We start from the raw sequence: 206,691 nt of genomic DNA, 5'->3' as shown, positions 1-206,691 counted from the left end.
GCAGGGGAGCTGGAGCGCAGGACCGCTGAGGCCAGCGTGCCCCACGGCGCTGACTGGGAGCTAAGAGCGCGGCCAGAGCCGCGGCAGGCCAAGCCAGCGCTGCCTCAGGAGCTGGCCGGAGCGAAGGCCCTGGCCCCCCAGCCCCTCCCCGGGAGCCGCGGTGCCGGCACGGCCGAGCCGCCAGACCTCGCCCTGAAGGGCCCGCTGCCCCCGGCCCGGCCCGGCCCGGCCCGGCCCTCCCTCAGCGGCCGCGGGCCCGCACGTGCCCTCCCCAGCATGCAGCGCGGGCAGCCCGAACGGCCTCGTCCTACGACCGAGGGAAGGGGCGGGGCATCGCCGTTCCCCCGCCCACCGCGGGGGCGCGAGGCGGGAGGGAGAGCGCGAGAGTAGCCGGCGGAGAAGGGGCGGGGCGGGGCGCGAGGCTCCGCCCGCCTCCCTCCGCCGGAGGAAGCGGGGCGGCAAGCCGGCGGGGAAGGCGGCGCGGGGGGCGGGGCTTCGGGCGGCGGCGGGGCGGGGCCGCGCCGAGTTGCCGCAGCGCCACCGCCGCTTGTAAACAGATCCTGCCCCACGTGACGCGCGTGAAGTACCTGAGCGGGGGCACCGGGCATTGTCCGCCGCGGCGGCGGGTCGGCGACCACAGGCGGCGGCGGGTTCCTCGGCGGCGGGCTCCGAGCAGAGAGGAGGTGATTCCTCTCCGTCCTCCCTCCCCACCCCCGGCCTGCCTCGCCGCTCCGGCGGGGATCCCGCGCATCCTGCCCCCTCCGCGCCTTCCCCGTCCCCCCGCCGCTAAGATGGCTGGTGGTGGGCAGTGAGGCTGCGGGCGGGGCTGCGGGGAGCCGTCGCCGGCCGGCGGCGCGGCGGGGCAGGCGGGGGTGGCTGACGGGACGGGCGCGGGGAGGGTGGGGGGGGTGTGTGGGAAGCCGCGCGGCGCCATGTCCGCCTTCGCCCTGGAGGAAACGCTGGAGGCCGACTGGGTGGCCGTCAGGCCTCACGCCTTCCAGGAGCGGGAGAAGCACAAGTTCGTCTTCATCGTGGCCTGGAACGAGATCGAGGGCAAGTTCGCCATCACCTGCCACAACCGCACGGCGCAGCGCCAGCGCAGCGGCTCCCGCGAGCTGCGCCGCGGCGGCCCCGCCGGCCCCGAGGCCAGAGCCGCCCCCAAGGCCGGCAGCCCCGCGGCGCGCCGCGACGCCGGCCTGCCGCGGGGCCCCTCGCGTCCCCGCGCCGAGGCGCGGCTGCGGGGCTGCGAGCGGGGCGCGGCGGCCGAGGCGCTGCCGAAGAGCCCGCTGCGCGCCAGGAGCGGCCCAGCCCGGAGGCCGCAGCGGGGCCCGGAGGCGGCAGGTGCCGCCGAAGAGATAGAAGTGCTGGAGCTGGGGCAGGAGGAGGCGGCCGCCGCGCTGTCGCCGCCGCCCTCGCCGCTGCAGGCAGCCGAGCCGGCCGCTCCCGACGCGGAGACCGCGGGGGAAGAGTGCAGCTGGGCCGGCCTCTTCTCCTTCCAAGACTTGCGGGCTGTGCACCAGCAGCTGTGCTCGGTGAACTCGGAGCTGGAGCCCTACCTGCCTGCCTTCCCCGAGGAGCCCTCGGGCATGTGGACGGTGCTGTTCGGCGCCCCGGAGCTATCCGAGCAGGAGATGGACGCTCTCTGCTACAAACTGCAAGTTTACCTGGTCCACAGCTTGGATACCTGCGGCTGGAAGATCCTTTCGCAGGTGCTCTTCACCGAGACTGACGACCCCGAAGAGTATTACGAGAGCCTGAGTGAGCTGCGACAGAAGGGGTACGAGGAGGTGCTGCAGCGGGCCCGTAGGCGAATCCAGGAGGTGAGGCTACCTCAGGGTCCAGATATCTCCGCCTTGGTGTTACCTTTTCCTTGCTTTGTGACAAAGCTTTCAGAATCTTCGTAAGAAAATGAGGCTTAACCTCTCCAAGGTCTCTAGGACCAGGATTAAAGAGGGTGCAGATTTCCCTAGTCATCTAACTGTGGCTCAGTACTCTATTCTGTGCATTCAAATGTACATGTTTGCGGACCCGTAGCTGATGGATTTGGCAAGGTTTCGCTCCCAGATTTTTGTTCTTGCATTGCTTTGCACCAGGATGTGTTGGGGTCTGAATTGTTCTGTTTAGTGGGAGCAGCAACATGTGGTGTTTATTTTGACAGTACAATTTAGGCGCTCGAGGCCAAAAATTTCTAGGTTCCTACAGGCTCTGGGTGCTGAATCTGGTGTTTCAAGTGAGATGATGTTTTCCAGTGGAATTGGAGTAACTGCAACTTTTGTTCAGCTTGTAAGTTCTTAGAGTTGGGACTTGAAAAAGCAAGCTGTCTGGTCCTCCTGAGTATTTACTGCGTTGCCATTGCTGGTGTCTGGCAAGACTTGGATGTTTCAGGACACGCCATCTCTCTTTCTCATACCATACACTGTTTAGACAAAAGTAGTTGAGGTTATTCTGCTAACTGACTTGTAGCATCAGTGTGTGAGAATTTTTTTCACATCTTTGTGGACTGAGGTATAGGAGAACGCAGATTTCCCCAGTGTAAAAGGAGAATTTTATGCTTGTTTTTATGTTTCAGTATGTTGGTCCAGAATGTACCACCAGGATCTATCTAGGTGTGACTATGTGTATGATTCAGGTTATGGAATTTTTTATTTTTGGAAACACCACCTAAATTCTGTTGTATGGGTATAGGTCAAGTTTGGCTGCTTCAGCTGCCTGCTTATATCCTACCGATGTTGTGTGCGCAAAAATGTGTGGTGGCGAACATTTTTTCCTTGGTGGAGTATGAGCATATCTGCTTGCTGTCTGTTTGGAGAGTCTTTGTAGGATTCAGGCTGAGCTTTTTCTTAGTGACTGGAGTTACAGAGTATGAGAAAATTGTTTTACCAATGATGAAATCACAAGAGCATCCAAGTGTAGTATTGTCAGGTAAAAGTTTATTTCCAGACTGTTGTGTTAGGTTATATCGTTGTGATTTTTCTTTTTTCTTCATGGCTATTTAAAGGGCTGAATTCATCCTCGCTATTTTTGGTATACAACTGGTAATTAGTCTAATAGTCTTCACGCAGTAGTTTTAGTCCAGAGCATATGAAAAGTATGTTGTCTTCTGCTTTTTTGTTTGACTGCGTGAATGCTTGGGAGCATGTTCTTGGATTGACTTAGTCTTCAGCTCAGCAGTTTTTATAAGGAGTTGAGCATGACAAGAGAAGGTCCCGTTAAACATGTGGAGTTTGGGAACTGGGTACCTAACTCAAAGCACGTGGTGTTTGTGAGGAAACTAATTTGGAATTACTGAGCAAGAACTATTTGTTTCTTGGAGAATCTCAACTACTATTTTGTTAGCACCAGTACTACTGGCAAAAAAGAAACCAGTTATCAATAGGCAATGCAAACTTTATCCATCAAGATCTCTAAACTACATCGTCTCGTTCTCTGTTAATGTTCAGAACTTGGTGCAGACAAAATGGCAGAGCCCATGTCTGTATTTGACTACATACAAACTTCCTTTCCCATGGTAACGAATCCACTAGTGTACCTAAAGTCAGTACAGCTGTACTTCTGTCACTGTCAGTTGTGTAAGTTGATCCTCCTTTAATTAAAGGTAGTTCATGTTTAAGAAAAGAAACCAATAGAATGACCCGCTCTTTCCCTCTTGGCTCTCAGATTTCTCTTTTCCTTACCTGTTAGTCGTTTACTTGGTCCACAGGAAATGTCTTTCTTTTAAGCAAATACTGAAATTGTTTGTCATTGCAATTCTAAGGAAATGAAGCAATAGATGATGGGTGCTGCTTGGTATTTCTGAAATAAGGTTTTTCATACTTTAAAGAAAACCTACTGAATCCATGTTTCATCTCGCACTTCAATTTACTTTTCCACTGTGCTTAAAGTCTTCCGGTTAGCTGATTCTGCCTGTTAGCTGATTGCAGGAATGTTGAATGGCTGCAAGTTTAAACAATTTTACCTCTTACAAGAAATTTTGGGGAAGACGGGAAGTGATTGAGCAGCACTGGTAACCGAAATGGTATCTAAGAGCATAATGAATATGGAGGGTCTTCATTAATGTAAAATTGTGCAAAAACCAAGTTTAGAACAGTAAGACCTTGGCTTAACATCTTAAAATACGCCTCTACAGTTTATAATTATTTCATGTCTCTCTTTTTTCCAGGAGAGATTCCTCTATGCAGTTAGACTATTACTTGAGAAATGCTTGCAGTTTCTGTTGATTAGATTCTTTGGGGTGGAGAAGCAAAGTGAGCAACAAAACCTCTTGTGTTTGTTGTTTCAGCATCCCCTACTTGGCCATCTGTTGCTTTCCATAAGTTACACACAAGCCAGTTTATTTTCACAGCAGTTAATAATTGTTGCTTTTTGTAATAGTCATTTTTATCTCTGTCTCAATTATAAACCTTTAATAAGCCAGAAGAATGTTGCAAGTAGAAACATATCCAAGGTGAGGAAGAAAAATAGTTGTAGAGGAACTGTGTGACCTGGAATTAATTTCTTCTGCATAACTTGCAGTTTTGAAATAGCACATCTTCTATTTTTTCAGATTAAACTATTAATTCTGGAATAGTTTAGGAATTTAATTTATGTTAACTTATGTTAAAGTAAAAACTGGTATCTACAGGAACAAATTCTGTTCTACCTCATTTTTGAAAACCTTTTAACACTTGTTTGGAGCCCTTGTTCATTACGTTTATGCCTGTTTAAAAAATTCCTTGGGTGCTCACTTATAGATCTAAGCTCCCAAATGGAGATGTGATATAGAATCAGTTAATGCCAGCTAAAAAGATGTTGTTACTTCAACAGAGAAGATATCACTGAATCCTTATTTGGGATTCCAGCTTCTTGGCTAGTATTTCCAAAATTTCAAACTTTGCTTATAGAAGGCAGAAGTTCACCTCTGTACGCTTGCTCCTGCCAGTTTCCTGTCTATGTTCCTCCTATAACATGGAAGGAGTTTTTCTAGGCTAAGTGTACATGCTTACAAATTTTTGTGAGTATAGTAATATCAAAGATGGTGTCTATCTCTTTGTCAGTGCCGTGTTGGCAAAAGGTTGAATGTAGTCACAGTTTTCCTATGATTAAGAGGGTTTGGTGGTTTCGTCATGCCAACAAACATACTCCATTGTACGCTTATCCTTTTACTTGCTCTTGCATAGTGATTTGTGAGGTGGGGAAGCCTGTCTTTACATTTCATGCCTACTTCAGCATCTTTGAATTAATGGCACCTGTGAATCTCCCTGTCCCTTCTAGCTCTTAATTGCTATGGCAGTCTGAAATTTGGTGGATGATAGTCTATAGGACCTTGAATGCCAGTCATAAAACTAGTCAGAGGCTTGCTTTTGTTTTCTCGTTACTCTATAAAATCTATGAATTCTAGTGTCTGCACGCAGACTGTTAAAGACCATTTTGCATCTCTGTTCTGTGTGTGTTCTTTTGAATTGCTTTGATACAAAGGTTCAGAAACACTTTTTAGCGCACAATTAAATCCTGAAGAATTCTGTGGCTATCTTAAGACTGAGTTGAGAGTGAGGACCTACTGCTATTTTTAATCTCCTTCCCTTGTATAGTGGAATATTTTACTAAGCACAAGAATAGCCCTGAAAACTTTTATCTTGTGTTGGTTGGCTTAATTTTCTTCTGATTCAAAAGGCTAGAAAGGCTAAGGAAAAACAAGAATCTTTTATCTATTTTGTTACAGTAGCAAATTATATGAGAAGAAAATCAGGGTTTTGGCAGAAAGCTGTGTCGTCACTTTATTTTCTTCTTATATCAGTATGGATACAATTTGTTTTAAATTACTTTTGCACAGCTTTAGTAGGCAAGTTTTTTTGTTTTGAATGAATGAAATATGATTGTCACATCACACAAATTGATAAGGAATTGGTTCAGTTATAAATCATGGAATTTCACATTTGTTGCTTTCCAAGGGTGTTATCACGTATTTCTGTTTACATCAAAAAAGCTAAATAATATCTGCAGGTTGTTCTTTGGTTTTGTTGAATCTGCTCTAATATTTTAGTGAAGAATAATATTCCGGATCATCCTAGTAACTAGGAGAATTTTATTTCCTTGCTTTTGGCCATGTGTGTTCACTTCCAAAATAAATGTGTGTATAGTAGGTAGTGGGGCATTGTACCAAAAATATGAGTTTTCCAATGATAAGGTGACCTTTTGCTGTTCAGTGATCTACTGCTAGGCACAACGTGATTTAAAGAGAGATTCAACATCCAACTTGAAAATAATGCAAAAGTAAATAATACAAAACACTACAAAAAAGTATTAAGTGTTCCAGTAACACAAAAAAAATGTTAGCAGTAGTGCTTCTATCAAAACCAATGTAACGTCTTTCTATACAAGAAGCAAAGAAAACTGAATCCTGTATATTAACTGCAATATATAGATTTAGAAGATACATAAGGTGTCTGAGGAAGGAAGGGAACACTGGTTCAGATTTAACTTTGGGAGCACAGAGGATTAAAATAAAATATATTGTGGATTTTTTTTTCCTGTTGACATGAACAGAGCAGAGCTAAGACTAATGCTGAGCGTTCTGGAAATCCAAGCTATTTTTGTCTGAATGCTGCTTTTTTTTTTATGTACTCGTTATTTGTAGTGTTAATGCTTGTTTCCGGTAACACTGTTGTGATTCACTTCTGAATACTTTGTAAATAGGCTATTTAAGTACTGAACCAATACTGTAAGTTAGTACTAACCAAAATATAGTGTGCCAGCAGCTGTAGGGCATGGTCTATAGAACAGGCAAGTAGCCTCCAAGTTCTTAGGAGACAACTACAAGATTATTAGTACTCTGGCTAGTACTTCTGTTGCTGTCCAGCCAAAGGTATTTTCTCAGTGTTTATCCTTGTCAGCCATCATCTTTTTATTTATCTAATTTGTAGCAGGCATTATTAGTAGTTATTTCTGGTTGTTACAAACTAGTCTTAAACTAATAAATATTTTAAAGGCTTGTCATTTTAGGCATTGTAACTGCACACCTGACTCATTCTGCAAGCATCAAACCCAATAGTAAGGATACTGTGATACATTTTCATATAAACAGAATTAAATATGGAGTAGTTCCCCCATCCCCTTTTCTGAAAAAAAGAAAAAAAAAATCTAAGTCACACATATTTTGTTTTCAGTGTTTCATTGAGTTTCTGAATTGTGTTGTTGTGGTGGGTTGACCCTGGCTGAATGCCAGGTGCCCACCAAAGCCCTTCTAACACTCCCCCCTCCTCAGCTGGACAGGGGAGAGAGAATATAACAAAGAGCTTGTGGGTCGAGATAAGGACAGGAGAGATCACTCACCAATTACCATCACAGGCAAAACAGACTCAGCTTGGGGAAAATTAACTCAATTTATTGCCAATCAACCAGAGTAGGGTAGTGAGAAATAAAACCAAATCTCAGAACACCTTCCCTCTATCCCTCCCTTCTTCCCAGGCACAACTTCACTCCCGGATTCTCTACCTACCCCCACCCCAGCGGCACAGGGGGACGGGGAATGGGGTTTATGGTCAGTTCATCACATGTTATTTCTGCCACTTCATCGTCCTCAGGGGCAGGACTCATCACACTCTTCCCCTGCTCCAGCGTGGGGTCCCTCCCACAGGAGACAGTCCTCCACGAACTTCTCCAGCGTGGGTCTTTCCCACGGGCCGCAGTTCTTCACAAACTACTCCAGCATGGGTCCCTTCTGTGGCCTGCAGTCCTTCAGGCACAGACTGCTCCAGCGTGGGTCCCCCCCAGGGTCACAAGTCCTGCCAGAAAACCTGCTCCAGCGTGGGCTCCTCTCTCCAGGGGGCCACAGATCCTGCCAGGGGCCTGTTCTACTGCAGGCTTCCTACAGGGTCATGACCATCTTCAGGGGCATCCACCTGCTCTGTCGTGGGGTCCTCCCCGGGCTGCAGGTGGATATCTGCTCCACCGTGGACCTCCACGGGCTGCAGGGGGACAGCCTGCCTCACCATGGTCTTCCCTACGGGCTGCAGGGGAATCTCTGCTCTGGTGCCTGGAGCATCTCCTCCCCCTCATTCTTCACTGACATGGGTGTCTGCAGGGCTGTTTCTCTTTCTCTTACATATTCTCACTCCTCTCTCCAGCTGCCATTTCTGTCTGTCCCAGCAACTTTTTTTTCCTTCTTAAATATGTTATCACAGAGGCGTTACCACTATCGCTGATGGGCTCGGCCTTGGCCAGCAGCAGGTCCGTCTTAGAGCCGGCTGGTATTGGCTCTGTTGGACACAGGGGAAGGTTCCAGCAGCTTCCCACAGAAGCCACCCCTGTAACCACCCCCCCCCCCCAAAACCTTGCCACACAAAGCCAATACAGTTCTGTATAAGTAAGTCCATGTTAACAAGTTAAACACTTGATGATGACATGATACTACTGGAAGATATGGAAGTAAGGTAGAGAGGGCTATATCACTTGAAATTCTTGGACCCTTATAGCAGCAAGGATAATTAAATACGCAACAGCTTAATCATATGGTGGACTCACAGTTGCTGAAAGTATTAAGATGTGATTACATACCATTTTAAAATACATGCTTTAAAATGGCTTCTAGGAGTCCAGTATTTAAAGGACATTAGACCACATTACCATAGTATTTGTGTCTCTCTTTGGTGTGTGTATTAAAACCTTCTAAGACCTAAGCAAAATAAGTATTCACCTTTTAACTGGAAATACTTTATCTTTTATCCTTTTTCCATTTGGTATCTTCTTGAGTAAGTGTTTAATTTTTTCTGCTGCCTTTCCCTTTTACTTCTGTTTCATAGGTAGCAGCAAATTGTTTCAGAGATTTATAGACTTCTGACTGTAGGTTAATTAGATTTTTGGGTTTTTTTTGTCAACCTTTTTGTGTTGTCTCTTTTCCAGTCCTAGTATGACGCTTGTTTCAAATTTGAAGTAATTTTTTTTTCTTTTTTCCCCTTTCTATAGTGCAGTTACGGCATATACATGTAGATAGACCTCATGCATTGCTTTATTAATGCCTTGTTAGTTTGACAAGAGCTAGCTGTAGAAGATAAATACTACGGTTGTATCTGAAAACCATAGAATGCTTAAAATAACATGTTTCTTCAAAATATGGACAAATTATATATGTACAAAGAAAAGGACATCTGCTTGAAAAACTAGGTCGTCTTTGACGGAACTTAAGTCTTACATGAAAAGTAAGAGTACATTCTGTAGAACTTAGCAATACTGTTCAGAATGACCCTTAGTAAGTTTAAACTTAATTTTTAGAAACTGAAGACAGCAGTTTGCCAGTCTCATAGTTCATTTCCTTATCCAAATACTTGGGAGAAGAAAAAAGGAAATAAAATGCAATACAAGCTCTGTTTAGCTGCCTAAACTTGAATTGGGGAGCCATTTCTGTCTTGTAGTTGGGGGAGTATTGTGCTGATGAGATTATTTTATTTGATATTCCCCTTCAAAATTCAAATTGTTTTGTTTCCCTAGATGTACAGGTAGACTTTCCTCTTTTTTTTGTTTAAAGTTGTTCTAGTTGGTACACAGCTGCAGCATTTTCATATGCCAGCATATTTTGAAGAGGTGTGAACAACCCGTGTAATAAACACTCGTAATCCATTGTGCTCCTTGGGATTCACAGCACGCTTAATTTCTTGGCTTTTAGAGACGGTGTTGGGTTGCCTTTTCTTCGTGTTTACCTTTGTTGTCTTGCATATTTTTTCTCATTTTTTTCCAGCATTATTTTCTTTCTCTTCAACTGAATGTCTTACCTTCAAATCAATGCCTTTTAAAATTGCTTTCTTAATCCAGTAACATTTTTTTCCTCTCTGTTTCTGGCTGAGATAGTGTTACCCAGGCAGGTTTAGAATTTGAAAGCAGATTCATTCTAGTAATTTCATCTTTTTACATTTCTTTCTATGATACAACAAGACACTGCTTACAGATGATCACTGAGGTTTATGTTCTTTATATGTTTATTGCATATACATTATGTATACTGCTACCACAGAGCTGAAGAAGGCACTGAAAAGCAGAGGTTTTCAGAAGTGGCTGCAGCTATGTTTTTTCCTCTTTGAGGAGGTGCTTTTAATATTCCTTTTTTAATATTAGTAGAAACATACCATTGCAGCCCACCAGGATATTGCTGTTACTGGAGAGAACTTCAGTCAAAGTGAGGACTCAGTCCAACTAAAAGATATATCTGCAAAATTTTTTTCTCTATTCAAGAGATGAAAACTTAGCCATAAGGAATATGGTAGAGAGAGAAGGAAGATAGGGTAGGAGGACAGGGAGGAAGAATGATGATATTCCTAACATACATATTGACTAAGTGATGTTATGTATCTATATCTGAGCTGTTGCACAAGACTGCTGTCTGCTAAATAGGCAGTAGAGTAAGGTGAGATGTGGGATCTTGAGCCTATTGCTTTAGTGGTTGAGAGTGTCTTCTAAATAGGTTCAATCCTCTTCCTCCTTTATTTTCTCCAGAGAAGAATCAACTAGTAACATCTGGTGATACTATAATTTTACTCTGAGTTATTCTATAATGCCACATTGTATTTTTTTAGTATTATACAAAAGCAAGAGAAGCAAATGAACATGTATCGGACTCCGTAGAGGAGCCTGCACCTAGAAACTATTTTGCGATTTTGGGCAACTGGAGTACTTGGGAGTTGCCAGTAGTATAACAGTTATATTGTTTCTCTCTTTTCCAGAAAACAAACAAGCAAAAAAAACCCTAGTTAAAATAAATTAACTTTATTTTTAAAATGCGTCACAAGTGACTGTTAATTTGCTATGTAGTAAAAGCTTGTAAATAAGATACTCTGCTGTTTTAAATGTTTTACTGTGTTAAAAATTGAGTGTCCAGAAGTTTTGTCCTGCTACTAGTATTCACCATGATATAGCGCTTTAGGGAAGGGGCGTATGAGGCTGACGACAACTGTAGGTTTAATCATGTAATGTATACTTATCTAGATTAGAAGATGGAGAGTTTTTGAGGAAGGGAGCCCAAGTTAATATGTATTGGAACAATTTATTTGAATTACTCATACATCTTGCATAGTACTACCATCACTGTAACCATTCAGAACAAAGATCTTGGATAGTTCACTGAAAATCCCTTCTTTAAGTGCAGTGCTGTTTAATAGCAAACATACAGGAATGTTTTAAGAATGATGAACAAAGAATTGTTGTGCCTTTACAGGAAGTAATAGTATGATCTCATCAGAAGTCTCATGGTGATATTTGCTAGAATATGGGTTAGTCTTTAAGAATAATTGTTGAAGCCCTTGCATAACTTGAAACAGGATTATAAAAATAAAGAAAATAGTCCAAATTTGTTGGGCAGGAGATTGGATGATCTCATAGTATCTTCCAGTCATAAGCTGTATAAATTAATAAGGGAAATGTGTTTTTGTTTTAATTAGTTTGTTGTTGAAACTTGCCCTGTTTCCATTTTCTGAAGAATTTGGGCCTGAAATGTAAATCAAACCATTATTAGTTTGTCTGAAAACTTCACAGAGATTTTTAACACACAGTAGTAGATGTTAACTTGAAACATCTCCACAAATGTCTCCTTGTTCACGATCTCTTATTTGTCAACTGTGTCCATTATTATGAGTAACCTCTTATTAGAGGATCATTTGTGCAGTTTGGATTTTACTTTTGGATTAACTCTTTCAGTTGTAGGCAGAAAGGTGTTTTGGTGTGAAGACAGCTTCTCTGGCAAGCTAGTTTTTAAAATCATCAACTGGAGCTGTTCAGAGTAAATGTAAATAGAACACTGGTGGTGTATCTGCCTGTGGCTCCACTCACCAGTTGCAAACATTCTGGCAGAGGTTGTTTTCAGTTAAAAACCTCTTACTGGTAAGACCCTATCTCTGGGTTTGCTTACTATCCTTTTCTGTTTGTGGTATTTGTATAGTAAAAGTTATCAAATGTATGGATTTTGTTGTTGTTGTTGTTACATATGGGGCAGACAAACATTACCCACTCAGAAAAATTTGAATGTTTAGTGGACTTTTTTTGTCAATGAGTTGCTCCTGGAAAGGTGTTATAAAACATTTCCAGTCATTCCGCAAGGTTTTTTATTTTTTTTGGAGTAAATTGAGTATCTCTGCTTTCTTAAATGATAATGGAAAATTTTGTTTGTTTTATGCTACTGTTACAGTAATTTACAAAATGTGTTAGTAGACAAATGTTTATATGACCTTTTGGAAAAAATGCTATGATACTGGTGGGAGGGAACTGGATGGCTGGGTTTTTTCCGTTGAAAAATGTTGTTTAAATAATCAATTAGCATTTGTTTGTGATGACTTACAGACAATTTATGTGGGTCATCTAAAATTAGTAGTAGCACAACTTTTCACATAACAGCATTGCGTCATGACTTGTTTTGAGCTACTTTAGGGAGAGAGTATTGTAAGTGATTTTTCAATAACTTAGAATCATAGATTATTATGTTAGAAGGAACCTCTGTGGGTTTTCTTGTTGAACCCCATGCTTAAAATAGAACTAATTTTGATTAGGGCTTTTTTTTTAAAAAAAAACCAACAAACCAAACATTAAATAACATTGCTTTATATCTGTTTTAAAGAAATTTAAAAAAATAAAAAGAAATATATTAATTCAGTTGTGAAACTTTTGACAGAGAAAATCTGTAGATCAGTTTTCAAAGTTTCTCAAAGTTTCTAATTTTTCTACAGATAGCGCTGTGGCTTCAGAGCCCAAGTTCTTCAGCCTTCAGTAATGTGATATTTGTTTATAATCGTCAGTTGTCAGATTTTTAAATTGTACCATTTTGTCACTTCAGAGTAGTATAATTCAGCAAAAAATCCCTATGTGGGAGGAGTTTAAAAAATCCCAAACTACTTGCAATATTGTATTAATAGGTAAATGGTATGTATTCTTTCAACTCTGTTTTATCATGCTGCTTTATCATGCATGGATTTTATTTCTCCATAACATTTAAACTGTGTATCCTTTCCCCTTCATTTCTCCATGAAAACAGGAACAGAACCAACCCAAACGGGTAACACCACAGAATACAAGTCTGTGTTCACCTGATACTAATATAAATTGCTTTTGTCTGAAATGTTGTGCTGTTATGAAAGTGATTTAATAGCTTGTTGTTTACATGATATTTGCTGTTAGAGGAAAAATAGTGTGCATGATATGGGATTTCAGGAGTTTCTTGATATCTTGTTTAGCCTTTTGTTAGTAATAGTGGGCTTGTAAATGCGTTCTTTCTTTTGGGCTTTTTTTGGATGTTGTATTGAACTTTTAAATTAAAAACCGCATTATTTTAGCTTAGAAACTTTAAAAATTGCATTTAGTCATGTAAAATGCTGTTTCCCTCTTAGACCTGCCTTTCCGTGATTTCAGCATTGTGTAAGGTGCTGTAAGAGGTTGAAAGACTGTTGAACTATACCAGACTCGAGAAATCACACAGGGGGCTGTTTGAGTTATGTCAGCTGTCATCCAAGTTTTAAAGGTGGTTCATCAGCCATGTCGTTGAAGGGAGCTGAAGAACTGGATCATCAGCTTGCTAGTGCTGAAAGAGGGGGATCCTATTGCTTTCTATGCTCCCCCCTTCAGCTCTGTGTTCCTTCCTGTTGTGCTTCTCTGCCCTTGCAGTGTGCTGATTCCACTCAGTAAACCTCAGTAAATTAATCCAAGAGAAACTACAGAAACAGCTTTCTGCCAGATGCTCAGTTAGTTTGTTGAAGGGTCTGAGAAATACCAAAGCCAGTGCAGTGGAGGAAGAGGGCTCCTGAGAGCAGAAGGAAAAAGGAACGGGGTGGAGTTGGGAGAAGGAAAAGGGGGTGGGAAGTAGGATCTCCTTTGATAGGAGCAAGCCATTAGCTCAGCTTAGCTTTAAAAAGTAAATTCACCCATACCAGTGGTTTGAATCTGGTATTGTCACAATGCTTCACCTGCTTTGAATTAGATTTAAAAAGCCTAACATAAGATTTATCAGACATTGGTGAATATCTGCTACCATGCCAAATGCATTGTAAAGCTGGTAAGAGTAATTCTGTGCTGCTGTTATGATTCCCATGAGCTGACTTCAGAGTCACAATGATTATACCTCTTAAATTTTGTTTCTTCCCATCAAAATGTTCACCTTTGTTTTCATGGGAGAACATTTGCTCCCTAGCGGAGTAGGTATTTGGCTAGGCCTGTATCCTGACATTGCAAACCTTACACAGAGAAGGGTTTTAAGAGTAGCATTGTAATACCTGCTAAGTAAATGTATTTATCGTATGCAAATATTAGTTTGTTTAGACAGTTGTCAGTTTTGAGGCTCTTGAATATGTTTTCCTGACTAATAAAGCATAGTTCAGAAGCACAGAAGAGGGTCTGTGGACAAAAAGTTAATATATTTTATGGCACAGCATGAACACTTATGTAATGTATGTTCTGAGTCTTCTGGCTTTGGGGTTTTTTTGAATTGGTCTCCTGCAGAAAAAAAAAGACTTAGAACTCATTAGGACATGCGTAGAATAAGATCTTTGCCAAGCCTTCAGGGTGAGGTGTTGCCTAGAAGTCTTTTTATTCAGAGTTACCGTGTGCCAACTGATCAGTGATTCATTAGTGACTTTATCTTTTAGTTATTTTGCCCCTTTCAAAGGGAAGGAGTCCCAGAGTGCCATAACAACTTTGAAATACAGTAAAGAGATCTAGTTTATTTGTCAAATTACATTACAATGTAAATACTTATTTCTTTGTTACTAACAGCAGAAGAAAGCCTAGCACTCCTGTACAATGAGCGCTCCTATGCAATTAGCCCATGTTTGCTGTGATTTCTGTAGCTGATTTGTGGCTGTGCTATTCTAAGTAATATACTAAATTCAAACAAGTACATGTTTTTTATAGGCAGTCATTTGGCATGATAGTGTAACTCAGGAGTGGCACAGCCACATCACACAGTAAGGTAAGGTGATCAGACAAGTACCATCTTAAAATAAAAGCAACTTTACCATGATGTTACACGTATGTTAGTCTTGTTTACAGAAAAGGAGATACATAATTTTTAATTGTTGACGTCTCCCCCTCTTTAGCTTTCAGAAGAGATCTGGTGTGCCATACATTGTTGTCAGAGTTGGCAGCGTTAAGCCTGAGCCTTATATATGAGCCTGTATTCCAGCAAGTTTATATATATATATCTACATACAGTTCTACTGAGATTTCTATTTAGAATTTTGGGTGGGAGGAGAGAATTTGCATTGTTCAGTAATGATGCATACATGGAAATAATGTTTTGACTCACTTGGCTGCATTAAAATACTACTTCAATTTTTCTTACTCAGTTCAGTTCAAAAAGAACTTTTCTACAGACTTTTATTACAGGTGGTGTATTGAAATGAGGTGCATGTTGGTAGGCAGTGTAAATTAACTTGACAAAAATAATTGTTACTGTCCTAAGAGCTGTTAACCTATGTACAAAGATAACCATTGTTTTGGGTTTGTGTGGTGGGGTTTTGGTAGCAGGGGAGGGGCTGCAGTGGTGGCTCCTGTGAGAAGCTGCTAGAAGCTTCTCCAGCTCCAAATCAGACCTGCCTCTGGCCAAGGCCAACTCAAACATGTTTAAGAAGGGGAAACCTGCAGCAGGGGAAGAGATTGGGATGTGAGAGAAACCCCTCTGCAGACAGTGAGGTCAGTGAGGAAGGAGGGGAGGAGGAGCGGGGGAGGAGGGGATGCCCCTGCAGCCCGTGGTGAGACGTCAGGCTGTCCCCCCCAGCCCATGGAGGGGAGCAGGGGAGCAGATGCCCACCTGCAGCCCGGGGAGGACCCCATGACGGAGCAGGGGGATGCCCCCCAAGATGGCCATGACTGTGGGAAAGCCCGCGCTGGAACAGTCTATGACTGAAGGACTGCAGCCCACACAAAGGACCCACGCTGGAGCAGTTCATGAAGACCTGCAGCCTGTGGGAAGGACCCATGCCAGAGAAGTTTGTGAAAGTCGGACTGTCTCCTGTGGGAGGGACCCCACGCTGGAGCAGGGGAAGAGTGAGGAGTCCTCCCCCAGAGGAGGAAGGAGCAGCAGAGACACTGTGTGATGAACTGACCCCAACCCCATTCCTCGTCCCCCTGTGCTGCTGGGGCGAAGAGGTAGAGAAAATTGGGAGTGAAGTTGAGCTAGGAAGGCGGGAGAGCAGGGGGAAGGCATTTTAAGATTTGTTTTTACTTCTCATTATCCTTGTTTTGCTTTCATTGGTAGTAAATGAAATTGATTTTGTTTTTTCCCCAAGTTGAGGCTGTCTTTTGCCCATGACCATAATTGGTGAGGATCCCTTCCTGTTCTTGGCTTGACCTATGAGTGTTTCTTTATATTTCTTCTCCTCATCCCACTGGGACTGGAGGGGGTACGAGTGAGCGAGCAGCTTCATGGTGCTTTCTTGCCTGCTGGGCTTAAACCATGACACTGATTTGAGTGAAAAGAGGCCAGGCAATCTGCAGTGTGCTGGTCTTAGCCTTCTGGTGTGCTCCTTCATAGTGGATTGTCCTTGGCCACCAGGTGCCCACCAAGCCACTCCGTGACTCGCCCTCCTCAGCTGGACAGGGTGAGAAAATATGATGAAAGGCTCATGGGTTGAGATGAGGAAAGGGTGATCACTCAGCAGTTACTGTCACAGGCAACACGAGCTGCAGGGGAATCTCTGTTACAGCACCTGGAGTACCTCCTCCTCCTCCTTCACTGGCCTTGGTGTCTGCACGGTTGTTTCACTCACATATTCTCACTCCTCTCACCCAGCTACTGTTGTGCAGCAGTTTTTTTTCCCCTTCTTAAATGTGTTCTCCCAGAAGCACTACCACCGTCGCTGATGGGCTTGGCCTTGGCCAGCAGCGGGTCCATCTTGGAGCCAGCTGGCATTGGCTTTGTCGGACATGGGGGAAGGTTCTGGCAGCTTCTCAAAGATGCCACCCCTGTAGATCCCTGCTAGCAAAACCTTGCCACCTTCACCAAATACATCTTTGCACACATGTAGTGAGGTACATGGGGTCTCTGCAAGGAGGTAAAAGACTGTTTTAAGTGGGGTTTAAATGGAATAATGTGGCTCACTTGAGATGAGCAGCTCTTTAGAGGCCTAGAAGATACATCTTATGGAATTGTTCCTTTTTATTTCTTCTGTTTTAAACAACCTGTGTTTACTTTCCAGTATCTTTTGGGGGGGGTGTTTTGTGTGAATGTGTGTTTGCTGTTGTTTCTTAGAATAACTGCAAACTTTGAACTTGTTTGTTATGTGTGTTTTATGTGTGCATTTGGTTTGATTATTTTAATTAGCTCAGTCCTTCTGTAAACAGCCATTTAGAAAATCCCCCCCAAATCCAGACAATAACCTTTGCAGTACATCAGCATGCACTTCCAATTACCTATCTTCAGAAGCCTGGCTGAAAAAATTGGTCATTTTTGTGCATTCAGTAGGTGGTTGATTGCTTTATGTACCAGTTATAAACTGTGTGGTTTCCAAATAACTTTAATATGGAATTCACTCAATTGTATCTTCTTTTAATCTTAAGGTGTTAGACAGATCTAGTGCTGGTTCCAGCACTTTTCATGCTGGGCAGTATTACCTTAATTTGTTTATGCTATCCCAACTGTGTATCTATCTTTTGTATTCTTTTAGATGATTTCTGCCCCAACAGTAAAATAAATATTAGGTCTTTATTGGAGAGTCAGGCATTGGCCACTTACTGGAGCATTCACCTGCTACAATAATGCAAATGGTCTTTTTATACTACAAATGTAAGGATTGTTGATGGCAATGCAATCATGCAAGCAGAAAGCTAAATGTCCTGGCAAGGTTTGATCTTTTAACCACAACAGGTGACATGTAAATACAGGACCACGCATGTATGAGAGAGAAAAGCAGTTTGCCTATGGTACAGATTTCCTGGAGTTTAGACTCCTGCTCATTACCAGGATGTGTGGGAGTGTGGTTGCTATCAACAAGATTTTTTGCTTGTTTGTTTGTTTAAAGATAGCTTAAAAAGAGAGAGAAAATAGAAACAATTTTAAGCACATTCTGATATAAGAAATTGCAGTCCAAGTTCAGTTGCTAAAATTTTGCATACAAATTTTATGTACTCTGGAGCTTTACTTCGTTGGAACTCATTGTCTTGAGCTCATTGCAGACTGTTGCAAGTGTATCAGCAGGGGGTTTGGTATTTTACTCTTAGGACTGCTGTTCGGTGGAAAGGATGGAGTATCTAAAAACTATCTGCAGTACTGTACTTCTCTCTAAAAACAACTATCCTTAATTTTACCTGTGCTATTAAATATGCCGCTTCACTTAAAAATCTTTAGAATTCTTCCTGGAAATGGCAAGTAATACTGTCAGGCTTCTGAGAATATAAATCTATAGGAAAATAGGGTATTCTGTAATTACTATTATTCAAAAAATATGAAGAAGCTTAGGAAGAAACTGAAAAATATCTTTATGTCCTGTTTTAGCTAAAAATGGGAATGTGTCATGTTGCAATGTTTTCATAAAATACACAAAATGAAATAGGAATCACAGGGAAAGTTTTGGGAGGAATAGCAAAGGAAATGTAAGACTTGACTCTTTAATGATTAAATCAAGCTTTGGATTATGCTCCCAACTGAGGTCAACCTGCACATATTTACACTGTCTGCTGTAATGCTTTTCAAGCTTTATGAGCAACATATTTTTTGAAAAAATACTGAAGACAGAAATAATCTTTGTTATATGGCTCAAATATATGTGCTGTTAAATTGAAAAAAAATGTATTTCCTGCTGGTGAGAGTCTGTGTGCATAATAGTTGCCTAAAATATATGGATTCATTTGGTTTTGAACAATGTAACATCTGTGAAACATGATTCTTAAAATAAATGCACTATTCAATGGGTATAGCGCTAGTCAGGCCTATACAGGATGTTACTCTACTCTCCTCCACCCAGTTCTTTAAATAATATAATTAAAAAATTGTGAAAGTCAAAAAGTCATACTGAGACTGTTGAAGTAAATGGAACAGTAACACTGAATGTCTGTGTTGAGAATTAATCATGAGTGGGGCATAAAACATGGCACAAAACCTGTTAATGTATATTATGCTAAGACCTTGAAAATGCTGTAGTTTTAAGATACCAAGTTGGTTTAGGCATTCGGCCAGCTTAACCAGTGTCTCCATCTTAGGAAAGGTTACTAGCTGAATTCTTTTGTTTCTAATATAGTGTATTGTCTAGGTACTGCCTGTGTGAAAATTGGAACATACACAGTTAAACTACCTGTGAGTCTATGGAGGGCCTGGTTTGCCTTTTGACATTATTAATTCAGTGGATTCTGTGCTAGACCCAGTGTTATTGTTATCCGATAGTCTGAATACTGTCTGGATGGCAGCCAGCTAAAAAAATGCTTCAGCTGACTTTGATGCAAAACAGGAAAGCTTCCATTGGACTGCTTTATAGAGCAAAGTGGGATAAGTCCTCTATGCAGCCAGCTTAGTATCATCTGTCTCCTATGTCAGTGCCCCTTTAAGGTTGGTGGCAATAAAGCAGCATGGACTTTTCATCAGGCTTACAAGGCTCTGTCTGGAAGCAGAATCAAAGTTCACAGTCTTCTGTTCATACCACATTGTATTGGTGAAGACTTGGTGATTGGTAATCACATCAGTTGCAAAAAGTGAGAGAGAATAGTCTGACCCTTCTGTATTCCTTTAACCATGTACATAGAATCATTTAGGTTGAAAGATACCCTTGAGATCATCAAGTCCAACCGTTTACCTAACACTGCCAAGTCAGTCACTAAACCATGTCCCTAAGCACCACATCTACCTCCAGGGATGGTGACTCCACCACTTCCCTGGGCAGCCTTTCTAGCGCTTGATAACCCTTTCAGTGAAGAAATTTTTCCTAATGTCCAATCTAAACCTCCCCTGGTGCAACTTGAGGCCGTTTCCTCTTGTCCTGTCACTTGTTACTTGAGAGAAGAGACAGACCCTCACCTTTCTACAACCTCCTTTCAGGCAGTTGTAGAGAGCGATAAGGTCTCCTCCCTTCAGCCTCCTTTTCTCCAGACTAAACAGCCCCAGTTCCCTCAGCCGCTCCTCATAAGACTTGTGCTCCAGGCCCCTCACCAACTTGGTTGCCCTTCTCTGGACACGCTCCAGCAACTCAGTGTCTTTCCTGTAGTGAGGGGCCCAAAACTGAACACAGCACTCGAGGTGCGGCCTTACCAGTGCCCAGTACAGGGGAACGATCACCTCCCTGCTCCTGCTGGCCACACCATTTCTGATACAGGCCAGGATGCCGTTGGCCTTCTTGGCCACCTGGGCACATAACTATAATTTCAAATACATGTCATAATTTCTCTGTATTGTTTTTCTTTTTCAAAGCTGGATTTTTTTCACACTTCTTCAGTTTCTTCTTCCTCTCATGTAACTTTTAACCCAAGTGAAATTTGAGGCAGCACTTTTATGGTGTTGATCTGACAGGACAAAATAATTTCAGTGTGCTTTGAGCTGGTTTGCAGCCTTTGTAGAAAAGGTTAATGTTCATGTGTTTTTCACCAAAACACTGTCTGAATAAACTGTAGAAGAACATGTTAATAGATGGATGGGTGTAATGAAGCTGTGTGTAACCAGTGCTGGCAGCCTGGTAGCCTTCTTGCCTGTTTTGAAGAATATCCCTATTCAGTAGCTCTTTGGTCTTTGGTGCAAACCAGGTGAGGTGATGCTTTTTGGTTTCCAAATCAGTTTTTGTGTTTTGTTATGTCTTTTCTGGCAACTGCAGTTTAAATGAAATTTTGTCACCATTTTCATTTAGAAAGTTCTTCACTGGGCACAGGAAGTGGATTCTGTGTGCATCATTGCCTTAGGAAGGAAGAATAATTGCCTACCTTGTGTTAATAATTTAAGAATATATATATTCTATATGAATAACCTGCCCTCACTTGTGTTTTTTTATTGAGGGTTTGGTATTTCTGAAGGAGTTGAGGATTAAGCTGAAGATTGGGGTAACCCCAGCAGCAGACCAAATAGAACTGGACATGAACAAGACCTTGAAATGATGCCCGTTTACTTATCTTCTGTATGTGCAGGAATGTGGTGATAATTCATTACTTTATCCATACTGTTTCCAGTGATGGACATGATTTTCACTGAACAACCAGTTATATGCAGATACCTGCTTTTAGTGTCCTTAAGATGTCTTTGTACTATACTGATGGTCATAAAATTGAAATGGTCCTTCATTTCCCGGCACTTTCACTCCAACTTCTGCAAAGTTGTGGCTTTCTTCCAGAGTATCAGAACTATTAAGTAGGCCTTAAGAATGGTCTGTAAATGAAAAAAAAGCCCTGCATGGTATTGTTCTGTTCCTGGAATAAGATCACTTAAGATTCTCCTTTAAATGGTGATAAGTTTTCTCTAATTTTTGTCATTGTTTGTTGCCCTCTAGGATTTATATCTCAGTAGAATAGTAGGGTTTCATGATGAAACAAAGGTGTAAATTTATTTAATGAGAAGATACTAACAGCCTAATCAACTACAAGGAAATTAACATTACGGTGTGCTGTAGAACTGCTGCTAATAATAGAGACCCTACTTGTAATGGATGGCTTGAGAAGAAAGGTTTGGTTTTTCAGTACCTTGACAGAGGGATTATTAGAGCTTTGGGACTGCAAGAGGGTTTTCTGATAGTGCCAGGGGAAGTTGTAGGAGAAGGCCTGAGTATGGCAACTCTGTTTTTAGGCACTAGCAACAAGAAAGAGGAGCTGAGGAAGAAGGTGGCTTTATAGGCTACATGGTTAAAACAGCTAGTGGGCTGGAATAATGCTTGAAATCCATAGGGACTTAGGACTCAAACCCAAGAGCATCGGGGATGACTTCTGTCCCTATAATTGCGGGTTACATTATGTGTGTTTAACCCTGAAAGTTCATAAAATGTCAGTTTTACAGACTGCAAGCCACAAACCACTACCCAGTACTCTGTGAGAACTGAAATGCCACCAAATATTACGTGCTGCTGGAAAAGAGCAGACGGACGGAGCAAATGACCTTGCAATAGGAACAATTTCTTAGGTGAAATTGTTTAGGTAACGTAACAAATGGCTTCATGCTGCTGAGGAACATCACATGTGTTCTACACCATCTCTCCCAGACCTTTCATCTGTGCTAAGCCTTGCTGAAGGAAAGCTCTTCCGAGCTTGTCATCTGACCATTACCTTTATGCTGAACATGTAAATAAAGCTACTATGAGGCTCTCTGCCTTCTGCGCTGCATCCTTTCTCTAATCTTGGCCAATCTTTAGTGCTTTAAAGGAAGCCCGGGTGGGGTTATGGGGATCTTCAGAATCAAATTTTGTTATGAAGAAAGAGAAAATTTTTCCTACCCAGCCAGGTAACTGAAACACAGCATAGTAATATAAATGTAATGGAGCAAACCAAGTAGACAGTATGGTAATCAAGAATTCTTTTGACTGTCCTGGGATATAAATGAAGCAGACACCAAAGGACTGTTGACCAAAGCTTCAATTTCTAATCTGCACTTCCCTCTATTTTATCTTCCAGTTACAATACTTGATGGAGTTGAATATCCTGAGAATATTTCATGTAGGCTTGGCATCCAACTTGCATGAACAGCTAGAAGATATGATGTGCTTGTTCCATAGTGTTCTTAATTTATGTTAAGTTTAAATAAACTTGAACTGTGAATATATGTTTTTGAGATGATAATAACAGGACAAGAGACTTTGACTTTGAAAACTACCTAAGAGGGGAATTAATTTCAGATAATCTTGTCTTTGTAAATTCATCAAGCTCTCCGTATGTCTGTATGAGATTAGTTTTTGTTAAACAGTTGAATATTTTTTTAGAAATGGTAAAAGATTTCCAGCAGTTTCTGAGGTCTGCCCAGGCAAATGCCCAAAATAGGTGCAAAAGAGACATATAAATTAAAAATGTACATTGTAGCAAATTTGTACAAACAGATGGATTTCATGAGAAATAAAGGAAGGAATGGATGGACTTTGATGTTGTGTTCTCTTATATGAATTAAAACATAAATTATTTTGAGTATTCTTTTAAAGCTTATAATACTTAAATAATATCCTTTTAAAAAAATATCTAATGGGAACTTCATGTGTTTGAAATTTCATGCCTAACCTGTCTCAGCTAAAATCATAAACGAGAAGGCAAAATCACCAGAAACGCAGATCACTGTTTTGATTCATATAGATTGTTCTCTGTATCTGGAGCTGCACTGATATAATGGGACTGTGTGAGTTCAAAATACAGACAGGCAAAAACAAAAACCCCAAACACCAAAAAAAACCCCAAAGCCTAGAAAAATCAAAATGTGACTTCTTTTGTCTCCTTTCCTATCATTCCTTCCTGACACCTGAAAGTGAGAAATGTGTGAAGTAGCATATCTGATTACTACGTTATGGATTTCTTGTACTAAGTTGCTTTTTGTGCTGTCTTTGTGGTCATATTCGTTACCTTCCAGGATTTTTTGAAAGAAAAAAATCAATGGGAGTGCTGTACACTTTGAATTAAGGTTATCAGAGACATGCTCATACTTGACTGGCTAAATTCAAGATGTGGGTGGGGATTAAGATTTTTTGTTTATTTGTTTATTTGAGGGATTATTTTGTGGGAGAGGGAAGATAATACAAGAGGATAGGCTAAAAAATGCTTTTTGAATGACTGTTGCTTTTAGCAGGAATGTTTGAATCTGTTCACTAAAATTGGCACTTTTTCTACAGCTTCTGGAAAAACATAAGAACACGGAAAGCATGGTAGAGCTGCTTGAACTGTATCAAATGGAAGATGAAGCCTACAGTAGCCTTGCAGAAGCTACCATGGAGCTCTACCAGTACTTACTACAGCCATTCCGAGATATGAGGGAACTTGCGATGCTTAGAAGACAGCAGATAAAGGTATGGTAAAGGTAACTAAACTTCTTATTAATGGGGAAATCATGCTTTTTAGCTGGTGTTCACTCTTTAGTACTTTTATTATGCAGTATATGCAGTGATGGTTTCTCCACTAGAAGTTGACCCTATTTTTCTGGTTTCTCCACTCAGAGGAGTGCTTTTGAAGAGTGAGAACATCTCTGACCTATATAGCTAACCATTACCTGCTTAACTTACTCTGTTAAACTGTTCAAATTCTTGTTGAATTTAATAGGTGAAGCTTAGAATTTTGTGATTTCTGGGAATACCAACTAATATGTAAAATATGAAGAGACATATGTACAGTATCTATACGAGCATTAATTCGTTTAAAAGATTACACATGAAGTTACTTTTCCTTTTAGTTTTCTGAGATAATCTGATAAACCATGAGAATTCAGTAGCTTTTCATCTAATGTTGTGAAATACTTAAGCATGAAAGTGTATTAGAAGTATAAAATTTGTTGTATAAGTATGTAATTTGTAACACTTTAACAGTATATTTTCCTAAGAGCTAAAAAAGTACAGCCTGCTGAAGAATACTACATTTTGGTAAAACTGTTTTATAATGAGTAAGTTTGTTTTATTTAAAAGTAATTCTAATTTTAAATACTTAACCAAAAATAACAAATTCCTCTTTATTGCATATCAGAAGTACTTTTGATAAAATGATTAGTTCTTATGCAGATTATAAAGTCTGTAGCCTTCTGATTCTTCCAAGATTTGTGTTGTAACATAGAAGCTAAAATGGGTTTGTTTCATTTAATCTGTATTCCAAATGTCAGTTTATCTCAGCTTGGTTGTTCAATTAGCCAACATTGGTTTTACTGGTTTCAATTTAAAAATATAGTGCTTTTCTTTGGTTTTGAGTATAGAAAGAGGGAGGGAGGCAAGAGAATTTACGATTCCAAAACTGGTTTTATTTTGAGCTATTGCTGTGTCCCTAAAGTAATTTTTCAGAAAATTCAGCAATCTGAAACTGACTTGTTGAGATAATGTGATGATATTTGAACTAAAAGTGCTTTTTTTCCCCAGATGATAAATATTGCTGCATAGAGAATTGTGATGAATATTTTTTTCTGATGTATTATACGGTTGAAGATTAGGAACATTACATTTAATAAAAGGCCTTCTTCAAAGCATGATGAAATAGTTCCAATTTTATTTGAATTTATAGCAGAGGAAAAGATTTTTTTTTTGTTCTTTTGTCAAACAGGCAAAGGTACATATCATATAGAGTAGGAAATACAAATTAAGAGTTGTGTTTTGGTTTGGGTTTTGGGTTTTTTTTAACCTCAATAATCTTGTGAATTCCAGTTTTAAAATACCTTATTTTCTATTTTTCCTGAAAAAATAATCTCGGTAAACTTCAGAGGCATGTTCTGTGGTTGGTTATTTTAGTCATACATAGTTGCATCTAATGTACATTAAGTTCTCTTCCTAACTTGGCAATTTTTGCATTATAAAACTTGGTCATCTGTACTGTGTGGTAGAGAAAGATGCCATCTCTTGTTTTTCATGTCATTGTTTGAAAGAAAGCAGTACTTGTATCTATGATGACAAAACATATATTACACTGAGTAGCTAGGGTAGAAGAATTGCTTTATAAATAGAACTTGGGCATGAAATGGTTCGTGTTAACTTGCTGCATATGTTTTTCTGGCAGGCTTAACGGAACAAAGATCCTTAGGTTTCAATAAGGCCTTAAGGCTGGAGTTAGCTCCATTTTTGTGCATAACAGAAGTATTTCTGATGTTTACTACCTCAGTGAAATGGAAGCTGTGAACATGTAATAGTGTTTACATACAACGAGTGACAAGGAGGAAGATAAAGTTTGGATGTAGGACAGGGTAAGGAAGGAATAACCTGCAGAATGTGTTACTAAAATGAAAAAATAAGTTACAAGGATAATTAAGCTTGAATACAAACATCAGTATTTAGACAAGATTGCATATGCCTTCTGTAATTACTTTATTTAATGTTTTTAGACCTTTTCTCTATTAAGTGTCTGTTTTTGATTTGTGGAGAAGTTGTTTTAGTTTGTTCTTTAAGAATTTGGGATTTTTAATAAGTATTTTGATCAGTTTCATTTTGTCAGTTTTCAGAACTAATTTAGGAGGAAATTAATTGCTTTGCCTATGATATTTGGGAAGAGTGTTTAGTGTCTTGTCCTTTTGGAGCAAGGCATAAAAATTGGAAGATATATCACCTGGGTGTTAAATTTCTGTTGTTGCTGTGAAACTTTTATCAAGAGACGAGCCTATAGGAGGGAAGGGAGAAACATGAAATTCTGTCCAATCAGCAGAGGCTTATTAGAGTAGGACAGCTGTATTCTTTGCAGATTCCTTCTTCAGGAAAAAAACAAAAAACAAAAAATGAAAAAATCCAAACCAGCCCAGAACGGAAGTTCATTTAGAAGCTTAAAAATGCAGATTAGTGTTGTCCATGATAGAAGTAGTCTTTTGTTTTCTTTTTTCTTTTTTTTCCTTCTTTTTTTAAAATATATTTTAACTTGATTGTATGCTAGTTTTTCAGATGTATTCTCATGTAGTGTGAAGGATGGATCATTTAGTAGGAGTGAGGAGTCAAAGCTGTATTGTGAAGCACTTAAATACTGCTTTGGAAAACATAATGAAAAAGGTAGAAGATTATGGAAGGAGAAAAGGATGGCTTATTGTGAAATGAAATGTCACTCTGGAAAACTGACTTCTGCCAAAATTTCTACTTAATTGTAGACTAGTCAGCTGACCGTAGAACAATGGTTTCAGTAGTAATATATTTCTGATTTTTTGGGCAACCAGCTTCAGAAACCTGGTTTTGTTTGTATAAATGATTAATATTCTTAAGTGCTGCTCAAATCCATGGGCACCTCCCTCTAAGCATGGCAAAATCCTTACCAGATACCATGCATTCTTGAAAAAAATTGGACCCTGCAAGCACAGGAGTATTTGGGGCTTAAATTTATATATATATATATATGTATATATATGATAGGGGAGTAATCCTGCTTGCCCCAAGGCCTTTATGGGTGGGACACAAATATAAGCCAATTTACATGTTCTATGTGTCTAGTATGACACCTTTTGTAAGGTAAGTGTGAAAAGTTGTATTCATGATCCAGCCAAACAGTCAGAACTGTAATTATGTTCACTGAATACTGGAGAAGGTATAATAAAGGAGTTGAAGACAGTATTGTAATTTATATACACATAAAAGCTGTGCTGAATTTGTATAGGTGTTTTTAAATTCCATTATTTCTGGACTGTTGCTGATTTAGATGTAATAATATGTAAAGACATTCAACCAGTGAGTTTTAGCATCTTAATTTCACTGTTAGGGTTACTGGTCCATTTCTTCTGATTTCAGACTCTCAGATGAAGCTTGATATTCAAATGCTGTATTACGTGTTTTGGGCTATTTGTATATTTTTCCAAAAATCTGGAAGACAAATATGAACTTAAAACCACAGGGCAAACAATATTTCTAGATTATTTTATCTAGCATCAGTTTTGAATTCTAAATGGATTTTAAGATGCTTTTTTTGCTAGAAATCAGACTTCCAATGAACTGAAAAAAGCTGTACTATTTTTGATCCTAAAAATGTTTCACATTTATACCCACAAATTTTTCATTTATCAAAATGGATCATTTCCCTGTGAAAATTTAGCAATTTTTTCTGTATGCTAAGTATACACATTGCCATGGCAGAAAAGTGGGAAGTAGTAGGCATCAGTAGCTGGAAACCTGAAGGTGAAATACTTCTTCCAAAATTTCAAAGCAGCAGAGTAGATACCTGTGCTCTGGTGCCTTTGATTTCAGATAGTTAAATCCTAATTTTGTCAGATCCTCCACATACAGTGCAGTCTTCTTCTGAAAGTATGGAGGAGAGGGACAAGTTAGTGGTTGATATTTGGCTATATAACTTACTGACAGACTAATATGATCAAGCTTTAAGCCCTTTAAGATTGAGATACAAAGTGTTCTTTGATACAGGATACCAAATCTGGTTATTTAAAAAAAGACAAAAGAAAAAAAAAATCTTTCAAAAGAATAACTTCATGGGCAAAGCCCCAAAGCCTTTTATGTAGTTGTGTTCACCAGCCTTCATAGAGGGAAAGAAACTACCTTGCTACTTTGAATTTTTATGGTCTTATAATTGTGGACAGTACTTCAGTCATGTTGAGTAGGCACTGTGTTTGATTAAACCCCAGGTGAAATCAGTGGGAGGGTTTCTTTTTTCATGCCTTTTTTTTTTTTTGCCTTTTTTTTTTTTTTTAATGTGCTTGGTATTAGACTACAGATAAAATGTAAGGTAAATTGTTTCATAACCTACATGTAGATGTCAGCAAAACTTTGACACAAACATTCTTGAAGGTCTGAGTTGAACTGGATTTGCTTAACTGAGAACTGGTAGTATCTTGATACAGGTAAGAGACTACAGTCATCATTACCTCTCAATTCATCTCTAGGAAATGAGAACATTAAAATGTTATTATATATTAAATATATTTAATAGCACTTTTGGCTTCATTGCATACATATTCATTGTTTTCACTGACATGTTAATTCACTTGATTGTGAGGATTTTTTAAGGACTTTAAATACACTAATGTAGAGGTCTAGCACTGGAAATACAAGATTAGAGCAGCATATGTCTTGATAATTCATCAAATTCAGTTTTTTTTCAAATTGTAGGACACTTTATTAGTTTATGTTGTGCTTCCCTCTGAGGCTGCTTTAAGCAGGTGCTGATATAGTTGAAAATACAGCTCTGGTTCAACCATATGTGGATTTATTTGTTGGTTTAATACTTGATGGTGAATTGCAGTAGTGAACCTTATAATTCGACTTTAATTTGTGTAAAATGAAATACTTAGAAATAAATTATGTTGCATTAAACATTTTAACTTTTGATTAAAAAAATACTTTTACAAAGCATGAAACAAGTTCAAAGGAGAAGAAAAATTTAGTGATGAGGATAGCTAGCAAAATAGAATTACTTAAAAAAATACTTAAGGAGACATTACTTTAAAAAAAGTCTCACAATCAACTGAAGATGTTTTGGGGAAGGGAGTGGATGTCAATGTTTCGTACTGTCAATTTATTGTGTTGCTCCCATATATCAAATGGATGAGTTATGTATTCCTAAATCCACGTTTGTATCATTGGCTCTAGAATAACTGATGTCTTAGTGAGCTGGTTTTTGAACTGTGCCTTTTTATTTTTTTTAAGCCTCATGTAATATTTTTGAGTGCATGGTGGTCTTGCAGTGGAAAACAGGAAAACAAAGCTACACAAGGCACATTGGAGGACACTAAAACAGCACTGATTAAAATGTATAGATTACTTGCATGGCAATCAGCTCAATTTCATTCCTCTCACTTTTGCAGGTAATACTGCAGTAGTTACAGGCTAGTGACTTGCTGACAACAAGTTGATGAAAAACATCTAGTAAAAAAAGCTAAGGCTGTACTCACTGGAGAAACTGAAACACTTCAGAGAATTCTGAAGTCTCTTTCAGTGTATCTGTAGGTGAAGATGCGTCATCATATCATCAGAATCATAGTGAAACAAATTTGGCTTTTGAAAAACCTGTAGAGTAGGGAAGAAATGGTAATCTAAGTTTATGCAAAATCATTGGATTTGCAAATTAAGGTCATAAACTGTGTTGAAACTATTGAATTCTTGTTTAAGAAACTGGTGTAATATGCTGAATTATGCTGTGATAGTCCTTATAGTCTCAAAGTCTGTTTCAGAAGGGTTGTATGTCAGTGTTTACATTCTGAACTAGAAATCCTCTAGACTGTTGTATGAACTCATAGCAAAACATTTTGCTGACTTAAAATCAGGGGTTTATGGGCTTTCTGAAAAAATAATGCTCTCAACAGGAGATCTGATGGAAGGCAGGATGGTAGTCTGAATCAGTGAGGGAACTGAACTCTTTGTATGAGGTTGCTGACTACAAAACTGTGGCATGTATCTGATCATTTAAATCTGCCTGTCTGCAAAGTAAATATGAGTGCAAAACTGCTCAACCGTAGAAATGATTAATAAGATTTGCAGAAAAATCTGATTGTGTTTGAATGCCAAAAGGTTTGGGTTTTGTTGGTTTTTTTTTTTGTTTTTTTTTTTTAAGTTCCCTTACAAAAGGCTCAGCTAGATAATAAAATATAGGTGAAATTGTCAATAAATAAAAAGTAATGCATGTGCAGAAGGGCAATGACAACCTCCAAAAGTATACATGCACATTTGTATGCACTTAATTAACTGTTACTCCTGAGGAAAAAGGTATGAGAATTATCTTGAGGAGTTCTCCAAAAATAGCTTGCCATTCAGCATTTTGAAAGAGGAAAGAAGGGGTTTGAATTATGGGGAGGGCACAACACCAAAACAAAATAGAAAACATCACACCTTTGTATATATCAATGGCATACTTGCATCTTGAATGCTGCAGTTTTAGTGTTTCCTCTCCAAAACATACTGTAGGATCAGAGTAGTTACAGGATGGCAGTGAGTATAGTAAGGGTATTTCCCGGCAAACAGCCCCAGTGCAAGGACGGAGTAAATGAATCAGATTGCCTTGGTTTGGAAAGCATGTAATTCATGTAAGATAAGAAAGAGATCTATAAATCATGAATTATGAGGGGAAGAAAATATTGAATGATTTCTTTCAGTCTTTCTCATACTAAAAAAAAAATAAGGGGCCCTCAATGAACTCGTGGTGCTTTAAAACAGCCTGCAAATAAAGGAAAACCAATTGAATTCTTACTGAACACACCTTACATGCTCTATGGCAATAATTTCGACGGTTTACTATGGACACTCAGTATATATGTGTTCCAGAAAAAGACAGACCGATCGGTGGCTGTTTAACAATGATTCAGATTAGCCGTCAACTCAGGAAGCCTCTAAACCATTTAGTAACAGAGGTTGGGAGTTATCAATGTATCCATACCTTGGGTCTTAATGTTTTTTTCCTCCAACTGCTAGTAGTAATTACAGTTGGAAGCGAGGGCCAGGACAGCCTTGGATCTGATCTAAGATTAGGGTATTGGGGGAAGTGGTGCGAAAAGATGCAGAGTCAGAGCGTCCATTCAAAGAGGCATCTTGACAAAACTCTGAAAGGATGTTAAACATGCGGAAAATAATAAATTGTGTGTCCTTGCAAGGGTCAGAGTAAAGGAGGGTGAAAACTGGGGATGCATGATTTTTTTCTTTTGCAGTGTTCGAGGTAGGGAGGGAGAAGGAAAGAAGGAAGAGACTTTGATGTAATGTTGTGCAGGCTGTGGAGGGCGAGGAGGGGGGCTTAAGGTCCTCACAGATGGGAAAACTTAATCATGAGAGTGTAAATTTTGCAAGTCTGTGTTTACCTAAATCTGTAAATAGTTTGAATTCTAGTACTTTTTTCCGTAGTGCTCTGAAAAAAATTTTGTAAGCTTTCATGATATTTGTTGACTTTATACTATATTTGTCTAATACTTGTGTCCTTATTATTTTCCTGTTTTCAGTGTATCTATGTATAAAAATTGTCAGCCATATTTTGATGAATTCTTGATGGACGCACTTAAAATTTTGTCTATTGTATATATTAAGGTTTTTTTAACTGAAGACTTAAAAATCCTTCAAATCCTTTTCATCCATAAGCAGAAACTAGAATGTCCGGAAACACTCAAGCCAATTTGCTTTAACACTCGAGCTCACTTGCTTAAACAAAGTTTTCAAAAAACTAGTAGAATATGTCATATTAAAAATATATATTTTTTTAAAAAATGAAGCTTTCTTTTTGAAGGTGAATTTTTTCTGGCCTGAAGCTCAGTCCGTGAAGCTGAAATGTAATTAAAGCTTTTATGATATACACATGGATAAATAAGGCAGGCATAACTCAGGGTGCACAATTTAGCCTTAATTCTGTCAATTACCAGTATAAAATACCTTAACTTAGTAGTTTTAGTGCTCCTTTATATACATTTCTATGTGTCTGGGGAAAAAGACAGTTGAATAATCCCAGTCATTCCTCTTACTCTTGCCATAACCTTAATCTTCCATGATTTTCCTCTTCTGAATACCTAAGTTTTCAGCATTATCCATAGTTCTGGAAAAAACATTCACCACTGCACTTTGCAGTACAATGCCATTATTGTTCAGTCTTCTTTCTGTATGTCCTAACATCTTGTTTGCTTTTTAGTTTGTTACTTTCTTTGCAGTCTTTATCTTTATTGAATTGTGTATGTTGTTCTCCTGTATTTTGATTACGATAATCAAAACCCCTGTAGTTTGTATTACTAGTCCCAGGCTCCAGATATTTTAAGGAATCTAGACCACCCAATCTCAGTTAGTTTATATGTATTAACATTAAAGCCCATGTCAGTATTCATTAGGATAAAACCAGTAAAACTGTAAAGCCCTTTTTACAGCTGAGTGCTTTCACTTAATATATTTGGGGCTGTACATACGGGTTTATAACTTATTTTGGGAAGTAGTGCTGGGTTTGTGTTACCAGCTGGGAGCATAGGTAAATTAAAACCTGTAAGACTAACTTTGAGAAATCCCTGAATGGATGATGATGCTGGAATGCATGCTTTCTGCCTACTATACCCAGCAGGCTGTGGTTGGAATGGGTTGTTTGGCCTCTTGGAATGTGTCGGAAGTAAGGTAGCTGTGTGTTTGAGCTGAAACACTCCTTTATGTATGAAGCTGCTTCCTTTCTGTATATTGCCTCTGCAATCTGTAGTGCTACCTCAACTTACTTTTTTTTTGTTCTTTTAATTAACTGACCTACTGTTGTTAGATCTCATGGCTTTCTTCTTTGCTGCCTATTACAAGACTGTCTAGGCGAAGGATAACAAAGGGAGCTGGACAGATGTGACAGATCCCTGCCTAAACTATAATGTGACCTGGCCCAAGTCTATTTCCGTCAGTCTTGTCCATTCTTGTCCCAGCAGTCTTCAGAAAGAACCTGGAAAGTATTAAAGACCCTTGAGGTCTGTTTATTTAGATGTATACTACATACAACTTAAGAAAATCCTATAGTTGCAGGCCTGTTTCTCATACCTTCTCACAATAAACTTACTTTACTCCTTCAAAGCTCAACAACAATCTGTGAACTTATCCAGAAGAATGTTTCCAGTAGAAGAGTCTTGCTTCTCTGATTCATTCTTACTTGCGCATAGGCTAGATTGGGCACCTCCTTTCAGTTCTGTTTCCTCTGAAGAACTAATTTGTTTTCCTTCAGAAACATATCCATATGGTGTAAAAATGTGTTCTTTTATGTTCTGTTACTCTGAAGAAGTAGCCGATGGAAATAGATGTTTACATGTTGTGTTGAAGTTAATGGCTTCTGCTGTTTCTTCCTCTTCTTGTTTGCTTTCTGACAACCACTTTTGTGAAAGCTGTCATAATTTTCTTATTTTGAAGCATTATCTGAAATAAAGCTTGCAAAACATGAAGGTCTTCAAAAGCGAGTTTCATTGTCAGGGGAAAAAAAATCTTAGCCGGTTTGGCCATGAGGCTTGGATTCTTCTGAAAGAGAATATAGTTTTTTTAGTAAGACTAGCTGGAATGTTTTTTTTGAGAAAGTGATTACTAGAAGAGAAACTATAGATTTGGCTGTGTGATCTGGCTGTGAGATGAGAGGTTTGTCTGTTAGACCACACTTTCTGCAGAACATTGAGTCCAAATGAGGAACTTCCAGATGAGAAAGTGAGTTTGAGAAAGTGTTAGGGAACTGAAAAGCCTTTTAGGTTAGAAAAACCCTTAATTATATCAGAGTTTCTTAATTTTTAACTAAAATAAATTTTTACTGAATCAAAAAATAGATACATATGTTTAAAAGAAGTGTCAATTAGATGACAACAGTTTTTAGTTTTTCTTTCCTCACTCTGTCCATTTCAATTCTTTGGTGCTTTCTCTTAGTCATATCTGACATGGACATCAGTAATTTAAAAAATATGTTTCTGTTTAGTCTATAAAATGACCTGTGCTCTTTTATGGACTATAAAAACAAAAGATGCTTGCATCATAAAGGTGTGTGGTGAGCAAAATGAAGCATAAACATGTTATGCATGCATTGCAAACAGTAATGGAATGCAGAAGCATGGAAGAGCTTCCTTTAATTCTGTAATGAGAGTTACTGTTTTAGATCAAGCTGAGTAATTAGTGAAAAGAATATAGAAAACAAAGTCTTCAAAACTCATGAGCCTCTTCATGTTGCTAGTTAATGGTCCACATACATTTCCCTTTTCCTTTTTAAATTCTTAGCTAAGGTAAACGGAGAGAGTGGTCACTTCCACCATGAAGGTGGTGTAGGTGAGAAGGAAAGCTGCCGTATATTCTTCATAAGCTGCGACCTCCAGAGGCAGGTTCCCTGTCTTTCTTCCCTAGCTCTTCTCCCTATTACAGCTGTGGTCTTCCCTTAGTTAAACTACCATTTTTTTCATGGGCTTACATTCTAGTTCCTATGGTAACATTGTCATGGTTTAACCCTAGCCAGCAACTAATAGATAAAGACAGCTTAATAGGTAAAGCAAAAGCCATGCACGCAAGCAAAGCAAAACAAGGAATTCACTCAGCACTTCCCATCGGCAGGCAGGTGTTCAGCCATCTCTAGGAAAGCAGGGCTCCATCACACATAATGGTTACTTGGGAAGACAAACACCATCACTCTGAACATTCCCACCTTCCCCCAGCTTTATATAATGAGCATGATGTCATATGGTATGGAATATCCCTGTGGTCAGTTGGGGTTAGCTGTCCCAGCTGTGTTTCCTCCCAACTTCTTGGGCCTCCCCAGCCTGCTTGCTGGTGGGGTGGTGTGAGAAGCAGAAGAGGCCTTGACTCTGTGTAAGCACTGCTCAGCAGTAACTGAAACCTCCTTAAATTATCAACACCGTTTTCAGCACAGATCCAAAAGTTAGTACTATCCCAGCTACTATGTAGAAAATTAACTCTATCCCAGCCAAAACCAGCACAAACTTTAAAGATTTTTTATTTTCTATGTAAATGCACTGAAATTATATTACTTATATGAAATCATAATTTTCAGTTTATGTTTGTATATATTTGCTGTAGTGGCACTTTACTGGACTGGGACGTAGTGCTCAGACAGCCATTTGTCAAAGAGGACCATGTATATTTTACCAGTGTGTCTCAGTTGTTCATCCCTGTTTTTCTCTGGTGGTTGTCTGTCCTGCTCTGAAAGGATGACAAGCTTAAATTTCATTAATAACTGGGAGATTATAATAATTTTCTAGGTAGATTGCACTTGAAAACTGATAATTCTTCTCTCAAGTGACTGGTGATTGTCAGTATTTACAATCACAGTATGGCTATCTTTTCCATGTTTCCGCAGAGTGTGCCAGGTACATGGCCAAAAGTGGCTGTTTGCATGGACTCTGTCTTTTAGTTTGTCACAGTTATTTGGTCTTGATTATAAAGAATGACAGTAATTACTTTTGGAAATGTTGCTAGCAGTATTTTCTTTTACACTGATTTTTTTTTTTTAATAACTCCATTTTTCTTTGTTACATTTCCTGATGGAGAAATTGAATCAGGTGGAGTGCACTGGCTGGATGGGAAAAGATTGCTTTTCCCACAGGGAGCACTGCAAGACATTCAGGTCAATGGAGAGGCTCTCAGAGGCCACAGGGTGTGTATGTCAGGCAAGCCCAGGAAAGTAAGCTTGGGCAGGAACACTGCAAGCCTGCTGGGAGAAGCAGAGAGCAGCAGACAGCTAGACCCCAGAGACTGCAACTTCCAAGGTACTAAAGGGGACTTAAAGTTTGCTGCCACTGAGAAAGTCATTGACCTAATAGAAACAAAGCTGGGAAGCAAGCATCCATCTTCAAGGATGCAGTGCAGACTGGGTTTATTGAATACCTTTCTGGAGTCTCCTTCTGACAAGTCTGCTTTGCCCAAAATTAGATCCTCTCATGAAGTAAAATATTAGAGCAACTCGATTGCTTTCCTTTTCCCTTACGTGAGAATATCTCTGGCTGCTCTAGGTAAAAGACTACCTATGTAATACACAATGCCAAGCATGCTGATAGATAGTTAACTTCCCTGCAGTTTTTTTGATCCATTTGACACCTACTGCCCCATGAATGTTCTGAGATGCCTTCTGCTGGCAGCAAGTGGCAGCAAGTGGTCACACTGTTATCCTGAACTTAACTAGACTATCCAAAGAGTTACAAAGACCTCTGTGGCTAAGGACTGTTACTCCAGGAATCAGCCTGGGATCCTGGATCTTCTGAGCATTTGCAGCTCTTGCTTGTTTTTGTACTTTCTCATTCTGAATTTGTCACCTTGAACCTCAGTTGCCTCTGGCTGGCATAGCTGTTAAATGGTTGTTGGAACAAGCAATGTACTCTGGTCCAACAGCTTTGAATGTGAAGGGAACAAGCTTTTCAGTTTAAGGTTCATCCTCAGCTTGTAGCTAGCCACCTTTCTCAAGGAAGCAGCTGGAGTTTTTCACCTGTCAAAGACTGTTCCCCACTGGCACCAAGATTCTCTCTTCACCTGTTGAATGGACGTTCCCTTTGAAACAATGAGAGCCTCCTCCCTTGTTGTGGTTTAATTCCAGCTGGCAACAGAGCACCACCCAACTGCTCACTTAATCCCCCTCAGTGGAATGGGGAGAGAACCAGAAGGCTAAAGGCGAGAAAACTCATGGGTTGAGTTAAAGACAGTCTAATAGGTAAAGCAAAAACCATGCGCGCAAGCAAAACAAAACAAGGAATTCATTCACCACTTCCCATTGGCAGGCAGGTGTTCAGCCATCTCCAGGAAAGCAGGGCTCCATCACCTGTAACAGTTACTTGGGAAGACAAATGCTATCGCTCTGAACGTCACCCCTTCCTTCTTCTTCCCCCTGCTTTTATTGCTGAGCATGATTTCATATGGTATGGAATATCCCTTTGGTCAGTTGGGGTCAGCTGTCCCAGCCGTGTCCTCTCCAAACTTCTTGTGCCCCCCCAGCCTGCTTGCTGGTGGGGTGGTGTGAGAAGCAGAAAAGGCCTTGAGTCTGTGTAAGCACTGCTTAACAATAACTAAAACATCCCTGAATTATCAACACTGTTTTCAGCACAGATCCAAAACCAGCACGTCCCTCCTTCATCATTTCATGGCTTCAGAGCCAGAAAGTTAACATAGTGTGCATGTCCCTTATCCAAGCTGCAGAATGCAGAGTTCAAACATGAACGTTAGCTGTACTTGGTCTTTTGATTGTACTACAAGACACTTCAAGAAGAATCTTCATCTATTCATGTTTATGGTCAATAATTCCAAGGGTTTGACTGTTTGCTAGATAATGAAGCTGTGTAGGTATAGGCTAGAAGACTGCTAAGCATCAGGGCAGGTCAGCTCAAGCAGCATTAGGCAATTGCTTCAGTCCTGTATATCTTTCTGGGGCTCCTTTCAGACTTTCGTTAAGCCTGTCACTGTTGCTGCATGCCACTGTTTCTGCAGCCTTAAGGCATGGTGTTGGTCTGTTCTTGTTCACGCAACTACTTGAGGACCTTCTTCCAGACAGTAGACATTTGTGGAGTATGCTGCTTGCAGATGAATAAAGGGAAGGGGAAGGTATGCATCAGTAACTGTACCAGGTTGAACTGGTCCATCCTCATAAATGTTCACAATCCCATCTTCTTCCTTGTTCCTCCAGTTTCTAAAGCTTTGCAGGTTCATGACCATCTGCTTATGGTTGCACATACTATGCATACTTGTATGGGTATTGCTAAAGCAAAGTCTTCTTGGGTTTTCTGTGCCTTGCTGTATGAATACCCTCAGTGTCAGTGATGGCACGGATGACATACTTGGGATTGCAGTTAATGAAAAAGTGCTTCCCTTTTTTGTTACTTGTAAATACTTGCTCCAGGGAACAAAGATACAATTGTATTATGCTGTCATAAATCTCTTTAGCTTGCACCGTATGTGAATAATGTTTTGGCAGGCAAAACTTCATGAAGAAGTGTTACTTCGAGGCTTCTTACTCTCTTAGAAATGATGCCTAACAAGAATGTTACTCACATTACTCAGTGATCCTGTGTAAATTCCAGTATCAAATTACCTCATCTTTACCAAGGAATAGAAAAGGAAGACTTTTAACTGTATTGTTTTTTATCCTGCTTCTCAAAGGAACTTGCTGTTTCAGAGTTCTGCGTAAGTGGAAAGCATTAACTTCACCACTCATCATTCACTGGTATATACATACAGTTTGACATTTATTTGGAAACTCTTGTCTGTCCACTCATAAGCGTTCCCTGTGGGAATCGTGGTACATATGTGCTCCATTGAATTACATGTTATAACCTATCTAGTGAAATTATTACTCTTATCATTTGTCCACATTTTTGCCTGTTGCCTTTCTAAGGGTTTCAGAAATACATAAGTATATTAAAATACCTTATTAAACTAGTTTAAACATTTCTCAAGAAATGCACAATTACTTAGAGGGCTTCTGTATATTTTTACTTATAAAAATCATCCTTCTAAGAGATGGGATGAGTGGATATGCAGAGGTAGATCCTGAACAGTCACTTAAAAACCTATTGTTTCCAGTTCAACTGTAGAGTTTGAGACCAAATTGAAGCTTTGTGAAATCAAGATTAATATCTGAGCCATTAGAACTTCAGGTTAAAATATCTGGGGACATATAAGATTATGAGCACTTTTGGTTTGGGGGGTTTTGTCTATACCAGTGAGGTTTCTTCTTGACTGAGGTAAATGAAAAATATTCAGAATTAAGGCTTTGGTGTTACAGGAGCAGGCTTAAATATTTAATTACTTAGACATATAGTCTGTTGTGTATAGTGGGACTTAAACAGTGTGTAAAAATTTCAAGTTTTGGGAGAGCGTACTATATTTTTATTAATTTTTAAAAGAAACTCCAAATCTTTTACTTGCTTCAGATAGTTGTCACTTCAAAATAAAATTACCTTGATCTTGGCAATGAAAAGATATTTGAACTCCCAGGCACTAGGAAAATATGTTTTTAAAAGTCATCTATAACAAAGAAAAAACTACTAAAATGGTGGTGATCACTTACCACTACCCCAAGACATCCCTGTTTCTAGCTTTGTTCTGACTGAAGAGCATTCCTTTACTTCAAAATGAAATATTTCAAGCTGGAAGAAAGCCTGGATGAAACATGCTTGTTTTCTGAAGGTGATAAGATATTTAACAAAAACGTACTGAGAAATCAAATTTACATTTCAGTTTTTTGTGCTTCCAGAAAGAATAGTAATGAAACCATGGATGTACTTTTTCAACAGAAGGGAGCTCTTCAATGAGTTTTTTTCTGTTGAATGGAAGCCATGGTGATTTGCTGGTAGTTTTCTCTCCTTTTTGTTTTTCTTTCTTTCTTAACCACCCCGAAACTCGTTGCTGTTGGCAAAATAGCAACAATTAATTTTGTTGTTAATTATGGACTAATTTATTTTCAGATCTCGATAGAGAATGACTACCTAGGCCCCAGAAGAATTGAGAGTCTGCAAAAAGAAGATGCTGATTGGCAGAGAAAAGCCCACATGGCTGTGCTTTCTATTCAAGATCTTACAGTTAAATACTTTGAAATAACAGCTAAAACACAGAAAGGTAGTTATTTTCTACTATCCTATCCATCAAATAAAAAAATTTTAAAAATTTATTTAATGTTTGCCATGTTCTGTATTGTACTGTTACTTATTTTTCTCATCAATCCTCCGTGCAGAAAATGCAGTTGTCATTCCCATTTTTTTTCTTCTGTGTCTATTCAAATCTTTCACCAATAAGCTTTTTCAGAACATCGACAGAAGTGAGCAGAATAGAAATTTTAGATAAAAGTTTCACAATGACTTTCTCAATGTGATTGTATTAGCTGCACTGTACATTTGCAAAGGATTTAGGAAGCATAGAGTCTGTGATGGATTCTTTCTTCTGTACTGGATATGGCAGACCACCATAGTAAGTGTTTATTACCTTTCAATTCATTTCCTTTTCCTGTCTCCCCTGCCTTTCAGTGATTTTTTGTTTTTTCATAGCTCTAAATATTAAGCAACAGCTCAGTTTGACTACTTAGTGAAAGCTGCTCTGTTAATCAGAAATCTTCATGGATATAACCTTGGCATTTCTATGCTTGAAGAATGCAGCAGTTTTACTAAAGAGTTGGTGCAGTAAAACCAGGTCATATGACTTGCCGTGTACATCTGCACTCTCATCCTTGTACCATTTTAACTTAAATAATCAGTTTATTAGGCCAAACACACCCAAGGATGTGGGTTCATGTCACTTCATTTCGTTTGACTGTGGGCTACTACTGACACGGTTTATGTCCCACTGTCTTCCCTGCTTGGCTGCGGGTTGCTGTTTCTTTCTTTGCCTTGGTGATAGTGACTGTGCAACCAGATAAATGAGCCATACCCCTGGGAGAAAATATTTTTGGATGGCTAGGTTTCTTGTCATCTCCCTGCATGACTGCTAGATGTGCCTCAAGAGAAGCAGTCACTGCAAAATGATTCCTTTCGGTGACAACCCATGTTAAGGATAACATGAAACTCCACCTTTTTGAAAAAGTGACTAAACCAGTCAAGTATGTTGGAATGAATTTAATTAGAGCAAATTCTAAATGTATTTAATCAGTTCGGTTCCTTTTCCAGTATGACAAAGGCAGCTAATAAAATACCCAGTTAGTTGATGAAGAATGTGTATTTACAGTTATTTATTTTTGTTTTGTTCACATGCTTTTTTTATGTACAGCAGTTAAGACTGTGGGGAAAAACACTGGGAAATGAAATGCCTGGAGACTGTTTACAACCATAGAACTTTGGTAGACAGGTTGCTTGCCTGTTTTGTTTTGGGTTTTTTTGGCCTCCTGCTGATCACAGTGTGGTCTTACATACCAAAACACTAACAGATGGCAGAGGAAAAACACATGAGAACATATATTTTTTATTACCTAACAACTGCATGTAATATCTTTTAGCACCTGGGGACTGAATGCCTCCCCTTTGATTGTGTGGCCTCCGTGGTTTTTGCTTTGCAAAGCTAAGTGTACAGTATCATGTGATTGTTCTATATATTAAAAATGGTGAAAATCTCATGTGTGTCAGCTTAGATGTTGCCTGGAGCTCAAGAGCAGAAAATCTGAATCAGGCAAGGGACTTGTGCTACTCTGAAGTCTTCCTGAAAAGATTCTCATTCGCCTCTGCATATTAAGATCAGATTATAATTTGTTTACTTATTTTGAAGTGATTTGTGAAGCAACCAGCATTTTGAGTGAAAAGATAGATGTTATTTAAATTTAATTCAGTATTCTTACAGAATTGTACTTGAGATCAAGCTGAAATTTTTATTTTAAATTATAATTTTTTTCAATCTGAGATTTGTTTAAACTTATGACTGCACTATAGAAGTTATTAAGGGAAACTGGAGACTTTAGTAGCTGATAATTTGTGCTTTCAGAAGCAGGGAAAATTTGGGATGCAGTTTAAGACCACATGGTAGCATTAATGAGATATTTTTAGTAAGTCAGGAATTCTGAACCATTGGTTCAAGTGGTCAGGTACTTTGTATTCAGGATGGTCCTTCTGTGGATAACAAAAATTGGAATTGCAATAATAAAACCATCAACAAATACCTAATTGCATATTTACATGAATCTTAAGAGTACTTACATCCTAGATTTGAACCTTAGTACTCTGTAGAATGACTGCTCCCTGCTAAGAGAATTTTGTATGCTTTTGGGTACAAATGTGTGCATTGTCTCAGCAGTAGAATCACTAGTGACCTGAAGAGTAGATGGTAAGCTATCTGCCTTTTCTTCCCTTCTGTAGCTGTGTACGATCGAATGCGAGCAGACCAGAAAAAATTTGGTAAGGCAGCATGGGCAGCAGCAGTGGAACGTATGGAAAAGCTTCAGTATGCAGTTTCTAAGGAGACTTTGCAGTTGATGCGTGCTAAAGAAATCTGTTTGGAGCAGAAGAAACATGCACTGAAAGAGGAGGTAATTTTTCATACCAATAAGTAGAAAAATAAACCATGCGGAAAAAAAGCAAACCTTAAAGAGTGTTGATGTACTTAAAACAAAAAACCCCCAGACCTGAAAGTCATTATTTTTCAGCTTTTAATAATAAAAGTCTGTATTTAAACTTTTACTACACTCTACCATGTTAGTCAAATGGAGTTGCAATGTAGGTGTGGTGTTTTTTCTGCCACTTATGTTTTCTGTTCACCTTTTCCTGGTTAGTCAATCAGGATGATAGTTTTTACTGTTAATGTTTACAACTATCCACTGAGATGACTAAAATGAAGAGAAGGGATAGGACAGAAATCTGCTGCTATGTAATCTCCACACTTAAGGCCTCAGAGGCATGACCACCTTTTCAGAGTAGCTCTGATATTCCAGATGGAAGGTGTCTGAACATTAGTAAATGTACAGTTGACTAGCCTGTTGTACTGTACTGTCTTTGTCTCTGCTTACCCTAATTATTAAGGCAGTCTTCCAGAGAGGGTTGTGCTAGCTACAGCTTTCCTGAGGAAAGAGTGCATGCATTAAACTGTGTTTAAATCTCTTAGTAGAAAACCCCCACATTTATTGGGTATTATGACACCTTCTCAAAAGCAAAAACACTACAAATACTCTTTTAAAATTTGCTATCATACAGATATTTGGTGCTAAGAACTTTCTGTCATACTAATGTTAATTTACAGTCTATCCAATCAGTTGCTTGTTTTTAGAGTGCTTTTGAAATGTTTCAGCAAAATTTGACTAAACCAGTGGCTCTGTTACAAAAAGATTATTCAGAGAGTTCATGACTTCAGCACTGTATAGATTGGTGGTTCATAATCCTGACAGACTATGTGCCTATTTTAGGAGCTTCTGTAGAAGACAGCTTGATCTGCAAGGAAGACATAGTACATGCAAGACCCAGAGCAAGAAAATAAAAAGTTTGCTCCATTTCAATGCTTTTTAGATTTAGAAAGCCAAGAGTTATCTGGAAACCTGAGTTTATCAGGCTATTGCTATCCTTAGCTAAGAGTTGATGAGAGAATCCAGCAGTACTAATTGGAAATATATATTGAATATGTTCACATATTTAGAGCAGCTACACATCGTCTTTTCTGTAGCACATCTTATTTTTCTCCCAGTGGAGACTTTCCATGAATTTTTGTTGAATGAGCTCTCAGTCTGGTAAATGAGTGATTGTTTTGATGTGCAAAAGCATTAGGGGCTGCATAGGAAAAGGAGAGGTTCGTTGCAGTATATAGGGGGATGAAAGGCTCTGAACGAGTTTGGGGCTTTTGGGAACAGAGAAATAAGAAACATCTGATGGACATGCATGGACATGGTGCTTTGGGATGGTGTATTACAAGGTAGAGCTCTGGGTCAAAACATGGTGATAGGGAGATATGAGGTCCAACTTCTTTCTGAAACATCTTTTTTTTTTGCTTTGAGAATGTAAAAGCTTTAAGTATGCAAAGTTGGATGTGGCAAACATGACTGTGAATCCCATACTGGAGAAGAAGGGTTGCAGTCTTACCATAAAGAAGATACTTGCAGAACTGAAATACCTTCTCTGGCAAACCATTTAGCTACTGTTCTCTAGGCACAGAAGATGAAAACAGGATGTTCCTTTGAAAAAGACTAAAATGCTCAAGAAACTAATTTATCAGGGTTTGAGTTGAGGATTAAGACAGAAAGAATGACAATCCAGAGCAAAGACCAGATCTGACTGTTTATGAGGACACTGTTGGTGTTCAGCAGGTTGTCTATGGATTTTTGAACATTTAGTCCTGGAAAAGAAAAAAGTTCATAAAACCAGTGCTACACCCTTTTCAAGGGGAAAAGGTGTTTCTTTTAGTGTCTGAAATTTTTCTGATTGCCCAGGATACTAATTGTGAGTGATCATCTTAACCTCTTTTTTTTTTTATAATATTGTATCCTGTAGTATCATGGCCTGACTGTAATTGACTCCTGACACTTAATTGGTTGGAGTAGTGCTTTTGTTCCACAAGTTGCTAGTTATGAGTGAAAGCCTGCCTTTTATCAGTGGTGAGAGTGCTCCGTGTTTCCCTTAAAATAATTTATAAATTCTTTAAAATGATTTTCTGTTGGTTTTGGGATGAGCTTCCATATTCACACTTAAAGACCTGAATTTTTTTCTGAATTTTACTCCCTCCTTCTGAGGCTTCTCAGACAGCAACAGTGACGAGTTAAAATAATACTTGAACTAGAGAACAGTCAGGATTCACATGGGGTGGATTGAAACATGACTTTGTATTCCATCTGAACAGTAACAGATTACTTAAAAGGCTGGATAATAGAAAAGTTAATAATAGCTATTCATATATATAGCTACAGAAAAGTAATACAATTTTTTACTGTGAACTGCAGGTTAATTACTTTGTAAATGACAGCAGATGAGGATAACTTTATAACCTGGTAGCAACATGATTGAGCCACCAATGCAACAGGGTGGTACAGCAGCAGATGCTCTCCAGTCTGTCAGATCAGGTATTTCCAGCAAAGGGAGAAGTGTTAGTCTTGCTGTACATCGAGTTGTTAGATTTATTCTACATCTTTCTTACACGCATTTCTGATCACCCAATAAAGATTAGTTCTAACTGGAGTAGTTAGAGGGAGGACTACCACAACGATGCCAGGAATGATGAGTCTGTTCTACAAGAGGAGTTGAAGTTGTTTTGACAAATAAAATGAAGGCTCAGATGATACAAAATTGCTCTCTACAAAAGTACTAAAGGGAATAAATATTAGGCAAGAGCAATGCGTGTTGCAGTTCAGTACTGGCCCAAGAACAAATGGTATTATCTGATTGTGAATACATTGGAAATATGGAAGAAGTTTCCTGGCAGTTAGGAGGGAGTATCTGGAACAGACTTCCAATGGGAGTAACAAATACAGAGTTTTGTGGAAACTTTTTGATTTAGTTTTTACAAAAGCAGAATAAGAACAACAATAACAACATGGAAATTATTTTAAGAACTCAGTTTATGAAAGCAGTTCATTTTAGATTTGTCTGAAAGCATTCCATGGTGGTAGAAAGCTGGATTTGATGGCCCTCACTTCTGTATTCCATGTTTGCCTATTTTTCTATTAATTTTGTCATCTGTCCCTTTGGTATGTATGTTCATAGTTCTTGGCAGAGGCTTTCTGTTTTAACCCATTAATATCTTTATTAACAGTGTGTGGGTTTACAGGTGATACATTTCTCCCTTAAAACTAATTAGAAACCTAAGTTCCTGCTTAAGTTCTGCACTTTGTATCAGTGAGACAACAAAGAACATAAGGGCCAGAGAGATTAAATTATTTGCCTGAGTTAACGCAAGAGGTTGTGGCATAGCAGGAAATCAAACTCAGATCTCCTCAGTTCCAATTCTTTGTCCAGGTGCAAAATGTTTCTTTCCCGTAACATTCTTGTGTTAAAGTTCTTCGTGTTTGTTTCACTGTGTTGATCAGCCTGAGATCTACCAAGGATGCAGCAAATTACTAGTAGGGATTGGATAGCAACTTGTAACATTAAGGATTGAACCACTCCTTAAATTGTTAACAAAAAATACTGACATCTTCCCAAGAGTGATAATATTGTTTTGAGTTATCACACATGTATCATATCTCTCATAAAGTTTTAACATAAATGGTTGAAATTAAAGGTTCCCACTTTTCTTTTTCATGAGGGTCTATTATGTAGCTAGGATAGCTGCCTGAGAACCATATAACAATATTAATTTCCCATTTGTGTTGCACCTGAAAACTGAATATAGTGGTGTTGTACCCCTAAAACAGACCAGATAGCTGGCAGCATCTGTAATATATGCTTGTAGAGCTATGATTCATTTGTAAGACAGGTCGCTTATCAGGCAGACACCAGTGCAGCTGATTGAAGTACTGAGCTGCTATAACTTGATAAGCTGATGCTTTTGAAGATGGCTTGAAGATGTGTCTATGCATTCTTTATACAAAGGCTGTGGGCTTAAATTTGGGAACATCTTTTTTTGTTGTTGTTTTTAAGAAAAAAAAAAAAAGCATAAGTTTCAGTGAATTTCACAGACAAAGCAAAAGTTCTTAATTGTGGTAGAATTTTGAATGACATATCCTTAATGTAAACAAACAAACAAAAACCAAAAGAGACCTCCCCCCCAAAAAAAACCCCACCACGTTTTGTTGCGATGATATATGTTTTTACAATGAGAAAATCCTTTAGAAATGCCAAAACCCCAGATACCCTGCCTGACCAATGAACGTTATCCCTCTTATATAGAAAAACTGGAAGGTTCAAGAGAATCAGTCCTTTTGTCTTGAAAACTAGCCTCTAATTCACTCCAAATATGCCATCATTATGTCATTTACTGTTCTGGTCACAATTTGTAACTTAATATGGATGCAGAGTAACAGAATGGCATAACAAGACTTTCTGGTGTCACACTGGACCAAAACATATAAATTATACAATATTGATTGTATGATTTATGATATTTACTTAAGGACTTACTGAGCCTTTCAAGCTAATAGTTGATAAACAAAAAATGCATTCAGTAAATATACAATATAATAGAAGAAATTTTTAAAATAGATGTTACAAGAATTGATTCACAGGTCTTCTGTCAATCTTAAATGGAAAGAAGCATATTGTACAGGACTGTTTTCTTAGTGTTTAATTGAGCTGTGACATCCCTGTTAGTGGATAATGATGCAGGTGCTAAAAGCGTACATGCTATAAAAAGAGGGATAGGACAAATTTATGAAGTAAAATCCAGTAAGTCTATTTTGTATAAAAGGTAGCACTGTGGCTTAAGCTGTGCTGCAAGCTGCACTAGAGGCTGGTGAAGCATTTTAGGGGAGGTATCACTGTGCTGCCTACTATGTTTCATCTTCCTGAATATTTGCAGTTAACCTTTGTCTGAAACAGGGTATTTATTTAATAAGATGGATCTTTGGTTTAATTCAGTACAGATATCTTTCTGGTTTAGTATAGTTATATTTAAACATGTGTGATAAATAAAACCAAGGAAACCCAAATCTGGCTATTAATTACAGATACAGTTTTACACCTTGAAGAAACCACCGTAATGTAAAAACATACTAGCAAATATTTTTAAAAATGTATAGTTTGCTAGGTCCTGTACTTTTGTTTGGTAGACATCCCTTTTTAATGATAGAACGTCTGTGTCGTGGTTTTAGCCCAGCCGGTAACAAAGGACCATGCAGCCGATCGCTCACTCCTCCCGCCCCCCTCCGGTGGGATGGGGAGGAGAATCAGAAAGGAGAAAAGGGGAGAAAAAAGGGAACCCCGTGGGTTGGGATAAGGACACTTTACTGGGACAACACAAAAAGAGAAGTTACAAAAACAGCAACGGTACTAATAAAAGAGTATACAAAAGGAGAGATGCACAGTGCAACTGCTCACCACCCGGAACCCGATGCTCCGCCACTTCCCCCACCGAAAGTCGAGAGAGCTACCCCCAGCCCGCTCCCCATTTATATACTGTCACACGGTATGGAATATCCCCTTGGCTAGTTCAGGTCAGCTGTCCCGGCTGTGCCCCCTCCAAGGTTCCTGTGAAAATTAACTCTATCCCAGCTGAACCCAGGACAGTGTAACACAGAAACTGAACCGTGTTTCATCAGAATGGCAAGGTAGATAGATCACAAGTCTCTAGTGAAATTTACAATTACTTTTATCCATTGTCTGAGAGAAACTAGCAGAGATACATTATCTTTTTTTGAGCTGGTAGAGAACTTGGATGTGGCCCTAACTCTTCTGCATGCAGGTTGTAGAGCTGCATGGCTTTGAATTCCTTCCAAAGTGGGACAGCACATAAGATCCCCTTATATGTCAGTATTTTTTAAATATGGTCTGAATGGCTAACTGTATTGAGCAGTTAAATCTTGTTTGGCTGAATGAAAGAGGATGGTTTGAGTTCACTTTGGTTGTGTCTTGTGTCAGTTTTCTATGTCAAACGTATGACACAAATAAGCACTAAAATATATATAAATATTTTAATCTAGATCTTTTATTCTCCTGTGAAGGACTCCAGAAACAGTGAAACTCCTCAGTTAAGCTGTCATTACAGAGGATCAGTGCATGTAATTATCCCGGTTTTCACCATCTTTCACTTTTTCCTCAGTTCAGCTTTAATGACATTTTTAACTGTAGTTTTCTAGATGCCCTTAGCAAAACAACTTTTAGACATTTTGGACTGAAGATAAGGAAATAACTAATTTCATTATGTATCTTCAGGGAATCAAGTAGTAGAGTAGAAGACTGGTAGGGATGTTTCACAATATGACTTGTCACTTTGACAGTCACAAAGTGTAATCCAATGCCATGGGTTTTTTTATTGCCATTGGAAAAAATGTCAGATATTAAAGATGTCTGAAAGTGTGTGGCTGATCAAAACCTATCTTACCCTCTTGATGTGTTCAGTTTTAACATGTTACATTTAGTGTACCAGACCATATTGAGCTGCAATCATAAAGTCTGTGGTTTGGTTCTTCTCATTATCTTGCAGTGATGTGTTTGGGTCTTTTTTCCTCTTTTCATTTAGATGCAGAGCCTGAAAGGTGGTACAGAAGCCATAGCCCATTTGGACCAGTTAGAAGCTGATTATTATGATCTACAGCTTCAATTATATGAAGTGCAGTTCGAGATCTTGAAATGTGAAGAGCTGCTGCTGACAGCACAACTTGAAAGCATCAGAAGACTGATGTCAGGTGCTTTATGCATTTTAATTAAGATGTAATCTGTAAAAGATAATTCTTTTTCTAAGAGTCTAGTAAAGCCTGTGGGAATGAAATGAACAGATTCTTTACCATGTGAAGAGCTGGATCTTCTAATATAAGTACTGTTAAATTAAAATGTACACCTGTTCATAAGGCCTATACATACACATACAGAAGTTTTGGTCTGGTTCTCATTGCCTGTGTTTGGAAATAAGCATATAAGATACTATGTAAGTTTTGGAAAGCTAAATTCAGTGAGGAAGAAATGTCTTAATTACTGGACCTGTCTCACTAAAAATTTGCATTGGTATTATTCATTTATTTGAAGTGATTGGTTTTCCAAAGGTATTCCTGCAAATTGGAGTCCTTCAGCTAAACTTTGAAGCATGTTGTGTTGGCCATCTGACTGATTTAAAGCAGTGATGGAAACCTTATGTTTCCAGAACCTCCTATACCTTGCATGTGTACAAACTATGGAAATGGTACAGGTAAATCATAAAGTGTCTTTGAATCCATTTCTGTCCTTTAGATCTTTCTATAGTTAATGGTTTTATTCACACAAGCTCTGTTTCATTGTTTAGTGCATAGAGCTTGTGTAGCAAATTTTGTTATGGATAGAAAAGTGACTTAAGAAGAGAGATTTGAAGCTGGATCGTATTGTGAGTTGCCTCTGGAAAAAGAGAAAACATACGTATCATGAATACTTCTCACTGTTATGTGAATCTCCTCCTTTTCGGCTTGTGATGGCAACACCTGTAACTGCATGTATGGAAGATGAGGGTTGAAAACTCTGTAAATTACTTTAAAAAAAGTGGTGGCTTTGACTGGGTGCCTCTGTGGAGAGCTTTGTGCTTTGGAGATAGATAGTTTTTGTACTTGGGAAATCAGACATTTAATTTTGGTACTGAAGATACAGTATGGTTTGCTTACCTGCGGACCGAATTAAATCCTTTGAACAGGAGACTGAGAAGGAATGTATATCAAAATCCTTTCTCTTTGATGTAGTGACAGGAAAACCTAAGGGCCCTCAGAGGTTAAGACTGCTGTAAAAACATCACAGGTCATTAGGGCTTGTCATTAATGTTTTCTCCAGAAATCTCAAAAAAACCCCCAACCTCACAACCTGATCTAAAATAAAAAAACCCAACCACTTAGCTAACAACCAACCCTCTCCTTCCCCCATGGCAACAAAATAGTTCACTGTTCTGGCTTTTGCTGTTTTAAATTTGTAAAGTTTTCCTTAATAATAAATCCAAAAGTTGGGGTTTTTTCCTATTAAAGACAGCTGCCTATGTTAGAAGGAATTACTCTTTTTCAACAACTCCATAGGAAAGAAAATGAAAAAAACAGTTCTTAAATGTATGGGAATTTGCTCAAAGGATGAAATTACCTCTTCGGACTTTACTTACGTTGAGGGGATAGAGCAGTTAATGTGAAGAATGGGACAGAGAAGTGGCTACATCTCTTCAAAACTGTTCAGCATCAAATCTGAATGAAAGCATCTAAAACATATAATGGTCTTTTAGTATGTGCTGTTTCTTGTGCTGTCAAAGAGAAAAGAATGGTCTGTTGCATCTTCTGTTACACTTCCTTCTTAAAGTGTACTTATAGTTAGTAAAGTAATAGCCTTTTAATTATGCACATCTGTATGGTTTGAAATACGTGTGTATTAGTGACTTGTAGAGGCTGTTGCTATTCTTTACTTGTTGATGGTATTGGCTCTGCAGAGATATTGCAGAGAGTTTGGGATTCTGTTTTGATTTGAGGGACATCAGCAGTACTGCTAATGAAGTCCCAACAGATTTCTTTGAGAGTGTGATTTGATTTGACTGCCAGTTAGTTCTAAGCTAGCAGAAAAACATTTTCTTTTGCAAATTCAGCACATTGGATCTGAAAAGTATCAAATGATAATAGATTGTCATATTATAAAAAACAGTACTAGTTTTTTACTGTCATTAAGCAAAGACGTGCACTGAAATTCACAAAATGTGAATTTATTAGGTTAGAATTGCAAAGGCTCTTATCCTATCCATACAAACTATTTGTACATCCTTGTAAGATGGTTTTGTGATGAAGGCACGTGTAAATTCCTGTCTTTAACTCTACATGAAAGTGTTCTAAAACAAAATTTGCATGTAAATTCTCCCATTTTATAAGTGCATGGCAAAATATAATTGTTGTAAGCCATGAGTCTTATTTTTACTCTCTGATGTCTCAGCGTGGGTTCTAGTAACTTGGCAGTTTTACATACGGATGAAACTTTATGTTGGTTTGTTTTTGTTTTTTTTTTAACTGAACACTGAAGTAATGAATCTAGTAGGTCTGGTTTTGTTACATTTTATTTTAAGGTTATACAGTGCTCTGCTTTCTTTTCTGGTCCTGCTATGACTTCTGCTGAGCTGAAATGAGCATGACAGTCAGAATTTTGGTTGCAGCAGAAAATGTACAAACAAGTAACATGAAGTGACAACAGCTTTTAAAATGGACACTGTACTGAAGAAAACCCTGCCCCTCTCTCCAAACAATTTAGTAGCAGAAGTAGGAGGAAGTCAAGGTCTTGCTCAAAGTAGTTGTTGGAGTTGGAATGAGAAGGTTTAGTGGTGCTACATAGTAGACACTTCACAGTCATGCCAGCTGTATCTGCCTGTTTCAGCCAGCAGTAATGCATATCCCTCTTGGTATATTACAAAAGTATCCTATTTTGTATGCCAGTGAAATAAGGAACAAGAGGCCTTTGCTGCTTCTTCATCCCAACATTCTGCAAGGATTTATAATCATCACTCTTTTCTTCTTGGCAAGAGATGAGAAGGCAGCATTCAGAGATGAGCTCAATGTTATACTGAATGCTTCACTCAAGAGGCTAAAAATCATGAGTGTTGATAAAACTATTAGTAATGACCTCCTTTTCAGGACTGTAATGCTCTGAAGGACTGCCTTGAAGTTACCCTTCCTCTGCTGCCTCTGAGCAGAAGCAGTGACTGGGAGGTCAGAAATGTCCTAAGAGACGATTTTTGGTGTTTTGTTGTCTGATTCCCTTTTCATGAAATTAATAGTCAGTTGTGGCAGAAGAATCTCATGCCAAAGATTTCAGAAAGAGTCTGTGTATCCTGAACTTCGTAGTGAAGACCAGAGAATATTACTGCACATTGCGTCCCTTGTGTTAGTTAAGAGACCCAAAGGCTTGCATGGACACTGTGATCAAGTTAGGCTACAGACACAAGTGTACATTTACAGTTGCATTGGTTTTTTAATGCTCTGAGCTTACTTGAATACCAGGCTGTGCTTCATTGGTATTGATTTCTGTTCTTCATATAAAGTTTAAAGCCCTACAGTGTTTTGCTGTTTAGTGCTTTGACATTTGATTTTCGCTAGCCCTCTGAAGGGACTATAGCATTCTTCTACATTAAATCTTGCAACTCAGTGGGAGGGTTGTTGTTGACAAAACAAAATGTTAATCAAATACAAACTATTGATTTGACTTTTTCATTGCTGATATTTTTAAAACAGAGAAGAGAGATGAAGTGGTATATTATGACACTTACGAAAGTATGGAAGCCATGCTTGAAAAAGAGGATATGGCAACATCTATACAGTTGCAAAAAGAGGAGCTGCAAAAGTTACAACAAAAAATCCGCCAGCTGGAAGCAAGGCGTGGACGTATTTCAGCCAAGAAAGCCTACCTCAGAAATAAGAAGGTATTATGAAATTGCAAATTTCTAGCATAATTAGCAAATTTAATAAAACTTCAAAAGGTTTCATTTCAGATACAACTTCCAAGTCTCACAGAATTTTTGTGGATTGTATTTACTACTTACTAAAAGTTGTTTTACAAAGTACCAAATACAATAGCATGTATTACTAAATTGATATGTTTAAGATTCCATTTACCTTTTAGCTTTAAAGGAACCTTTAATTATTTTGAAGTCAACAAATAAACTTGTTTCTATTAACTAATCAGAATACTTTAATGTGGAGAGGACATGCTAGAATGCATGTTCTTACAGAGAGTAATTTTATATATATTTGCAGAAGAGAATTTTCAAAGGTGTTTTCTCACTAATGAGATTTATTTTCATTCTGTTACTTCATCCCTTTAAACTTATGTCATGTCATTGATACTCTATTCAGCAGATATATATGAAATTCAGTATATATTCTTAATTTGTAAAACTAGGCATGCTATTTAGGGCCACTTTCCTTTTTCATTCATTACATGATGCGAATGCTGTGCAGAAAATTGTTTTAATATAGGTAATGTTTTGAAATTGTGTATCAAGTCTATGTAAGTATGTTCCTTTTTCCCAGAATGACTTGTTTATTGTTCCCTAGCAGTTTGTGGTTACATCAATATGCATTATTAATGAGCAAAATAGCTTAATGAGTATAATAGATCAAAGTTTTGAGAAAGCATTGTAATACTTGTTATAAAATAGGTTTCTACCCCATACTATATACTATAAGGCTGTGCAGAAGTGTCAGCTGAGACCTCATTCTAGAGTGGGATCAGGGGTTGGTGTGGTTGTATGTTCCCAGTCATGTCCCTTGATGTCGGAGATGACCCCTTTACATAAGCAATTCTAGTAGATTGAGGGTAAAGCCTTCAGGTCTTGCCTCCCCTTCATAACTAATGTATCTATTTCTGTACCTGAATCTGAAGCATAACACAGCAAACAAAACAGTAGTGCATACATTTTATATTTTGGATTTTTTGTATTTCTTCAGACATTGTCCTGTCTCTGATTAACCCAATATGGAGAAGACTGCAAATAAATTATTATGAAAGAAATGTCTCTTGTTAGCCAGTTACGAGAAGTCGTTTGCTCAGAGTTATGGAGTTTCTTTTATGTGACTTTGTAAAAAGAAAAAGTATCAAGAAGCTGGGCTTTTTAGTACTTTAAAGAATAGATCCTATCTGTCATGGTGTGCTAATTAACATAGGCTACATTATAATAGTTACAGTACTTTCTCCTGAATATGAAAAGACACTTCTGGCATCTTACAGAATAGACAAACCTGTTCAAAAGTGACAGGCTGCTTGCTGTTTCTTACTCAACTTATGGGAGTTAAGTTGAAAATCAACACTGAAGCAGGAGTAGAGATTTTTTAGCATGCCTTCTCACCTGTATAAAGAGCTAGTCACCTTCAGTTGGCTCATTTGTTTCAAGGTAATGCTATGATAAAATACCTTGTTTAAGCTGGAAGAATTAGTTCTAGGCTGCAGCACTAGTTGCAGCATGCCTACTTGTGCAATGAGACATGATGCAGAGTTGTATGTGGCAGTATTGCTCGTCTGGGTCTGCATGTGGGAGTAAGTAATACAGTCGTGTCTACTCAACATTGTGCTGGATGAACATGGTTATACTGCTTTCAGGACCTGAGGTAATGTCTCCACGTGGAACTTAAGTGCTGGACATAACAGCACTCTCAGAACTAGTTCCAGCTCTTTACTGATTTCATTGCCCAGTGTGGCATTATCTGCAGTTGAGTGCTGCATTGAGATACTTAGCTTTCAGCTTCTAAAGAAATCACAGATTAGAATAATGTGTATTTAAACTTGGAGGGGGAAACAAAAGATCTTTATTTGAGCAAAAAGAATAGGCAGAAACTGTTGTTGTGTGCCATTTTGCAGCACTCGGGCAGAAAAGAACGTAGCTGTTCTGAGGGATATTTATGTCAGAGGTATTTACTGTAGCTGCTCTTATTACTGCTGAGTAATGCAGAGCCTTACTAAGCTTACTGGTAATACCTGAAAATCAAGACTCTTGTGACTTTGATTCAAACATAAACAAGCTTTGTATCTTGAGTGACAATTCTAGAGATACTGCAAAACATTGTTAATGAACACTATTTATAGTGCCTGACGAGGGTTGTGGTACTTTACAAAACAGGGAGGAAAAAAGGGTTCTGGCTCTTCAGAGTTTGCAATTTAAGTTAAGTATGCAGAACAAAGGTACAGATGGGATGCAAAAGCAGACTCTAAATGGTGAAAATGAGCGTAGTGATGGCTGAACGTTAAGTGGAGAAAAGAATTGAGTTTTTGAGGGTGCATTTGGAAAGCACATGTACTATGTGGTAAATATCTTTCTCAAAGTCTGTCTGTCTCTCTCAATTAAGAAACATTTATTGTTGAACTGAGATGAGAGTCTGCTTAATGCTTTTCAGATGAAACGCTTGTTTCAGCAAAGTATCTTAAAACAGACCTGTAAACAAGTGCTCTGTTTTGGAGTGGTTGGTGAGGTTTTGGTGGGGTTTTTTTTTCCTTTCTCTTTTGTATTTTTTTTTTTTTTAACCTTGTCCTGTAGTTGAAAACAAAAAGCAAGCTGTGCATTAAGTGGTGTATATCACAGTCTTGTGATACAGTTAGAAATTACAGTCCTAGCTCATTATTAGGTTTTTGGCAACTGAAGATTCCCTTAGGAGAATGCCTCCTTTCTAGCAGCAGATACTATGATTAAGAAGAGAATAGGAAATTATTCTCTAGCATTAGTTTTTATTTTTCAGAGGAGGTTGTTTCATCATCTGGGTATTTGAAAATCTTCTCTGTTAAGGAGGTAATGCAGTGAAAGGGAATCAATTACTCTGTGTAGAATAAGACTATATGTAATATAAAATTTGATGACTGTAGTCTCCATTTATTTTTCAGAAATTCCTTCCCTGTTTTTGCAGTTGAAGCTTTTATTTTTTAATGATGTTGTCAAATAATTCTACCAAACCTTTATTTAGAAACTTTTGTTAAAGTTTTGTTACAAACCTCATTTTTTGATTCTGAATCACTGAGCCAGCGTTTTTTAAATTTATGGTTTTACAGAGGTTGATGTTCTTTTGCTGTACTTCCATGAGTATAAACGCTTATTCTCCTATTTTTTTTATACAAACCTATTTGCCTTTGTTAAGCAGTCATTTCCTGATGTTCCTTTTTGTTGATGACAGTGAGTTAGTTATTAAAAAATAAGATTTTATTAGCAGTCTCACTATTTTTTTTATTTCTTGAAAGCTAGTTTCAAAGATTTTTCATGCAGGGTATCCCTATTGTTATCCCAGTCTACCCCCTGCTGGCTGCACAGTAGTATTAATTAGGTTATCATGTGGAACAAGCAGCTGTTTTATTAGGGAACTAGATTTACAGCAAAGAGTCAAGGTAAAAAAGATGGTGAAGAAGGTGTCTAGAAAAATATCTTTGGAAAAGTAGAGTTGTGAAGAAACTGAATTATTTTACATCCAGGAAGGGTACTCCTTATCACGAGCAGACTGGGAGAAGCAACTGATTGGTGAAGCTGTTCAGGGTATGTTCCTAATGTGTGCTTTGATCTGGGAAGCTTCCTCATGTGCTGTTGTGTCCATTTAATAGGGCACCTTTGCTACTTTGCAAGCCCAGAGTTTAAAGCGTAGCCCATGCCAAAGCAGGTGTTACATAGATGCAGTGACAGCTGCCATTGGGTTACTTGGTATGCTTTCATATTATTATTGTTGTTGTTATTATTATTGTTATATGCTTTCATATTATTATTATTATTACAACAACAACATAAGAGCATAACTACACAGGACAGTTATAGTAAAATATGGTTTCTGCGCATACTGAGCTTACTAAATGAGAAGCTAACCTTTTAATTGGGATGCTTTTCAATCTAAAAGCAAGGCTGACTGGAACTAGTTAAATATAATGCTAATGCAGATCTCTTTTACGTATATTACATGTTACTAGTCTTAAACATGGTAGCTTATCCAGTTATGAGGGTTGAAAGGGTTCCTCAGCTCTCCCTTTTTGTCACTTTAGTAGTACAGTTTGATACTGTGAAACCAGCCAGATGATTAAAAGACATGAACGTTATTCCTTGATGCTCTCTCAATTCTATACAGTTGGTCAACATCTGTCTTGAAGGGTGACTCTCACTGGACATAATGATCCTGCTTTCGCAGTGCTGAGAAGGAAGGACTACTTCACATGTGTAGCAGGCTGTATTCCTGCTCATACACCCAATTATGATGTTTTCTTTTTTTTGCCAGAGTTTGTTGGTTTATGTTCAACTTGTCATCTGCCATAATCACCCAGATAATTTTCTTTAATGCTGCTACCTGGGTGGTTTTTTTCTTCATCCTTTGCAGTTATTTAATCTTGTCTACAAGTAGAACCCTACATTTGTCCCTATGAAATTGCAACCTTTTTTTTTTTTTTAACCATTTCTGTAATTAGTTAAGATGATTCAGATTTCTAATCCTGTGCTGCAACATGTTTTCAGCCCCTCCTAGTCTTTTATTATTTCAAGTCATAGAGATGTAATTGCATTAAAGTAGGTTGTTTATTAGTGTAAAGTCAGCACCAAATATGTTTTGGTCTGGTTTGTCCCCTTTACATCCTTAAAATATCGTTCATTTCTTAATCAGAAAGATTTAAATACTGATGCTAAAGAGAAAGTGTTTCATGAAAGACATGTCAAAAAACCCAAACCAAACTTAACATACGTTTTCTCATTATTTTATAGTACTTTTTTATATCTTGTAACATACATTCCTTGTTATTTTAGAAGACTTTTAATCAAACTTAACACACAGAGAATAAACTATAAAGGTACATCAGTAGTAGTATTACAAGTCTTTCAGATTCTCTAGTAATGTTCTGAAGCTATTGCTGTGTCTTTGAAACGCAGAAATGAGGTGCATTTTGCATTTACATTTTGCATTTTGCAGTTACAAATTAAATGAATTAACTTTTCTAGCTGTATTAAAAACTCTTTTCATCAGGGAAAAAATCACCACAAACAAACATAAAACCCAGCAGTGTTTAGCTATATATATATAAGCTTCCCATGAAGCTGGGACACTATTTCCACAGAAACTTATGCTCTTGTTGGTTACCTGTATAAGGCACCAACATTGATGGTTTTACTATTTAGAAGCATTCAAGACAGCATGGTTTTCTGTCCTATACAGGAACGCTGGCTACCTTTTTATGTGATCACCGTATGTCCATAGTCAGCTTGTAGAAGAAAGTAACTTTATCTGCATTTCCAAGTGTCCAAAACTGTGGGCTTCTTTTATCCCTCCCCTCTTTTTTTGTGTGTCTTTCTGCCACTACTGTAGTATCTTACTTGGTGGCTGGTAAGTCCTTCAGCTGCCGCAAGCAATGCCTCCAGTGGCAAAGCTCCTGTCTGGCTCTACCCAGTAAGTCAAGCTGACTGATGCCTGAGAAGCCCCCTGCTTCGGTATTATAGCTAGTCACACTCCGAACTACTTCCGAACACCGCTCCCTCTTACACAGCCTAAGATCTGTTTAACTACATACACATCTGACGGTTCTGGTTCTTGTGGTGCTTGTACCAAGCCTAATTTGATTGCCCATACTGCCTGGTTTCCTGGCCCTCAGTATTGTCCTATGAACTTGTCTGTCTTGTTGCTACTCTTAAATTCCTGCACGTGCCTTTTCTTTGTAACTGATACTTAAATCAGTTCTTTTTATATTATCTACCTGAAGTTTGAGTGTCGTCCTGTTTCTTGTCATCTATTTATTGTAACATGGCCTGTTTATTTTGGGGTTTTTTTTAACCTGTTCTTATTTGCAGGCAATGTAATAAATGCTTGTTTTTAAACCAGACGTTACAGACGTGAACTTGGTATAATAAATGAACCTGCTTGTGCATGCATAAAATTGTAACAACTTTATTAATGTTTGTGCTTGCAGATTGTACATGCAAAAGATGAACTGACACTTGTAAATGGGAAGCTGTCTAGTTGCATAAACAGGAATATGTAGTATATTTGAGAATTAGTTATTATCCATGTATACAAATACATGGAGTTACACAAGGGTTTTATGAAGTATTTGACAAATTGGTGTTTGTTGCCACTGCTGTACTGGTATCGTAGAACAGACTTTTCAAGCAGCTGTTACTTGTGTATATACTTTTGGCAGTTAAAAGTAATAGATTTGGGTTTGTCTGGCTTGGTTTTGTTTTCATTTTATGGTTTTACTGTAAGTTAAATTAGCTTGGTTAAATTAGCTTGTCTGAGATAGGCTTTGTAATTCTTATTTTTCTAATTCTTAGTGCTATTTGCTAAATATGACATTATACCCTGTAAATAGATAATACATATTTTAAAGATAACATTTTATGTCTCTACAGGAGATCTGTATTGCAAAGCATAATGAAAAGATCCAGCAGCGTCACCAGAGTGAGGAGGAATATAAAATGCACCATACTGTTCAGCTAGTAAGTTTGAGTTTTCTGCTGTTGGGTTTAGTGTTTAGTTAATAGCTTGCATTCCTCATTATACATTAATTAGGAGAGTATTCAGAGTGATAGCTGTTTTAGAAAAGATGGTGTGTATCCCTGACCTTTGCACCATGGATCTCTGTATCATATTATGCTGGTAAGGGGGAGTATATAGCTGTGTTAGGATGACATTGAACACAAGCAAATAAAACAACTCTTTAATGTTAGGTTCACAGTCTAAGTGATTACTGGTAGGGTTAGGTTGCATGCAGTTTGTTATCAGGTGCATGTAGATGATTCTGGACATCTTCAAGTACAGTGTCAGATATGCTGAGATGAGTGAGGAAACCATACACATTTATTCTTGAATCTTAATAAGCTTGTTTGTTATTTTCTTCTTCCTACAAAAGAAATCACTTGAATTGTGTTGTATAAAGATGTAGTTTCAGTTGTGTGCTCCACAATTCTCTGCACAGTCTCATCGCAGAGAATAGGCTAGCTAGTCTAACTCTTGTGCTGAACATAACAGACTTTATCTTAAAGAATATTCAAATTCTGGGATAGGTCTTGGGAGCACATATATAGTACCAATATTTAATAAAGATCACTGACAAAGATGCATTGAAATCCAAGTCTCTTCAATTCAGGCTTCAATTAGATTAGTGAAGGTGATTCTATTTCATCCTTATACATTTTTAACATCGATACATTTGTCCAGGAAGTCAGCTGCATAATTTATTTTATGAAAAGGCTAGTTGTGAAAGACAGTACTTATTGGCATACTCTTTAAGCAACTTTTTTTCCCCCAGTTTTTACAATAAGGCAAAGCAATTTGCTGTATGGATTGTAGTCCCTTTATCATTCTTAAAAATAAGACTTGACAAAGCTGAAGGACTTTCTTGTCTCTCAAACATTACAGGGCTTTTTAGTTATTTATTTCACAGAGTTGCCCACTTGCCTTTTATGCTATTTTTTTTCTTTTTTATGTTAATAATGTGACTGAAAATTTGTACTGTTATTGAAAAATAGGTTTTCTGCCACTCTTTTTCATAAAGAATTTTGAAAAGATAAACTCAAGGTTGTCCAAACCTGAAATCAAATAACAATTGCATTTTCACTATTCCTTTTTTTTTAAAAAAATAAACCAAACAAAAAAAACAGCAAACAAACAAAAAAATCCCTTGAGTTTGAGACTGTTTCAGGTAAATTTTGACCTGATTGCATATGTAACATGCAAGTGTGGTGGTAGAACCTTCCTTTCTTCCTGCTATAATCTTTTCTTTATGCTTCTGTTTTAACTTCTTTGCTGCATTGCTCTGTTATTTTCTTTTCTTTTCACCATGTGCTTCTATTACTCTTCACCTTTTCCTGTTTCCTGTCCTTAATTTTTCAGACATGTTCTCCTCTTCCTCTCCCTAATGCATCTATACTTACTTACTTCCGAATCACAGGAGTTGGCTCTTTTTGAAGGACACCAGGCCACTAGCTGACTTCTGAAAATGACAGGCAGGCAGACACTACTTTTGTGTTGACCGAATGACAATAAAAGTTCACAGAAGTGATCAGAATTTTTAATTATGATGATGAAGATGAGCTCTTAAAAGTCATACTAAATGCTGTGAGTCATTTAAGAATGAAGGCTGCTGTTTCTGCTCAAGGTTTTTTCCTTACAGTCAGCTGTTCTGTCACTTTTCCTGATAACTTCTGAACTTCTGCCATCTGGTAACTAGCATCCACTTTCAATAAATTTGACTGAAGAGTGGTGTTTTGTTTCAAAGATGTAGTAACTTTGCTGAAGTTTTGTGAAAATGGATGACTAGTTAAAGGAGGTGGATCCAAATGTGTGTTTTCACGGAGGTTAAGATCTCTAAACAAGAAAAAAATACAACTGTCTTAGTTGCAGGGAAGAACTTCAAACCTTTATTGAAGTAAGATTACAGAAAATCAAGCTGGATTAAATAATGACAGCATAAGTTAATTAAACACAAAACTTTCATTTACTGTTGTAAATTATAATGAAAATGTTGACTTAACTTGCTCAATATTAGATTCAATACTGGGTGGCACTGAGTTCCGTGATTTCTTGCACTGTGAAAGTACTATTATGACTTGTTTTAAATGGGCAACCTTGCAATTTGGACTGTCATTTTGTTCTTGGAATGAGAGAAAATGGATACTGGTTTGCTGTCTGGCTAATTTGTACTGTTTATAGTTTAAGGGGGCATTTTCAGTATAATATTCTGTCACGTCTCTAGTTCTTTCTCATCTTCCAAGGTAGCAAGTTAAGTGTTCCAATTCCAGATTGAAATCTTTCTTTACTGAGCTTTGCGTTTCTTTGAGATTATAAAACATGAAATGTATAATATTTTTTAAGGGGAAGACAAAGGTCAAGTTTTGAAGTTCAGAAATGTGTTTATTTGAGAAGTAGATTGTTAGGTAATACTTAAAAATTAGCAGAAGAGTTATTTTAATTCAGTTTTTTTAATAATGCTAAACATAGCATTGGATATAATATTTACATGTTTTCCATATATTTTCTCAGAAGCGAGATCAATTACAAGATGAAGAGGAACGAAAGAGCTCCTGGGTTAGTCAGGAACGACAGAAAACACTGGACAGACTTCGCACATTTAAACAGGTAACAGAGGAAAAGTTGTTCTTTTCCACCAGTTTCTTTTGCAAAAGACATTTTCACCCATTCCAGGGCTAGACTATCTTATTAGCTATTGTTTTTCATTGTGCAGTTAACTGTTCTTTGGAAAATTTACAACAAAATACAGCATTGGCGGTAACGAATTCCTCTGGCCATTGCATTCCCAGTGCCGTAATAAGCTTCTTTTCACTCTTACATCTATACCTTGTGACAAGACACTTAGCAAATGTTCCTAAAAGAAGTACAATCTAAATGGTATTTCCCACAAAGAGCATTACCATCTGACACACCCCCACTACTACTGGTTGCTAGAACACCTGCCAGTACCTGCCCCTTCCTATTACAATGGAAGTATCAGAAAATGGATAGAAGGTGGAATGAAGCGGAGAGAGTAAGTAAAGGGGTGAAAGTGTGAGAAAACAGAGACTGTATTAATTGGCGAGGACTTTTTTTTTGTTTTGCTGAATACATAAAAAAATACAGGTATGAGAAGTTTCTTTACTGGAAAGCTGTCTTGCTCAGCAGTACACTGTTTATCATATCTTTGTTGTGCAAGGCTTTTGAATTGCATAGCTTCTGTAAATTAAAGCAAATTTACTTACTTTAACCAGCAACTGTTAATGAACTGACTTTACGTATAGGCATGTTTATATTGTTATGATGTCTTGCTCTAGGCCTACCACATTTGTGTAAAATGTATTAGACCTGTCTTTCAGAAGCAGTTTAAATTTTTGCATAAAAATGGCTACAGATCAAAGTAATATGAAAAGACAGATATTGAGGCAGCAAATTTAAGAACTAAATAAAAAATACTTCAGGAAGTCTCAAAATACTTGATGTTTTCAAGAGATACGTTTTTAAGCAGTATGATTCACATCTAAGGCCAGTGTATTAGGTCAGAGAGGATGGGAGCCATTGACCACTTTTAGAAAAGGAAAGCAAGAGGGAATTTAGAATTTTAATTTCCAGAAAAAACAGTTTTGAATGTACAATCTGGTTCTTAGTGAAATCCTAATTCTAACCCATGTATATCCCTGACTAGACCAATCACGTGTAAATTGCTGCTTAACCAAGAATAAAAATTAAGAAAACTGATCATTTTTTGCATAAAGGTGAGGATATATTTGTTTTGTTTTTACATCCAGAGCAAAATGAATGAAAATAGCAGATGAATTCTGCTTGTCAGAAAGGCAAACCCTAATGACAGGTACTTAGAATCTAGAATAGTGTGTTGCATGTACTTATCTAATTGTCAATAACTTATTCACTTTAGCGGTACCCTGGGCAAGTAATACTTAAATCAACCAGACTACGGCTGACTCACGCCAGAAGAAAATGTGCAGCCAGCTCAGTGTCCTGTGTCAATCAGCCTCAATCTTTGCCAGCAACCATACAAATTCACGAGAAAAGTGAAGAGGTAGAATCGGAAAATGCAGTTCAGCCTTTGAAAGTGCAGGAATCCACAAGCTTAGAACAAGTTCAAGACATCTCGTTACCTCCCAATGGTGTTACCTCTGAACTGCCTCATGTTAGTACTTCTTCACTCAGCAGTAATGAGCTTCAACCGGAGACTGTTACTGTAGTACCACTTCCACCCCCTTTGCCTCCACCACTTCCACCTCCGCCTCCGCCTTTGCCCTCCAAGGAAGATGCCACCAAATCCTTAGAGAAAAGCGACAGCTTTGTTAAACGTCAGAGTGAGGAGAAGGGAGTCCAGCACTCTTCTGGTATCCCGCCAGCACATCTGTTTGACAGCAGTCAGTTAGTCAGTGCCAAGAAGAAGCTTAAGAAGACCGGTGATCTAGAGGGTTTACAGAGGAGGAAAGGTAATGTTTTCATTTCTGTGCATTCAATTGTAATGCACATCAGTTCCTCTTTTGAATTGCTCTATAGAAAAGTGTATGCTGTGATGATTCATTTATAATTATTAATGGGAAAGTTGTTAAATCCTTTTCAGCTGACAAACGTTGCCAACTCAAATTTTAGGACCTATACAATAGCATGTGGTATACTCGTTCAGTTAGACAGAAAACACTTGTGAAACTGTATCTAAGATATACCACGTTAGACTAGCTAGAAAATGGAGCTAAATGTTGTCTAAAAGAATATTTTCCTATCTAGTTTACAGCCAGCACTGCAAATACTACATGCTTTACCTGAGGGTGTGGTGTTTTTTTAATAACAGAATTTTACATAATTTCTGACCTAGTAGAATTAAAACTTGTCTTGGGACATAGGAAACCTTGAGAATGCTTTCTTCAAGGTTTCTTCAAATTTTAATACAAAAATCCACAAACCTTCAAGTACTTTTCAGAGCTGAGTAAGAATATGTAAGTTTAACTGTAACTGGAAATTAAATCTGTAATAATTCAGCAAAGCGTGTTAATAAATAGTTGAAAGATCAAAAACTTCTTTGGAAACTGAAGAGAATGAGTAGAGCACAGAGCTGAGCTGGGGGATCTGTTACAACTTGTTGATTCTGTGCTACTTGTTCTTGACTGTTTATCCTTTATCCCATATGTAAAATGGGAAGAATGGCAGCAATGATTGAACAAAATAATCCTGGTGTTTCGGTGAAACATGCTATATTGGAGCAAAGGTTTTATTCGAAAATCAGAGATGGGATTTTCAGAAGTGCTCAGCTGAGCTATTTTCCTGGAAGTCACTGAGAAAAAGTACCTTGAGTTGGGCCTTGATTCATACTGCTGTAATATGGCTGTAATATTTTATTAAAAATTCTATGTGGCTCTGTCAATTACAACTACAGAAAACATCCCTCCATTGACATTTTCCCTCATCTAGATAAAATCAAAATTAGAACTGTCTTCATCAATCAGACAGAAACAAGAGTGTTTCCTCTAGAATTGTCTTTAAATGACTGAAAACCTTTGAAGCAACTGAATAGTTAGAGAATTCTTAAGCTCCTATGAATCCTGCAGGTCACAGGTAAAGTGTCTTAAGTTCATTATCAATTTTGATGCTGCTATGCTCCATGTTTGGTTTTCTGTAGTCCTATTGTTTAGTTTTTTGATACCCATTTTATCTTGCAATTTTATATAAAGCAGATATTGTGTGTGCAATTTGATATACATCACAAAATGACAAATATAAAATCAAATTCCATCCTCCCTCTTAAGAGTATTGTTAATGTCTGCAGCAGCACTCTACCTGCTGCTCTGCATTCCCCAAGATGTTCCAAGTCTCTAAGTGGCTTCAGAAATTTGTCTCTGTATGACAGATGAGTGTCTTACAATCCTTCCTTCCTCCTTAAAATGTGCAGTCCTGTATTATTCTTTTATTTCTCTCTTTTCTTTGTGTCTATTCCAACTGTCTGGGCCATTAGTCTGATGGACAAAGCTGACTCCTAAATGCAAACCAGGTTTTTAAAATGTATTCTACAATATACAAAAAAGAAATGGAGATACTCATCTGTTGATTGATACGTGCTAGTGTATGCAAGCTATTTCAAACTGTTGTACTTTTATTATGACGCATTCTCTGGGATAGAGATCTTACCTCCTTGTAGCTCTTCAAAGAGCCAAAGCCTGACTTTGCAGAGAACTAGTTTCAAATTGGTGATAAAGGAAGGATTTTGTGATAAAGTATTAACTCTTACTTCTCTGTTTTCATTAATTATAAAGGAAGGGAATTTATATAGGCATGCTGTGACTAGGTGCTACTACATACATGAATCCAGAGAAGCAGGAAAGTGCATGCTGTTGCAGTTGACTATACTGCTGCTTCCCTCACTGACATGTAGTAATAGTCATATAGTAGGTATAATCAGCCACAAAATGCAAGTGCTGATAATGGATTGCACAGTCCAATACTTAAGATACGTACTCACTACCTGAGTTTCAAAGTCAAGAAAGATAATGTAATAAACACTTTCATTGTGTCAGATTCATTGCAGCTATTTTGATTTTTCTGACTGCAAACAGAAAAGCCATCTTGTTCAAAGAGTTTTACTACCTGCCTGATAGGAGGTTAAGTGGTTTCAGAAATTATAATTGTCTGTATAAACCAGTTTTGACCTGGTAATAGGGAAGATAAACTTGGAGACTGAAACAGTATTGGAGCTACCATTATACTTATGGTAGGCACTGTCACATTAATAGTACGTGGCTACTTTTTGGTCTGTAGGAAATATAAATGAAGACTGATAAAATTTAGTAAAAATAATGTTGAAGGTCTTTTGATTTACTGCAGTGAGTTCCCCGATGGATGAAGTGCTGGCTTCCTTGAAACGTGGCAGCTTTCACTTAAGGAAAGTTGAGCAGAGAAGTCTCCCTCCTTTTCCTGATGAAGATGATAGCAATAACATCTTGGCACAGATCAGGAAAGGGGTGAAACTGAAGAAAGTGCAGAAAGATGTTTTGAGAGAATCATTTACAATTCTGCCTGATACTGACCCTCTGACAAGGAGCATCCATGAAGCATTGCGACGAATTAAGGAAGCATCACCTGAATCGGAGGATGAAGAGGAGAGTTTGCCTTGCACAGACTGGGAAAATTAACCTGTAATTAACCTACATTTAAAAAAAATAATATTTCTTCAACACTTTTCGTATAACAATAGCAGCTAAGCCTCAGGTTGTGCGTTCTAGGAGACTTAGTATGAATGTTACTAAACTGGTAAAACAGGCACGTATGAATTTAGTATTACTGACTTTTCCAAGAATTAAGGTTTATAGTAAGGAAAACTTTTTTTAGGCAACATCTTAGCCTTTTATTGTTTGAATACTTTTGCTGAATATTGACAGGTCTACTCCTATAAAAACCTCTGTTTTATTTAGTAAATTTGAAGGTACCCTTTGCAGCTTACCAAAAAGCTTTAAGAAGCTTCTAAGGAATAAAACAGCACAATCACTCTTGGACACATTTTGTACTTATTTTCTAATTACTTCTGGCCTTGCAAAAATTTAGCACATTTATCATTTCAGACTGAATAGCTTCAAGTGAAGGGCAGTTAGATTTGACTGCTGAACACACTGAAATCTCATTGGTTACCCTGTGTGACTGACTCTTTGATAGCTTGTTTTCAATCTGTAAACTCTCTGACTTAATTGAATTTCCAGGCTGTAAACAGTAAATATACAAATATAATTTATACTTCTGCTACTCCTATGAATCCCATGAACTTCCATTATACTAAGCTACAGTGCCTGAAAGTGCAGATACTAGACTTCAGCGGATGAAATTAATGATTTCAGGACAATGCAGAAATTGGGAAGAGATTAGTTTTCAAAATTATGGCTGCATCAATAGCACAAATGGATTCTTGATTACAACAACAGCATACAGCACTATTCTTCTGTGGTGGTATTTTTCTGCTACTGGCATGTGGATGAACTTAAGTCTCAGTTAAAGTTCCCACTGAACTTAAAATTTGGAGAAAAGAGAGGTATGACAATCTGTAAAGACTTTAAAAATCTGTTTAGAAATCGAAGCCTATTTCAAGAATATGGAAGATAAGTATTTATAATCCTTGCAACACAGCTAGCAGTAGAAAAAAGATAACCTTTTTGGGTGTTTACAATCAGGCATTTCTACCCTGGTTAGTTATTACCGTAGCAGGACAGTGGCTATTGATAAAAGCGCTACAGCCGTTTAAAAAAGTGATGGTGACTTAGCCCATCATCTGCTGAATGTTGTTGTGATTATGAAATACTGTGTCTCAAACTGTTCCATTGTTATGCTATTTTATTATTATAATAACAATAATAATAATATTATTGTTGATTTTTAAAAAGGAAAATAAACGTTGCCTTTATTTCCTCATGAACTAGCCATTGGCCACACTAATGATTTAATAATGTTTAATTATGGCATGTTCCTTCTATTCCATACCAAATGTACTGCTAGTTTTGGAGCTGAAAATCCAGGAGTGGATTTTCTTGCTGAAACTCAAAGTGAAGATAATTTCGTTTGGATGTAACTTTTTTCTATACTTGCATACTGAAAAATTCCGCTACCACAGCCCTTTAGAAATCAGGTGACAGCTATAAGAAAAGACATGTCTTGGAATTGACTTGGCTTTCTCAGTGCAATTATTCTCATTTCCTAGATAACTGAGCAAATTTAAACTTTGTGATTTGATTTGTGTAACTTAGTCTTTGGGATCTTGTTTGCAATTTTTAGCAAGAATACACTTTAATACTATGGGTCATTTTTAAAAAAAAAAAAAGGAAGGAATTTTCCAAGAGTAACTTCAAAATTTTTTTAACCTAGTTGGTGGACCTTCTAAACATTTTCCACTGGAAGGGTATCCTCTTAGAAGTCTTACGTGTACATTGCCATGCAATATAAATACACGTTTTCCTCTGGTATTTTTTGCAGCTCCATAGAAGCAGTTCAGAGTGCAGGTTGAAAATCACTGCCATGCAGTACCTGTAGTGCACTGGCTGTTGTCCCCTTTTTAAAAGTCTACAATTATGGCATCTTCCCCTTTTAGGGATGCAAGCCTGTCAAATGCTGAGGTCCCATGAAATCACTTGGACTTAGAGCAGGATGCAGCGTCAGAGTTCTGAGTGTGTGCTCCTTGGAGTTCTTCACACATCTGAGAACTGCTTTCTCTTACCAATGTCATATTTTGTTATGAAAAAATCCTGGGTTTATGAGATGAGACTATTTAACCGGTAGTACAGATTTGATTGAAAAACAGTTGTACAAAATAGCTAACAGTTCAGAAAGTAAAAACGGGCCCCTGCTATGGAACTGTGTGAAATAATCTTGGAGAACAGAGATTGAGACAAAGCCCTTGTGAAATTCAGTTGAATAAATACTTTTTCATGTAGATGAGTGTGCTTGCTTGAACATATAAGACTGGTTACCCAGAATTTATTACATGAGTCAGATCTGCTTAAAGTCTATTGTAGAAATTGCAGAATAGTATTTTTTATTATAAGGTTATCCATTTAATACCATGCTTTAAGACTGACCTACTGATTTTTAACTGTAAGCTCTGCACATACAAAAACCAGCTGCATAGAGATTTTAGGTTGAAAACAGGTATACAAAAGGATATTGGCACGTATGTTATGAGCTATGCTTAATACATGTACATCCTTATAGGCTAAATGTAATGCAATCATTTGCCCTTAGGACTGAAGGCTAAATCTGATATAATGATGTTTTTCAAGTGCCAAAAAGTGTCTTAATGTATATGCAAGGAGTATTAACAATGTCTACTGAAGTGGTTTTATTAATTATTGAAGTTTGAAGACAAACTAATAGTAAATAATTCCTGCAGGAGATCTAGTAATCTCTTGTATTACCTGCTTTATGAGTTAACTTCTACATACAGTTATGACTAACTTTTTTAAGAGCAGTTCCTTTCTTATGGACAATCTAAACCACGTACAAAAATGTTGAGGCATTTTATGGATTGGAAGTACAGCTGAACAAGCAGTACACAGAGGCAGTAACTTCTGTATGAAAAATCAGAAGATTACTGGTTATCAGAAGTATGCCAAGCGTGTGTGTGTGCACACATAAATCACTTATAGTACATTAAAAGCACTATAAGTAATGCGAAACCTGGGTTCCTGGGAGTGGTGGACAAAGTAACAGATAAGAAGCTAGCCTTTGGTGTCTGTATTTAATCCAGTATTTTGGGACTCTTCCAAGTATATGTTCACTGCCAGCAATACCAGAAGGCAAAAAAAGACCTGGTCATACTCTGTGTGTCCTGGCTCCAGAGTTAGTGTGTCATTACCCTGGGAGCAAAGAGAATACAGGCTTTTGAAGATGCTGCTCAGTATTGCATGTTGGAATTGGCTGATAACGTTGATCATGGAGTATTTGTACAGCTGTTTAGCTTTTCAGATGTTCCTTTTTCTTTTTTCCCAAACAGGTGATTCACAGCCACTGATGTGAGAAAAGAAACCCCAGTTGAAGATTACTTTTCCTCTTCATTTCTGAATATTCAGAGCCAGCAGTTATGACCATCAATTCCACAGGAGGCTTTCTTTGGCAAATGATTCAGTACATGGGAAAAATGGCCTGAAATGTTAATTTTCGGGTCACTTTTTTTCTTTAATTTGTTCAAAAAAATCTGGTTTGGGCAGAAAGCGAATTTGTTTAGATGTGCATTTTATATAATCAAGAATGCCCGATTCTTAAGCACTTTTTATATTTGCGTTAGTAATATGTGGCCAGTTAAGTGAGGCGGGCATTTTGAGTTGGGAGAATACTTGCTGTTAGAGTAACTTTGGGATTCAGCCAAGACATCAAACCAGCTATAAAATGTCCTCTTCACTGCACTGAATATATCATCTGCTTGAAAATCCAACTAAATAGCTCCTTGCAGAGAAGCTTGCTGTGTAGCAGTGTGATATTCCAGAGAGCAGAATTCCTAGTTGCACTACAGTAGCTGAAATTCAGTAACATGCAACTAAGACTTTTTTTCTTCTTAGTTTGAAGAAGTGTATGTCAGTATGAAGAGTAACAGGTGACCACAGCACAATGAGAAATAGGAATTCAGTACATATTCAAGAATGTGTTTGCTTCCAACACGGTACATTTACAAGGCATACTGCACACCTTTTTAGAAGGTCATTTGTAGTCTGACACCTTTTTAAATGAGACATTTTCATGCTTTTTAAAAATCATATTTAGCTATGCTGAACCAAGTTAGTTATACTTTTATCATGTTACAAGAAGCAGTATTTTGAAATTTCATACTTAAATTTATTTTTCTCTTTTGGATTAAAATGGCTTTTGATTACTCTAAGCAGCCACCTTTAAAAAAGATCAAAGCACTTAAACATACTGGTAATTCAGTTGTGAAAATCATGCTTCTTTTGCTGGTTTTCATTATTCCCTTTAGTGGCTGCAAAAATGTTTTTATTTCATACCCAAAAGCCTACTGGCTGGGAAAAAACTTCCCTTTTGATCCTGACTATTTGGTTTTTTTAAAGGAGAGTTACAGCTTCCTCTGCGGTGAATACTTAGAAGTAATCCTGAACTTCATGACTCACGGCTGCAGGCAGCTACTCTTACAATACCATAGTACTAAGAGGTATGTCAGTACAGAGATACAAGTAGCCTTGTACTGTCTGGCAACTCCATGTGATATTAAAGTCAGCCCATTACAATTCTAGGAAAACTGAATTTTCACTAGCCTTTTATTTTTACTGCCATAACATACTACAGAATGACATGTTTGTGAGAAATACACAACACAGTCTGTGTGTGAGAAATACACAGTCTGTGTATGAGAAATACACAGTCGCTGTCATTTGTGCAGTGTGGTCCATTCACTGTTGCTCTTGTGACTGACAAACTACTATGGGGATTTAGTTTTTTTAAGTGGAGTTATGCATTGCTGTCATGTAATGGAACACGTACTGTGTTAACGTTTATAACAGGAGATTTCACGTCTTGCCATTTACTTATATAAAGAGGAATAGGAGAACTTACCTTAGCAATAGGCTATGTAACCTAAAGGAACGTCAGCTCTTGGACCCTTCAGTTGTTTTGCTGTGGCTGTCCTGAAATTAAAGCTCTGTCAAACATCTTGAAAGGATGTCACTTTACCCTTGCTATCAACAGGCATTTCCTTAACTTTGTTGCCTTATTTATAAAGTTAGTGAACATTCATTTTCAAAGCACCTGTGAGCAGTGTTACTGTGGAGTTGTATTGATTTTGCTTTATTAGTCTTCAGGTCTGTATTTTTCTGTCCCAAGATCAGGTCTATGAAACACATGGCACTGGCTTTTCAAGGACCTAAAACTACACAGTATTTTTTTCTTAAACTGCTTCTCTGAACCCCGAATTACATGGTGTGGTTGCAAGCTGTCTAATACTGTATTCATGCAGCAATAACAGCAATTTCAAAGTTCATCATAATCATTTGACATTGCCTATACCATAAGCTGTGTGTATTTTTACTCTACCTTTGTTTATACTACCAGACACACCACATTAAAAGCGAGGTAATAAAATAAATTTTTGGCTGTAGCACAAAACAGAACTATGACGTAGAATGGTAATTCAGATTATACAGTTCATCTGAAACTTAGTGCTAAATTAACAGTGGTGATGGAGCAACTTTTATGTCCATTTTTTCTATTTTCCAGCCTGCGGTTTTATTCCTTAGATTATGCATATGGGACACTAGCAAAATTCCAAGCCAAGGAAAAATAGTGTAATTTAAAGTAGAGGTGCAGTGGTCCCCTTGCACAACATTTGTGTGTGCAATTTACCACTGTGTTGTGATTTATCTAAATAGCTCCATGCTGTACAGTACTACAGTTTTCAGATTTGTTTGCCAGATGATCTGTTATCTTTGCCTTGAAAAACGCGTGCATGATTGAGAAAAATTACTGTCCTTAATCTGTTTTCTATTTAGCCAAAATCTTAGATTCCTGTGATAGTTTAGGTTATAGAAATGGAGTTCTCATACAAAAATGTATTTTATGTGCACGCAAAAAGTAGTTGTTATGCTGAGCATAGCAGTTTATATCAGCTCAAAACTGCCATCTTCAATGTGGAAAGCGCATGGGTTTTTCCCACACACTGCTAAAAAAAAAATTCCTCGATTTTAATTCTCCATGAGTCACTAGATGTCACAATTTCACATAATTCTGCACTTCAATATAAAAATTGTGCATATTAATGTACAGGCTAATGCACAAAACTTCTTGTCCTCTGTAATGTGGAATTTTGCTGTGGGATGGCTACAGCAGCAAATGGGGAAGGTTTAAGTATATTTACAAGAAACTTACAGAAATTATGAGTCCTGCATTGAGATTGGTTCCTCCGTAGCTGGGAAAAGCTGTGATAATTGTGTTGGTCCTTGAGAAATCTTAGCAAGCATCACTACAGAAAAACACGCAAACATATGCAAGGAAAGAGAGCCTCCATAAAAAGACGTTTCTACCTATTGGTATTATTCATTTGTGTCTGGGCTTCATTGTTGTTGCTGCATTTTTCTGTTGCTCATCATTTATCGTAAGCAGTTTGTTAGCTTTCAGGCTTTTTCCACTTTTAGAAACTTCTTTGTTCTGATTAGAACTGTTTTAGTATAGTATAACTGATCCAGGTGAAGAGTTGGAATGTGTAATGTTATTGTACAAATGCTTATGTGAGGACTGAAAAATCTTTCATGAGTGGGAACAAGAAACAAAATACTCAATTTCTACTAAAATAACCAAAATGTAAGGTAAACAGCAATAGTCTTTTGATCAGAAATGGAATTTGCATCAACATGATTTCATGCTCTCATTCACAGATGTTCCAGATCCTTTCCAAATGACCAATAGTCTTATTTTATTCACTTCACTGTGTTTTCATATGTTAGTTAAGTTACCTGTCTAGGGTAGGTGAAAGCTTTTTTATTTTTCTTAAATATCACTTTTAAGGTTTGGGGTGGTTTTTTTTTTGTTTTGTTTTGTTTTTTTAAATCTGACAGTTTGCATCCTACACCAGACACCTGTAAAATAAATTAGTATGATGATATATTGTGTTCTTTTGTGGCTGCGTCAGGGATAGAACTCAACATACTTCACTACATTATTTGTAAAGAATCATTTTGAATATAAGCACTATATTCTGTAATGTTTAATATTAAAGTAATGACAGGTGCATTTTTGAAGGTGCAACTTAGTAAGGAGGCAGAAACTTCTGTTGGTTAATGTTACCCCTACTCCATTTGTTGCACTGAATTTCAGGAGTGTAATTTGTAAACCAAGTTTGCTCACATGTGTGTAATCAGATTTTATTTTCATTGTAATGCTTATGTAATTAAATTATCTGGATATATTTCTGGTAATGATTCCATAAGCATGGACCATATGTTGTTATGTTTAGCACTATGGAATTGATGTTAAGAACAAGCAAAGTTTCTGGCAAAGACAAGGAGTAAACAGGAGCACCTTACTGGGAGAGCACATTGCATGATTTCAGTGCTACTGGAGCTGACAGACAGTAGGTCATCCTAAACTTGACTGCAGATTGCTCTTTGGTGTACTAGCACATTAACATACTGCTATCAGTGCTGTAAAAAGTACAGCCATGGCTATTTTTAACCTATAAATATACTGTAATTTAAATTTTTCCTAAAAAATGAATTTATATTTAATTGCTGCCTAATACATAAATACTTAAAATTAGGATTTTTAGAAGGGTCAAGGGTGGGTGGGCATGCCAGTATATTTTTGGGAGGGGTTGTTGTATATACAGTTCTTTGCACTTCCCATTCACTTTGACTGTTAATCCGAAACTCCCAGCTCTGACTGTGGTGAATCTGCAACCTGACATTTATGTATTTTTATTGTGATTCAGGTCTTCTATATTCTGTGGCCCAGAGCTTCAGAATTTGACAGAAAAGGTCATCTTTCCATTCTCAAATGTGAATGCTCTGATGTACCTCTAATATGGAAAATGACCAAGCAATGAATTTTACTCTGCTGAGTTTCTAATATTGATGTAGAGTATTATCTAAAGCTGATATCTAAGACTATTAACCAGTAGTGTGTCTGTTTGGAACAAGTAAAAAGGATGATGCCTGTTTTGGTGAGTATAGTCCAAATTCTGCAGAGATTTTATTCCAGAGACTGTCACCTATTCAGTAATTAGTTTGCCATAGACAGGTGCAATTTTTAGATTTAGAAAAGTATTTTTGATTTCTGAATTGGGACATAGGTGTTGGGGATTGGGGATACTCACTTAACATCTCCCAGTGTGTTACTGTGGTTGCTATATGTTTTAAATTTCATCTTAAATACATACAAATACATCATCATAAGATGAAAGCTTAAGAAATACAGATTGCTGCAGGTTGTCTTGCATGAGTGAAGCCAGTGAAGTTGAATGAAACTAACTTCTTTGTTAAGCCTGTGTTGAATAAATAAGAATAATCAAAAGAAAACCAATTTGCCATTCACTAGCTTTGTGCAATATTATCGGTAGACTCAAACACTACTAGGACATTGTGCTTGGCTTTAAGATTCTTTAACTCCATTATATGCAAAAGGACATATTAAATACATTTTTTATTGCAAACAACTCTGCAAATTTACTACGCCTAAAAATGCTCCATGTTATAAAGTAACAAGTATGTTCAAAAAAAAAAGGTAAAAAACTAAACCAACATTTCTAGCAATACCTAAAACTAAAAAAGTTTTAACTGTCTGCTTTTTGCTTTTTTCTTTAGTGCACCTTTTCTGCAATGCAAGTTTATTGCTGTGTATTTCGTGTTTTTTATTATCATGAGTCAGAAATGTAAACCTGTACACAAAAGTACTGCACTCACCTTCTTGTCCATGCAATGTAACATCATACTCACAGTTTTGGTGCTTTAAAATGATTCCTTTTTTTCTTTATTAAAGGATATTTATTTGACCACTGTCTGGTTTTAACTTTGAGTATGTACCAACATTAAAAAAATATTTTTAGTACAGGTTGGTTCCCACCAAAAAAAAATTCTTATCTAGTTCATTTAGGTTTCCAGCATTACTCCTCTCAAGCTGCTTGTCATTGCTTAATAACAGATGGCTGTCCCTAAGCTATGTTGCAGCAGGAAATAATTATATCAAGGTAACATCTTTGTAAAGTAAATCACATAAACAGTTTAGGTATTACAGAAGAATCTTGCTCTCAAGTAATGTAGGATAGTTGTGCTTAAATACAAATCATACACATTTCCATCTCTTAATCAAAAGACAAAAACACTCTATGAAGAAGGGTAAAAATTTAAACCCATAAATATCAAGAGCTTAGCTCCCTTACTACACTCTTCTACCCTTTTAGAGCCAGCTAGTAGCAATGCCATTACATGGAGGGAGCAAGCCTCCACCTGCAATCACTTAAAAGACAGGTAATGATAATGGAAAAGCTCAAATCAAAAACATGACTTCTCCATTATCTGCTTTTTCGGTATATGAACAATATAATACTTCAGAAGCAAACTAGATTGTTTATGAAGAACTTGGATACTTTAGAAGTACCTTTATGAGTATTTTGAAGAGTTTAACCTTTTTTTTCTGGGGGAGGAGAAATATCCCAAAATAGATGACTGATCATGTCCCAGACTAGAGTTGCCAGCTGTTTGGTTTTTTTCTCCTTTAGCTATTTTGTGTTATTATCTATCTTGACATAAATCTTACGAAAGAGATGTGTTTGTATTGTGTATCTTTTCCCTTTCACTCCTGTGTTTCTGGTACAAGAACTACAGTGCCTGTTAAGTTAGCACAGGCAGAGAGAAAAAAAAATAGTGTATTTCTGGTACAGGAACTTTTTAGTGCAATTACAATCCCGAGAAAACATGAAAAATGTATGACATTTCCAATAACAAAGTGAAACAAAGGTTGCATTTGCAGTACAGATCTACACTGCAAAATGTCTTAACCAAAATCCGAGGCCTGTCTGGCTCAGGTTTTCTAGTGGTGTTTTTCACTTCTGGTGATAATGGCATACGCTGTTAATTTTGGGTTGTGGCAGAACATGTAGAACAAGTAGGAGGTGTGTTTTGAAATAAGCAAGTTCTTTGATCATCACTGACTCTTCTTAGGAAAGAAGAAGGTTGTATTTGCAGCCAAGGTCTGTGCCCAATGCTCTTGCCATGCCCTCGGCAGTGAGGGTGACCCTGGTGCGAGTGGGTGCCTTTGCACGTTCTGCTCTGCAGGACAAACTTCTGTTTAAGAGTATTTGCTACCATCAACTGGTGTCTACTTTGGCATTGGTTTCAGTAGATTAGTGGCTGCCTTTTTATGACTCTTAAGCGTATTCCTACAGGTTGGAAGTATAGTTGATGTATGAATCAGAATTGCAAACTGGTGAATGTATCCATAGGCACACTTGGAAGGCAGTGGTATGCTACTCAGTATAAGGCCTAAATGTTTGTACCACACATAGAAAATGGGTAGAACCATCTTTTTTTTTTTTTTTGGTTACACGTTACATGTAAAGGAAAGGTACACTGTAAATAAATATTTACTGGGCCACAGTCCATCTCAAACTTCTAGCAATAAACCACCGCCTCTGGTATATGTCAAGTTTGTTGTTACACCACTTAATACTTAGTCGAGGGAATAGGGAGAAGGGAGAGAAGTAAAAATGGAAAGTGAGTTTGTCAGATTTCTTTTTCCAAAACCCATGAACTGTTCCTTTTCTCAGCAGTTCTTACTGCTGCTGCCCATCATAGGGAAAAACCCATTTTACAGGCTTTGTTCTTCCTGCCGTAGGAGGGAGATTACGAATCCTGGACTTTTGCAGTATCTCTCAAACACCAAACCACCAGTGTGTCACTGCCACCACCAAAGCCTGAGCTTTATGCTCATGTCACAGATTACTTACCTAGGTCTAGTGCTAGACCTGTGTTTTGCCACTGTCTTTTTACCTTTTAGGAGGGAGGATGTAATTAACCTAATGATAAAATAGCCTCTGTAAAATTTAGATGTAGCATGTCAGTCGTATAACTGTTAGGAGCATCACTTTGCTGACACAAACTGCACTACAGCAGAAAACAATTCCAGAGGTTTTACCAGGAAGCTATAGCAGCATTGCCACATAACCTGCCTTGCTCACAGAAGTGCCGCAAGTTTCTGTCGAACTCTCCATCCTGCGGAACTGCAGACCTGACTTGTTCCCACAGAGGTGCCTTCCTGCCCTGTGCCCGTTTGCACTGAGGCTTTCTGTCTCCTACTTTCTCTAAACTTTATGCAAATGTTGACCACTGTCATGCTGACTGTCCAGACTTCCATCAACTCAAAGAAGGCAAGTCTCCCTTGAAATGTTGCCTCAACAGGAAGGGGTGATTAATAAAAACAGGCAGGGATTCTTATCTGTGCTGTTACAGCTGCTGCCTGTCTGTGTTAGTGCTGGGGTTCACTCTCACCTCATTAATCAACCAAAACTCTGGGAAAAAAAACCCAAACCAAACCAAAAATTATATTCAAGATCACTCCCTGTATCTTCTGCCTTATCCCTTTGCTCCTACTGTACTTGTGTGCTGTCTGTTTGTTTGTTGGAGATGCTTGTGCCACAGACAAATCACCTGTATTACCTTCTTTTCACTCTTTCTTCTCACGAGGAAGAGAGTAGACTTGGCTTCTCTGAAACATCATCTCATTATACTAACCAAGCACATTCATGGTCTTTCAAACAAAATTCACTGTTTACTTCATTCTTTTATCTTAAACAACTCCTCTATTTTGTGTCACACTCCCTCTGTATATTACTGTTTAAAAGTCACAGGAATAAGAAAAATTGAAGAACCATGCAATTCATACAAAGCATTATATTAACTATACTTTTTCTTCCTCAGTACTTTATTTTAATCCCATTAAATTTCAGTAAGAATGTAACTGAGCTCTTAGCATACAAAATCATCAATGCATGCTCAAACTGCCATGCATGTTAACTGCACAATTCAAACAACACAACAGAAGTTTTAAGAATCAACTTCATTTGAAGCATCATAAAGTGGTGGCCACTTTTTTTCCCCCACGCTTGCTGTGAATAAAATGACTGTTGGAGTGGACAGAGTCCTGCAAAAACAATTTGACAAAGAAGCCGTTGCACACTGCTCTTGGTTTCTCATGACATGTTAAAAAAAAAAAAAAGTCTTGAATTGGCATTAAAAATAAAATTAATAATATAAAAAAAATAAATCACACATCCTGTCCTTCTAGATAGATGTTGCTAGAACACATATACCTGTGTCATGCTCATAATAGTTTCCTGGAGGTTTCTACTGATGGAAGGTCCCAGCCTCTCGAAGTGATCCATTGCAGTGCCTATTGGTTGAAGGCTTCTCTTAATATCAAACTAAGCTGAAACATAAGGTCATTACTTCTCCTGCCCACTACCACTGTATGAACAAATTACTTCCACCCACTCTGCAACAGCATTTTATGTGTCCCATCATCCCCCACCCCACCTTGCTCTGTCACTCCGCTTTAAATTAAACCACACGCGGTGGGTCAGCCTGCCAGCCTTTGTGAGGTCTGGCTGTTCATGGGCCACTCCTCTGGTGCCCAAGGCCAGCAGAAAAGATCAAGAAAACCTGCATGCTAGCAAGTGGCACTTGGAGCATGTCTACTCTCATTTAATCCATTCCAGGAAAAGATGGGAGGAGTGCAGGACTCGTCCTCTGTCAAAGGTAGCTCTCGCTAACCATGCTTGATTGATGGAGCACATCTCTGTTCAGGAGATGAAGTTTGTCACTTCTTTTAAAGGAAAAAAAACCCCAACAAACAGGTGTCTACTCAGGCTATGTTTTCAGGGAGCATATGAGCTGCAGATTGCCTATCAGCACATGCTTTGCTGAGATTTGTATACAAACTAACATATATTACATCTAAAACACATTTTATCAAAAGTGGTTACAGTTCCAAGTCAATGCTATGTCCCATTTCACAGAACAACCCCCACACCTTCAAGTCTTCAGCTTTTAATCTCAATTTGCAATAAACTTCAGACAGAAACTCTGTGGCCCAACCAGCATTTGTCAAGGCTGCACCATCAGCCATCTGGGATAAACCTGGGTCTTGCTCCCAGCCATCAGCTGCCCAAAAGATCTGAAGTCTTCCTACCTTTCGAGGCCCAGATACACAAATCTGCTGCAGTCCTTAGTGGATACTTGAAGTTGCAGGGATGCTTCTGAACAAGAAAGTGTTTGGTACTGTCAGTACCAGCTTGGTAAAGTGACGGAATGCAAAATTTAGGTCCTGCTCTCTTTGGAGCTCACCCAGTGGAAGGTGCCTAACTGCTTCCCAAGAGGACACTGTCTTCTGTTAGCCCATCAGCACATCATTGCAATAGCAAGCCATGGGGTTTCCTTAAAAAAGATTCTGCTATAGTAAAATACTGTAAATAAGAATTTCTTCACTTTTTTCTGTAAAGACCTTCCAGCCAATGAAGGCCTGGTCCCTTGACACACCACTGTCACCAGCTAACTATTTTCCAAGTAGCTACACCCCAGCTTTTATCCTAGACAAGACCCAGAGCTATGCTTATGGGGGTCGTGGAGGCCAGTTTGCAACTTCCTCAAGTAGTGGCTCCATTTTCTTGTGCAGCACATCGGAAGAGTGACTTATAATGTCATGGCCAATTCCGCAGCCACCTAGTAGCTACTCCCAAGCTGTAAAACCAGCCTCAATAGCTGGTTAATCTGTTTGCTTTTATCCCGTAAGTAAGCCCTCCTCTCTGCCAGGGTTACAGGGGCGACTGCATGTTTGGACACACCGAGAGTCCCTGGTGTGGTTGCTCACTCGGCCACGGGGCTGACTTCCACTGCACTCTGTGAGCTCTTCTGCATTTTATTTTTAGATACGTATATCCTTGTTACAGCTTCATCACTGCAATTTGGCCAAAGTGTCACAATTCCCTTAAAAACCCTTGAACCTACAGCACTGTTTGCTACCCACCAGTCCAGACAAAGTCTTGTAGCTGGACTTCCCAGCCTGACTCAGGCACATTGCAGCAGTTGCATGGAGATCTGCTCTCATCTCTGTGCTGGTTCTCTTAGGAAAGTTTCCAAATGTTGCTTTAATTCCTTTGCAAAAGATCTGTCTCCTATCCTCGCTGATAACAGAAATCCTCTGGCTTCATGGGAATTTTTGCTGCTCAGTATATGATCTCTTTGTTTTAGCAGGAAATAAGGTCAGTTTCTTCTGAAAACAGCCTGCCAATCCTGACACATCACTGTATTTTCACTTGAGGAGTTACATACACCCTATAGGAATTTTCTACTTCTGCAATGCAGTCATCATCAACAAAGAGCATACCAACTCCTTTCTTCTGATAATACTTGCATTGGTCCCTGTTTTAGCCAGCTTTGATTCAAAATACTTCCTCATGGCATGCTTCTGTAACGCTTGTTGAGAACATCCCCCATGCTTCCTCACTGCCTCTTCTCTTGGCTTCTTTGGCTGGGCAACTCCTTCACTGAGGCCAAGAGATGTTCATGCACAAAAGACAGGACCCCACATCTAAAGATATCTTTTGTGGTTTTTTTTTTTTTTTTTTTTTTTTTTGTCTGGGTTGCCAATGCATGTGCCTGGTGAGCAGGACACTGGATGTTTATGCATCTCATCCCATAAGCAGTTTAGGGCTTTCTTACATTTATTGTAAACATGTGCGTGGCTGCCCCACATTACAGAGAAAAGAACATAGAACAAAGGAAAACTACAAGAAATACAGGATAAAAAAGTTTTGCCTTGTAGGTTCAAATGATAACAATAACCACCCCAACTAAAGCTTTTATAATTTATTTTTCTTTCAAAGAGGTGGGCAAAAGGTGCTTATATCAAACCAGCACATCGCTTCTTTAAGATCTGCAGAATGAAATTTCCCCTCTGGTTTCTTCCCCTGCAAGCAAATCTCCGAATGTGCAGAATGCTCTGGAGCAAAAGGGCTCGACTCCTAATGATAGGGCTACAGTTCAAACCAGCAACTTCTGAAAAAGGACAACGAACTCTCCGGGGTTGCTTCTGGGACAGACAGCAACTGCAGTAACTGAGTGCAGCGAGTGCAGCCACGTTTGGGCCAGCTGCCGCCCTGCTAGCAGGGGGCAGCTGTGAGGCTGAGCGGTGGGGATACGGTGCAGGATGCTCACACTAGATACTACCTGAGTCGCTCAACGACATGTTACTGTCCTGGCTCCTCCCACTAGGGGAAAGTCAAAGAAAGAGCTGTGCCTTTCACTGATAGACTTCTGGTTCCTGTTGCTGCAGACTCCTGAGAAACAATACTGCTGGAACTATAAAAATAACAGTATATTCAGATGCAGAGAAAGTCGATTTAACTTCTACATTTCCATCCACAGGTAAGGGCTGTGATGTCTCTCTTGCAGTGAAGTGCAAGATCATTTTGCTTCCCATTTCTTTGGTTTTGTTTAGAGAAAATCCCCGTCACATTTAACAAAATACAATCCAGACTCAGAGAATTTCAAAGGTCTTGTTCCCTCCCTGCAAATCTTAAGCTTGCAAATATCTGCATGACTGTATTTAACTCAAAAGGGGGAAATCCACACACACAGATTATACTTAAACATACCTTGTCAGTGTAGCTCTTCCTCTCCCCATAGCACCTGGATGTATTTATTGTATGTGAAGATCCTAGGCTCTGCCTCCTTCTTGATCTACTGGGAAAAAATTCTTGCTCTCCAAGAATTACCATAGTCACAGAAATGCAACTTCTCTTCCAAGAAAACTTATAGATTGCTATTCTCAATCTAGTGTAAGCAAAAGCTGCTGACACACTGCTGGATCCATGCAGTGAGATGAGACTTAGATGAGAGCAGATGAGAATCCCCAGAGCAAGGATGGACAAGTTTCTTTGAAGTTAAAAGAAAGAAAAACCACGAAACTCAGCTCAGAACTTTGTTACACAAACACCACAGGTGATAGGAACTGATAGCAGGAAAAAATAGGGAGTGTCGTCAACCACTACTGACGATGAATACTGATACCAAACCTCTCAAGTTGTTAAGATAAAAGACTGAAAGGACACGGCGTTTGCAGACAGTCAGGACTTCGGCTGTGTTCATGAAACACACACCTAATGCTGACCTTGAAAAGCCTACAGCAATCAGAGCAGAGTTTTGGGGCAAGCCAGCTGTGCTCAATATTAGCATGATGTGAACACCTTAGCAAAACAAGATCCTTTCTAATGAACTTTTTGTCACTGCTGCGGTTCAGATGGTCTGTCCTTTGTTATGGAAACCATTCTCACCTGTTTTGTAAGGAAATCTTTTTGACAGCTCTGCATCCCCACCCCCACCCCCCCCACCCCCCCACCCCGCCCCAGATGTAAAACATCTTTGATGGTTACTCCTCCTTTCCATGCCTGTATCTGAAAATGACACAAACTGCCAGACGTATTGCTGCAGCTGAGCTTTGCTTGTGCAAGACACAGCAATGAGGGAGAAACTGGGTATAAATTACGCTTGTGTTTCTTTGGTCCTAGGATGAGCTGCCAGCAGTGCAGAGGCAGCACTGGCAGCTACAGGTCCCTGAGAGGTTGTGGCGGCCAAGCTACAAGACCCCATATGGTGTGAAAACCCCCTTTTATCTATAGTATCTAGAGGTATTGTGATAAAAACACTTGCACCTGCTTTCTGGCTATGTTGCACAGCCAGAAGAGTGGACTTGAGCTGAACTGACTCCAGGATCTAACACAAAACTCTGTTCATTGTTCCCAAACACTTAACATAATGGGGAAAACTAATCTTACTTGTCTGAAGTAAGTGGACTAAAACAAGGGATTAATGCTACTAAGCAAAAACAGAGATTTTAAAAAATATTTGTTATTCTGTGATATGTTCTCTGCTTAGCACCATTCAGAGGTAGTGCACATATGCAGCATTACTAAGAAAATGTAAACAAGACAATGTGAACATTGCTTTGCAGAGTCAGGTCCATTTCCTGAAAAAAATCAGTGTACAGCTGTGCACTTCACTGCCATGTCCAGTTACCGAGACTGAACTACGTGCGTTTGGATGGAGTTTCTTCATGGTCCTTTTTTTTAATTGTCTTTTGACATCCAGACCTAATCTCTAATCAGATTTATCTTTGGCCTCAAGACCCAAGATTTCTGCAATCAACCAAATTAAATGCTTTTACTGACATCCACAGTTCTGCAGAGAATTAAGGTCTGCAACAGTTTTCCATTCCCCTCTCCATGTGGCATTTCTGAAAAATGTTTTGATTTTGTCTTCTGAATGTGGTGTTCACAGGGTGCTGTTCAGTAGCCGCTTCAGTACAGAATATAAAAGATGATGGAACAAATTGAGGTTTAGCCTCTTATTGAAGGTAAACCTGAAGTTAATCCCTAACTGGTAGAAAAATGAGCAGAAATCAGAAACCTTTCACAACTGACAACTGAGAAGACACATCCCAAAATATTCGTCTTTAATTGACACATTGTTCATTCTTGCAGGGTTTTCTTTAAAGGAATTATCCTGGGAATGCCACCAATAGCATTAAATGATACTTATTTGTGTTATATCTGGTTTAGCCCTTTATTTATTTATATTTTACCTGAAAATGTATTTTCTTAGAGACCTTATAACAGCATTTCTGCATTATCAGTTCATTTTGTTCTCCTCTTTCCTGGATATATTAGCCAGGAAAAGGAATTCCCAGTCTGTAACAGACAGATTAATTCACACATTTTACTTTGTCCACATAGAAAAATGCAATTTCTGGATCATTGAGGCATATGGATTATGAACAAGACACTCCAAAAACTAACTATCCAGACGGGAATATACTTACAAAAATCTTTTATGTCAAAGTCAGGATTTCACAACATAACACTCTAATGCAAAATCCAGTAGCACCTGAAAGATTAAGGTAGCTGCTGCTATCACTTGCACATACTTGAAAAAGATTTAAGAAAAAAAATGAAAAGTACATTCCCCAGAGAACAGCAAGTGTATTTCAAAATAAAAAAATGTGGGTTCGATTGTTCTTTTTTTCTTCCTTTTTTTTTCTTTTTCTTTTTTCTTGTTGTTGTTGTTGTTGTTGTTGTTGTTGTTGTGTATTTCTGTTAGGCTTTTGGTAATTCTTTTTGCCCCCCCCTTTTTTTTACAAGACTGTAGTTGCCATATAACAAGTTATACGCGATGTGACGCTCTCCCCTCCGGTGCAAATTCATGGTCATGTTTTCAGGTTATAGTACTCAACACCGTTTTCTCCTACATATTCCCATAGTTGGTCAAAGATAGATACAATGTGTCATACCTGTCTCTGGGAAAGTAATGTTTCAAACAGGCAAACTTATCTTAAAACAGAAGTGGAGAGGCTACAGTAGGTATAACCACCTACGTATGAACTTTAGGTCACAATTTCTAAACACTCACCTACTGTACATAAACATTATAAATAGTCTTAGCAATAGGATTTTATTTATATGTGCACGTATATCCACCTTATCCCACATTTATGTTTGGCAACTATTTGGGAATTCAAAGGTGCAGCCCTCAATAATTTTATTATTTAAAAAAAAGAAATTAAGTGTATCTACTCTATGAGAAAAGAAATTCTCAAATATCAATTTCCAATTTTAAATTTAATTTCAATAGGAAAATATTAAAAATGTGCACATCTAAATTTTTCCACGTTCTTTATATACATATGTGTGTGTACGTATACATAGAAATACTCATGTACCACACATATTCACAAAATTTAAGTGGAAATATTTCTGTCCACTATTTTCCCACATGTAAATGACATCATATCTTTAAAAATGTCAATAATAATATCATTAAAAAAAATATTACATTTATTCCATCATCAAGTTTCTGTGTTTTTATTCTTTCTTCATCCTTATTATGTCCACTGAGCATTAACAGGCCAGATTCTCCTTGTACTTCCACAGATGTTATGCCAACTGAATGTTGCTGACATAACATCAAGGACACATCTGGTTTACAGCAGCTCAAGTGACAGGAGAATCAGGCCCAAACATCCCCAAGTAAATTAAAAACTGGTCATATCTGCTCATCTGGACCTGATGAAGATAGACACACCACCATCTAAAATCTACTAAATGAAAAACATGTAGCTTACCACAAAGTTTTCAACCAGTAGCACGCTGAACCAAGCTCCCCCCACCCCTTTAATAAATAAAATGAGTGAGAGAATACTCTAAAAATATGAAGAAAACTTAAACATTGTGTACATGTACATAATGTATAATACATGATGGTTTAGCATTTGACCTAAACCATTTTCCTGACTAGTCAGGGGAGACCTGATAAATCACTGGTAAAGAAAAAAACCAGTATTTTAGAAATAAAGCATGTATTTCTAATATAAATGAGAACCTGTGTGTATTATATGATATATACACACAGTACACACAAGAAAACAAACTTATCTTCTCTAGTTTTGAATAGCAGTCTCTAAGTGGAGAAAATCATGTTGTACAAATTTAATAAGCAGCTAAATTTCATGTTTAACATTCAAATTAATTTGGGGAGCAAACAAAGGTCCGTGCATCTTTTGACTCTGAAGTCTGACACTCATTCATACATTTTAAAAAAGCCCTCTTCAACATTACAAGCAATTTATGGCAAGAATGTACTTTGATGCAAGACACATGACACTTGGCTTACCTTTCAAAGAGGTTTTTTTTAAATAAATCTATTATATAAAGAAATGTGTGTTTGCCAAAAGTCTGTTAAAATTACATCAAAACAACTTTAAAACCTGCTCACTGAGGATAATTGAATTAAATTTCCTGTTTTTAAACATTTAGTTAACAGTTCAGAATATTGCCTGGTGTAGTTTCAATAAAGATGTGATATGAAGACCCATAAAAGAGTAAACATGTCTCCATTTCAATTTGCTATGACAACAAAACTTCTAGAAACAGCTTTCTTGGCTGGACAAGTTCCGTGTACGAGTAATCCCTTGCAATAGCTCTATGTCCTTTATGCAATCTGTAATAGAACAGTGCTCCCCATAAGCCATTATTCACAAAACCTGAAATTCATGTGACATTCTGAAAAAGTCTCCTGCAGAACAGGTTAACAGTTAATTGAACATACATATTCGATATATGTATCAAGGCCAGAAAACAAACACCTGGCTATTCCTTGTTATCTGTGCATGTCAAATTTTAAATTTGAAATTCTCAGGGTTTTTTGCCCGCCCCTCCCCCCCCTTTTTTTTCCTTCCCTGGTGGACTCACCTTCCATCATTGGTTGGCCTCAAAATATAGTTAAGTGGAAGATAGCATCTCACTGTAAATACATGGAATTCATATGAAAAAGTAAACCTTACATTGGACAATATTGCAGAACACCCGAGTAAGCTCCATAAAGAAATACGGCATCTTCCAGTGTGTGTGTGTATATATATATATATATGTGTGTGTATATATATATATGTATATGTATATATATATACGTGTATATATATATATGTATATAAAAAGCAAAAAACAACCAACCAACCAACCAACCAAAAAAACCTCAAAAGGAAAAACTTTATACAAGCAGTTTATAGTAACTTTGTTTCAATTAAAGATGCAACTCTCTCTCACTCCTGGCAAGAATAAATTGGTAATGGCACTGCTTCTCCACAGTGCAAAGTATCCTGAGAAATTATTAAGAACAACAAAATACAGGGCTGTCATCACTAAGTTCTTGCACAAACACAGCAATTAAATATCTTAAATAAATAAAACAGCAGATAACCTATATTGTGTCTATCAAAAAAGGGGGTGTGACCTGGGACACTGCTAATTCTTCCATCGCTGATAATTAGAAAAGGATTGCATTCAATTACTCTTAATATCTTTCAAGTTATCTGTGGCCAATAATGTACAAGGAGGTAATTTGTAATTCAAGTTTTTTTGTTTGTTGTTTTCTTCTTCAACTAGCTACAAGCTGAGTTCTAAATTTTACATTGAAATACGACTCAAATTTAAAACAAGCCCTCTCAGAGGAGCATTTTCTAATTTTGTGCAACTTTGATGCAGAGCCCAACACAGTCCTATGAAGAGAGACAGTGCATCTTTAAGCTGATTGGCACTGAAATCCCATTTTCTTTAGCTGCATTCTATTAGCTTGGCCAAGTTATCTCGTAACTCTGTTAGTTCAAATATTTTTCCATCAAGAATTTCTAAAAGTGTCTTCAAGTTATTGCGAAAAGCTTCTTGCTCATTCTGACTTTTCTCCAGACGTTGCTCTAGGTCAGACAGCTGGCCTTCCAGGTCTTTGTTTCGAATTTCTACTTCCTTCAGAGAAAATACATAACATGTTAATGTGTTGTCTGCAAACAGAAAGCAGTCTAACCTCCTGCTGATATTCTTGTGCTATTTTTGTCAGCTGGTTTTTAAAACAATTTGTTTGTTAAAGCCAAAACCAGAACCTAAATTGTTATTACAATTGTGTATTTACTACCACTTCCTCCATTTTTTCAGTAATTCATCTGAAGGACAGAAACTTTTGGAGAGGGATAAAATTCAAGTCAGTGAACAATGGATGCATTATACTTATTCAGGTAAGTTATTGCTTCTATCATTCAGAAATGTACCACCTACTGAAAACAGCTTCACAAAGATTTACTTAAGTTCAAGTATTCCCCAATTTGTACTACATGAATTGCTCAAGGACATAGTCTCCATTAAATGGTCTCATACAGAAACCCATCCAGAATACTGTGTTATGGATGGAGGAGTACTGCCTTACCGCTGTCTCACATTATAGGCCTTTTCACCCTGAAAATTAAGACAGAAACGGAAACTAGCAGGACTGATGTCACGGTGACACTGACTGTAACAAATTTAAACCAGCAAGTGCAAGCAGAACGCCTTGTCTCGCTGCGCCGTGCCCCGGAGCATCCCCTGCAAGCCCCGCTGTAGCGCAGCTGTGGGAGCCGGGGAAGCAGGCGACCCACCAGTGCCACAGGGACAAGCTGTTCCCATCCAGCGGGTGGGAAGACGAAGCACACGGCTGCGGGGATCTGACCCCGAGCAAGCTCCGCGCTCGCTCGTGAGGAGGAGAAGCTGCCTGGAACCAGCCTGCCGAGACCCCTCACGGGGGAGGGAGGTCAGGGCTGCTCCGCTTTGTGCAAGCCGGGTGCCCTCTCCTCTACCAAATTACTAATGTAGCAGTCACATGGGTCTGGAATAGCGTATTGTTATTTCTCCCATTCATTGCACGTCTCGTAAATTCATGCTGAATTTCCTAATTTCAGCTATGAAGAACACTTTCAAAGGCAGCACAGGGAGAGTGTATTTAGTACACCATACACTCTGTGCAGCCATCCTCTGGAAAAGTGCATAGTGAATTCATATTTACATACATTAACATTTTTTCAACACTGCTTCCCTTTACAGCAGCTTTGTGTCACAAAGCTTTAACGGGTCTACTCTGAGTTCTTGCAACGACTAGTTTCACACAGCCATAGGGAGCGAGATCTGGCAGCAGTCACTGCCCCAAGCATCAGTGACTCCTCCTTCTGCCCTCCCGCTCTCCCGCTGTTTTTGTTATGCTTCTTCTGCTTCCTTCAAAGCTAACAAATATATTCATGTTTACATCGGAGAGATGTCAGCTAACCATAAGAAACAACCTGACCCATATAGAATATCTATTTGGGCAGTCAAGAAAGAGTAACAGGTGTAAATCAGCAGCCTTGTGTCAAAGTCCATGGCCCAAGACACGTTTCCACCCATGAGCAGTCCGATGGCGACGTTGATCGGCTGCTGCATCCAGGGCCAGAAGAGGGATGGGGTGATGGGGCCAGTGCTCAGTTTTGGCTCCCAGCCTCTGCAGTGAGGGAGAGCTCTGGGACCCCCAGCAGTGGTGCAGGTGGAGAAGGCAGAGCCTCGAGAACCCGATCTCCTCGTAACTGTGGCTGCTTATGCAGCCAAGGGCTACATCCGAGCTAAACTGGAATACCTCCCTTACTTCTTGTTTGTAAATGGGCAAGTTAAAAATTACAGACGTTGGGGCACTGGTCTTTAACAGCACAGCTGAGAGCAGGAATTATCCCCTGCTGCCAGGACCAAGAGAAGAATTAGTTCAATCTGTTTAACACTGAACAATACAGTAGCCAAAGCACTAAAGAAAGCTAACTGAAAAGAGTATTTGTAGAAACAATATAAATTAAAATAAACACATGCTTATGTAGTGATTAGCTACCCCACCACTGCTACGAATGACAAGCTAAGTGATTATAACCCAGCTGTACCCTCTGAAGGCTCTCCTTCACTGAGCCTGCTCCTGCCCTCCAAAACGAGTACTGACAAGTACTGCCTGGTGTGGTGACTGCAGGGGTTCAAGACCCTCTGAGGCCAAGTGACTGCAGTACAGGACAAGGGAAATTCAAGGTCCTCTCAGCTCTGCAGGAATGAATGACACAGTCCTTTCTTTAGCTCACACAAAACTGATAGCTGTTTCTCCATGTTTGCTCATGCATTCTGCTTCTCCTGTCGCTGCTCCTCTTCTACTCACCAAATCTGTGTGCTCTACGAAGTCTCCTTGCCACTGCTCTTACCCCAGAGATAATTAATTTCTATAAGCAGGCAAGCCAGTGATGAAAGGGACCACTTTGGAACAAATCCAGGGATACACAGTTTTATTTCATGGTGTCCGGGCCTGAAGAGCATCCCATTGGCCTGATTCTAGCACTGAAGATCATCTTTCAGGCCATCCTCAGACTCTCTTAAACTGAGGAATTGTCCTGCTGTGAGCTATTACTGTGGGAGCACCCAGGTAAAACTGAAAGCTTTATGTTAGATGTAGGAACTTCCATCCATATTCAGCAAAAGGTTAACTCTCCGTTGACAGTCCTTGCCCCGTATCTACTAAAATCAGAAGAGCTCCCTTCTTTTGTTTAAATTTCCAGCTTGCATATTTTATTTATATTCCATTTCTGACATCTCTTTCCTAATCCATATACATTTAGCTTCCCAAACATTTCCTCTGATATACTTTCTCCCATACTTCCTCCTGTTTTATTCTTCTAACTTATGCTTAACATATTTAATGACATATGGGAAGTAGACCTAAATGAAAAATGCCAGGAGCTGTTGCTTTTAGTTTCTGGAATATGCTTCTTCCCAAATTTTACATTTGATCATTACACATATTTGCCCCAGATTAGTGTTAATGATTTTTGCAATAGTATTACATTACAAGTTCATGTCCAGCTCATGTGCAGTTTCCTATTACAAATGTCTACCTCAAAACTGTTGCTTCTTGATTGGAAGAAGTGGAGACGTGTCCATGTAATGTAATCTGTTCCCCTAGTTGTGTCATTTCACTTTATTTGCAGTTAATCTCATCTAACAATAAACTGACTCTTCCAATACATTCAGGCCCTTTGCAAGGTGTATTTTACACTGTTTTTTAAAGCTCTTCTTACAGAGGACATAATAATTTCTCATACATTGTTTTCTTTTAGAAAAGAAATATATTACCAACAAGTTATGTTTGTTGTTTGCACTGTAATAATCTTTTGTGGAATTCAGTGCAAGGATCCAAATAAAATATTCAAACCATACAAACCAGCTATATTTAGGAATCAGCCATAGTAATGAAGATATCTTGACTTATTGTGAAAGTCACACTGATCATGACTCATTGATATGTCTTCTCTACATTGCTAATTAAATTATTAAGTGACAAGGGCCCCGACACTTACCCTTCACAGTGATAGCACTCTTCATTGGAAATTGCCAATAATGAACTTCTAATTCATTCCCTGATATGAGTGTGTCAGAAACGCAATACACCTTGAAACAGTAATTTCTTTGTATAGCATTTTTCATACAGGCTATATTCCAAAATATTTTAGAGTTGCATAATCCATTTACAAGCACAAGAGGGAAAAAATAAAGCACAAGAAAAAACAGTGAGACGAACAGCTACGGACCCTGGAGACAATCACCCTGAAAACGGATGATGAGTCAACTAAGTGAACAGATGTGAGACGGTTCATCTGGAGCTACAGAAGAAAACACTATTTCACTGACGTCACAGATGCAGGGTGAAGTGCCTCAGAGAAGGCCAGTATAATCAAAGCAGGACCCTTACAGCAAAGCAAAGACTCAAGATCTTTTAGATGGGCTGCATCAGGTCAGTCATAATCTTTAAGCTTAAGAAAGGCAACTCTTAAGTCAGAGCCTAAATAAGTTTTAAATTTACTTGAATAGAACCATACAGAACTATTTTCAGAAACTCATTGCCTACAACGTCATGTATGGACATATAAACACAATATATACATTTGGTTACTAAAGATCTATATCTATATCAAAAGGAAGTTACTGACTTTATAAGGTCAAATTTTAATAAAAACTTAGCATTTTCTAATCTTTCATCTCTTACTAGTCTCTCATAATTCTGCTTGCTCAGGATAGCTTATTCCTGGCTCACTATTACTTTTCATATGATCTTACACTGAAATTATTGCATATGCTACTGCTAGAACAATTTCAAACTTTCATTATTATCTCCCTTTTGAGTTTCTCAGATAAGCACTTTTTCAGTTGAAACTCCCATTTTTAGCCTAAAGCCAGCAACAATTTTTAAAATAGTGGAACAGGCAAGCTCAGGTGTATTCAAAACAATCTTTAAAGACTGTTTAAAGTAATAACATACTTTTTTCCAAATAATTTGACTTAAGAATGGGGAGGAATGAATAAACTCATTTTATTCTTCTGTGGTTTATTCTGTAGGTTAAAATGAGATTCAAGAAAGTTCCAATGCATGTAATGCATTTCAAAGAATACCTGCTTGATGATTTTTAAGCTGTGGCTAGTCTAATGGGGCTTGCTTTCAGCGTAATTTAGGTCGAGCCACAGCGAAGGTTGCCTTTCAGCACTTCAGATTTGGAGCTATTTAATGCCCAAGTTTCCAGGCCTATCAAAACTCTGAAGTCTGCATTCAGAGTTCAACCCATCTAAGCTTTGGGTCAGTCTCATTCTGAAGGCAGATTTAACAAGGAAGATGCGTATGTGCTGGCCGGTCAGCCCAGCGACAGACAGACAGGAGCTCAGACGTAGCAAGGGAAGGTATACTGAGGGCACAGTGATTCTGGTAGGCTGAGGTATCTGGCTTTACACATAGTAAAGACATGGCCAAGAAAAAAACAACAAAACCCCAATGATTCTAAATAATTCCAAGAAAACATCAAAGTGTGTTTTTAAAGCTCGTACTACACAAGAATGCTTTAACCTTTACTTTCTCAGAGCATGTTTAAAAGCTGAATACAAATACTCATCCCAACCTGATGATACACAGCCTGACAGTTTCAGTGGCACGCAAGACCTATGAGAAGACTCTGCCATGAAAATGAGACCAGAATTGCCCAGGACATGTATTGATGAAGGACAGCTGCTAGCCTGAGAGTACTCCATGGACTTGTAAATGAAATTTGCAGGTGGAAATTTTGATACAAATTCCTAAGGATCATCCTAACCCACCACTTTGCAATGCAGTCTAACTTACATATTTACGTGGCACCTTCAGTGAAAACAGCGCAAGTTGCTGATGTGAACTGCTCACTTGATGGTCATTTTGCCCTTCTCTCTAAAGTAAGATGATGCACTATAGCTCACCTGTAACTTCTGGGTCAGAGAATCCCTCTGTGCCTGGAGCTCTCTGGCATTGTCGATTTCTTGTTTCAATCCTTCGATTTCCTAAGGGAGAAGAAACAACCTTGCTAGCAACATGTTACCTGGCTTGGCTTCAGTGCAGGTAAGCTGGCTACCACTTCTCCTGAGCAACCCATTGTAATGATACCAAAACTGGCAGTTGGCTACTGCCTATCACAGCACATGAAGTTTAAGCCCTGTTCTCAATACTCTGAAATCACAGTCCCAAAACAGCAATTCCATTGTGAACAAACAAGAATACAGATAAGCATTTTCTTTTATAAAAGTCCTAAGTTTTCCTCTCCCACACAAAAGATCAAAAATAATTTTTTCCTGAAAAATTAAGGGCCCTTGTAATTAGAGAAACAATTTTATACTTTAAATTCTATTAGAATCCATCCTTCTCCATTTTTTCAAGAGAAAAATCCAATTTTCATCTGTGGTCTGCTTATTATGTCACTAGCAGTAGGGCTGAGCATCAAAAAATTGCCTACTTCGATGACTGATTTCTGTAAGAAGAGAGTCTAAAAGAAATGGTATCTTTAATTTAGCAAGAAGAAAGTAATGAGGTACAAAAATAACAAATATAGATAAAATAATGAACGGAAGAGAAACCTTTTCTTGGCTTACTTTCAGGAGACAAGAAGAGAAACAGTTAATGAAACTAAAAGATATCAAACTTTAAACTATTAAGTACTTTTCCCCGGAAGGGGATATTCACCTCCCAGAACTCCTTTCAGAAAGACCTCTTCGCAGCCACCAGCTCAGCATAATTCGAAAGTGAATGGGCACCAAAATGAGAAACGTTGCCAACCTGAGGCTAATCTCTTTAGTATGAGGGAGTTTGGAAAAGGCTTTGTTCCTTTTTGGGAGGATATCCTGTAACTACTGTGCCTCTCTTGCATCCTCCTTGGAAACACCTAACAACCGCCCCGCTGGAGGCAAGACGCTGCCAGACACACTGCCACTCTGAACACGCACACCAGTGCTCACTGCATCTGTCACGGAGTGCTCAAGGATCTGGTCTTACACAGGGCAAATAATCCTTCACATCCTTTTTCCCATCCATAAAGGGGTGATTCTTGATCATTCTGTGGCACAAACCTGCTTTCCTCTAGGACCTGTGCCAGTGCAGGTGTTACTCCAGTTCCTTTTGTTTTCTTGCTGCTGGTCCAGACCAAGGCAGACAGTACAATAAATAGCAAGTTTCAAGCCAGGGGCTTGGCATGCATTTAAGGAAAGGGCTGATCTTGGGGATCATAAAAGTCAGCTACGTCAACATAACATGAAAACCAGACTGGCCTGAAAGAGCCATTGATCTACTACTTGTTCCAAACCTTGCTCTCCAGAAAAAGGAAGGCATGCTTATGACAGCTTCCCTTCTTTGTGAATTTGGACTGCATCAGTGTGATAAATGCTCTGTGGTAACTGTTTATGACTTACTTTTGCAAACAGAGATGCTTGGTAAAAGTGAACAGGAAAACACACTTTTTTATTGTTGTTCAGATACCCAGGTCTATATTGGACTGATGTAATTATATACACAGAAAAATATTAATGATTTCAAAGAAGATGAAAAAATTTTTACTTCATAACATCTATAGGAAATAATACAGTATTTACCAGCCATCACTAGCTTAATATTGAAAGCACTTAGAAAGATATAACAGAACAGCCAAGAATAAATGTTAGCAAATACCGCTTCTTTTTTCTTCAGTGTAGACTCTAACTCCTGTATTGTCTGGTTTAATTCTGTTTTATGTGTGTGGACTGCATTGGCTTGACTGCTCACACACTCTAGCTCTGTCACCTGTTGAAATAAATAGAAGCAATACATACAGAATTAATTTCAACAAATTCAAGGTACTATTACTTCTTTGTATCAATAGCTGCATTTGAAATATACCCTTAGTTCTGGGTGACTTATGTTGATTAAAATGGTGAAGGTGTTCTTAGGAAGTTAGCATAAAATTCCTTTATAAATTGTTTAGCTTAAAATGGTTGCCATGACTTCTTGGAAACAAAAAATTTAATATGCTGCAGTCTGAAAAGAACATTAATTAAAACTTATACTTACTAAATATTGAAAATTTTATTAAAGAAGCTGAATTACCATTTCAGAAACAGTCATGTCTAGATGATTAAACACAGATCCATCCTTCTAACTAACCTCTCCATCTGACACTTTTTAATGTTGCACCATCTTAATCAACTAAACCACAATGCTCACTCACTTCCTAGCAAGCCAATTAACCTTTCACAGACTCAGTTTCTGACTCGGAATCAACAGTGTAATAGCAGGCACTCAAGTCACCAATATAGAGCTGCCAATTCTTACTTCTAGTTTCGGATCTCAACTCTCAGTCACAAAGCCAACAGCTAATGGCACAATTTGTATTTGCACAGCTCCTCTTTATTAGCAGAGAGCGAACACTCTCCATCTGCCTTTGGATAAGTTAACATACCTGGCAGTGGTATGCCCTTTTTATTTCAGTTTTTAATCAAAGAGATGTTAATATCCTGCCATTCACTAATAAACAGTTGTCAAAAAATAGCTTCTGCACTGAAGAAATAAAATCCATGCAGCTAGAGCGTACACAGAAAAGCCTGTGTTGATGCACCTCTCAAATTACAGATCAAAATATTAGACAACTCTCATACTTCATGTCTGTGTGGATGTGTACACTAAAACCTTTCTGTTTAATAACAAACTGTTAAAATATTAAAACCACCATTTAAAACCTAATAATTCATTCTTTTCCAGAAGATATGAGCCTGTCAATCTTAGTATACATTCTTCAACAGAGCTGCACCATCTACCTACAGTAGTACACTAGTACTACTGTGTACAGTAGTACACCAACTAACAAATCTGGCACCAGAAACTCCTTTGAATAAAGTGCTACCCAACTCTGCAAAGAAAACCTTTAGGTCTCCATTGAGCTTTCTTGGAGAAGTAGCTCTTAGACAGAGGGCAGGCATTCTCCAGGACAATTTTATTTCTTAGACCAAAGAACATCTCAAGGAATCAAGGTTGGTGCTCTCCAGCACCGATGTAGTCTAGCTAGTGAAGCCACTGTGATGCCAGTAATTTCAGACTCTTGAACTATTTATAGGCTCAAAAGGTATATTACTGAGTGCAGAGAGAAGTCAAAGGAAAGCCAAGATGAAATAGAAGAAAATTAAAACAAAATCCCTATCAAATTCTCCTCTCCGAGTCACAGAGCATGAACTTCCCCTCTGTAACAGCCATGACAAGTCTAGTTTCTTGTGCTGGGAAACTGTGATTAGACTTTTTTGCACATCAGGTTTATAAATGGAGAGAACTGAGATTGCAGCAAATTCGTGGGAGGGCTAAGAGGAATGAGGGATAAGGATATAGCTTGGTAACACAACACCCCACATCCCACCCCAAAGAACTAACTTATTTGCTGGAATTGTCGAAATATCAGTGCTTATAGCAAAAAGTACTAGCAGTTTGCCACTGAGTATTACAACTGAAGTCTTAGATAATATTCTTAATTTGCTTCAACTAGACAAAAATATATCTATATAGATTCCTTGTGACTGCTACCAATTGTGACTGTTACAGTATTCACCACTACAATTGCACAAACACAAACAAGCAGAATTGGAACACACTGACTGGGATAAACCTATGTCTACACAGCATCTGAAATAACATCCAGATCCAGCAAGAATCACAGAGGCACAGAGTAATTTAGGCTGGAAGGGGACCCTGGTGGTCACCTGGTCGAGGACTGTTGCTCAAAATAGGGCCAATTTTAAAGTCACATTCGGTTCTTCAGGGTCTTGCCCAGTCAAGAACCCTTCACTATCTAGCAAGAGCTGCCACAGTTTTACGCAGGTTCCTGTATTTCTGACACTGCGGGTTTATGGAGAGTTCTAGCTCATTCCTAAACTTTGCTGGACCTGTCAAACCCACTCACCTTGCCCACCTTCACCTTTCTGATGCTTAACTACTTAAACATTTCTAAGCTTTTCTCCTGAACTGACTCTCGAATAGGAGGTGGAAGCCTCTGTGAACCCACAGCTAGGGCTGCTAGGGGAGCCCAGGGTCAGGCCCTCTCTCACCCACTGTGAAAGACTGGAATGTTGTATGGCAACCTCCAAGAAGGTCAATCTCTCTTTTAAAGCTGCTGCACTCAGCAATACCCACTGGCTCTTACCAAGCACTGGCACAGTGAAAACTCATTTACACAAAGTGCAAGAGCCTCAACTGGAGAGACAGAAGAAAACACAGTCCCCAAACCACCTCTGTCCTAGCACCTAGTGCCTCAGAGGTGTCTCACCCTGTAACTAAGGAAGCACTTGGACCCCCACTGTTCTCCATGTGGTTTCCTCTGGGCTGCTACACGCAGAGAGGATGCATGTGTTGGTCCAAGCTTGGAATTCAAGGAGCCTGGTGAATTGAACTGCGGTGGACGAAACATTACTGCTCTCAGTTTTGTGTATTGTCACTGGCTGAAAACACCTTCCGCAACAGCCCCACCAGCTGCATGGCTCACATGAACGCTCCCCAGTATGCTCTGGTCCATACTAACTCAAGACACCTACTGAAATTGCTTAAGCAAACACAGCTAATTTTGCTTAGGCAGAGTAGGGAGTTCACTCTCAAACCTTTTTGCCAACAGAGCCAACTGCTGTCAGAAAGGCAATTAATTACCAATGCTAAAAGGGCTGTGATGTCTTACTCTGGTCCAGCTTTTCTCTGGGCAAACGTCCACTGCCTACTGCTTATGCAAGAAAATAATGCGTTGTTCAATTGCTTTGTTTACTGTTTGTTGAAAAATCAGCAAGTTGGAAAAAAAAGAACGAATTAAATTAAAAAAATGGGTTTTCTTTAATCGCAGTCTTATTTAAATGCCCATTCCTACAGACATCTGAAAGGATGTCAAGTATCTTTATGATGTTACCTTCTTGAACATACCTATATAAAAGAAAATCATATTGTGCCCCTTTGAAAAAAATCTGTAGAGTAAGAAGAGCTGCAAAATGACGCAATATAAAGAATATGCAACTGAAAACAGAAGTAACAAAAGATAAAGCTCTAGGCAAAAATCTGGATAGGATCTACTTGTTCTATTTCCTTGTTTCAACTTGAATTTCTTTTTCTCATGACCAGTGATCCAAAAATCATTAAAAATAACTGTTTATGCATTATGCACAGAAGGGGGCATAAAAGGAAGCTAAAATTCTTTAGTCTGACCCTCCCACATGCTATTTTCAGGGACATCTCATTCAGTGTTTCATGTATAGGAGCAAAGCTCAATCAATCATTCAAGCCTTTGCACAGCAACACTGAGCAATATACCTGTGACTAAGCCTTGTTTCCAGTACAGAACTCAGACTGAAAGAACAGTCTTTGAACAATAACTGATTAAACAAGGTTCTTCTATTGCGCTATCATAAGGCTGCACTGACTTGCATATCTGAAAAAAAAGTCAATACTGTGGCTTTGTATTTGAGACTAAAAAAGAAAAAAGTATTGTTCTTAGCCTCTGCTTCTTTATTTTGCATTTATCATCCAGGTAAGGATTGAACATAGGGAAAAACATTGTGAAAGGGCTTTTTAGGGACTATTTAATGAGCTAACTCTTCTAGTATATGGCTGGCATTATACTTAACTGCATACTTCAGTGAGAAATACATCAGCTGAAATAGGACAGCAAGGCAACTTGTTCTGGCAGAGCCCAGACCTTCTCAGCAAAGGCCATTCTACAGTTTCCTGGAAATTTTAATCTAGGGTCGGCAGCCTATAAATAGGGGAGGATGACAGGCAGAAGTTTTCATTGCAGCAGACAGCTAGCACACACTGGACTGCTGGGAAGACTGGAGAAGTGAGGCTTTGGGCCATATAACACAACAAGAAGTAGCAGCCTTGATGTGAGCTTAAGAGAGTGAGTGCCCAAAGCTTCAGAAGACTGAAGAATCTCTCAAAGAAAACAAACCAAATCAAATCACAAAGAAACCAAGAGGGGAGATAGCATCAAATCACAACACAGACAACTACTTCACAAGTAAAGACTTCAGTTAGACAGAGGCAAAGAAGTGGGAATTACAGAAATATTTTGAGTGGTCACCTTCCCCAAGCAATTACTGACTGAATGAATCTGCGCTGCTTGCTGCAGGTTGACTCATTTTTTCAAACCACTTTCTTGAGATAAATTTGTACACTTCTGATCTCAAACAATAGTTTTTATTCAGCTTCTTAAATTCAGTACCAACAGATCATGAAATTCCTTCTAAACTTCATACAGAAATCAATTCAATTGCTACAGAAATGCAAAGAAAGACAGGTTAGAACATAGAATCATAGATAGAATCGTTTAGGTTGGAAAACACCTTTAAGACCATCAAGTCCAACCATTAACCAAGCACTGTCAAGTCCACCACTAAACCATGTCCCTAAGCACCGCAGCTACACTTTTAAACACCTCCAGGGATGGTGACTCAACCACTTCCCTTGGTGTCATCTGCAAACTTACTGAGGGTGCGCTTAATCCCTTTGTCCAGATCACTGATAAAGATATTAAACAGAACTGACCCCAGTACTGAGCTCTGGGGAACACCACTTGTGACCAGCCACCAACTGGATTGAACTCCATTCACCACGACTCTTTGGGCCTGGCCATCCAGCTACTTTTTTACCCATATTACCAACATATTTTCAGCGTAGCTGTAGCCTATTTTATACCCCTGACACCATTAACTTGTTTTTTTCTAAAGGTATTTTTATCCCTTCTATTTAATGTGGAATGCAATATCCAAGGTCTACGAGTCCAGGCTACAATGCAGAACAGGCAGAGTGCCCATATGCAGACTGAATTTAAGTATTAATTATGTATTTTTAGCTGGTTGAGTTACATCCCTAAATGGATCGTATCTGTGACCGTGACAATATTATTCCATCAATAATTCAAGATGAACCTCCCAGAAAGAAAAAAGAGCCCTTTGCTTTCCACAAGGAGAATAGAAATTATGTTGCATGACTCAGCAAAACTAGGAATAATTGTATGAAGTTTCTCATAATTTATGCAGAAGAAACTTCTCAGTTCTTCATGGTGGACAGTAAGATGCAAGACAGCATGCAACAAGCCAATCATAAAAATAATTCCAGTGTAGCTTTCAAGAATAAGAAACTCTGGCAAGATTTTTGGTGCTAAGAAATGTGAAAATGCAGAAAACAAGGAAAATTGCTTTTCAAGGTTGCTGCTGAAAGAACAAAAAGCACACCATAGTATTATTCATATACATCACTTCTGACAGCAAATTAATTATTGCAGTTTTCCAAGATTTACCCACAGACAAAATGATAACCTGGGGGCAGGGGGGGAGTTTTCTGCGTTACCAACAATATATTACTTTTTTCAACAGAAAAAACAATTAAAGATTTTGCTGAAAAGGACACATTTTTCTCTGTGGGCACTGATGCCTCAAGCCATGGAAATATCAAAATGTTTTCCACAGTTATGCATTTCTACAGAGATGAAAGAGGAATAATCCATCATCTGCTTGATTTTTGTGAAGTAATGAAACTGCAGTAGGAATATTTGAAAATACAGTAAGTTTACTAAAATCGATGCTTTGAGCTTCAGCCGTGCATTATTATTTGCAACTGATAATGCTAATACTAACTTCAGGGGACATCCCTTTCTCTGCAATCTAATTAGCAAGTACTTTTTCCAGCTATCTGGCCAGCTCATGAAATACATGCAATAGCAAACAGACTACAGATATGTCATCCTTTAATCCTGAGGATTCAAATCCAGTAATATCCTCAGTCTCCAGTGGAGTTTTGGAATTATAGGATATATTTCATTCTACAAAGTTTTGACTACATAAATTTTTGTGCCATGCCTCCACAAAGTATGCTTTTTATAACTTGCAGATAAATGATCCTAACACTTTTCTCGGGTTTTTTAGAAAGATGAAGATGGTGATGAGAGACCATTCTGTGAAAACTTTTTTTGTTTCCTTTCCCAGAGTGACAGTAGTTTGATTGGTGGTTTGTTATTTTTTTCAAATTATCATCTCATATATGACACGTTCAGTGAAAGTGAATTGCCACAGAAAAACCTAATGAAATAGTCTTGGGTCCTAAATGCAAATCTGCTCTAAAACCAAATAAAAGCAAACAGAAAAAGACAGAAAAGACTTGCCTTCAGTTCACCAAACATTAAAAAAAGCTGAATTCACATTTTGATTTCAGGAACATAACCTGATTCACCTGCTCTGTCTGAAAAGAGACCGTCTTCTTAGTAAACTGTAATTATTAACCACAGGTTGCATCTTGATAAAGGCTAGATGTGGATTATTTGTATTAGGAATCATGCACAGAAAGGGAGCTGAGAGTATGTGCTGGATTTCATAAATCCTGTCTTAGGAAATGATCTGAGAGTCTAACATCAAGACTGACAAAACATACCACTTAAAAAATAATATGGAACTTATGATAGCTGAAATGGACATTGGAGAAGCAAAAACGTATATCTGAGAAAAAAATATGTACCCCCTGATATAAAATGTGTGTGTTTTTTCTTTTGGTCTCCCCTAATGCCAAGCAAAGAAGGTGGTCAGGCGCTGCAATGGTTTCTTAAAGATTTTTAAAATATTACTCTGGATTTCTTTTTATTAGAAACTAGTTCCACTGCAAGAAGGATAACCGACCTTACGTAGATAATTACAGCCTGCTCTGAAACAGAAACTCTTTTTTAAGGTAAGACTGCAATTTCAAAAATAAAAAAGTCACTATATTCCCGTATGTCTTCTAAAAACTTGACTATCACAGTTAGAACAATTAGCCTTTCCAGATCTTACTGTGTCATAGAAAACCCTAATACTCCCCAGAACATCTCTCTTAAACATTTGGTCAGTATTTAACATTATGACCTCACTTAGGCAAGAGCTGCCCTTTTTTTGCCTTTTCAGGAGTTTCTAGTGTATCAAGAGTTTGCAATTCCAGATGAAAGGACAGCATATGTTAACATATGGACTTAGTTGTCCATTTTTTGTGGACAGAATTGGTCCATCTGCACACACATTTCTTTCAAATAAGTGCATAGATGAATACTAACAAAATGATAATGCCACTGTTTTGATTAAATTGCCAAGCTACCCAAATCTACCTTGCAAAATGCTCGTCTATTTTCATTATAAACAAATGGTACCAAGCTGCTACCTAGCCACATACTAATTACAATATCTTAAGAAGAAAGTTATACTTACATAGCTTTTTTCTTTAATCAATCAAATAAAATTTAAATGTAAGTTTGACTTGTTCAGTGGAGGTAGGAGGGGCACAGTGTTAAAGGGAGGATGACAACAGGTAGGCATCACATAAAAAAGGTGCATTGCCAATATATTTTTGGATCAAAACCCCATTCATAAATTTCTTGTTACCACACTTTCTGTCACCTTCTTTCATATTTCCACTTTTAGATAATGTCCTTCCTCAACCACATAAAACCAAACAGTTATTCTCTGTAGTCCCACAGTGGTGCTAGTAAGACTTCTTACCAAGTATGAAGCCCACAACAGGGGCTCTGATTCAGCAAGCAACTTTATCACATCTGCATGTTCAAAATTTAGTTTTGGTTACTCAATTACTAATGCAGCTAGTGGAAATGTGGAGGTGACTGCTAAAGGGTCTGCAAAGATTTTCTACAGATAATCTGAGCGGGTGGCTTATATAGCATTCACATACTTTTTGTGGAGTTTAATAACTGCATTTATAGATTGTTGTTTTCTTTACGTAGTACAGAAATAGCCCAATAAAATTACCATGGTTTTATTTCTGTATGGTCATGGGTTTTTTTAATATCCACTTTAAAATTTCTCTTAAGAGTAGTGAAATCAGGGTCCATTATTCATCAGGTGGTTTTGATGACTACATAAGATGTCCTCATACTTATTTCATTCATTGAATAAAAGAACCAGAACATAATAGGCTAATTGTATCTTATTTCCTAGGAAATCCTGGTAAAATAACAAGGTAGAATTCAAGAGTTTACCTCTTTATTCTTTCAGGAATACCCAAGAGCTTGATCACTTCCCTTCATCTCTTTTTATCTTAGGTTTCTTTTCCTGCAGATGAATGGTCTTCAAGAACTACAGCTCTTATTATTATGCACTGGTGTTACTACTCTGTCCTATTGCCCAGTGTCATAGGATGATTTACTTTAGCAGTTAGCATGCAAGAAAAAAATTCATCATTTTCATTTTTAACATGACAATGACAGAACTTTGGGTTACTTTCTGTAATTCATATCACCATTCAATCCCTTCCTTTTTGCAGTATCAGGATTAGTGTTAGTACCAATGCTATTCTATTTGTCTGAAGTAGCTCACTTCAGGGTTCGTCTTTCTGTTACTGAGCTGTTCTAAACTCATGAGTCCCTTTTGACTTCAAAAAGCTAGGCAAGGTGTGTAGGAGTGCTCCCCAACCCCGTTTAAGGGAAATCCTTGTTGTTAAGTTGCTTCCGAGCAGATTAGAGGAAAGCAAGCTGAGAGCTCCAAGTTAAGCTCTTGTCTGGGCATCACATCTTCCCAGAATTCCCAGTATTTGAGAGGGAAAAATCCATACACTTATGTAGCAAACTTCTGAAAAATATGTCTGACAAAATATCAATGTATAGTATTTCTGACTTAAGCTTACAATATATCAGAAGAGAGCTCAAAACTTTATTGAGAACTTTGCACTCAGTCACAGTCAATCTGTATTCTGTTTCATCTCAACTCTAGGCATTATTAATGCAGAGAACAAATGGAAGAAGGAAGATAAAGGCCTCAGGGGAAGAAAATAAATGTAGGCTAATATGAAAAACTGCACTGGAACTGATAGATGAGTAAATCTTACGCTTAATCAAAAATGGCAAATAATAAATGAAATTAATTTTTAAAAATGCAATCAAAATCAAAGAAAGGGGCACTTTGGCTTTGTTTCTGTGTTTTTAAAAGTGTAAACAATGTGATACACAGAAAAACTTTCAGTCAAATTTGAAAACAATTATAGAATAAAAAATGCTGGGCTTAAGATAATTTAAAACGACTTAAAAAGCAGAGTTTACAACAAATACTGCATAAGACAAACCACCCAGTTTACCACAGTAAATGAAAAGAATAGAAGATAAAAGAATGAGATATAATACAAAATCAACTAATGTTTACAAATAAAACATAACAAAGTTCAAACTGTGGAAAAAGGTACCATAAGAAGTCAACTAGTAAGACAGTATTAGCAGTATTTTTTTTTTTAATGTAAGAGGAAACTATTTATGTAAATAAGATTACTTATAAGGCTATTTATATTAAGAAGAAACTAAAGATGGAAATAACAATGCAAAGTTTACTAATCAATATGCATTACTTCCCCCCACACATCACACTTGACAGAGGATATGCTATAGCTTGCAGACAGATGACTCGGGCACCAAAACTTGTATATAAACCTAAAGCATGTAAGGAGTGAATACCACAATTATATTATATATAAATCACATAATACATTAATAAATTGAACTAAATATAACAGCTAATGTTGGCAGTACCATTCTTCGTTTTGGAGGTTGGTCTATTTTATACAAGACTATGATCTTCTAAGTGAGCCTATCCCTCCAATGCATACATATCTACACACATTCTTCTTCCCCAGTGGGCAACATGCTGTGAGAGCCAACTCTTCCATATAAAACAACAACTACATTACAACTGAACATGCAAACTAATTTCCAGATTTTTCTTTCTCCTTGAAACCATTTTTTCTATGAGTATTTCTAAAAATCCAGTCTATCCAACTTTTCTCACCAAAGTTTCTTTTGGATCAAACCCCATTTTTCTTCTGAACTGGCAACAGATGGGAGTTGCAGCACAGCAAATTTCAATTAGGTAAGATATTAGGAAAAATAATTTGACAAGGGTGGTCAAACATTGGAACAGGCTGCCCAGAGAGGCTGTGGGATCTCCATTTTTTAAGATCTGATTCACAGCCCTGAGTAACCCGATCCAGCCCTGGAGTTGTATCTAACTTCAAAGCTGGCCCTGCTTTCAGCGGAGAGTTGGACCAGATAACCTCTGAAGTTCTCCTCCATGCTAAATTATTCTGTGATTCTGTGAACTAAGGATGGAGTTCATTTCATCTGACTAAAAGTATGTCTATAGGACTATCTAGACAATTATCCTATGGAGAAAGACAAGCACTTAAAAATTCAACTCAACACCTTAGTTTTCTTAAGACTGGGACACTTACTCTTCATGCTTTTGTCTCTCTTAAGAATTAAAAGAAAAAAAGATGACCATCTTAGACTTGATATATAGCTTCTACATAATCTCAGGTGAGACAGATTCCAGTTTGAGCAACATTTTTTGGATAAACTGCAGCAACAAGTTTATACTGAGCTTAACAGATAAACTGAACAGGAAGATAACACAATACAGTGACTTAATAGTGCTTGCTACCACATGTACCATAACCAACAGTCTCCAGTTCTGCCATTTCAACAGCACATTTTCTATCTGCGTTAAGAGAGAAGCATCCAACTTGCAGGTTTTTTTTGAAATGGAGCACTATTTCAATTTTAAAGATCAGCCTCAGCATGCAGGTTAGAAGAGCTCTTCTATCACACCGTATAGATAACAGATTAAGATTGATTTTTTTTTTCATATGATCTGCATACTTTTGCCTAGAGTTTGATTTATTGGGTTAGCCAAGTCTGTATTTTAATTCCACCAGAGGGCAGTACTCTTGATGAACTATCCTCTTGTAATTTACAGGCATGCCCAGAGAGACATAGGCACAGAGGTGTTCCTATATTCTACATGAGATATCAACAAGCCCCAAGGTCACAGATTACAGAAACATTTAATAAAGGCATGTAAATGGTGATCAAAAGAGCATAGTGTAGATGATCCCATGTTATAAGACCTTGTTTTCCCTCAGAAATACAAAATAATTGCAGGAAATTTGCTGAGCAAAGCTTATGAAAAATCATCAGCTATTAATGAATGTAGCTACAAAGACTTGGTTACTACTTCTCTTAACTGAAGCATCACATAAAAGCAAAGTGACATGCTAAAAATTCCCATATTCATTAAATGGATTTTCCAATAACAGATTTTAAACAAGATTTGGCTAAGACCAAGAGTAACATCTTTGCCCATCTTGTCTGGTTGGGTCTCCCCATGGCAAATGCAGCTGCTGTTGTGTGTTACTTTTCTTTTCTTTCTTAGGTAAGGACTGTATTGTCTCAGCTTTGCAACAAAAGCTGTTAATACATTTTATTAGGAAGAATGATACCTCATTACGTCCATGTTTTAGCGACGAGTTCTTCGCTGTAAAGCCTATCTGGTGGTCAAATCCCCTGAACGTCTGCATTATAGTAATTTTAATACAAGGTTGCAATTTAAATAATTTTATCAACAATGACTATTATCATCTATTCACAAAGCTGGAGCACAGGTTAGAACTCCCACCCTCCTAAAGGAGAAGCTTAAATGAGAGGACAGACAAAGCCGAACTCTCTCTCTGTACAAACACACATGACAAGCTTGTGCCTGGCTGGAAAATTTCTGAAGCAAAGCAGTTTTGTCAGCAACTGCCAATTTCTTGACCTGAAAGCACTTCGCAAAAAGCACCAGTTTTAATCACACTTCATGCATTTCATCCAGCCAGCTATGGCACACACAGTTACACTCCATCAGAAATGGTCCTTCTTGCCTATTAAATCATTTGGCTGGGACTTCAGGATCCTTGCCTGCAAGTCAGTGTAGGTATAGGACAGCCCCACCAACCTGCCATTTCCCCAGGTTTCTCAAGCTCAAGGGAAATCCTGCTGCTCTTCCACATCCCCAGGTTAGATGCAGCCTGCTGAATTTCTCCCCGCCTCAGATGAATGTGAGCCTTGTTCTTCAGACTACTAACAGCCTGCAGCTGAACAGGTCCAGCATGGGTCTGAAAGAACCCTTCACAATTTGCAGGATTTAGCTAACTAAAACTGCCATACCTTGTAGATGAGTACAGCATACAAAACCAAATTAAAAGTCTGCCATGCTTGCTACTAGACCTTTCACTTCTTGTCAGCATATTCATGAAAGCTGTTTTCAGCCAAAAAAGCAATGCTTTTGTTTGTTTTTATTTTCTTTATGAAGTACATCTCCTTGATATTTTTCTAAGTTATTCTTCCCACTGTACATGTGCTAATCTTGCCTTCACTCTGTACAAAAATGTGTCCTAAGCTATGATGACAAATTCATATGGATAAACGTGAACAGATTATAGAATATACGGAGTTACAAGTGAAAAGAGAAATGAAAACATTGTATACTTGTTTTTATAATGCAGTCTTCAACCTTGCTTGCTTTATTCCTCTCTCAAACACTGTCGTTCCTTCCCCCACTGTGCACTAATTTCTGGTTTGCCAAATGACCTCTGCAAAATTTACAGTGAAGGGAACAGGACCCTTTCACACCCCTCCTGTGTGAAAGCAGGAGCAGATCTCTAATTGCATATAATGATCTTCAATCTATGTTCGGTTTTCTTTAAGTGCAGGGATGAGAGGAAGCTGTTCGTCTTTGTTATATATGGAAACTACAACAGGGTTTCTTTAAATTACAGATTTGATGTCAAGTTTCTGTGGGCTTAAATGCAAGAGGGACTGAAGTGTAATGCTATGGAGAAGGTCCCGAAACAGATGCGATGGCATCAAATGAAGAGTGAGAGCTGGCAAACATGTCATCAGGTTAGATAACTCTTCCTGCAACAATACCCTTTGCAGAAAAAGAACTGCTACAAAGGAAAGAACCTCCCAATGGAGGAACCCTGTGTGCTTTAAAGTAATCATTAATGTCTATCTCGAAGATTAATCTAAAGCCCCAACAATAAACTTACTTGTTTTACTTGAAAATGAGTGAATATAGTCACCAGTACTTCTGCCTCAAGGATGTTGGCCATTTGCCTCCACTTACCCGCTTGTGAAGACGTTCTGCTTCCTCCTGATACGCAGCAAGTTGTTGTTTCCATTGTTTTACGTTGGCAGTGGACTCCAGCAGGGCTGCTGTGAGCTTAGCGTTATTACCCTTGAGCGTGGCCAGTTCTGCCTCCCAATGCTTGCTGATTGTCGAACTGCACAGACAGAATGAGAATGGTCAGAGCCCCCAGATCTCTTCCTTTTTTTTCCTTAAAATATCTTGTATTTTTTTTTCAAAATATCCAGGAAAAATACAATTATACAAAAATCCTATGATTGAATGTCCAAATGAGAATCCGAATGCTCAAATCAGCAAAACTATAAATTCAGAAAATATAGGTATATCATTATTGGAAAACAACCTCCACCCTCCCAGTTCAACAGGGTATTTTTTTTTAATAAAGCGTTAAGGATGATGAAATACACATCAGCTTCCCAAAAGCAACAGTGTATAATTCTAGAATAAGTATATGATTAGTCACTATTTTAACATACATGTATTGTGTGAAAGAGCTTTTTTTAATCTACTACTTTATGAAATATATATTGTAGAAAAAGATTTGTCACCAACTTGATTAAAGACAGCTAATGTAGTGCTTTGGAACTACGGCTTAGTTGTCTTAATGCAAGCCTTCTATCCTTGAAAGATACTTTCTTTGTTAAATACCATATTTAATTTGTACTTGCAAACTCAAAGATCTTGAATTTCAGCACCATAATACTATTAATATGCCTTTCCTAAGTAATATCAGCAAACAGACTAAAGATCAAGGAGTGCAGAGATATTATTGCTTTATTGCAAAGAGGAAGACGATGCTGGGGTTTACTGAAGTAGCATATGGAAGAACAATCCTTGCCCACAATTTAGTTATTCTCTGAGCAAACACAGGGCTTTAATTTTCACAGGTAATTAGTTTGCCATCATCCACAGACCCTATCTTTGCACTCAGTATGCAAGGGGAAAACTTCTTAGACACATCAGGTGAATGTATTAGTATGCAAATAGCTCATTAATGTTTACTTGTATAATGCTAACAGCACGTGAATTGCACACCTATATGGATAATACATAAAGAAAATAATTCATTTTGTCTAATTAGCTTACTATTAAAGGCATCATTGAAAACCAAAGATCTGTAACTCTGGCCAAAATGATTTTGTATATAGGTTTGTGATGAATTATGAGGAATTATTATAATTAGTTATTTATTATAACAAATATATTTTAATATGCTTGATTTAATTATAAATTATTACTATTTTGTGTGTAAGTTTACAGGTTTATTTGAACTTTGTACATATGAACAATGAAACATTCTGCCACCATTTTGTCCACCAAGTTTCTTTTTTCCATTTTGTGCATATGCACAGCCCATCCCACCAAAGCATATTTCAAAAACATTATTACTCCTATAAATGCTCCTTAGGTGTTCAAAATCAACCAGCCACCAAGGAACATTCATTACCAAGTCAGATCACATCTACTGTTATGCTAAAACATGATGTCTGATTCTTCCATGCTCCAGCATTTTCTTCCAAATATGCTGCTTCATCCCCTTGAACAGGAATACAAGTTCCTTCACTAGAGGAATAGTGGTTCTTTCAAATTGCTCTAGCATTTCATGATCTATTCAACTATTTAGAAGTTCATTGCTGGAAATCTTAAATCTTAAATGACTAAACTAAAATAACTATAATCATACTTTATCAGGGAACATTGACTCACATATTAAAGAAAATTAGAACAAATTTCTGTAACAATGTCTACTCTTCTGTTTCTCTAATCAGATTTACTTTTCACTTATAGTAGCACAGCAGATCAACAAAATCCATAAAAAACATGCTAAAAAAATCTAGTTCATTATCATATTCATAATATATTACTTAAATTAATCTAGTTTCGTATCTGGTAATACACAATGACTTCCCAACTATTTAGACTTATCCTGTTTCTTCTTACAAAACTCCGCATTCTCTGACAAATACAACTATGTGACGGATATCATATCAGGAAACACAGAACCAACTACATGAATTTTTTGTTTAATAAAATTGTAATTTCATTAAAATAGCCCATAACCAAGCCTATCAGTGCTGATTTAGTTTTTTCAAATACTTTGTTGACAAACTAAAAAAGAAAAAAAATAAAGTTACGTGTTGTGGATTATTTTGGTTAAAACTGGATTTATTTGGATTTAGACTGATTATTTTAGGACCAGATAAAAGCACACCTATAGCAGTCTGTTCTAAAGCTAGACTAAGAGTATCTGCATTGATGCCTATATCTGTAGAACTACGTTAGTTCAAATTTATCAACACTTTCAGAGTAAACAATGAGAAACATACAGTTCAGACACAATGAGAATTCTCACTTGGAAGAGAAGATGTTGGGACTAACAGCCGGGAGAGGGAACACACAGATCCAGAAGCTGAAGGACACGTGTGGAAAATTCAGAGGGCTCCCTACAACTGCTAGAGCCCCTGGACAGAATTTTGATGGTGGAACAGCTGCACTACAGACCCTCAGGATAGGTATGGGAAGGCTGCACATACTCATGCTCTCTAAAACCTTTTATTTAATTCCTGCCTGAAAGACTTTTTGCTAAAAGGAGTTGATTTTGCCCTCAGTGCATTAGATTCTATCACAGGATATACACACACAGCTCTGTCAGGTTGTCTTAACAGTTCTAAATACCTAAACCAAAACCAAATAATTCCTCATGTGTTCTGAGATTATTTGCTCTAGGAAGCACATGAAATATGAACTCTTATGCAGGGATCAAAGTAATCCAAACTGCAATGCAACTTCTACCAGAACACCTTCCAGTTTTGCACTGCAGTACAAAGAGCAAAGCTCTATGTATACGTTGGGGGACACAGACATAGACATTTGCAGTCCTGTGGTGCAAGAATTCAACCTGCATACACGTTTTGTTTTATTTTGAAAGCCATCCATCCGTTCGCTGGCAGTGTCACAATTTTAACAGTTACTTCTTCAGACCTGTCAGAATTAACATCACTGGCTGCCTGACACACTCAAAGTTTCAAGACAGTCCTTCAAAAAGTGAGACATCCTTAAATACTCCTGCTTGTTGCCTGTTTCTCAGCATAAAAAGCTCCACCAAACTTTTAAAAATACCCTAGCAGAGAACAAAGCCTGGTCACTTCCCTTGTGAAACTTCTGAACATCTGAAAGTAAGAGAACAAGCTGTTTTGCATAAATCACTACATTAGGGCCGAATACAAGAGGGAGAATGGGCCTCTAATGGATAAGAGCAAAAAATGAGTTTTATTGACTCAGCAGATCGTGCTGTTTAAAAAAAAAAAGCTTTCATAACAGAGGTTTAGGTCTGATTGCACAGAAAATTATCTTTACAATGACAACTGTTCACGGATTGTAAGCACTTGTTAGCAAGCAAAAGGTCAAAACTCTTTCAAATCTCCAATCCTTGGTGATGGCCATGGTATCTGGTACATGTGTAACATCAGACCTCTCCAGAGCCAGAACACTGCATGGTGCTCCACCGTCAAGGCAAAGGATTCACAGTCAGATATTTAACACCTAAAGCCTCCAGAACACTACCAAAAACCACTCCTAGAACAACTGCTGACTGGTATCATACAGCCTAACTGTGACACCCCCTGAAAATTAAAGTAGGAGTCAATGATCTTGCATACTTTTAGGCATTCTGACCAATTAACATCAGGCCAATCTGCTTTCTCACTGGGGATTAGTTACAACCCCAGTAAGTCACCGAGGAATAGCTTTGCTATCTGTCCATCTGTGACCTGAATAGAGTGCCAGAGGCTATAAATGCATGATTATCTTTCTCTGCAAAGTAGGTCACTTAAGGAAAATTAATCCGAAAAGCTCCAGTCACCACATTTAGCCAGTTGGAGAAGCCTTGTGAAGGCAGGGGGCGGGGAGCACACATTAATGAGTTGCATTCAGAATTAAGTTATTTTGAGAGATGCCTTCATGAAACAAAGAAACAAAAGCAGTTCAAATAGAGATGTTTTCTGCTTTTTGAATCAGATTGCTTATTGTTTGCCAAGTTGTATGACTACCAATACTATAAAACACAGCTTAAGCTTTATTTCAGATTTACAGAAATAAAATGTGTGCAGAATTCTGTTTTATTAATATTTTATTGGTTTTAATATTGGATTCATTGCATAAAATGCATTAATTTAAAAATTTGATTTCTTACTATAGCACAGTCACAGTTTCAAAGAACTACCATTACTCAAGAGCACATAAGTTCTTTTCTTCAGGTGTCACTGTGATCTGCACTGCAGGTGTATGGTGAGCAGTGCTGTCTTGGGATAACAGAAATGAAGAGGAATTCAGCTGAGTAGAGAATGGAGCACTTTCAGTCCAAAATCTGACATCTGGTATAGTAACTAAATACATAAGTCTTGACAAATATGAACAGAATAGAATCCCTGTAGCTGCTGCCCAGATTATAAATAGTGGCATGGGTTGGAAGCAGCCCAAGCGTCTGGAGGAGTGAGCATTAACAATCAGCAGGAGAGGTATGTCAACCAGCTGGTAACAACGCATTAGCTGTGCTGGCAGCAAGGGGTGATCCTTTCTGACAGCCTTGCTGGCGAGCCTTACGGAGCAGCTCTTCATGCTCCAGGAAGCAAAGGGGGATTGTCAATGATTTGGTTCTGTTACAGTAGTATCCAAGAGCTCTAGTGAACTCAAGTAGTGCAGCTTCTTCTCTTTGGAAGTGTAAGGCAAGTGTTTGGTTTATGTAAAACTCCCTGGTGCATTTGGGAAGGAATTCTGCACAAGGTCCTTAGGAAATCCTCCATATGAAATAAGCTTCAGATAATGCTGAGGTGCCAGACTGGAAGGGTGACATCTCTGCAACAGGTTACACTTGCTATTACCTATATTGGAATGATGTGACTGTCCTATTAGATGGAGATGTTGACTCTGCTGTCACAGAGGATGAGTGCAGCATCCCTCAAGGTACTCCTAAAAGCTCACAAGAATCACAAGAATCCTACTCTCATTCATGCTGAGAATGAGAGTTAAGCTCCTCACTTCATGTCCTGATTTGGAAGAAATTTTAAACAGGCATTTTGGGAATTTCACCCCTTTTCAGAGATTTCAAAAGGCATCTACTGTGGCCATTAAATGTGTAAAATTACTTCATGATAGAAAGGATTTTGAACATGATGGTTTTAGAGTTTGTCATGCTGCTAGTCCAAAGTACCATATGCTCTCAGTAATGATTCAGAAATTTCTCCCTCTCTCTTGAACATTCAAAGCAAAATGGAAACAGAAAGGGGTTTTGTCATTTATTTAATTAGACATAATTAGGAGTCCTAGAATGAGTGGGAAGCTAAAGAGCGTGCAGTGGAGTGGATCAGGTCCTACCTCACCATCCCAGGAAGGGGCAAGAAAGAAAAGTTTTGAGTTGTTCTGCCATTTTAGATTTCGTACAAAGCTGTCTGCTTGTACAGGCCCAGTAGTTTCAGCCACCCAAAAGACTCTGAACTTATGTGTATGAGGGACACAGTCATCTACACTATAGCTAATAATTAAAGACCAGCAAAAGAGGAAAAGCTACGGTAAGAATGACAGCTTTTGTAAGAAGAAAACTTAAGAAACAAAACAAAATTGCTGCTTTACAGCTACTGCTTATTGTCTTATCTGTAGTTGTCATTAACTGGACACATACAAAAGGAAGTCTTATTTGATAAACTGGAATTTATTAAAAAAGGGTAAATCCTCTCAAAGTTATAATCAAGAGATAATTACCAGGAAATTGCTTTGAGTTAAATATTTTGAGTGAGGCCAATGAAAAACTAATTAATATTCAAAGAGATCCTTATCCTTAATTAGAATATTCAGAAGAATTTTTAGCAAAAGAGGATAGCTCCCCTGGGGAGAGAAGTAGGAACGTTAATGGACCATGAAAGATGTGTTCTTCCCTTTGGGATAAGGAATATCTACATGATCTCAATGGAGTTACATCAGCACAAAATGAGAGAAACATAGTTGTGAATCAGCTCTTCAGACTGGTTAGATGACAAATTCAATCATAGCAAAAAAGATGAAGGAGGCCCTTGACGCACATCATACTTTAAGTGAGGTGACTAATAACAAAGCCACACACAACTACTGGAAAGTGAGAAAGGCAGCGGAGTGGCTGAAATCAGCAGGTGGGCGCATGAGTTCTTTGAGTCTATCATTCTCTACAACTGTTGAAGGTTTATCCCACTCCAGGATATATTGTTTTGTTTTGCACACCCCTTTGCTCAACTCAGAGCTACAATATGCTTGAACTCCTGATTTCTATGTCAGTATAGAAGACAGAAATGCAGAAGCTTTTTCTGCAAATTTGGGCAGAGGGGTGCTTATGGAGCTATTACAGATTTCTCTTTCAAGGTGTTTTATATCATAATCATGATCTTCCACTTTCGTTTAGCCTTTCAGTTTGACCATCCTCCCAGATTATGAATCATCCAAAGTACCCATGCAGACCATGGACAGAGGAAGAGTTGCCTTTCCAGTTCTGTTACGGCAGACCTGTTCTTAGGCATCTCTTGTGCTATGCTTTATCAGCTCACTGGGGAAGGGTCAATACCTTCACAGACTTGACAGATAAAGATGATCAAAGATGTTGAGTAATGGTACACACTCTTTCCACTATGTAGCAGACCACTATGCAATGCAAATTGGTGGCTACACCCTATTTAGTTCCACCACCTAAATCCAGGTTCTATATTTCTAATACAGCCTTCATTCATCACAGAGCCCACAGAAACCACCACAACACAGACTGCCTTTCAATAGGGAAGCTTACCACTGAGGAATAGACTGGGTATTAAATTCTTTTTAAGGAAGAAAAATTTCACAGAAATATTCCCTATGGTAATCCAGCACAGTATTCCTGCAGAAGACAACAAAGTCAGAGAAAAAAATGCCCAAGTATGGTGGTGTTCACTGCTTATTTAAACACTAAGAGACAATGGCAACATAAGAGCTCCTGAAAGGCACTCCATGGGATGGAGACAATTGGATATTGACACAAAATTAATGCTTCAGCTATGGTCCTTATCAATGAGGGACTTAGAACCCAGTCCTGATCCAAGTTAAAGTGGGGGACAAAGAGAAAAGTCACTCTTCCCCACAAGAAACAATGAAGCTTCCAAGCTTCTTGAATTGTCTGCTAGTGTACGCTGGATGTGGTTACACAGGTGACATTTAAACTCTATTTCTCATTAAACTTACACTGCTAAGAACAGTTTTAATGCATGTCTTTTGTACAATGTAACACAACGCAAAAGACTTGTATTTAACCTGAATCATCACAGTAGCACTAAGAAAATCCCTGCATTCTCTGAAGAGGCTCAACTTTTATTTTATTCTTTTAAAAAGATCTCATTTTTGACTTAGTCATTTAATTATATATGGTACAGAGACACTAGATTATCTCATCATGAAGGCCACAGAACATAAACCAACATCAGTAATTCTCTTCTAACTTCCAGCCCTTTGCAGGAGCAAGCATAGCTAATTAATTTCTAGCTTTTTTTTGCACTAAACATTAAAACCTTCTATACCTAACATTTATCGCATACTTTGAAAAATTAAAAAAGATTTGCACTTGCTCCCTTACTGCAATTGCTTAATGGTGTCACCGCAAGTATTTTATTCTCATGCCTGTGAGACCTTGCAGACCTAAAATTTTATCACATACTCTGAAAAAGTAAAAAAAGATTTGCCCTTGCCCCTTTACTGAAATTACTTATTGGTATCACTGGAAGTAGTTTATTCTCATGCATGTAATGTATCTCATATTTTTCACAACTGATACCAAATAAGTATTTTTAGTGCATTAAACACTAGGCATAATGCCTTGCTGTTGCTATGGTGCTGAATACTTCAAATATTCCAACAAATCTGCATTTTCAAAAGCAACCTAAGTTATTCAGGAACTTATATCCCATTTTCTAAAATGACGAGGTATTTGGCTGTGAAGAAAGTCAAATTTACTTGTGCTCCTATGGCACTTAATCACTTTAGGAAAGCAGTTAGATGATGTGGTTATCGGCAAGTCAGATACCAGGACATGGTGACCCTGACATTAAAATAATCTGAAGTATGACCACTTTCATTCTGGAACTCATTCCTACACACAAGAATTTAAAGCAGTTTAACTGTAAATTCACACTTTGAATTAGTACGGATTAATTTTGCTGAGGCCCCTGGCTAGACAAAACCCTGTGTTTCTTTCAAAAGTCCTACCTATGACAACAATTTGAGTATGCACTGAACCAGTCCGCACTCTGTCAGCAATGTAACAGAAGAGAAGAGAAGAGAGTATTTGAGTGCCCTACACTTCTGTCACCTGGGCTCTAATTTATTGAGTGCTATTGATTCTAAGAGTTTCACTGAATTGTGCTCTCAATTACACCTCAGTGAGTTTGAGAAACTTCCCTAGCTTCAGCACAAAACGTTGCAGTGGTAAGGACAAGGAACAACTTTTCCCAGCGACCACACATCCGCCACTAAGTAAAATGGGGCCAAAAAGCCCTGAGCTTCTGAAAGCCATATGGACTGGGGAGTTTGCACTCTCCAAACACTGCCGTGGTGCATGTCAGCTGGCCAGACAGACCAGCACAAACTGGCACAGTTTTTACACAGTCAGGTTTAGCACCCTTCCATCTCTACAGTCCTCCAAGGCTTTATGTGGTCTGCAACCCTCCCGTGCCCATCTGAAACACTTCTGGACATGCAAAGCACATCCAAAACACTTCTGGACACGCAAGGCACATCCATGCTTTTGTGCAAGGAGAATACAACTCTGGTGGGTGGCAACGCAGCCCTCAAATCATTGCAGGTTATGTGGAACTGGAAAAGGACTCCATACAAAACAGTAACTGTGTCTTACAGCTGCAAGGACACTGCACAGTGCAGAAGAGATCCAGCATCATTGCTGTAACACGTGGAAATGGTTCAGCCCAGAGCCCACCGTGCCAAGGCCCGTTTTATTTAGCTGTATAGATGTGGCCCATGAGGCTGTTGCAGCTACAGGTCGATTCTATGGAGCTCAGCAGAGATTCTCAGCTTTGCAACAACAGAGTGAAGACAGTAAGACCTATGCTCTGAGCAGCTGCAGCCACATGTAGAGCAGTGAGGTGGCTAAAGGAACCTCTCACGACCCTGTAAATCTGACATACAACAAATGCAAAGGGGTAGAGATCCTCAGCACAAACCTCTGCCTGCATTTCCAGGTACTGTCACAGCTTTAATTGGAGTGTATTGCACCTCTGCTGAAGACACCAGCTGTTATGAGCGGCTGAATGTGAAAGATTGACAAGTGCCTATATTAGATCTTAGTTGAACTTTCTGTTAGTGATATCACAGGATAGCTCAGCCTCTAAGACCCCTTAATGGTTCCTCTCTTACCTTCATAGAAAACACTGAACTCGTCAGAACAATCATTACAGCTGCAGGGCCTCACAACTACAGTACCAGCAACAGAAAGACATTCTATAGAATGTCCTAGAGGAATACTTATACGTGATTAGGCAGTTTCATAAATATTCTGAATCATGACTGTTTGGCCTTCATCCAGCTACTGCATTAGCTTATCTTACAATATCAAATAATAACTACTGGTGTAATTAATTTTTGCATCGCAATTGCCAGTTTGCTTACTCCAGTAAATAGAACAACATGCATTAATCGCACAGTTAGCACTAGAGGTGAACTGTCAGTTTACATGCTGACAACAAAATAATTTTATACCATTAAGGGAACAGAAGCTATGTGAGAGCATGGCAAATTTTATTAAGTTTCATTTATCTCCTGTGATAGACATACAATTACTTAAGAGTCAATAGCCTATATATAAAGCTCAAACTAAACCATCTATGGAGCTGTCAGAAGTACTCTGAAGAACAAGGAGTAAGTCACACAACTATATGATCACAGCAAAATATTTATTGACTGTACAGGTTTGAACAAAACAACTTGCAAGTGAGTTGCAACACTTTTAAGTGGATACTGTAACTCACATTTTTTCCCATCCCAGCTTTTTAAGAGAATGGAAGTATTAAATTTGCCTTTTCTAAAGCAAATCTGAATCCAAGGAAAGACTAAATTTCTTGCACTACATTGATCCTAGAGTCAAATTTACTAAAAAGAGATTAAATGGATGAAAAAAAAGATTAAATTTAATACATGCGAAGTCTCTGATAGTGGCACTTCTTCTGTGAACTACAGGTAACACTGAGAGGAAGCAGTGCCTATGTAAGTTTCTCCCTCTCCCCTACTGTAAAAAAATCCCAGTTTTTAAGAAAAAAATCTAACATGGCACTTTCCTTAACTCACTAGTAGCTGCTAGTTCTTTTTTACTCAGTCTAGACTAAGCGATCTTAGGTTTCCTTCAGCTTCTCTTCAGAATAATGCATAGGTTAGATAACTTGGCTCAAAAACTCAGCTGGAAGCTAAAAATATAATAATTTATGGACCTGTTCTTCCCAATTCAACAATTAATTGACGCAATAGTTTTAAAGCAGAATATAAAGCTTGGATCCCCACTTCTCTACCTGCCCCATCTTAGTTAACTCATCACAAACCCAACAGGGATGCCAAGAGCATGAAGTTGCACATGAGTTTTGCTAGTTGTGAGTCCACAGACAGCAGAAGAGATGCTGAGCTCCCATCCTTTCACAAGGCTATGCCTATGTGACACGGCACTGTTTCAGCACGTTTGTTTTCTAATATTGTGAGCACTATTTCACTTTCCCTGTGTCACGGTTTAACCCCAGCCAGCAACTAAGCACCACGCAGCCACTCACTCACTCCCCCCCAACCCAGTGGGATGGGGGAGAAAATCAGGAAAAGAAGTAAAACACATGGGTTGAGATAAGAATGGTTTAATAGAACAGAAAAGAAGAAACTAATGATGATGATAACACTAATAAAATGACAAGAGTAGTAATAAAAGGATTGGAATGTACAAATGATGCGCAGTGCAATTGCTCACCACCCGCCAACCGACATCCCGCTAGTCCCCAAGCGGTGATTCCCCACCCCCCCTTCCCAGTTCCTATACTAGATGTGACGTCCCATGGTATGGAATACCCCGTTGGCCAGTTTAGGTCAGGTGCCCTGGCTGTGTCCTGTGCCAACTTCTTGTGCCCCTCCAGCTTTCTCGCTGGCTGGGCATGAGAAGCTGAAAAATCCCTGACTTTAATCTAAACACTACTTAGCAACAACTGAAAACTTCAGTGTTATCAACATTCTTCGCACACTGAACTCAAAACATAGCACTGTACCAGCTGCTAGGAAGACAATTAACTCTATCCCAGCTGAAACCAGGACACCTGATAAGGCACCTAGACTAGGAAAAGGGTAGGGCAGACAGCATGATGTGAAGATGTTTAAAAGCCAGCTTTCCTGAGCCTCCCACTGTGCTGAATGTAAGCCCAGCACAAATGATCCCTAAAGTGCTAACACAGAATTAAACAAGAATACTAAAATCTCTGGAGAGTGTAGAAAGAAGGTGCTACACAATAGGTGTTGTCATATAATTACATTAGTTTTAAATTTCAGAGTATTTCCTAAATAAAGTGAACAGGTAAGTCACAGTCATACACCGTGATCAGTTAGACCACACTTTGGGCATGTAGGAAACTTAGTTATCTCTTAAAATTCAGGCAAACTTAATCTGAATGTACTACCTACATGAAAAAAGCATGTGGCTTCAGACAATGAACCCCTATGTTATTTCTATACCTATTTTCACTATAGTGAGGTGAAAAAAAATCTTATTTTTCTTCCTTTGGCAAACTGCAGAGTTGGTTAACTTCCTATAATTCAGTCAATTCAGTTTCAGAGTTTTGGTTTGGTTTGGATTTTTTTGTCTGAGCCATGTTGTTTAAATAAAACTACTTCTTAATTTCCTGTGTGGTTGCAGTCTCCCAGAAGAATGGTTTCCACTATTCTAACTTTAATTTCAAAACCAAACCCTTTGCATTTCATGACAGGAAGACAGGACATCATTACACCACAGTGCCACAGAGTAAAATCTGCAAAGCCAACAACCCTACAATCAAAGTCCAGCACAACAAATGGACCGACCACATGTGACATTTTATTATTGTGTACTTGAGAAAACAGAGTCCAAGACACCCCAGACATTTTATTTCAGCACCTTCACCCAGCTCCAGCGTCCTTCATTTGCCAAATGGCTTAAGAGCTGATTAAAAAAAACCCTCTTGTATTCTAGATCATTGCTGATTTGTGCCAACCCAATTCATTACAGACAAAACTTGACAGCTGTTTGGTTTCGCTATGAAATACTTTGATGATGCTTATGAATTGCCAGTTGTCCAAATCTCACCAAAGTGCTATTCAGCAACTTAAATTCATCTCAGCCAAGCCCCCTGTTACATGATCAAAACCACTGATCAACACAAGCCACTTTCTGCCTGTACTACAAAATGTCACTGGCATCTACAGTGATATTAAAGGAACTCAAAAGATGTGACTCTTTAGGTACAGAAAGCTTCCCTAAAGCATAAAGCTGATGGAAAACTATAGGAAATGTTGATCTCTATTTAGCTGTATTCCCCATTTTATTCTTCAAGCTAACTCTTACCTCAAGAAGAGAATACACTAAGTACTTCATATTTTTGACAGACAAAATATTCCATTTCTGTGTTTATCTGTGCCTGCCCCCTAACCTCTACCCATGTCTGCAGGACAATGCTATTGAAGTTCCACTGCATGGCGTCTGCTTACTACAATGCAACAGGAAATAATCAACATTAACACAATTATGTTCAATAACACAACTTGTTCAGGTGGAGCCTGAATACTGTTTGCGCATTCAGACATGTTCTTAAACAGCTTACAATAAAGCAGCTTTGGACTTTTAGTTGATCAACAAGCTTTTACTGTAGTCTTCCAGGGCCTTACGCTATCTGGACAAGAATCATGACCTGGAGAGTAGGGAGAGTAGAGGAAAGAGCCCACCAGGGAGCCATGGCAGGATGACAGCAAACGACACTTGTCTTACCTCCATAGAAAACAGGGAGCACAACTCTGGATCATAATGTTGGCAGGAGGTACAATTTAAGGCTGGGCCTGGTAAAGAGGGTTTAGTGGACGAAACCCATTTTCCCCAGGTTCAGACATTTAAAAGCTAAGAGAGGTTGAGTATCCTGAGATGGCACTTCATCTGACTGCACTTAGGCGACTATCTATGAAGAAATGCATCAGGCACTATGGAAGCCCCTCAGGCATAATTTTTTTACCTCAGTGTCATGTGGATATGGCACAATTTGCTGTTTCTCCCCCAGAGGACCCAAGCTACAGCATTCTCCAAAAGAATTACTACCTTCACTAGGTTTACTTGTAAAGCCTACCTCTAAATAAGGGAGAAATCTTTAGCAATCTTAATTCATCTCACAAAAATGACACACTCCAAAGAGTAACATATTAGTCAAACAGCACGGATCTTTTGGATTAGACCTGAAACCAAGCTTTTTACTTCATGCGAAAATTAAGAGCTCCTGGTCCTTGGTCCTATATCTCTTGCAGGGATGCAACATGATCCCTCAAAGAATAAGCAGTGACACAGCTTATGAATTTCAGTTAGCTCTATTCCAGATAAATTCTAGGAAAAAAAAACTTTGATGAAAGCCATTTTTTGTATAAAGGATTAATTTAAATATAAAACAATTCTTTAAAAAAATATACATATCATGCTATGTATTCTTAATATAGTTTTCTAAACTGCTCTTCTCTGCTTTGTCAAACTTTAGTTTTTAAATATGCATTCTTTCAAGAAGTGGGCAGAGGTAATCCATTTGGCTGAAGCCTATCAATAAATCTAAGACCAGCAAGTGGCTTCATCAAGTTGACCATGATTTCTTTGCAACACACAGACAACTGTATGCTGGCTCTTAACTGGAGAAGTCAACAGACACAGCACAGTTAGTTCCTAAGCCACATGTGCCTGGGAGCGAAAAGTATTCCAGGGGACAGAAGCGTTCATGCAGCTCCATCTAATCCTCCTTTCTGTGTGACCACTGGAGGAGCCTGTATCAGCTGCTCAAGGTACAGTTGCTAATCACAGTTGTTAATTCTGAAGCTTTAACTACAGCATCAGAGAGGCACCAAAGGAATAGGAGCTGCAGCCACCTCCTAAACTCATGCTCCATCTCTGCTTTCCTTTTAACCCAAGCAGATTTTGGCACAGCAGCACATCTGTCTCATACCTTGAACAGGAAAAGAATCCGTAACTTAAGTATTTGTTGCCAGCTATCATTGGCTCTGACTTTCATGGTCAATCCCCTTGGAGAAAGTTATCTAATCAATTAAAAATTAGCTAATTTTTAAGTCCATATGGGCTTCATTAACACCACCTAAGCACTTTATAAATGGCAAAACCCACGGATCCAAGGATCCATGTAGCGCATTTTAGGTGAATCCACAATTAATAATTCACCAAGACTTAAACTGGAAACACTCCATGACTTACAGTGCTTGGCATCTTGTAACTCAGGTCTGATGTAATGTAAATTCCCCTACCCCATATCTAATAGTAACCTTATAAATTACAGTAGGATTAAAATGAATGACAGGCTCTTAAGCTTAAACATCTGCAGAAGATGGTGCTCACCAGACTGATTTCTATTTCCAAAGTGTACCTCTTCTCCAACAAGAGGGGGCAGTTAAGAAGGGAGTAATACAGAAAAGACTAAAAGAAATATAAAAACCCATAAAGTAAATTGATCATTTCATCTCCAATGTGAGTTGTTAAAGGATGAAGGCATGTTTATCTATATTCTGCTTGAAGTTTGAGAAAAATGAGTGCTACACTGTTTCAAGAATAGTAATTGTTTAGTCATTAACATTGTCATGATAGTTGTACGTTTATAATCAGGCCTTCCAGATAGCAAAGAAACCATAACCACAATGCATATGTAAGATTTCAGAAGTGAATATCTATCTATATATATACGTCCAGCTTCTCATACGAGAAGTCTGTGTATCTCATGATCTACCACTACACCTAAGATAACACAGAGGGCAGAGTAACTAGTTGGTATCAGTAAGAGGATGTCTAAACTGGTATCAATCAGATGCATTCAATGGAGCTTCAGCTTCACCTTCACTAAAATGCACTGAGTTACAGACTTTTTTCTTCTTTCCCTCCCCCCTTTCTAAAAATACTTCCCTCAAGTATTCCACAGGGTTTGGCCCTGCTGCCTAAAAAATTTGATGTATATCCTTTCTCTTAGAGTAAAGCAGACAGATGAGGTACAGTAACACACCGATCTTTCAGAAGAGCAGGCAAAACAGACATTATATCTGGTGCAGCATAGAGAGGCCAAGTAACTTCGAAACACAAAGAGCCTGCATTTACAAGAGCCACTAACTGAAAGGTTTGGGCTTTTTTTGTTGCTGTTTTGCTGGAGTTGGGTTGGTTTTTTTGTTTCAGGTGACTTAATTTTAGCTCCTGTCTTCTCAGTAAAGCATGAAACTAATTCCTGGTACAGAATCATGGAATGGTTTGGGTTGGAAGGAACCTGTAAAGATCATCTAGTCCAACCTCCCTGCCAAGGGCAGGGACACCTTCCACTAGACCAGGCTGCTGGCCTTGAATGCTTCCAATAGACCAGGTTGCTGGCCTTGAACGCTTCCAATGATGGGGCATCCACAACTTCTCTAAGCTACATGTTCTGATGTCTTATCCTCATCGTATAAAATCTGGATGAAGATATTGAAGTACTCAAGCAATTGAACAACTGGATATGTTTCTTCATTGAAAATGAACACTTCACAAATACTCAAGAAAGTATGGCTTTGGGAGGCAGGTTTATGTGGTGCGGGCTTTAGAACAGTAAGGGTGTATTTTGAGAATACATTGTTGCTATGACTTATAACATATTTTAATATACCAAAACTGACAAAAGGCCAAGTTTTCTCTTGCTTTCTGAGTTTTTTTAAAGTTGTTTTTTAGCTTGGGGACTTTGAATCCAGAACTGTTCAGCAACACTTCAATTTCCTTTACTCCTGAGGAATATGACAGAGGCATCCTACCATGACTACAATGACTGTAAGTTACACAAGTTTCTCCATGTTCAGTATATTGATATTACAAAATAATCCAAAGCTGACAATAAGTGAACCTTGAGATGAGCAAAATACACAAAAATCTAAGATAGTGACGCAGATTGTACTGCAGCATACTTAAAAGTGATCTGAAGGCAACAAATCTTCAATTCCCTTTAATATCCTTTCTCTAAAACTGTGTAACCTTTTCAATAATTTCTACGTGGATAGGAGTATGTACGCTGAAACTCAAGTCTAGACTATTCTCCAGTTTCATAGACTCAGATTATAACTACAGAGTCCATTTAGAGGCAGAAAACAGTAAATGAACAAGTCTGGAAAAGTTTCTCTAGCATTTGTCTACCCATATGGGTGGCTGCATAAGCAATGTATTTTGTGTTGGTAAAGATAAGTGGACTAAGTCTTGCACTTGAAATGAAGCAGCTACACACCAGCTACAAGGAATCTTTATCTTCTCAACATATACTTTTGAGGCTGTTGGGGCATAATTTGAAGAGGTGTCTCTGCAGAGGCGAAGCATGTGTGTGTGCAGATGGGTGCAAACTGTGTGATACTCTTACCTGCAGAACAGACTGCCATAGGGAATTCTTGTTACAAACAAAATTCCAGGCTCTGAAGAAAGCCCCCCACCTCCTCATCAAGAATTAATCCCAGGCTGAAGGTATGGGCATAAATGGTTCACATCACCTTGGTCATAAAATACTTTCATGCATCAACCTTCCTAACCAATGAGGACAAGACAGTGAAGTTTGAGTGATCAGACTTCGTGAAAAATAGGTTTGTCCTGCAAAAAATCCCCTCTGCCTTTGTTTTTCATAAAAGGCTTCTCTTCTCAATGGTCATGCCTGTTAGAAAATTCATTTGAGACTCAGGGGATCAATAGCTCTGTGGGGTTTTTCTTCCCTGGTAACTTCAGGTGTTACGGGCTTTCTATTTTTGTTTCTTTAATGAGTGGCTTAAAAATGGCAAGTATGCACTGAGGCTTCCAATCCAAACAAGGCATGACATTGGTAGCTTCAAAGCATTAAGTCTTTCTACAGATTATTTTAAAATAAAAAGCAATTCTACAAAGTGGCTATTTCCTCTCAAAATTTTTCATTGTGGTTTTTTTTCTAGAGAATAGTGTATTGAGACGTGCAGTATTTCTTTGGTGTCTGTTCTCTTTGCTACTAATGACACTTCTCAGTTTTGAAGAAAATGTTTGGTAAGACACTGGTTATAGTTGGAAATGCTGACCTAACTTCAGCAAAATTTACCCAGAGAGATCTCTGGAGTATTAAAGACAATATCTTGGACTCCTTCATGGTGTCCAGGGAAGGTTCAGTTTGCAGTTTATCCCTATTTACTGGTTGAAAGGTTTCCTCAATGACACTAAACAGTATCAAAAACACTGATGGAAGTAGGCGTAAAGAAAACATGAGGTATCAACTGTCTACGTAAGATCTTCTATAGCTATCATTTTAATTCTTCTTCTTTAAAAGATGATTGCATGTTTGAGCTTACAACTCACAAACTAGCAGATTCTAAACAATATATGTACAAATCATACCATAAAACAAACCTCACAGACACTGCTCACTAAGTTAAACAAGCATACACACTGGTATCAAAATGCACAATAGAAAAAGTACACTATTCAGGTAAATTACTAGGAAAATCTAGAATAAAGAGAACAGCTCCTCCACCAATGTCTAAAAATGACAAAAAAAGTCCCTGTGTGCTAGGAGTAGACTCCTAAAATGAACAACACATTGCAGAAAACTGTATTCTTGAAAACACCTAACAAAATTACTGATTGTGAATTAATGGACACAACCAATTAAAACCTCCAAACCACTCACACTACAGAATCTGATTTAGTGTTAAGTATCATATATCCCAATTCACTGAGCCAATGTTTACAGTTGCTGAAGTATTAACAATAATCTTTTTATGTCATCCATACTTTGGAAAGGTTGAACACAATGGATGCATTTTAGAAAATGAAAGTTCATTCCTCAAGCAGGATAGTTCCTTTTTTTTTTTCTTTTCATTTTTACTGGGCTTTTTTTCCTTATGTATGTGATTAAAGGGGAGAAAAATTACATAGTACAAGTGTATGTTTTTGGTTTTGTTTTGGTTGTTTTTTTCTTTTCTTTTTTTTTTTTTTTTAATAAAAATTGCATAAGGATTGTATTTCTCTTCTAAGAATGTACTTGACAGATATGTTTCAAGAGTGCTCACTTGTCCCTGACGACGGTATTTGTATCATCTAATTTCAAACACCCAGCTCTCATCATCTGAATCACCCCTTGGAGATCTCACTAAATAAATGACAGGAAGTAGGTATTTCACATGCTCCAAACCAGAATGTGCTTAGGTGCACAAGGGAGATGGTGAAATTACTCTCTTAAGTGTTAGGCTATTTTTAGTTTTGGCTCTCATCCATTCCCCCAGCCATTAAAATTAGCTCTATTAGTTGCAGAGTTTCTTCATTTTGAAGAGCTAAGCAACACATACACCATGACCATTCTTCCAATAGCAGATAAAAGTCCTCTCCACCTCTCCTTCCATTACTGCAGATACCTTATCGAAAAGTTACAGGATGAGCTGTATTATGCCGTGTTTGACATGCTACTGGTTTAAAACCATGTAATCGTTCACTATGTACTTCAAAGATACCTTAAGAATTTTCAGAAATTGTTGCAGTCAGGAAAGTCAGAGACATGAAAAAAAATTACACGAACACAAAGTAAGATTTTTCCTTTTAAATTAATAATTTCCTAGCAAGAACTTTTATTTTGAAGGATAGCCTACTTGAGCTGAAACCCAGCAACTTAGGCAGAAGTGCAGGAGTATGGGAAGCAGCAGGAATTGGGTAAGGGAGGGAGAGGAGAGCAATCCCTCCCAGTGTGCTTCTTCCAGAGACCACCAGGCTCTTGCCAGTGAAGCACAAGAGGCCAAAAAACAGTACAGGTATGACCTTCACAACATTAAACAAATGTTGGTTGAGGTGAAGACAAGACCTACATCTAAGTTGCTATATTAATGAGTTCTGTGCTTACACTGACAGCCAAACCTACCACCTTTGACTTTCTTCTCTGAGTGTGCCTCAAGAAATAGTCTTTTCTCAAGAGAGTAATTGAACTTACCAGAGTTCCTCCAGTGTGCCCTAAAATGTCACAGTTCATTATAGCACTGTGCAATGTGAAGGCAGTTACAGCCTTTTATGTTATAGAGAAACCTTTTTAAAAAGCCTGGCTTTATCAGTCTCCTTTCTAGAAGGTTTTCAAAACCCAACTGGATAAAGCTTAGAGCAGCCTGGTCTGATCTCATGGCTGATCTTCTTTGTGCAGGAGCTTGGATTAGAGAGCTCCTGAGCTTCCTCAAAACAACAAATTATCCTATGATAGGTTAAATAACATTCAAAACCGAGAATTTAAAAAAGAAAAAGTAATACATTCCCCCAGAACTACTGGGTAAGGAAGCTACGCATAACCCTATAAAGAACATCCAAATGCTAGGATTTGACTATAAATCCAAATTACAAAACACCACAAAAATTATTAACTCAAAACTTTTCCTTAAAGCCAACTTAACAGTTCAGCATGATCCACAAAGTACCTCTACTGTAACATAACTAAAATATTTAAGCTTGTAGAAATGAGTAGTTTTAATACACAAAGTGAAAAAGCTACTAATAGATTTCTGCATACAACTTTTAATGAAAACTCAGTGAAGGAACATGAGCTAGGAGCAAGATTTTTGTTTTTTCTTTGTTGTACAGCATTGGATTTACATGCAACATCATTAAATGAGAAGCTATCTAGACAATAACATATCTAAGATATAAACGTCATTTGAAATAAGTTCATTTTCACTAAGGCAATGAGTCAAAATTCCCTATTAAAAACTTGTCTGAATACAAAAATAGGAATTTTAACGAACAAGCAACAAACACACACACCTATATATTCTGATCAAAACATTATGTCATAGATATTCCAAGTTTATGTATTACAAGAAAAAATGAGGTAACAGGTTCATGGCAGGGTTGACACAAAATTGCAGACTTTCAAGATTGGTCCCAGAAGAATCCTCTTACATTTTGTTTCTGGAAGTGTGTTTTATCAGCTTCTTAAGGTACCAGAAATGGAATAAGCTTGTTATAAACAAATGTATTCTCTTCAAGGGTGAAAGAGCAAGTTCACCAAAGAGTTACCAAAACGCCCCAAACAGCAGTTGCAGAGTTTGCCAGATACACTATTCACTTTTAATATCTGAATTGTATTCTAAGGCTGAATAAACTTAGTATAGTATTTCTTTGGGCTCATTCAGATGACCAGAATTGTACACTATGCACCATCAGGATTAAAACTTTTATTAAAAAGCCAGCACATCAGAAGTAGTTAAAATTTTTTAGCAACTTTTTTCTCTCCAAACCCCATTTTATGATCAATAGTTTTCAGTTGGGGGAAAAAAAAAAATCACAACTTAAAGAATGTGGAAAATGTTTTTTAAACAAGGAAGTTGTCTAAGGAAACTAAGGTTTACTTAGGAACAAAAATACATACTTTTTTAGTCTTAATTATTTTAAATATTAGATTTGATTAACTAAATTCTGTGAGAAGAAAGCCTTCCTGGAATAGCTATTGTTCAGAAAAGGACCAAGCAGTGTCTCAGCCAAGATTTTTAGAAATTCTAATGCCAGGCTTGGGCTACATTTTACTTTCATTTGTTGTGGCAACATTCACTTGTAAGAGCAGTGCTCTTACATAGGTACATTACAGGATGTGGGAGTTCCCAAGTAATATTACTTCATAATTCAACATTAACCATCATAGATAGTTTAAAAAAAGGCAAGATGTTCAATTACAAGAGTTTATCTTCTGTGCAAGGCTCGTAGCTGTTTAATATCCTTATCTCTCAAGCAGTTGACTAGCATTGCACTGCTTGTGAACAGCATTAGGACTTTCCAGATGAGGATAAATTGAAGCACCTAGACTTCTGCTCTATTATGCTCACACGATATGAATGGGATTTTAGATATATACTGGAGAATGTTCACTTCAATACTTACAATTATTTACTGAAATAATATGAAATTTGAGTTCTAATAACAAAACTCTCGTGACTTAAGTAATGCTGTTTTTCAGCTTTTGGGTATAAGTGGTCAGAAAATACCTATAAATACCAATGTAGTCTACACCTATGCTGCTGAAATAACAGGCCCCAACTACTTACACTAAGACATAAAAAGCACAGAGAACACTTGCAGAAGAGGACATATGTGGCCAGCCAGGACATGTTAAAACAAAATCAAACTGAACATTTTTCAGGTGTGCAGATTAAAAATGACAAGTAGTAAGGTGTCAGCTAAGCATGACCTCCACACCTGTGATTTCTGACCTTGTTAACTCCTGTCAGACCCTTCCAGTTCATACAAAGACATGAAAACCCCTTACCTGTATCACTGTTTTGACAGCAGCCCCCTTCAAATCTTCACGCCTGCCCCCAGCGGCAGAGACACCTGCACTTGGCTGAGCTTGCCAACCCTCTTGTCAGCAATGCAGTTCCCACCTCACCAGCCACCTCTTCTTGCAGCGCTGCGGCACCTCATCCTGCCCACGAAGCTCCAACGCTTGCCCCATGGCTGCCCGGGCTGCCGACATGCAGCCCCACATGTGCCTTCCCTGTGCCCCAGCCTACACTGAGGACCACTCCTTTTGGTTCCTCGCAGGGTAAGTATGTATTTGTCAATGCCAGAGCAGAATATAGCTTTCCTATTTATGGAAGAAATGGACTTGATATGGTAGTGTTATTTCAGTGAAGCTCAGCCAGCCTCAGTGACTCTCATGTCCCCTACAGCAGAACTCATTGGAGGGGAGACCACAACGCCTTTTCTTTTGAAAAGCACCTAGCAATTGATCAACAGCTCCTGGAGGAAAGGCAAATACGTAAAAAGTATTGCCATGCACCAGGCAACACTCAAATGCCCTTCCTGCCCGTCACCCTCCTCACCCAGAAGCACTGGCTGAACTTCACCTTTCCTGAAATGCAGGGTGCCGGAGGACAAGGCTCAGTGATTGGCAGGAGTTACCAAGGTGCACAAGGAAAGGGTTCGGTTCGGCAACTCCTCTCTGTCAGACATGCAGTGCCACCAACACGTTGCACCATCAGAAGGGCAAGGAACAAGGAGGAGCACAATCCCTTTCTGTACCCCTAACACATGAAAATCCCAGGGAGACTCCAATGATTGGGGTGTAAGGTTTTAAATTTAATTATTTTTTTTTCTTCGAAATCAGGTCAAGTAGACCACCTGCAGAGAGCATCCTGTCAGCCAGCACAAGCAGCTAGGTGTGTCTACCTAGTTGCCAATTCAGTATTATGAAATGCCTCTACAAAAACATGCCCATTTAACCAGGACTAACACGATCCTGGAGGCTTCACTTTCCATCTGTTTCATGCATGTGTTTCATGCATCTTTATTTATTTATAATAAATAAATATTCTTTATTTATTTATATTAAAAACCTTACCTAGTCCAAAATTAAATTTATTTCAAAGGGTTTTAAAAATTTCTGTTTTCTTCAGTAATAGCTCACTAACAAATCCGAAGCTAACATTAGCAAGACAAAACACTGGTCTTTTGAGAATCATCATGAAAAGTGACCCTCAAAATGCAGAGTTATTGTTGGAAGACCAATTCCAGCTAGTGATATTTAACGGGACAAAAACCTAAAATCAGGCACTCGCACTGCATGCATGACGTAGATAGAAAAATGCAAAGCACGTAAAAGTTTTGTAACCTCTATTCTACACCATCAAAAATTACAACCACGTAGTTTCAAATGTATCTTCAGTCACGCTCGATGCAGAGCAAAGCGTAGTTACTATTTGACATACCAGAAAAAGTATTTACATACGCAGAATGACAGGGGAGATCTTGCAGCTATCATTTTTTAAAAAAACAAACAACATTACTCATGTGTGGACTTTATCACAACTCCTTTTCACAAAAATATTGATAGAGAATTCCAACACACAAACAGTTCAAATGAACTTGCTACAGAACACTGACAGACGTGCAATATTTGTAATACTCCTTCAACATGCACACAGCACTCTCACAAAGCACCATTTCTTCTAAAGCTTATAATAGATGCACTGGTGACAGTTGGAAGTATAAAAATAAACACAATCACTCTGTTAAAAAATTAGTGCAAAAGTAAAGTTTTTTTCTCATTTGAAAATGCATATTATTTTTTCAGATATGTTTGATAGTATTATTCTCTTACAAAAACTGAGAAGTCCTGCACGATACCAGTTCCAATTCTGCTCATTCTGAATTGCATGACATATCTGATGTCCTAGTATTCCCCAACCTTTGATCAAGAACTCTTAAGCTCTATCTAAACTGAATTAGAATGTTTAAAAAAATGAATCTAGTATTCCTAGCTCTGCTCTAAGTTTATTATATGTGTCACTTACTCTCCATGGTCTCAATACATTATGAGTTTTATTGAGAGTGACCCATTTACAATTATTTCTAATAGGCAAGATACATCCACCTTAACTCCTTATTTGTATCATTAAATAAAAAGTCATAGCTTTCTTAAAGAACAATAGAACACAGCATTCCTAGTGCAACAAATTCAGTCTGAAGCAGAACTACATTTCTCTCATATTTCAAAAAAAGTTGAAAAATGTTTTCAACTGTCAGAGAACTATTCAGTTAAAGGCTGCTTTAAACTTCATAATGCAGAAGTGCTGTAAGAGTCCCTTTTCTTCCAACAACTCATCAATGAAAGGCTGACATCCAGTCCTATCAGTCATTTAAAGAATGTGTGCAAAAATAATTTGAGTATTCTATGAAGCAGTTAATTTCACTAAGATCTCAGACATTGAAATAATGCTTCCTGTTAAAGGGACACCTACACTAACCAGTGTTCAAGGGCTCATGTTAAGCTGATTAAGCTATAAAGTAACGTTCCCCCAAATCTTATTCCAAGACTTTTTCTCATACATATTTTTTTTTAAAAAACAAAGATTATATTGCAAATCTGAGGGCCAGTCCAGGGTTTTTTTGTGGGGGTTGAGTTTCGTTTTTTTTCACACAATATGGGAAAAGGTCCCTTTAACGAGGAAGGAGACAGGTATCACTTAATCAGGATGTGGGAATGGAATCTGTACCTATGGGTAAATGGCAATGCGTTCTGGGTTGGTTCAGCCCTTGGTTCTGAGTTCTGCGTCACTTCCGGCGTCGCTCTCTCGTCATCTGTCCCATTAATACTTTCCGGCGTTAAAGGAGACTGAATATCCCCTCCAGCTGATTCCTTAAGTAAAATAAACAACACATTAAAATTACAAACTGACCTGCTCAGGAAGGCTATGTGCATATAAGCACTAACATTAATTCTTAAATGATACACGGATTTTAGCTACTATTAATGTGAGGCTCAGATTTCCAGCATCCCTGATGGGATTCATCAGTTGAATTTAATTGAGAAGTATACTACCATAAGATTCACATTGGCTTGTAAAAAACACAACTGACCTACAAATTATTTGCAGGTATCCAGTCTCCTGCTTATTACAGACCTCTCTCCTACCTGGTATTACATTCAGCCCTCATCCTGCTACACAATGTGTGATTATTGACATCCAGGATTCTTGTCTCTTACTTTATATTTTAACACATTCTAACAAACAATTCTGATATTTGTTTCAAAATCTAGCTTTCATATTGTTTATTAACTGAAGAGAACAGTGGAAGGCCCATTGAAGGTGCATTCACTGTTCCACCTATGAGCCATCTGTAAAGAACACTTGTTCAGCAGAGTCCTTGCAAAACCTCTGCAGGCACATTAGCCTGGCCTACCGCTTGCTGGTCATGGTATTATCTGGGAAGGAGAATACTCCAGCTACACCCAGGCAGCTTCTGCTACTGCTATGTAACTGGACACTCAAAAAACTTAATGGCTGCCTCCCAGCAAAGGCACTGGTGTGTTTTTTTAATCACCCTCCATCATAGTAACATGTGCATTTGTGTTTTGGCCAAAAAACACCATTTGCTGATTTCTAGTCACTGAAAAGTACTTCTTTTTCATACAAAGTACACCCTTCTAGCCCACATCCTAAGTTAGAACATTATAGACTTTTCAGTCCCTGTATGTGGTTTTAGTATTTCCTTTCCTATTATATTCTTTTTCAAGTAATGATTTTTGCATGAGATAAGCAAGTCATATAAGCTGAGTAGCTCATCTTGATTTTAAAATGTCTTAGCAGGCTTTCAGTAATCAAGTGGTAGCACTTTAAGATAGAGGAGTTTCATGAATAGAGTTCAATGGATGTCATGGAAGGATGTCTATACAGCAGAGGACTGGCTGAATTACAGTATTTCCAAAAGCTAAGCATCTCCTATGGCCACACAGCCTTCTACCATCTGCATGAGGAACAGATAAAACCACTGTTTAAAGTTATTAAACTGAAGCACAAGTGCCATCTCTGGAAGGCCAGCAGCTCCTCTTCCCAGCAGTTTGACACTGCATAGGAAGCTGAAGAACAGCAATCTCAGAAGGAATTACAAAATATCTGAAGATGGTCATGATCTTTAAAGACCAGGGCCTAATTTTGAGCCTCCACTTGTAGCCTTCAACTAGTTTACAAGGATAAGGCTTTCTGAAAGCCAATACTGAAGCTGATCCTCCATCTACAGGAAATGTCATCCTTGACTTTGAGATTTAACTAGATGGAAAAACTGAGTTCTTTTACAGAAAGTAAGATCTGGCTGTCATGATCACTTTCCACACCTCTCTGGTGTCCCTTAACCAAAAATATCTTGTTCAACATTTTCACTGCACTTTAAAGTACGTTAGGTACTTGCAGCACAACAACTGTCAAAATTTTGCTTTTATTCTGCCACATTTCTCACATAGCGAGAGATATGTATCTCACTCTACAACTTGAATTCGTGCATGATACAACATTCTAATAGTGACTTCAAGTTCTATTATATTTAGCATTCATCAAGCTATAAAATACACATGCACCAGTGTCTCCATTCTGCACCTTATTAAATTTCTGCTGATTAAAAAGCAGAAATAGTAAGCTTACACTGAATTAATTCCACAGATATAAACTGTTATTTATAATAGAAATGTAAATTTTTTTATTACATGAATGCAAACTGCTACCTACTTTCAGGAAGAATCTTGTTATTCTCAAAACTATTATCTTAACTGTTAATACTTCAAGTCAAAATGAAATCTTTGTTTTTGCAGAACAATTTTACTGAACTGAAACTGAATTGAAATTAAGTGTGAACGGAGAGCAGAGCTGGCAAGATCATCAAGCAAATGAATTATTCTATACAAATTAAATAGTTTTGTCTTTTATTAGCTTCTGACTTGATAAACAGTTTCCAGTGACATTAAATGAAAGCCTTTATGGACCCAAGAGTTTCTCTTTTATTTCCTCCTCTTCCCAAACTACGCTACTATTCTAAAAATACATACCACACCCTACAACATCTGGATGGCTTGTATCTTTAAGCTAAATTTCTACAACACTATTATTAGGTACATAAAGCCAGAGGCCACTTATTAAGATGTTTTAAGCGTGAATGCATAAAAATTATTTCAGCAGAAGAAAAACAAACATGCAAGTTCCATCTACGCTCATTTTTCAGTAAAGCACTTTCACAGACTTCTAATGTGAATGAAATTCAAGTGACAAAAACTAATGCAGACAATCATCACAGTCTGTGTAATACCTAAAGGTTCACTGCCTGCAAATTCATGAGGGCCTGATTTTTTATGTACAAGGGAAGCATCAGATTCTAGTGTGTATTTCTTCCACCAATAATACAGGTTAATCAGTGCTCTCACACACTCACAACTATCCCTGCGTGATAAATAATTTATTTGCAGGCAACTATAATGAAGTTGGCTATGAATAAAACACCAAAAACAACTGAAAAAGCCACTTACACTGAACTAATTTTTTACAAATGTTTACAAATAATATGTTCCCATTTTATATTAATTAAAGAGAGTAAAAGAATTTTGGAAACATTTTTGTGAGATGTTCATATGTAATGAATTTTTTATTCCATACCATTATAGCTTCACACATCCACTCCAGAGTTGGGGAAGAAACTGCAGTCAGCTTAAAAAGAGATTTGCACCCTTCCCTCCTAGCTGGGAGAGCCAGTTAACTTAGTTCTAACAGTCAACTGTATAGACACTATATGGAAAAAACAGTGCTTAAATTGAAAATTAGAAGTCTTCCTGAAAATCAGTGATATATTTTAAGGCCTGCTATTTCCCACTCATGACAGCTACAAATAGGTATTTCATGCATTTGAGAAGAAAGGATTAACAGCTCTCCTGTGGTATAAAACCACTATTCTTTCATACGTAGGTTTCTGGAGGATACTGAACTTTAAGTCACTCACCAGTCCTGGACTTACACATGGACTGAGGATTAGTGTTTTTCTACATGACAAGTAAATGTGAGTGTCTGACTCATGTATATTGTGCTATTTAAGAGTTTGTCAGAGATCTGCACTGTCTAAAGGAGCTCTGGCCCTACTAATGAGTATGCAGGACTTCAGTGATGTCAAGCAGTATAAAAATGACATTGCCTACATTATATAAACTAAACATAACAGAGAGGAATTCATCAAAAGATGCCTTAAACTTCAAAATCTTATCAACAAAATGCATACACTCACGAAAGAATTTTTAAAGTAAAACAAGCAGACTTCACAACACAGATCAAGCCACCTTTTAATGGTGACTAGAGAACAGAAGAAAAGGAGTAGGTAGATGGTTCTAAAATCATGAACAAAACAAACAAATTTCATCTTGTTTTCTTATTAATTGTTATACTGTTTTCTCATTAAATATTCTATACACTTCCCTGGCATTGCTGTTCTTCATACTGCTTCTATGTTCAGTACTGAATGGCAATGTAAGTCTGCCAGTTACTGACTCAGATACAGTTAACACATGTGAAACATTTGTTCCAGTATAGAAATTCACATAAGATCCCAGAAGGTTATTTTTCCCACAAGCTTTGTAAGTACATTTTGTACTGCTACAAAGAAAAAGCTAACAGGTGATAAACCATGACCGTTTTGTCGAAACCAACCCATTCCTTGCACTAAAAAATGTTGTGTGTCTAGAACTTTTCAGGCAATAGCTATTCCTAACAGTCTGTATAGGAGGGGCTCAGAATCACAGACAAGACTATTTTGAGTGAATTTCTCACCACACATTTTCAGAAATTAACAGATGTCTTAATCCGAAATTATCAGGGTCAAATAAAATATCTGAGGACAGATTCTTGCTTAGAGAAAAAGAACTGAGGTTCAGACTCCAGCTGATTGTAAGACTGATGCGAGACTGCAAACAAACTGCTCTATTTGGTTCTGTACTTGAACCCAATTAAGGTTACTTTAAAAAAGAAAAAAAAGGGGGGGGGAGGAGAATGACACTGTTTTCAGGCTATTGCTTCATGCAGCTCAGTGAACTCCAAGTTGAAGCGTTGATCTTTCAGTGCACTGGCAATCTTGTAACTGAAAATAGGCCATGGGTGTCTTGTCACTGTAAGATCCATGAGTTTATGACATGAGCAAAATAACTCCCTATATTAACAGATGGGTCTGGGAAATAGAGGTGGCCCAGCAGGGGAGCCAGTATTTTAGTTTTATATAAACCAGATAAGAGCATTGCAAAGCTTTATTACCTAACGCTGAGTTGAAGGGACACCAGATGGGGTACCTCTGTGCATAGGTGGTCTTAGAAGTACCAAAATAGACAACTACTTTCTAGACTGAATCCGTCAAACATATCAGGTATAGATAAAGTGTGTATTACTATATTAATCCATCTTAATATAGATGGGTCGAAAGTACAAGTTCTCTGGCACAGAAACAATGTTTTCCTCTTAAAGAAAGCACCGTGCACTCAGTGAGACTTACACATAACAAAAGAGCATCTCTCTTGTAATTTATTGGTCCAGGCCACTGTCTTTCTCTGGACAAGTTAAGTTCTTTTTACAATCAAGGTAAATGGTGATTTTATATATTATCAGGTATTCTGGGAAATTAAAGCAAAACCTGCTGGTAAATAGGAGGAGAACAGGCAGTATTAAAGAAACTGTAAGAACGCATAGTTTAAAATTAGCAGCAGCATAGCTTTAGGGGAAAGGGAACTCCTGCTATTAAGTACTTGCAAATTGGGCTATGTATTGTTTTCTTTCTACTATGTGTTACACACACAGACACACACCCACACACCCTGCCGGAAGAATACATGCTATCAGATGAAACAGCACATCCAAAAAATCCTTAACGTTAACTACTACTTCCTGGCCACTGAGGGACTTTTCTGGTGGAAATATCTAACCAAATAGTACCAACACTTTGTTAAAGCTCATAACACCTTAGAGAAGCAGCCTAACTTCAGTGGACTATAGATAAGATTGTTCTCTAAGTTGTAACGTGGTTAACTCTGGTAAGTACTTGAACTACCAATACATGTTCTATTTCTGAGATATTTCCATTGTTACCTCATTTTCTCTTTCTCCTTAGTTTCACAACAAGTTTTTGCAGGACCTTCAGAACTGAAACTCACACATACCAGCAGTATTTGCAGGGTTACATCAAACAACAGTGAAGAGCAAATACCTCATGCAGGGTTTTGTTACACTAGTTGTAGAGATATTTTAATAAAGATTCAATCTGCAGGGACATACTGAATGCAGAAAAAAGCACATGTACTTTTTCTCTTTCAGAACTGTGTAGCAGAGAAGGTGGGCAATGTACCATACCTGGTACTTTAACTGGTAAATAATAAGGGCATTTTTTAAAGCAGTACCAAAAGAAATATAATGTTTTATTTGACATGTATATTTTCCAGCCTTGATATGCCCTATTTTCCTACCTATTAATAATATAATGCAGAAGGACATCTACAAGTCCAAAACAGAAGAGCAATTAACACTTGTCGCTAACTGGGTTACCATTACAGAGCTCACTACTCACACACTACTTCCCAGTGCCTTTCCTCTCAAAGCTTCCTAAAAAAGCTGGGCTCCTGTGAAGTCTTGACTGGCCACCGAAAGGCAATACTTGAATTATTTGCCTTGCAGTCACTTTTTGGCAGATGATCAAAATGACAGCAAGTGCTTCTTCACATGTCTCTAGGGTCCCACCTTCCCTCCCCATAACCACGCACCCATTCTTGCCCCAGTCATAAATCTCTTTGAATGAGCTCCAGCATCATGGAAGTGCTGCAGTCTGCCATGAAGCCATTGCTTCTCATCTGCTCCAAACTCTAACATTCCTGATTCAACTCCCTTCTCTCTGGGGAACTAATGAGAAGCCTTAAGTATGTGAAGACTATTATGCTGATGTGTCAGCGCTTGCATTAACTGTATCTTTCAGAATAATATGCTAACTTATCAACACAGCAAAAAGTCAAGAGATGAAAAGTAAGGCCTGAACATGAAATTATTCCTAAGTGTGCAGTAATTAAATTGCAGCTCTCAGCATGCATTATAGAACCACTCAAGGTAACATTTCTTTAACTGCCTACAGTATAAAATGTTAGGTTCCAAGTATAAAAGGAAATCTGTACAGGAAAATGAACAATATTAATAGCTCATATAGTTCAAGAGAAAGCTTCAACCCTGGGCAGCTGCTAGATGAGAGTATCTTGTCTCTGAGTGAGTAGTTCAAATTTATGTCCAAACCAGTTATAAGTCAATCCATTCAACAGTGTCAGATTTAACTTCTGAGTCCAGACTATTAATCAACATGTCAAAAGAGAAGCAGAGCAATTGTTTTGCCCATAATATTGAGTAACTAGAAGGCTGGCAGAAGCACTTCACTGTTTCTAAAGCCAAGTGTATATACTAGGTTATAATATGGAAATACCTACTTACATTATCTGTGTTTATTTAAGGAATTTATCAGAAATTTAGAGACAGTCAAGAAAACTAATAAAAGAAGACTGCCTTATTTTTCTCCTGTTACAGTACAGCAAGCAGTTTCCCCTTAATAGCAAAAGCCAACCTAGCACTTAGGTAAAATGCCTACCAGGAAAAAAACATGAGGTTGGTTCATTGTGTATATTCTTGTGGTTACCACTGACTTCTCTTGGAAGGGCACCAGATGTAGCTTTCTGCTCGCAATAAAACTGTTCGTACAGCTTGTTGCAAACTGCCTGCAACCCTTGTTCCATCAAAGATCAGGAACACATTATAGTGCAAAGCACCCAAGAGATGCACTGATTCAATGAACAAAGACTCCCCAGAAAAAAAGACTCAGCTGCGTTATTCCTACTCAGCTCAGGAACCCCTGCTGTAGTTTTAAAGCTGCTTCATCCTCCAAGAGAAGGAATTACCTTTGTCTTCACTATTGCTTTAAACAAAGCAAACAGCTACACACAGAACCAGAAACAGTGGGCAGAGGGGGTGGGAGTGAAGGGGCAAAAAAGCCTCATGCAATTTCTTTTTCTGAAGCAAATTCAAAGTACTCATTTTCAAGTAAATTAATTTTAGGCATGACTAATGTAAATGTGACTATATTAATTTATCCTCCTGTTAGGACTATATTAACCCAGTTCATGTTTTGAGATACCTTTTTTTATAAACTCTTCTTTTACATCATGGCTAACTGCACTAAAACTCCAGAACCAGCATATGAATCTGTCATCTTCCTTCAAGACATTTCACAAGTGAATACTACACAGTAGGAAATAAGTAAAAATACTTTGCTGTTTTAACTTTGATTTTTGTTGTTATGATTCTTCTATAGAAGTACTTTACAGTGCACTGCCTGAAGTTTCACAGATAAAATTAGAAAATACACAAAAGGTGTTTACTATAGATTTACTTACATTTACTTACACTCACCATGTTTACTCATGGGAAAGCTCAAAGAAAGTTACTGGGGAAAGCTCAAAGAAAGGAATGGGAATAAATAAAAGGCAAAAGGCCAATTTTATTTTAAAGCAAGTGTCTTGTACACTTCTGCAGTGCATGTTAAATGTATTCTTAAACCTCCTGACACTTCTGAATGTTGAAAGGATTCACAGTGACTGGGAAATACCCCATTCATTTTTAATACGTGTGTGTAAGATACAATACAGTAAATAGCACAGCTATGAAAGTACTAGCCTTGAATCAGGCAATAAGACTCACTTGAGAAGGTGTACTTGTTAGCTCCATCTTTTCTTGGGATTTTTCCTTTGCTAGTCGTGCAGCTTCTTTGAATTCCTGAAATTTTTCAGCAAACTGAAGGTACATACGTTTAAAAAAAAAAAAAAAGGAAAAAGAGAAAGAGTAGGCGTGAAGTAGTACATTACATGCAGAACAGAAGGCTGTACTTAACATTTTACAAAGACAAATTCTGTCAGTAGAATTTTTTTAATTTTTCTCCTTATTAGATACTCATTTAAGTGAGTTACACAGTGATACACCTTTTAGTACTTTTCAGACATAATGTGTACACTGTTTATATGTCAGGAAAATTATGATGCAATGAAGTTTGATCTGTTGCTGACAGTGTTAAAAAACCTCACCTCAGAGATGGCTAATAATAGCGCCAAGCTGCCTTACACAGCTGCTTTCAGATTCATGTTTTAGTCTCCTCCTGACAACAAATGATCTGGTGCTGAAGCTTATTGTGGTCACTATTAGCCTAGAGCTTTCAGTGGGCTTTGTTCTTCCATGACTGAAACAACACTGATTTCTTTCCAAATTTTAACAGCATTTATAATTTTAACAGCTAATTAGGAAAGCAGCAGTGGGAATATTGAGTCAAGTTCATTTCTTGATTGTTCATTGACATCAATCCGAATTCCTTGAACTAAACACTTGCATATACTGAACACTAAATTCAAGGATTGCCCATTGAACTGCCATATGAAGCTTGATATCAATGCTACATGTCCCTCTTCAAGAAAATGGCTAAAGCAGCAATTTAGAAATACATGCACTCTTAAACTTGAGATTAAGTCAGTTTATTAAGAATAGGGCCTAGTTTCTCTGACTAGAGAAAAACTTGGCTTCATAGATCTCAGTCTGATGCTACTCTAATTGCTGTAGTAGCCAAGCATTTGTTTTTGTTTCCTAGTGCTTTTATACAGAACATTATCTTATTATGATCAGCTTAAGACTGAAATGATTCTACAAAAACATTGGAAGCTTCACCAACTACTTCTACATCTCTCCAGCAGCACCATACAAAGAAATTGTTTTGCAATGCATGTATTTAGAAAGCACAAAGGCTACCCTTTGTGTGACACAATCTCCTCAACTATTTTCAGTCAGAATTTCACTTGCTATGCAAGACATAAAAAACCTTATTGTCTTTAAACTTTTCCTGGTAGGCTATTAGTATTTGAGGAAATATCATTTCTCTCCACTTGTATCCTATATTTCATCTGTCAGGTTATTTAAAAGCATACATTTCCTGAATATATAAGGAGACAAAAGATACCACCATGAAAGTCTAACCCAGCATCAAAAAACATCTCAGAACAGATGCTAAGATTGTCCACAGATCACCAGAACTAGATGATACTTATTTAAGACTTGTACATAGACCTCAAAATCTGACGGGTAACCTATTATTTAAATCAGCTTTTAGACCAGAGAATTTGTAAATGGAAAACATGATGCTGAGGTTTAGAATAAGTGGCTGAAGACATACAAGGCAGTAGATACGACCTTCTGTATCGCAGTGGTAAAACTGTAAAAAAAATACATAATAGACAGATAAACAGGTAACAGCCTAAGAAAGAGCCAACAAGGCTAATGTAGTGGAAATTTTCACAAATCTACTAGAATTTCTTGAAATAAGTCAGGTGATGGATAACAGCAACCTCTTGATGAAATTCCTGAATAACAAAGATGAGATCTCATGGTATGAAAGGAAAGGTTCTCTGTAGGATCAATATTTTAAAGAAAAGATGAAAAACTGTGCAGGGAGACTACAAGAGGCTCTCACAAATATCTGTGGTGGCACTTTTGCCATTTAGCATACTCTTAAGTTATACGGAATAAAGCAGGTCAACTAATTCAAAGGTGTAAGACAGACAGCAAACCCGAAAAGGAGTATTTCTTCTCATTCATCAGGATACTATCAAAAGCACAGACTTAGACTGTGAATGAGAAAGAGGTCTCATTTTTTTCTGAAGATCATGGAACATTCCATTCCTCCTACCGCAGCAGCAAGAGGGACTCTGCTAGCAAATCCTGATCCTGCGAAAGGAGTATTCTTCAATACAGGAATCATTTTTCAGGTGTCACTGACTTCTGATGGAACAACCTTGAGGTATATTTGTGGTCTAACATTAAGAAAAGGTCTAATGAAGATAAATAAATGTTTAATTAATTATCTTCTGTACTGTTTGTGTGTGAAGTTCATTAGAGTGCCAGTATTTTTGTATCAGATATTCTCACTCCACTAATTGTCAGTCACAATAATTGTACAGAAAGAGGTTACTGCTGTTGCACTCTACACTAGTAATTAGTTTAGAAGGACAAAGGCATATGAACGAAAACCAAATAGTCCAGAAGTCAAACATTTACTGTAAGCTAAGCAGACAATGATCTGAGAACAGTTTACTCTATTTGCTCTGATTATTTGCTTCATTAACCTGTTGAAATCAGTCACAGACTAGACTAAGCTTTTTGTGGTTGCAGGCTGTCTTTTGCTCCCTGGAACTTGAAATATTTCACTGGGGCCAATAGACACTACTGCATAACAAATTACATACAACAGGGCCGTTCACTTAAAGACTTTGATAAATCAAATACAGAAAAGAAGTTCCAGAATCAATTTTTAAGACAAACTCTACATGCAACCTGTTTCTGAACAAATCCATTAATACAGTTTATTTGTTAGCCCTATTACTAATATCCCATAGTAACCTGAGCCTTAAATTAGATTTCATGTCCTACAGTGCTAGGTGTACCATAGAGTGCTCTGATAAACCTGACTACAATGCCAATGCACAGACGAGAGAGTTAGTAATCTGAGCAGAGAGACGAGATGAGAAAGATAATATAGATGTGATTTGCCTAAAGCCACACAGCAGATCCAGGGTTTCCAATTCAGCTTTTCTGATTCCAAGACCAACATATCTACCAAATCCAGTGACTGAATAGACTGTAATCTAAAGAAAAGTTTCCTTTCCCCCACCAAATATGTTTGTTAATTTTAAAATAACACAGAAAGTTTTACCTTTATGAATTTTAGTAGCAACTATCAGCAGTTTCTACTCACATGAATGTCAGTTTGATAATTAAAATATAATTTAACAGGAACAGTTTGCTGAAAAGGTCCTGAAGATTCATCACTATAAGCTTCAGAAAAGGTCTGTGACTTTGTATTTTTCTCAATAGGTTTGCATATTCTTCATAAAACACAGCAATTTAAGTAACTGCTAATCAAACACATACTTAATACAAAATATCTACTGTAGCTTTTCCAATTATTTTTGCAACAATATAAAGTTTTAAGCCAAGGTTAACATCCATTTGAGGGCAGTGAAAGAATGGAATTGCAACTGTAAATAAGAAGGCAGTAAGTACCACATGGGGAGAGCAAGAAAAGAGTCAACCCAAAATATTTTCACTGGCAAGGATAACCTAATGTTTAAAGTCAGGCAAACACAGAGTGTGCATGACTACTGCATGACACTTTGCCACCAAAGAAGCATTCTGTCATTAAGTAAAACAAACTAGTCTATGAGAGAGGTAAACTAAATTAGCATTTCTGCAAAATTCATTGAAATATTAAGAAAAGTTATTACCACATTGGTAAGCAAGTGCCTCTAGGATATACACACCAATTTAAGTAAGTGACAAAGTTTCCAAGTTCACTGAAGAAATGATAGGTGCACAAACGCACATGAAATATTAGTTACCATTCAGAATTTCCTGTGCTTGTGTTGCTTCATGGAAACGAAAGCTATCTGACTATGAAAGGAAGAAATATTACAAGTGTAACACTTGTCCAAATAAAGCAGATGTATTGGTTCTTATTTTAATGGTTTTCTAACAGGCCCATGCTTATCCTTGGATAGTGACAATTACTTTCTCAAAAGGGCTGGTATGATTACTTTTTTTTTAAATAACATGCCAGTCATTATTCCTTACTTAAACGTGTACTATATATTCCTTTTATTGCATTTGGGTTTCCAGATCTTTTGTATACTTCAAAGAGGAAAGTTCTCTGCTCAATGTAGAGACCTTCTTAAACTGAACTGAAATTCCTCTTCTGAAGAAAAATGATACTGGCTTGTACAGGTTCCTGGACCCATCTACCAGAGTAGTATCAACAGCAACAGGTATTGTAGAAAGGGTGCTCAGAGGAACTATACCATCAGTTTGAGAAACAGGGGTACTGCTTTCCTTGGAATAAGGTGTACTTCCCCTCCTACAAGTAGACCAGAAAAAAAACTGCACATATGGCACAGAGTTTCTTTAGTAAACACTTCGACTCTTGTATTCCAACAGGAAAATGTAGTTTTCTTTTACACCGAATCTATTTCCCGCTAGCTTTACTTTAAGCCTGCAGATGTTGAAATATCTGTAATTTGATACACTACATAGTAGAAAAGTGAAAGTGAATGTGGCTCAAAAAGACAAAAATGCATCTGAAGACTACCAACTATTTTTTTTTCCTCGGAGATCTAAATATAGAGGAAACACTAAATTGTCTACTCCTTTAAATTCTGTCATTAAAACCTGTAATGGAAGAACAACTTCTAAAAAAGAGAAACCTAACGAATGAGTAATTAGAAAGCACTAACAACATACACTGTGATAGCTTAAATCTCCCTTCTTTCCTCTACCAGTTAAAAGTACGTTTGGAGGTATCACACTTTATCTTCACTTTTTACATCATAAGGATCGATACCAAACATTTTTTTGTAAAGAACATTTTTTTGTAAATTGTTTTTAAATAACAACAGTAGGGAGCACTGAGTCAAGATACAAGGAGCAGGAATCAAATATTCTTAAGCCACGTGACTAGCTGAATAGTGGCCACTGGTCATACTTACTTTTGAAAGGTGATGTTCAGATGAAAATCCCAAGCCATAGACTGTATTCGCCCTGCTGTCTGCCCACTGACCAAACTTCTGGGATGTTTTAGTAAATGTCATGTTGGGGGTGATAGTGCTATTTATTATTGCCTGAAAAAAAATAATAGTTGTAAAAAAGGAGTTTTGTCGGTTTGATTTTTTCTTTTTAAAGACTACTCATAATTGAAAATGCCAATATTGTAGTCAAGTACCTGTGTACACTGTATGAGACACACTGGGAACAAAGGAAGAGTTTTCTAATTCAGTCACAGCTAAACTTACAAAAGCATATTTTCACATACATTCTGTAAAAGGAGCAAAAGCTGGGCGGGGGCACCTGTTTGCAATTCCAAGCAGTCATTTAGTAGTTAGCAAGTCTAAAAAAAGGCATTGCATAGGCTAATGAGATCAGAATAGAAGAAGCAGCAAAGTCCTTTTTTGTCTCACAAGTGTATTTCTTCGTCCCCTAAGGCAATGCCTCTCAAGCTCCACTGTAAACTTCACTGTTGCACTCCCCCTACCCATGCTGCATATGCGATTCTCACTGGAAAAGATGCAATAAAACAAGAAGCACAATTTCTTCTTTAGTTTCTGTGTTACAAGAATCTGTTTTTTCTTTATACATACACAAGCATGCCTAACACTGACAGGGTCATACACCAACTATAGAAGAGCTATTGTTAGAATCATTTTTCTTCTCTAGTTCTTGTTATATACAGGATAGAAGAAGCACATCCTCCAGCATACAAATTCTGCCAAAATAAACAAATCTCAAAATGCAACTATTAGATGATATGCTGGTTCCACTAAAAGCACCTAAAGCTTCACCATGGATTTCAACAGTATTTCCATCACATTAAAGCTTGTCTAGCATACTCTAAACCTGCTATGTGGAACTGTCCAGCTGACTTAAAGTATGTCAGGATTAAGTCTTATAGTGACACCAATGGGTTCCATTTAACTAAAAAACTGATGGTTAGTAAAGTTTACAACCAGCCAACATGAACAAGAAAGACTAGCCATAAACCCAAAGATATGTGTATTTGAAATGAAATGCAGGCACACTTTCTCATCTGTCTGTTTTCAGACACATTTGATAAATAATTCACAACCCTTTTCATGAATCACTGGTGCTTTGCAACACCCACGTGAAAGAGAGAGCCCTTAAAACTTCCCAGAAAATAGCACACACTGTGAGCAGAACAATTTAGCCAGAATCTTTCTTACATGTCAGTTACTGTGCTCCAAAGGTTATTGTCAGTATGCACCCTACTGCAATTGTCTTACAGTACTGAGTTAGGAATCTTTTGAACATCACTGTGTACGTTTCCTGATTCCATGAAATCAAAACCCCTGCCTTACCCCTGGCAAGTTGAAGCCAGTGATTACTGAAGAATCCTAAAGCAGCAACAAAATCCACAGGGTCCAAACCATCTTCTCTGTCATAAATAAAGAATCTTTCTTTTACTCTTTGAATAGCAGGAACTGTACAGATGCGTAGAAAATAACAGTATTTTCTCAGGATGGGGACAGTGAGCAACTTCAACATCAGAGAGACCAAGTACTGCTCTCCCAAGCCCAAGATCTTCTAGAAGTCAAAATCAGTCTATACTGCTTGTGTGAGATGGCCTTCTGGGTGGATATTAAAATGAGTATTTATGGAGTTTACTTAGCACCCTTTGCTTTTGCTGAGATTTGGGTAGCACTGGAGCACAGCTACCATCAACATAAAATTTTCCCTGAATTCTACAGGACAAGCCTGAAAAATTTACAGCTGAGGGGCCAGCTAAGCCCACAAACAGCTCCCATATGCATATAGTGATTCTCAGATGAAGTGGCAGAGAGTATTGTAAGAAAGTTCAGAAGAACACATTGTATCATAACACATAGAAAGACAAGCGAAGATACTGCAGCACTGGCATCTTCTCCAGTGGCTTTGGCAGCTCCACTATCTTGCATTAAATTAGAAGAGCAAAACTGGATGTAGCTGAGGATATCAAAGAGGCAGTTCTTTGATAACCTTTGCCTCAAAATGCAAGTTTTGGCTACTGTTGTGAACAACTGGAAAATTTTGGAATGCCTGAAAGCTTACATTTGAAGCAACAAGCCTTATCAGGTCAAGGACGTCAAGGACAGGATTTGCTGTGTGATCAGAGACTGAAGAACTACCTCCAACATTAATTGTCCACAAAACACCTCCTCAGATTTTCATACAGGAGAAGCTGGTTATTGAAGTTGCTGGCAATTCAAACATCATTCTCCTTTCTGTAGGCATAAGGTTCGGAGCCCATATGAAGCCAGCAGGCTTGCACTTGCACTATGGCCTCCATCCAACTGACCTCATAGAAAACAGCTGTCTATGCCAGACAGGACAGAAGAGAGAGTGTGACACAGGGAGGTGGACTTCTTGGAAAGGAGGTGTTCTGGAACTCTTTTTTTGTTGTATGCTTCTTGTCTTCCTGTGCACTGTTAGTGCTTGGAAGCCCACTTTTGAAATAACCTGGTTGAAGCCCAGAACAGAGCTGTGCAAGTTCACTTAATGCTCAGTCTCTCTTGCTATGGAAGCTGTCAACAGTAACATGTTTGAAATTAAATATCCTGGGGTCAATATAGAAAAAAAGTCTTCCTCCCAACTCAAGCTCTAGCTCTGTTGTCTAGCTTCATTAAGCCCTAGTTCCACCCATTGACTAATTTTGAACTTACATGACAGATTTGAGAGTGTGTATCATGGATGTAACTTCCTCAATGTAGAAGATGACTCTGAAGACACGGACTTAGGACCTCCAAGCAAGAGGCAGGTTTAAAGCCTGCAGAACTGGCATTTGCTGCAGTGACAGTGGCATATCTGATTGCAAATTAAACCAGTGAAAAACCTTGGAGAAACCAACTGGTTCTTAGCTGAGACTGCTCCCTGCTTCAGCTGACCGCATGGCTGGATGCACAAGAGAGAACCCAGAACAGGCTGCCTGGACCAGAATGGGGTTATCTGTTCTGACAGTGGTCTCCATTTAGGCTGAGTTACAGTGACTGCCAAACTGATTCCTTGCCATGGAGAAAGGTAGGAAGAAAACTTAAAAAAAAAAAAAAAAAAAAAAGTTGTATTGATTAAAAGTTCCTGTGATTCTTCCCTTTATTTTCCAGAAGAGAAAAATAAGGAGGCTCCACTCCAGTGGACAGCATTAGTCCAAAGACAGCAAGTTTCTCACTGGGAAGACTACATTCACATCCAAGTGATACAAAAGAGTCCTTTCATTAGATTTACCAATTTTACAAGGCAATCAAGGCTTTCGATCCTCTCTGAATTAAAAGCATTAGGATGCTAGACTTCTCACGTGCTAAATTAATTATGCTTTTAAAAACTGCAATGCTAGAGCAAACTACAGATACAGACAGTGTCAGCTACTTCTGGAAAATGCTTAGAACCTTCATATCTTCAGCTAAAAAAAAGAAAAATTTTTTTAAAGTTGGAATTTGTAATTAAGCCTGTCTTCTCTACTTAAATAGATACTGCTTTAACTGCTCTCCTCTATGCCAGATTTCACTGTAGAGTTACCAGTATAATAAGTGTCAAGGATTTCATCAACTTTTAAGAATGTTGTTAGTATAAATGTACAAGAATATCTTAAAAACAGAACAGAGTCAATCTGACAGGCAGACATTTAGCTTTTGAAGAAAACTGGTTTTTTTTATCTTTAGATTTTGTTGGAATAATAAAATGGCTTTCATGTCTTCCTTTCATATCAGTTTAGCTATGAGAAAACAGGGCATGTGTCTTAGCTGTTCATTTTACTGATTGCAAACCCAGCAGCTGCAAGATACACAGCAGTGGACATATATGGTTTTATCTTGTGCTAAAATTGATGGCAATAATAATTAAGACACATGGTATTTTTTCACTTCTTCAAAGGAAGATCACTGAAGACCTGTGCTTACAGGCCTTACTTAAAACGTGTATTTAGCATTGAACAGGTTAACACTTTAATGTGTGACTATTTTATAACAGTCAGTAAAATGTAAAGATCTTCTACTGCAGTAACACTGGTAGAAGACTTGACTCAGAAATAATATATACAAGGCTTATGGAACCTACAGACTGAAAAACCACTCTTTTCCAGAGTCTTCTCTTGTTTTAGATGAGCACAAATTATTAGTTTTTTCCCTATCTTGCATCTGTGAAAATTGATCTTTCTTTTCTCAGTGAGTGCCAGAAACTGAACAGAAAAGAGAGCAGGAGTCTGGGAATAGTCCTAGTGTGTGTCTGCAGTGTTACTGGAGAAATAATGGAGGCTTCCCTCCATCACCTAAGAGAAAGAAGTACTAAAACACATTTTCCCAAGGAGCTATGAAATGACTATGTAATTAATGTGAACTGAAAGCCTTAGCAACAACTGCTCAGTGTTGTCATGTCATACAGTGTAAGAAATTTTACTTTTCAGGCTTTCTCTTATTCCTAGAGTGGTAGGAGAAAAAGGTTGCATAAAAGATATTTACTCAAGAGGTCACAGAAACCAGTCTCAAGTTCTATCAGATAATTTGCATCAGGATCTCCAGGCCATGGGCAACAGGGATCCAGATACTGTACATGACTATAAAATACAGCCTGTATACTGAACACCTTATGTCCTATAACATTTTCTAGAGTCAGGTTAGAGGGAGATGCATCACTTCTTGTATAAAGTATTTTAAGAGGTGACTGTAGCTTCAGAAAACAACATTACATAGAATGCATTAAAAATAAGCAGAACTTGCTTCTATAGGAGCTATCTCAGCTAAATCTGGCTCATAGACCCATTGACGGGGAAGAAGGAAAAAAAAAAACCTCTCTCAAAATAAACCACAGGGCCCCACAAGCAAATTCAAGTGGGAATCTGCAATATACAAAAGCATCCCTCAGAGGTGAGTGAAGTTCAGGTCTTAAAAATGTCCTTTTGTTTTCAGGAAGAAAGATTTAATGACTTTCAGACAATCAGTAAAGAAGTTAAGTTTTATCCAGGAATCTTACTGAAACCCATTGACCTAAAGAGAGTGAAGGGTGTGGGACAGAAATAGGATTATCACCCAAATCTAAAGTATCTCTCTCTCAAACTTTCCTTACTGCAGTCTAGGTGAACGTACATGTGAGTTGCCATCACTTACTGACTTACTGCTCAGCTCCTGAGCAGTTGTAACTGAGCAGCCACATGCACTTTGTTCTCTCCACCATACAAACCCACAGAGTGCTGTAAACCCCACCAGCACCAAGGTATACAATAAAACCTGGTTGGATCTATTCCCTTCAAGGGAGGGGCATGACAGCTTCAAAACCAGTATGGTTCAACAGGTGGTTTTGGCCACTGGCAACATGTGCATTCAGGACATTTTCAATGTAAAATTTATTTTTTAAAAAAACCACCATAAAATCATCTTTATTCAGTTTAATTTTAAAACTTAAATGGGAGAATTAAATTGCATAGCTTTTTCTCCTTTGCAAATTTAACGCTTCTGTCTGACCAATCAACAATATAAGGCATTGCAAGCTCAGACACCAATAGTGGTACTGACGCCCAGCCGTATGTCACATAGCAGAGACACTATCTGGATGCACTCCAAACTCAACAATGCTTTATATTTATATTTAGCCCTTTGTACATACTACATTGTATATATGCAGACATGTTAAAAAAGATGGGGCTTTAATCAAAAATAAAATTTCTCTGGGAATTATCCTGAAAACCCCTTTGAAATGCTTCCATGGGTCCCCCTGCTATTCACCTGTGTTTGTTTCAGAGCAGTGTTGCAAATGCCTAACACAATGGCTCTTTCTTAATCATGACTGGGATCCTAGATCTTAGTCAGACATCTAACACTTGGATTAAAACATTATTAGGACTGCAGCAATCACAGACAGAGTAAATAAAAGTGAGACTGCATTATCAATGCACCTTGCCAATAGTATTGCAAATGTAAATGAAACACTGCAGTTTACAAAAGAACAAATAAATAGATGAACAACTGCTTGACAATTTAATTCAGCAGCCACTTTGCAGGAGTTGCAGCTTTGGACAAAGGCAGAGGAACCCCAGTGGACACCAGAATAAGGATTCTGTAAACTGTGCAGATCAGTTAAGGTGCTACAGATTACAACTGGTAGTCTTGATTTTATACAGCATCTAGTTCCAATCCCAAAGTCTTTATTTATAGTCACACAAAAGGTATTTTAATTACTTGACAGAACTAAAAGAATCATTTGAAGGAAGGCTGGGAAGAAAAAAACCAAAGTGAGAGTTAAACTTTGAAAAATTCTGGTAGGCTTTGATACCAGAGTCTCAATCACGCTTTGATACCAGAGTCTCAATCACTTCAAGTAGTATCATACAGAGATCTTTGACTATGAGGTCTATTTCTGTATACTTCTTTATGATAGAAATTCTCTTTCCTCATGTAAAATAGCAATACTCTGTATATTTTAAAAAAATGAAGTTACCAGTAATATTTTTCAGCTTTCAATAAACAGCCACAAAATCTCTGAGAATACTACTATGTTAACGGACTATTTCAGTTCCAACCATCATGAACTGATGCATCTCTAGAAGTTGCAAGTGAAAATCTCTTGAAAGGATTAGAACTTTTGACTACACTCTGTATGTATCTTTATTGTCCTTATTGCAGAGTTTTCTGATGTGCTGTTTGTAAAGTTACTGGTTTTATACGCACTTGGGGTAGAACCAGTCAAGTATTTTCTCCATGTCAGATTAATTTCTTAGACAAGGTTTCTTAAAACAGCAGCTCAACACATTATCCTTCCTAATTAAAAAAAAAAAGAAAAAAAAAGAAAAAACACTCCCCAGAAAATCCAAACCCAAACCAACTGAGTTTTGATAAAAGCTTACCATGGAGAGCTTTATTAGGAAGGAATCCTCACATTCTCTACAGCAAAAAAATTGGAAGATTACATAACAAAGGATTTACTAAGTGATTATGGGTACTGAACAGATGTCCTTCATAATGCTGAAGCAAATGATATTGACAGAACATTGAATGAGGAGATGAAAACAGGTTATTGTAACCCTATTTGTACTTTTCAGTGCATCTCACAGGGAATGTCTTTTTAGCCTAAGTAATAGGTCATCACTTAAATTCAGCAATGGAGTTATCAAAGTAAATATGAACACATGGAAAATAGCATTTTTGAATAAACACTTAAAACATGTAATGAAGTATTTAAAACGTGTAATGAAGCAATGTTACCATTTTAACATGTCAGTATACTATCTGTTACTCAGATATTAACAGAAGCATCTGAGAAGATACATGAAGGACATCACACTAGAAAATAAATACAAAAACTGATGAAGCAAGCAAGTTTTCTGAAATAAAACTTACCTTTGAGCCATCCAAACTGATTATCCTGTAGACATTTCTTGTGCTGTCATAGAAGTAGGACACAGTAACAGCATGCTTGCTGGTGGGAACCCAGTTTTTCTTAGTGTTCGGGTCAATCTGGAAGACATGAGCTCGGGTGCTGAAGATGGGTTGTTCCCTGAAGGACAGACAGTAAAAATCATGAATCTAATTTGTACCTAATGTTGTTGCAAACAAGTTATCTGCCAGTTGTGCCCACCAGGGTGTACACATTTCACTTTGCATGATAATTTTTTCCTAAGAACTTCTGTATGTGATGCTGCATTGAGCAGACAAGTGCATTAATATACACATGCAAGCAAAATGCAAGCCTTCTAAGGCAAAAATCGGCACCCAGCTGTAAAGTCAGATAAAGAGAGACATCTCTAATTAGATTCAGCCCTGTCCCATCATCTTCCCAGCCCTCACGCTCCATCCACCCCTTTAAACTAACTGGCATTAATACATGTATAACTTCATCTCATTACACTGCACACTGCAGAACGTGTATGACTTCAAACCTCTTTTAATACCCTCATTATTCTAATCATTTTTAGCCATAATCTGAAACTGAACTGGCTGAGTCAATGCAATTACTATGAAACTTACATTAATTAAGGCCAGGAAAATGTGTTGTGAAACCCTCACTCTTTGGAGCTTCACACCTGAACATTTTCATAGCCACACTAAATATGTGTAACATATGTGGTTTGAAGTTAACTGGTTAGCAACTAAAATTGTGTAAGGTAAAAAAACCTACTGTACTTTGATAGTTGATAGTTGTCAGTTCAAATTTAGCTACATTTTAGCAACAAATAGATTGCTGTATTCTTCAGGGAATGTTGCCATCAAATCCCAAAGATACTAAGTACCAGAACTTTAAGTTGGACTTAACTTCTTAGGTTTTCGTACTCCTCTTTTCTCCCAGTTCCAGGATATGAAGAAACATATCCTTTGTTCCTGCCCTCAATTCCCTTTAAGAGGTAAGTTTTTAATACATTTTTCTGCCCAAAATAAAAGCAAAGAAAAAACTAAGATTCTGGGTACTCATAGTCAAAGGGTTTTAATCTGGCCTCATTACAAAGGGATACATGTGAACTCTCAGAAATATCTCTACTGCTTGGCAGCAAGAGCAGCTGAAACCAGCAGCTTTCTGCAGCAGAAGCCTATTACTCAGCCAGGAGTTAAGGCTACTAGAAGCTCATCTGCCAGAAGATGTGGTGTTCTCCTATGTTGGGTGTTGAAAGAAGTGACAGAAGGATACAGAACAGACCAAAGACAGCAAACCAGCGAGTTTCAGTGAAAGCTAAAGGAGAAGAAAGGCAGGCCCCGGGGATTAATGCACATGCTAGTCTTCCATACAAATGTCACTGTACTCTCAGCACCAACTCATCTTCTAAATCACCAAGCTATAGGAGGTTGAGTAGCTGCTTGCCTGATGCCAATCCCTTGCACACAAAGGTTATGCAAAGGTAACTTTTATAGCCCTTTTGTTTAACAGAATCCTTACACTAATTCTTACCGCTTTTTCAAGTATCTACAATTACTTCTTCAATCATACTTAAACTTCAGTTCTTGTCTTCAATATTAGATACATTTTGCATTTACCTTCCAATTAAGCATATCCAAATGTAATGTGATGAATATTACCACAACGCAACCAGTTCTTTAACTTTGGAAAGTTAAACCACGCATCAAAACAAAAATCTTAGAAGCCTGACAATTATTTGGATGAAGATTGACATTGAAAGAAGAAAATAAAAGCTCTGACCACATTAACTAAAAAGACAAAAGAAGAGCTGAATTCAAATTGTAGATGTGTGGTTAATGAATACACATTTGACCAGCACTGATATTCAATTCTGTCATGGTACAGTTTATCACACAACTAGGACTTTCAACATACCATAGGTTAGGATTTTAGTATGTAAAAGGTAAGCAAAAACTATATGACTAAAGCAAGTAGGAGTGTCAGTAAAAGTCTGACCGTTCAGCCCTAAAGTGCTGCTTGCCTGCACTGTCAGCACAAAAAACTCCCATAGCCCCATCTACATATACTCAATTTGTTTGACGAGGTGGCCTGCATATTCCTGCTACTTCCTTAGCAGTGTTGCTCAAAGACAAACCAGACCACTTCGCAGGGCACGTGCGTGGGTCTGGGGTATGCATTACAGTTAGGTATGGAACAGCATAAATGAAGCTCACTTACAGTTTTTTAATCACTGCTGATAAAACTAGCATTACAGTCTTTTCTTTCCATGTTTTAAATGAAACTACAGCTTTACTGAATGACAAGCTGTCTACACTCTGTGGAAAAAGGATAGCTCCCTTCATTAAACTAGTTGGACGATTTTGCCAGATTACAGGGGTAATCAGGATTTTTTTCTGACAAAGATGATAGATTTCAGATGCCTCTAGAATTAGAACCAACATTTTTACGCTTGATGATGAACATTTATAATGATTATTTTTCAAACAAATGGAAGTTATGCACCTTATATCTCCAGGACTAAATATGTTATCAAATCAGTCAGTGATGTGCTACTAAAGTAGCTACTAAAGCTGCTGTACAATTAGGTCATCTGTACTTTTCTGTAGCAACATACTATAGAGCTACTTAAATTTTAGATTTGCTAAAATGTTCAGAAACAAACAAAAGGTAATATAAAAAACATATACAAGATTTGTAACTTCAGCTAATCGATCTTTACTCAAACTTTTTCTTCTTCCATTATTCGCAGAGGACATGATGCCCTCCCAGTCTGGAAGTTTCAGTTAATTCATCTTAACTAATATTAGTTATAAAAGTATTAGTTAAATAGTTTCCCTTTTCCCTTGCTAAGTGCTCAGGCAAATTAATATATATACAAATTATATTTTATAATATATAACACTTATTTATATATTAAAAAAATTAAAAATCTACTTTTGCCTACACAGAGTTGAGATACAAAGAAGAGAACAGCTTTAAATAAGAAAAAACAATCCTGTAAAAAACCCCTATCAGTTCCTTACTCATCACTCTCTCCTCTTCCTCTTTCAGTTTTCTCTTGTCATTCTTTCATTACCAGAAAGTATTCAGTATTCATTAAAGACACTAATTGGAACTAAGACAAGAACTCATTGCTAATTACAAAGAGAAGTCATTCATTTTTCCAGAAATATCCTGATGCTGAACAAAAAGAAAAGAAACTAGCAAGAATGCCATAGTAACACAATCTGACTATTAGAAATGTCCGCTTGGGCATAGCAGAAACATTAAGGCTAGTAAGCTGCTGTTCTTAATTGGCTTAGACTGCAGTGTTACAATGGTCAAACACAGACTAAAAAGTAGTAAGTGAGAAGTCCTCCTGGACTTGAGTGGCAATGTGAGGCCTAAAGAAGTATAAGATACCACTTAAGCAGGTAGAGTCACATAATTTTTTTCCATCATTGATACAGAAATCCATTCATTGATATGTGATCAGTCCTAGGCTAGGCTTAGGAGAAAAGCCTGTGTCCTAATAGTTGAATGAACAGTGTCTTCAACCATTCTTTCTATTTTGACATCTTAACACACCCTTCTCAAAAAAATGCAGACTACTGAATCTAAGAACCTAAGGTTTCATTTTTCCACATTAAACTAATTTAAGCTTTCACAAAAGAAGTTCAAGTAAGTACAGAAGGTTAGAAAGAACTTTCCTTGCTAATCTATAATTAATATTTACCTTTTTAAAAAAAACATGTATTCTTTGACAGGTCTGGTACTTCCAGACTATGCCAACACTAGTGCTGAAGACCTCGTTCCTCTTTTTCTTTCCCCACACTGTTGTTTACCATGACTCCAAAGTTATTTTCATCGCCATAATACCTACAACTTCTCAAGGCTGGGATTCTGTTCTCTTAGTTACTGTAAAAACAAGGCCACTGAAAAGAAGGTATGAACTTCTGCAACATTAGTTCATGTCCTACTTGCCCCCCCTTACGGTGTGTTAATGATGCTAAAAAAAAAAAAAAAAAGTAAAAATTACACACACCCCTCCCTTCCACCTGCATACCGGGCTAAATTGACAGGGTTTCAGTAGGGAGGGTGCTGCACTGTGAGGGACCAGGTCAGGGACTGCCCTGTGCAGACACGAGAACAGACCAGGACTGAGGCTGGAGAAAAAAACAGACAAGGAGATGACACCTGAGCAGGGGCTGGAGCAAAGAGCTGCCCAAGCAGGAGCAAACAGTAGACACGGGAGCAGGTATAACACTGAGGTGACTGTGGCCCATGGAGAAATTGAGTTTAAAAGGAGGAGGAAAAAAAAAAAAAAAAAAAAAAGAGCCACCACAGGCACTGACCACCATCTTCTGAGCGCTACCTGTGATGAGGCGCTGAGAGACCATGAAGAGGTTGGAGAGATGTCTGCAGGGAAGATGAGGTGTCTTTTCTGTGTTTGTTTGTCTTCATCTTCATTGGCAATAAACTAAATTGAATTAAATTTCCTAAATCAAAATGGTTTTGCTGCGCATGACATTTCTGCCCTATCACAAACATAAAAAACAGACCTAAAACTTTATGTAACAGCCTGTTGGATCCCCAAAGCATTCAGATACACTAGAAGTTTTACATCTCTAAACAGAGCTATTTTCTCTGACCCAAACGACAAAAGGGGATGAATAAGCAGGTCCAGTGTGATGGAGTCATCCTACTCAGCTCAGCTTTGATAGCTCTGAAGTATCTATCAAGTAATGAAAAGTCCATGAGAATGAATATTTATGTCAATCATTTCAGCGACTTCTATTTCCCCAATATGGATCTTAAAAACTCCAAAGTGCATTACCCAGACTTACTGTTTTTGATGCACATGGAGTCCACATACAAGACTGTTTTCAAGACTAGTCCAACAAAATGTGCCTACTACAACAAAATGTAGTCCTTTTCATCACACTTGCAAGTTGCATCACACAACAAGATCCCACCATTCAGATTTCAGTCTCAGAGTTTCAGAGGAAGATGATGCCCTGTGCATCCAAAACCAAGCCAACATCCTTGTGCTCAGAACTGGAGTACAACCACGCTCCAAGTTCCCTATCCACAGTGGAGATTGGACAAAAAACTGTGCTTCCCTCAGCCCATTACAGCCACAAGCACAGCAGACCCTGCCACATGGCAGCCTTCGTGCTCAGCACACATGCTCTGGCAGTCCTAAGGACTGCAAACTCTCTCAGTCGGCATCACACACATGTTTTTGCAGGTGGTAATTTTGCACACAGTGACTTCGGAGCCTCTATAATATCTATCATCCAAGGTAATTTCTCCTCTATCACACAACATGACTCTCCTGCATGGTCTCTCAGGCATTTGCTGATTATCCTCAGCTTTAGGATAGGACAAAGACCTTTTTGCTTTTTCAAAATGACAGCATACCAAGACTACAGCTTTCTCCCAATGCCATGCGATGGTCTTAAAAAAATATTCTCCCTAGCTTGTTTTTAAAGCTGTAGCAAGCTTTGTTACAGCTTGAGGAGAGATCCCTGAAAAGAAATGAAGAGAGTGATTAAAGGTGCAGCTATAGTCAAAACTAATTTGTCAGCTATGGCATCCAAACACAGCCAATGGTTTCTCAGGAGCCTAAGTCAACAAGCTCTGCAAACACAATGCAAAGCAACAGAAAAAACCCAGAATTTTCCTTATTCCCAAAAATGCCCTAAAGTCTGACAAATACTGTATATGGAAGCTTGTAGGACAGTATTGCGTAACACTGGCTTCTTGTTGTATGGAAACTGTTCTGAAATAAAATCTTTTTTCTGGACAGAAAGTGACTGACAACTGACATCTTGAAATAAAAATTAAACTTATAAAGTACTTGAACAAAACATAGTGACCATACTTGTGAAATGAGTACATCTTAAGATTTTGCTTTCTATATTACATACATACAATTAACAACTTTATTGTCCCCAAACAAGCTTCGAGATAGTAAAAATAGTGGAAATCATAATCGAGCAAACAGATCAAAATCTTGCCCATACCACCAGCGGTTCACCTAGTTTTACACTTACTTTCCTAGACCTGCTTTTGCTGTTATGTTTTGGGGTTAAGTCAGATTTACTCAAGGTCAGCAAAAGCTTAGGAATTTCATCCTAAAAAGCTTGGTAAGTTTTCTGTATTCCGTGAGAAGTTAATACAGAGATGCGCCTAGAAGTTAATACAGAGATGCGCCTAGAAGTTAATACAGAGATGCGCCTAGAAGTTAATACAGAGATGCGCCTATTTACCTATGAAGTTCAATGGCTTACTTTATAGAATATGTTCTATAGCTACATAATACTGCACAGAGCAGTGTCTTCAAGATTTTTTCTAAACTGTTTTGTTCCCATTTAACAATCACCTTTTAGTATTAGATCTTTAACCACTTCTGAGTTAACATACCATCACAAATAATAACAGCAATTTTTCAGGATGTGAAGGGAGAAAAATTATCTAGAACCTTTCATTAAACCTATAAGATGAAGTAAAAAATACATTTACCTTTGCCAGAAACACCATTACGTACTGTATGTTAGATTTTCAAGGATACGATGGTTGATCAACTGGAGTGTTTCAGCTTTAAATCAGATATTGCACAGTATTTAATGGACATAAGATACAAGAAGTCAGAAGAAAATAATTTAGTGATCTGCTCATATTTACATTTCTACGAAATTAGCGTTTTGTCACGGGCGATCAGGAGACAACGCCTTCCTGATATGCCACAAGGTAGCTGCCAAGCCTGCTGGCTTCATCAGCTTGGCCAGCTCCAACACTTTGCTTTTCCAAGGGTATGTTGTAGCCTATTATTTTTATAAATCTATGATAGACATTTTGATGCCCAGTTTTGCCTGTTTTTTGGAAGGAAAGGTTCAAACCCCAACCCCTACTAAACTCTGCCCCTTCCCCTCCACCTTTGCCCACACTACAGCATCTACACTTCTTCATCCATGTTCTCTCCTCCTTAGCTCTAGTCTTAAACACGAACAAAGAAGTTTCAAAGATGGTAGAAATATAGAACACCGTTTGAAGTTAATTCCAATCCTATGAAATTACAGATCAGACTTCGAAAATACTGAAGAGTTATTCAAACATTAGATTTTTAAAGTTCTTTAGATGTCAAAATAACTTTAGAACATAATGGCAAACCCCCCACTGAATCAATGAAACAGCTTCTAACAATAAAGGGTGTATAAATAAGCAAAAGCATTGCCAGACCCCCTCTTAAAACTGCATTGCACAACGGTGACACTAACGTTAAATGGACTGAGTCATAGGTGGTTTTAGAATTCAAATTGACTTAGGAGCTTTAGTCCAGTGAACGGGAAATCACAACATGCTCTAAGATACTGTCCAAGTTGTAAAAGCTGTTTGCTATTAGAAATTATTCTGTGATGGTTCATACAAAAGTCCCTGGAAAACGGCCTACAGGAAAAGACTCCAGAGCCCTGGTATTACTTAGAGTGAAGGCAGTCAATTAGATGTAACAGAAATACCACAGTACCATTCCAGTGGAAATGTGACAGAGAACTTCATATTCATCCAATTTTACACCTGCATTATTTTGTATTATCCTAAAGAGACAGCATATCACACAGTCCCACACTCTGTTCATTCAATCAGGACCTGTTGGTGATGATGGCAACGCTTCTTCCTCTCCTTTATGAAGTTTTGTTTGTTGTTTTCTTAAAGTATTTGTACAAATAGCAGAATTAATAAAAATTGGTCTAAACCAAAATTCTAACTCACAGTTGGACCTCCAGTGTCTAACAAAAGGAATCTTCCACTTGAAACCTTCCTGCATTTGGGGGCAGAACATCTAATCCAAGAGATTCCTCTGTGTCTATTAGGAGTTGAGCTCTTGCTCTCTCAACAAGTACTCTTTTTGACCTGGCTCTTTATTTTCATAGAATTCTCAGAAATCTATTAACTTTGAAATGTCAATGTCCCTGTAAAGACTAGTTGAAATTTGAGAGCTATTCAGGCAAGAGGGGGAACAGTTGCACTATATTTGCATACCTTAAAACCCTAAGCTTTAAAAAGAAAAAAAAACCCTCACAACATTTTACTATGGGCTAAGAAGTATATGCAAAACACATATGTATACAGCTAGGTGCAAAGGATATTTGTATCAATGAATAAAAGTTTCTGTATGACACAGGAAGCAAGTCAGGAAAGCAGGTAACTTCAAAATGTAGGGCAGAAAACATTTCTGAAATCTATTCCTTCTGATAACATTTTGGCACATCCACTGATGTGGAAGGCATCTTTATGAGCATGTAAATAGTCCATTTGGGAAAAAAAAATTAACCACTCTGTATGTGCCAATCTCAACTAAATGCTCAGGAAGCCCATACATGAGACCTTCCAGAGGAGGAAGGGAGAGAAGAAAGGCAGAGGAGTATCCTACAAGCATGCACTGTAAGACAACTGCAGACAGCACTTGAAATTTATAGTCATCATATAAAATCACAAAAGCTACGATTACCATACCTTGGGAAATAAGGCTTTTGCTATCAAACAACAACAAAAAACCCAACTCCAAAAACCATAATCATGAAGAGCAATGAGCAAGTTCATTTAAACTCATTCCTCTTCTGTCTGAGCTTCCCATTCATAAGATACCAGTGACGAATAGTAGTTACTGGTAACCTTTAGAATAGCAAAGAGCTTCTTCCACAGCACAGATTTAAAATTAATGGTAGCACAGCACAGAGATTACAGTCTCACAAATTTAGTAACATCAACAGCATGGAAGCTGGCAGAGTTGCAAAGCATATGACAAATCAATGCCCAGGTTCCCACTCTCCTCAGAGGACAAGAAAAACCAGGCACAATGAGTTTACTGGCAGGACAGTGGTGGTGGCAGGACAGGACACTGCCTGTGCTGGCAGACCCAGGCACAGGAGAATGGAGTGAGTCTTAGAGCAGGACCCAAGTGACCTGGCTTTGATCTGTCTCTCAGACCTACCTTCTTGCCTCATTGCAAGTCATTCATTTGACCTGACCAACTCTTCTATGGCACCCTCCCTCTTAGAAAATACACTTTTCCAATCTATTTCACCACCACTTCTGTTCAGGCATCTCACTGACTGTGAAACCCTGCAAAACATCAGGAACAAGAGTCCCTTAAATAGCTCTCCCCTCAGTATTTATCTCCGATTACTCTTCTTTGCCCTGCTTGCCTTCACAGCCTTAAAGTCACATTCATTTCGACATGCTCTGATCAGTGTTTTTACATACACACACATACACACAAGATATTACAAAATGTGTTAATAATCAAGCTGGTCACTAATTCAGTTAGCATACCTTGAGCACACCAAACAAACAGATTCTGCCCTCAATATCTTGCATAAAGAACAACCCCCTCGCAGCCCTCCTTGGCCCTCACCACAAGACAAGGCACAGAAAATGCAAAAGCACTCAGAAGCCAAGAATTGCCTTTTATCTCACCCCATCTTCAGATGCCTAACATCAGGTGGGGAAGGCTTTAACATATCAACTGAACTGAAAATTCATGAGATTGATGGAATAAATTATTTTGGTAGGTCAGCGTTATCTTCACTGCATGACAGATGGTTTTAATTTTTTCTTTTCCTAATTTCCAGCGCAAATTTGAGATATCAGTAGAGAAGACTTAAGTGAATTCTCTAGTTGCATTACTGTTTCTCAGAACACAGTGAAAATTTGAATAACAGTGTCCACTCATTTTCCTTCAAACAAGCAATGGATCATATTCATCCATGATATAGTGAAATCAGACGGGTCTTATTAGATATGCCCAATGTCCAGATCAATAGTGAAAACATGTTTTGCTTTCTCACAAATTGCAGAAAGCAAAAACTGAAACATGAGAATGTATGCACATTCTTCAGGGAAGTAACAGGACATAGCACCCAGGATTCTGCAGAAAACTTGGCTTACTTAGATGTGAATCAAATTTGGTTTACTTAGATGCGAGTCACAATTACATCTGTAGCTCAGGCATTTCATCCTACTATCTAGGTAGTATCTCACGAGTTGCTTGTACTCGCCATGCTGAATCCGTACTCGAGTCTGCCTCCTAACTGCACAGAACAGCTTGCAGCCTAGCACTGCTGTTTCCTGGGGCTCCCAAGATGGTAAAGGCATTCCTGCTGAGCTCTAACAAGCAGAGTCAATGTGGCCTCGAAGTCCTGATCAAAACAGAACACACTGAGTTACATTTGCCCGTTAAGATACAAACTCCTATATTCAGAATAAAATACGTACCACTTAAAATTAAGGCCTATATTCTAGAGCAATGGGAAAAAAAACCCCAACAAAACTCATATTTTTAGTATAATGTCAGTAAGCATGGAGCTGCTTGCACTGAAGAGTAAAAAAAGATACCTGGAGGATATGTACAGTGTAATGTTAACGTGAGTTTAAAAAAAAAAAGGAAGAAAAATAGATAAACATTGGATTTCCATTCACTCCTATAATTCTGTGGGTTTTTAAGAAATGCCTGTTCTCCAGTGCCCCAGCTATCATATACTGCTCAAGTTCTGCAGGTAGGCAACCAGCTGAAGTGTTACAGGAAACACCCACACCAAGAGTTTATCACTGACCATGAAAGTTCCTCCAATAGCTGCATGAAGGTCCACCTCTCTAAGGTTTCCCTTTTTTGTCCTTCCACCCAAACTTCAAAAGCTCACTTTCATACCATCAATCAAGTGAGAGCTTTGTGCGTCAAGTGACATAACAAAAAGTGTATTACCAAGGACAAGTACTCAGCTTTATCTTCACACTTGTAACTTCAGTTTATGAAGATATTCCAGGGATATAAGCATCTTCAGAATTCTTCCAGGTACCCAAGTGATTATTTCTCTAAATAGTGCAAGAAAGTGAACAAAGGTATCTCTGATTTAACTTTTACCTTAAGTTTGTTTTTAAATTACAAGATTGGAGAGAACTAGTCATTAGCTTTTAATGACTTAAGAGCAGCTAAACTATGTTAGGTAGAATTTTAGGATATTTACCTATAGTGAAAATACTAAGTAATCATGATAGCAAAAATTGATCCAAATTTGCATTTTATTCCTGGATTTTGCTCTGTCCAAACATTACTGTCAAGGAAGTCAAGAGAGTTCTTCTGCCTTTACAACTGGACAATTAAGTTTAAGATGTATAGCCCTTTTCCACACCTAGTCACCAAAAGTGTTAACCAGAAGCAGACAGAAAAACAACCTAATGTCAGGTTCTATTCTATGAACAAAGAACCCTGGAACAACAGGCTAATGAGACATTTCTGAAAGTAATCTAGATGTTAACGTTCCTGCAACAGCCCTTACATACAGTAAACTACGCTAAGCTGCATCTGGAATAAGAAACAGGCAGGCAATGGTCTAAAAATACTCATCTCCCTCCATTCTACAGCATGGAAAAGCAACTTTGCCACACTTGCAACACAAACATAAATGTGAGGAATGAAGCCTCCACAGCACAACGTAGCAAAGGAAGAAATAATGTCATTCATACCTGCTAGGAAAAAAAGTTTAGAAAGGTCCAACAGCAATTGATAACCAGGTTTTCTTTTTAATTCCCCTAGTTACTTGATAATCTCTATATAGAGGCCATCCTTCCTTTGCAATTTACATCTAAATCTCCCATGCAATGGAGCTGTGTGTCAGTCAGATTACTCTTACAGAACTCACGCAAATATTTTAAGGGAAAACATAAAGCAGCTTAACTGTTCAGCTTAAACTTCTATGGTTACTTAGCACAGCATTTCAATACACAGTTGTACAACAAGTTACAGTTTACTGCCCTCTGCACCACCAGTTTTCCTGAGTTTAAATAAATAGACATTTGCTAGACGTGGTCTTCATGGACGGTTATCTGTAGTCTTCAGAACCATTACAAGACCTAAAGTTTTAAGGAAAAAAAAGAAGATAAAAGAAAGAAAGAAAACACCTATACCAGCAGAACAAGCATAGTTCTCCAAATACAGAAGGAGAGAGAGTGAGAGCACAAAGTTGCTCTGTGATCCAGAGATGGTCCTGGTGAGCCAGGACTCCGTGCTCTGCTTTAAAAGCAGGCCCAGCAGCTCTCTCCTTTCCAGGGGCATGGAGGAGGAGGAGGAAGAGGAGGAGGAGGAGGAAGAGGAAGGCTCCAGTCAGGACATGATTTTCAATCTATTGCAATCCCCAGAATGCAAGCCTATTCCCATGCTGCATATTTTCCTTGTCACATTTCACGGACACCCTTCAAATTCGTTCGTGGACTCTTTGAGATCTAAAGTCCAGTAGTTTCCTTTACAAAATAATTTTCAGTTTGTGAGAAGGGCTGTTAATGCCACTCACAAATAACTAATTAGACTGATTGAAGCTGACTACACAAGGTGAGAATTAAGCCAAATCAGATGGGGCCACTTAGGTGCCGTCGCTGAGGCACAGATGGGGAAAAACAGCACCCTGCAAGTGCGTGAAGACTCTTAGATGTTAATCATACTGTTTGGTGCGATATAAGGGTCATAAGACAGCAGTGGTAGACCTGCCACCCAGAGTAGCACATTCAAACAACTGACAGACTGAAACTCCTTGCTTTGTCCCAACATAAAAGCATGAGACTGTCCAAAAATCAACACTCTCTGTTCCAAAGTTTGGTTAGATCAATTTAGTTGCTGTAATGAAAATCCTTCAGCAGCCATAGCAAGTATCACCGTGCACAGCTAGCACAGCAAGAAGGAACCAATAACAGAGGATTGGCACTAGGACATACAGTCATGCAGAGCACTGAAATAATAGAGTGGCAATCCAATAGCCTAAGTTCCATAAAACACAGCAGAGTTCAATAAACAATGTAAACACAGTATTTTCTAATTTGACCTTCAGTGTGATTTTGTGCGCTCCATCAAATCTCTACACTGCCTATGACAAGAATTTCTGTTCTGATGGCTGTATTCCATGGGTATGAGGCAACAGAGACAAAGCTGGGGCATCTGACAATAGAGACAGATGAGAATTTTGGAACCTAAAAAGGAATAGAAAAGACAAAATCATAGAATCAATTCATCCTGTGTTTCCACCAAAATAATCAGCAATTATATGGTAAACAGTGATAGTATTTAAAAATTAGTATTCTTAGATAATGTTAAGTTGAACTGCTGTTTTTCCAATCATATTTGACTTTGAGAGACAACCCTCAACTAATACTAGTCATAATTTTGCTATTCTAAAGACTAGATCTCTCAGCAGCTTTTTCACAACAGAAAAACCAAGGAATATATCTCTTCCTTGTTTATTATAAGACACTTGGAATTTGTCTCAAACATATTTCTGTAGCGAAAGAAGGTTTCCCCACTTGGCATCACAATCTTTAGCAACCCCTCCTTGTAGTGCTTCTTACCAGTTTTCTTTCACGACCCTCCTTATTGGCTTTAAATTTCCATTTTGCTTCCTTGTAGGTCTTCATACAGAAATTATCACAGCTCCTTATCACTTCTCACCCCATCAACCAAGACCACCTAACCTTTTTCTGCATCTCCAAGTTACTAATTTTGACATGTCTTCTACATGTGAAAATGCTTCTTATTTAGCAGGCCTGGCACTTGTCATTCCTTTCATTTCCAGCTTAAAACCCACAAACCCTTTATTTAACATTAAGAAGTTGTCAGTTAACAGTCAGTTTTGACAGCTTTTACACTTAAACCTCAGCAATAAACACTTTGACATAAATCATTAGCACAACCTGCACGGTGACCACAGACACCTCAAAGCTGAAGTCATGCTTCCACCAGCACTGGTGAAAGTATCAGAACTTACATATGGAGCAAGCAGAATGAACGAGGCTGAATAAACACACATTTCATCACTATCACCACCAACTGATCTTCAAACAATTTGCAATCCCGTCCAGACTGCTACAGCTGCATGCTAAGTTTCAAAAAGAATCACTGGTCCACATCACAAGATGAGAATTGGATTATTTCATTTGAATCAAGGAACTGAATTAGACTCCTAGAAAGGTAAACAAATTAATTTTATATTCATAAGTAACAAATCAATTTGAATCATCCCACTGAGCACTGCAGAAACTATACAGCCTCTTTAATTCAAGTTGAGCATGCCATTACCATGCCAGCAAGTCCCTCCCTTCTGGTAACTTACAGCCTACTAAACACTATTGAATTTTGGAAGCAGAGGTTGCGTCTATATTGAGCTGTAACTGGAAGCAACAGATCTCAACTCTCCTTGATTGTTCACAACACACATATGCCAAACATTCTGAGACTCCTCCTAAGGCAGGACACCCAAATGCTGCTCCTGACAGGCCTCCAGCACAGTTTGCTCATCAGATCACTGAAGGCATTCCTAGGACAGCTACAAATCCTGTTTGCCCCAGTGACGCGCCTTGCGCTGGCAGGCAACTTCCCACCATAATGGTGAGATTCACAACACGCATACAGGGCACCATCAGTTTTTAAATATACCAAACAGTGCACTGCACAGCCCACTACAGAGGTCGACATGGGAATAGGTACACACGTCTGCCTAGTAAATGTCAGCCAAGGGATACCAAGTGCTGTGCCCATGGAGATGGGCCCCAACAGCTGGAAAGGAACAGCCATACCTACACTAGGCTGTCTCACTGATAAGCAGCTCATAGGGAAGATGACCGTGCTGGAAACACAATGGCTGCATCAGTACTACCCTTGGGTATTGCTAACCAAATAATGTAAAGAAATATTTCTTCACTGATGGCTCATGCACTTGCTTTGATTGTGCTGGTGGAGGCTGGTAAAGACAAAGTATTATGCATTAGTTGTCCTAGAACTAGATTATGAACCACTTTTCAAAGCATACTGCAAAATATAGCTTATACTGCAGAAAGGCACCTACAATGACAGTAGTTCTAACCCCAAGATAGCAGGAAGGTATCAGGGCTTTACGCAGATGGAAGTTACTTTACTTGGTGGAAGTGTAATTACAGGGAAAAAGATCAGAACTCAGGAAACTGCTTGGCATTTTGACAAACTGAGCACCAAAATGCACACCATACAGTTTGTGCAGAAGTGTTGGCTCAGTTGCCTGTGTCACAGTTAAAGCTGGAATTTTCTTACCTATTTCACAGGGAATTGGAATAGCCTACATTAGAGGCCTATACTTAATAGTTCAATAAAAATATTCAAGCAATAAATACATGCCACTACAGTTAGGAAGCATCTAATCAAAGACCAGGAACCAGTGCTTGGTAAGAGTTAGTTATTTCAGTATGACCTTTTTTTAAGAAACAGGAACAATTTTCCTTACATGGTACCTGAATGAACTGGAATGCATTCAAAACCTATGTACAAACCAAGAACTAGAAAAGCCTCCCTCACCCACTCCTTTGCATAAATATCAGGATAGATATTAAATTTAAGAAGCCAAGCCCTAGTGTTTCTGTATCCATGAAATAAACAGTGGCCAGAAACAAGCAAGTTTATTAGCTACTTACAGAACACTTGCATTGCAAAGTCAGTTTTAGAGAAAGCTGTATTTAAAAACATTTTACTCATGTATGCTAAACGTGGTGCAGTCTTCCCAAACTGGAGCACTGAGGCGCTCACGTTTACTTCCAAAAGAGGCTTAACTGAAGCATCAAATACAAGTCTGTTTAGCAGAAACTGCCATTTCCCACTCTCTAACAGGTTTTGTGTTTAGAAACAGAATACATACTACGATATACGACGGCTTAACCTAGTCAATAGAATGCCATGACTAATACCATACTTAACTGCAAAAAAATATCAGTGTTTACAAGCAAATAAAGAGGAATGGTTCTTCAGGAAGATGAACAGCATACATATAAGACAAGATGATTTAAAGCAAAGTTTTGTATCTGCCAGTTAAAAGTTTAAAGCATCACTTTTAATCATTACTTAATCGGCTCTGTGTGAAGTTTGATCACAACAACTAATTTCCCAAACCTCTAGCATACAAGCATATTAGTTTATAAGCATAACGGTATCTGAAACCAGAATCCTTGTCTTTTTTCTTTTTTCTAATGGCCTCCATTAAGGTGTCAGGTGACATAAGCAGGTCACCATGACTGTCAAGTTTCAATGAAGAAGGTTAACTGCTATTGTGCCGCTCTGGTCAGGGATACTTCTTGTTCAATACAAGCTTCTCACAGAAGAATACTAGCCGCATTTTTCAAATGTGAAAGACAAAAATTCACTTCATGATGACAACCAGCGATGCTAATCATAAACTGTATGTTATCATCAAGTTCTTAACAGTAGCACACAGTCAGGTACTTTGCTGCAAAACTGGTATTCATATGAGGCAGCATTCAATGATCTGTTTTTCCAAAAATCAGTTAATTTACCCACATTCTAAAATCATCATTCTATCCCTTGCAATGTTTCTCCTCTACAATGAGGAAGCTAGCAAGACTTGTAGAGGGTGAAGACAAAAGTCTGTATCTTAATAACTGGGTAAATTCCACCCATATTCTTCCTGAGGGACTTCAGAAAAGTATTATATGCAAGTTGCGAATCATCAAGTCAGCAACTTTTAGGGTCTAAATAGACTCATTAGGATTTGTCCAGAGCGATATAGGACATCAAATGAAACTTCTGTGCCAGGTTCCCACTACATACATAGCTTTTTCCAAGGTTGTAGAACTGTTTGAATGGTTGGATTTTGTAAAACCACTTTGAACTTGAACATGGTGTTGGCAGTTAATATTCTTCCTTAACAGAATCCTCCTGCCAAGGCATTCAACTATTCTTTTCCAAATTATTCCAGAAACACGCGCAACATCCTACACATATTGCTCTAAGTGACAACAAAGTCCTCTGAATTAGCAAAGTCTTGAGTTCTACAAAAACAATACCCAGTGGCAGAAGTAGCAAGATAACAAGACAATCAAGAAGGTGGAACAGAAGGTAACCTATACAAGCTCTAACTTGCGTCCTATCTGTAAAGGCTGAGTTAGCACAAGTGATTGGAGGATTACCATGTCCATCTCTGAGCACTTCAGAGCAGCAGTATTCTTTAAACCTAGGTTTTAAGGTTGTTACTAAGGAGCAGAAGAGAAGGACTCTTTAAATATATTTTCATGTTAAGTAAAATTGTTCTTTGGAAGAACAGTTGGGGAAATAGCAGATCGTTTTCCTTTGTCTCAGAACTTCGCTCGAGAATAGTATTAATTCTCAAATCCTGCTAATGATAAAAGTAAGTTGCAGATGTTACAGAAAAGGCCCCTATAATGCCCTTAATCCATCCCAGTAATAGAACTATTCTAGCTTTTGTTCCAACCTGATTTTAAAAATTCATAATTAATGTAGACAAAAAGGGAGGATTTTTTTTAAGAGATGTATCTCACATTTAAGGTCACCAAATACAGTAAAAATCTCAGATCCTGAGTGGCCCATTGAGATCCATTGTAAGAGACACAAGCAGCATTTGCATTCAGATGTGAGGTAACTTAGGAAATCTACACAGTTCAGTGCTCATGCTTCACAGAAATCCCATCAAAATGGATCATTACTTAACCATGTGCTTCAGTGCCTGTGTCTTTTTCCAGAAAACTTCCCAAAGATCCTGGGAGTTTTACTACTGTGCATAGTCAGACATGCTGTCATCTGAGCTGTGCATTGCTTCTGAAGAACCAAGCCTACCTAGGACTCAAATCAGCAGGACACCACCTATTCCCAAGCATAGCCAATCATTTCCTGGGAGGAACCCAGTTCTTATATATATCTAGACGCAGAGAGCTCTGGATGCTAGGTAGTGGGCTTGCTAAAGCAGACACAGGAAATCCTTCTATGTGTTGTAGAAGAACAAAAATATTGACATGGGAGTGACATATACTTGAAAATGGCTGTTGAAAGTGGCTGTTGAAAAAGCACTTGGAAATCAGTATCCAGAAGCTGAAAGTAAGTTAATACAAGAGAAATTGTTCCTGTCTAATTGCAGATTAAGTCTTTTAGCCATACACAAGTCAGTGAAAAATAGGGCTAGTGCAAAAGCACAGGCGTTCCAGTTTCAAAGTCAATTGGCCAAATAGCTGCTTAGGACCTCAATTACTGCACGCAATCATTTGACAACAGAGCTACACAGCATATATTATTCCATATGCTTATTTTTGTTGGCATGGAAAACACCTTCATACCCTAAGAAGCCCTAACACAGCTGCACACTCCTCAGTAAGTCATGTGTTTGGAGAAAGCAGTGTTTTCTCCCATGTCACACAGTACATTCTTTTACATTTTTTGTACAGACAAGCCAGGGCTAGCAGACTGCTGGAAATGAACAGGCACAAGAAATAGGAATTGTGAGAATACATGTCAAAGATGATTTATTTCACCAATACTTCACTGTAAAGTGTTGACCATTTAAAGCTCATTCTTTAGTTTTCAAAACTCAAGGAAGATCCCATTATATGTCCTATTAGAAGAACAGCTTCAAGATTAACTATGGATTCAAGACCACAGCATACTATTTACAGAATAAGTCATCTAAAAGCATTTAAAAAACCCAAATTCTAAACAGCAACAATTTTATTTGTCATGTTTTTTACTATGAAAGACACTATGGGAAGGGGAAAAAATGTCATTTCTCAAGAAGCTGAGACTCAACCTAGTGGACACTGTCAAAAACCCCCAACTTTTCAGACTTCAGCTTCAAAACTGAAGAGCAAACTTGGACAGTAATAGCTCTGAGTCTGGATCATTTTGAACACTTCCTGCCAGAATAAACAGACACTGCTGTAGCAAAAGGTAGGTCCATCCCACCTATAATGACAATTCCCTTGTGCCAACCCCTGTACTGGTACAGCTGTGCAGTGAGCTAGGTTACAGTACTGATGTGGCTCACTGCACAAATGTTTGTGCTGCAGCAGACAACAGGAAAAAGCAGCCCCTTCTTCTGTTGTTCCCACTTTTTGATGGCAAGCTCAGTGAAAACTTAACGATCAAGATGTTGACAAAGAATACAGTCACAAAGATTGACAAAAAGGTGCCTGTGAATCATTTGCATGTATATGGAGGAAGAAGAAAAACCTGAGAAGAACTACATATTTCAAGATCTTCCCTCTTTATTCGGGTAAAAGCCGTTAGTCAAAAGGAGTGATGCAGACTGCTTAAGTTACCTAACCTGATACCTGTAGCTAAAAAAGAAAAATCATGACTAGATACTGGAAATGTCAATATATGCTTGTATCTGGCAATCCAGCATCATCTACTGCATGTTTAAACAGCGTCTCCCTGGACTAATTTTTTTAATGATGACTGACATTCACCACTACTTGCCACCAGAGAAGCGTGTCAGAATGCAGTGTGTTGCCAGAAGCATATTTGTGATGCAGTTCCAGAAAATCAATACAGTATTCAACCACTGTGCTGTTACTTTGCAGAATGAAGCAGACATTAATACCACTACCGGAGCTCTGTCTAGATACAACAGAGCCCAACACTGCATGGTGCAAGGCTCAGGTGGCATAAAACCACAGGTCCCTCTAGGCTCCTCTCCCCTCTAACCTCCCTGTCCTGAATACAATACTGACTTTGGTGGATCTCACATGGCCCAGTCTTGGAAAAAATAAAAACTAAAATACTCACAACAGAATGGGGAAAAGAAACCTGTTACCAAAATTAGATCTACAAGCAGTTTTTTTCATAGCACAATGCTTCCACACCCATTGCACCTTACCTTTAAGACTGAATACATCTGAAAAAGCCTTGCAGAGAGAACAGTATGAAACCCTGAACTAGAAAGCATGCTCTTGCAAATTTTTTTTTTTTTTGCAGAAGGCTTTCACCCAAGTAGGGCTTTTAAATACACACTTCAATCTAACATGGTATCTTAAAAAAAACCAACCAAACAACCAAACAAACAAAACAACATAGAGATGGATTGAGTACTCCAATTTTTGTTTTCACTTTGAATAATACAGGATACTTTGTGCCTTTGTTCATTGCTACAGTTTCCTATTACTAAGACTATAACCATACACTTGGGAAGCCCGAGATTTTTCTCAGGTGCAGGACTGTCTCAGATACAAAGAGCACATTGTTCAAACACAAGCACACTTAATGTCTGTTTGCATATATATACATATACTCATGTGAGTTCCATTCCAGATCTGGTCTCAGCCTCATTGGGTATTTCGACACCACACCTGCTCCCTTGCTAAGCACCTCTTAGAGTATAACTTCTGGACTAGAAGAGGCATCAGCTCTTGGTACTTAATTTAGGCCTCAACAGCTTCAAAATTAAAGATATTTAAAGGAGTAGTAGAACTAAGTTTCTAATCTGTATGAAGTGTTTGCATTGTTTAGATGGTCACTGATCTGGAATACACTGCAAAACCATAGGCTCAGCTAAAATGATGTCCCAGGCACCTATACTAATGAGAAACTACTAGTAAATCAGTGTTACTTCACAAGGTAATGCTCTTCTCTTGGTAGTACTCTAATGCATAGACATAGATTTGGAAAGCTGTGATTTAAAGAGTGATCAGCTAAGAGCTTTAAATCAAATTACAGTCTTAAGAGGCAATCATAAAGAATAAAAGTTTTCCAACAAAATTCCCATGAAAGCAGTATCTGAATTCCACTTATTACTTTTCCTAACTAGCAGGCAGAAACACTCTAATGCCAGTTAGGTGTCATTGCCTCCCCCAATTAGAAGTGCTGGCCTATTACAGTATTTCAAACTATTGCAATCTCTATGCTTCGAGACTGCATATTTCTTCAAGTATTGGCTCAACATCTGGTTACAAGTCCTGCAAAGATTAACAGGAATTGTGGTAGGGCAAGCACTGGGAGAGAGAAATCACAAGAACACACACACACAAAGCATTTATCTGATGCTTGCTTGAGACACTGAGAATAAAAATAATATCAACATGATGAATGTGAAGGACTTAAATGTTTGTTTTCAGCAGAACTAGGATTTCACCCAAAGAGCTGGTCTATATAATGTTTATAATGCATGGAAATAAACAGATCAATCGCAACCTTAAGGCATCACAAATACCTTCACTAGATCAGCATGGAAATCATCCCCCATGGTGTTCAGGACACTCATTTATGTGTTGCCAGGCTGGAAGAGCTGATGTAGATTTCTCATGCTTATTTCATGGTCATAAAACTACTGTGACAGAAGATAACTTAAGCATGGTAGAGGTCTCCACACATTGTTGCCTGACAAAGTAGTTCATTAACAATTTCAGGCTGATTTACATACAGTCCACCTGTCTAGGTATTTATACCTTACTAATTTTTTTTCAGATAATCAAGTTTTGTGGGTGTTATCTATAGTAAGTGATGTTGATCTAGTTTTGTTATACTCTCTTCACACTGCTACGGAAGACAGCATAAACTACTTTGCTGCCATTGCTTTCACACAATAAGCATCTCATTTTACCCCTGAGACAGTAAGATGGCCAGGAACTGCAGTAACACTGAACTACTGCCAAGAAGCGGTACCTTTTGCTCTATTATCTGCAATATTTCTGTGTCAGAGTAGCACAGCTGATGGAACTGTTGCTAAGACGAAGTTTTGGGAAAGGTATCACTAAGCCTTGTGGGAGGGAAAAAGACAGGTTAAAGAACCTGAGTCAGGTCAAATTCAACAGTCAACAATGCTTCTGGCTCCTAACAGCTCTATAATGTTCATGTCTTGTTACCCAGCTAAGGAAAGGAAAGTGAAAAGTTTAAGGACAAGACCATGGTTTGGAAACACCTAAAAAAGCAAGTCAACAGGCAGCAAACCAAAACCATTTTCCACAGCAAGATGTGTCTATCCTGTATGTTCAAGCAGTATAGGCTTTCACATATTTTTAGATTTTAAAGCTTCAAATGGGCTTTGTAAAAACTATTACATCCTGCAGTTTAGAATTAGCATGATTTTTCAATTCCCCTACAACTATAGTATCCTCTCCTCAAAATGGGACCCTGCATTCCTAGTGCTTTGAAGAAATGCATTTGACTAACACCCCATGCTTCAAAAAAGGTAAGAGCTGGGAGTGGATCAACCAGCAACAGACATATTCCTGACTGCCAAATATTAAATACTTATTTCTATGCAACTACAATGCTAATAAGTACATCCTAAAATACTCTTCTTCCACAATGTTATCCAGCCAACTTAAGAACCCTAGTATTCTGCTATCTCAAACTGACACATATCATAACCACGTTTATGAACATACTAAATATAGTCCAACAAAAGTGAAGAAAAGCTGAAGTCTTTATAAAGACACCTTGATTAACGTGACATGACAGAGACAAGCACATCTTATAGAAGTTTTTACCTTGCAATTCCTTATCATTCAGCAAGAGTGAAAGGAAAAGCTAGTAAGACAAATTTGGATACTTGTCCACAGCACAGAAGGCCAGAAAGGAAATTAGTTATAGAGAGACTACCCAGTAATAAACCAGGACTTAATGCAAGAGATTAAGTTTAACAGGACACCAACTTCTCACCCCTACCAGAATTCATGGCTGTAAAGCTTCCGTACCATGTCTGGCAAGAAGTGCATTCATTTCAGCCTAAGCAATGAGTGCCTCACAGTTCACAAATACCAACCTCTAACCCCCCTGCCCCCACCTAAAAGTAAAAGCAGTACCAATGACCACTAAAATATGGTGATGGTTTGCAGCTTTAACATGGAATTTACCTGGTTGATGTATACAATAATCTAGCCTATCAATATACATCCTGAGTATGTTTACTTAAGATCTATTTCTTCGGGCTTTTTAATGTAATCAAACACCTCTGCTCAAGGAAGACTTATTGCGCAATACTGACAAATGCTGTATTTCTCAATACTGGGAATACAAGAGACATGTTATGAACTAGGACAGAACATACTGAGGTCATCTTATTTACAGAAAAATCCATGTTCTCCTGTTAAAGAACACTGTATTCTGTGTGGTCAGCCCAACAGAAGAGCCTGCACAAATAAATGGTTGTATCACTCAACAGTGACTACTGATAAGAACTTGTCTTTATGCAAGAGGGATGAGGAAATAGGAGAGGAGAGACAGACTGGCAGGCAGAGAAGCAGGAGTGGGCATCCTATGTGCCTGGTGTATACAATCCCCAGGGCCTAATTCATTTACCTCCTCCCATAAGATGAGGGACACCCAGAGACATACGGGATACAGCACTAAGAAGAGCTTCTCCTGAACTACTGCACCCTATAGACAATTCTCCAATTTCAAATTTCTCAAAATAAATATTTAACAGCAGCACTGGCCCAGAGACCTGTCACCCACAGCTTGGTATCCCCCACATACACAGCGCCTAACTACCTGGGTTGCCTTATGGTATTCAATGCGCCAAGCAGACTGAACTACTCGGGCAGAACAGTGAATTCTTCACTGTAACAAATGAGACTAAGAAAACCACTGCTGGTTTGCAAGCCAATTCCTCTCCCCCATCTCAAGTCTTCTGTGTTCTGACCATTGGAATAGGTAAACTCTCCACCAGCCAGGTACTACAAGCTCACTGTACAAGCTTATGCAGGATAGTGGTACCCATTAAATGCTGAATATAGTACACAGACCCTCATGTGGCAAGGTACATGGATTATTGACCATTTTGCAACTTCCTTCTGGAGCACTCAATTTTAAGATTTTAGTAGAGTACCAGAAGACTATTTTTACAACTGCAATGTTAACAGTCAAGCACACCTTGGTCTAGAAACACTCCGAAATCCATGGGCAACTGCATTTAGATGTTAATACAAACCAGCTACTGAATCAAGGCCTCTGCTCTGAACACTAGCAAATGCCTGATGCTTAACACAGACCCACAGAGTTGGTGCAGGCCCTGGCTTGGAAGTGTTTGCTCACATTTAAAGAGCAGGGAGCTTACCAGTAACACTTACCTACATTTCTGGTTTTGTCCACCTTGTTAGAAGATGGTCTGCAAAGGAACTCTATATTGCAACACCCCAATGTGTACTATCTAAAGAGTCTTCAAAATCTTTGCCAGCAAGTTTCATCTTCTTAACCTCAATGTGCCAAGATACTACTTGAGTCATCACACCAACAACTCCAGTATTTAGAATTATTTCAACTCCCTCTACAGAAATGGATTTGTACTGTTCGTTGAGAAACTATGACACTAAAACACCAGCAATACTGGAGCTGATGAAATGGGGGAGTCTTTTTTTTTTTATTTGTTTAATTCAAGTTTTTGTTTTCAGAAATGCTCAATTTAATTCAAGAGAAAGAATGTTTACTCCTCTTCAACAGTTCTCTGCATTTATAATATGATATGCTTAACTGATGTACCTACAAACACTATGCTGATTTTAAACGAATGAGAGGCTTTCCATTATTTGAATTTTAAAAGCTACATAATTCTGTGTCTGCTTAGCAGCTGCAAGAATATATCCCCAAAACATTGTAATATCATTTAGCCTTATAGCAGGTTTTTGAAACACATTAACACTTTCTTAAATATGTAGAAAGCTGCAAGCTTGGGTTTATTCTGTTTGGATTTTTTTTTTTTTAATGGAAGGGAAGACAACAGGAAAATAAAAGCTAGCCTAAATAGTCATTCCTTCCTACATCTTGTACCACGAACCCCAGTGACAAGGACAGAGCCAAGGATGCAGCTGCTACCACCCCACATGCTAGGAAGTTAATAAATTGGAGAATTCCAAGTGTCCTTAACAGGCTTGAGGAAAGATACACTTTTAGCTTCCATATTAATACACCAATTTCACATCTGAACTCCTGAATAACCAAAATACATAGGACATGATTTGTAACTTTTATACTCTGAACTATGTCATAAAGCCTTAGAAAACCAGCATCTTGTTACTGCATTAGAAGTCTGCCTCCACCTTGCAGTCAGCCAAACCATACCAGGCTTCTGTTGCCTCTGAACACGGATGAGTCTCCATTCCACTGAGAGGCTATCACACAAGCCCGGCAATAGGGATTATTTTTTCACCTCACTATACAAATTAATAAGGATACAACTGTGGAAAGTTTTGACAGGTTATCTATGTCACTCTTTTATCCACTAATCTAGATGCAATCAGATTTGCTTTAAAGATTTTACTCCTTCTCATTTCCTTAAAGCCTCAAGCGGATGTCCCAGTTTGCCAGGGGACCTGCTGTAAAGCAGGTTTCCTTAGAGCCTCCTTCACTTTACTGGGAAATTCAGACGTTGTCTTATATCCTCTGAAGACTCCAGAAGAGCTAAAACGAGCCTTCGCAGATTTGAAGTTTCACCTTGCCACACCGAGCTTAAGGCAGCCGTTTGCAGGACTGACCGTCCCTCAACCAGCCGGGGACGGTCCCCACGGCGAGGATCTGAAAGCCAAGACGGCTCTTCCCGCGATCCGACGTGGCTACGGCGGAGGCGAACCTCTGCGGAGCGCACCGCTCCTCTTCCAGCCGGCTGATGCACAGCATCGATCGCAGCAGGATTCCTGCTCCTGGCGCGCCCCGCCACCAAGACCACTCGCCTCCGTGCGCACCCGCCAGCGCCCGCTCGCTCGCGCAGCCACGGCTCCCGCGGGCAGCCGCTTCCACCCCCCGCCCCGGCACCAGCCCGCCGGCCCCCGCGAGATCCTTACCCCATGGCGGCCGGCGGCGCCGGGCACCGGCGGTGCCGCGCGGGCCGCGTCCCCGGGGCGCTCCTCGCCGCGCCGGCAGCTCCGCAGCCCCGTGGCGGCGGGCCGCTGCGCTGGGCTCGCCGCGCCGCGCAGGCCCGGGGGGCCGCGCCGCCGGCTCGCAGCTGCCGGGCCGAGCGGGGCCGCCCGCGCCCTAGGGAGCGCCCCCCGCGGGCCGGGCTCCCATGGCCGCCGGCCCCGCCAGGCGCCCGCAGGCAGCGGCTCCGGCCCCCGGGCGGGCGGCGGCGGCGGCGGCTGCTCCGGGGGCAGACGGGTCCCCTCCTGCGGGCGGACGGGGAGGCCCTCGCCTTCTTCGCGAAGGGCTGGCGGCGGCTGCGGCGCTTCTCGCCGGGACGTGAGCGGCCGCCGAGGGCTCCGTGCGCCTCAGAGGCGGAGCGGGATGGGGCAGGCGGTGCGCGCAGGGCTCCACGCCGCCGCTCCCCCTAGCACTCCCGCCGGCAGCGTGGCGGGCACCGACGCATTCTCCCGAGGAGGCAGAGCGAGCCGCCGCACCGGCGCTGGCATCGGGCTCCCGGCGTGAGGCGGCTGGCGGCGGGCTGCGGCCGCGCGTCGCCCGCGGGCACCGGGGCGCCGCGCTCCCCCGATCCGCCCGCCCTCCCACCCCCGGCTGCGGAGATACGGGGCGCCGCTCCTCCTTCCCGCGGCGGCGGGTCCGCTCCTCGCCGTCACGCCTTCTCCTGCGGCGAACGGGCGGGCATCGTGCTGGGGCGCCGCGGGTCGGTCACTGCCAGCGGGCGGTGGGGAGGGGCTGCCGCCGCCGAGCCCGCGCTCCTCTGCGGCGGGGCCGCGGGCTCAGCCCCGCCGCTGGGACGGAGGGAGCGATCGCCGCGTCAGGCGGTGCCCGGCTGCTCCGGCGCCCAGGAGCCGCTGCCTCTGCCCGCTCGCATCCCCCGCCTCCGCCTCACACCTCCGCCACCGCCCGCCCGTCCCCTCGCGGTGGGCAGGCGCAGCCGCCGCGCGCAGCCCGCGCCTCCGTCCCGCTCCTCCGGGGGGGGAAGGGAAAGGAAGGGAAGGGAAGCGAAAGCAAGGGCCGGGCCGGGCCGGGCCGGGCCGGGCCGAGCCGAGCCGAGCCGAGCCCTACAGTCCCCCGCGCACGCCGCCGCACGCCGCTAGCCCTCTCCTGCTCGCGGCGGCACCTGCTCGCTCTGCCTCCATCCTCCGCCCGGGGAGCTTTAAATAGCACACGTCACCGCGCTCCCCTACGCACCGACGTCACGCACCGCTCCCGGCGCTGACGTCACCGGGGTGCGGGGGATGATGTCAGAGTGGTCCACGCCGCCGGAAGCTCTTCTATAATAGGGAATGGCGGCGGGGGGGGAAGAGCGGGGGACGGCGGGGGGGCTCGGGGACCGCGGCGGCTCCGCCGCCTCCGTGTGCCTCCTCGGTGCGCCGCCGGCGGCCGGGCCGCCTCCTCCCGCCCCCGCCCCCTGCGGCGCCGTCTCCACGGTAACGCCGCGCGCGCCCGCCGCCGCGCCCCGCGCCCGCCCCGGCGGTCCGCCCCGCGGCCCGGCGGGGAGAGCCGGTGTGAGCTCTCCCGAGCGACGCGGGGGGGGGGCACGCAGCTCGGAGCCCCACTCCGCAGCGCGGCTGCGGCAGCTCCCCAGCCCTCTGCCCCGGGGGTGAGAGCGGCAGGGCGCCCCACTCCAGAGGCAGCGGGTCCCCGTCCGAAACGCATGCCTGCGCCCCCCTGCTCTGCAAGCCCTTCAAACCCGACAGCGTTACCGGCTGAACGGGAAGGAGACACAGCAGCCATTCTGAAATTGCCCCTACAAATGCAGATTCCAGCACGTCCATGCTGGCAGCACTGCACGCTAACAGCCAGCACGGTGAGCTTGCCAGATGCTACTATTTTTGGCTCAGTCCTTCCATGGTGCCATGCAAACTATAGATAGCATGTGTTGGTGCTTCGAACTCAGCAGAGTAGCCCAAGCTCCAGCACCACCTACTACCTTGCTGGGCACCTACCTCATCTAAGGTTTAGCAAATACTTCCACTAACTCTCCCAAGTTTTCCCGAACTGATAAACGTTAGGTGTAACTGCTCCTACACAATGTCAATGGTGGAATGTGCGGCCCAGCCCCTTGCTACTTCTAGGACCACTTCTGGTATTTTCATGCTATTTTCCTGCTTAAGCGATGTTGTAGCCACCAGAGGCGTATTAAACTATAACGAGTGCAAGGGGGAGATACCAATGTGATACCAGATGTTAATTCCCACATAAAAATGGGAGAAGACCCAAGTTTTACCAATGGATGTTACGGCACTGTAAAACTTGACAACACCAACAATGGCATGTTCACATCTGTTGCTTTAACGAAAGGTTGGTTGTCCTCTCATAAGATCCCTACTACCTGGGACCAAGTGTATCCCAGGAAGAGGCTGGAATGAAAGACAGCAAAAGGATTCCCCCAACAATCTGATCTCCCCAGAGTAAGCACAGACATTTTCGAAAGTCATTTTAATTCACACATGCATGTGTTTTACAGACCCTTGCTTCAACACTTTGACCTATACAAGCAATCAACCCTGGGAAGAAAGATGACAAATTAAATATCAAGGGAAACCTTCTCCAAACAAAAACAAGCGTAAGAAACCTAGCGTGAATCACTCCTAGCAGTAGCAGCAAGGTAGACTGCCTCACAAGGGAGAAAACAACAGCTTCCTCAGTTTCCTATTTCTCACACACTACCTCATAACCTAAAGCAAAGGCACTGAGCTACAAAAAACTTCAGACTGAGTGGCAACAGTATAAGGTTTGTTGTGGGTAATGCTTGGAACATGCATAGTTACAATGAGGCTGCATTACTTCTCTGGACTGCCAGTGTCATTTCTTGGTTGGGTTTCACGTGCGAACTCTGAAACATACGAAGCATTATGTAGTTTCCACTAAAAGTCAAATTAGATGTATCAGTAAAACTGTTTGAGGCAGTCCCCAGTGTTGGTGGGGGAAAGATGAAGATCCACAACAGTTCTTTTTTCCATACAATAAGAGTGATAAGAGTGAAAGAGACTATGATCAAAAATAATGCAGACTAGGCAAGCATAAACAACACACAGCTTATAAACGTATTCCTTAATGTCAAGTAGCTAGGAGTCAAGATTCACTGGCTTCTGAAGTCCCACATGACATTTCGCATGCCCTGATGGCAGGTCAAGAGCAAAGAAACTAAGGCTTTAAATCCACATATGAGTAACTGTTGCATCAGTTTTGTTCTTTCAGCTCAAGCTCACACAGTAATGCAAATGCTTTAGTATTTCATTATGTCCACAGTATTTTGTTTAGATGTCACAGAGATGGCTCCATCTACCTCTGCCTTTCATCTTGCTCACATAATTTGGTTTGCATCAAGTATGTTTTCTCACTGTACCGGTGCAAAACCAGAAATCCCTGAGACTGAAAAGAAAAAAAATGTAAAAGAAACCAAACACACACTGAGCCTGGGGGGAAAGAATTGTGTGTTCACTTGAGAATCAGAGGTGTGAACAGATTCAGGGGCAAAGAAACACCATCTCCAGAACAACCCTGTCTGGGATACCAAGAGTGTCTTTACTGACTTGTGAAATGCCCTATACATTTCATGGCCCTCTATAAGTAATAAAATACGCGTACTGGGACAGGTAAGATACTGGACTGGGGAACAGAGCTGTAGGGACAAAGAAAGCATCACTCCAAGTAAATCTCATGGTTCATCTTTTCCTCATCTGAATTCTTCATTTAAACAGTATTAATTGATTATTACAGTTAAATGTAAAAGCTCCACCTAACTGATTGCTTTCCTTCCATACTTACTGTTACTGTTCCTACAGGTCTGACAGCTTTCTCTAAGCCTTAAGCTTTGTCTCAATTACACCCTTTTACAATTTTGATCAGTTTCCACGTTGATTTGGTTAAGTTAGCATTATTTGTCTTGTGGAAAAAGCCTTTGTATATGCTTGCTAAGCGTACTGAAATCAATTCTCTGTCTTACCATTCCCCATATAAATGTATGATACAAAAACATGGTGACATACGTCAGCTAAGGCTGAACTGTACATGCAGGTACAAAGAAAGCAAGCTACACGATTAAATCATAGGCATTAACAGGAAAAAACAATACACAATCACCTCATCTTGAAGACTAGGGTGATATAACATGGAGAAATTTAATAGTGATGACAAGAGGCTCAGCTCTAAGTTGGTTGTTTTGGTTTTTTACCCATTATTTTAGAACATTTTTTTGTCTATGGCACTCTGATGGAGGCAGTCTTGAGCTGTAGAGCTGCCTGATAGAAACTATCAGCAGGTCAGTGGCTGTTACTTCACAAAGATACCAAGCAATGCTACCATCAAACAAGAGATGGATGGCTGCAGGCAGGGCAAAGCACACGTTGGTGCAGGAGAAAGACTGTTGTTTGCTGCTTTGAAGTAGCATGTTCCTGGCACATATATTCACAGCCAACAACTGAGCTGCCAAACCCTGTTCTGACACCCTTGCCCTGAACGGCCAGCCAGCTGGGGCAACACCTGTAAACTTGGCAGCAGTATCAATACTTCTGAAAGGAGTGTTGGGTTGAACCTCCTGGTGGGATACCTGTAGATGGAAAAAAAAACAGATGGCTGCGCTGTCTGAATCTCAAGCCTGCTGAGTATCGACATGGGCCACTGCCCAAAGTCCTGGAAGAGCAGCAGAACAGAGCTGGAAAAGCAAGAAGCACCGCAAGGGTCTGTGTTTTGCCTAACCTTCCACAATACCTCAGTCTCCTCCATGCAAAACCAGATCTGTACCAGTTGATCGCACATTGGTTAGGAGCTACCGTTCCCACAGAAAAGACAAACGTGCTTGTAAGAGACACGGAAATCCCATTTCACTGCATAAGCACTGAAAAGATTTGAACTGCAATCCCTTGTTCAGCTCTAGTCAGCAAAGGAATTCTAGCTGCACCAAAATCAGAGAGAAACTCTAAGAATGTTTAGGGAACCTCAGAGCCATTATTTGAGAGTAGAAAAATAAAAATTGGTTTGTTCAGTTTATCAAACGAAAATCTGATGTGACATGCTATTGTGCTCTCCAAATATTCAGGGTGAGGCTAACACAAGCAAGGGAGCAAAAAGAACTATTAAAGGGCAGAATAATAAATTAGCATAAACTCGCTATAAATACTTTTTCCTGGCACTCCAAAGGTTGTTGATCTTCAAAAGTAGCCTTCCGAAATAAGGACTGCGTGCAAAAGAAACAGTGACTCAAAAGTAATCACCGCTGTCAGCCATCACTGCCTCCATGTGGGAGGAGGTGAAGATAGCTGGAAGGATAGAGACATCCTTCCTCTGGTAGCTTGCAGCCTGCAGACACTACTTCCTCCAAGGGCTCTGGGCTGGGGTACTACTGCTGCTCCCTTCTATCTGCTGCCATTTGGTTTAATACCAGATGAGTGTAAATTCCAAAATCACTAAGGAAACTGAGGATGTTTATTCCCTTTGAAGACGAGGGAGCCAGCACCTCACACTTCCCTCATTTCTCATCCATTGCTGCTATTTAGTGTCTCTTCCTTCCTCCTACTCCTTTATACCTTTTCCTTGCCCTCCTTTCTCCTGTCTCATCACAAATCTCCCCCTCCACACACATGCTTCTTTCAGTGAGTGGGATCACTCCTCCATCGTTTTCCCTTGCAGGATCTGCGTTTAATTTATAAATGAAGCAGAGAAAAGAGAGGAAGAGAGTAAATGGCATCCTCCTTCCTGAACCCAAGGTTTCTGTCTGCATTTTCATCAGTCTAGAAGAATCATCACTGTCGTTATCAGGTGGGCCTGGAGGAATTCTAGAGGAATTTACATTCACCATTTTTTCTCCTGGAATTGAAGAAGAAACCTAAGCGTTGCCTTATATTCAAGTAAATGTGGTACTCTCAAACTAAGACTAGATTTGTTTTTGAAAGCAGCTGTATGACATAATTCCCTGAGATGCCTTATGGTCCAACATTTCTAACTCTGTCCTGCTGCCAGTGAATGCTAGTTTGCCGGCACCCACTTCCAAGATTTCATTGTCTTACCACCAGAAATAGATTGCACATCTCCTACATAGCTCTGTGGCACTACACCCCTACAGGAATTTCTTAAAGATACTGAGCCCTGAGTAATACTTTCATTTCTTAGTCAGGTTTATCAGTGGCTGTTATTTCCTACAGTGTTTTTTCTGACCATACAGAAAGAACAGTTTATGCCAGTAGACTGATTATGTCAGCTTGTCATTTCTGTCTAATTACTCCAGGTTTATCTAGATACATCATTCAGCTTTACTTCCCAAAATCCCTGCAGATATTTTTGCACTTTCAGCTGAAAATGATAAAAATATTGTAAAAAAACAGTGTCTTTTTTACTTATCAGTTTTGAAATGTAGCAATAGAGGCATTGTGGATCTGAAACCTAACCAACAGCATTCCTTTCTTGGCAAAATTGTACTTGCACACAATGAGTCTTCTTTTCTACTGCATACTCTGTGGATCACATCTGAGAAATCACATACTGATAAAAAAGTTTTTTAAGTTATACTTACATTACAGACAATATGGTCTGTGTTTTCAGAAAGAGTTAAGTCATAGCAATCATACAGCATTTTACTTTTTGATCAATCCTGCCAAACCAGACCAAGCTGATTTCTAGTAAAACTAACGGATTCCAAACATCACCCATGATTTCTGTATCCATTCTTCCTATCTTTGAAATAATAGGGTAATATTTTTATTTCTCAGGGTCTGAAAGCTTGTAGTGTATGAAGTATGCATTCACTAGTGAATATGAGGTTGCCTTAGAATAATTAGCTTCTGGTTAGAATCTGTGAATATTTGAAGAAACTGGTTCATTTTCTGCCTGAGTTTTCCTTCTTAGAGTTTTTCTGATAGTTTGAAAGAGTCACATTTGGAGAAAATTATGGTGTATTTCTGTAAATCCTTCAAGGAAGAACATCCGGAATTTCCAACTATTTCCACAGAGTTTCTATGTTTCTGGACTTGAGTTGCTACCAAGAATGAAGTCCTAGCATATACAAAGTTTTTTCTCCATGTGAGAAAATTTTAAGCAAGCTTTGAGAAGCACTAACATTGTCATGTTGTGAAGCAGAAAATCAAAATTTGGCCATAAACATTCTGAATATAATTTTTTCACTTCTAGTCTTGCATTCCTCTGGCAGGTCAGTCCAATTTACCACATACTAAACTTTGAAAAAAAATTACTTTTCACACACACTTGGGAATTTACAAATCTCTAAAGATTGCTCCAGTACCATTCTGCAGCTCAGGCTTCAGAGAGGAGACAACTTTGAGACTGGGACCAGCCTGACAGAAACTCAGACCAGCTTTTCACACTATGGGAAAACAGAAGTCCAAGTGAAAACCATGACTAGGGACTAGAGAGAGAAATGGCAGGCAAAGGAGTGGGAACCAGTGAACCAAGAATGAAATAGAGATCAGGTAAAGACCCTGGGCTAAAATCAAGTAGGAGAAGCTTGAAAAATGTAACAGGCAGGGAAACTGATTGAATTAAATCAGTGGGATTCCCCACTAGGATGAGGAAAATCTAAGCTGGAGCGTAGAAGGGAAGCTTCATACTGGTAGAGCAGTGAACAGAGAAGTCTGATGTTTAGAAGCTGGAACTGGCAAGTCAAAGATAATATAGACCAAAGGAGTCAAAAGAGGAGAGGGTCAAATGGGTTGTGATAGAGGGGACAGAACTGTTCAAACCTGTCCTGGTGCAATTCATATGTGTTCAAAGCGCCACTGAATAGTACAGATTAGGAGCATAATGGATACCACACTAGAACAGTCCACCTACCCCTTATTCTGTCTCAAAAATGGAAGCAGAAGCAGCAGCAGCTATGAAGGGACAGCATGCAAGCCTGACCACTTACAGTCATCCTTTCACCTTGTAATTCCCCAGCATCTGCAACAGTTATACTAAGGAAGTATCAAATCTGCCTTTAAGATAGAGAAGATGAAACCCAAGAAAATAATTTGAATTTTCCTTTTTATGGCCAGCAGTCATGTTCCAACCTTTCATAAAATCAAGCACTTATACATTAGTAATTACTTGTAGGCTATGATTTTGCAGAAGTTTGTATTGACACAGAGCAGTCAGTGGTATTTAATGGAGTCCTATACTAGATTGACTAATGTGTATGAGTTTTAAGATCTGAGTTTTCCTCCAAACTATTTCTTCTCCTTCAAAGTTCTGTTTTGTTAAAGTCTTCATTTTTAATTCTTTTTTCCTTATCACTGTTTTCAGTGAGGCCTGTAATTGTCCATTCAATGTTAAATAATAATATTTCTCCCCCTCAGAACGTATTAGTTTATCAACACATTTAAAGCCTGATTTATGGCTGCATGGGTGAAACTGGATGGGCAGTGTGTGCAGCAGGGCAGGCGTTTCCTCCAGATGCAGGTAAAGGACGCAGCATGTCATTCCTCTGCTGTCAGAACACACCAGGGAAACCCACAGGCTCCCTCTGCATTTCACCCCTGTCCAGTGCTGTCTGTGTAATAGTGGTAAACTGTAAATTGTACTAGTTACTCTGGATGGTCGAGTGACTCCATCCTCCTGGTGGCCCGTGTGGGACTCTATGATGCAACAGGATGGGGTTTGTCTTTTATGGTTCATATTTTTTAAGGACATTCAGAGATTGCACTGAAAGGTTGTATCATTAGGCTCTCAAGGGTTAGAAATTCCTCAAACGAGGATGCACGGGCAAACTGTGATTTCCTTGTGTACATATACATTATGATAAAGTAACTACATGACTGTAGATATTTTTTGCCCAGAACTCCCACCTCATTGAATGAATAGGATGGATCTACTTGGAAGACAACCTTCACTGAAGGAAAACCTCCCTCAAAGAAGCCTTGTGTATTGCATTACTTGCAATGTATGCATTTCCTAGTGGAAACTTAAGTCTCTACCTGCCTGGAACAGAAGACTTGTACTATAAAGGCTCTAAGAAGAGCCACAGAAGTAGGTTTTAAGTGGAAGAGGAAGAGAAATGAAACAAAGGAGAGGATGGTTTTATAGTTATAGTAGCTGCATCCTGTTCAGGGGAACCTAACTCCTCCTTGCTACAATACCTGTGTAATTCTAGCTGAGGGACAACTTTAAAATTGGCATGAGTGCTCTCCATCTTCCGGGAGACTCAAGATTTTGGGCATACCAGCCGTTAGGATTGTTAGCAGCATTTCTGTTTCAATAGACTGAAGGATATATTAAGTGAGCATAATGCATACACACAAAGCAGCTGAATTAAAATTACACAAGCAACCACATTCCTGTCATTTCCTAGCCCTGAATACTTGGCTTTACGTTTGAATTCTGTTGGCATAGTTTGGCATAGTTTTTTCTATGTCTAAGATTTATGTAAAGGGGCTGAGGTTTTCCTTCTTACAAATCAGGGAAACAGAGAAATCAGACTCGGGTGTTACCTTTCCCCTCCATCTCTGTTCCCATTTTCTTCTGTGTTTTATTATTCCCTTTGTCTTTTCAGTGTACTTTACACTCTTGATCCTGCTCATCTAAGGGCCTTAGCAAGCTCTGTAATAGCCCCCTGTCAGTGCCCCCTGTCTTGCCCCACCAGCAGCCAGGACACTGCCACCCTCACATTGCTTTCAAACAGCCCAAAGAAAAATCCATTTCCCCTCTACTCCTGATGGGGCCAAATACCTCATCCTGCCCTTTCAGCTACTCTGCCTCAACTTCTGTTGATCAGACTCACAGCTCATGGGCTGGGTAGTGCAGCCCACGCAGCCTTCAGTGCTGTCCTGTGCAACCTGCCCCTCCTTTGGCCATGGCCTCCTGGCAGGACTGGACTGGTCATTGCTGCTCAGAGACTGCACAGGGACCCACAGTTAGAACAGAGTAGATTAGGCTATTTCAGTCAGAAGGGACCTACAACAGTCATCTAGTCCTACTGCCTGAACAATTCAGGGCTGACTAAAAGTTAAAGCATGCTATTAAGGACATTGTCCAAACACCTTTTAAACACTGACAGGCTTGGGGCATCGACCACCTCTCTAGGAAGACTGTTCCAATGTTTGACCACCCTCTTGGTAAAGAAATGCTTCCCAATGTCTGGTCTAAACCTGCCCTGGCACAGCTTTGAACCATTCCCACGCATCCTGTCACAGGATCCCAGGGAGAAGAGATCAGCACCTCCCTCTCCAAACATCTTCTCCTCAGGAAGCTGTAGAGAGCAATGAGGTCACCCCTCAGCCTCCTTCTTTCCGAACTAGACAAACCCAGAGTCCTTAGCTGCTCCTCACAGGACATGCCTTCCACCCCTTTCACCAGCTTTGTTGCCCTCCTCTGGACGCATTCAAGGACCTTCACACCCTTCTCAAACTGTGGGGACCAGAACTGCACACAGTACTCAAGGTGAGGCCGCACCAATGCTGAATACAGCGGGATAATCACCTCTTTTGACTGGCTGGTTGTGCTGTGTTTGATGCACCCCAGGATGTGGTTTGCCATTTTAGCTGCCAGGGCACACTGCTGACTCCTGTTGATCCTGCTGTCAACCAGCACTCCCGGACCCCTTTCTGCAGGGTTACTCTCCAGCCACTCCTTTCCCAATTTATAATTGTGCCTGGCATCACTCTGTCCCACGTGCAGAATCCAGCACTTGTTCTTGTTAAATTTCATACCATTAATCATCGCCCAATGTTCCAATCTATCTAGGTCCCTCTTCAAGGCATCTTGTCCCTCAAGAAAGTTGACAGCACCTCCCTGTTTGGTGTCATCAGCAAACGTGCTAATGGTGCGTTCAACTCCTGCATCCAGATTATTGACAAATACATAGAACAGGACTGGCCCCAGAACTGAACCCTAAGGAACGCTGCTGGTGACCAGTAGCCAGACAGTGTAGCCCCAAAGGCAGTGGCATGCCTTTTCCTGGGCCTGCATACAGTCAGACATTTAGGCCCTTGTTTGTCCACTATTGTCTCAGTCAGAAGGGCTCAAAATCGGTGCTAACCACCAGGACAGAGCACCTTTACTAAGTATTTGCCTTTCAGCCTTACACCTCATTGGGTGCTTCTTGATACTCATTTTAGCTGTACAAACACAGACACTCCGTTACACATCAACTGACCAGTACACGTAGTCTGAAAGGTAAAACAGCCAGCAACACCCTGAGAGATGCCATAGGGATGAACCCCTCCCCTTCTCACCCTCCTTTCTGCTGCAGTTAGCCCTTTATATTTGGACAGCAGATTCACTTACTTCATAGGAACCGTATGACCCTTAGGAAGCCATCTTGTGTAAGTCTATGTCTGTGCCTTACAGGGAGCACCATGAAGAGCACAACTCACACGTTGAGAAATTTTTAAAAAAGACAAGCTGGAAGGCCACATCTGATTTTCAGAACCAGCATATTAATTAACCACACAATACATATCCTTGCACTTGTCACAGCAGGAAATCGACAACTTTTGATACGTACCCTGCAGTGATACTATGCAGCGACCTCGCAGTTAAACCGTTCCAGCTCTTGCAGTTCTACAGCCAAACAAACTGTTTCCTTAAAGCCCACCGACTGCCCCACTCACAGCCACACGCACCCTCGGAGGCAGGGCAGCCTTGTACCCTTCCCAAAATGCTGCCCGGCTTCCCCGGGTTGGCCCAGCAGTTCCCCGGGCTGCGTCCCTCGGAACTGGCTGGAACCGGCTGGAACTGGCTGTGTCCCGCACCGGGCAGCGCCGGCCTCTCCTCACAGAGGGCGCCCCTGCAGCAGGCTGTGTAAAAGAGGCATGTGCTTACTCTTTTTTTTGTCTTCTTCTTCTCTTTTTTTTTTTAAGAAAACGAAACGAGTGTTTCCTAAAGGCCTCCTTAAAAATCTGGACACTTTCAGTAGCCTCTTTCTATAAGCAAAAACTCTTTTTTTTGAGCAGGAAATATGCTGTATTTTTAAAAAAATTCAAATTGGGTCCTCCATAAGCGGTGGAGCTCAGAGTCTTAATGCATGTCATCTCAGTTGTTTAAAAAGACAGCAATTCATATTTTGCTATCATTTTGCCATTTGTTTCTTTGACGTGTCCTCATTTTATAGCTAGCTCGCCTCTCCATTTCTTGTAGGCTAATACTAAATTTATTATTTATTCTTTATTCATTTGCTTAGCCTCTGTACCAGAATGGTGTCAAGGCAGCAGTTAAGATCTTAAAGAATTTATGGCTATTCAGCAGCAAAAGCAGCATATTCTGAAGGCTGCAGTAGTTAATGTTGCAGCTATGTGCACTTAGGGTAGTGTTAGATCTTGAGTGTGAAATTAGTTACAAGTATAAAACAGTGTTCAAATGAGGAAGGAAAAGCACCATAGGTCCTTTCAAGAAGAACCAGTTTAATACCTTTTTTAGCACTATGGTTCTTCAAAAGTCAAAAAACCATATTCTTAGCCTGTGGTGAGAAATAGAGAAGTCAGCACATTTCCTTATGCTCTAATGCCCTCAGACTGCAAATAGTTACGTACATGAATTGTCTAGTATATATGATAGGAAAGTATGTGCTTACCTGTCTGTAGTATTAAGGTCTGTGTTATTTCTGAGGGTGAGCAGTCAACTATTTTATTACTTCAGTTGTAAGAGCAGGTATATCATTGAGAGATGCTTTTGCCATTGAAAGTTATGGTTTAGCCAAAGACTTGGCAGCATATAAATATGCAGAGAAAAAATCCTAATGTTTTGCTTGTTAGATGGCAGTAGAGGAGTACTGGTAGGGGCAGTATTTTTTCTCTGCAATGGATTTATTGTTTAGTAAATTTTGGCCAAAATTCTCTGGCTAGTTCAATAGCTTACAGTAAATCACTACTCCTGAATTCCTTGAACCTTGTGGTATCAGGAGTAATAGAGCACCAAGCTCTGCAGCCCTTTCATCATCCTTTCCTGTATTGTGGAAGACCTGAGATCTTCATGGGCAGTAAGCAAAGGGATAGCAAGGGAAATATAGGCAAAACTTGCTCAGTGAGAGAAAAAAAATGGTGATCTTAAGTTGTACTGGAAAGCTTCTAAACAGAATTCTGTGAAAACAAGTTCTCCCCTTCTGACACCCTCCGGTCCCCTCCCCTGCATCTCCCTATACTTTCTGAAAGGCATTTTGCTTGTTTAGAACTATGGATTTTGTGTTATGATTCATACCATCAGTGACACTTGTATGATACAACGCTTACACTAACTTATCTCTTACTTTTACCTGGGCAAGTGGAGAAAACTCTACTTAATCTATAACATTTAGGTAACTAAGTTAGTTAGAAACATCAACCTTTTCCTCACCCACTGCATGCAATCCTACTGCCAGGTACATCACAGGGGGAATGACACAACTGCCATCAGGGAAGTATAAGACTTTGCTATAGTGCTGTCGCATCCCAAGGTTGGAGCGACTCAGGTTCATGGATTTCCTTGGTCAGAATTAAGGTGAAATGACACCAGGGGAGTTCAAACAACAATCAACATTTATTCAGCCAAGCTAACCTTGCCTAAGTACAAGTGAACTTATCAATGTGAACCTTGCATCATCTCATTAAGCTGCTGTTTGAAAAGAGAAGGGAGGTGTAGAAAAAGAAGCAGAAAAAGGAACAGGAAACTGTCAGAAGGAGAGCCCTCCCATTGAGTCATGAGGTTCAGAGTGGACCCCCTTGCCTTCTGGACTCTTTCTCAAAGAAGAGCCCAGGGACAGCTGAATCCACTACTAGTCCCAGAGTTGGTCAATGGTTTCTGTTTAAAAGGATGAGGCACAGGGAATGTGGAAAAGAGAGAAAGAGAGAGAAAGAAAAGAAAGAAAGGAAAGAAGAAAGAAAGGAAGGAAGAAAAGAAGTAAGGAAGGAAGGAAGAAAGGAAGGAAGGGAGGGAGAGAGAGAGAGAGAGAGAGAGAGAGAGAGAGAGAGAGAGAGGTTTCACCAGTCTAGGGTCTAGCGTTGGTCCAGCCAGCCTAGAGATCCAGTTCTGGAGGGCACGCACCGAGAACTCGTCCTCCCTTCTTTTATAGTTGGTGGTCTCGACATGCGCAGTGCACATTCTTGGGGTTCTCTGGAATCAATAAGTGGGCTTGGTGGGTCATTGGGGAGTTGCCTCTCTCTCTGTGCAGACATGACTGCATAAGATAGAAGCATAGTCCTATCCTCCATGGGGCTCCCTCCTCCAGGCACATATGCTGTGCTTCTTCTCATGGTCGCTTAAGATAAGGAATTGCGGCTTGGGAGCACGGTCCCGTCCCCCGTGGGGCCCTCTCCTCCAGCCACATTTTCCTGTTCACACAACTCCAGCACTTTTACAGAGGCCATCTTTTCCATCAAAGTTCTTTAACGAATGTTTGAGACATTGACTATAATTTGTGAGACTGTCACAACTGCACACATTGCCCCATTGCTATGCAGTGATGCAGCTTTTATTCCATGGTAAAGTCAGATCACCAAATGAGCTGTGCTTAGAGTGTCCTCCTCGTGACAGGCACCAAGGCTCAGTGCTGCCAGTACACGAAATACAGCTTCTCAGAACCTGCATTGTGGGGGATACTAAAGAAATCTTGTGCAAGAGAAGGATTTGCGGCAGCAGTTTATATGGTTGTGTAATAGCTGTTGCCTAAATCTTTGTTCAATATATTTTTTCAGGGGCACATTAGCAAATGGATTCATAAGTTCCAAGTTCAATAAAAAAATGCAGTTGAGGAAAAAGTATCTGCAGGATTATTCCACAGAAAAAGTATTGGTAGTTCTTCTCCTCAGTACAAGGGCAGAGACAAAAAAATGATAAAGGATAATTATCCTCCTATTACAGCAAAAGGTTGGAAGACATGGCTAGGCCGTTTCTTCCTTCCAGGACCTTGCTAATCTGTTCCTGACACTTTTAAGGTTTGATTGAGAAAGTAAATATAAGGTAAAATAAAAGTGTCCTTTTTCACTTCTTTCTATGTTTTACTCTGTAGATTACCTTTTAAGCATGATCCTTCTTTTTTCCTGATGATCTACACAGCACAGTAGAAATGGAAGTGGGATGTAGGATCAGTCAGGAGGCAGAGAGAGCAAAAAGATACCAAAAGTGCACTAATGCTCCCTCCTTTTTGTCCTATTTCAGCTTAAAAGGAAGGCTAGCATCTTCAACATAATGAAAAATTGAATAATTATGGCCAAAGATTAAAATATTTTCCACAAATTGCAACTTAGTCTCTTGTGTACGAACTTTGAATACATATAGGCATATGCAGCTGCCAGACATTTTCAGAAATCACAGAATAGTGCGACCACCCTCACTGTGAAAATGTTTCTTCCTATCTTTAAATGCAATTTCCCGTATTTCAATTTGTGCCCATTGCCTCTAGTCTAGTCACTGAATACCATTGAGAAAAGGCTGTCTTTGTCTTCTTTATTCACTCCCATCAGGTATTTGTACACACTGGTAAGATCCTGAACACAAGGGCTGGGCAAGATGACCTCCAGAGGTCCCTTCCAACCTCATTCATACTGTGATTGTGTGATTCTGTAATCCAGATAAAGGGGCTCAAGAAGTCCGAGCTCTCTCAGCCTTTCTTCTTATGGGAGATGTTATTGAGGGTGCCCAAAAGTTGGCATGAAGTTCTGGGAATTTTGGAAAAGTGCAAGGCTCGTGCTGGGGTTTCTGGGGGAAGGCTCAAAAGCAGGAGACTGAGATGCGTGTTCCATCCCTCTGATCATTTCTGTAGCCCTGCTCTTGACCTGCTCCAGTAGGTCCATGTCTTTCTTGTACTGAAGACCCCAGAGCTGGATGCAGTACTCCAGGTGGGGTCTCACCAGAGCAGAGTAGAGGGGCAGAATCATCTCCTTCGACCTGCTGGCCACGCTTCTTCTGCAGACCAAGATATGATTGGCTTTCTGGGCTGCGAGTGCACATTGCCAGCTTATACCCAATTCTTCAGTCACGAGCATTCTCCGAGTCCTTCTCTGCAGAGGGCTCCTCTCAACCCATTCACCACCCAGTACATGTTGATACCAGGGATTGCCCTGACCCAGGTGAAAGACCTTGCACTTGGCCTTGTTGAACTTAATGAGGTTTGCAGGCCCCCACTCCCCAAGCCTGTCCAGGTGCCTCTGGATGGCATCCCTTCCCTCAAGCATGTCAGCCGCACCACTCAGCTTGGTGTCATCCGCAAACCTGTTGAGGGTGCACTCAATCCCACTGTCTATGTCATTGATAAAGTTATTAAATGGCACTGGTCCCAGTGTGGAACCCTGAAGGACACCACTCATTACTAGTTTCCACTTGGACATTGAGCTGTCATTCAGGGGCTTGTGGAAATGCACAAAGCTCATGTCAGGGTTTCTGGGGGAAGACTCAAAGGCAGGTGACTGGGATGGATCCCACTGGATGCGGGGGAAGCACGTTTCAGCCCATGGCACAAGCATGCTTAGCTTGAATGGCAGTCTGCCTCTGGATTGCTGCCAAAATCCTGGGAAGCTCTGGGCTTGAAGCTTTGCTATCCTGACCGGGACAGAGCCAAGGTATGCAGATCAACAGACAGGCCTCATTCCCCTTCAGTTGCTTTTGGGAAGCAGGCGGCCTGTCCCCAGAAGGGAAAAGCAACCCCGTCATGCCTCCCAGCCATAGCCATGGGGCTTGGGGCTGGAGGACCTGGGCTGCTGTTGTAGAGTTGTCAGAGAAAGGCTGAGAGGGCTGTGACTGGAAGATGACAGGGGCCATTTGGGTGCAGAGGTGCTGGCAGGAGGACCCAGCAGGGACAGGGCTGTCAGCATGGCCTCTGTCCATGGCACCCGGCTTTGCAGGCCTTCAGGACAGGTGGCCCGGCTGATGGTCAAGGGGCTTGGACAGCTCTGCCCCGGGGGTTGGAAGAGGGAGGTGGGGAGGCTGGAAATCATTCCCCGCAGTAGCTGGTGTTTTCGGTTTTGAAAAAAACACACCTGAAATGCTTCTGCATCTTTATTGACTGGCCATGAAACTTAACAGCCGCTCTCTCAGCGACCGCAGGTCATAGCGGTGGACGGGTCTATCTGCCGGGTTGGCCGGGCGCTCCCCTGCAGCCTGACGGGCAGAGGTGTTGGAGCGCCCTGGAGCTGCGTTACCCTGCACCTCTCGGCCCCTCCCTGCAGGCCCCCTTCTCCCAGTGGCACGCTCATTGTTGTTGGGCCTTGGGCGCAGGTGGTAGCGCTGCTCTGGCAATCTGCTGCGCACCCGCTCCCTAGCCGGGATCGTCTGCCGGCAGCGGGATAAGCCGACCACGTACTCCTGGTAGTCATCATCCCCCCTCACCATGTGCAGGATGCGGCCAAAGCGACTCCTGCAGAGTGGGCATGCAGGTCTTCTGGCAGCCCACTGCTGAATGCAGTCGAAGCAGAAGGTGTGGAAGCATCCGTCGACATAGGCGGTGTTGTTGATCTCACCCAGGCAGATGATGCATGGGTGATCTGCTTCTGCCTCCTGCCACCCTGCCTGCTGCAGCTGACTGGTGGTGGCCCTCGTGGCAGAGCTGCTCTGCTTCAGAGCCTCCTCAGCTCTTGATGCCATGTCCTGCCAAGAGAGATGTTCAAAGCACCTGAGTATTCCTGGCACTAGGAACAGAAAAGCAAAGAAAGTCCCAAAATGCAGTGGGAGAGGGGAGGCAAGGGCCTGCTGAAGGGTCTGCTTGCAGGCTGAAAAGTGACAGCAGAAGCAGCCCTGTGGGACAGCCAGCACCAAGGGCTGCCCTCCCCACCTGCCACCAGTTCTCTGGGCTACCTGTGCTGTTGCTCCATCACCCTCACAGTAAAAAAGTGTTTCCTGGTATTCAGGAAGAACCTTCTGTGTTTCCATTTGTGCCCATTGCCTCTTGTCACTGGGCGCCAGTGGCAAAAGCCCACGTATGTCTTTACACCCTCCCTCCAGACATTTGTACACCTTGATGGGATCCCCCTGAACCTTCTCTTCTCCAGGCTAAGCAGCCCCATCTCTCTCCCCCCTCAACCATCAGTAACCCTCCTCTCAATGCAGCCCAGGAGACTGTTGTCCTTCTTGGCCACCAAGGCACATTTCTGGCTCGTTTTCTATTTGGTGTCCATCAGGACCCTCAGATCCTTTTCTGCAAAGGTGCTTTCCAGTTAGTCAGCCCCCAGCATATACTGGCGCATGCGCTTGTTCCTCCCCAGGTGCAGGACTTTTTAATTCCACTAGTTGAATTTGGTGATGTTCCTTTCAGCCCACTTCTCCAGCCCATTGAGGTCCTTCTGGATGGCAGCACAATCTCTTGTGTATCAGCCACTCCTCCCAAGTTTGTGTCATCAGTAAACTTGCTGAGTGTACACTCTGCCCCATCATGGAATTAATTAATGGAAATGTTGAAAAATATTGGACCCAGTACTGACCCCAGGGTACACTGCTAGTTACTGGCCTCCAACTTCTGCTTTAGCACAGCAGAAACTCTGAGGTGATGGTCTTCTGAGTCCTCGTGTTGACTCTACTGCCACGTCATTTGAAGTTTCTTAGCTTTTTCTCCCTTTCTTATCTTGTGTGACTAGCATTGGCTGATAGCATAAAGTTCATTCCAGCTATGCCTAGGTAACCAAAGGTAGCCTGGAAGGAAAGGAAATAATAAATTAGTGAAGCCGTAATTTTTAAGTATGATGCAACAGAGACATCTAAAAAATTCATTCTGATACAAAAGGAAAGAGATGAAGCACTAATTCCTTTGGAGTAACTTGGTGTTGTGAGCAGAGGAGGAGGTTGAGAGTAGAGAGAAGGAGGCCTAAGAGTCAGCTGGAATAGAGAGAATTTTAGTGGGGGCAAGGAAAGTGTTTTTTATTAGGAGTATAAGAAGCTGATTATCTGCTGGAAACTGAGGTGGGTAGCACAGGTTTTGAACTCAACAGAGTCAGGATATACTTTACTTTAAGTTTTGTATATGAGTGGGTTGCTGTTTTGAGGATGTTGGGGAGAGAAAAGGTAATAGGGTTACATTAAGAGGAGAGCATTGAAGTGCATGCCACCAGGGTAGAAAGCAGACCAGAGAATAGAGACAGTTATCTACATGGCAAGAGAAAAAGCCCTGGGCAACGGCAGAAAATGGAGCACACGTACAAATGTCACAGGGGTGGGTCAACATTCTTACAGAACAGGAGGCCTTTAAAGGTGGAGTACTGCTGCATTAGATCCTATATATGAGTAAGAAGTGTCTCAGTAATTGTGAAAACTTCAGGTAGTCCTTTTCAAATTATTTGTCCTAGGAGAAAGAAAAGGGTTTGAACTTGGCCAAGGGTTAGAGGTGTCTTTCTTCCTGCTTATGACAGGAAACAAAGACAGGCTGCCAGTTCCATATAAAAAAGAAAACGGCAACATCCACTGTCCACTGCCAAAAGAGAGAGAAGGAAAGAATAAAAGAAAGAAACTAGATACCTATCTTCTCAGCTGGTTATTCAGTGTGTGGGAATGCAAAAAGCAGCTCATGGGTGAATTACGAAGTTGTAAAGCATCCTAGCATTGGCTGATCTGAAGGAGCAGGGAAGGACACAAAAAGAACCTCTGATATATCCTTCAGTAGTCAGCAGGAGGGCCAAAAAATAACTCCAGCACTACAACATAGGAGGAACATACCCATTTTGCAGTTAGTTGTAATTGCTCTTCACCCTGAAGTATCACTTAAAATATTTTTCTCTTCTTCCAATCCCATTTTCCCCACCACCCTCAAGCCTTTCAGCAGGAGATAAGGAAGATTATAAGCACAGTTTTCAGTCATGGTGAACTGGACTGTATTTATACTTTCTTCCACTGTGGCTATTTCTGGTGGCCTGAAGTGACGGTATGAAGGACAGTGCCCTACAAGAGAAAAACCATGCTGAAGTTGACAAAATTCTTCAAACTAAATTTTAAAATAACTAAGCCATTTATCAGCAAGCTTGGAATGTTTTTCATACTAAAATTCATATAGTTTTATAAGAAAAAGCTGATTCAATTCATTTTATATTTAAACATATTCCATAGTTTTCTGAGAACTCAAAGGCTTTGACAGCTTCTTATCTTTATGCTCCCTCCAAAGCAATAAAGTCTTAAGGAGAATACTAGCCTCTTAAACTGAAATTTTGCTACTGACTTAAGTGAGCTAGGGTTTCAATAAGTGATTATGGAGGCACAAAGGTGCAACAGTTTCTTTTGGGAAGAAAAAAATACATGCTTTTTCTAATATGGATTAGGCAGAAGAAAAGTAAAAAAAAAATTCTCAGCTTCAAGATGTCAGTCAGCATGTAGTGAATTAGATAAAAAAAGAAATCAAAGATAAAACTTGATGCCTTCTCTAATCCTTATTAATGTCCCACAGAAACTAAGAAGAAAGCAGAAATAGCCTATTTGCTTCCAAATACAAATCATGACATAATTCAGTTACATTTTCTAATAGTATTTCTAAGATGTGGCTCTTAGGTCAGAGGTTAAGAAATTTCAGATGTTTACACTATCACTATCCCATGTAACAGAGAGTCAGGAGAAAAAAAAAATCACAGAAGTAATTACCCTGTCCAAGGTCATCAGAAACCAGCATGTCTACTAATATGGCCCTTGAGTTCTGAGGCCCAAACTACTGGCTTGTCAAGTCAGCCACCCTGCTTCTCTTTAAATGCGTTTCCTGGCTGATGCGTTCATTGCTGGTATTATTTCTTTGTTGGTTTTCTTTAATTTTATTAGTTAGTACAGTAAACCATCTGCATTTTGTCCAAGTTTAGATCCACTTAATCTCACCACGAAGAAATCTATTATGGTACAAGGAAATTAGTGACAAAAGCACAGAGCAAATGTTTTATTTTAGTTCATCCTCTGAGCCGACTGTGGAAAAATTGTGGGTATAGACTTAGAAAGAAAAGTATGCATATAACCACCAGTCGAGTGGTGCATTATCTGCACAAAATGCAGTACATTAAAGAATGTGCATTCACTATCTTGATCTTGTTTACTTATGTCGAATAAAACAGTAGAACTGCAACAGCCTGGGTGCACTTACATGGAATATTTTTGAAGGGCCCGTTTTATTACTAGCTTAAGATACTGTCTCTGGGCTATCTGATTAAATGTAAGAGCAAAATAGGCAAAGTTTAGTGTAGGGTTCTATGGCATTTGCAGTAATAAAACTTTTGGGATACTTTCTAAAGCCTGGCAAGGTAACATGACTATAGGTTTGTTCATTGTTGTTAGTTTTTTGTAATGTTTCTCTAAGTTTACATAAATTCAGGGAAGTTTAGTTCTCTAGATTCTCATTCATGCTGATGCACAAAAGGTAACTCTGCCATGGATGAAGTTCACAATATGGAGCTTCTACTCTACAGAAATATACATTCACTACAGAGGCAGTATGGAGAAACTAGTCTTTCTGAAATAGTTTTCTTTCAGAGGCTCCATGGAGGTGCTTCACATGGCCATTGGATATATCTAAACCAGGGGATTTGAGAGAAGTTCCTAGATCTCACTAGGAGGTAGAGGGTGTCCCCTGGCCAAATCCCAGGTATCTGTTGGGAAGCAACATTTCCCTCTTTCCCCCAGCTGCTCTGGTTTTCTTTAGGAAACCTAGGTGTGCAGACAGGGAGGCAGCAATGATGTATTCCAACAGGATCTCTACTGGGGACAGGACTGGGCACAGAGAGTGCATTTAGTGCCCTGAAGGAATACAGCTGTAGTGCTCCATAAGGGACACTGTAAATACTGTGAAGAAGCAGCACCTCTGTGGGGACAGGTCAACTTCTAACCTCAAGTTTGCTAGCAAGGAAAGTGAGCACAGGATCCTTCTTTTAATAAAATCCTCTCTAGCACTCTTGGGCTTTTCTCTCCACACATACATAGGAAGCTCTTAGCAGGGAATAGTGAAACCTAGCAGGTATTTGTTTCTAGCTGGTATTTTCTTCGTGCTGCCCTAAGATTCTACTACAAGTAACCTACGCTGCTTAGGAATACTGGGATTAAAGTATTGTTAGTGCTCAACTAATGCTCCAAAATCACCATTTTGCAGTTGCCCAGGTGCTTTAAGAATAATTTTGAACTATAAGAGATTCTGGTTGTGATTTTTTCCTCATGATTCCATGTTAATGCCTTTTCCTGGGCCTACATACAGTCAGACATTTAGGCCCTTGTTTGTCCACTATTGTCTCAGTCAGAAGGGCTCAAAATCGGTGCTAACCACCAGGACAGAGCACCTTTACTAAGTATTTGCCTTTCAGCCTTACACCTCATTGGGTGCTTCTTGATACTCATTTTAGCTGTACAAACACAGACACTCCGTTACACATCAACTGACCAGTACACGTAGTCTGAAAGGTAAAACAGCCAGCAGCACCCTGAGAGATGCCATAGGGATGAACCCCTCCCCTTCTCACCCTCCTTTCTGCTGCAGTTAGCCCTTTATATTTGGACAGCAGATTCACTTACTTCATAGGAACCGTATGACCCTTAGGAAGCCATCTTGTGTAAGTCTATGTCTGTGCCTTACAGGGAGCACCATGAAGAGCACAACTCACACGTTGAGAAATTTTTAAAAAAGACAAGCTGGAAGGCCACATCTGATTTTCAGAACCAGCATATTAATTAACCACACAATACATATCCTTGCACTTGTCACAGCAGGAAATCGACAACTTTTGATACGTACCCTGCAGTGATACTATGCAGCGACCTCGCAGTTAAACCGTTCCAGCTCTTGCAGTTCTACAGCCAAACAAACTGTTTCCTTAAAGCCCACCGACTGCCCCACTCACAGCCACACGCACCCTCGGAGGCAGGGCAGCCTTGTACCCTTCCCAAAATGCTGCCCGGCTTCTCAGGTTGGCCCAGCAGTTCCCTGGGCTGCGTCCCTCAGAACTGGCTGGAACCGGCTGGAACCGGCTGGAACTGGCTGTGTCCTGCACCGGGCAGCGCCGGCCTCTCCTCACAGAGGGCGACCCTGCCGGCCGCGCTTGCAGCTCGCTGAGGTGAAAACGATCACGATGGACCAAGCCACAAAATTTAGCAGTTTGAAAGAGGGATGGGAGCAAGGCCAAGCACCCAGTGGCTGCTGTCAGCAGGTGACTAGTGGGACAGCGGCACGGGCAAACTCGTGGCCTGCCTCAGCACAGCTGTGTGGTCCTCCTGGGTGAGCCTGCTGGCAGAGGGCTCAGAGGAGCAGCCATCCCAGCTGTCAGGAGGCAGCAACATGCTCTCTTTCACATTTAAAGCCTGGTTTTTGGCTTTCTGGGAAGTAGTTGCCAATGGAAACTGTAGATACAAAGATTTTATTTTACCTGAACATCATGCTCACCTATTTAATATTTATACATTCTAGAAACATATTTACTGTTACCCAAACAGTGCTGCCAAATGTGCTACCAGCAATTTGAGAAACAAAAATTAATGATGCTCATTTTAACATCTTTCTCACAGTGCATCCTTTTATTTATAGTATTTTGATTACAATCTTCCAAACTTTAATGAACCTACTAGAAATTTCAGTTGCAAGTGTGCCCTCTCCTGAAACATTCTCCCAGACATCATATGAATTGCTGTCATGGACAGAGGACTTTTTCTGAGCAATGTACCATACCATTTGCTACACCTTTCCAGATACCATACTAAAGATGTTAGCTTGCTGCCGGGTCTCTCGACTTGAGGTTCCTAATGTTCAACATCTGGGCATTCCTTGCATATCAATGGAGCCAATGGCTAATTAAAAGAAGACAAAATTTCATATAAATCAGCCCCTTTAGCAAGCAGATACAGGAAGTCTGAATTGGGCTGGAGAATTTTCAGGTTTGCAGCCTAATGCAAACTTCGCAGAGGCTTCATACTGCTCACCAAGCTGTTTGGAAGGAAACTGGAGGAGAAGGAGCAAAAGCTATGTCCTGTGAAGTGCAAGATGAAGTACTGGAGGGAACAATGCACATTCGTAAAGCACTAACGCTGTATTTTCATGTTTTGCTGAAGAAGTGTACTATCACCCTGCTTAAACTTCCATGAAGTACCATTTTCAGTTTACCTCCTGTAAATTGCCTGTGTTTTCTAAGATTTTGCTCTTCTTATGATGATACACTGTAATGGGACAGCAAGAGTGTGCAATTCTAACTCAGAAAAAGCACTTTTTTAATACCTTGGCCAGTAAGTTAGCCATAATATTATTTTCTAGATACACATCCGGTCACCTTAACAGTGCAAGATACAGTCAGCCACAGCGAACACCCAATTTCTGATGTTTGCTCAGTAGCCAATACAATTAATATGTATTATAAATAGCATTCAATATAATTAGAATTCACATAATAAAGGGAGGACACCTATATAGAGTTGTATAAAAGGAAGTAATTAAAACCATAGCATACTACCTACCTAAAGGTGTAGAGTTAAGGTTTCCATGGCAACCTTAACTCTGCATTTCCTGCCTTTTGTGATTTCAAAAGCTCAGCTTCAGTGTTGCTTTAATATAGTATTTCACACTGAATACTTTTACCAATAGGAGGATTATTTTGAAACCTGACATTTCTAGGGCTCCTAATACTAACCCAGTTTGCACAGCAACATTATAAATTATTCAGAAGAAACCGTACTAATACACAGCTCACAACAAAGACTGAACTTGCCTCAAGATGGTGTAATGTATTACGAACATGTGGTAGCCTCTTCATAGATAAGGTGCTGGCAGTTTCCCTTTGGAGCCCTGTTTCATTTCCTCTATGACACTGGCTGAAAAACTATCTGGCCTGAAAAATGCCAGATTAAAACTGAAGGCAAGAAGGAACATGTCTGCAAATGTAAAATGGAAAAAATTAGTTTATTTGAATTACAACTCATTAAAGAACATATACCGAGTGCACCTGGAAAAATGCTGGTTGTGCATAAAAGCAACACTGTGGATTACTGCTGCATTAGACAGAATTGTTCCAATTTTGAACATACAACTTTTGATTAGACTTCTGTAACTGACTTCAGCAAGTGTGTATGGACACAGATATGTGTCCATCTCTTGGCTGCCTGCATTTTAAAATGAAAGTCACTTTTACAGCTTACTAGTAACATAAAAGCTAGCAACTTGAGAGAGAGGGACCTGGGTTTTCAGAGCCAAAGTACATAGGTCCAACTCTTTATAGGCTGCTTTACTTAAATGCTAAGTAAAAACTATGTTTTTAGTTATTCCTATTGTAAGGCTTTGTTTAAAAGACCTGAAGAAAACACATTTACACATACTGTAAAGTTTAAGGTAATCTTTAAACTTGTTAACAAACATGTTCTGATTTCTTGAGTAAAAACTCCTAAACACTAGTGAATTTTAATTAAAAGTTTTTATGGTACATGAAAATGCTCCTCATTCTGCCAAATGTATTTGAAATTTGGTGAACTTTACAATAGCTTTTGTGTAAGGAGACTTGTAATACCTAGAATAGTAGTATCTTTAATAATCTGCTCCAGGGGGATAAGATTAAGGAATTTCTTAGTTGATAGGCACACATCTTTGCCAGCAAAGCCACTAGATATCTTTCTTCCATAAAATACTGTCATCATTTACATCCAGCTGATGAATTTTAGTTCTTAAACATGGGAAAACTCCCAAATCAAATAAACTGGGTGTTCAGATGCATTTTCTGCAAACACATAAGCAATCAAAACCAGACATAAAAACCTGAAGACAGTGAACAAATGTAATACAACAGAATTTAAGCTGACCACCAACAGCTAGCTCTCACACCCTACTCAACCTTTGGCAGTGCACATGGGAAATACTAGGAAAAAAGACAGCAGGTAGCAAGTTATATTTTATTAACTTATAGTAGGACCTTCCCAGCTTGTTCAAATCTCACTGTGCTCATTGAGACCTCATAACTTCCAAGTGCATGCTTAATTTAGTAAAGTCAAGTATAAAATAGAGGTAATACTTACTGTCTCTATAAAATGCTGAGTTCAAGAGAGAAAAAAGTTTGCATCTGTCTGTCCCCCAGCTTGGGAATGTTAATATATGCACAAAGTTAATTTAATGAGTAGGTATTGCCTCCAGATCCATTAACCCTAAATCAATTTTTCTCAGCCACTAATAAAAACTAGGCCACAGTGAAATATCTACTAGACTTTTGTAACAATCATCAAATTCCTTCTTAAATACCTAACCCTCATGAACTGATGTATCAGGCAAACCCTTCAAAAACTTTACTGACTAGTTTAGGACTTGGGGAACATGAATATCTTCCCAAGAGTACAATGGATTAAAACAAAACTAAGTGAAAATAAAACCAGTTTTGTAGGGTTGTGAGGAATTAATTGGCATCATCCACTGTTTTCAATCAAAATTTTTGACCCTGTTTATTTTAAAACTTGCCTTTGTTCACACAAAAGAGAAAATATTAAAATTTCGGAAAACCCAGAACTCAGGCCTTCCTTTAAAAAAGTTGTATTTAAAGGAGTTTAATTAGAAAATTTACAAAACAAAGCACTGAAGTAATGAAATTACTAGCAAATATACTCATTAATCTAGCCAGTGCACTGCATTACGCCATTTATCACAACAGCCTTAATTCTCATCAAAACCAAATAGTGTATTTTCAACAGTAATACAAAATGGCGCAGTACAAACAACTCATCTGAAAAAGGTACAGGAATCATTCATATGTAGATGTGTTTTTAGATCATCCCAAACAAAGATACCTGTAAACACATATTTTGCTATAAATCAGCACAACAGATTTATAAAATCTGTATTTTATAATTTTAAGTTGGAATTCATAGATACAACATACATGTTTGCAAAGTTACTTAACATTTCCATATCAATGCCTATGATACACTAATTACATCTCATAAATACTGTACTGTGTATTATGTGAGACATATATAAAATTAGCACATTGTGCTTAATAAATACATCAACTGATCTCTCACTTAAAAAGCACTAAAGAAAGCATATAAAGGCACACATGAAGATCACTGAACCTGGCTGAATGTTGAACATCAGAACTAGGATGCTGCACAGTGGGGAAAAAAATACTGCATTTGTTTAATTAAGAAAATTATTAATTTTTCCTTCAGTATTTACTTGCTAATCTTTTGAATCTTGCTTTTAATGCAGTGAATATTTACATGGACACCTTCCAACCTTCAGCAATTGATTTGTGCCTTTTTAATATTGTTTCTTAATGTACATCTAATTTAAGTTCTTTGTATTATTATTAAAATATTGTATTGTCTTCCTGAGGAAAGCTGCTTTTTGCCTGGTACCTAAAATTTATTTTAGACCTAAGTCTCTGGTTTGGCTTCAATCCCAGAACATCCTGATTTCTAAATAAACTGCAAAGCATATCATATGAGTATCATGATTAAAAAGCTGCAGACTTCAGTGTGGATCCTGCACCATATTAATTGCTGTTATAGCTCCATTTATTTCCTTGGAGTTACATTCCTTATTTTAATATACTTGCCACGTTTGGTCTCACTACAAAATATGAAAATGGCATACTTAAAATGAAGCACTGTACTGATACAAGTGTCATTGTTTCAGACCTCGTTGTGGAGACTAATAACATCATAAATGACCATATATTACAGCTGGTTTTGAAACTGAAAAATGTTTCAAATAAGTTAAGTAATTTCACAGTAGGGAAAGGATGAGGACATGAGTACATGTTTTTAATTGCTCTTAATCAGGTAACACTTTTAAAAGCAGTAGTATCAAATGCTCTTTCATAAGGCTGTTTGCCATAGTAAAGCATATTCTAAACATACACCTGTCTCATTTCCCATAGGCCTTCTCTGGAGCCACGAGACAGAGAAAAGAGCCTATAGACTTTTTAAGATTGGACAAAGTTTTCCTTGGAGGACTAGGGTTTTTTCGTTCATTTTTTCTCCTTGAACTATTGAACATTGAGCACCTTTGACCAAACTTTCCAGCACTATTTACCTTCAACTATACCTGAAGCACTTCAGCTCTAGAAGTATCAGAAAATTGTAAATAGCACCAAACAGGAACTCTAGTTGCATAGTTGTTTCCATTCTATGAGAAAGATTGCAGCCAGTTTATCAGAGACCTTTTTGCTAATGACTTCTGGAAACCACTTTCTTTTCTATCTTTCAGAACTAAATACCATTTGTAGTTTTTAGAGGCTGAATTCAGCTTCTGCTTCTATTCTAGATCATAAATTTCTTTCATTGGTCATTCAACTTCTTTGTTGTTGTTCCAATAAATTAGTTTTACAAACTGTACTGTTACAATAAATACACCATTTTTATTCTAAAGAAATACTTCTCTTTGGAGGCAGAAACACAAGACTGATCCTAATCCTACTCTGTTTTGGGGGATCTGGTGGAATCTGTAGTGCTAGTTCTCAAATTCCTTGTTGTACAGTTGTTATCTCTTGACCAGCAGTCTGATTCTTTGCTTGAATAATTAAAACCAGAAGTAAAGCTTTGTAGGTCTTTCCTCACAGAAAAGAATCTAACCTGTTAACTTTCTGACATCACAGTCAGGGTCACAATGTACGAAGGTACATATTGGAAAAAATAGAACAGCTCTCAGCACGTCAAAGCACAGAGATTTGTCTCAGAAGACTGTTGGCAATTTGTAAAACGTCAGGTTATTTTGGGTGCCTCACTGAAATGTGTAGCTATTTTGACAAGTGGATGCAGGTAATACATGGGGGAAAAATCCTTAAGAATGAACAGTCTGTGACAAAAAAAATGGTTAGATTTAGTATCTAGATTAAGGCAAACACAAAATATCAGGGTGCCTTGTACCAAGGATTGGAGGAAAAGGAGACAAAGAAAAACACAGCAACACAAGTTACTTTAATTGGGTCAATGCATTCCTAAATCTTTTTTTTTTTTCACTGTACAAAAAATGTTCATGCCTGCGGACTACCAGGTATATTGATTGTGTTAGGTTATATTTATTGTAGGCCCCATGGGAAATGTGAGAAACCTCAAAGAATGACATGTTATTGGTTAATGGATAGATTATGGTGACAAGAGTGGTCAAATGGTCTGGAGAATGCCATCTGAATGGGCCAGGGGAACTCCAGCT

At 39.2% G+C, this 206,691-nt stretch overlaps 2 protein-coding genes across 7 annotated transcripts; one reads left to right on the top strand and one right to left on the bottom strand.

The window, feature by feature from the left end:
- Positions 1–890: 890 nt before the first annotated feature.
- On the top strand, positions 891–74,818 carry JMY (junction mediating and regulatory protein, p53 cofactor). 4 transcript variants are annotated; one of them, XR_012648976.1, is made up of 11 exons: positions 906–1,820; positions 23,706–23,879; positions 39,332–39,482; positions 41,699–41,868; positions 48,432–48,597; positions 52,114–52,301; positions 58,728–58,814; positions 61,360–61,455; positions 62,744–63,296; positions 64,273–64,416; positions 65,680–65,803. XR_012648976.1 is itself a non-coding variant. In XM_075020547.1 (11 exons), exons 1-10 carry the CDS (start codon positions 933–935, stop codon positions 65,985–65,987), a joined length of 2,781 nt encoding a protein of 926 aa, XP_074876648.1. In that variant the 5' UTR covers positions 906–932; the 3' UTR covers positions 65,988–65,990; positions 69,326–74,818. The 4 variants fall into 4 exon arrangements, 3 of the variants coding, with proteins under 3 accessions (XP_074876651.1, XP_074876648.1, XP_074876650.1); XM_075020547.1 differs by lacking the exon at positions 64,273–64,416 and adding an exon at positions 69,326–74,818 and having other exon boundaries at positions 65,680–65,990; XM_075020550.1 differs by lacking the exon at positions 64,273–64,416 and having other exon boundaries at positions 891–1,820; positions 65,680–74,818.
- Positions 59,277–177,816, bottom strand: HOMER1 (homer scaffold protein 1). Of its 3 annotated transcripts, XM_075020553.1 has the most exons (10): positions 177,671–177,815; positions 152,095–152,251; positions 144,712–144,843; positions 139,838–139,930; positions 131,816–131,958; positions 107,522–107,678; positions 94,239–94,349; positions 92,504–92,584; positions 86,123–86,174; positions 83,155–83,174 (listed from the first exon to the last, which is right to left on the bottom strand). In XM_075020553.1, exons 1-9 carry the CDS (start codon positions 177,673–177,675, stop codon positions 86,172–86,174), a joined length of 882 nt encoding a protein of 293 aa, XP_074876654.1. In that variant the 5' UTR covers positions 177,676–177,815; the 3' UTR covers positions 83,155–83,174; positions 86,123–86,171. The 3 variants fall into 3 exon arrangements, with proteins under 3 accessions (XP_074876653.1, XP_074876654.1, XP_074876652.1); XM_075020552.1 differs by lacking the exons at positions 83,155–83,174; positions 86,123–86,174 and adding an exon at positions 59,277–60,684 and having other exon boundaries at positions 177,671–177,816; XM_075020551.1 differs by lacking the exon at positions 83,155–83,174 and having other exon boundaries at positions 83,215–87,172; positions 177,671–177,814.
- Positions 177,817–206,691: the final 28,875 nt, after the last annotated feature.

This window comes from Buteo buteo, chromosome Z (genome assembly GCF_964188355.1).
Source record: "Buteo buteo chromosome Z, bButBut1.hap1.1, whole genome shotgun sequence".
Lineage (NCBI taxonomy): Eukaryota > Metazoa > Chordata > Aves > Accipitriformes > Accipitridae > Buteo > Buteo buteo.
The sequence above is the reverse complement of the archived record's forward strand: the minus strand, read 5'-3'. Positions and strand labels throughout refer to the sequence as shown.

Coding starts and splice junctions, on each gene's coding strand:
- JMY (XM_075020550.1), top strand. CDS start 933: ATGTCCGCCTTCGCCCTGGAGGAAACGCTGGAGGCCGACTGGGTGGCC. Junction 1,821..23,705: donor CCCGTAGGCGAATCCAGGAG/GTGAGGCTACCT, acceptor CTTTTTCTACAG/CTTCTGGAAAAACATAAGAA. Junction 41,869..48,431: donor AACATGCACTGAAAGAGGAG/GTAATTTTTCAT, acceptor CTTTTCATTTAG/ATGCAGAGCCTGAAAGGTGG.
- HOMER1 (XM_075020551.1), bottom strand. Junction 107,679..131,815: donor GCATTGCCATTTACCCATAG/GTACAGATTCCA, acceptor CTGTCTGTGCAG/TTCGACAATCAGCAAGCATT. Junction 94,350..107,521: donor CAGAACGTCTTCACAAGCGG/GTAAGTGGAGGC, acceptor TTATTTCAACAG/GTGACAGAGCTAGAGTGTGT.